Raw genomic sequence first — 288358 nt, 5'->3', positions numbered from 1 at the left:
GAACTCTGCAAATCTGTGCTTCTCCTAGGTTCTCAGCTGTCACTAGATCATTTTGTGTACCCAGCATGTTTTGTTTTCTGTGACTGTTCAGTATGTAATGCCCTTGGTTCATGCTATGGTTCTAATGGAATGACCTTGGGTTTGTATGTGTTTTTTTTTCTTTTCTTGATTCCTATCCAGCCCAAACACACATCAAAACAGCATGGGATGCGTGTATGCCTTAATCCTTTGCTTTTCATTTATCAAAATGTAAAACCTGGTGGCAGAAAACACACCAAAAATTTGAATGGGGCATTGTCTTACCCCACATAGAGTATTTGGCAGCCTCAAAGTGACTGATCTCAGCTGCTTTCAAATCTGCTTGCCGTCAAAGGATCTCCCCTAGGCCCTGTGAAAACCAATATTAAGACTAGAGCAGGAGCAATAAACTTCTGTCTTCCATGGTTATAGACATCTCAAATCCTGCTCAAAGGCATGCTCAAACTGTTCCCCAAATCATTGTTCTTCATTTGGAGTTGTAGAGGTGAAAAAATCTTGGTACTGCTGGTGGGTCGCCGTTGAAGAAATCTACAGTGTAGCATCATTCTTCAAAATTCTTGTGCTGGGGAAATACTGATTAGGGCTAAAACCCTTTTTTCAGTACTTTGCTTTAAAGAACTTTTTGGGAGACCACAGATTTGTACCACAGATGTTGGGCCCCCTATTCCTCTCCTTGTACTTGCAAGATTTTTAGGTTTTTTTTAGTGCTGTCACTCTATAGTAATTTCACCTCAGAGAAGTGACATGATCAAGCACATGGAAAAGCTGGACTCAAAACATATTGAAAATATAAGCAAACCATTCTTTCCCTCTGAAGAACTTGTAAATTTCAGTCTGAGTCTTGAGAAAAGCCACACAAAAGCCTTTTTTTTTTTAATTTTAATGAGGCTAGTTTTAAAGTTGTTTTCTTTAAATAAAGAAAGAAAACTAATAAAAAGAAATCTCTTTCTTTGCAAGTGGTTTAGTCCCACTGCTAAGGAGGATATAATCCAGATGACTCTCTCAGGGGGTACAAGGACTTTTGCCAATGTTCCAGTATTGCTGAAAGATTCACCAGGCAACCTTACTAGCTGGGAGAAAGCACTTCACTGTATCGCTATTACTTATAATTCCCTCTCTCACCCCTCATTCAGATTTCGTAAATCTTTTGAGAAACAAAGAGACAGCAAGCTGTCAAGTAAATGTCTGAAAAGGAATTTCTGATTAGCTTCAAAAGGTAGCTGTTCAAGATTTTGATAAAGGTGTTAAAGGAAACTTGACATTATGCAGCTTGTTTTGATGTAGAAATGTAATGATACAGTGATAGACTACTGTTAAAGATATGCTATAGTGAGATTACTAGAATTCCAAAAATTTTAATTTGGAGAAATCAAAGTCAGGTGAAGGCAATGTAATAAAGATTTTGAATAGCTGATTTCATCTTTTCATGTGTTACTACTTTTTTGTAGTTACAATCCACAGCTTTTATATTTTTTAGCTTAATTAGTTTTGCACATTGAGCATTTTGCACGCTGTGGGAAAAGTACCCTGTTGAAGCTTACAGAAACTTCTTTGAGGTATAGCCACTAGTTTAGCTATTTGAGTAAAATGTGAATTAATAAATAACTAGTTCTGGTTGACTCTCTAAGTGCTTTGCTTCAGAACATCTTCATAGGATAAAGTATATGTAACAAAACCAAACCTCCTTTGTCATTTGGCTAAAAGGATGTAACTTTGTTTTGTTTCCTATGAGGATACGCAATTAAAAAGATACTTCTGTGCTAGCTACCTGCTGATATAACAACTGGCATGCATACCATTGTAACTTCAGAGTCTGATCCAGTGTGAACAGTATTTTTTTCCCAAGAACAGATCTTTCTGAATATTTTCTGTACTATTATACAAGTTATGCTTTAAATTATTAGATCTTACTTCATTCATCTTCATTGTAGTGCATGTTTACTTTCTTAGGTTTTGAAGCGCTCTTTCCTGGAAGCTAATCTGTTGACTGGTAATTCATAAAGGTAGTGTTCAAACGAATGAGTGCTCATAACTTTGTTCTTTAAGAATTCAGGAGTAAGACTAACACAGATGCATGCATCAAGCCAATCTCAGTACAGCTAGACATTACATGAAGCGTAGCAAACAAAGAAATAGTTTTGGGGTATTTCTCAGCAGAGATCTCATTCAATAATTGGATTAGTACAGACAGATATCTGATTTCATCTTGGTATTAACTTGCAACAGCTCATGGGCTATTTAGAAACCTTTTTTTGTGCTTTTGGGGATGATTTTTTTTAAATAGTTCGGCAGAGCCATGAGTGCAGCTAGCAGGCAGAAAAATTCCCCAACATTTGAAGGGAATTAGACCAATCTGAGTAGTATTACAACAACAAAATTCATTAGATAACAGAATAATTTGTGGGAAAGGATCCTTAAAATATCAGTGTCAGAGCTGTTCCCTTCTGGACATCTGTCTATGAGCACAGCATAGGCAATGCTTCACTGAAAAGAAAGGAATGGGAAAGTCCGCTCTTTCTCACAACTGTAGTACAAAGCTCTGCTGCCTTTGTGCTTGTACATTCTTTTTCACTTAGGAGCAAACTTTGTGAAGATCAGAAAACCATTTAAATAACCACTTCCTGGCATGTCCTTGAGTTGCTGATAGCTCAAAGGAAATTTTTTTTAAGTGAGAGTACTCTGTTCTCGATCATGGCTTGTGTGGGACTGTTTGTGGCTAATTAGTATGTATAAACTGTAAGTAAAAATCTTAATGATTTGTGTATGTACAAAACTGTGACCAAATGCTTTTTTCTGCTGTGGAAAACTGTCACACAGAAGCATTTAGAAATGGTCACTTGACTTAGAAAGATATCTTAGATTGCCCTAGTATGTTATTCTGTCTTCATTTATGATTAACATCAGACTAAGAGGAAGATGCACAAAATTCTACTGTATATTAAAAAAATAGGGTACGAATACCCTCACATTGCCATTGTCTTCATCTCCATAGAGCTCAGAAGCTGGGTACTACTAACTAATGTTATGTCACCTTTGTAGTTCAATTGTTATTTTGAAAAATTTATCATATTTCCTTTTTTCTTTAACATAAACTTTCAACCTTTCCTCAATCTCTGTTTAAGCAGAAGTTTCTCCATTCCTGCAATAGCTGTAAGCCCTTTTCTCAAAACCTATTCTAAATACTAATAACTTTATTTTGAGCTATATTTTGCACTAGGACATGTCACTATTTTGTAAAGAAAAATTAAACTTGTCTCAAGGCACAGATAGATTAGACTACATAGATTAAAACCAGGGGGGATTGAACATTAAAGGGAAACTGCTGGCAGCACTTCAGCTGTAGTGTTAAAGTATTGAGTCATTTTATCAGCTCATACTTCTGTTTTTTTCACCTCTCTGGATGAACAGTGAAACAGTATTATTCCTGCAGCATTTGTAGCCACACCTGAGCATGACTGATCCAGCAACGCTGGTGAAGGGCTTGGAGAATATGCCCTATGAGGAGCGACCAAAGGAACTGGGGCTGTTTAATCTGGGGAAGAGGTGGCTGAGGGGAGACCTCATTGCTCTCTTCAAATACCTGAAAGGTGATTGCAGTGAGAGCGGGGCTGGTCTCGTCTCAGTGGTGACAGGACAAAGGGAAATGGCCTCAAGTTGTGCCAAGGTAGGTTTCGTTTGGATATCAGGAAAAGCTTCTTTACAGAAAGGGTTGTTAACCACTGGAACAGGCTCCCCAGGGAGGTGGTTGAGTCACCATCCCTGAATGTGTTTAAAAAATGTTTGGATGTGGTGCTCGGGGACATGATTTAGTGGTGGGTTGTTAGAGCAATATGGTTAGGTTGTGGTTGGACTTGATGATCTTGAAGGTCCTTTCCAACCTGAGCAATTCTATGATTCTGTGACTGGCTATGGTTGCACTGGTTAATCCTTGATTAAATTATTCCTCTGCAGTACTAAAACTATAGCCAAACTGCAGGCAGGTCATTGGAGTGCCTTCAGATTACCATGTACCAGTGTGTAGTTGTCTGGTTTTACTCATGTAGGACAGGCATGGTCCCAATGCTCCTCATTTCTTTCCATCCAAAGGAGTCCAAGCACTTGGATCAGACCTTAGGCCTAAGTCAGCAAAACCAAAAATCAATATCCTTTCCTTGCAAATGGTATTTGTGTTGTCAATAACTAAGTTTAAAAAAAAAAAAGCCAAGTGTATTGAACCTTCAGTGACTCATTAAATAACGGTCAATACTTAACTGGCATTTCTGTTGCTAGCTCCTCAGTCCCTGACTGTTGTGGCACATCAACTTTCAGGCCTTCAAAACAGTCAAGCAGAATTGGTTCTTCGCATGGTTAGCACATAGCAGGGGAAGACTGGAGAGTCATTGCCTGTAAAGAAAGAACATCTGGCTACCAATTTTCCTACAGAGGCTTCAATAGCCATCCGACAGTGAAACAGGGGGAGACTCCAGTAAAATCAGGGAGTCCTAGGATAAGAGAGAATGACAAAAACTAAAAATAAAAAATAAAAAAAATCTTTTTTTCATTATATTTCTTTGGCTTCTTGTTTATTCATTTTTTTTCTTAAACTGTAAAGCTGGAAAAGGGTAGTGATAGTGATTTATGTTCTCTGGGAACTGCACCTGGATTTGAAGGACAGATAAAGCAAACTGATCAACCCAGGAGCTTGTTTGGTCTCATCATGCAATGCTTCATGTGGCTGTACCCACAGCAGTGCAGAGGATAAGAAAATGGAGAATGAGGACTACATTCAGCAGACTGAGGATGGGGTGGGAAGAAAGCTACAGGTGAAATTGCATTTGATTTTTTTTTCTAAATTTGTGCATTGGCCAGGATCCCTGATGCAAATTCTTCACACTGGAAAAATGTTTCTCAGGGGAATGTGTCTTATTACTTTTTTCCATTTTGTGGGGGGAAAAAAAAAAGTAATGATACAAAGTGGAAAATGTCAAGTAAAATGAATTTAAATATTGGCCCTGTGTAATGCAATAGAAAACACATTTTGCTGTATGGTGGTGTTATTCACCAAAGACTTTAAGTACAGGTGTGCCAAACTGTGAGGACATTTTTCTGTAATGGTTTCCTTTGCTAGGAAACACTGCAGTCCCTATGTTACCATAAAGCAGTTGATCAAGAAACTCTCAAAGACTCAAGTTGGAGTGTTAGAAAGTAGGCATTCTTTAATATCAGTGCTGGATGCATGGGGGATACTCTCCTCCTATCACGCCTACTTTGCACTAAAAGGTCTTCAGTTTATGTACATTCAGAGGTTTTCCCAGAGGTACATACCTTCTCCATACGAGGACTTGTAGAACCTTCCTTATCAGCACAAAGTCTTAGGAACCTCCCTTATCTATTCAATACAAAGACCCTTCCTATTATCTGAACAAACTGTAAGATCTTACCGTATCACGAACAGTCAGAATAATAATTGCAACACTCTATCATTATGCACGCAGTTATACATACAGCAATAACAAAAACTATTAACAGAAACAGTTTCTTCAACCAAGACCAATCAGGTAACTATGAAGTCAGCTTATCCCAGACCTCCTCTAAATCCCACAAGGTGTCATGTTTCTTCTATCCTGCCTGATTCATCTACATAATGACAACATGAAGTATTAATAACTGCACATATGCCACCCTGGCTAGCTAGTAACAAATCCAGGGCCATTTCGATTTCTTTGCAGTCTTACTATGCAGTCTGTGGTGGCATTAGAATCTCTAGGGATGCAGGCAAGTTAACTATTGCATTTTCCAGTTCACTGACTCCCTGCAAAGGGAAGAACCAGAGAACGCAAGAATGGCTTCTCAACTAATGAATTGCTGCTCCTTTTCAGTCTTACTAATGCATCGTATCTAGGGAAATATTCTCCAGTCATTGCACTGTTGTCCTGAATTTGCATTGCTGGGAATATCATCCCCAGTACCCAGGATAACTGACCCTGTTCCAAGGGCATTATTCTACTACCAAACAACATTTTCTTCATGTAACCAAAATTTCCCTTCATGCACCCTAAAACCAACTACCAGTTAGTTCCTGAAGTGGGGCATACAATCGGGCCACCAGAATCAAAAGTGTCCTTTCTGGCTAGGCCTTGTGTGAAATAGCATAGTGAAGTTATAGGATGATTAATTAGTTATATTAGCTAGTTTCCCTCTATTTGTAAATGTACATTACCTTTCCATTCTTCAGCCTACAAAACAAATTCCTTCCAGCATAGTTACTTTATACATTATGCTTGCAATGGCACGGTAGTCTGTTCAACCTTCCATGCAGAAGGTGCCTTTCTAATCCAAGAATAATGAAGCCAGAGTTCTTTTCCTTCCAGTTCTGCTGCGGTGTAGGTGGTTGATAGAACTTGTAAGGGTCCCTTCCACTTTTCCTGCAATGCTTCAGAAGTCCAGGATCTGAAGTCCACCCAGTCTACTGGTTGGGATGGATGTGCTGGGGAATTAAGACTCAAGAGGTTTTTAAGACCCCATATTTGTTTATCTCCTGCAGGACTTTCCCCAGAGCAATTAGTTTCTTGTATCATTTTGCTCCTGTATTATTTGCATATCTTCTGGTAATCCAGGAGTCTGATATGGTCATCTGTACATACAAAATGTGGACCTCTATCTGATGAGATTCCTATAGGCGTTGCAAATCTTGGAATGATTTCTTTCAATCATGTTTTTACCGCTTCCTTGGCTTTATTGGTGCTACATGGAAAAGATTCAGGCCTGCTGGTAAATGTATCCACTAGGAGTAACAGATCTCAGTTCTCTAGTCCTAGGTAATGCAGTAAAATCAATCTGCCAATATTCTCCAGGTACCTGACCTGCTATTTTCCTGAATTTAATTGTATTTTGTGTTTTTTTGGCTATTTTTACAACATATTTCATACCTTTCAGTAACTGACTGAACCACCTCTGTCATATTTTGACTAATAAAGGACTTCTGTATATGTTACAGCAAATTTTCTGTTCCTCAGTGTACAGCATTGTGCTCTTCTCTCACTAGGCTACTCATGAGTTAGAGAGTATGGTACTAACACTAGGCCAAAAGGAGTAACTGCCCATCCTTCTCTCTGCCTTTCTGCTATTAGCACTGTTGTCAAATTTGGAGACAGGTTTCCAGTTGTAAAGGCATCCTTCTCTCTGGTATTCTGGCTAGCACTTCAGTTTCTATGCCAAATTGGCCAGTTTGTTCCCCTGCTTTTGAATGGTTTGTCTTGGTTGATGAGCTTCTGCAGTTTATCAGTGTCAGAGGTTGGCTGCTGAGGGCAGCAGCAGGGTGGCAGCATTCACACGACTAGCGGTGCATGCCTTCGGGTGTACATATGGTCATCCTCTCCGATGGCCGTACTCTCAGAGGGCTCCCTTAAAGTTGCCTGACCGGTTTATGCACTTGCCTGTTGTTATACTTAGCTCCTTAGTTATCTCTCAATCTCGAGACATCTTGTAGTCCTTTTGTCTTTCATTGGTTGCCCATAGCCATGGCAAATGCCTTCTTTTTTGGGAAATTCCTCAGCAGGGAGAAGAATGTTTGAATAAAATACAGTGTTTTTTGCAATGACTCTATGACAGTGAAAAAGGTTAGAAACATCATGTTGACTGCATCCAGTAGATGTTAGTTGGGTTCCTTTGAACTTCTTCTGTTAGCAACACAGTTGCTGAGTCTGCTGTCAGACACATAGGCCATCCCTGACACGCTGTGTCCAGTTGCTTGGAGAAGTAGGCTACTGCCTATTTCCTTCCAAGCACAGTGTGAGGAACCCTAAAGCCACAGCGTGTCTCCCATAGTCCCAAGGCCAGGGCTCTTATTAATGCTCTTTTAAGCTTGATGTAAGCATTTTGACTTTCCTTAGTCCTTTGCAGATCTCTTTTTGAGACTTTCAATAATTCATATTCCATAAATGGCACTGTTCTGTCATTCTTAAAACTGTTCTCAGCTCATGCAAATTTCAGAGTTCTGGAAGCTCACAGATGGCTTCTTTTCTGTCAGCACTTAGCTGCCTCAGTCCTCTCAGGGTCTCAAAATCTAGATAAGTTACAGCTTCTTGTGCAATTTGAGCCTTTTTCTTCGATACCCCGTAACCACTTGATCTGAGAAAAAGCAATAAAATATTCTTCTTGAGACTTTCCAGCTAGTAATATGTATATCATTGCAGCACAATTCCTTCTTTATCTTCCTGTCTCCATAATTTTAGCTCCTTGGCTAGCTGATTTCTTAAATCCTTGCAGCAGTACTGCAGTACTGTGTTGATTTTTCACTCTTCTTTTTTTCTTTTTTCTTTTCTTTTTTCTATCTCTGGATTCTTCTACACAAATGCACATAGTTCTTGACTTTCAAATTCAGTGGGTCTAGCACTGACAACCGCCTCTGTTCTACAGTAAGAGCAGTTAGCAATGTAAATTGTTCTTATATTGAAGTCTTTTTAATGGGCAATATTTGAGGTGTTGTATTTAAAATAAACCACGTTTTAAGAATTTTTGTATGGAAGGTGCCAACTCCATCTTAGTTTCTAATTTTATAGGATATTGTTTCAGCCTTACCTGTACTGATCCTAGCTTTAGATCTATCCTTAACAGCTCAGCTCTCTTTGATCTTCCAGGCACCTCCTGCTGCAGCTTCCACTTTGGGTGAAATTCCTTTCTTTACTGGCTCAGCTTCCTGTAACAATAATACTGTAGCTTGGACAAATTTAGATTGTGGTATCAGTGATTCTACCTCCCCATCTTTATTTCCCCTTCTAATTTTTTCAGCAAGCCTTGACCAATAAAAGGCTTTGGTGCTCCTGGTAAATACAAGAACTGATGCGTCACCCATTGTTTCCCAGTTTTAAACTTCAAAGGCTTAAAGAACAGTCTGGCTTCTGACTTGCTTGTTGCACCAATAGCTCTTACAGGATCATAGCCTAATTTGTGTTTCTTTGTATTTAAAACTAAGTAACACCTGTGTCAACCAAACATTCTATTTCAGTTTCATCTTCCTCCAGCTTAATTTTAACCAGAGGTTCTGCTTGAGAAAATACCTCCAGTCCCCTTCAATCCCTAGCTTCCGTGACTGACGGGGAATATAAGATTTCCTAGATCTCTGCAGATAGGGACATTCTCACTTCCAATGTCCTTCCTCTCTACAATTAGCATGCTGTTTTCTCCTCTAGAAGGGATTTCAGCTCCCTGCTTGCCCCAGGCACCTCCTCGGTGGGCTGTGCAGAGTGGGAGCTCAGGGGGGTATCCAGGATGGGGGAGTCCTTTGCCAGCTCCTGCCTTGACTGGTGCCTAGCAGCTGACTAAAAACTGGTGTGAACCAGGAGAATCCTCCCCACTGAGCCTAAATCCACTCTGGGCTTTAGGCCCCTCTAGTCCTTGCCAGCATTACATCCCAACAAAAAATGTTTGCAATGCCCCCACTGCTACCTGAGCCCCCCCTTGGAGCCTTGTGGTCTTGTGAATCATTTATTTTTCTGTGCTATCAAACAACACCTGCATAATAACTTCTATATCTTTCCAATCTGGATCTTGCGTTTTAATCATCATTTCAAAAGCATTATCTACCCATTCAGGATTGTACTGATGGCTGCCAGCAGCTACTTTCCTCTTGGAAACAGGTGTCTTAATTACAACTGGACTGTCATTTCCAATTACCTGCCTCAGCAGGGCTTACAGCACAACCCTATGCTGGCTGCAAGCCCTCTTTGCCACTGGCATTTTTCCTATAGTCACTCTTTCAGACTCATTATCTGGCCCCTCTACTGCAGGGAGTCCAGGTCCATGATTTTGAGGCCCCTGCCTCCCTCTTAGGACTACTAGCATCTCAGTCCAATACTATGTGCTGAACAGCATGTCTTTAACTCTCTTCCTTTCTCTCTCTCTGTCTCCTTGGCTGACACCACTCACAATTCATCGTCTTCAGCATTGTATGCTCCAACCAATTCTTTTCACAATTGCAAATCTGCCACTGCCTCTGGATCTTAGCCCCCATCATGCTTAAATCACCGTTCCATGCAACCCCACCAGAGGATGCAGCTAATGTTTTCCAATGACTTAAAACACAGCCCAGAAGCGACTTTTTCAAAATTTCCTCACCCTTAGATGATCCAGTGCCCATTTTAACAATGCTCATGGATGAGTTCTTTGTACAATAACAACACAAATAAACAATCAGACAATAACAGTACAAACAACAATCAAACAAGCACATCCAATGACAATTACCATGGTTATATTTAACTCCTTAGACCTACCCTGCACAACTTCTGTTACATCTGACAGGCAGGCAAACAAAATACAGGGGGACTCTAACCTCCCTGGTGTACTTTAACCCCTCACCTGGATTTTAGCACTACTCTGCACAACTTTTATTACATCTGATGAGCAGGCAACAACAACAACAAAAGAGAAAGAATGCCTTAATGCTCACTAGTCAGCGGTTTTTGCTCTGGGGCTCTTCAGTCCAGGAATAAGGATCCTCCTGAGAATGCTTTGGTGCCGGTTGAGGTTCTGTGATCCCGGGAACTGTTGAGGCAGAGGAGCTCTGTCCCATTTGGGGTGCCAAATTGTTACCGTAAAGCAGTTGCTTGAGAAACTCTATAAGAATCAAGTTGGAGCGTTAGAAAGTAGGCGTTCTTTAATATCAGTGCTGAATGCATGGGGCATACTCTCCTCCTATCACGCCTACCTTGTACTAAAAGATTTTCAGTTTATATGCATTCAGAGGTCTTCCTGGATATACATACATATTCTATACAAAGACTCATGGAACCCTCCCTTATCTATTCAATACAAAGGCACAGACCCTTCCCATTATCTAAACAAACTGCAAGGTTATCCGTTAAGAGTCTTATCAAGCTGCAACTTGTATCACCTAGGGCTTGTTCTCCCCTTAGGCTATGACCCAGAAAAGCTTTTAAATAGCTGCTGTAGAAGGTCTTATTGTACCTCTGCACAGTCCAAAATCGAGGGTATTTTCTATCTCTGTAGAGTGACCCCTCTTATCAGTGGCTCCATTAAGCATCTCATATGAACCATTTCTGCTTTGTCTAAGACAGTAGCATGATGGGCACAGTAGAGGTGTGGTGATTGCAGATCAAGCATATGTACTGCTTGCTTTCATCATGTATCTGTACCAAATCTGTCCTGTACAAATACTCTCTCCAATGTAAGAAACTGAAGCACTGTTTGGAGAGGGTAATGGAGACTGCAGCAGGAGTCTGCTGCCCAGCATCCCAAGTGTCACCCTCAGAGTGTCTCTGGGCTTCCCCACTGAAGCCCTCTACAAGAGAGTTGTTCAATGGTAGAAAGACTGAGATGCTGTTGTCCTACTCCAGAACAGAGTTTCTTACTTCATTAATTGAAAAGATACAAGATATGGATGCTGATGGGCTTAGATGTGTTCAAGTTAAGCAACCACTCTTTGAAAATTCAGTGCTAGATTTGTTACAAATATTGATTTTTAGATTTTTGGTATCTCTTTGGTAATGTGATCTAAGATACAGTGGAAACCCTTTGGAGAGCAAGAAATCAAACCCACACTTGCAAGTCTTGGCCAGTTTTCTAAATACTAGAATGCCCTCTCTCTTGTACTCTATTTTTCTGAAATGGTGTGCTTCTGATCTGTGTTGTTTGGGTGATAGCTTGAGAAATTCGTAAGTAGAATGAAGGATGACCTACTTGCATCTTAGGTTTGCTTGTTTGTTTTTTGTTTTGCATTGATAGTGAAGATATTCTAGACTGTTAGTTGGTTTTACACATCTGAATGCTCTTTGTACTACAAATAGCTCATTTCTGTGTAGAAATCAAATATTTCTAAGTAGAATGTTTATATGAAATGAACTGTGATTGATGTTTCCAGCCCTACTACTTAGTCACTGCTGTTCGTATATATGCTATTTTGAAGGGCTGTATTGTTTCAGGTCACCGTAAGCAGCTCCCGCTTAAGAATCTTTTGGTCTTTGCCTCTCCTAGACACTGATTTTCCTTCTTAAATTTTAAACCTAATCAAATCTATATGAACACACTAACTGGGGGTATTTTTGAAGATTGGAAGTTCAAAATGGCACTATGGACACAAGGTTTGCTTCACTGAGGGTTAGAAGAATGTGTAGTGTTTGTCAGCAACTTTCTCTTGGATATCTTTATTTTGAGATCAGTGCATTTGTTCATAAATCTCTATGCGTATTTACTTATGTCTGTAGACACTGATGATCTCCTACAGGGCAAGAACAGCTGGTTTACCTTCAGTACACAAGAAGCAGTCAATTTAAATACAGTTCAGATTTGCTTCTGTTTCTCTTAGCTAATGAGTAGCAAGTCATTTGCTGGCCCTAATTGTGGTGTTAATGTGTTTCCAATAGGCACAGAGAGAATAATTGCCACTAAATTGTACAGTGGTTTAAAGCTGTTTAGTGTAACTTTGTGTTTAAACACAGCCTCTCAGTTACATGCAGACAGTGGAGGCAGATGAGGTTTATATTGTGTGACAAAAAGCAGGCAAACTAAAATCAGATTAGAACTATCTTGCAGAAATCCAGAGAACCAGTTCATTTATCAGCTTTGTAAAATTTATTTGTTTTTGCAAACTTCAGAAATGCGTTTGTCAGCTCTCTGGCATGTGCTGTTCAAGGTGGTACAGTCAACTCAGGGCTATACGGAATCAAAAACAGGTTCTTTGCATACTTTGGCATAGAAAGTAAGTGGGCAAAGATAAATGTGGGTCATCTTTTGTTGTTTTTCTTGGGCTGTTTGTGGGCTTTTTGTTTGTTTGTTGGAGTTTTTGTTTTATATTGCACTGATGTGAAATTACACCATCTGCCAATCCCATCGCCTGCAAGTTGGTTATGTGGCGTTTGAAAAATAGCCTGTGTAAGCATAGCAAATCCTTTCAGAGGGTACAGCTGGCTTGAAATGAGCTGTTATAGAGGATTGTTGTATGGGCTGTTGCATACAAAAATCTCTTCTTCTCTTTTTATCTCTTTTTATTGAAAACGTATTATAAGTGCTGATTTTGAGCTTTCCTTGAAAGCTTTAGAAAACCTTATGTTCATACAGAGCAACTTATGTTTTCCTTATGTAGCTCCTGGTGCCAGAGGAATTTATAAAGTACTTTCAGTGACTTAAAAGCCTGCAAAGTGTAGGATAATCCCTCCTTCTCTTTAACTCGGTCCAGTATCCCTTCATCAGCTATCTTAGAAGGATGGCTCCCTATTGTAATAATATGTTTTCTTGACAGTGGATGCATTCAGACTTTGCAGATAGGTTGAGTCTCACTCTGACAAATGCAACTTTAGTCATTTCCTTCGAGAACGTTGAAATCATAAGGATTTGTAGGATCCTTCTGAATAGTAAGTCTTACCTGGTATTATCAGTGTGATAAATTTGAGCGTACACTTGCACATGAATTCCCCTCAAATCTGTTCTATTCTACCAGTTTACAGATTTTTTAAAACCAGGATCTGCTAATGTGTACTGCGCAGAAGTACCAACTGTCCTCTACTTCTCTGAGCCAAGATACAGAGACTACCCCACTTGCATCTTCTGCTACATGACTTTTGCTGCTGGCTCAAATATCATTTTGGTTTACCATTTGGCTCTCTGTCCTGCTCTTAACAGTTCAAATATCCCTAGAAAGCTTCATAATTGTATTTCTCAGTGCTATAGAATGAATGGCCAAAAATAAGGTAATAGTCAAGTACAGCCACACTTCAGACTGTATCGGATTAAAAAGAAACTAAGTCTGGAGCTGCTGAGAAGGTATTTACAAACCTCACTTTAGACACCTATATGGTATTTTGAGAAATTCTATTCCTGGTCATGCAGGAGTTTCTTCTGGCCTCTTATTATCTATTTCTGTCCAAATTTCATGGACTGAAAGTAAAGCACAGAAGTTAAAATCCAGGACCAGCAAGTCACATAATATTAAGAAGGGCTTCACTGGACTGCAGTGTGAACCTGTTAACTACACTGAAAGTTTGGTACTTCACCGCGTTTGAGGGACCAAGATGAGACTGACCTGTCTAAAGATGGTGTTTCTAGACCGTCAGGATCAGAAGTTGGGATATTCTGAGTCTTCTTCATCTATCATCAGTAAATAATGACATCTTTCCTCTTACTTAAACTGAATGGTAGTTGGTGTCTTTTTCTCTCCATATGGAAAACCCATTTCATACTTTGTCTTACCTCAAATTCCAGACAATAGCTGGGGAAAGGCTGCAGAGTGGAAAATACAGGAAAATTGGGCTCTGATACTGATCTGAACTGAAACAGTCAGGAAATACCAAATTCTAAGCTTAGTGGGTGCCGAGATTTTTTTTTTCTTTAAGAGACCCTTAGTCCTTAATATGACCCATATTAAAAAAATATCCTGTTAAATTCATCAGATGTTCTCCACATGGTCTTAAAGCAGTTTCCAAAAAGGTATCTATGAAGAAACTTTTTTTGTTTGAACAGATTATTTAGTGTTTTCTTACTTTTACATGTCTCAAAGTTGGATGTTTATCTGGAGAGCAAAAAATCTTTAATAGCAGGTGATATTCCTGGGTTCAAATAACATCTCTTCGTTTGAAACTTTATTGAAGTGCTTGTAAAATATAAGGATATTTTCTGGCGTCAGATTTAGTGAATAGAAAGCTTTCCTTTATTCAAACTTTAAAACTTTAAACATAAACTAAAAGTCTAAATTTCAGACAAATGAAATTCTGTGATTGTTTGGGAGTAAAGTGCTCTCATTTTGTCACATTTAACATAGAGAAAAAATTCCAGGAAGTAAAATCCATTTTTATTATTATCAAGGATTGCATTTCTCTTCCTGCCACAGAAAATCTTCAGGTAATGTTATCTTTTTCATTGGAGTGACCTTCTTTTTATGAAGGAAGTACTGAGTCTAACTGGCTAGTCTTACTGGCTAAACAGGTTAAGTGACAGCTTTTCATACAGTTGTCGTAGACTCAAAACAGCATAAAGCACAAATCTACTGACTCTCATGTGTCACTAACCACCTTAGCTGCCATGTCATACATAACATCTTCTCTAGGACCTTTTTTTTTTTTTTTTACACTGAACAGTGACATTAACTTTTACCTGATTTTGTGTTTGGGTGGTCCTTATCCATATGGCAGAGATATAAACAATGTTCAAGTTAAGCTGGTTCAAGGAACTATATTGTATTACAATGGTTGGTTAGTTTAACTTTGGCACTTGATTGAATACAAAGGATAATTATATTCTGGAGTTATTCACTATTTGAACAGCTTGGAGAGAGCAGTCTTCAGGGAGATGGAGAGCTTGGCTTGATTATAGAACTACCTTATTTATGTATTATTTGCTGGATTCTCTCTGTTTGACTCGAGGTACAAAAGGAATAAAATACTGCCATAAAGATTCAAGGTAGAGTAGCCAAATGTCAGTAAGAGCATTTTATTGAGAAAAAGATTTCATGTGTTGTGTTTAGCCAAGTATAGAGCAAAAGACATGGTCCCATCAGTCCATACTACGCAATTTTCTTGTGAATGTTTCTAAAAGAAGTGGTAGACTGGGAGTCAGATTTACACTGGAAAATGAAATATACCATCATCCTGGATGTACTGACCATCTTCTTAAACTAGCTTACCATCTTTGTCCTATGATCTACTTATGGCAATAGGTTTCTGTATGTCTTAGCTTTCTGTATGGCCTTGGAGCTGTCCGTACGAATTTCTGGATAACATTTGAGATGCCAAGCACATTTGAAAATTGGTGAGTATCTAAATCATTCAGGCAGCTCTGAAATTTTAATTCTAAACGTTTCTTCATTATTCAATCTTGCACAGCAAGATCACATATCTTGTTTATGTCCCTGTTTGTTGCAGAGAAGTTGGACTAGATGAACTTTAAAGGTCCCTTCCAACTCTATGGATTCTATGATTCTATAAGATGTTGTAGTGATGAGTGCCTGAGGGCCCCAAATATTATTGTTATTATTATTTGTGTTGCATTTTATTATTTTTTCCTTATTTTTATTTTCAGCTTTGTTTTTCCCCTTGGGACTTCTGAACACAAACTTTCTATAGATGTGTAGGCTTGCAAGGAATCGTTAAGTAGGGAAGATATCATAGAATGGCCTGGATTGAAAAGGATCTCAAAAATCATCTAGTTTCAATTGCATGCTGTGGGCAGGGTTGCCATCCACTAGACCAGGCTGCCCAGAGCCACATCCAGCCTGGCCTTGAATGCCTCCAGGGATGTGGCATCCACAACCTCCTTGGGCAACCTGTTCCAGTGCATCACCACCCTCTGAGTGAAAAACTTCCCCCTAATATCCAACCTAAATCTCCCCTGTCTTAGTTTAAAACTGTTCCCCTTTGTCCTATCACTATCAACCCATGTAAACAATTGATCCCCCTCCTGTTTATATGCTCCCTTCAAGCACTGCAAGGTAGCTTTCCAAAAGTTAGTGGAGAATCAGGAGAAAAATATCTGAGCATCTTTTGTCCAAAAATGGAATGGTTTCCTGGCTTGATTGCAGGTAAGTGGGAAATTTCCCATCACCTGAGCAAGTCAACAGTGTGTAGCTGTTGACTGCTCTTGACTTGAGTGTCTCATTGGGGGTGAGTTTGCATGGTGCTTTTGTGCAATCTGAAGGGCTGTAGATGGAGTGAGTGAGATGGAAGAAAGGTGTGGGTAAGTTTTATTAGTATTAGGTACTGGCTGAAACCTCTGTGAATAATTCTGATTTCACACCTGTCCTCATCACAAAAAGTTTTGAACATAAGACACAAATAGCGCTCCCCGTATGGGGAGATCTGCTCTGAGGGGTATGAGTCTGTCAGACAGACTTGAGGAAGAAGAGAGGAGAACGGCCTTGAAGGAAGAAAGATTTGGCAATTTTATCATTGTAATTATTCTCATAATACTGCATAAGATCCACCTGGTTTTGTGCAACATGTGTGTTTTGTAGACATCAGTGAAATCTGGGAATACAGAACGGAAAAAACACAAGAGGTTGTTCTGTATCTTACCGAAACCATTTGTAGCTTAGCTGGCAGGCAGAGAAGGCATTTAAGGTTGCTGATCACTCTCACCAGCTGGACATTCAGGCAACAGCTTTTCTCGTCTCATTCTGAGGAATATGATGGGGGGAAAAGAGTTTATTCAACATTGACTGTGACTTGGCTATACAAGAGACTAATCTATATCTGCTCCAGTTCATAACTTTTCTGCAGATTTGTGAGTTTTATGAGAAAGAATTAGCTTTTAATGATGGAATTCCTGTTCCTGCAGTTGTCAAATCCAACTTCTCTGTAACACTAGTGCATGTGTATAAATGGCCTTAGTCTGCACGCAATAGAAATGTGTAAGGCCAACTGTTTTGGCCCATTGTGTTCTTCCAATTGCAGAGGGTTAGCCACCTGGGACTAAGCAGTAGGTGGACTAAACTCAAGGTCCATGTCCTGTCACTGACACAGTGAGAACAGCCCCTTTCCTCTCAGGTGATTATGTTCTTTCCACAGTGGACCCTTTTCCATTGCAAGAGGCCATTCTGCGGTGCATGAATAGCATGAAGACTAAGCTTTCAAAATCAGCTTAAAATCCTTTAGCCCAAGATGTCACATCTGCTTTACAGAAATTACAACAGGAAAACAACACAATTAAAAAAAAATTCAAAACAAATATGGTGAAAACTTGGTGGAAAAACATCTGTGGTTTTCAGATCATTACAGCAGTTTGTCAGGAGGGTCACAGAGAGTTATTGCATTATTGTCCTTGAATTTATTATTGTTGTCTTTTATTTCTAAATAGTGTAATTTCCCACCTAGAAAGATGTAATTTATGCTGATGTCAGCAACAACATGCAGCAAGATATGTGAAGAGTGTTTGGAATATAGGGAAGAATGTGATAATTAGAACAGTACAATAAATATGAAAGACATCATTTACAGGGGTTTATTCCTATAGTTTGTCTTAGAAGATGGAAATGTCTGGGGAAAAAGAACATTCCAAGCTGCTTAGAACAGTTTGTAGAAGAAGCAATGACACTCTTTTACATGTAAATAAAAAACAGTCAGCATAATCACATTTTGGACTAGAGAAAGAATTAAGTATGGCTGCACTAGAAAGGACAACTTAATATAAGGAGATATTTTGCCATTGTGGAGTTGCAGGTATGTCAGAAATTATGTAGCTTAAGCTGTGTGGGGTTGGGAAGATTGTCTCTGTGAACTAATTATGCCAAGAAGCAGAGCTGATTCAATCACAGTGATCTTGGCTGGAAGTGCTCTCCCTAAACTACTTCTGAACTAGCTTGCAAAAGCTAGCAAGGCTTCTTTACAAAAACTGCAGTGTTCTGGAGAAACAGAGGCAGCAGTAACTGCTAATGAGGATCACCCCAGTTCTGACAACAAGAGCAATCATATTGTTAAATATTAGCAAGGTTACTGGCAGGACTTGGGTCCTGAGGAACCTTACAAGATGCTTTTTTTCTATATAAACTGTATGCCAGCTCTGCAAATGGGGTCAAATGGCTGATAACGCTACCATTTTAGAAGAAGTGTTTGCTTTCTCCTTTCATAGATGCACAAAGGAAAAGATTTTGGAAAGTGATGGTTTCCAGAGAAGCGTTAAGCAGAATAGCAAAAGGATAAGTCACTTTTAGTAAATTATTCTGTACTTTTAAAATATGCTTTCCAGTCTTCAGAATAGAAATGCTGTTGCTGCAGGAGTTGAGACAAATCATAGAATCATAGAATGGCCTGGGTTGAAAAGGACCTCAGAGATCATCGAGTTTCAACCCCCCTACTGAGTGCAGGGTTGCCAACCGCTAGACCAGGCTAATTAAGACGCAGTGTCCTAGTGACTGGCTTATATCAGGTCTTTAAATTTCTGGTGTAACTGAATGCAGCCCTGCCTCTGATTAACATTAAGCAAGCTTGACTCTTTGGTTGTGATGTCCTGAAGTACTTGGTGTAACTTCTTATGAAAACACAAAACTCATCTGCTTTCCAGTGCCAAGTGTCACATACAGCTTTCTGTAAGCAGAGACTGTTGTACTTTGACTACAAAACTGAACAAGGATTGATTGCAGTGTGAAGAATCTGCGCACATTTTGCGTAAGGCAGATTGTGATTGTTCTCTTTGGGACTAGCTCAAGGCTCTTCCTCAGACCTCACATGGCAAGCAGGAGGCCTCTAACAAGCAAAATGTGTGATGGTAGTGTTGTACTGTATTGCCCTGTAATCAGCCTATGCTCACTGATGCAAAGCTCTGAAAGACAGCTGCAGAACTGCACCTCACTCAACATGTATCTAAGACATCTCCTTAAATTCAGTGTAGGTGGGATTATCAGGTTTGCCCAGACTTATTCAGGTAATGCAAATGGACTGCTACAAATTATTTGCAGAGTCGATTTCCACACCAAGTACTGTAAATTAATGGGAAAAGACAAAAATCTTCTTATGTAGACACAGATAACTTTCTCAGATAGTTGCAATATGGCCAAATCCAAGCAATTTTTACCACCCTTTTCTTAGTTGAAGGGCTGAGTTCCTCAATGTACGTGTATGGACCAGTGGGACGATCTGTGCTCCAGTATTTAAAATAACGATTTAAAACCAATTTAGATTTAATATCTAAATGTGTGCATAGCTATTTCTTCGAATAGGAAATATTTTATATGTACCATTTTCCCCTTTGATTTTATATACTGTATCTATTGTTATGTTTAGTCAAGGTAAGAAACCTGATCTGTGAATTAGAAAGGCTTCCAGCCCTGCTTAATGCATGAACTCATTTCCTTTCAACTGTGGTCAAGACCCAAAGTAGCTGCTCACTGTAGGCCAAAGCAAGTGGCCTCTGCCACCTGTGAAAGCAGACCCATTGGCTAGGAAAATACTGTGGGACTGGCTGTGGAAAAAAGATTATGGCAGCCTCCAGGGGATTTCACTTGAGATGCCAAACAGCTTTCATCCAGGGACAAATTGCCTACTGAGAGCTTGGGCTGGATCGGATGGGTTTGGTTTCCCAGCAGTGATCTCCAGAGTGATCTTCCAGCTCCACCTGTAGCACCACTTACATATGAGGCAAAAAGTGTTGAGAGGTGATGATATGGGTGTGTGCGTATGTGTGAGTGAACTGAATATCATCTGATCATGGGTATTCTGTGTATGAGGGTAGATAGAGAACTGGCTTGTTCAGAGTCATACAGGACGGATGACAACCCTGTTTTGTTCTTGCTGGAGCAAAGAGGAAGTCATTTAGAACAACTTGAAAGGAGAAACAGGGGCCAAGAGAAAATGAGAATGGAGACATGCTCAAAAGCATGTATTCGTATTGTATGTGTATCTTAAATTGCTGAAAATGTTATTGCTTTTAATTAGTTGAACCAGCTATTTTCTTGATGAAATAATGTAAAGAAAGGCCAGGACTTGTACCAGGTTGGTGAAGTGGTAAAGACGTTTCAACACACATACAAAAATCTTATTGTTTTGTTTATTTAGCTGTTAATAATCATACCCCTGCTAAAATAAGGACAGTATTGTGACTGGATGGATGAAACTTAATAGCAACCACAAATAGAATAGAAGTATCAATTCTGTGGTTGATGAGATGTGGTTGATCTAGTTTACAATGGAGTCTTCTAGTTTAAAGACTTTCCCCTTCATACTATAAATGCAGTATTAATTCTTCCCAGTTCTACTTCCTCACTCTTTTTCTGTTTTATCTATATAGAGTTTAGATTGTGTAGAAATTGTTAATATGCCTCAACAAAGTTCTCTTTCTCTCTTTATCCTCTTTGTCTCTCTTTGTTTCTCCATCCCAGACTGATAAGGCAGTCCATAGTCAGCAGTAGCTTGTAATGTTTTCCTGTTTCATGGTTTGGAAGTGCCAGATGAAGACACATTCTAGAAAAACCATAGGCAAGCAAGAACCTGGAAGAAGTACTTAAACAGAGTGTATACTTGTGGGAGTAGCAGACATAGCTAGCTATAATGCAGGTGACCTTTTGCATCTAGCGATCGATCTGAAGTTGTAGGGTGGAACTCCATGTCTCTTTGGAGAGAGCCAAATATGCCCTTGGAGAAAGAAAAATCACAGGAACACTCCACAAGTCAAAACTGGTGGAGTTTCTAACCTGCTGTCTGTGAGTTATACCAAATGGAATGCAAACTCATAAGATTGCAGTTCAGATTTTTTCACACACAGTGATTCCAGGTCCTTCATACTACAGAAGAAGCTGAGCCATCTGAGAATATCTGCTCAAAGTGAAGAGATGCATGAATTTGACAAAAATATTAAAAACTAATACATCTGCTCAGTGTTTCCGCAATTTTTCTTCTTTAGTACATGTATAACTGAAATTAACAACAACAAGAACAGCCAACAATATAGTACCTAATTTATAGTATAGGGGGGAATAGACCAGGAAAAACATTGGAAAGTTGGCTTTACTCAAAACTGTCTGGGATTTCGCATTAAATTTTAGGGAAATTAGTTTCCTGTACTTGTAGGTGTAGAGAAATGCTAATATTTCAAGGTGTTTCTGTGAGAAGCGTGAATCTTTAATGACACTTGCTGTTCAATATATAACAGTTGGACCTAGCCTGCAGGAGGTGCTCTTAATGTGTTAGTGGGTCCTGCTGAACTGATGAGTTCCTCTTAAGATAGAGGTTATTGAAACCATAAATAACATGCTAGCAGTAAAGTCTACCATTAGGGAGTTGTGGGTGTCTAATTGGCTTTCGGTGCACCATCAGGTCAGCAGAAACAAGCTCAAATCCTTCCTTGCCTTGTGAGTCTTCTTTGTCTCTGGCTGTAGTTTCCACATCTGCACTTCTGCAACATGTTGTGCCAAGTCCTGTGCACTCTGCTCTGCACTGACCTCAGCTGGATGGTTCCTGAGAGTGAGATGAACACAGTTTGGCCCACTGCCAGCACAAAAGCTGATAGCTAGTCACTGTATCTGGACTTCAGTTTTGTTGATGTTTCAGAGTACCTTATTCCAGCTGCCAAACTCAGAGTATCTGAAATCTATGTTGTTACAACATAGCATAAGTTACTTGAAGGCCAACAAGTAGGCAGTCCCAAAGACTGCCACGATAGTTATCCCAGAAAATGTTCCATATTACGCAAAGGCCAGTGATTCCATGACTTCTGTTGTGGGCACTCTTTCAAAATATGTTTTTTATTTCATAAAGACTGTTTCCTAAGAAAGCTTTTAGTGACATGTTTATTCATGTTGGTCAAATGAAAGTCATGTGGCACACCTCCCTTTCTGGTGTGGCAAGCCGCACAGTGTTTGATATAATCCTACTATCTTGTGTGAAAAAACAGCTGAATATCAGATGTGTCTGGCTTGCATGTCAGTGAAACAGAAGGCATGTTACACAAGTCACCGCACTCCGCAAAGTCTATTTTTATTTTGGAAGAACCTCCCTTTAACTTTTTCCACTCACTTCTCTTAGGCATGGGGTGAATCCAGGGCTTTCCTTGAGGTACCTATATAAAAAGAAAACAGAGGCACCAGGAAAGATGCTTCAATAGATGCTTGGACATATGCATGCTCTGACCTCTCATGTGGTTTCCCTTTTTCCTGAGATTAGCCCTACTGGCTGATCAGCTGGTTTTATACTCTGTAGATGTATGAATGTGATTACTGTAAGGGAATGTTCAACTGTTAGAATTATCTCGTATGTGAAAGTCAAAGATCAAGTAAAATAAAGAAATGCCATGTGTTCAAATAAGTACTTGGAAAAAACAGCATATTTGTTTACCTTCAAAAATAAATATAAGACTTAATGAAACTATCCACTGTTTGTTTTGAAGAGTTTCATATTAGCACGGATAATGATTTTCTAGCTTCTAACTTTCTTTCCTCACCCCCTTCTGGTATAGACATCTCATAGGTGCGTCTGATAAGCTAGTGAAGAAAACCTTGGTCTGTAGCTGCCTGTTAAATTTTTTCACGTGCAAATTTAATCAACTTAGCTAATTCTCCACAAATAAGAATGTTGAGATGTCCTGTTCATGGTAAGGACGCAATGGGTGAAGAGAAGTTCTGAGAAGCAGCCAAGCAGTGCCAACATGAAAATAAGCAGGAATAATATTGGCTTAGTGAAACTAACCAGGGAACGTGAAACAAGCATGCCCAATAACAACCGGCAATACAAATGACTGAAGTGTAGAGTGCAAGAGCTGCTCATGAAAACAGGGGAGATGGACACCAGGAGTGTGAAGAATAAGGTGAGAGGAGAATTCCATGTGTTCAGAGAGCACTGATGCATCTGCTGAAGCTGCTGAGAAAGCGCTTGGCCCCTGCCATCGGGATTGCTTCACCAATGTCTGTAGAGGAGGAATGGCAAGAGGAAGTGCAAGACCTGTTTTTGGCCTTACTGGCCAAAACATACACGAATGCAGGGGTGAGTCAGGAAGGAATGACATTTGTTTTTAGAGCAGTTCTGGTTGCACTGGTAATCTGCTTCATCCTCTTAATTATTTTAAAACAAATTGTATCACTTATCAAGATTTACACATATACAGGTGAGCCTGTTTAGTCTTGGGACATTACACAATATGTATTTTGGTGCAGAATTTGTTATACAAAGTTTATTTCCAACATGGCCATTTTAGAGTCGACTTTTAAGATATTCCTTCCTTGGTTGCAATCGCTATCTGACTCTGAAGCCAGCAGCAAAAAGTACTTGGCAACTCTGAGTAGAGAGGAAAACTGCATATTTTTTCAGCTCATGCAAGGATGACTTTGTTAGCAAAAAAGAGAAAGCTGTGCTATCCTGCTGCCAAAAAATCAAATGCAGACAGAGAAATGGGACAAGGATGAAGGAGTCAAATCATGGGAACATGGAGATTCTGGTTCTGAATCAAGTTGATTTGTTTCCTTATTCATACTGTGCCTGAAACTCACAAGTTTTTGTGAGAAATTAGAAAGTAAGTGAACTTAAATAGGTGGTTATCCCTCTAGGTACCACTGGATACATTTCAGTGTGATTTATTACCAGAAAGTGAAGGATGCTAAGAGCACAGAAAACCACTGCCTCCCAAATGCCACTTCTGATGAGCAGAGAGCTGGAATCATCCATTTTGTACTTTCTTGAGGGGATCTGACCTTTGAGCCTGGCATTTTGGTAAGAACTGCTGTCTCCCCGACAGAGGAATAGATATAAAGATGTGGCCACGTGACTACTGCTATTTAAACATGTTTTGTCACATTACATATGCTTAAGGTGTTTATGTAAAGCAATTTGAGATCACTTTTCTTGTGGCATCACTGCTTTACTGTCCTATGATCAATCTGTGCAAGCTACAGTAATTTTATTGGTTAGTACTGGTATGGTACAGTTTTCTTCTTCTGTATGAAGCAGGTGCTGGCACTTTTATGAAGACTTTGTCAATAATTTGTAACTGGGTAGCCACAGGCTTGTGTTTTTAGGACTGTTTCTTTCTTGTTGTTCCCCTTCCCACCCTTCTCCTCTGTGTTCCTCCATTGGCATTGGAGAAAGTGAAAACACTGCTGTTCTTAGCAGCCTACAGCTTAGTTTTGCATTTTTTTTCTCTGTTTAGCTCTGTAGAACTGAGCTGAGATAAACTAGCTGTATACAGTACTAAGCAGAAAGTTAATTTTAAATGTAAATTGGTTGCTTGTTATTACTTTGTCACAAAATTGGGACATCTCCTAGTGGTCTTGTGGCCCTAATACAGCATTTGTGCAGTTTCTAAAATGTCTAAATAAGTTGACCTCGTAAGAAAAGTTACCCAAATAGCTTTACCACTCTTCAAACTGGAATTTTGTACTAGTGCAAAAATCAAGATGGGAAATTGTTTCATAGTTGGAAGCATATCCAGAGCTAACTGACTCAGCAGCTCCAGGAAGACAAAGTTGCTGGTCAGGTCTGGTTAATTCTGGAATTTCTTTTCTCCCGTGCCCCCACCCCACACACTTCATTAATTTCTAATATGAAAACCAACCCATTTCCTTATTTTCATCATTTAATTTGGAACGGGATGGGACTTTTCTCTGTGTCCTTAGAATGATGAGGGTAGAAAACTCATTTATCAAAGCTCTGCAATGAACAAAGCCAGAGCAGAGCAGCATAGGCATAATTAACAAGGAAAAGATGGAATTTGTGGCTTGGTGTTGATGGATACAGAATGTGCCACGAAGGAAACAAAGCTTTGAGAATGCTTTGAACGCAAAACCAGTCTCACGGGATCAACAGTCTTGTGCCAGTGAGTAAACCTGGAATAAAATGTAAAAGATCCTCCTACCATGATGACCAATAGCTACTCTGCAATAGCAGTGGAGGATTGAGGTAGCTCTTGGGCATGTTTTGGGGTTGTATGCGAGGAGTTTGGGAAGGAAGAAGGCTGTTTACTTATTTTCCCTTGCAATGCTTCTATTGGCTTGGGTGCTGTTGCTGTTAGTTTTACAGTGGCAGAAGGGTGTGCTGCAACAGGATTTGTCCATAGCTAATTGGCATGTATTTGTCTGAACTGTCATCAGCTTCTCTCCATGGAAGATGCCAAAGACAAGACACATTGGTGAACAAGTTCTGTTTGCATATAGAATCACAAGTCTACAGTACCTTATAATATAACTGAGCTCAGTGTTATGGGCTGCACATCCTCTCTTCTCACCCCATTACTCCTTAGGAGAACGAAAAATAGAAGCAGTCAAAAGCAATTTGATTATATCAGAAACCTTTTTTTCTTGAAGGCCCCAGGGGAACAAGCTTTTAATACTGTCCACATCTTACCAAGAAAGTGTTAGACGAGCCAGTAACAGTCTTAGCATGTAGAGCGGAAATTATACTGGGTGAGAACGGGCAAAACTTCTCTTCTGACTAATAGGACTGATAGACAAACATGCAGAACAGAGCTAGAAAGTAGATTGCTAGCCCTGCTCAGTGGTGGTCCTAGCAGGATCAGTGAGGTCCTCTGAAACTCCTATGTTTTTAAAAGATTGGTGGCAAGATTTAAAACAACAAAAAAGAAAGGTGATGAATCTCAGTACTGTATCCATATGAAATGAATCTTAATGGATTAAAGCTTGTTTCTTAAATATTGTGGAAGATAAGGAGTTCAGGTAACTAAGACTACCTTGTTATTGGTGTCTGACTTTATATGGATAACCTGCCTTATTAGTCATGTCAGCAAAATGAACATAGGAGTTAATGAACTTGTTCACCTCTTCGCCTCTGTTACATTTGTTTGTTTATGTATATACTAACAAACTGCACATGTAAAACTCATCCATGCTAATACCAGTCTTGAATTCTAATTAAGTCACTGAAAGAGGCCTTTGCAAGGCTTGCTGATTCATTAAAGTATAGAAATTTTCATGGTGGCTTTAATGATGTAATGGTGCTGTTTTCTTGCTTTTTTTTTTCTTAAATAAATGCCCTTAGGCTTTTCATCTACTGTAAATAATTGTGAAACAAGCTTGTTTTTGGAAGTATCTATTCTCAGCTTGCTTATAATTGTAAGTCTGGCAGTCTGCTTTCCTTTGTCATGTCTCTTCTCTTCCAATTCCCACCAACAATTTCTTAAAAGTTTCATAATGATTTTCCTAGTGTTTATTTATGGGTTTTGGGAATCAATGCAAACCATATGTTTCATTAAGGCTATGTGACAATATTCTCTTCCTTCATACAAAACCACACAATTTTCAATTTCAGCACATTTCTACAAATAATACTTTGCTTAAGTCTGCATTTTTTCCTCCTCCGTATTCTAACAGTACTATTATGAAGAATATTTGGAAAATAGAAGTCAGGGAAGAAAAATATCGTCTGTTTAGTTGCAGCTATGGTACAAGCAATGGAATGTGAATTCTTTCATACATTTTCTTTTCTTTACCTACCTCTGACTTGGGAAAGAGATCATTTAATTTCCATTCATGTCAGCATTCGTTTCTATGCAGATAAGCTGTAGATATGTTTCAGATTCTGCGTAACTGGGTGTTTTGCTTTGGTGATGTAGTATCACTCTGCCATGGGACCCTGCACTCAGCTGGTAAATCCTTTAACTTCTAAATAATGTTCTAATGTAACACTTTGTCTTTTGCAGAAAGCTTTCACTCCATGTTTCACCATGTCAGCTTGAAAACTTGCAGTTACTTTGGCTTTTGATGATGCTGGGAGGCGAGACTTGCAGATTGTTCTAGCTCTGAAACATGCAAATAAGTTGTATATCTAGAAATATTGCTTTCTCTCTTCAGTAAGAATGCTGCTCCTCATCAGGCAAGCCACATTTATTTAACTACTGTGTGCTTTCATGCATGTCACTGCAACCAAACCATTCTGAATACATGAAGAAAACATACTGCTCCTTGGTCCATAAATGAGATAGTTTATCTTTGTGCTAAAGCCCCAAATTAATTCCTTATTCCATTGATGGAGTTTGTCAGGGAGGGGAGGAGGAACCCAGAACAAAACCCCAAACATCAGTTCTGTATTGCCTCGCTGTCTCCCTGATAGGCCTCGCATCCACATGTGAGTTAGCCTTTGTTTAGGTGAGAAGGGGCGTGCCAGCTGCGGGCCTGCAGTCAGTGCTGGCCTACTGCCTTGCAGGTGGGCTTCTGGTGGTGGAGACAGGTTTGACGTGTGTAGGGGTCAGATGTGGCCATGTGTTTAGCACGTTGTAAGCGAGCTCAGGGTGGAGAGAGGAGTGAAGTTATGCTCATGATCTTCCAGAAGAGTTCAGGAAAGTCTGCTTCGTTTTCTTCCAACTTAAAACCTCCTCTTGACTTGTGTGAAGTATGGGCAGTTTTTCACACCAAAGGAAATTGCCACAGGCTGATGAGCACCTGAATATGAATGTTGACAGATGTGACAGCTGTTTTTAATGTGGCTTTTTGTCTTAACCATTAGGTGGGCTGTCACTTCTTTAGAAATAAGTTTCGTACCTCTTGCAGAAGGATCCTCCTTTAGAGTTATTTGAACAAACAACTAAGCTAATGAGCCTTTAATACACCAATCTCTTGCAATTATTAAAACTTTTCCTGTCCAAAGGCACACTTGGTGCTTGAGCCAGTGAACTGTCAGCACTGAGAGCCTGTTAATGCATGGGAACAATTCTTCTTATCCTGTGAGGGTCCCCTGAATGCAATCTACAGGTCTTTGTGCCAGTGGGACTCTAATGCTCAGGAATAGTACAACACTAGGGAGCATACCGATGTCATATTGTTTATCTGATCCTACAAAATAATGAACTGGGCCACTTGGAACAGCAGCCAAACTCTGGCTGTGGGCATAAATGTGGTTGCTTTGCTGTGTCATCTTTTCATGGCTTCTAACTAAAGAGGCTTTTATTCTTACAGAAAACTCAGTAATAGGACATAAGCAACATATGAGTACATATCTGTATCATAGGTGAGGGTCTCAGCCTTCTTGAGCGCATTCTAATTCAATGCAACCTTAATCCTATTGGCAGTAGGAGACTCAGTGGTACATCTGGGAGATTTAGAGGAGTGGGGATGTGTTTTTGTTTCCATTCCCTCTGTAATTTCCTGGGAGGGTCTTTTGTGGTAAATTTCTTAATAGAATTTAGGGAAAAAAATATTACCAAAATGCTGCTAGAGACCTATAACTGCCCCTAGGCACGATGCAAAGATGCAGATGTATTAGCAATCAGCCAGGAAGCAATAACTTGCTATGTTTGGAATGCACAAATATTCTGAGATCAGGTGTTCAAAGCATTGGTCATTGTGTATCACTCCAGTTTCTGGCTGTACCTGAACAATCTTGTTCTATGGGATTGTATTTTTGAAGCCTTACTAGTAACTGCAAGATTTGGTTGTCTTGTTCATATTCACACTGAATCTTGTGCTGTAAATCATCATGGGTGTAGTAGCACTGTTCTGTTATTCAGGACAGAGGGTTTTATCAGAAAACATTTTTTGGTACAAGGGAGAAGCATCTCTCAATGCTCTTGTAACTTATTCTAGCTTTTTTTGGCTTTTGATTTAATGACCCTTGCTCTAGCAATGGTAAGCCATTATCACTCAGCATTTCCCGTCTACAGGCAGAGGACTCATAAAAGACGACTTAAGTTTTCTTTCTGTAACGTGCAGCCAGGTCGTAAAGTTCTCTGAAGTTTTACTTTTGGAGTTGACACATAACATGATAGAAATACAAATCTAAGTAGAATGTTTTCTTAGCCTATAGACTCCCCAGAAAGGAAATAGGTGATACATAAATTAATTAGGGCTGTCAATACTGGGATTGGTGGTATGATATTTCTCAGATTATACAATGATATAAACAAAAATCAGGTATTTCAGTAGCTCAGAGGAATGTAGGAGCAGCACATACGGGTGACATTTTGCTTTTGTTAAGTGCCTACTCAAACTGGATTTGATCTGTTTTGTATTAATGAACAGGAACTGGACTTGGGTTATAATTTTGCTAATAAGTAAAAAGATACTAGGCCAATAATTATTTGAACAGTAATCTGTTTGGGTGAAAGAAGGAGATGCTAGGTACTGTATTAGATCTCACAGTATGCAGAATGCTTCTAGTTTGATTGATATTTCACATAGTTTTTCCTACAAACAGGATGAGTTCTTCCTAATCCTAAAAAAAAAAAAAAAAAAAAAAAAAAAAACCATGGTAACTGTTTTTTGTTGGATATTTGTTTGTGAATTATTATATAATGAAAAATAGAGAAGCCACAACAAGAGTACTTTGAGATAAGATGATAGAGCCTGGCAAAAAAAATTAGACATTGGACATTTCTGTTGGTTGTTCAGTTACCTTACTTTAAATTATTGAGGTTCTGGACCCATTGCAACAAGGTGGGAATTTCCTCTATTCCCTCTCCCTGACAACTGCCAGAAAAGGACATCTTGCTGAAATACCACTCGCAGCAGGAGGTCAGAAGTACTGTGTGTGTGTAAATCCTTCATATTCATCTATGTATTGGGAAATGTAAGACTGAAGCATAAATTTTTTTAGTTCTGGCCAAGCACGCACAACACCATTGAAGATTACATATTCAGGTGTGGAATCTGCAATAAAGGGGGAAACAAATGCACAAGTGGAACCACATGAGACCAGACTTTCTGTGCTCCAAGGCTGGCAGAAACATAACTACATAAACCAGGGAAGGTGCCTTTTAAGTAGTGGGCTGCCATCCAGTTAAAGGCATAACCCTGCTCTACATCAATCGCCATGTCATACTATTACAGGATAGAAAATGCTAAGACAGTTCTCAAGTTAATGACAGAAATGTATCATAGCTGAGAAATGGCATGAGTAATAACAGTAGTAACAGTAAAAAATAAAAATTAAAAAAGTGCTGAAGTGCACAACATCAGTCCTTTTGCTCAGAAGGTGGGAAGGTGTTTTAATCTTTTTAAGACACTTAAATGCCTTTCTTGCAAGTATGGTCACAGACTCATTGATTGGGTAGACTTCAAACAAATAGCTTGGACAACTCTACTTGCCAGTTCAATTAGATGGAGGAAATTGTATGTGCTCCAGAGGAGTTGTTAAGGGATGATGCAAGTCCCCTGCTAGGGTGGAGTGAAAGGAATGCAGGGCTGCAAGTAGAATTCATGCTCATCCTGCTGACTCTGCTGCTTGCTTAGTGGTACCCCCAGGAAGCTTTGGCTCTGCCAGCATACTTGTATACTTTTTCTCCCATTTTTGATTATTTTAAACCCCTGGAAAAATATTTGGTTAGTAGCTTTCACTTATTCACATACTTGATTTGCTTTAAACAAATATTCTTTGATATGTGTTACCTCTAAAAGAAAAGCATTCTGCTGCATCTCATTAGCATAGCTGCAATATGACAGTGAATTCATTTTGTAGATGGGTGAGTGTATGCCTACAATATTAATGCTGCAGTGATAAAGCAAATGCGCTGTGAAGCGAACTGAAAGGGTCATGAGTTTTCTCGTACAATATAAATAATTATATAAATTTTAGTGATCTGCTTTAATTTAAGAGAGGAACTTACTGAGCAGTGTGAAGAAATGTCTCACTATGACCATAAAGTCATGTCTTTTATCAAAGAGCATTCCCAGAGCATTTCCTCTTGTGAATAGCTGTCCAGATCTAGCAGTGTTTCTTGCTGACTACCTCTTTCATTCCTGCTTCATGATGATGATTGAAGAACTGCAGCTTAACTCCTCAAAGAGGGATTTAACTCCCCTGAGCCTAGTAAATTGCATACTTCAAGCATCTTCTCCTTTCCAGCACTTTTAGGTTGGCTTGTATTTTGTTGAAGCCATGTGTATTTTGAAGAAGCACAAAGATAAATTTCAGATAAACTACTGCGAGCAAACATGTTTGAATTGAAGGTGATATTGTTGTTATATTATTCAAATTTTTTAGTCTTCAGTAAAGTGAGCAAATGGTGAAATGATAGTGATGAAGAATTGGTAATGTTCAGTTTACCTCTGTGATTGCCAGCACTGGAGATGGGTGATGGGGGGGTGGGGAGAAGGGTAGCATTGCCAACAGACGTTTTCTTAATTAAGAAATCAGGAATTAAACTATATCGCTTTGATAAGTGTTGTCTTTAATGCTAGTATCACATTGTTTTCACCTATGATGTAATCACACGACTTAAATAGTGAAACTGCACTAGCTCACAAGCCAAATTGTGGGCACAGACATTCAGAGCATGGTCTTGTGCACGTCTGGACTATATATCCTCTGGAAATAGGAGGGCAGCAAAGGAAACAGCTTTATGATGGATCCTGGACAGAATGGGCTACCACCTCAGATGAGGTTGTCCTTCTTTTTAATGGGAAACATTGTTTATGCTGTTACTATAAACTCAGGAGTCTGCTGAATGATTTTGTTTATACCTGTTTAAAGTTATGGGATGAGCTGTGTGGGGTTGTTTTTTTTTTTGCCCTGTTTTTTGTTGTTCTTAAGGATTCTATGTAGGCTTTTTTTTTTCTGGAGGAATTGTGTTAAGGCTTTACATTTTTTGGAAAATATTGGACTATCCTACTGAAGAAGGCAGGTGTGATGCTCGCCTTTCTTTTGTCCTGTAGGAGGTAAGGCTCTTGAGACACTGGTTGCTGTGAAGCAGGAGTTTTAGGCATGGAGACCATTAGCTATATACATTTGTATATACTAGTGTATCAGCTGTTATTCTCTCAATGGTTTCCATAAGCAGGGATTTAGTAGCATCCTGCAGCCTTCTGTCATTCTCATAGAATGCTACTTTCTGTTTTCCTCCCTGCTTGTAAAATAGGCTTTCTACCTTATACTTCTATGGTTAACCTTGTCAACTGCAAAGCACACATAGATACTGACATTCAGAGCCTATACTTGTGTGCACCTGTTAAAGGGTGTGCTGGTCACTTTTTCAAGTAGGAAAACCATAGCTGTGAAGTTAAATAAGTTATTTGTAGGATGTACTCAAATATATGGACTGCAATAATGCATAATGACCTGTAGCACAGTATGTGACTAACTGCTCAGTGGAATTAGTTGCACGTTGCATAAGTAATAAGTCATGCATTGCCACAACTCAGACCTCTCTTAATGGACATTATTCTCAGATCTGTAGGGCTTGTGCCTTTTGTGTCTCTGTTTAGCCATGAAGATAATAAGAAAGTTTTGGGTTGGGCCATCCATTTATGGTGGAAGCGTGTGAGAGCATAGGCTTGCTGTCTATGTCTAACAGGAAAGAAAAATGAAGTAAAGCAGGTGATGCTTTAAAATGTAAAACAGTGTCAAAAAGAGTGTTATATGTGTTAGAGACATCTTTGTGGATAAAAGGTAGCAAAAAAAACTGGTTTCTGAAGAATTTAGTGGAACTGATTTAGGAAAAAAAAACATTAACAGGAGCATGCTACAAATGTCACAAGCAGAGTTTGTTCCTTACTCTGAAGTGATGTGAAGACTATGTTGAAGGGGCGCTTGCTTTTTCCCCTGTCTTTCCTGCAGCTTTCTAGATGGAATTAAAATAAAAAAGCCTGGAGCTTTATGATAACTTGAACTCTAAAGAAAGATACCCTATTGTCCAAGAAGACTGATGGTATTCTGGGGCCAGCAGGTCAAGGGAGGTTATTCTCCTCCTCTACTCTGTCCTGGTGGGGCCACATCTGTGCCCAGTTCTGGGCTCCCCAGTTCAAGAAAGATAGAGAACTGCTGGAGAGAGCCCAGCAGAGGGCCACAGTGATGATCAGGGCCTGGAGCATCTCCGTTATGAGGAAAGACTGATAGACTTAGGGCTGTTGGGTCTGGAGAAGACCGAGGGGATCTATCAGCGCTTATAAATATCCAAAGGGCGGGAGTCCAGTGGGTGGGGTCAGGCTGCTTTCAGTGGTGTCTAATGACAGGGCAAGTGGCAATGGGCACAAACTGGAACAAAAGAAGTTCCATGTGAACATGACTTCACTTTGAGAGCAACAGAGAATTGAAACAAGCTTCTCTAACAGGTTGTGGAGTCTGTTTCTCTGGAGATATTCAAAACCCATGAGGATGTTTTCCCATGCAACCTGCTCTAGGGAACCTGCTTTAGTGGGATGTTGAACTATATGATCTCCAGAGGTCTCTTCCTATGATTTTGTGATTATATTGTTTGGCAACTCCTACAGAGCCCTGCAGTCCTCAGAGCTAGGAACAGGGTAGCTGTTTTCCAGTGACTGTTTTATTTTAATTCCCAAGCTAGCCTGGGAACCAAAAAAGCTAGTTGAAGCTGTTTTTTATGTGTAACACCTGATATGTATGTCATGCTTTTTCCTCCAGGGTAACGACTGCTTCTTATTTACTGCTTAAGAGTGGATAATTAATTAACAGGAGCGAGAATGTGCACGCTTGACTAGACACTTAGAAATCACATAGGTGATTCTTGGGATTGAATAACAATTTTTTTTAGTGTCGTAAAACAGCCTTGAACTGGAAAAGTTCTATTGTCAAAATTTTGTGCTAAAAGTTTTATGTGTATGCAGTAATTTATTTTTATTATGAATACTGCTTCTCTTATTCTTTTAAGGAGGATGTTGAACATCTACCAGTAAAATAGAACAAAATCTTTGCCATCTATATTGGTGGCACTTTTTTTTCCTTTTTTTTTTTTTTTTTGTTTGCATGGTATTAGTTCTTTTTCACAAGCTATCTTAGTAACTAGTTTAGATGCACAGAGGTAAATACATGAATAGGTTATAAATGCCTTTTATTTAACTCACTCTTGTAAGTAGTTTTGCCAAGTGGACAGGGCCAACAGTTTGAAAAGTAATGCGCTGTTATTGTTCATACTGACAGGAGGATAAAGATGACTACATTCAAAAGGAGTGGAGTAGAGCAATTATAGTTTACCAGAAGCTGTCTTCCTAATTTCTAAGCGAAATATGACTGAACAGTTTCTTATTCTATTTTGTATAATGTTTGGGTCATGTTTAACATGAAACCTGCATGACACTTACGGGAAGCCAATGGAGGGTATTCTTGTGGGCAGGTTCCTTATCCCAAGCATATTCATTAGTTACTGATAATTATTAATTCATATCTGAGACTCAGGAAGTTGCAAGGCTGTGGTTGAAGGCTAGAGTTCCTCTAGAGCACTGTGAATGTTGGTTTCAGTTAATTAAGTGTGGTTAAATATTGGTTTTAAACCTCGTTGTTCCTGCATGATTGTGTTTCATTGCTGCTCTTTCCAAACCTTCTCCAGAGAGCTGTATACTGAGAGCTCATCTGTGACACTTCTCTGTGCGTATCTAAACAGGTTGCTTGAACATGCATGAAGAAGCCAGGGCAAGCTTACAAGGCAGTAGGTTGAGCACCATTGGTCATGGGCTTCCGATGTGAGAGCACTCTCTGTGTTTGGTGGTTCATGTGTCAGGTTCCAAAAGGACCTGTCGCAGATGTTGCTATGGTGTTTAAGACATAATATATCCTCCCAACATGGTCACATCACTGAAAGTGACCATCAGTTAGTGTATGTGGGGGAAATGTTTGCATGTGTGATTTCATGAGGGAGGCAAGTCAACCATCACATGCTTGAGAAACTTGGCCAAGTAATATATGTAAAACTGGACTATGTCTCAGTGCTTTCCCAAGAGGACTTGCCTGCAGATGTTAGTGGGGCATTTGCAAAAATGAAATCCCATCGAAGAGAACTAAATCAAAGCTGGACTGCTGAGACGTGAAGCTCAAGTTCTCTGTGGCATGGTTTCCTCAAGCAGTTTTTATAAATACTTCCTAAACCTTTTATGAGCTATGAAAACAGTTGGGGAAACTGTGGAGCCACAGAAAGGTCACATGCTAAGTACGTTGCTGGAAAATATTCAGTAAAGTTTAGAACCGGCAATTCACTGACAACATTATGAACCTTTGACAAACCTCTCTGCACTGCCTTCTGAGTAGCTATTTTATTAGGACTTATCTATGGGCATTTATTTCTTTAAAGAAAATACTCAGTGCATGAGATACTTATCTTCATTTTGTGTCATTTTAATTTGATGCTATAAATTGTATGTTCTGAATGAGAAGGTGAAAATTAATGTTTCTGCCCATGTCATGTGTATGGCCTAGATTATGGAAGCTTATTTAAAAGTAAATAAAAAGTGCTATTTTCTGTATTTGATTTATGTTTGCAATTTCCGTAAATGCCAACAGCTTATATTGTGGTTTCCCACTCTTTAAGTTACTGGAGTTTCTGTTGACTTCCTTTTGAGTTCCCCATGATTATTCTTTGATGTGACTATACAGAACTCACCCAGTGTGCCAAAGTCTTCTCTGTTCTCAGGTTTTGTTTTCTCTGCTGAACAGGTGTCTCCTCATGGACATCTCAGTGACAGTCTTCCCATATCAGATAGGTCCCTTTCATTTAACTATGAACAAAGCTGTATAATGTAGCTGCGAGGATTGCTATGTTTGGAGGCATTCAGCTTGCTTTCTTCCAGCAGTATTGTCTGTAGAGGGAAGCTTGGCAATCCAAGCCAGCTTGCCCAAAGTGTAAACTGAATTCAGTGTTATTTTAGATGACACATTTTGACAGAGAATAAGCCAAAGGAATCTAGAGCCAAATACTAAACTGAGACAACAGACAGGATGTTCATCTGCCCTGTTTTCTTGAAGATAAGACTTTGAAATAGTGAGTAAACTAAATGATAAATCATCAGATGTTGACAGTTTTGGAGCAGCGGATGTTAATTGTACTTTAAGAGTGCTTTACGTTCGTGAGTAAAGTTTATACCATGGAGCTTGTGCGGTTAGCCATCAACTTCTCCTCTAGTTTTTGGCCTTACTATAGAGGCAGCAATGTTAACTGTGGCCCTTCTTCACCTATAAAAGAAGGGGAAATTTGGGGGGGTGAATAACTGTCTTTTGGACTGATGTCAGGGGAGACTTAATCATCTTCAGATTCCCACATAGCTTGGTGATTGCTCTGTTAGCCTGTTAGTAATTAGGACAGACCCCACTTGTCGTGTAAGATATCTTTGGAGTGCCAACTCCCCATCCCTGAGGAGAGCCAGCGTGGGGTCTGACTGATGCACAGCTACTCTCCTGGATTTTTCTCTGAAGTTCAGATCACAAAAAAGGAAATATTTTGGGAGTGGGGGGAAAAGCCCACCCCTGTAACTTCTCTGTGAAGCAAAAATGCTTTCAAAGAGCTGTGTGTATCTTATTCAGGAAGTCATATATTTTAGACAATTTAGTCAGAATATTAGGCTCAAATACCAAAATTTTTAATAAGAAACTTCTCAGAGTTGTTACTCTGAACCAAAAGATTACTAGACAGCAAATGTGGAAAGACTCAGTTCACTTTATGCATAAAATCTTTAACTTTCTTTATTCTCAAAGATGCATGTGTGCAAGGGGAGAAAAAGGAGAAATTTGGTCAATGCACTCATAGCTGCCTTGTTCTCTGTATACTTCATTTGTTATTTTTTCAGTTACTGTAGTCCTTTAGACTTTCATTTACTCAACAAGCAGGAAATGCCACCTTCAGGAACAAACACAAGCATATTTAAGATGTCCCTTTTGGCCTCCAAGATGTTTGCCTCAACTCTCCCCTACTGGAGAGGCTCATAAGTCAAAGCAAATAAGATGATCAGTGGAACCCTGCTAAGTGGTTGGAAATCCCTGGTGACAGTGACAGGACCCAAGGGTGCAGTGTGGAGCTGCATCAGGGAAAGGTCAGGTGGAGATTAGGAAAAGGTTCTGCATCAGAGGGTGGTGGGCATGGAATGGGCTGCCCACGGCAGTGTTTGTAGCCCCAAACTACTGGAGTTCGAGAAGCAATTGGACAACACTCTCAGACATAGGGTTTGAATTTTGGGTGGTCCTGTATAGAGCCAGGTGTTGGATTCAGTCCTTTTGGGTGCCTTCCAATTCAGTATAGTCCATGAATATATGTGGGACTGATGTATTTGGGAAACAAAGCTTTGAAGCTGTGACTGTTGAATTGAAATTGAACATTGAAGGCAAACACTTGGCACTTAACTCTGATCTCAGTGTTCAGCATCTTTGTAGCATCAATCTGTTCTAGATCATCAGGGGAAATGGTTTCGAGCTAGAAGAGGGGAGATTTAGGTTGGACATAAGGAAGAAATATTTTACAGTAAGGATGGTGAGGCACTGAAGCAGGTTGCCCAGGGAGGTGGTGGAGGCACCGTCCCTGTGGACATTCAAGGTTGGGCTGGAGCATGCTCTGAGTAATCTAATCTACCAGTACATGTCCTTGTTCATTGCTGGGGAGCTTGACTAGATGTACTTCAAAGGTCCCTTCCAACTCAAAAGATTCTATGATCTCTTTTGGTCCACCTTCAATTAGTAGGCAAACTATGAGGCACTACCAATAAAAAAATTTAAGAGCTGAGCTATGCTTCAGCAAAAGTCAATGGGAGCAAAAATTCTCAATCTGTGTTTTCAGTGCAGTTAATAGGTATTGGTGCAAATATAATACTAGCAGGATTTGTGGAGATCAGCAATTGTGCCAGAGGAGGTTACGTGCTTAACTATTTAAATCAACAGGGAATTATCTATTTACCAGTTTTCATAGCTTTAAGGATCTGATGAGATCCTTTCCCATATCTGTAGGTATTTTAGTGTCCTTGAAAGTCTCTGACTCAAGTTCTTAAAGCTGTAAGTAGTGCTTGTAAGAGCTCTCACAAGCGTTTATGGACTGTATCTCCTGCCACACCCACAGGAGGCTTATTCTTTGAATGTGTTACCACTGCTTTTCCAAATATGAAGAAAATGAATGAATCCTGTAGTGTCAGAAACCGTCCCTGGTAAGCTTTACTTTTCTCCTCTGGAGCTGAAGAAAATTAAAATCATGCACACGTCTGTGCGTATCTATAAACAGCTTGGCTGCTTGGATCCCACCACGCAGGGAGAGGCAGGAAGCTGACAAACACAGGAATGATTTAGGGAGGATGGAGTTGATCACTTTTACAGAGGGTAAAGGGGAAGACACAAACTACTGCTTGAGTTCTTCACCTCAAATTTAACCTTACTTGAGGTTTGAATCTGCTCCCATTGACGTCAGCAGGGGTTTTATCGTCGGCTTCCCTGGGAGCAGTGAAGCGTTGTCTTTTTATGTGAAGTGGGCTTTTATTTTTCTTTTTTTTCTCATTACTGCTTATAAGTCTGGTGCTTTTTGTTGGTGTTTTTTGGGTGGCTTTTTTCTTTCTTTCTTTCTTTCTTTCTTTCTTTTATGATGGTCTTTATCATAGCAGTCTGAGCACCTCCATCAATGTGACTGGAGGGATTGCTGTGCTGTGCCTGTGACTCAGATGTGGTGGTATGCCACTTCAGACAATATGAAGCAAGATACAGAAGGTTTTCAATGCTGTCTCCAGTAGATTGCACAGAAGGAGTCTGGCTGACTCCGCTTGCCTTTTGTGCAGATTGAAATTGGCAGGCTACTGCACTTATGCTCAGGAGAATTTAAATGTGAAAGCTGAATATGGAGGTGAGAAGCTCTGAGTGTTTTCTGCAGTAAACTCTGGACTGTTTGCTTCATTGCTTTACTGTTGACTTCATTGCTTAAAGAACTCAAAACTCCAACTCAGTCCAGCAGAACAAGAATTTCTCCCCTGGGGTTTCATTCAGAACCCATTGAAAGAGATTTTTGGTCTGCTCAGTTATGTTCAGGTCCAAAAAAACAGTTAATTCATCAACTGGTTATGCTGTTTGCACTACGGCTGACACTTTACTTGCTTCAACTCTTTTCTAATGTATATCAAATTGAAAAGCAGTCCATAGTTTGACCTTTCTGTGAGGCATCTTACTAAGATAACTGAGACCTTGTGGCTTTGATAGGGGAATGATAATCAGAAAACCTGGGCTTTATTTTTAGGTTTTGCATCTTGTTCTAGACCTATAGAGAAGTTAATTTCAGTTTTTCTCTCTCATGCAATAAAAAAGTTAGTCACTCTACTATGTTTACACCAAATATTATTTGGAAGGCATTTTCTTTCTTCCTGATCACTTGCATTCATTATGATCTCCTCAGAAGGAGAAAGTGCTTTACTCTTCTCAAGTCCAAATCCTTAATTACACAAAGTGTTTAGCAGGACACAAAGGCCTAATCTCAGCTCCCAGAAGCTGCTTCGTTGCTAGTGGCTGTTGAAGTGTGCATTAGAAGGGAGATTCAGACCGTGGAAGGCAGCAATAGCTTGGTATACTTTAAGTTCCTTGGTGTGGAGATCTTAAGAGACTGAGCCATTGTGTGAATATTTCAGCATTTCCTGGTTTCAACAATAGTCAACAATGTTACAAGAAAGATTGCCCCATGTGGTTTATCTGTACTTCAGCTTCTGGGGAGGAAAAATTAATTCAAAAACACTCGAAAACAGCTGGAAAAGCTAACCAAGATCCTTTGATATTTTAGTGGGGTGGGAAAATGAAGAGAGAGTATCTTGTATTTTGCTTGGTTGCTATATGAGTCTTCACCCTACTTGCTGGTTTTGACTGAGAGATCTTGAAGTTATATTTATTCATTTACTGAAGCACCTTATAAAGCACTGTGACAAGATTTAGTACGCATTCAAAGTATGCTTGAATCGAGTGCATCCATGGCAATGCTTTACAACTCCTTTGTATGCATCTTAATGAGAAAGATTTGTGACTTTTTTTTACAGGTCATGTTTATTTGGTGTTCCAGACTTGTAATTCAATTTATGTGAGACTGAATCACAAAGTACTGCTCCCCATTTTTGCTTGGCTGTTTTTTTTTTTCTTGGGAGACATCATTGCTAAATGGACTTTGCCAAACCCTGGTGGCTGTAGAGAAGCTCTGTGGGTCACTTGAAAGGTTCTTGTCTGTTATCTTGCTTTTTTTTTTCTTTCGTGTTTGTGTGCATGTTGTGTTGTTTGTTTGTTTTGCCTGGAAAGTAAAAATACTCAGAACTGATGCAGCTTATATATTTCACTAGACTGTGTTTTTTTGTTTTCTTTTTTCTTTGTTTTTTTTTTTTTTTTGCTTTTCTGTTGTTTTTAATAAGAAAAGGATGCAGAATGGAGGCCTTATACGTTCATTGCCCCTTTTATATGGGTTTTGAATGCTTTATAGTACACAAGGGATAGTAAAAAGCGTTAAGATGGCAGGGTAGTAAAAGGTATTGAGATAGCATACGCAGTTTCTGTCCAGCCCTTCCATGAAGGAAAGATTGTTGCTTTCCATTACAATGTGAGATTTTTAGCTACTGAAGACTATTGAGAATATCAGCACTTCTGTGTTCAGGGGACAGGGAGGTGAATCAGTATAAGTGTGATTTACAGATAACTTTGATGTGTCAAATAATAGACACCTCCCCCCAGTACATTTACAAATTTTTACGAGGGAATTCTTTGGCTGATTTTTTTTTGTTTGTTTTTAACTAGAAAGCAGCCTTGCCAATCCTAATCTTGAGTTTTTTTGGCCAATTAATATCTTAATTGAAAAAAGACAATACACATAATTCATCTGTTTTTTGACTTTATATGCACGTAATTTATAACATATGCTAAATTCATAACAGTTGTGAGTGAGCACTTTCAACTCTTGAAAGTGTTTGACACTTAAATTAACAGTGTCTCCAACGTTATCCTGCCTTACCACAGTATTAGATGTTTGCTTAAAAAAAACTGTTTAAAACAGTGCCACCATATTTAGTCTAATCTAAGTGGAATGACTTTTAAAATAGCAGATTATTAATAAGGGCTTTAATTTTACAAAAAAAAAAAAAAAACCTAGACATTTGTGTGTATTCTTGAGGAAAATGAGTTTTCTCAGTGTTCTGACTAATCTCATATTTACTGAGTGATTGAACAGTTCGCTAGAATCAATAGAGTAAAAGTAAGTGTAAAATTATTGCAAAATTGGACCTTAACTGTCATAATTAAGATGTTTCAAACTAAGCCAGAAGATGCTTTTTAGAAATCATTTACTGAAATCATGTGGTATGAGGTAGGGCTGAAATGCCCTCTTTTTTTGAAATGAAAATATTCTTTGTCATAAATATCAGCTGATATTAAACACTTCTTTAAACATTACTCCCAAAATAAACACCAAATGATAATGAAATGCAACCCTAAATAATTTCTCTTCAAGCTTTATGAAACTGTGAACGCTTGCTATCAGAATTCCAGGTGAACTGAAATATTGCCATTGGCATTTGCAGCTGATGTCCTCACTGGATTTCTCCAGTGGAGGGTGGCTGTTTACTGAAAATGATTCAGAAAGATGAGTGGTTAGGCAAAATGATGAAAAAGTGCAAAGACATTGGGTACAGATGTTCATGGTGTAGGTTATGTATCGTTTGTACTTCTTGTTGTCTACCTTTGAGACTGTTAGTGATAGCTGGTCTCTTGAAAGCTATATCTATCACTATGAACACTCAAGGGTAAATCTCACTATAACTACGAAGGAAATTCAGCAGATGAATGTTTTGGCTGGATGCCTTATGAAGAAGGCATTAGCTGAAATATTAGTCTATAGAACTTCCTTTCTTCAGCTGCACTCAACCTGTTGAAGTCCCTGTTCAGAAAATATCCAACTCACAATTTGCTGAAATCAGATGGAGACCGAGTAGTTCTGTATGATTTCAAGTGTGGAAAATTTTAGAGAGAAGATCACACTGACTTTCTAAAGACAAGTCACTTTTCCATAATGAAGAGCAATGTTGTATTACTCAAAGGAAGCCAGGAGCATTAATAGGAAACATTTTAAGAGTATAGCATAAAAAGAACAAAAAAAGACTGACTCACTCATAAGGCAGAATTTAGGAATAGCTGTCTGATTTCCTGCCTACTTGCTAACTTTGCTGCATTTGACTTTGTTGATAATTAATGCAAGAACCTCGGAAAGGAAGATGTTACAAAATTTCTAAGACAATGTATTTGTATTGTAAGATATATTTACTCCTCCAGGAGATAATTTTACTAACTAGTGTGTACTTAGAATGGTAGTAGCCCTAGAGTTATTCCAGTTGCTCCGACAGTGTGCATTGGTACTCTTCTTCTGATACAGCTTGGTTTCTGAAATGTCAGACAAAGAAACCAGAATACGTGATTGCTATTTAGGTTAAAAGCTTAACTTGCAGGATCATACCATTTCCTTTCCTGTAAGAGAAACTATTAATATGGAATGCTTTTCAAATTAGTTCCCCCCATCTTCTTTTTGTGTCCACAATTTCACATGCCTATTTGGTGCCTTCCAAATGGCATTTAATCCAAGTCTTCTTGCATTATTTGTTAATAGCCTATCTTTACATCCAGTCAACAGTAAGATCATTTTTTACTGCACTCATGGCCCACTCAATTGAAAGGATAAAGGGCAAATGGGATAGTGGAAAAAACAGCAGGAAAAAAAAAAAAGAAAATCCTACCAGAACTGGTTACAGGAATGTTCACAATGGTCTTAATAACTACACTGACATAAAGCATTCTCTCTGCACTCACTGCAGGTGCAGCATTCCTGCTCCCTGGAGAAGCCTGTCTTGAAGTCTTTTCTCCTTGAGTCTTTCCACTCAAGTGAGAGTGGGAGGCACAGATTGAAAGTGTTTTCCTCTAGGATTCTTCCCCAAAGGTACCAGAAATGTTATGTCTTCAGGTTTGTCAGATGTTTTCCTTGGGCTCTTCCTTAGCAAGTTTACTGTAAGGTAGGACACCTGTTATTACGTACAATAGCAATATATCAGAAGGTATGCAAAATGCAATGGAAAGAGGAAGGAAATGAAGGAAGATTTGATCTGTCATCCTGGATAACTGATGGAGCAGTCAGTTGATATTCCTCTCTAGAAAAACTGCTTTCCGTAGGAGAGGGACCATTTGTGCCTATAAACTCTGACCTTCTAAACTTCCTGTACTAGATGAACTTCACCAGATCTTGGCACTCTCCTTCTGTGGAACTCCTCTCTTTTCTTCCTCCTCCACTTTTTTTCTTCTTTTTGTTTTTCCGTTTAGTATTAGAAAGTAGCAGAATTATTCTTACTCTGTGAAAGGAGATGGACATGAAAGAACTTACAGAAATATCATAGAATTGTTTGAGTTGACCTTTAGAGGTCATCTAGTCCCCAGCAACGAATGGGGACACCTACAGCTCCATCAGGTGCTCAGAGCCCCTCCAGCCTGACCTTGGCTGTCTCCAGGGATGGGGCATCCACCACCTCTCTGGGCAACCTGTGCCAGTGCCTCACCACCCTTAGCGTAAAAAACTTCTTCCTTATTTTCCATCTAAATCTCCCCTGTTTTGTTCTTATGAGAAGTTACTAAAGATACTTTTTTGATTACTCCTTCTATACTTCAACAGTACTCCCCTTGTGGTTGGATTTTTTTTTTTTTACAGAGGATCTTCATGCATTTTTATTTTTACTTAAAAAAAAAATGACAATAATGCAGAACTGCAGAAGAATTTTGTCTTGTTTCCTTACAAACTTCTGATCTGCTTGCAGAGTCTTACCTTAAACAGCATAAGAAATAATACAAATTAGGACAGAAGGATTCCTGTAATCTTTGGTCTCTGTAGATATGAAAAGAGGAAAATAAGCTTAATGATTAACCAGGTAAATCACCAGTTTCACATTGGAAATTGTCCATTGTTGCAAAAGTTCTGATCTTTAGGGATGAGATTAGATCACTGGGAAGTCTGTCATGAGGAATTTATCCCCAATTTCTGTAAGCCAGCCATTGACTCTTGCCTTCAAGCGATAGACTTCATATCTTTCATCTGTTTCCCATTTTTCTATAGAATTTAAATGATCTTGCTGTCTATTTGCATGCTTAATCCCTCCTATTTCACCAAACTTTCAACATGTTTCTAAAATGCTGTTGACTAACCTATATTTTGCAATGAGAATAGCCTGTTTTTTTTTGTGCATTGTATCACAAATAACCTTTCTGTGAATGTCATCCTCAGTACTAAGCTAATTACAATGCTGAACGCCAGCTTAATCTGTCCACAAGCATGGACATTGCATACTCTTGCAGAGAAGGATTTAGAAAAACCTCATTAAGAAGGAGGAGACTTAATAGGCAATGTGTTGGAAGATGCTTTTTTCATTTCATGGGCAGCAACTTGCTCTGTGTAGTATGTATAGTTTTAAGAAAAATTCCTTGTGTGTTTTGCGCTGGTTTCCTAGATGCTATGTATCGCTGTCTCCTGTAGAACAGGAGTCTACAGTTAACAAATGGACAGGAGGATCATTGTACTGTAGAAAACATTGCAGTGATAGGAATCTGCTCCTTGGCTTTTTTCTTCCTTATGGAAACACTGCCCAGAGAATAAGAGAGTCATTTTCCTCACCTCCCCGATCTGACTGGTGCTTGTGCTCTCTTGCTATGGACAGCTACCACAAACTGGGGCTCTGTATTAAATTACAGCAAAGGGTCTCGCATTGAAGCAGATCCTCCTGCTGCTATTTGAGCAGGAACCTTTCTCTTTGTTATTGTTTGGCATGTTACTTTGTGTCTTGAGGGCTAGACGGTTTTGCTCTTCCATTTTGTAGTGTCTAGACTTCTAAGCCCTTTAAAGCTTCAGCTTAGTATCTTAAGGTCTCCGAGGTACTTGTGTACAATTTTTAAAGATCAGTAGAAGATAGATGCTATTAAAAGAACAATTAAAAATACTTGAGGCTGAATTGGTAAGGACTCTGAATAGACAACAGTTGCATTAAATTGCAGCTGGGATGGATTTCTCACAAGTGTGGAAATATTAGATGAGGATAATCTTTCACTGGACTGTTAATCACTTGCTTGCTTTCCTGTATTGCAGACTGCAACACCTCATTTGTTTCAACTCACTTAACTTATCCTTGCCAGGACACATGCACACTATGCATCTGCTACCCAACTCACTTTAGATAGCAGGACTTCTTTTAAAGGTGACAACAAGAGGACAGCTGAAAAGCTGAATAGTTAATAAGCGCTGATGTCCCTGGCAGACAGGGCAGGCAGCTCAGTTTACCATAAGTCTGATCTAGGAAGAGCCATGCATGGCCTTCTGAGCTACTCGCATCCCTGGGGGCTGCAGGGGAGGTTCTCTGGCCATACGTGCAGTATGGAGATGTCAGGCTGCTATAGAGCTGAGATCTGCTGCTTGCCCTGCCTCTGCTGGCTTTCACTTTGACAGCTTCAGGCTGGTAGGAGTGAGTAGTATTGAAACACTGCCAGCCTCGAAATCTGTTTTTCTTCTTCCTCGTTTTCAGTCTTCCCCCGCCCCCCTCCCGATCTAGCAATAGCTCCACACAACAGATGCTTTAGCAAGTACATCATGGGGATACTCCAGTCGGTCTCTTCCAGGGCTCCTACATCTCTACAGCAGCCTGAAGACATGGGAGACAAGGTTTCAGGGTGCTGTGACAGAGACTCCCACCAGAACATGCATGCAGCACCACTAGTCACTCAAGCATTAGGTTCTAAAGTCTATCCTGCTGAGTAGCCAGTGCTGTTGCTAGCAAGATTAAATTATTACAGAAGCAAATTATATAACCATTCTTCTACTTGTCTGTATATGGAGTGGAAAATAGTATTCAAGAGAGGCAAAGCATGCTGTCCAGTGGTTATAACATTCCCACCAGTGCAATTCCATTTCCAAAATTGAGATCTTTCTTCAAGGAGTCGTAATAGTCTCTGTGTATTCATAAAATATCTGTAAAAGTTTAGAGAAAAAAACACCTGAACAACAACAAAAAGCAGTCAAAAAGGGTATCTTCTCAAGCTGAAGTAGACATTTGGAATGAACTGATGCCAGAATAACCTAGGCATTTCCAAAAGTACAAGGAAACATAAGCAACAACAACAACAACAAAAAAGAAATTTGAAATAACGTTTTTTCCCCTTTTTACCTAGATATTCTTTTCTTTTAAAGAAAGGTAAGGAAGAAGCTGTTATTTCTCTTTAATACTGCGTGTGATTTTATTGCCAATGTATTCCAATGTTAATGGGCTTTTTTTTGCATGACTGACAACCTTCTATAAACTATACATACCCTGAATTAATCGGGCTCTTCATTCTTAAATGCTAATAATTCATATTTATATCCCTTTCTGTCAGTTATATAACTTGCATAATATTTCATACATTTGGAAACATGTTCTGCTTCAATCTCTGCCTCAAAAGTGACATTGCTTGCACTAAGACTTTAGTAGCAGCAGGAAAAAGTTGGTAGTGGGATTGTATGCGTGACGCTCTGAGTCGTTGGGGTGGAGTATCTGCTAGCTGACTTCAAGAAGATTTTAATTTGGAGTAAGGCAAGCTAGTCCTTTAAAAATAAAATGAAAAAATAAAAGCCTGAAGATTCATATTAAACTTTCTCCTTACCTCCGTGGATTCTCAGTATTGTAACTGTTATTACACAGTTCCAGTTACAACTGCAGTTTTTCTAGCTGCCAAAACCTATCTGCAACTACTCCCAGGTTTTCACTCTGTGTCTTCCCTGCTGCACCTGAGCAGCAGCTCAGCCCAACTTCTAATGGAAAGCACGTAATTTTGATTGTGTCCTTGCCCATTACATAACTTAATCTGGGCACATTATTCTCTGACCACCATTATTTCAGGCTCTTTGTTGCCGTAAGTGCAACAAAAAAGGGAAGGCAGCTAATATCCCTGTTCCTGAGCAAGGCACCAGCAGAAGTTTCTGGGTGATTTCTTTGCTTTCCCATGGCCAGCTAAGGATCTCCAAGGATGTATCCTCATGTTTACCATGTACCTGTGCCAAAATGATGCAGATCTGGGAAGTTACATGTTTGTGTGAAGAAGTGTTTGACCACAAACACTTGAGTCTTCAGAAAGGCTGTTGGAAGTGCTGTACTTTCAGACTCCCAATTCAGGACTTATGCCCATATACATCTGCAACTTTGTATCTGTTACTGCTGTAGAAACTTCATCAAGGGATAGGGAGCTATATCCCAAAGAATTGCCTATGTTCATTACTCTATTATCTCAAAACGGTTACAGAAGATTCTCCCCCTTCTAACAGGGTCTGAAATAAGGCTCCTGCCTAGCCAGGCAAATTTAATGTGACAACGTATTTGTCATTTTTACTGTTGATATGTGGAAGTTTCATTCTGAAGCGTATAGGACATTCTGAAGTCATAGGTATCATTTCCAAAAATATCTCTTACTGACATTAATACTTCTACCCACATATATTCGAGTCTCAAGATACTTCCATTATTTATTAATTAATGCTGTACTGGGATGTGATGCTTCTTGGGTATCTCACTGGCTTTCTCTCCTCCTTGAGCTTGTGTAAATCTTGTTGTTTTATAACTGGGGAGAATTAAATCTGCTATTGAAATGGGCTTCCATCCATCCCTAGGAGTGCCATAAAATTTTAATGTCTTTGTTATTTAGTGTGCTGTGTAAGTCAGGAATAATTTTCTGTTTTTCATAGCACTGTACAATTTCTTTAGCTCTGTAGGATTCCTATTCCCTACAGTGTTCCCATCTCCCCTAAATAAACTGATGCTGTCTTGTGGCTAAAAAGCTATTATTTTGGAGATGGACAGTTTCACAAAATACACTGTGTGTGTGGTTAATATTCATGGCACATACTTCATTCATAATTTATCATTAACTTACTCATTTTCATTTTTTCCCCTTGGGGTCTGGAATGCACCAATGTTATCCAGTTTCTTTCTCCTACAGCTCTGGCCATCTGGAACAGTCTTGCCTTGTGTCTTCACCTCAGCTACACTTTCCCATTTCTCAAAAATTGTAAAGAAAAATTATCAAAGCCAGAGTCCTAAAACTAGATAATAAAAGTGGCTTAGTTTTCAGAGTGAAGGCACTTCTGAGGTTACCAAAGAAATTCATAATTGAATGACCAGTTAATGGCCTCTACTTGGTGAAGAAGAAAGCTGTATATCTTGTGGCCTGGAGATTTCGAGCCCTGAAGAAGGTTTGGGCTGATGTTCTTGTGTGTTTAACACTTGCGTTAGTGTGTTTAACACTTGCGTTAGTGTGTTTAACACTTGCGTTAGTGTGTTTAACACTTGCGTTAGTGTGTTAATGAGATTTGAAATGCATCAGCTGCTCCCCTGTACTTACATTGTTGCACATTGTGGAGCAAGAAAATACAGAAACTGGCTTTCATTCAGCTGCAAGTAAACCAGAAGTACGCTCCAACCTGCTGATGAGCATCCAGCACACGGGATCATACTGTAGTTGCTCTGAACTGAAAGTCCCTGAAGGGCCAACAGTGAGGATATCTTGTCTTCAGCACCAGTCACTTCACTCTGCAGCTCCGTTTCTGTTATACTAATCTATGCTTATTCCTGAGAAATAGTTACCCTAGTGATTTTCTACTAGTTCCTATCTATTCAAGATATTTCAGTGGTGCTTTGGACAGGGGAGCAAACTTGAAGACAGGTTTGTCTTCCCCATTGCTTGTCTAGCTGAAATAATTCGTGTTGGTACCTACAGCATTTAGCTTTAAAGCATTCTGATCTTTGGCTTTAGAGTATGTTTGTTCTGTATGCCTTACCTTATGATTAGTCAGCAAGTAAAATTTGAAGCCACTTGATATTTTTCTCAGCTGATGAGATGACCTGTCTGATGACAGCGTTTTAGGGCCTTAGAACTATTTTCCTGTAGAATTGTTAGTCTTCACTTCTGGCAGTTGACAGGGAAGAAAAAAGATGCATCAGAAATATGTTATGAAGGATAAGTCTGATTCTGGCTTTGGCTTAGCAAAGTCTGTGACAACATACTGCAGTTTACCATCATCTGTAAAGCATATCTGTCTATGTAATTATGTGTTTTGCTGGATGGTGTCTTCCTCTACAACATTTGATAATTAAATTTGGTTCCTCATGATCTACTGAGCTACACGTGCATAAATCCTGCTAGGGATTGATACTACTACACCTGTGCTAGTTCAAAATGCACCAAAGATTACTTTCTTTTCATGCACATCTCACCCTGCTTGGATTTTCTCCCAGCTTCCATGTCCTATGGATGCACCCCCGGTCTTTTCTCCCTTGGTTTGCAGAACAAAAGGTTTTCACAGGCCTCATGTTGTTGGAAGTCCTGTAGTGGAACCTGAAGAGGCACAGTCATAGCGCTTCCTCAACATGAAATAAAAACTCATTTGAACACCATTTGGATGTGTTTGGGAGTGCTCATATAGTACTGGCCATGAGATTTAGTTCTTGAACTTCTGAAATGTACCCTGGACTCTCCTTCAGTGGCTAGTAACAATATTCATAAGTTGTATGTTATTACCTTTTGTTTCCTCTTGCTGGCTATAATTTTGTCAGTATAGAATCTCAGTTTAGAGGCTATTTTTTGCACATGCGGAACTTTATTGGATGATTACACTTCTGGGGCATACTTTGTGATGTTTCCATTTTTTGCTTATTTGTTTTGTAGAAATAGAGGCAGAAGTAGGGGATTCTCTAAGTCGGAAAAGGAGAATTTCGCACTTCTACCTAGTTGGAAGTAGGAAAAGGAGATCTTCAAGAATTTAGCGTGGCAATTTTTTGAAACACTATGAATACATGTACTAAGGCACTTGTGGGTAAAAACATGATGTTGTGAAGGTTCATAAGAAAACACGTCTCATTTCAAATTGCTGTCAATCTAATTCAACCAGTGGCAGGGGTGGTCGCTGAGAGTGCCCTGGCACTGCTGCAGGAAGACACTCAAATGAGCTCATTTACTCAACACAGTTGAGCACAAGAGCATCTTGGGAGGAAGAGGACGAGAGCAGAGTTATGGAAACGTGGGGAGAACACAGCATCAGGAAGCAGAATGAGCAAATGGTGTTGATGGTACATGCATAGGGAAGAAAATGGATGGCCTACAAATGCCAAGTTATAGCTGGAGGAGGTCCTCAGAGACTAGTAAGAGCTTTTCGGACAACTTAAGGCAGAGCTGTGCTGGAGTTTCTCATCTCAGATTTCAGCCTGCTAGTAATTGGCTGTGCGCTAGGTTAATTTGAAGAGGAAGAATGACCCACTGCAAGTGGGATCAGGGCTGTTTTTAAGAGGGAAAGTTGGAGACGCAGCTGGAAGAGGAAGTGTGACTGTTGCCTGCTGCTCTTCACATCCTTCCTCCCAGAGGTTTTCATACCTCACAGCTGCCAGCTGACTTGGTCATGTGGGTTACCCTACACCTGGTTAAGCAAAAAAGGATCTAGGCTGGGTTAATTAGCTTAAATCATATGCCTTTGGTAACTTGTCTCATTTTGATTGAAAGTAGCTGGAGAATGCTCCACCAGGCTGATCAGCAGAAGGGGAACTTCTAGCAGCAGCAAGATGGGGGGAGATAGCAACTGCTTCAGGTGCAGATCTACTTAAAAAAAAAAAAAAATTCCTAAATGGATCAACAGCTGCATGGATGTTTATAAACAAAGCAAAGAAGGCACATAAAGGCAGGCAGAAGAGACAAATAAATTTACAGGGTAGGGCAAGAAAAGATTTATTAGAGGAGGGGAACATAGGTTAAGAGTGAGGAATATAATTTGTGCTCAGTCAGTTTGGGATTTTGATGTATCCTTTGAAAGCTCCTGGGCCTGAGTGAATTAGGATGTTTTTGAGGCTTTGTAGAGTTGCATATGTCTTTTCTTTTGTTAACTTTTGTATGATAACATTGCCTATGTTAGTGCAGCAGTTGAAACCAATTAAAGACTAATTTGGAAATGCAACAAAATTTAGCTCCTGTACTCTGAAAAATGCAAACTTCAGATCAACTTCTAAATACTTGGAATGCGCTTAGCAGTTACGTTACTTTCTACGTGCTCCTTTTGCTATCTGTGGGAAGTTGTTTCTCACTCTTAGCCTGACCTGCAAAGCCATCCCCTGTTGCAGCAAGGCATGTGATGGTATCATTTGCCTATCTGATCATGGCTGCTTAGGAGTTAATTACCTTTTGAGTATAATGAGCCAAGAGCACACCTTGGTGTGCTCATATCATTACAGTGTATCACAGGGGATTTGAGCAGAGAACAAAATGAACGTTTTCTTTTCTCTAAAGCTAGGAATCTTTTGTCAAAACTTTAATCAATTTCTACTTTGTGATTTCCCCTCCAAATACCTTATGTGCTAAAGGGACCTATTGTTTTTATTCAAATTGTACATTTTTACAAGAACTGCTATTAAGGGGAAGGTCTCAAACTTGGTCCAATTTACCATGTATCTGGAGGCTTAACCAAAACTATTATTACATGAAAGAATGGAGGAAATTAAGAACAGGGCCTTCAGAATACCAAATGCCTGTACAATTTTTTTTTCTTAATTTTCTTTCTGTCAGGAGTTTGAAAACAATTAGGGACTAAAAAGGAAAACAGAGTAAAATAGTCTTACCTAATTCTTCTGTGCATGTTCTGTGTTGCAGGCATCTTCTGGACTAATGATCTCTCTACTGGTGCTTCTGGAAAAATCTTGTCCTCAGTTACTGAAAAGTGTAATGAGAGCCTCCTAGATAATAAAATAGAAGACTGTAGAGGTCAAGGAGTAATGTAGTTTAGATGATATTGTTCAGAAGAACATGACCTTAAAAAAAAATAATTTTTCTTTGTGTCATTCACTCCAAAGGCAAAAAAAAAAATAAAAATTTGTGAGAAATGTTCATGGACCTAGGGTATTCTCTTCCATAGGGTTAATCAAAAGTAAATGAAATCAGATTGAAATAAGAGTGGCTTGAGAGCAGGTGTTTTGTTAGGTTTGGTTACTGATGATCTGCTTTACTTGATAATGCTATTGTGCTCTCAGCCTATTTTTTGCAGTCCGTGCCTCATGCAATCTCAACATCTGCATGTACTTTGATCATACTATAAATATCATGGGCTTAATCTAATTTGATTATAATAGTAGGGAACTTCTGCATGGGTAATGATGAGAGCTGGTAGAAGAAAGGACTGTATGTTGTCCAAGAGTCAAAAACATGCAGTCTGTTTGAATTCCTCTGCTTTTAAGCTTGATAAAGTAGGTGTAAAATCTTGCTTCCAGTAAGATTTTAATTACCTCATGAAAATCTGCCTGTTTGTAGAAAGATGTGGCTGGATATTGAAAAGCAGAAGAGTCTGGAAACTCCCATCACACAGTCAAGACTGTGAGGTTAGGAGGCTGTGAGTTTAAATTCACGTGCAATCCTTCATTACAAGTGCAACTGGGTGTTTTCACCAAGAAATGCATGTCTCTCTTCTGTATAAGCCACAGTGACTTCTGATGTAACAGAACGCCTCTTCCAGCAAGGCTTTTCTGCTGCTGTTTTCTGGAGTGCCTGTGTGAGGTTATGGTATGTGGCCTTTGTGTCTAAAGGAAACATCAGAAGTATTGATGTTCATCCATCAAGAGGACTTCTCTTGTTCCCTCCACACTAACGAAGCCTTTTGAGTGCACTTGACACAAATATGACTGCATCTTTCTTGCTAGGTAGAAACTTTGGTTCCCTTGCCTTTGGCTGTTAATTTGGAGCATTATTAGTTTTCCATTTTGGCTGGGTTCAGCCTGCTGTTGCATGTTTCCTGTGAAGTATTCTAGGAAAAATAGGAAAGTACAGATTGCCTCAGATGTAATAAGTGGAAACGTTGTGTGATTGTAACCTTAATGTAGTGTCACAGTGTATTCATGGGCGGTAGCTTTTGTCTCAACTAATGACTTCTTTCACTTGTGTACTTTTCTTGTTTCAGGAAAGACTGTAAGGCTTCCTTGCGAATGGGAATGAGCTTGGAATGAGCTTTTCAGGCTCATTTCTATACATTTTAAAGACTCTGTTTTTAACTTACAAGACTGGTAATGTGCCCTGCATATATGATACGCTGTAAAACAAAACCAAGACCTGCATTACCACAAGGGTCCACCATGTAGCTCTTTGCTGGAAAGTCTGAAAAGGTACTGACCTCTGTGGTTTTTGCTCTCCTGTAACTACTGTTTTTATTTTGATTCTTAATGAACGTGATGGCATCCTGGTGGTTGATCTGCTTCGTGGCATGCCTAAGCTGTGAATTTCCTAAATATTTCATAAAATTAGGAGGAAGGCATTCATTCTGTTCTCTGAGGAGTTTTACTGCCTAAGCAGAAGAGACCAGCAGGCAAAGGGAGGGATAGGATAGACAGGTCAAAAGAGATTGATTGAAGGTTATAGAGATCAAGGGTGCTCCTTAACTTCTTTCTTAATTGTTTAGAGTTTGTACATTTTATGTTAGAATGAGGGCAGAAAAAAAAGAGCCAGGAAATTGGGAAAGGCAAAGTGCTCAGTTCTGACCCTTTCTTCCTTAGCTGAGACCTGCTAAGAAAGTCTCTCTGGCATTAAACAGCTGATAAGAAGTGTTAATCCTGTTCTTCCACTTTAAAGCAAATAAGAAATCAGCTGCTTGCACGTTACATTTGTAAGCTGATTTCAGTCTTGCAATTGCAGCAAGTCTGAAGATGTTCACAATTACAGGCAATCACTGCTTAAATTTGTTAAAATAATGTGGCCTTTAAGAGTAACTGGTTGTCTTTCTATCTTGGTAGTGTCCTTGTTTTGGCTTAGCAAGTAAATATTTAACAATATTTCACCATCTCATTTCTGTTTAACAAAGAACAAATGCATTATTGACATGTAAAATTCTGTTTGCTGAACAGAATAAATGTTATCCTGCTTTAACATTGCTGCCTAGATGTCAACAATGCTCATCTAAGTGTGAATAACTAAAGCAAGATGAGAATATTCCATACATCTTCCCTCAATTTTCAGTAGTATTTTTATTACCGTTTCAGTTATCCATTTATAATTCAACCCTGATACAACCTGCCAAACAAAGAGCAGTTCTTATTCATTCCTGGGTTTTTACTGACTCAAAAGCAGACATCCCTAACAGATTTTTCCTCTCTTTGTACATTGTTTGGGAGTTGCCCTTTTAATTTTTAACTGTGTGTATTAGTTTAGTAAAACAGGTTGATCTGATTATTTAAAATAAGATTAAATGATAGAAGTAAATAAGCAAATAAGTCCAATAAAAGAAAGAAAGGCTATTGTGGGCCTGTAGTGCTTCTCAGCTGACGAACATGGTGATTACTATCCTTTGACTTTGCAATAATCTCTGTTATAAAAAGAAAATTCTCACCATCTTGAACCATTTCTACCTCTGTGTAGTATGTGAATGATCAAACTGTATTACTGAATTTATAATGTACCTTCAACTCTTACAAAAACTGTCACAAAAATTTTTGCCCTTACAGCTAGCATCCAAAGAATAAGAGTGAGGAATTTTTATCCCCAACTGATCATTATTTTTCATGGTCTACAATACTCTATATCAAATCATTTAAGATTCTTGGGAAAAGATTCTAATAGTTACAGCTCCTACAAAAATTATACTCATTGCATGAATTCCTACGTTTGACTCTTAAAAGCTTCTAGAAACCTGCCAAATCACCTCAGGAAAAAAAAAAAAGAAAACAAGAAAGTTTTCTGTCTGCCTACTTTAGTGACAACTGACAGCTATGGGTCTAAGAATAGAGGGACACCCGGGATCAATTATTGATGCCTTAATTTGATTTTAATCATCTTTGTATGTGAGTGTGGACTAATTTCTTTGTCCTCTGTATAGATGTTTTCATTGGCTGCTGAACAACACTGTTTTGATTTATGAGAGGTCATAACAAATTGTTGCAAAGAGGTTGCAAGATATTTCTACAGCTAATCAAGTCCAAAATTCTTTTCCTTTATCAACATATGTGTGGGAAAGGTGTGCCACAACATTTTGTTTTTAAGAAGTATATAGTAGCGTGCTAGTAGTGTGCATAGTGAAAATCTTCCAAATTCTCACTTAGCAGACATAATTCATATGGCTTAAAAAGTTATGTGACATTATGTAGGCTGATGCATGAGCTCACAAAGGGATAAGTGAAACAACAGCTTGAAATCTTCTTGAATGGATATGTGTAGGGCCAGATTCAGCAGAATTCAATTTGCTATGTTTCATCATCTGTATTATTTAGAAATAGATCAAGGAAAAATGGTAGGTATATGCAAGTGAGGTTTAATTTGTGGTGTTTTCCTTTACTTTCATTCAAGTATTTCTCAGGAACATGGATTGTGTGTTCCAACCTGTATGAAGAAAAATGTATTTTCTGGAAAATTCTCATGGGTATTAAAATTTTCTTTTCCCTCAGTTCTGCATGACGGATTACTCTTGCATATTTTGTGCCTCGTTTCTCTACAGACTTTCCATTGCCATCTATATATATGAAAGCAAACCAGGAGGACCCAGGAGAGTGAACTGCATGATTAATATTTGGCACATTTTTTTTTTTTCAGAGCTGAAGTGGATAACTACTACAAAATTGTTCACACTGTCTCAGAGTTTCACTCTGTCTCTACAAATGTAAAAAGACGGAGTTTGATAACTTTGTACACATATTTTAAAATGCAGTGGCCTGAAGTAATCATGGTCTAATTGCAAAGGACTCTAGTCGAATTCTGAAAAATAGAACCCCATCCTGGCTTTAGCAGATCTGCAAATCACTACATAAATAACTTTATTTCCTTACCTTTTTCAGGTAGAAAGCACTCAGCAACTCCTGCAAATTATTTGTCATGTAGTTTTTTGGTTTCCTTTAAAAATATTTGCTGGCTCTGGTAAATTGGGAATTAACTGTAGAACATGTACATAACTTCTTCACCCCATCTGCTACTTTAAATATTTTCTCAAGAGTTACCATAAAGAAGTTTATAAATGATTTTATTTTTTTCTACAGCAATTTTCTTTAGCAGAGAGAATTGAGGGATTTGAACTTTGCATTACGCTTATAGTGTAAAGTATTTATATGATATTCGATTTTTGAAAAATAAAGAAGTTTTGCAAAATACAGTTATGAGAGAAAGAAACCTCTTCAATCTGAGTTAACAAACCAGAAAATACACTGTCTGAGCAGCTTTAATGCAGAGATAATTCTTAGAAGTGGAAAATAATCTTTGTGCTTTTATTGCATTTAGCTTATAATACAAGCAAGGACAAATGGGGGCTCATCACAGAGTCACAGAATTGTAGGATTTGGAAGGGACCTCTGGAGATCAGAGTCCAACCTGTCTGCTAAAGCAGCTTCCCTACAGTAGGTTACACAGGAAAGCATCCAGGTGGGTTTTTAATTTCTCCAGAGAAGGAGACTCCACAGTCTCTCTGGGCTGCCTGTTCCAGTGCTTCGTCACCCTCAAAGAAGTTTTTTCTCATGTTCATATGGAACTTCCTGTCTTCCAGTTGTGCCCATTGCTACTTGTCCTGTCACTGGGCACCACCAAAAAGAGCCTGCCCTGTGGCATCCTTGCAGGTCCTGATACTATTCGTATACTCTTTCCAAGTGGCCAGACCCCTTTTCCACATTCTGTAGACTTTCTTCTTCCGTTTTAGCTTTTCTGCAAGCTCCTTGCTCATCCTTACACGTCTCCTGCCACCTTTGCCTGATTTCTTACTCTTAGAGATGCACCAATCTTGAGCTTGGAAGAAGTGGTGTTTGAACGTCAACCAGGTCTCACAGGCCCCCTTATCTTCCAATAATCTAACCTACAGGGTACCTCCAAGTATGTCCTTGAGGAGTTCCAAGTTGGCTTTATCGTTCTACAGAAACAAAAATCCCTTCCTCTGGGAGGATTTATACAGTCTCTTAACATCTCTAAAGTAGCTGTATTACACAGGATCTTACCCTTTCTTGTCAAAATTTGATTTGCCTTAGTCCAACAATAAAACACAGAGTAAAAGCAAGTGAGTGATTTCTAGAGAATTTAATTCTGCAATTAATATACTCTTATTCTAAGAAACCAAGAGAGTTTAGGGCTCCTGCTCTGAAATCAGAAAAACTCATGTTAGATACCAATGTAGCTTCCAATTAAGTTAGATTTTATTATTTCTGGGAATTACAGAACCATGTTTTCCTTTTTTTTTTTTTTTCCCAACAAACTCCCTTATTTATGGATTCAGATTTTTTTATTCTTTCTGCTAACTGTATGAACAGCAAGAATTCCACTGTTTTGAGACTTTCTAATTAGCAGAATCTTATATGTGGTGTAAAATCCAGGCAAAATGGCAAATCTCCTTTGTTTTATTGACCACAGTCTCACCTTAGGGGTGTAAGGTCTGCCCAGATTCTGTTGTTGCTGCAGTTTCTCAGGGGCTGTACAGGATGACCTTGTCTGGAGGAGACTGGGGAGTGGAAAAACTAGTAATGATGTTCAGCTCTCAACAGAGCAAAGAATATTAAAAAACAAAACAAAACAAAAAACTGTGGATAGTGGTTGAGGCTGATGCCTCTTTTTGAGCATGTGGCACTTGTTCAGAGACACAATCTTGAGAAATTCATGGAGCCCTTTCTTCTGGAGCTTGGATGTGTTGGAAATAGCATTATTTCTTTACTGTTGCTAACAGCTGCAGCTGGCTCTAGGACTGATGGTTTTTCTTAGGTGTGGATCTTGTTACTGTGATCTATGTGTATGATACCTTGAGACAAGATAACTCCATGTAGAACATACTGTAAACCTCTCCAACTATGAGCTGGTAGTGGAATAGTTTATGAGCAACATATGTTAATGGTGCTCTGTGATATGTGTCATCTGCCTGGGATTTGAGCGTTGTCTGAATGGGTGCTTTGTATTGATTCAAAATTCTTCTCTTTTGAAATGACACGGTTTCTGAGGCTGGGAAGGAGCAAAAAGTTGGTGTCAACAGTTTTACTTCTCTCCATACTCTGTTCTTGGTGCTGTTCTCTATTGAATACTCTTCATTCTTCAAAGGCAGTTTGGACGCTTTTTGAAAGAGGAATTCGTTTTTACTTGATGAGCCATTGAGCATGTTACTGTTACTAAATTGTTGCAGCCCAGTTACAGAATTCCTTGAATTCTCACCAGTTTATTGCACTCAAGATCTTGTTCCAGGAGCACACACCTGGTACACAAAGCCAAGAACATACCATTATGAAGACCACTGAAGTCTTAACTGTCTAATCAAAGGTTTATTATTTTTCTAGTAACAGTAATACTGGCATGCATACTTCAAACTAAATCCAGTTAAAATAATTTATACACAAATTTTCTAGTATCTGTCCCTTTTTCTAATGTTATATTCACCTTCCCCCTCGCACTCCTGGTCCTAAAGTCAATGGTTTAAAACTTGATCATCCTGTGGCCATGCTGCTGTCCCATGCCCCCCATGCTGCGTTGTGGTTTTCGTTCCCAAATAGTACTTACTACTTCCATCTGCCCTCTAAAAGTAAGCCTCACACCCTAGAGTTTAACAGATTTAAAATAAAGGTAAAGCAAAGTGGGCAATAGTCACCTAGCAGCTCTCTTCCTGTATTTTCCATAGGGGACCATAGCAGGTCTGTGGTTTCCTAAGGCTTCTTCTCAGCTGTGCAGGGAGAGTGATCTCCACTGGCTCTGCCCTACCAGTTAGGCCAAAAAAGTTCACTTAGCTGAATTGAAATACTCTAATCAAAACAATTGCCAAGGCAAGTGAGACTTGAAAAGCGCTTCAGAGCTGTATGACCTAGAAGGATTATGACTAATGTTTAGACATTCTTTTAGTTTTAACGTGTTTGGAACAAAATACTGATTTCCATTTGAAACTTGATTAATATTTAAAGCAACTTGGTCAAACTGGGGATGTCTCAGGTAGTTCTAGTAGGAAAAGCTTATAGGCAAAATAATCGCTTTTTGTGTGCCAGGACGTCCTCTGCCTCACGTAAAAGACTAAGCAGAACATGAAGAGCATTCGTACTGACACTGAGTGTGTTTAAATCTTTGGGATTGGCTTTAGAGAAAGAAGGCCACTCAGAAATACGTTCTAAGCAGTGCAGGCACATGCCTGAGCTAGCACTGAGAAATGAGTGCAAAGAAAAAGTTCATCCCTCTGCATGTTACGTGTGATTTTAAATTGTCTTTTTCTTCTAATCACACTCAAGAACTGTTGGAGATAAGCTGTGCATAGCATAAATGTATTTATTTTTTTAATTAACTTGTCTAGCATCTCTCTTAGAAAAAAAATCTCCTGAAAACTAGCTGACCACATTGGTTAGGGAACTCTCTTCAGTAGCATTTCTACCAATTTGATTAATCTGGCTTCCAAGAGAACTTCAGCCAGAATGTGATTGGCCTGAAGTTATTGCAGCTGCTGCCTGAGAATAGCACTAGGAGAGGAGTATTGAAGACCAGCTTGGTATTCTGGAGACGTGGGTGAAACTTGCTGTTCTGCGCAAGAATTTCTAATTGCCTCCTTTCCCTATCTATAAAATGTGAACAACAGTACTTTTTTAAAACCAGGATTTTGTGTGGAAAAATAAAATAGTTAAATATTCTGAGAATTTGATTGAGGAAAGAAACCGTGACCTCTGTTTGGAATATCTTGTTGCAGACAAGCAAACAACATTTTATGAACTTAGCAGTGCTTCTCTGTGTAAAGTTTGGGTTTTTTCCCCTCCTACTCTACCCGTCATTGCTTCAATAGAGTTACAACAAAACCTGGACTCATTATGAAGAGCCTAGTGGTGCAATGGGGTTCAAAAATTCTGAGAAACTCAGGACCTGGAATTCATTGCCACTAAATTATATAACCCATTTGAGAAATACTTTGAGAAACATGGGAACTGGTTAGGCTCTTCTGTAATGAAGAAAATCAAAGATGATGACTTCTGTAGGCAGTATTAAGCTAGTTGTCATTAATTAGCTTCAGATGAGATTGTTGTCTTTAATGCTTCTTGACTTTTCTTGGATGAGTTGGAACATACGATGAAAGAGTAATTACAGCTTTTGATATTATGAGTGAATGTCTCAGTGCTCCCTGGGAGCAGTCCAACAGGTTGTTTACCCGAGAGGTTTGTAGGGAAACCAGTTGCCTATGCAAATAAAGGAAAAAAAAGAAAACATATTGTTCATGCAGTAAAAGACCTCCTCACATACATTTTATGATGTGGTATTTTAAATGCATCTAAGGGAAAGTCAGTCTAATGAAAGAACAAATGTTTTTTGTCTTTTATGTGGATTGTGCTATTTGTATGCTTATTGCATTTTTTTTTAGTTCAAAGGTTTTGCTAATTATTAAAACATTAAATGGAAGATGAACGCTTCAAAGAATGTAGTCTGTGAAAGTGGTGTCTGATAGTGTGTATGCTGGCTTTGTGCTAGTGTAAATACTGCTGGGATTATAGCAATGCATTGACAATACACGTCAGGGCTTCGATGCTGGAAAAGCAGTTACGCATAATTTTGATCTGAATGTTTAAGTTCTAGTGAAGCTGTAAGCAGTTTTTAAAAAGATCTTGAATTTAAAGGCACTTAAAATATTCAGATTTTTCTGTCATATTCACATTTCATGAGGCTTCTAATAGACCGTAAGTTGGAAACTATGGACTAGGTTTGGTAAGTTGTAGAAAGAGGAAAAAAGTATTTTGGAAACTGGGAAAGGTAAGGGCAGATATGAAAAAGAAGTAAGCAGCAGAAAGTATTGCCTCAGATCCTCTCTTATAGATGCCTTATGAAAGAATAGAAGTGATAAGTGTCCCCCATTGGTGTGAAATACCTTAAGAGCAGAATCAAAACATCTGGAAGGTGGATGCTCCTACTGAAGTTCTGAGCTGGCAACTGTCACCTTGTGAAGGGCAGCTCTGCCTTTTTGGGATCAGTAGATGAAGACCTGGAGAAAACCCTCAGGCTTAGTTACAGTTTAGGTACTTGGAGTGGGAACTGTGAACCCACTGGAGGCTAATATGTCTGAAGCAGCATTCTGGAGATTATGCTTTGTTGAATAACTGTGAAGGATCACAGAGCAAAGGTCTCCTGCTGCATGCTGTTTCGGGGCTTTCATGGCTAAACTAATCTCTAATTAATGGGATTTTTTTTTTTTTTAGCACATTTCGAAAATTGACATGCCTGAGCTATTTAGAACAGCAGATACCTTCCCATAGCAACTAGCATGTCTACCTTACAATTTAGCAAGAAAGTGCAGCACTGCACATTCCTTGCTTTGTATTTGTTGGTGGCTGTTTATAGCTGCAGGGATATGAACAAGGTTCTGGGATCAAAACCATTTTCATTCTAAAAGACTTGAAATTTTACAGATATGTTTGGATGTCTGGTAAGAGAATTTATTTTGCTTGAATCTGAGGTAATGATTACTATTCTAGTCATCTTGTCAAGGGTTTCTTGTGCATTTTAAAAAAACAAATGCTACTACATTGTACAGCATCTTCCTTGCCGTAGTTGCCGGGGGTAAAAGAAAAATGGGTAAAGGAGGTTTGCTACATAGAAATCTTAGCAGAAAATTGAGTTTCATGTGGGCTTAAGCTCTGTATTTAAGAAGGTCTTTCAGTGTTAGCACTCAAAATCACCTCCTGTTATGCAACTATGGCTTTAGTTTAGCAAATTATCTGTGGATTCAAACTGTCCCTGGTTATTTACAGCGACCAACTTTATTTAAGATATATTAAAGCTAAAACTCCATTTCTTACTTCTAGATAAAAGTCCATGGCCTTATCCTTCTCCCACATCTCCACTCTCCCCCTTCTTTTTCAAATAAGTTTCAAACAGATACCAGATTTTAAACTGTTAGTCTGAGTGGCAATGACAGATGTAGAACTATGCAGGTGAATGGAGGGAATAATTAGAGAGAACTATCTACAAGTCATTTGCATCTCTAGGAACCATCTCTCTTACAAAGGAAGAAATCTGTAAAGCTCTGAAACATCTGAGATGTTGTTTTCAAGCACTGCACTTCAATCAGCCTGAGAAGTGAGGTGAAAAATGAACGGTATATTTGTATCATATTTCTAAGGATTTCAGCTGATGAAAGCAGATACCCTTTTTGCTACCATTTTGCTATAGGTACTTATTGGACTTTTTGTTAAATAAGTGTTTAAGTGAGGATTTTCATTTCGCTCATAGTGTTTCTCTTCCTGTACACAATAACAGGATGAAATTGAACTATTCATTTGTGCACACCAGAGGCCTCGGAGTTCAAACTGGCAAAGCAATTTAAATACAAAGCCTTAACAGAATGCTTGTAGTAAATACAGTAATTAAGTTCACAGCAAAAAAATTAATCTTACAATAGATGCAATTGCCAACTTTAAATTTGTCCTGAATTGGGGCTATGGAGTGACTAGTAAATCACTAACTCTCTTTTCTCTTAGCCATGTGTCTCATGTTGTCTTTGCTGAATGTCTTTCTTTTTTTTTTTTTTTGCCTCTTTTACTGGAAAATGATAAATAAAGCTCCCTCTGGTATGAATTTCTATTTGAGTGCATTTGGCATAACACAGGAATCTTAGAAATGAGTGAACACCTCTCACATCTGGAAGATGTCTAAATTATCACCAATAATGTATTGTTCAGTAATTTGTAGGGGGGACAGTAAGGCACTGTGTCAAATTTAGTCCAATTCTTTCTGCTGTTAAAAGATCCACCAGAAAATTGAGGTTGTTGCAGTTCCTTAAGTCCTATGTAAAATAACAGCAATCAAATTTGGAATACTGGCTGGTTTTTAGCCAAAAGTTGGCTTGATTTTAAATTGGTTTCAAGAGAGCCTTATCCCCTGTGCATAAACCCATACGTAATAGATTACGTATTCTGTAATAACTGTGGTGTTTATACCCTGGTGATGTTCCACTAAAATGTGCCTGAGATCTTACGGCTGCATTTAGTCGGAGTCATTCAGTTCATGGACTTGCTTGGCGTCTGGGAATTATTCTCCTTTCAAGATGAGCAGAACCATGCCTAATGGTTCTCCTACCCTGCATGCAGGTGGCAAGCACATTTGGAGCAAAATGTCCAGCCATGCTGCTGTCTTCAATTAGGATGTATTCAAATCTGACTCATTTGTTACTGTGAGGCTCTCGTCAACCTGGCTGCTTTCAACCCACAAGTGTTAATGTGGATTTACCACAGTGTGGTTGTCAATCACTCACACCAACACCCTCCTGGCGAGAGCTGCTCCCTAGGCTGGGCTGTGGGGATGGGACTGCCTCATCCAACCTGCAAAATGAGGGACCGCAGTTTTGTTTCTTTGCATCTGTTCCTTTTGTTTTCCATGGACCGTGTAACAATTTACCACCCAAAGAGATGAAGGGGTGTATCCCATGCCTGTTGCGTTTGGATACCAGTATAAAGACAAGATGGTCTGTGGTTAAGTCTTGTGGTTTTGGAAATTGTACTGCTTATTTTATTTTTCCAGCAGGGTAAATCAAAGAAATAAATAGAAAATAAGTGACTTTAAAAAAAAAAAAAATTCATTTTCCATTACCAAGCTTGTACATGGAGTAATTTATGAGCATGCCTTTATAACTGTGCCCTCCACCCCCCTATGTGGTTTGCTGCTGTTCCATTTCCAAGGGGCAGAGAAATGGAGGCTGGTTAGTTTTGTGGACTTTAAGCCATTCTCGGGAAGCCTTTCTACTACTGCTAGTACCACCTCATTCTTGTGTAGATTTGTCATAGCTGTTTGTGGCATAGCATCAGCCGCTGCTGCTCAGACCTTGCAGTTGAAACCATGCCCTTATGCAGCCCAAAGGCAAATTAGCCCATCAATTTAGTTCTTATGGGATTGTTGCTCTTAATTACTGGGCTCCTGCCACAGAGGTGATTTAATACCTTTTGAGTCTATGTGGACCAGGGTTGATAGAAGGTCATATCCCAGCTCAGTGAGAAACATGCAAGTTTTTACTTAGTTGTTTTCCCAGTTTAGGCTCTGGTGACACTGATGCAATCCTCACCTTTTATTTTTCCTTTCCTGTTCCCCACTTCTGGCTCTTGTAGCTTTGTTTAGACTACAGATATGGATGGTGTGGGAATAATGGGCAAGTGTGCATGTGTGTACATGTGCATGCACATGCGTTTTATGTCTTATAAACTTCACATTACCTATGTGGAGTACTTCTGCTTGAATGAATGAATAGCATTAAATCAAAACAGGCTGTGAGGGGGAAACAACAGGAAATGAAAGAACAGCTAAGATAAGGTATTCAGCTACATCAGCTGGTTTAATAAAAATGCGGCTGGTACCTCTCTCCATTGATGCTTTACCTTGCTCATATCCCTAGCTCATCACAGCTAGAACAATGTGGTGATTGGAGAGTCCACTGGGAGCTGGATTTGTGGGGAGAGGTTGCATGGTGAAAGAACTGTTACCCAACCTGCTGAACAAGTCGGAAACACCATGTGCCAGTGTTTCTGCAGGCTTTGAGGGCCTGTCTAGAGCCCTGGTTTTGTTTCTATGACATCTTTCCCTTACTGGCTTAATAAGAAATAGAATTGATGTATTTTTTTGTCTTGTTAGAGCACGAGTACTGGTGCATATAGAAAATATTGTCATCTTATTGTTTTACTCAGTTACTATCTGCCATGGTTTTATAGAAGGTGAGATCATTTACTTACTCCCAATTAAACAGTCAAACCACTTTCAAAGTCAGAATTTTTAGTGATCTGTATTTATGACAAGTCATGAGCTTTAAATATGTGGCGACATAAAACTTTCATAAGCGTTTTCATTTTCTGTTGCAAATACATTTCTTCAACTGTTTCTGTCTTCTACATTGCGTGCAAGGGTAGGAAAATCCAAGTCCTGCTAACGCAAAACACAGCCTGCACACTTGCTTGTTCCCCTGGCAGAAAGATGAGAGAGAGAATGAACTGCACGTGACTAGTATTAGTCACACCATGTCCTACTGGAAGGTACGTTGCTCTGAAGAGGCCATTACAGGGAATTACAGCTGCATGGAGCTGGGCCACTCATCCACAATCTTTAAAGACTTATTCTGCCCGGCTAGAATAGCAAGAGAAAAGTATTAAAAGTATTTAGAATGATGGAAAAAAAATGAAAGGTGAGGAAGTCCCACTAAGTGGTAGTTCTTGGCTTCTCTTGGTTGTCTTTTCCACCTCTTCTGTTGTCCTTTCAGTAGAGCATCATTTCTCTTTCTACAGTCTCTTTCTTGTTTGCTTTCTTTTTTGTTTCCCTTCCAGAGCTGTTTTCCCTCTGCTAGTGGGACACCGTGCGTGGTGGGGGTCCTCTCAAGTGGCAGGGCTCCAAGACTCAGTCGTAATGAAAATAAAAAGGGTATGGTACTTCGTTTCCTTTTATGTTGTCTCAGTAATTGGGTCAGTGTAATGGGTGAGAAAGTAGACTGATTGCCATGTTTTGATACTTCAAGTCTGGTTTGTAACAATTATCTGTCAAAAGAGCTTCATTAATGCAGGTTAAGGTTATGTGGAAACCGCGTGGCTGACAATATAATCAAACCCAAAGAAGCCAACGTAATGGCACCCAGATGCTCCACAAGATCACTGGCTGATCTGACTATGGTTTAGCAATCATTTCTTCCATCTTAATTTGCCTGTGACCAAATATATTTCTTGATGACCTTCCTTACTGTGCAGCTCTGTAAAAATTCCTGGAGCTGCAAAAATTTGTTCCCTTAGTGTTCCTTGGAGGAGCACTTAGTGATTGTATGGTGCACAAGTGTGGCATAGTCATTCTATAGGAGAGTCTGTCATGCTGGGTTCTTTACTGTACTGTAGTTAATTTTCCACTGTTGTGTTGCAAAACCAGATCATTATGGTAGCCACGTGAGATAAGAGAGGTTAATGGCTGCTTTGTGTTCTCAAAGCACTCTAAATTATGCAGAGTGAATTCATATAGCAGTGAATCTAGCCCGAAAGTTTAAAATGACCATAAAAGCCATTTTGTTATGCTGTTTGTTTTCTTTGCATGTGAAACATACCCATATCAATATTTGTTCTCATATGACAGGTTATAGTGTAATTATCACCTATAGTAGTCTAAGCTCAGTATTCTTAGGCATTTACGTAAAAATCCTGAACAAAATAGTTCAGTAGTGATTAGGTGGAACAAAAATTAATTGATTTAAAATATGGGGTGTATTGATTTAAATTGTTGGGCTTCTCAGTTTAATACTTGTGCCAGCACTCAGTCTTGTCTTCTTTGTTGTCTTCTGGGGTGTGTTTACCCAGAGATCTAAATTTAATTTACATTTACTTCCAGTGTTTTAAAAATCTCTTAATCTCCGTGACACTGCTGTCTGGAGGGATTCCTCTTTAAAGTTTTTTACTTTTCACCTCAGTTAAACTGAACTTTGCTTCAGATAACTATGAGTGTTATCTTTCTCAATTATGATGAGCTTTAGTTAATGATTTCTTTCCACCACTCTGCACTGGCATCATCTAGTGACTTCACTGATAAATTGTTATGCTGGGGTCACCATATACTCACTCAGTGTTTTTATGTGTGCTGACAACTGACAATGTTTATATTGAAGATGTTTACTTACTCATTTGGCTCCAAAATATTTTTTGTTACTGTTCTGCATTGAAAATAAAACCTGACCCTGTTTGGTCGGATGCCATATAGAAAACTGGTGTATATTATTGAACTGCTCCTGTACCTTTTGAGCATGTGAATCTGTAGCTAACTTGAGCAAAGTCTTAAAAAAAAAAAAAAAAAAAAAGACTGCAAGATCAAACGTAATAGACACTCACTGTAAGAATAAAACAATGAAAAAAAAAAGGAAATGGAAGAGGGTAGAGTGTGATGACTGGGTCCAAAATCCCTGATGACTTTATGAAGACCCAAAGTTGGCATTAATTTTTGCCCGTGCCAAGAGTGTCCTTGAATGGCTTTTCTCCCCTGCTAGTATTAATCACTCTGCTTGAGAGAAAAAAAACTGAAGTTCCTTTCAGCCTTTCTCTTTTTTACTTTCAGCTAGGCTGAACAAGCCACCCGGTTTTAACATCCTATGACCCTGTTCTCTCATTTGTTCTGGTAGCTCTGTTCTGGTTTAAATAAATGTTTTATGAGCTTGGCTGGCAGCCTTCCAAGAGAGGCCTTTCTAGTGTCTTTTACCTGGACACTAACGTTTGTCTATCCTTAGCATTGTTGATTTTTTTTGTTGTTTTTTTTTCCCCCTTTAGAATACTCCAGCCCTCCACTGCACTTATGCTTTTGGCAAATTCACTGGCAAATTCTTCCTGTTTGCAAAAATGTCACTAAATGAAAATCATTTGGCTCCAAGACTGAACTCTCAAGGAGTTGCACTAATAAAATCCTGGTAGGTCTCGTCTTTTCAGTACTTTCACGCAATTAGTAGTCATGTCCCCTATCTGATTTTCAGTCCTGGTGTTAATCTCAATTTTTACCAATTGAAATAAAGACTTCCTTTATGGCACCATATCAAGGGCTTCAGTGAAGTCCAGTGAATTAGATTTTCAGTGTTTCTTTTGTCTAGAAAATGAATTATCTTATCTGATAAGATAAAGTGCACTAGCTGTCTGAAACATGTTTATGAGCTTGGCTGAGGAGCAAAAGGGACGGTGCTACCATCTGTGGATTATGACTTGCTGTCATTGGAGAGTTCTTACTGATTTTTGGATAAGACCTGTGCAAATAATTATCTCAGATAGAATATTATGCATATGTTATTGTTGCTATTGCCTAAACGTTACTGGTAGTTTGCTTTTATTATCTCATTACATTTTTATCCTTACTAACGTTGTTTGGCCACTTGAAGTTCATTTTCATGGAGTTTTGTCTACTCCCTATTAAGCTTGGTTATCCTCTGGCAATATGATAGTATCTACAACGTGAGTGGAGGAAAATTATGCTAAATGTTTAAAAGAAATTCCTTCAGCTTACTGTAGAGCAGGAAATGGTCCCTATTATTGCTTGGACTATAAATTAACTACTGAAAACCACTTGGCTCCATCCTCTTGGTTTAATTTCTCTGATACTCTTTATAAGAATAAGGCTGTGCATAGCTTCTGCATCATCTGGTCTAGTCATTATACCCTCTAATTTACTACTGAATTGTTTATTGAGGAGTAGAGTAGTTACTTGTCCTGAGGCTGCACAGTTGCTGTTCAATCTTTTAACAGGGAATGTCTGTCCATTAAGTCTCAGTAAAAGGAGAAAACTCACATTGAAAATTTAAGAGAAAAAATTCTATTACAAATTTGGGATTCTTTTGTATCTTCTTTCAGTTATCAGCTTGGTGTTAACCAAATACCTTTGAACCACAGAATGGTTTAGGCTGGGAGTGACCTTAAAGGTCACCTAATTCTAGGGACACCTTCCAATAGAAGGAATATCATACTGCATATTCTTGGAAAAACAATTGCTTGGTCTTGTAGGTCTGAACAGAGTTGCAGCAGTGTAATGCATGCAAATAAAGAAAATACTGCTGGTATATTAATCCTTTCTTCTAGGGATTTATAAAACCAAGGGACAGAAAAAAGCCCATCACACTTCAAAGGAACAAAATGAGAATTCTGGTAAATAAATGTACACCAGGTAAATGATGTCTTGTAGCAGTAAGTTAAAAGTCACTTTATGTTCTCCTGAGACAAATATTATTCTCTTGCTTGTTGATGCTGTTATGATAATGCTGATGCTCAAAACTCAGTGACAATTCTTCTGAAGAATGGTGCCTGTTGTTACATTGGTGAAAATTAGTGTGATACATTAAATGGCAGTGATCCTCTCTCATTTTTTTCATTCATGACGAAGTGGTACAGTGTTGTCCAAGCTGCTGGATCCCTTTTCAAGAGACTTTCAGATTTTCCAACAACTTTCCAAAATTTTGAGTATGGTTCTCAATTCCATGGGGGAGCCCTAGTCGTTTGTGCAGGGAGCTAAAACTGGATGCAATAGAATTATTCTTGCAAAAAATGTACTTAGCACTCCATGTGCATGAGATTCAACAATGAGAGCATTGAAAGCTCCTTGTGCAAGTGTTAAGTGTGAAAATGTACTAGGCTTTTGCAGAAGTATCCCCCTATGTCCGCCTCCTGAGATTCAGAAGCTGACAACTGTTCTGGTTTCTTGACCTGGAGTTTGATCAAAATGCAGTCAGTAAGGACTATTATTTCCTAGTGGTAGGCTGTTAAATATAAAGGCACATGCTAGTCTCCTTGTGACTAAATGTTTAAATATCAAACCACAGGGAAGCATTAAATTTGAGAAGATACAATTCTTAGAAGTAATCTCACATATTTGAGACTGGAAGGTATCTTTCTGTGGGTATTTGGATGTTTGTTTGTTATGGGGAGGAAAATTGTACTTCTCTGGACAGGTTCCTTAGCAGATGTTTCTTGCTACATCAGATGATTGCGGAACCATAGTACATCTGGCTATTAAAATATCTTTATATGGTTACATGATTTATTTGGAAAGCATGGTTGAAACTAGTAAGTTTACAACAATGTGAATAACTCTTAGCAGTATCTGGATAGAGAGATAGTAAGCTTTGGAACTTAAATTAGACAACAGTGCTGTGCGATGCTGTGCATACTTACCAGGCGTGTTTGTTTATTTTTAAGATTATTGCATTCAGGCAGCCGTTTATTTACTTTATGCTATTTTGGTATTTTTGCTGAGAGTCAAGGGACTTAAATAAACCTGGAGTCTCTCTGGATTATAGTTATGTACTGTTTTATACATGCTGGAAAGCCATAAGCCTTCAGGCTGAGATAGCTGCATAATAAACATATATTCTATGAATAATTTCTTTAACACATGTTGCTTGAGAAAAAGTCCAAGGGGGGAGATACCATTCACCTCCATCTGCCACAACAGACTTCTATCAAATATAAATTTAGAAGACCTCCAGTTGCTCTCCCAATTTTGGAAAGAGATTATTTTACCTGAGGTTTCCTTAAGGTAGCAAGGAGCTCTTCTGAATACGTTTGTTCTGAGCTGAAGTGTCTGAGAAGCTGGCACTTAAAACGAGAAGGAGGAGGTGTTGCTGAGAGCATGGGAAGGATGCTTTGCATTTTGCCTGTCAGCTATTTCCCCTGATGAAGCATCAGACATTAGTGTGTATGGTGTTTGCAAGGATGTAATGTGCTTCCATGATCTGGTACAGTTATTAGGCAGGTATTTGAAAGTAAATGCTCACGAACAGAGCAGCCAAAAAGACAAAAAGTATTCCTGAGAAGCTGAAATTCCTACTGCTTTGCATGCCAGCTCTGGACTTGCATGTGTTTAACTCCCTCGGCTTTGTGGAGTCCATTAGAAAGCAAAATGCCCTGTCCTTGTCACCTCTTCTGAGCCATTTCTGGATAGCGTTCCCTTTCCGATATCTGGATACTATGAACAAAATATCCTGTAGTGACACACTACCTCCATATGACTTATAACAGCTTTCTTGGCCTTGCACATAACAGCATTACTACAGCTGCAAGGGTGTTATTTTGCCTAGCTCCAGTGAAGGACAGTCAAAATGTTTACTTTTTGTACTTTTGGTCATCTTATCTAAAATTAATTGAAATAAGTAACTGCTGTTTGTATTTTAGAGCTTAGTATCTCCTGTGGATTCAGGTAAACTTCAGCGCAGCTGTTCAAATAAAGATTTTTCACTTGAGTACTTTATAAACAGAATGGCTCAAATCTTGTTCTTTAATAGCTGGTGGTTTAATTATTGAAGGCAAAAAAACCCTCTTTCTGACCTTATAATCTTTTTATATTATATTTAGCCTTTGGCATTAATATTCACTTGCATTTCTTTCCTTTCCTCCTCCTTTACCTTAGTGTGTTTTTAAGAAATTCCAAGATTTGAAGCAGATTTCCTGTCCCACAGATTAAATTCTAATTAGTAGCTTAAAAGATAATCTTTCTCTTAAAGAATGGTGAAGTTTTACTATCCTGAATTAAAATTTCCTACAGCTCGCATATCATGTCCCCTAATGTGGTCAATCTAGAACTATAAAAAGTAACTTAAACCATCAAAAAATGAGGTTTGCCATTTATTGCCAAAAAAGAAAGCTAAGTAGCAAACTTGAGAGTATTTAATGTTTTGACTAACATATTTTTTTCTGAAATAGTGCCCAATTCACAGATGGAAAAATGTATTTTAGCTGTCTCATGCTCTCCCTGTCCTCTCTGGGTTGGGTTTCTTGTTCATATGACAACATTCACAATAAATCATGGGCTCTCTTTCTGGTGAGAACAGATGGATAGTGAGAGGTGCAGCCCAACTTACAGAGGAGAGCATGTGGTTGGTGACTTCCACAAGGAACAACAGCATACAAATGAATGAAATCTAATACTTTAGCTATGTAGTTTTTCTTCTAGATTTTCATTTGTTATGCTGATAGTTCTAGTGACCTATCAGTAATTTCCCATGGAAAGCTGATAGGTTTTGCAGAAATACAGCCATTAGCTGGGAAAACAAACTTCAGTCAGGGAGAGTTTTAAGGCCAAATGAATGTTTTTCCATTGGAAATGCTGGTCTTTTTTGGAGTAAGTTACTGAAGTGGATAGCTACTAGCTATGTTTTATGCTGGCTAGGGCTTCTGTATAGAGGTAATCCCAAATGGGAATATAAGGATAATGAATATACAGAGAGCTCCATCTTGATCTATAGCTCACACAGCTCTCTCCAACAAACAGAACATTACATCTGGAATATTATATGACTTTCTTAGTTGTAGTGAATGGTAGGCTTCCATGATTTTTTTTTCACGGTCTTTTTATTTTGTTTGATTTATTTGGATATGCAGTTTTTGCCTGTTACTTTGGGTTCGCAATCAAGATGCATGTTTTAACAAATGTGGAGTTTGACATACATACAAACTTTGGTGCCAGAGGCTTGAGCAATCCAGAGTTGTACACATGGCAGTTACTTTTTGGCAAGATGATATCAGAGTGGAATACACCTTAGGCTCAAATCCAGGCTTTACAGTGCTCAGGCTGAAATACAAAGCCTGTTAATTTCTACTTGTTTCTTTATACTCTTTGTTCTCTTTAAATGCATTTTGCTGTTGTTCTCCAAATTTGTATAGCTAAGTATATCCTAGATTCTGCATTTTTTATTTTTTTTTGCACAGAAGCTACAGCCCTGTATCTTATAAAGTTATTTCAGCTATACTGATGAAGGGCACCTTGACTGCCAGTGCAATTAACTGCTGGTATAATACATCCCTAAACTTATTAACTTTGCTGGGAAAACAATTTATGTAGATCAGCTTCCAGACATGTAAAGATTTTATAGTTGTGTTTAAAACACAGAAAAATACCCACAATCTTACAAGTTAAGATGTATTCAAACATCTTTAAAAATGCAAAGGATAAAAAAATGCTGGGTGTTATAAAAATGTTGAAAATATTCAGGAAAGTACAATTCTGTGAAGCTGGTTTGGTTTCTTTTGTAGTATTTATGGGCACTCTGGATGGCTACTCACTCAAATACTTACATTTTGGCTGGGCTGAAGTGATGTGCTGGCACAAGCTGGCAGTAGCCACAGGTAGAACGGTTTTACAGAGCAGCCCTGTGCAGATGACATTGCCTTGATGCCTGGATGAGGATGACTGAGCCTTCTTCCCCACTGGTACTCTGTTAGATGGGATACTGGCTTTCAGCATTCAATAGCCACCTTTGCAAGTGCACCATTGTCTACTCCACTCAAAGTTTTAGTCTTTCAGGAATGGGGAAACATCACACTCTCTGCAGGCATGGGCTCGATTTAAACAGATCGCTCATTTCACATTGTAATAACCTGCTCATGCCCTTGACATTTCCACTGAATAGAGAATTGGGACATTATCAGTGACTAGTGAGGATGAAAGGAAATACTTTACCTCAGCTGTGGAAGCACCAGCATCTGTTATATTTTAGCTGTTATCTTTGGCCCAGGACCTATAACTGATCTCACAGCTGAGACAGGAACCATATGCATAAAGAAACTCACTTAACCCTCTCCTCACCCGTCACTCATGGATGCTCCCTGCATGTGCTAATGTGAGAGCCATTAACGCTCCCTCATCAGGAAATGCCACCTAATAGGCAAAAGGTTAATGACAAATAGAATATTTCTGATGATGGTGCAGGAAGAGGTGCTTCCTTTGTGTGGTCACACAGCAGTGATATGCCCAAAAGGCCTTATCCAGTTACTCAAGTGTCTCATATATACTGTCCGTAGCTATACCAGCTTCCCTCTAGCTCTGGGGTTTCACCTGGGGTTTCGTCTTCTCTGAAGAGATTTATATGCAACAGAAATATCAAATTATTAGACCTATGTAAATGAAACATGAGTGAAAAGTGATTTGTTAGTTTTAAAGCTGCATTGGTGGTTTAGCAGGTGGTTGATGCATTTAAAGTTGATAAATGGGTGATGAAAGTGTTTTAAAATCACACAGAGAAGCTATGAAATGTCATATTGAAGTCACTAATAATTTCTGAATGCTGTGATTGTTGAACAGGCTGTAGAATATAAAAAATAGAAAGCAAAACAAACCATTTTTCAATTAGAGAGATAATGTTTTATTGTTTTGTGTGGTTTTGTACTTCTATTCTGTTAATTCTTTCCCACACCATGGACTTAAGCATACAAACTAAACCTACTCACCCTAAAATTGCCCTGCTAATGTTAGTCAAGAAAGTTTTTAACTTTAAGTTCTTAACATATAACTGGTGCTATCAAGCAGCTGTACTGCAAGAGTTCTCAAGAACTGATTTGGGAGAAATGAAGGGGGAAGGGGAAAGAAAAAGAAAGCTCTTTAGAAGGCAAAACTAATTACCTTTGATGGGGTTTTCTTTTTTCTGTTGTACTTTCAGACCAGCGTTGCATGCTTTCATGAGGTGACTGTGTACAGGTCTGTCTTAAATGGAAAAAAATAAAAACAAAAGCCTAGGGCAAACCAAAGTAAGTATTAATTTTGAAACTATGAACTGATATCCACAATGAAGTAACTTCTTTGGCAGACACCTGCAGTTTTGGGTATAGTGTTCATGTTTATATTGAATGAGGAAAGATTTTTGATAATTGGGATAAGAAGCAGCGATATGAAACACACTATAAAGATATTTCATGTGCAGTGAATTAAAAAGTAGACTTGTTATATTTCCATTGTTATGATTGATACACTTTTTGACATGACTGTGTAATGTCCATTTGTACAAATGCCAGATTAGATGCCTCATTTTTGGATGCTTGTAGCACTTTGCTAGTGTTCACGGCTTAAGAAAAGCTTGCAGTGCTTTTGGAAAACATTGTCTCATTTGGAAGGTAATACTGAATGTTCCCAATGTATTGTTTCTTCATGTGCCTCTATAAAATTTCATTTAAATTTTACATGTTGTACAGCCTATGAAACTAGAGTTAGAGCCATTAACTCATGTATTACATTTATTTTTTTAAGCTGAAACTTAAGGCAAGATGTGCTTTCCAGGTGTTCCCCTAGTAAAGCAAGAGAACACTCTACTTGACACAGTAAATTGCTTTTTGATTATCAGAATTTATCATTTGTTTCTAATACTTCAGAAACAAACTAGGCAGTTTCAAATAGTACAAAAAATGTTGTTCCTGTCATTTCCTCCTGTAATGTTAACTGTAGAAGGGAGACGTGCCTGCTTTTCAAGGAGGCTGTTCATAGCCAGTTTCCACTCACAATAACCACATGAGAAAATTATTTTTAGTCTTATATTTTAGTGTCAGCCATATATGAAATTTAATGCATCAAAGAAACCTTCATTTCTTCAGCAGATATAGAGCTTTTGTGGGAAGCATAAGCTGGAAAACATAGCAAAACAACAAAAAAAAGCTCACAACCAAAACTGCATGTAGCCTTTACAGACAGCTTCCTGCTCATCTACTTTGTTTTGTAAATATGAAATAACCTGTATAGTTTCATGTTGCCTAACACTTCCTATTAGAAGGTGCTTTTAGTAGAGATTCTTCATTAAACTTAAGGTTTCAGTGTTGAAGTTCACAGCCTTTTCCTCATTTCTTGCCTTCCGTGCTCCTTGCTCAAGAGAAAAATCTCAGGAAAATAAATTCAATTATGAGAAAATTTCATTCAAGAATTTCAAGTTTACCTGTACAAGAATGAATTAATGTAAGATGTATTGTTTTCTTTTGCTAAAATGACTGAGTCAGCTGCTAACAAAGCTGCTGAGAAGGATGATCTTTCAAGAAATCATTGAGCATGGGCAATGAAAGTTGAACTATCAACTTTTTTCCCTGCTGACGCCCAGGAACTCTGGCAGAGAAGGTGGAAACTGCTGTACCAGAGCCCAGACAAACTGGAGGGCAGACAGAGGCAGAGTTTCTGGATTATAAGAACATTCTCTCTGTTCCTACTAATGATTCTTCTTAAATGGCAGGAAATTTTAATGTGTGTTTGTAATTCATCAAGGGAAAGAGGCTACAGTACAGAGGTGTCAGTGTGACATGTTAATGCAAAGCTTTACTACCCTTGCAATTATAAAAGACTTTTATAAACAGATCCACTATAATTTAAAAATTTATTCCCAGATATTGGGCAAGAAGTTGGGGGTTGAATGTAAAGGGTGTCCAACACCTGCTGAAATCTTTGGGAGTCAGGTATTTTCAATTTCTTGCAGATCATAATTGTGTCCCACCATGATTAGTCCTAAAACGATGTCCAGGGAACAGACAAGAATTTAGCTTCAGCTTATATTAAAACCAAATAAATAGATAATTGCTACTCTTAGGCATGTTTGTTCCCTTTGTTCACAGGGCTAATATATAGGTCAGCTAAGTTTTAGGATTAAAATAAGTGATCCACAAAACTAATTAACAGGTTTATAAATCTTTCTGTATGATCAGAGCTTTCATAATTTTCCTGTCATGCATGAAGACGTGTGCAGTTGCCAGAAATGTATTACAAGCATAGGGAAAATAAATAATCAAAAATGCTGAGAAATCAAAGTCTTATTTTTAATAACTTCAGTAATAGATCCAAAAAAGTAATTATTTGCACAATTCCTATACTCCACAACACCTGAAAATTAGGTGATGTTTAACATATGTCAGACTGTAGGTCCAAACCCAAAGTCAATTTGTGAAGTCCTTGCCCAGGAGGAAAACCATAAATCAGACAGGATATTAGAAATGGCGGCCACCTAAAGCTGCTCAAGGATCAGGACAAGCGCTCGTAACTGGCAAGGACATCTTGGCAAAGTGCATATGCTGTGGTCAAAAGCACATTGGGAATATGCAGTTCATTGCATGGCTCCACCACCCATCAAAGAGCTGTCATTGTCTGTATGTTTATTTGTGTAGAGAGAAACATGCAGGCTCTGGAGCAAGGTTTAGGGGTGTTGGTTTTTTGCTTTTTTTTAGTGTACTAACTTCAAATCATCTCTAGCTGCAGTTCAGCCTATTGACTTTGAAAGTGTTCTCCAGGGGTAAGCTCATGAAAAGGCTGACATATTTTTAAGCAGTTTTAATGGGAATTTTTTGTTCTGGTGACTGTCAATGTTGGAAATGTTAATTTGTTGTTGAGGAGAAGAATGAAAGAGAAAACTTTACTTAGAACTCATTAGACCACATTTAGAGTACTTTGTCCTGCTTTGGGGCTTGAGGACAAGAAAGATGTTAACAGACTTGAGCAAGCTCAGCAGAGGGCCACCAGGATGGTCAGGACACTAGGGCAAGCGCCCACAAAGGCCTAGTCAGGAGCTACCAAGGAGATGCCACCAGGCTCCTTCTCTCCGTGGCAGGAGGAGGAAAGACATAAATTTAAATATAAGCACATTCTCATTGGACAGAAAAACGTTTTTAAATGAGTGCAGTCAAGTCTTGGAGCTTGATTGGAGAGGCTATTCAGTCTCCATCCTTGGAGGAGAAACGCTGGAAGAAAGCCTTGGGCAATGTGGTGTGGGAAGATGACTTCCCAAATTCATAGAATCATAGAATACCCCGAGTTGGAAGGGACACACAAGGATCATCAAATTAAACTCCTGGCTTCGCGAAGAATCACTTGAAATCCAAATTCTCTATCTGAGAGCAATGTCCAAACGATCCTTGAGCTCTGGTATCTTGGGGTCGTGACACTGGGGCTGACTCTGGGGAGACTGTTCCATGCCCACCACCCTCTGGTGAAGAACCTTTTCCTAACACCCAAGCGGATCATTCGCTGATGCGGTTTTATGCCATTCCCTTGAGCCCTATCACTGTCCACCGAGAGCAGAGGCAAAGGATACATTGCTGCCAATTTCATTTCTGCAGTTACAGCTAGCAGAAAATTATCTTGACTGAAGTTGTGCTGGTTAGGCTTAAATTTTTCTAATATCAGGGAACTGCAGCTGATCAGGTGCACCAAGAGCTCAAAACGAAGGCCAGCTCTTCACTGAGCAGAAATGGACTATACTTTTCTCTGTTTATCCTCAAGCATCTTTACATCGTCTTTATGCCCTGAATGAGTAATGGATGCAAAGCATCTCCACTTCTTGACTGTTTTTCTTGCCATTGAAAGTAATGGGTGAAACCTCTGCTCATTACCAGTTACCAGTGCAAGTTAGCCTACAGAAGGCCAATGGCAGATTATGCTATAATTTCCCAATTTTGGGCTTCTACTGCAGGAACAGCTCACATATGACTTGGACAATTATAGGTGAACATTTTTTTTTTCTTGCTTTAGTATGCTTTTGCCATTATTCAGGCAAGGTTTCTATCTATGCTTTCTGTATAACAGAAATTTACCTCAGATATGAGTAGTTGAAAGATTTACAGTCTCATAATATGTTTAGATTATTTAATTCTTCAAATTGCTATTACATCTATAAGTTTTATTTAACCACTTTGGGAAATGTTGCCTGGATCTGAGACCAGCATATCCATCTCTACACAAAAAAAAATAATAGTATTGGGATAAAAAGCCTAAGCAACTTATAGAATATCCTCTGTTTAGCTATGAAATGCCTTTAGATGCTTTTAAACATTTGCCTGAGAAACATAGCTTTTCAAAACTCTTCTCACTTGGCTTTCTGATCAGGCTTAAAGAAAGAGACAAGGAAAGAGCTGGTGCTGATTCATCCTCTGTAAAAGCAATGGCTGTATCATCACTGTTTTCTTCTCTGCTGGCAAGCTTCTACCAAAGTTAAAAGAAGCTCAACCCAAGCAGGAGTTCCCCACCATTTCCACGTACAGAACCACACAGAAAGTCATGTCAGTTCATCTGGGAGAATGTTTTTTTGGTTTGTTTGTTTGTTTGTTTTTGTTTTTTTTTTTAGGATGGTTGTTTTTTCTTTTTAGCAAGTTTGACATTGTGGGGAGAGGTAAGTTTAGCTGAGTTAATAAAGATGAAAAAGAAAAAAAACAGGTCAGAGTGCACAGTTCACAGAGGCCATGACTGATGAAAGAGGTCAAGGTTAAAGAAAAAAAGTAAAATGTGACTGACTGGAGAATGAAGTTTTTTTTATCCTGGTTTCTAAAACAGCAATGCTAGCCTTGGCATTTGCTTGAGGGGAGGACGTGCTGCAATTTGCCTCTTTTTTTTCCCCAAGCAGGAAAAAATATGTCCCTTGTTTTGGCTTAGCTCTTGTGGATAGGATTGCTAACAAGATTTCAGAGTCTGAGTGATTCTGGAATTGTTAAAATTACCTTGTACTCAAATTTCAGCTTTGTCAGCCATTAAATTAAAATAATCTTGAGACTTAGCCTGGAAATGACTTAAAAATCAATGATGAACATGGAATATATTGGCTTTATTTTTTTTAAAATTAAACTGACTTTAAATCTGCATTTGTGTAGAGATGGTGAACTTAGCTCCATTTCCTGCTGCTTCTACTTGCTTATATACCAGAACTCCAACAGACACATAAGTCATAGACTGCTGTGATTTTCACGTTAACAAAATAGTGACCACTGTATAAGCTGCACAGCAATTCAGTGAGAGGCATTCATTTTAATTTCTGACTCCTCAAAGCAAACCCTTCCTTGCCAAATGACCAGTATGTCTTCCTGTCTCATTTTCTGTTTGGCTACCTGACTTTCTTGATTTTAAGGGAATGGATCCTTTGAAGCCTGGTGGTTACAATACAGGCTTTGATCTCAAAATGCCTCTTCTTGCTAATTTCAAGCAGATTGTTTCTTCTGAGGCTGGATCGACCCAAAGGAGGAAGCACATGGAGCTGAAATTCACTGTTCCATGCCTCAAGTTAACATCCTAACCACCAGCATACATATATATTAAAAACCCATGCTGGAGTGGAAAACCTCAAATGAGCAATGCCCAGTTTGGCTGTGACTAAATTAAATTTAATTAGAAATGTTCCAACTAGCACTATTCACTGACCGATAATTCTGAGTTACCAACTCATGAAATTATTAAACTCAGACCGTGTCCCTAAACTGGCAGTGGAAAAGTGATTAAAATCTGTTAATTTCTCTTTGATTTCCCCAGCCAGCTTCCATTCCCTAAAATCTGTTGAGTGATTTGTGCAGGGGACGTTTAATGATCTTCTTTTTAGAAGGTAGCAGGGATGCTTGTTTATTGTCTGAGTCATTTTTGTTGTCCTCCTTCAGTAGGGAAAGAAATCAATCATGCACCTTCAACATTTCACATATTCTATAAACATGTTGTGGGCTACCTCAGTTCACTTTTTTTCTGCATAGGAGGAGATAATCCGTTGAATCAACGTAACAGCCCTCAAGTCTTGTGACATCCACTTCAGCCAGGCTGGTGGTTTCTGTGGGTGGGCTGGCTGGAGCCTGAGCTGGTGCAACAGGAGCAGAAGTCTTTGGGGCTACCCCAGCTGAGAGCCATAGCTGTGTTCCCATCTCATCTCCCTCCCCTTGCTTGCCTGACTGTTAAGGCCCTGGAGAAAACCCCTTGTTCTCAGGGCAGGATCATGGCACCGTGCTCTCATGGGGAACGTTACCATCTGGTGTCAGCAATTCTTGTTGTCCCAGCTCTTGGAGCAATTCGTTTTTCCGGAGACATGGGTGGCAGGATTTTCTGTGGCTGATTTCTTTTGTTTCCTTAAACACTCATTCTTCATTGTGAGCCTCATGGGCAGCGGGTTCTCCAGCCAGTGTGTGTAAACATGGAGGGGGGCTTTTCCACTAGTAAGCTTTTTACAATAGATGTCTATTATTCAAAATAAGGAAGGCAGTTTTATAAGGCCTGTGAGTACACATTTCCCAGTCTGCTGCTTCTTAAATTACCAGGAACGCAAAAATAACCAATAGTTTGACCTCTTAAATCACAAATTGGATAGGCTTACCATTAAAGGATGTTGTAAATGTGTTTCCCATTATTTAGTTCATTTGGTGTGTTCAGCCATGAGCTTTTGGATGTTTTGTTTTGTGTTGTTTTTTAAATTCTTTACAGAATTTGATAACTTTCCTGGAGTTTGATTAGGTCCTCTGGACCTACAATAAAAGAAACTGAAGACTGTTTATACAGAAGATTGGGTGGAGATGTAATCATAATATTCTTGCTATAAAAACTAATGTGTGCATATTATAAAGTATGAGTGTAACAAATGTAGTGACCTTCACTAATAAGATTTATCCACCTTTTATATTTGGTGACTGGGAGACAAAAATTATACTAGAGAACTGTCCCACATTGGGACAGGCTGTACACAGTTTACCAGAGATCACTTTCCTGCCTAGGAAGGAAGTAATTTTCCTTGAAATTTCTGCGAAGTGGGATCTGTAAAAATTCAGAGTGTTGGTCTAAACTTGTTGCCATTTAAATCAATAATAACTTTGTGCAGGTTTTATGGAAGTCCTGCCTGAGCTATGCAACAGTGTGTATCTAGTTTATTGCATCCTGTAAATTCCTATTTGTCATCCTTGTATCTCTTCTAGTTTTTTGTCATTGATAGTCTTTATAATTTATGATTATCTTTTTAAGCAGAGTTCCATTCATTACAGGCATTTCAATAGAGAATTAATGGAAGTGAAGGCAATACTTTGATTTTACAAAGAGTTCATAAAAAGTGTTTAATAAGAGCATCTACAGAATGTTTCTGGCTGACAATGAGCTTTGGAAAAATTTTTATTGTTTTTATATTTTAAAACTTTTTACTACTTTTATTAGAATTATGGGGTTGTCTGCAACCCCAATAAATCCAAATGGAGCAGGAAGGAGTTCTAATGGAACACGAAGTTCAAAATGTGTTATTAAAATTCCTGCCCTTAATTTTGGAATAATCAAGCTTTGTATGAAGAGGGAAACTGTCTTATCTGTACTTGGGGAACAAGTCAAGAGACATTAAGCGACTGTATAGCATTCAGATGGTGGTAGGTTTGGTAGTTGCTTTGCATTAGTTAAACATGTCCTTTTAAAGCATGTGCAGAGTGAGGGCTTATCTTTCTTGTGTTTGTGGGGTCAGTTCAGCGTGCAGCCAGGAATGTTCCCCATTGAGGAGGGCAGCCATCCTCCTTACTGCCATGCCTCTTCTTGGAGATGAGGGCAGCAGCTCTCCTGTGCCTCCCTGGCTTTGGAAGGAGATAGGTGGCTTCATCATAGATGTGACTATGCTGTAAAAATATTTAATGTGTACAGCATGATTGCTAGCCAGTTGGCTAGAAGGGCATTGATGCAAAAGGCCAGCATGTTAGCCGACCAGGCTATACTTTGAAAGCCCAGTGCCTAACAGTGAACGCAAAATTAAATCCTCGTTTCAAAGGATGAGGAGCAGTTAGGTTTGTTTTTTTTTAATTTGTAGGACATATAAAGTGACCTGCTGTCAGGCAGAGGAAATGAAAGAAGGATGAGACAGACAACTGGAAGTGCAGGTGGTTTTACTGCTTTTGTGATGAAACTGTCTTCTGCCTTTGATTCCTTTAAGGGGAGCATGCAGTTCAGCAAACCCCTACTTTATTTCAGTGCATGCAAAGGTAAAATGTGTTTCATTAAAACGAGCTTCCAAATGTGTTTCATTAAAATAAGATTTTGAAAAATACTTAGATGATGACTAGATTCTCAAAGATAGTTTAAAGAAATGTGCACAGCATTCTGTGAACAGATAAAATGTCATCTGTAATTCTTTGGATATATTGCCTGTAATATACACTGTCGTTTTCTGTTTAAAGTCTTATCAGTAAAGTATATAGAATAATATTGTTATCAGTAACAGAACATTGTTCTAAAATGACTTTGTCAAATGAAAGGCAGAAATAGATAGTATTTAACTGAGCAGCTGCTTTTAATGGAGATATGCAAGAAAAACTCACAAAATGCATGTTCCTAAAATTTTGTTGGACCATGTTTCTAACTTCTTCTAAGCTAATGTATCTAGAGAAATTTTACAGCAGAGAAACCTGAAGGCTTAGGATTCCACTTTAAGTGGTTCCATAGGTAGAAAGGCTGCTGATATTCCTTGGAGTAGGTAGGCTATGTCCATGTAATCAGCCTGTGACCAGTGGAGTCCAAGAGAAGGCTAAAGAGGGCAAATCTCTGAAGTGGACTGAAGAAAAAAACTATTTATTGACATACACAAAAGAGAGAAGAGTCCTCTGCTGTCACAAGCTTTTGTCTGTTTTTTTTTTTTTCTGTGTACTTTTAGTCAAATCATTTGAATTTTCTATTTGTAATTTGTTTGGCCTGTAGACCCTAGGTACTCAGCATGTTCCTGTCACTTGAATACAGCAAAATGTAGAGCAAAAAGACAGCCTGTGACCCTAAGAATTTACCGTCATTCCATTGGACAAGGAAAAACATGCATATGGTGGAGAAAAGTAATAAAAGACTATTTGTCTATAGGACAGCAAGCAGTCTCAGCATGTAGGCAACTTAACCCTTGTGAAATTATTTTGGGAGAGCCATCTGTAGAAGCCTTGTGATACACATGTACTGAAATCCTGTGTAAATACCAAGACTTCAGTGCAGCCCAGCTATTTGGACAATAAATCTTACTGGAACACCTTTTTTTGTCCTGTAACAACTCAGACAATGAGTAGTACTAGGATTTGCTGGCAGCTGCTGAGGACAAGGTCTGTTGTACTACCAACATGTGGTTAATTCATGTCAGGTCTCTGCACAAGGACTGTTAATTCAAATTCATCACAGAAGCCTGAAAGTGTATTTATATTCAAATGTACTCATTGTTTTGGAACTATTTGCTCTGGATGGGATCGTTGCCTATGAGAGCTTAAGACTTACTCCCTATATCCGTTTATACCATGTTCCAGTAGATTACGGCGGCATCCAAAGGAAGAACAAATGGAAGTGAGATTTTAGGGTCACAACAGATAAATGCCCTTGAAAGCACAGCTCTGATTCCATGGAAAGAGTGAAACAGGCAGGCTGAGTTTTGTCTGGTGCAGCAGTGAGTTCCTGTTCCAGCCTGAGGAGATCGGTTCCCAAAACGTCCCTGATGACCTGTGAAGCTTCTCTGTCAGTGGAAACAACAAGAAGGGGTGAGTGACCTATAGCATCACCTGCCTTTGCTTTCAGTGACAGATGCTAATGCACAGCATCCTGCTGCATAGAGGGAGGCGTAACTCACACTTTTGCCTCCCAAAGTGCTTCCAGCCAAATGCCTGTCATTATCAATACAGCTGTCATGCTTATCCTTGTGGGTAAGAGCTAATGGTGGGTGTTCGTTTACTTTATGGAACTTGTGGGGCTTTTATTGCTATGTTGTTGTTTTTTTTAAAAGAGAAACTACTCAACAATTCCCTTTATAGCCAAGCAGCACATTAGTGCACAGAGTAATAGTGCAATCAAATCCTTCTATGAGGGAGAAGGAAAGCAATGTTTCTTTCTTCTAGGAATTTAGCAGCATCCAGTAATCACAGTGATATATGCTAGGTTCATGTGTCCTCCCAGGGAGAGAAGGCAAGGGAATAATAACAGATGCTGGGCTGGGTATTGGTCTCTTGTGATAATAAAAACAACACTGAGGGTTTCAAGTGGGGAAGGCCTAAATGCAGAAAGTGTTGGAAGATCTGGTTGAAGATTAGTATTAAACCTCATGTGGGGGAAAGGGAGGTGAACTCTTTTCCATAAATCATCCAGATACTTAATTTGATATCAAACATGAACCTTAACATGTGTCATATAATCTTCTTTAATACACAGGGGTCTTATTAAAATGGTGTGAGCCAAGGACTGTGCTCATTTAAACAAGTTTGAGCAAGTCCTTTACAAGGCAGAAAATACACCTTCAATTAGAGTGCTTTCATTTAGAAGCAGAACCTAGGGCATTCATATGAATTTTAGGAGTTTCCTCATGAAGAGGCTGATCCAATGCTTGTCAGTGTCATCGAAAAGACTCCTATTGCTCCGTGGAGGTGGATTCACCCCTTGGAACATTGGTTGTTGCCAATTGGAAGCCAGGTGATGAGGTGGAGAGAGAAACAGTCCCGAGTCCAGAAGCAGAGCACCTCACACAGGTGTATAAGCATGGGTGCTGTGACAGCCTCTCTTTTTTCTTTATTTTATTTTCTTTAATATTTTTATTCTTCACTTCATGATTAATATCTCTTAAAGGGCTGACCATTTCAGACCCGACTGTGAAGTCTTTGGTTCTGAGTAGCGGGAAATAGTCCAAGTCTGGAATAAGCACACTGATTATGTTGTACCTTTGTGACTGGTACCAAAAACCAGCAGGCTGAGCAGTCCTGTGTCATTGAGTAAGACTTTGTTAGTATGGATTAGCAGCCATGTTTCTCTTGAAAGACAAATCAACAGCAAAACTTGTTTTGATCCATCAGCTAACATGCTGATACTAAAAACAAAACAAAAAAAAACCCCAGCAAGCAGAGTTATATGTAGATGTTATAAATATGTATTATAATGTATAATACAGTAATTATATATTATATAAATCATATATAAATTATAATTGTATATTATAAAGTGTATGTTATAATATATGTGGAAAAAATAGATACGCAAAAAGACGGGAGAAGTTTCTGAGACTGTGTGGAAAGAGGAGGATTCAATCTGTAAAATATTCTGAAGCACAAAATGCATATTAAGTATTTCTAAAAATGTATGAGATGTATCCATTTATAAAACAGTATCTGTAACAGCTTAAAAATGAAGTGAAATCAAGGAAAGGAGGAACAGCTGGAATCCCTGCAGAAAGAGAATTGTTGCAGTTGAATGTAGGAATTTTCAGGCTGCCCTGATCCAGTCAAAGGACACAAATAAACTTTTTTTTCTACACTGACGTTTTACAGAATCCCTACAGGAATGCTTGTTTAAACAAACAAAAAAAACTGATGATGATTCTGGCACACTAGAGCCATCTTAATCTGACCTGTGAGAAAAGATTCCTGAAGGAAGCTGGAAATGACAAAGATCTTAATTTGAAGGCAGGAAAATTCTGCACTTCAGTGACCGAGGCGTGGGGAACTCAGCAGTTTTTAAAACCATGTCTGTGTTAAAGATACGGATGATTTATTGCCATTGTTAGACATAAGGAAACTTTAATCTTCTGGGATATCAGATCGGTATTTCTGATTTAATCAAAACAAACACATAAAAATAAGGTTATGTCTCTGCAATATATTTGATTGACGCTATCTTCGTAGTGTTTGAAGCTTCAGTTTTTATTTTACTTTTTACATCTTGAAAGTGTTTCAGTCCTTTTCTACAGCTTTCTTTTGTGGCATCTACAAAGCCCTGTTTCCCAAGTGCTGATCACAGTGAATAATTTATCTTATGACAGAACGCAATCCAAAGCTTAACTGAAGCAAGGGGTGCGCTTGTGTGGAGTTTGGCTCCAACTGAGGCAGGGTCAAGGTATTGCAAAACTGATCCTCCAGCAAGTACTTCAATAGCAGCCTGGAACTGGGAGGAAAATAAGTGATTTGCTATCTTTCCTCAGGCAGGACAATTTACTCAACAAAAAGTGACTTGAATGACACTTTCCATCGAACAAAGTATTAACATTGGGTTTATAACTTCTCATAAATTTTATCAAACCTTAGATACAAACAGGGGCTGTTGGTTGTTTATATTACTGAGTTTGGAGCACAAAAGGATGTAGGACTGCTTTAATTATATCACTTCTTATATGGGTAGTTTTGTAAATATAATTAATTGGACTCATGAGGCTTCGTGTGGTTCAAGAAGGTCAGAATGCATCATTTGTGTACAGATAACTTTTTGTAGTTCCTTTTGCATAGAATCATAGAATCACCAAGGTTGGAAAAGACCTCTAAGATCATCCAGTCCAACTGTCCATCACCAATATTCCCCGCTAAACCAGGTCCCCCGGTACAATATCTAAACATTTCCTGAACACTGGAGTCAGTGACTCCACCACCTCCCTGGTGATGGTTTTTGTTTAATCGTTTTCTTTGAAACAAAAGCAAAAGTGAGTGCATTGTATTTAGCTGGAAGGACTGTGTCTGGAATAGCTGATAAACCAGTCAGTATTTTCCACAGAAGAATCTGAAGGTGAAAAAGTCAGAACATGAGCATAATGTATTAGGACACGTTAATAAGAGGAGTTCAAAGTTGCCCGAATAGGGGAAAATATGCACGTAGTAGATTGACTTGTGAAGCAGCTCTGATGATTGAAAGCAAATGCAGGATGCATAGTTTCTTTGACTGAAGGCAAAATACAACAGGTGACATTCTTCCTTAGCTTTACGGTTTTTTCCATTGACTCTTCTGTGCCTGTTTGCTCTCTTTCTCTATGCTCATGTTCTCTTTCCCTCTGCATTCTTCATTCTCTGTACTAAAAATGCGAATCTCATGCTCTCTGATTCCCTCTCAGATATTCTTTTCAGCATTGCCATATGCAACTCCTCTGCTAAACTAGTTTATCTGAGTGGCTTTGCATACTCCTTTTTTCGAGCAGAAGAATCGTATGCCTGCTTTTTTGATGTAGAGATGTAAACTTTCTGAGAATGCTTAATTCTTTCCCTTATCTGAAAACAAAACAATAATTACACAGCACTGTAAATGGAAGAACTGTGATGGAAGCACAGAAAAAAAACAACTTTAAAGTGAAAAGTAGATAAAGAAGTGATAAGAATATAAACTAAAGTGAAAAGCGGACTAAGTAGTGGTAAGAATATTTAAAACTTGCATAGAAATAGTTTCTTTTTAATGGAAGATATGTAGTATGCATTTCCAATATCTCAAACTCAGCTTCTGAGAGGTGTTTTTAGTTTGAGGAGGGTTATTTAGGCTGTTTGAGTCTCTATTATATGAACATCATGAACTGCTAAAACCTTGTGTAGTGAAAATTGTATGTGGATATGAAATGATATATGATGCCTAATAGTTGTAATTAAAGTCTGATATATTTTATTTACTTTCTTCCAGTCTGCAGAGACAGAAATGAAGGCTACGCTGAAGGCATTTTGTTTTATAGCATCTGTTAGAGAACAGCTAACAAATTGCTTTTCATTCTTTCTTCTCATTCTGTAGATGAATTACATTGACATAGAAAAAGAATATATATAACTGATCATTAGACAGAAAGTTTCTGTATCACTAAAGCGAAGGCTGATTTGATTTGCACTGGTTAGGCTGATTCCTATTACGGAATGTCTTCCAAACACAGCGGTTTGATTTGTATAGAAACGCAATGTTTTCCTGCTTGTGAAAACTGTCAGTTAAATCCTAAATGTAGACTTCATTCCTAGTATTTCGAAAGGAGCAATTCTGTGCCTAATGTGATAACCATACTTAGTTGCAGTAAAACAGTTTATTCAAGATTAGTATCATTTTCAGCAGTCAGAGATACTGCTCGAAAATCCTTTATTTCAATATTTCACCGAAAATATCATCTATGGGAAGAGGTTTTAACTAGTTTGCCTATGTGCTTTCCCTAAGTTTATTACATCATGACTGTTACTTACGGCCGAAAATTCTTGGTGTTATGAGAAACCTGATTAATGGAGAACAAACAGCCCATTCTTTACAGATGCTCATTGTCCTCAATGTAGCGATTTTCTATTTTTAAATCCACACAATTACCATTTTGTATTTATTTCAGAACAATATCAATGCAAATATAAGACCTTCAGACCTGTAATTGTTAGGCAAACTCTAATCTCCGGCTACAGAGAATATTGAATAGAACCCCAAAATGTTTTATTTTTGTACAGATTTTAACTGCTTTCTTTTTTGAGCCTCCGTGGATAGACTTGTATTCCTAAGTTGACATCTTCCTTGCTGTGCATTTACCATAGATAGATTAGATCTGCTCATGTGCTGCTGTTTGTATATGTAAGAACTGCTACTAAAGCGCACAAGCACATGCGCTCTCATGAAGTGAATAGTGCACAATTTGGACAGTCATGCTGTAGAAGCCATTTGGCACGTGTAAATCTTTTTGGAAAAAAAGACATTCCAGTAGAAAATCTGCTGCAAGTATAAAGAGAATGAACTCTGAATGTTGTAGGAAGATAAAACAAAACAATAGCTGCTTGTGCATTATTTCCTAATTTTTATTCACAATGTTGAAGTGTTCATTAAGTATTTCTTCTAAAATCTAGGTAACTGAGAACTTTTATAGCAGGCCAGTAATCTCACTGAATTTTCGCTAGCAAGATGTCTTACTAATGCTGACATAAGGCATTTTAATGGTTGGCTTACTGTAAAATCTTGCTTTTGACATTTTAACTAATACATGCTAAGTACAAATCTAAGTAATTTAGGTAATTTTCTGTTTTTGGTTACACATAATCAACATTTCTTCTCATAATTTATACTCTCAAACAATTCTATCCTTGTATGCTTAAATGTTTGCTAGCTAGAGAGATATGGATTTGTTGTTTATACTGTCCATACTTTTCTTAGATTGTCTAATACATGGGATACTATTTTATATTTTGAATGAGGAAGCTATGGCGTGCATATATCATAGTTCAGTAATCACTTATTTTATTGAGTTCAAAATTGTTCGGCATGCAGCCTAGACTAATGCACAGTTATTCTGTGTAAATGAGTCACTAAATTCTTTATCACATAAATCCCTTGTGTGCTTTTTAAGACAGTGGTTCACACTTTTTTTATGACCTCACCAAAAATTTTATTCCTGATTCTAATCCTGAACTGATTCCACATTGTTGATTCACCATTGATGAATTTGCTACTTTGCTTAAAATTCTCATGTTGGGGAACATCGTGAATTTATATGAGCTTAAATTTTGACCTGTGGTTTATGTCCCAGTATCGCTAATGTTACTTTCAGTGTGAAGCTAAGGACTAGAAAGGCCTCAACTAGGGAAAAAACATTCATATGCTTATTTGGACAGCTTGCCTGTCTTTCTGCTTCTGTTATTTAACTTGCAGAAATGGGATTCGTTGCACTTAACCTATTAAACTTTTTTGGTTTGATTAGCACTGTATTAGAAAATTAAGAAGAAAAACACAGCATTTAATCCATTTGGCTTCTGGATGTAGACTCATAGAAGCCCTGAAAACATGGCTTTGTTGGGAAGCCTTCCTTTATGCACATTATGTTTAAGCACAAATGAAGGTTAGCATAATCATCTATTGGTGTATACAGACACTCTAAAAACACCTCTGTTCTCTAACTTTGTAAAGTGCAGTAACAAATGTTTCCCATTGTTGCTTCTGCATTGGAGGCATTTGCAAATTTGGAACAAAAATTTTATTTAGGACTTGATCCAAAGCAGATAACATATTGTAACGTCCCTCTAAAAAAAACAAAGCCTTTTATAACACAGTTGCCAAGTTTGAGAAAGAGCCCAGCTAAGCCTATTTAAGTCCTCTCTCATATATCATTAGAGATTTTCCATTCAGAATCTCCCCATTAATGTTATTTATGGATCATTCAAAGTAATATTATTTTATGTTTAGGGGAAATAAAACTTTGGGGATTAAATATTTTACTTGTCAGTGTTCATTCCAGTAAATGTATTTTTCCCCAGCTAAATCCTAGAATTCTTAAGATAATAGCTTGCATTTGTAAATACTTGTATCTGTGGCCCTGATCTCTCTTTTCTCATCAAAAAATCAAATAATTATATTTCACAGATAGGTCAGCCAGGCAACTTTTGCTACACTGTCCCACCAGTTCTGTTTAGGTTTTGCTATAACCTGGGGCTGACTTTTTTTTTTAATAGTAAAATCAAGAACACAGCTATGAAGAATTGACTCCTTCTAGCACAATGCTGGCTATGAATTTGTTAAAGCGAAGATGATTTTGTTCCACTCTTGATCAAGTCCTGCTGGAGCATACCTTGACCAATGGGTGGACTGGTGATTTTGAACACAACATCTGCTGGTCTTCGCAGATTCTGGAGTAACGGAATCAAGGACTCATCATACAGCTCTGTGTTTTTGAAGGGAAAATAATTTCTTCCACTCCTTGAGTGTTACCAGTTCCCTGTGCCCGAGCCAAGGTGTTTGTCTCTACGTGGGCAGTGGTGACTCCTTTTTTTTTTTAGGACTGAGTCCGACAGCCAAGAGCCTGGACTTCAGTCTGGCTTGCCAGACATCTGCTTGCCCAAAGCAAATATCTGAAGTTATCTGGGTGGTAAGAGGTTTCATGCCAGAAAGCTCAGGTGTAAGGTAGCCCTGTCCCACACATCTATTCATCTCCTAAGATACGGTCAGAAGACATTTGTATGTTTTCTACATGCTTACTGCCTATCAAGTTGTTACCTGTGTCTGCATGGAGTACTAAACTGCATAGAGTGATGTGTACAAGAGCTTTTGGAAGAAATGCACTTTTCAACATAAGGGCAATATCATTTCTGGCAGCAGGAACTTGCAGTCATCTTTCTCCTGTGGTGGTTTGCTGCTGTATTAACACACTTGTCAACAACTAGAATTGCAGAACTGTTTGCATCTTAGTCAGTGTAATTTATTATTAGAACCTAAGTTCTCATTCTCATCTGTCTGTAGTGGAGGTCTATTCTCAGATACCTGGTCTGCAAAGCTGCAGATCAGCGCAGGACCATGGTGCAGTGCTATCGGGTAGGATCCAGTTGAAATACACTGGTGGAAGATAGTGGAGTTGTTGGAGGAGATCAGCAATGTGTTGTCCCGGACTGGAGAGAACATCTGACCAGCAGATATTTGTTGGAAAGATATTATGCAGGATGAATGGATTATGTTTCATACTGTATTAAACTTTCTGTGAAAGAAAAGTAGGAAGTAGTTTCCATAACAGAGCAATTTGGAAGAAAATTAGTAGCAAGTCCAACACAAACTGTTTTCCTTTTGTATTTTTTCTTTTGAAATTCAGTCAGTAATGTCTTCTCTAAACAAATTTATTCAAATTTCTTCCTTGGCCTGAGAAGGGGAGCAGCAATGAGCCTCCAATTTCAGGCTTCATTTCTCATCCATTTTGTAGTACGACACATTTATCAAACAACAAGCAATGACCAGGTCCCAAAATCATTTTCAAGCCACATGTGCTAGCAGAGAAAGAAGACAGTTTCTGACTGATAACCATGATCAAACGTGTGACACAAAACCCAACAGGCTGTGGGTTGCTTCACTGTTGTGAAGTAGAATTGTGGTGGTGTGCTGGTCAGGGACAGAAAAGAATAAATTCTAGATTGATTTAGTATGCAGGTTGCGGGAGGAAAAACTGTTCTTGAGCTGAATAAGGACATTTCATCTGTTAAGTTACTATAAATAAGACATTTTTCTTGTTGCATACCGTGAATGTATTTAGCATTGTGATATAATACATTTGTGCTGCCGTGGCAACACAATAATGTTATTTTGGTTGTCCTAGGAAACGCGGAAACAACACCTGATAGTGGCTGTCGTACCCGTTTGGATGAACAGATGATTATTTTCTCTTCTGTTCAGCAACAAGTCTTCATCCCCTGCTGTACCTGAAATAACAGAGGTTCTTGTGATCATTATCTTTAAGTATCCATTCACACAAAAAGGGCCAGGCACTATATGCATGGAAATATTTAGCCTCTGTGGTAAGGGCTTTCAGTCAGTGGCAGTGGTCCAGCAAGTCACTTTTGCCCTTGCTTAACATCAAATCTGTGAGAGGTCCCACTGAAATGGATGGGATTGCTCATATGCTTAGAGTTAACTACATGCGTAAGTGCTTTGCTGGACCAATGCCGAACGACAAGTAAATGACCAGCCTTTGGTACAGAACGAGCGTTTGAGAACTTGGGAGAATTTGTGGCTATCGATTTTTTTACTAAAAATCAGTTGGCTGTTTGTGGGTTTCCATGTTTCCAGCAACTCAGTCATTAAGGACAGTATTATTGTTTGGGGGTAAAAAAGGTTAGAGGGGCAGCTGAAAGAGGACTGAGTGCTTTACACCATGGGAAGGAACGTGTGTGTGTTTGTGGGGTTGCTGTGGGTACTTTAACAAACGTTCAGCTTCTGTCTCTTCTGCTACCTGCCTGTGAAAGGGAAAGCAGCAGGCTAACATCACCATTATGTTATTTTGCTACTAATGAAGCCTCATTTGTTAATTCTAGCTTTTTGACCATGTGCATAGCTATAGACAGAGACTTGATTTTTCCCTCTGTCTCTGTAAAGTCTGGTTTCACAGAATGCTATAGCTGAATAATTAAAATTTTTATAGAGAAAATTGAATTAATTTTATAATACTACCTGCAAATGATAAATGTGTAAATGTAACTTTTCAATAAGATTAAGTTCATGCACTATTACACGCAGTTAGAAAAATATATTTTTTAGAATGCAGTTTGTGTCTTATACAGTCTTGCTCATATATCCATACATATTTATTTGTAGTCATTCTCTTACGACCATATTTGAACGCCTGTAACAAAAGCAAAACATTTCAGCATATAAAAATATGTTTAGTCTGTATTTTCACATGGACCAAAATTCCTGGAAGGAAAATTTGATAGGTTCAAGCATGAGCCCAGAGTAATGATAAATTTTGATTCCCTATAGATTGTTTAGTGCTGAAAGAAAAAATACCCTGGAATCCTGCTGGCCTTTTCCCCAAAGGGCCTGACCCCAGTTACTCCCAGTTACTGGCTCCATACAGGACTGTCAGTAAGAGTAACTGCTCTTCATTCTGTGTAAAGACTTGCAATTTACCCAAAGAGCAGTGCATGGCCATGAGATAGAGGCAGGCAGGGAGGAGAAAGGAGCAAAGAGGATTGACTGGACTTGTACTTCAAGAAATAGTTTCTTTTTCTTTCTGGAAGTCACTTCTTATTTATTTATTTATTAGTATTCCTTTCTCTGCAGCTATTGTGGTTTTTCTTTTTTTTTTTTTTTCATACTCTGAGATGCGCACTGTGTGAAACAGAAGGTAGACTATGCAATAGCCTAAGTTTAAGGCGTGGAAAGAAATGTCTGTGACATTTCACTAGAAATGGTGTTCAGCAGGGGCTTAATTCAGGTAAAGAAGCTGATAGGGAAGGAAGAAGAAAACTTTGAAAGCAGTAAATAACGCCTAGAATTTTTACGTGCTTCATTTGCTGGAGAAAGGGCATAGTTGTCTAATTCTTCAGAGATGGCTTGGGTGTGGTGGACATTTCTGGCTCCGATTTTGGTGGATGCAGTGTTGGGTGTCAATAGCACGCAGAGCAGCACATCTGCATTTTCTGGCTAGGGATAGTTTATTTCATTGCTACATCCGTTTGGGGGGAGTAGAGAGAGAGTGAATCTGCTCCTTAGGGGAGGAAATCCAATGAAATGCTTGTGTCAGAGTTGTTCTGTGCTCAGTGCCTAAAGTACATAATGCTTGAAGCATATAATTGAGCACTGACTTCAGTTCTCTTCCATATTAAATGAATTTATGGAGGTTTCTTCAGTAATGTATTTTAATTTTATGGTGTGAGAGTGAGAAAGTAATCTTCAGAGGAAAAGCAAATGCATTCAGCAAAATCTGAGGATACGTGTGATGCTCTCCTACCTCTCTGGCTGTCCAAGGATGCAGTGCAGGGGCTGTCGAGCCTTGGTTCTGGTGCTTCCTGCAGAGCTGGGGGACATGCCAGGAGATGACTCAGACCACCTGAAGCAAGGGCCAAGTTTGCTCCCAGGGCTGTCAGGAGCCCAGCTTCCTAATGTGTAAGCACTTGCTGCAGATGCCTGTAGGAAGTATGGAGTCCTTCGATATTTCTGATGCAAAGGCTTGAGTCTGAAACTGGTGGATGTATGCGTGTGTAGTAAATCAGCACAGAGCAGTATCAGGTTTAATTCTGGATGATGTTTGCTTGTGTGGACTGATTATAGTTTACCACCAAAGCCAAATTTATTGTTGGGTTTATCATGCATAGACATTAGTGGAAATCCTGAGGGCACTGAAGTTACGGGCAGAATTTCTGCTGACCTAATGCCAGGGCATATAAATTACAGGGCTTCAGTCTATGTTTCAGTTACACAGAGATCACCTTGATCTCCTGTCAACTTCAAGGGGCTTGAGGTCTCATATCCCTATAGAGTCCTCACTCTTTATTCCCTGTTGACTTTCCCCAGTAACTTTTCTGATTTATTTTCTTGCTTTTATAGTTTAACATCTTTACTGTGCCATCCCACAGAATGCCCAGCACTTTCAATTTCTCAAACACCAAGGACCTGCCTTAGTGTCATTCAAATCTCCTTGAAACAACTTTCTTTTCTGCAAAACTTTCCCAGAAAAACTTTTCATCCATGGTGTGATGCTCCTAGCTCTATTTTCCTGAATATTTATCTAGTGAATGAGAGGTGACAGTAATTTCCATTTAAATATTTCAAGGCATAAATCTTTATCTTGCATCTTGTTGAAATACAGTTACATTTCTGTTTTATTTTTTTTTAATTTTCACCAAAAAGCTATCGCCAGTGTTGAATCATAATGAAAATGAGCATGTTATCTGTGAAGAAATATTATTCTGAGATAGGATTGATTCCCATTGCAATCAAAGGAAATATTTATTGTGTTAAGCTGGCATGAAACAAGATACAAAGATTTTATTATATATAATCATCATAATAATGATAAATGTAGTCAAAAATACCACTTGATATTATAAGACCTGGTCTTATGTATGACAGCTCTTTTTCAATTCCTTTTTAGGCACTTGGTTGAGGAAGAAAGTATGGGCTAATCAAAACAAGATCAAGAACAAAGACCCAAGAAGTACAAGAGGAAGGAAGAAGAAATTTAGTCCTTAACAATGAGGTAAGATTAACATACATAAGAATTCAGTGATGATGAAAGTACTTCTTGAAATAACATAGCTGTCTGAGCAGAACAATGCATGTTCCTTTTAGTGGTCAATACTACTGCCATAATCACTTCAACAAAACACTGTGTAGTGTAACGCAAAAAAAAAACCTGCCCAATTATTTCAAAGTCAGTTCGTACAAACACTCTGGGAGAAGTCCTGGCCCCACTAAAGGTAGCGGTGAAACCTTCACTTGCTTACATAGGCCTAGGATTTTTCCCTCTCTAAAATTTTGCATTTGTTTTTCTTTTCAACTGGATGACAAAGGTTTAAAAACTGGAAACAATGGAAGCATAAAACAAGAAAAAAGTTCTGTTTTTTAATGGAACACCAAAATGTGATAGTTATGAGCTGCTGCTTAGGATGTTTAGTTCAGAAAAGTTTAGTACTCGTATTTGATTCACTGAAATTACTGTACATCTACATCATACTTAAGTGCATGCTGGTATTTTCTTTGGCTTCATGAAAAGGTGTGCTTCCTTTGTGGATATGTATTCATCCTTGAAGTAGTGAAAATGAACAGTGCCTCTTGGGTAACAAATTTGAACTGAACTGAATTTGATCTTAGTCCCTTGCATGGTTTCTGTCATCCCTGTTTCTTCCTGCACTGCCAAGTAGTGATCCAGTAGGAGCTGACTTGTAGAACAGTGGTGCTGAGGACCTGTTTTAGAGGGTGAGGAGTTACTTTAGGTAAGCTCTAATGTGCTCCGATTGACTTACTGCCCATTAGCAGCTGGAGCACATCTGCTGCTTTAATTTCATCCAAAAGGAGTTCAGTTTGTGTACTCTGAGGTTGTTCTTGGATGTGAACTGAAGCACAGTAAGTGCTTCAAAAGCTTACTCTTGATCCAGACTACATAATGTATGAGTGTATGAAGACTAAGCAGACACACCTCTTGTTGCCTTAGAGAAGTTTTCTTTACTTTGAGGCTTTCTTCGGTCTTCTTTCTTTCCCAATCAAATTACTATAATCTTATTCTCCTCTAATAATTTTCTCTTTGTGCTGTAATATCTTCTCTTTCCCGCACAATTCCTTCATTGTTCGTTCCTCAGCCCAATTGGGCTAGTGCTATATCCTTTATTTTAAAGCAAGAAAGGAGGCATTTCTTTGGCAGATGGCAGAAGATATATCATCTATTACATCATAGTCAATCATGCAAACAAATATTTCCAGCCTGTAAATTAGTCTTCTCTATTACGGTCATTAGAAAAAGCATCTACCTTCTTTTTATATGTTCACTGTTTTTTGGGATGATGATGACCATTAAGGTGTACCAGACCTCAGTTAGTTATCATAGCAGTGAAACAATAAATTGACATGCATTTATTGAGGATATGTGTGCTAGGTAAACAGATATGAATACAAGACAGCCTAAAGTTGTGTTGGATAATTATTAAGATTTATAAGGTTAGAATAGCCTATGGTTTATTAAATAGTAGTATTGTTTATGTAGTTTGTATGTTTTAAAGGTGAACACAATACAGTCCAAAAGGAAGTATGCAATGAACTTTAATGGTGGTAAGCAAAGAGACCAGATAAAATGAAGGAAAACATTAAAATTTACGCATACAAAAGCAAAGTGCTGTGATTAATGATCAGAGAATATGTAGGATAATTTAGGAAAGAGATGTTGCTGAAAGATAATTTAGGCACATTGATAGACCCAGTATTGCAAGGCCGAGACTGACAGGAGAGCTGCAAATTGCCTTCAAGTTTTCTTTGACTGTTGCTGTCTTCTGCGAGGTCATGCTGTCTTCTTCCCACAAAGGAGGAGTTTGCAAACTAAGAATTTCCTCACGCAAGAGAGAAGAAACTTGAAATTATTTAAAATGAAGAAGAGCCTGAATGAATTAGCAGTGATGAGCTTAAGGCACAGTACTTGCAAATGAGTTTAACAGTTGGACTACTTAACAACACTGACATGTATTTATAGCAATGCAGCTAAAGGTACGATCACCTGGGGATTTAATGGATTTTTACTCGTAGAAGTTTGCACTGACAATAATTTGGCCTACATCAAGGATTTGTTTTACAGCTAATACAATGGGTAACTCATTAGAGTGACAATGAGCAAGCAGGCTTCTTAATTGGAGAGAAAGTTCAGAATGTGGCAGCATGCGCAAAAGCACAATGCTGCCATCCTCTCGTCTCAGGATATATCCTTCCTGCTCTTGTGGTATCTTACTGTGCATTGCTGTGCTGCCAGGAAGCAGTTATTAGCTTATCATTATAACTAAAATTAATATGGGATGAGAATAAGCAATACACCGGGGGACTCATTATTTGTCTTCCAGATGCAGGGGGTGAAGAATATATGGGAGTAACTGTTTGCCTTACAATAGTAGTATTCTGATGGCCACAATCCAGGCCCTGACTAATGGCTTTGAAATGCTGAGGACAGAAGTTAAGCAGGCATCTAGATCCTGGACTTCGCTAGGGAACCCTTAATTAGTACATGGATGGCGAAAAGTGAGGGAAGCACTGAAACTTGAAACCAGGCCAAGAGAATAAAACCCAGAGGGTTCCTGGCTATTGCAGGTAATAACAAAGGGACCGTGTCCACAGAAGGGCGAAGGAGAGAGTTCAGGGAAGGGTAAATCAAGACACCAGAAGATCTGAGGAGGCAGATTGGGATCTGGATGGAGAGGGTTCTGCTGCATGTTTTGGTCATGACTTAGGGAAGGCACAGTCACCAAGTGATGGATCTGCACCAAGACTCGCCTCGGTCTTTGCTGCATAAGAACGTGTGGAAGAATAATGGTTGGTGCAAGGGGAAGCTGTGGAAAGCCATGAGTGCCTGTTCAGAAATCCAGTGGGTAAGAACGTTGCAAAACCTGACAAACTGTTGGGAGTTTGTTTAATAGCTTTGCTGAAGGAGATTTTCCAGATTTCCACAATCCTGTGTTCTTCTCATACTGTCTATTTTTTCATTGTGAATCTGTTTTTTTTTTGTTTGTTTGTTTGTTTTTTAACTTACAAACAACTGAACACAATGCAGAATTTTCTCCATCTATCTGGCAAACTGCTGACTTTGGGGGCAGAAGCTCTAGATCTTGGTGTAATTATTCAGTTTAAAAATGATGTTGAGCATAAAAATGTGGGAGTTGGGGCAAACTTGTCTGGGCTGTAGTCTATTTTCTAGATTTGTAAAAAGCTAACTTCTGTAGGTGTACTGTCTGAACAGTAAGGAGAAATTCAGAGGAAAAGAAAAAGATTGGAAACATTAGAAATAGAAGCATCTTACTAGGCTATGATAAAGAATTACAGTTTTGTCCAAGAATATAGATGTCTAACCCATTTAAGTCAAATGGTTAATGGTATGAAACTTCCACATTGTGAGACCATGGTACTTTCTATCAAAGTTCATCTTGAAAAAACATCACTGCCAGAAGCCCATGGAAAGGCTGCTTTTCTTCTTGCAGGGATTCGATGGTGTGTATTATTTAAGGGACACCAACCAAAGCCAGGCCTGGTTTGCTGGACACTGTAGTACTGGTAAAGTAAGAAAGAATCTCCCTGTCTTGAAGAGATATATAAATACACAAAATGCAAAGGAAATGGAGAGAGGTAGAACATAATTATCAATGTTGTGATGAAAGATGGCATGCTAATTCTCTATTTTTGGCAGAGGGTTATTACTTAGGGATTAGAATTAAAAAAATCTATGGAAAACAGAGAAGGGGAGGAGGGGAAGATAAGGACAGCTGGGGGGTGAAGCAAAGGTGAAGGGACAATGAAGTAAGAGCTAAACAAGCTTGGATCAGAGGCGATCGCCTCTGACTTTTGCCTTTGGGATGTCCAAGTGCCTGTATTCATGCTGCAAGGCAGAGGAACAGGCTCTCTCTGACCCCTCAAGAAGCTGTTCTCAAAGCTTGAGAGGGAAAGATGGAGGCTTTCAAGTGTAAAGAAAGTTTGTCATACTTGAGTGAATAGAGTGGTATGGTATGCAGGATTTATAAGCATTGCAAAAGTAAGCGGACTCTTTCTATACAATACATTAGAAGTTTGTTGATAGGATTTTTTGCTGAAAGTTTATTTGCTAATGTTGTGAAGGATACAAGTGTTGAAATTGCAATACATATTCCAGCAGTCATAAGAAGAATATATTTAATGAAAATTACTGAAAAGTTTATCAGAAAATACAGGAAATATGTGAAGAAGCCAGCGTCTCTAAATATCTTGCTGGATTTGTCTTTCTTTACCTAGTGTTACACAAATGGCAAATTAAAAATGTCCTACATTTCAAGGCTTGCAGCTTAGGAATTCTGAATATAAATCCCTAAATTTAGATTCCTTTTCCCTGCCAAATGCTCATAATGTAGAAAAGAATACAGGGAATTTTATTTATTTTCCTACAATTGTAAATTCAATTTGATTGTCATAGTCATTGCAATGGGATTTCATTCAGAGTCAGGATTAGTCCAACTTACTGCATATATAGGGAAAACTAGAGTAGAAATTTAGCCCTTGACATTTGGTATACAACATTTAATTCATTTAGAGATTTAAGACTTTCTAGTAAGTTCTACATACAAATATTTGATTGTTGGATATGTAGCTTTAGATTATGGCTAAGAACGTGCCTTGCTTGAGAATCACTAAGTAATATAAAGATCTCTCTTCAACCTATGAGTTGCCTCGAACATTAAAAAAAAATGTTTTCATATTATGTTAAAGTGGCCATCTTTCTCTCCCTAAACACTTAGTCTCCCATTACTGTTCATGCAGACTTTGGTCAGGCATTTATCCCAGAATTCTATGCTCACTAAAAAATGCCAGCAAACAAAAGACAGTAGATGGGCAGACAAAATCTAACTTCCTAGGAAATACCTGAACAGCCCCCCTTCCAACCTGGCAGCAGCCTCCCCATTTCAAGAGTCTGAGACTCCCTTCCATTGCAACCACAAAATAACCAAACACCAGGAAGAAGACTGTCTTGTGTCAAAGCAACTTTTTAGAAACTAATTTTAGATTTCAAAGCACCGCTTCTCCTTGAGGGGTTGCGTTGCGTTGGCTGTAAACGAAATCACACCATCTTTCTGAGTATGGACGTACCATGCTCCTGAGAGCCTGGTTGGGGGTTTTTTCTGAATCGTAGAATATCCTGAGTTGGAAGGGATCCACAAGGAACACTGAGTCCAACTCCTGGCTCCACAGAGGACCACCAAAAATTAAAACACTATTGCTGAGAGCAGTGTCTAGACAACCCTTGAACTCCAGCAGCTTGGGGCTGTGACCACTTCCCTGAGAAGCGTGTTCCATGCCCACTGCCCTCTGCTGCAGGATCTTTTCTTAACTCCAGGCTGACCCTCCCCTGACACAGTTCCATACCCTTCCCTTGAGTCCTGCCCTGTCCCTTCTGAGGAGCTGTAGGCTGCCATGAGGCTTCCCCACAGCCTCGTCTGCTCTGTGCTGAGCAAACAAATGAACTTCAGCTGCTCCTCATACATCTTTCCCTCTAGACCCTTCTCCATCTTCCTAGTCCTCTTTGCACACTCTAATAGTTTTAAGCCTTTCTTATATTGTGGCACCCAAACCTGCACACTACTTTTAGTAAGAGTGTGGGAGCATACGGACTCTTCCTTTCCTGAGAAGAGCCCTCCTCGTGGGCCATGCCATGGCCGGGCCTTGCAGCCTCACTTGGTGATGCCTGCAACCCAGCTTACATTTCTGCACTGGAGTGCAAAGAACCCCTTTGGAGAGGCACCTGTCAGGAGGAAAGAAAGAATGCATCTCTCTAGCACATTTCTGCCTGGGGCCTCATTATAGCAAAACAAGGGCTGCCAGTTGGACCAAAGTTGAGCAAAGCTGGGAACTCTGCTTCTCTGGGAAGAGGTCCAAGACCACCAACCATCCTGAGGACAGAGTATTTTGCTGTCACGTCATCAGGACAAGCTGGAGTCCCCTTGGTCATGGCTGGACTTGGACCAGGGTGTTTCAGGTGAAAGGTCAGAGGGTTTAAAATTGCCTTGACACAGTGTCCTTCCCCAGTCCTAATTAATGGTCTTGTCTCAACCCTTCTCACAATCAGCTCCACCGCCGTAGCTGGCTGGCCAAAGCGTGCACCTGTCTTCGTTCCCCATAGCAGGCTGTTTTTAATTCACAGCCCCAGAGTCGCCCTTCCATCGGCTGGGGTTAGGTTGTTGCATTTTCCAGGCAATGGATTAAAAAATGAGATTGAAAAATGAGTTTAGCATATGACTGTCATGCATCATTTATTTTTTTTTTTCAAAAGCTAACTGGAAGGTCCATCTACTGCTTGTTTGCCTTCCATATCTGAGAAATTGAATTTAAATTACCACATTGCTTTAGGAGCCGTTTATAATCCCTGTGTACCAAAGTCCTCTGTTTTTCGTGGGATGGGAAGAGTGGATAACTGGAATCTCTGCAGTCATCAGATGTGATGTCAAGTGTAATGACAAGATTGTCTTGCTTGGATTTGCAGGGTGTGTATCTTCTGAGATAGCTACAGGTTGATTGATATTCTCACTGAAAAGGTGAAATCACTTCCTAGAGTCTTTAACAGCCTCACATTTACAAGGAGTATAAGTTTTTTTTCACTCTTGTCTTAGAACAGTATTTTTCTAGCCTTTTTTTGATTTGTAAACTAGTTATTTTATTTTCAGCTGGCAACAGGCATGCTTTCTATCTTAAACTCCCTGAACACAGGTTTCATGGACTACGAGATGAAAACTGCTATAGCGTGAGGCAGGGCTGTGCTTTGCTTACATTGTGTTTAAGGAATCATGAACAGAATATATCCCATCTGAAGTATTTGTTTCCAATGGTAGTAAAAGTAGTAAAGATAGTAGAGCTTTCATAGTGAACCAGTGTGCTGTTATATTAAATGTTGCAGAAATACAAAAGAAAAAGTCAGTCCCAGCACCATAGATTTAGACTTCAAGTACAGACAAGTGACTGCAGATTGAGGAGGGGAATGGGTCCAAAAAGGCAATAGGACCATACTGGTGCTGCTGTCAGAGATGCCTGTGGACGTCCTGATTGTTTACAGGAGTCTCTTCCAGGAAGGATTAATGAGAAGTGAAAACTTAGGCAGTGTTTGACCCTCTCTTACTTCCTGCTGTCCTCCATACACTGCTTAAACCCCTCACTTCTGTGCAGCACAGGTACAATTGATCTTCACTGGCTTTACCCATCTGAAAGCTCAACATCTGGTATAAAATAACTATTACTGCTCTACCTTTACTCAGTGGAGAAACAGAGACACAGAACAGACTGATGTCTACGGTAGCAGCCTTTAGCATGGGGCAGGTAAATTATTTTCTCAGTGTCTTTTGTCTATGTGGTTACTTTTGTTGGGACATCTAACTTTCATACAGTTAAAATTAGCCGAAAGGAATCCTGTTCCAAGTCTCTTCTTTGACTAAATCCCTTATTAAGTATCAATACATTTTTGAAGATTAAAAATAACAATTATGAAAATGTAGTGGAACTTCAAATTCCCAAGGATACCCAAAACTGCTGCTTCTAGAGATAATGTATTTGGCCCTGGTAATGAAAAGAAGTTGCACTCCATTATTTTTGTGACGAGGGGGTTAGATTCTACATTTTTTTCTTTTTCTAAATATCAAGGCTGCAGTATTATTACTTTTTTTGTGTGTGAAAAAGGATGCAGCACAGGTTATGAACACTTTGTTAGTATAAAATATATTTTTATCTAGAGCTGACCAGATGTGAAAGTCCCCTGTCAATACTGCCTTCTACACCCAAATGGAAGCAGTGAATGAAAATAATTGTAAGAGTCTTCTGCACAGATTTTCCTACCAGCTGTAGTTCTGATGAGCTCTAAGCTGCAGCATTTATCTGGGTGTATCCACAGGCTCTGATCTAAATGTCAGCCATACTGATACAAGTATTTAACTGATGATCATTTTAGCAGTTACCATGATTATCTCAAAATGATGAGTCTCACTGATGTCCCAAGATGTAAAAGCCTCCAGTGTCTTCAGAGCAGATGTCAAAACCTCCTGCCGACTCTCTTCAGCTTTCTTTCAATGCTGACATGTGCTTCCAGCAAAAAGGACTATGATACAAAGACTGTTCAGAAGATCGAGATATGGTTTTCCATGCAGAAGTACCCTAACAAAGAGAAACTAGTAGGTACTAGGTGCCACCTTAATCTGGCACAAAAAAAAGTCCAGATAAAAACAAGTGGGGATAAGCCAGATGTGTTTAAACAAGCAGCAAGCCACCTCCTGTCTTGGTGACTTCAAACTGAGATTACCTTGAGGAAATATTGTTCGAACTCACATGCAAATCGTGCTTTAAGTGTGTGCTCATCACTGTGTTTAGAATAGCTAAGTGTATGAAATACAGTAGCTTGTCATGCACAGAAACAGTATGATAACCTAACATTTCCTGCCAATACTCAGAATTTTAAATTCTTGCATGAGGTTATCCTCTCTCAGCCTATCATTATGTTATAGCACTTCATCATCATCTTCACAGTCATTTTCTTCCTAAAACAGCCAATAAAGCCTCAACCCCCAGGCCCAAACCTCTTTTCTTGCGCAACTCTTTTTCTACAACTGTTCTCACTGCTGATCTTTGAAGTCTTTTCAGTTCTGTAGAAGGTGTTTTGTGATTTTGCTTTTTTTTTTTTTTTTCAGGAAAGATGGTGCCATGTAGTGACAACCCCTATATCACTGGATGATAACATTACACAAGAGCTGCACCACAGCTGCTCCGCTGACTTCTGTAAGACATTCTGTCTATTGGTTCATTGGTAAGTCAGGCTCCAAATACTGGAAGCATTCATATTTCAGAGAGATGTAGGAAATGCTTGGGCTGTACTCAAAGAAATGGGAATTTTAACACTGATTCCAACCTATTCCAAAGTTCATCTCACATTCCCTTGACCATTTGTCTAATCAATTTGTTAGCACTCAGTAGAAAATAGAAAAAACAGATCTGATCATGTAATTACTCTGATTTAACAGAGGTGGAATAGATTCTGGAAACTCTGCAGATTTTTTACAGGCAAAAATGTGAAATAATACCCCAAAATAGCATTAGAATTGAACTCCTGTAGGAAAATTACCTCCCTGTGTTGTTTCAAGGACTCATAAAATTATTTCGATATTTGCATTTGCCAGCAGAAGAGCCTGTTAAACACCATGAATCTTTTTGCTCATATTAGGAAGAAAATGGCAGAGAAGATGACCCTTTTTAAAGGTAAGAAACAATTTAAGTAATTTTATCTTTTGTTGCAATGTCTGCATGCAAAGCAAGATTTCTTCATGTGAACTTACTTTTGTTTTTTTGCTTATTTTGAGAAGGATTTTCACCAGTGGTGAAAATGACCTTCAAAACATAGATTATATGGCTAAGAACTCAGATGTGACGGCAACTGCTTTTTCATTAATTTATTTATTTTTAAATAAATGGTTATTTTCAAGTCATCATCACAGCACACCCAGGGTGAACTTGTGTTGCTGTAAATACTGAAAGGAATACTGCAGTGGACTGCTTACCTTGGTGATGATTTTTCAGTGTTGGTGTCATTCAGGCATTCAGATGAGCAGTACTAAAGCATTTATATACTTTGAGTCATTAGGATAGACTCTGAACAATACGAAGCAAATGCTGAACAGTTGCGCTCAGTCATGAGTCAATTTTAGTTTTCAGCATTAAACTTTAGAAGGAAATTTTCTTCTTTTGATTTCTTCTGGTTTTTGAAGATGTATTTATTCTGTGCATTGCACAGTTAAACATCCTTTGAAACAGAAGAGTCAATGCATCTTTGAGAGAATGAATATTCATAAGGACTTTCTTTTATCATTGTGCATTTTTCTGAAGAACCATTGCTTACAAGATCTATAACTGCTTGGGCAGAGAGAGAGGATGCTATCCAAATCATTTGCAGGTGCATCTTTCTAAAGCTCAGGGATTCATTAATGCGGTGCATTCCAAACTTCCTTGCAAAATTCTTGCAGAACCTTCTCATTCATTATTTGTATGTGTGTGTATATATATATATATATGTAATGTATTTTTATGACTCCATTAAAATTACTGCCATTAAGGAAAAAGATTTAGAGATCTAGGCTTACAATTTCACCGCATTATTGAATGTTTGGTTAATACTTGATTTAAAAGAAAAAAGCTTGCAAGTCTGTTGAGTGAATGTTGATGAACAGCATATTCTCAGAAACAAAGAATATTTTGTAAGCAACAGAAATTAAGCATGCATATGCCATAGCAATCACACAGCATTTCTGATTTGTTGACCGCTGTTTGACCAACTTTGATAACAGCAGTGGAGAATTACACTAGGAGGTTTGCCAAGGACTGAAATACTAAGATGCGTGTCAGGAAAACTTCTTGTGTAAATTCCCTTGCTGCTCCTTTTAAAATAGAATTTTCCTGAAAAGAAAGAAAGGAAAAAAATGTTCATGCTTCTTAAAATGTTAATTTCCTCTAAAAGATTTCCTCCACTTCAGGAAGCTGGCATGCAGCAAACCACTTCTAAATCAAGCTGCAAGCCGGTACTGTAAAAAAACAAAGAGTTTATTGGTACCAGACATTTGTAAATAAGTAATTGACACTCATGCTATAACAATAAGCAATTCCAAAAAAAACAGGGAGCTGCCAGGATAAACAAGTTTGCAATGAGCTGCATCCAGTGCTGGATATCCATCGGGGTCAATCCCATCAGTGGTGGTCACAATAACAGTTCTGGGACCAGCTGGAGTTCTGCAGCGCAGCCGTCTCCTGCTTTTGTCTGTTCTTCCATTCAGATCCCTAGCCACAGGCAGGCTGCTAGCTATGGCAATGGTGTCTGCGCAATGTTCTGAGGGCTGGTGACACATCCAAAGCCTTGGGAATTACGTCCAACTGTAGGCACTCTTTGGTAGCAGTGAACATGTTAAAAACAGTATTAGAGAACAGGGCACCTGAGAAGAAAGGTTCTGCTCAATGCAGAGGAAAAAAATAATAATTTAAATGGGGGGAGTGCAGACCTTCTGAACTAACTCTGTTCCTTCGCACTTGTTTCCTGCAGCTTCGGGTAGATGCCGTGCATCAGACTGGTGAGCTAGGTAAGAAAGAATAACAACTTTTCTTTCTTAGTTTGATTTTAAAACAAACTTAATGACAGCTTCAAATTGAGTGAGACTCCGCCCAGTGCAAAAATAAAAATAAAAGAAGTCCCAACCAACCAACCAACGGAACCTGCATTCACTTTGTCAGGGACTACATGTGAGACTGGTTCTGTGCACTTATTTTACTTTTCCCCAGTGTGGACAGTTATTTCAGAACAGGAAGGGATGAAAAAAACTTTTCTTTGATTGAATTTAACTTTCTGATTTGGGTGAGGATGCAAGTTGGCAAAATTAAAAAGAAAGGGCTGGTAGGTTCTTCAGAAGGAAAAGTTGAGGAATGACTCTTCTCACCCTCCTGGTCTCTGTTCAAGAAGGTTCATGTGTCATGCTGTTTTTCTTCAATTTTTTTTTTATTAAGACAAAGAGCAGAGAAGTCAGAAAACATAGGTGTACCAAATTCCAGTGAACTGTGTTTTAGTGTCAGATGTTGGGTGTACACTGTTGAAAGTAAGTACATAAATCTATTTATTTTAATTGCTTTAATTAAAAAAAGTTTTAAATCATAAATACCATGGGTTGCAAACAACATAATCATACAGTGATAGATACGTGCCGACATATGTACTGTAAATCAAATATATGCTGCTATGGAGTAGAAATCCATTATTTTTGGAAAGCTACTATTTCCAAATAGATGTTGCCTTGCTGAGGCTATTCTAGGCTAATAGGAAGAGGATTTGAATTGTTCAGCAATAATCTCTTCAGTACTTGTGTCATGACAGCAGATTTCTGAAATGTTACTAAGCCAAAGCCATTCTTAATTCCTTTGATGAGTGTGATGGGGAGTGAGAGCAATTATCTCTAAATTTAGCTATTCTTTTATTCTTAATCTGGTGTATGTTTCCCCAAAATGTTAATTGAGTAGCTTCTAAACACTCAGAAGTCAGCCTTGCGAAACTGCTCGCATGCTATTCAGTTCAGCTCTGTTGCTCAGTATTTGTGGTGTGCAGTGAACCGCCTGTGCCTATTGTTTTTGTTCCCAGATTAAACCTCCAAAGGCTTTGGCTGTCTTAAGCTCCATTGAAGTCACTGGGATCTGAAGATGCTCACAACTTTCTAATTACGGTGCTGTTTGCTGTAAGTGTTAAAATGGTCAAAAGGAGACTACCCACCAAAGACTGTAAGGAACAGCAGCAAATCTTTTTATTTTTTTACAGACACTAATGCTACTTGGAGACCGTTCCATTCTCTAAGTGTACATCTGTTTGAGCAAAAGATTCCCAGAAACAAGTAACAAGAATATGGAGACCATTGCTCAATAACCACAGCTTTTATTTGGCAATAGTTATTGAGACCTGCAAGGGTTTTTTTTCTGGGGTCAAAACTTTGCTGTTTCTCACAGCAGTATTTTCAGTTGGGCCATATGGATTATTTTGTGTTATTAGAGCTGAATGCTAGTATCTGCCATTTCAGATTTGCTGGCTTTATATCTTGTACCAATGTATTTGTATGCTGTAACCTATAGCAAAATGCCATTGTAATTTGAATGTAGGGTGTACCCACGGTGAGTCTCAGGTTTGTATTGCTATCCAGGGAATGTATTCCAGATGCATTACTTTCAAATCTTATTCTCAAATGTTCAGGTGGCAATGACGTGTGATCATTTTAATATGGCCTTTATGCATGTGACTGCAACTCAGCCTATGTAGTGCCATGAGACAAGGGTGAGCACATGCTTTTACTTTTACAGCCAAAGTATACATATTCTTCCAGAAAGAGAGAACTACTCTTCTGAAGCAGCAGGTAAGGAAAGAATATGGGTAGAAGATTTGTGGAGAAATGGGAAAGGATATTTAATATATTTAATCTTATTATACATTTTTCTACATTAAAGTCAACAGGCTGCAAATATATTTTGCTACAAAGCTTTTTGTAAGAAATATCTCTATAAGAAAATACATCTCCTTAAACATTTCCTGTAAATAAATTATCCCACATAACTATGTTTTGTAAGAGGAGAAGGGGGAGGGTTAGGCTAACGATAAGAAGAGCCAAAAATTGCTGAGCCCATTTCTGCAACCCCACTGCTCGATCTGGGTTACATTTTCTTGTACGTGTAGTTGCAATTAAGGCAACAGAGCTCCTCTGCTGAGTGTGTGCTGTCTTGCAGAATTGGTTCCTGTACTTTTTTAATATCTTGAAATTATCCTATTTCTGAACCTTATTACTGTTTTAGGTACACAAGAACTCCCCTGAAATAACTGGAGCTGAGCTGTGAGATTGAAGTCTGACTGAGACTGCTAAAAAACAAAAGAGCTCCCTCATGGCAATTAAAGATAACTCCAGTAAGGTAAGAGGCTTGTGAATTACTCTTAATTTTCTTTCATAAGAGTCTAAAGGCAATGTATTCTAATTAGGAAATCTGAGCCTCAGTGGGTGCATAAGGTGTAACTTTAAAGCAACTGCTGGTAGAGATGAGTCAGTGGAAAAAGGTGTTGTAGGTACGGGATAACGTGGTCTCAAAACTACATATTGGTGTATCTGTGATCAGAACTGATAAAACAGAAAAGTCTCTTATGTTACAAAATATGAAGCTGAGTAATAACAAATGGATAATGACAGATTAGCAGTAGGTCAGTTATAGAATCAGACTTCTTAAAAGAAATATCAGTCTCTTTATCAATGTCTATACAAAGGAATTACTTGTGAACAAGACAAAAGTTTGAAAAGAACTGTGTGAGAAATCAAAGGAAGGAGACTATCCTTTTTTTAACCGCTACACAAACAATGTAGAATTGTTTCCATAGTCCAGTACTTCCATAATTCCTGACAGAAAAATCCAGAGAAGATCTTTAGAAGAGATCAAGTTCATGTTAGATACATGCCAGAAACTGGTATGCTGCATCATCACATGATGCTTAGTAAGTCTTTTGTGGCTGTACCATATTTTCTTGCATTGTTTTCTGCAGGAGAGGAAGTGCTCACAAAATCCAACTGTTTTTTTCCTCTTTGCTACCTCTAAAAAAGAACTCCATTTATGCTTCTGCAGAATGCAATCAGATTTAGCACTAATAGCAAACTGCAGCCCATTGCTACTATTAAAGAGTAAACTTTGAGTTTATAGCAGTACAATCTAAATCCCCCAATAAGTACCTACATCTTCTGTTATAACAGCAACAACAGCGCAATTTCATATCTCTTAGTGTTAGGTATTCAACACTCCAGTATCTCTTTGGAAATGTCTATAATGAAGGTAATGTTTAGGAACAGAAAGTATATTTAGGACTAATGAGCAACTGTCTGTCTATAATTCTGGATTCAGCATGCATGTATTTGTTTCATCTGTTCAATCCAATGTACGCTAGCAGTAAACCGACACAAATACAAGCGATTAAGTGCCCTACTATGACATTGAACTACATAAAGCATTTCAGTTCGCCTAAATATAGGAAAGAAAACCCTGTTTAAATGACTCTGATTAGAGAAACTGCTTGCTGTCTTGAAATCAAGAGATGGCAAATTTTCACCTTTTTGTGAGGGCCTGCAAAATTTAGGACTCTTGTAGCAGTCCTGCAAGCGTGCTTTCTTTGCTGAAGAGTCAGCCCTGCATGACAAGAGTGTATGGAGATTCACAGTAACTGTATTTCCATCCCTCGCACCTGCAATATATAATATTTTACTCACTGATAATGTGTTGACAGACAAGTCTTCCTGGAATGCACTGCTTCCTATAGGAGTACAACGTATACAATTTATTTAGCAGGCATTGCCATGGTGGAAAACCACTGTAGCCCTTATACCGGCCCCTGGAACATCATGGGACAACACAGCAAGGTAAATGGCATTAATTTCCACTGTACTTATTTGCATACTAGCATTTCCCACAAACTGTCGGAGTTATTTACAGAAGAACTGCACAGTGGGAGATCTCCAGCTGCTCTGGTGTTTTCCACCAGCTCAAAAAGAAATGCATTTGATGTGACTTTTTTCTACTCCTACCTTGTCACTTTAGCCATTCCTCTTTCACATGCAGTCCTCATTTCCCACCATGCTGTAACGCATTATATACAGAAAACCAGTCACTTAATACTTAGTAGTATCTATCTACCGTTCAGATTTTCTGACACACGTGAAGTCTTGATTTAGAAGAAGAGGTTGCATCTTTCCATACTTTGCAAGACAGCCCTTTGGCACAGTCACAGCGCTGGAAAATCTCTAGTCCATGGGAGCCTTTCTTGCGCTGCTTGGTGCACACCTCCCCCTGATGCAACACAGGCTTGCAAATTTTGGTCCAGAAATGGCGAGCACAGCAGTGTCCCTCAATACAGTCCGATGACCGCAGGCAGGGATCACCTTCATGTCCTAAAAAGAGCAATCAAACTGCGTTACCTTAGGGCAAAATGGGAAAGGACAAATTCAGTGCAAAGTGATGCAAATGAAGCTCAGAAAAAGGAGAGACAATATTTCCATCTGTGGCTTTTTGAAGGACATAAATACAAGAAAAGAGATGAATTAGGGAGGTTCAGAAAAGTAACTAGTGAGAACTGCCACAAGACTTAGAAAGGAGAAATTCAGCTTCAGGTTTGTAAGCGCAATGACAAATGCCTAATTACATGACTCTTGCAAGAAGAGGGTGTGCACAACCTTGCACAACTGTGCACAACTGAAAAATGAATTTTCAGTCCCCTCTGATACAGCGAAGAAAGCAGATGCTATTTCAATCAGAGGAATTGTTGGTCGATATTACCTCGCTTTTTGAGTTCTGCTCCGAATTCTCTTAACAGAGATTCACAACCTATGAAATTACTGTGTATTGCTTGTTTGTGCTGCTGTATTTAAACAGCATAATACTATTCATAACAAAATGGTGAAGTGCAAATGTGATCTCACCTTTTATGTGTGACAGCTTGGACTGTGCCCTCCCTAAGTTTTGCCATCCCAAATCCTTGCTAGCATAATGACTGTTCTTCTTGTTGCGTGGACCATCTAGTGCAGGTATGTGAGGCGTGAGGATGTTTTCAGTTACTGATACACAAATACCTGTGAAGAAAAGTCAGTCAGTTATAGATTTCAACAAGAGGAGAAGCTGAGAAGCATACTTGGACCAGGATCAGAACTGAGACCATTAAAGTGAGGGGGTGCTGGGCTCAGCTTTGGTAACTCTGAGCACAGCTCTGTCACTGATCCCCAGTCCCTGCCTTCACTACAGCTTCACCTCACTCCCTATCACACAATCTCACAGTCTAAGCACCTGGAGACTGTCTTGGAGACATCTCCCCGTGTCTCAGGAGAAGAATATGGGAATGCAAACAGTACAGTTAAAACACAAACCCAAGAGGGAGTAGCTCAGGTCTATTTTGCTTCCTTAAGAATACAAGCTCTTTGCAGATTTCCAGTGAATTGAGCAACACTGAACGTAATGCTGGAAAAGATGCTGTGATTTCTGTCAGTGACTTCATCATTTGGGGGTTTCTTCAAAACAAAAGAGGAAAAAGCCAAGTAGTACAGAAGCCTTAATCATAAAAATACTAATAAAGAAAGTGAAATGGAGAAAAGGTTTAAACATGTTAAAAAACAAGTAACTGTAGTGGAAGTTAATGGAGTTAGAGGAAATTATAACTATGGCTTCAGGTATCTGTGTGCTTCAGAGAGAGCAGGGAGAAAGAGGGATGGGAGACTGAACAGCCTCTAGCATGGCACAGTTCTTGGATTTTGGCTCACGCCATACTGTCAAAGATGATTCTCTTTTCCCTCCTCTCCTGTCCTCTCTTCCCCTCCCCTTCCAAGCCTAGCACCATCCAGTTCTACATTAATACAACCGTGAATCCAGTCACTCTAATTTTACTCTCACATGGCCCATATTTCTACCTGGCTAGTTCAGCACCCAACTTCCCTTGTCCAACAACACCAATGGATTTGTAGCTTTAAAACAGACTGATTAGACAGGTTTCTCATGCTGTTTTAAAATTCAGATCTTGGATTTTTTTAGAAATAGAAGAAAAAGATCATTCAGCATCTTTTCTAAGCCAAAGGGAAAGGGGCAGGACAAGTGAAGCTTAGAGCTGATGTTATTTCAGTATCCGAAGGTAACCCAGTGTCTTGGTTTAGAAAAGGAACCTCAGTCACACAGGAAAAAATACCTCTGCTGAGAACACTCAAAAATCTATTTTCAGTAGACACTATCAAAATACTGATTTTTTTGGAGGGAATACAAGAAATGAATGACGTACCATTGTTGCAGCGATTCCCAGGGCAGCACATGCCATCTCTGTGGCACCGTTTCTTCTTCCTCCGGCATAACATGCATGCAGATGATGTTTGATGAGGACTGTGACAGTACCGCCCAACTTCGCATTCCTTGTCGTTGGTGCAAGGATAGACCTGGAGAGTAAAAGAAAAAGTTTGCAGTGATGCAGTGTATAAGACATGTACATAGTCCATTTCCAAAAAAGTAAACAAATAAAGATGAAGAAACACACAGGTGAGTTACCATTCGCTAAGCTAGGAGATGTAGTTATCTTCACAGCAGAGTTGTCCTTGGGCTCAAGCTGCTGGTGGAGCTGGATCGCTGCCTCAAGAATGACAAAACTACAACCTGCTCCTTTGGTGGTTTCATATTTTCTTGCCTCAAATATATGTTGTCACAACAGAACTTACATTTTTGTAGGTTTCAAGATACTCAGGCCTCTCATTCTTAGACTAGAGTTTAAAATTCTACAGTGAAGAGAAACGGAGCCAGAAAACTCCTCTCACAGTCACTGAAAGCACACTCTGCAACAGTTAATATTTGAATTTAGGTTGGAACTCCAAGGAGGCCTTTTTCTTTGACAAGTGCCAGATAAGATAAGAAGTTCACCATTCTCACAGTGAACATAGAATCATAAAGGTTGGTAAAGACCTCTAAGATCATGTATTCCAATCATCAACCCATCACCACCATGCCTACTAAACTGTGTAACCCAGTGCTCCATCTCCATGTTTCTTGAACGCCTCCAGGAACAGTGACTCCACCACCTCTCTGGGGAGCTTGTTCCAATATCTCACCACTCTTTCTGGGAAGAAACTTCTTAATATCTAACCTGAACCTTCCTTGGCACAACTTAAAGCCATTACCAAGTTGTGCCAGCCTATGAATTTTGAGGCAGTCCATATCTTCACCAGACTGGTACAAGCTCCTTCACAATTGCACCTTTCCACTCCAACCCACAACATTTGGACTCTCTGGAAGCAAGCAAACATCTCGGATCAGCATTTAGCTTTGATAGCCTTTACTTAATTTAGGTACCTACTATTCTCCTTAAGCTTGCCAACTGCTGAACAACATTCCTATGATATATAGCACAGACTATGTTATACAGCACAAAATCTCTTGAACATATAATTGCCTGAATGCAGAGACACAGACATTTTCATCAAAACCAACATTATCTTATAGAAAAACTGATCGACTCCTAAAAAGAAGGTGTGAAGGCACTATACTCTCCAATTAAGAAGAGAAAGGCAATTAAGTTTATTCCTACAAAAGAAAAAGACACAATGCTTTAAAGAGACATAATGACACCACCATATTCCAGGATCCCTTTTGCTGGCTTCCACACAGCTTCAACTATGTTCACTGTCTGCATCTAATTTTACTGCCTATTAAATTAATCCTATATTTTTTCCATTTTTTTTCCTCCATTATACTTGAGGTATTTGTTTAGATAAAAAGATGAGTGTAATTTTGGGCATTTTCTGGAAAATGATGTTTGCAATTCCTCAAATGATTTTCTCCAGCATTTTAAATGAATCAAAGTGTTGCTTTTACTGTTTTCAAAATGACTGCTGCAATTATTTATTCAACACAAACAAAAAGCTCGATTGACTAATTTTTAATGTAGAATGATTAAAAATATTTTAAAAGTAATCACAGCTTGATTATACTGTTCTCAGAAATGAAAAACTTGGAGGCTGTTGACAATTTGCTATGAAAAGTGTTCTTTTAGATGGAGGACTGCCTGTTTCTCTGTCTTTCTGCTACTCTCTTGAGAACTGTAGAAGAAACAAGAGGTCAGATAAAAGCACACTAGTGCCTTTAGCTGCGGAGAACCGTATCATTTTCCATATGATTTCAATAGTTGTATTCTTTTTCAAAATTTACTTTATAGTAACTAAAGAGATGGCTGGATATTTCCAGAGTGCTGCTGCTCCAATACTTCTGCCCTATGAATATATGCATCTTTGAAGAATGAATCCAGAGCGCAGCTGTTAGGAGAACTCGATGTATGTATAAGGCTTTCTCCCTTAAGAATAAGCATTTCCTCTCAAGCTCATCCTCATTCATCAAGGAAGGTCAAATCTTTTAGCTAGGAGTAGTGATAAGAGACAAATGCAAGTGCTCACCTTTGTGGTACTCTCAAGGTATAATTGGATTCTCCTTGTTCTAGCAAACCAGACCTAGATAAAGTGCTCTCTTTTCAACCTTATCGGTCCTTTTCCTCATTTTTCCCAGCAAGAAATAATTAATCCTAATCAACAATCAAGAAATAATTGATCCTAATGAACAATTATGATATAGTTAAATTGGGACCTTACTAAACTAAATAACAGAAGATGCAGAAAAACAATTTTGTATGGATCTGTGCATGGCTTTACTGAATTTAGAAAATATTAACACTGCTAGCACGGGAAAATGCAAATAAAAAACAGATGAATGAGCTATAACCTGGAGATGAAGGCATTTTAGATCCTTGTCTGTCATCAAGACCTTCATAACCTCATCTTTTTACCAATATGGGCATGTGGTATACACCTGCAACTTGTCAGCAAGAAACCTACTTGCAGCTTTCTTTTGGTTCCTCAAATAGCTTTTCTTAAAAAAGCTGAACCTAAATGGTGCTAATGAATACTCTAGCATACCATATCTACTGTCCATTTTACTTTTGGCTTTTAGGCTCAGAGACATTTAAATGATATGCCTAATTGCCAGATCTCAACTCAATCTTTAGGAATGGTAAAAATAACAGAAGATACATTAAAAATTGCCAAGATAAGTGACACAACTCAGCCTTTAGTCTAACTCTCAAGCCCTGGCCTAAATAGAGATGACGTTTCTGAAATTAAAAAATAATGCAAAACATTTACCTACCTAAGGGAAATGACTGCAGCATACTTGCAAATCATTTTGTGTTACATGCAGCTCGGGCTGCAACAGGCAAGTACATTACAACCCTAAACAACCAGCTGCCAGCCAGCTCCACAAAAAGCCTTCTTGCAAATGCCTGATGCCATCAATTGCCTTGATCTTTCTTCCAAAACCACCATCTATTTGATATCCTAGTTATCATTCACAGGGAGCTTTAAATAAAAATGCCTACATAGCCTTGGCTCCTAGTCACTAGATATTCATTAGAAATAACTCATGCCTCCTATGATGCAATTTATCTATCTTCACAGTATTCAGTAAAATACAAAACCAAAACAAAATATAGTGTGTACCTAGCAGAGAAAATGTGTTCATAATTGTCACGTTGTCAGCAGTAGTTGAGCATCTTTTTTAAATATATATACATATTTATACAAAAAAAAAAACAAAACAGGAAGAAGAAAAAATATGTGTAGAAAAGCATATCTAACAACTGTCCATGCACAACTCAAGGCTTTCAGAAACTCCTATACCTCAGTGCCTAAAACACAGTCTTTACGTTCAGAGAATAGCAGAGAACATTTCCTATGTACAATGCGAATACCCAAATCAGTCCCAGATGGAGAGGGGAAAAGCAAGCTGTAAACCAGCTCTACTTCCCCAGCAATGATAACTAATTCTACAAGGCACTTCATCCTTTCACATTCTTCAGCTATACATATCATTTTCTGGTCGTAAATCTCTATCCACTAAACATGGCTTTGATATTATGGGAAACCAGATGAAACTGAGATGAAATATGCAGCGCTCCCTGAAGCTGCATTTAAGCAATCTTATTTATTTTCTTTAGCCCAGATTACAGGCCATCAGGTCATTGTAGCATGGTATAACCTATATGTGCCTGTGATATTAACATTTTCAGATGGTTTAGTCTGATGAAGAAGCAAGATGCTTTCTCCTCAGTCATTTCAATTAGTTTTGTACTCTTGTATGAAAGACAGATATTTAAATGGTGCTGCTCTTTCTGAGCCAGGATGTCCACCCTACAGCAACCAACCAAAGCTAAGCTTTGCCAGCTAGGTTAGAGCAGCAAATGTTAACCTGTTCTTTTTTAAGAGGGAGGGAATATGAAACTACATTCCTGTCCTTCCTGAATTTATACCCAAAATACCAAGAGCACAGTATAGAACTATTCAAAGAAAATGATGCAGACAATAGAAGGAAAAAAATGTGTTTTTTTTTTCCTGATCCTTCCAGAACTACTACTAAGGCACTTCTTTTTGTATTAAATTCACAGTGAGATTGAGGAAAGGAGTGACTATCTAGCTTTCATATCTGCCTACAGCCATTCCTTTAATTTGCAGAATGTACAGAAGTGAGGTTTATTTCTACCTTTGCTTTCCCCTTTTGCTAGAGGAGATCTAACATAGCACCTTTTCTCAGCTAACTGGCAATGAGGCTTTCTTGATAGTTTTCCTGGAGTCATTTACTCTCCCGCAAATTTTATGTGGTCACCCTGAACCACAGAGTTTCACCACAAGCTGAAATAGCATAAGTGCTGGGACCATTGTACTGTGGAGTCAATCAGCCCCAGTCTCTCCGTCTGGCACTACAAAACGTAATGCAGAAGCATGGGGAAGGAAGACAGATGCCATAATGTGCTGAAGGGTGAGCGAATAGTCTGAGGGCAGGCACTTTACTGAGCTGTGGGAGATAAGGGCTTGAATTTCAGTTTGGCCTCCAGCATATATTTGAAGACAGTACTCCTGGCCAGCACCTTAGTCACCAGGCTCTCATTTGCTCATATTATGAGGTCTCATTTGTTTTCATGCTAAAGCTACTCTGCACTGTACTATCAAGCTATGTCAGAGAAAAGCAGGAAGGGCAACTGGCATTTTTACCTAAGCTGTGTCATCACTTATCCAGCACAAGCAGTCCTAAACACTGCTAGCTTCCAACCCACCTCCAATACTGAGAAGAGCTGTGCCTAAATAAGTGATATGGTGGAACAGATACCTCTACAGACTCCCTCAGAAGCACCTAACATTTTGGGTTTGTTTGTTTTTTTTTTAAATATCATAAAGTCCAAGTGCAGAGTCAGCCCTGACAGATGATCGTGGTTACTGCCACTCCCAGCAGAAGCAGCAGCAAGGAGGTTATTCAGTACTCTTTTTCTGTGGATGATGAGCAGCACTCAAGAAGTCCCACATAAAGAAGGGCCTACCAAGGGAAGCGTTGGAGTCACAATCCCTGGAGGTATTTAAAAGACATGTGGTTATGGTACTTAGGGACATAGGTTATTGGTTGCCTTGGTAGTGTTAGGTTGGACTTGATGATCTTGAAGGTCTTTTCTGACCTAAATGATTCTATGAACCACATAAACAGCAAGATCGCTGTGCTTACTGTACTGGACACTTGGCCAGCTTCTCTGTCCAACAATTGTCACATGTTGGTTACTGGGAAATGAGCTGAAGAACGAGAGAAAAGCCTGTACCGCTGGGAAGTAAGAGCACTACAAATCTACCAGGTCAACCCTTTATTGCATACACAATTGTCAAAGAGGTAGCAGCTATTGCAAAGATTAGACAGAGGGCACCAGGAAAGGGACTCACATATTATCCTAGGAATAGCCTTGCTTTCTAGGTACCAGCATATTAGAAATCAAATTAAGGCAACTACTAACAGGCTCGTACATCCCTCGTGATCCCTAGTTACTAGTACCCTGATCTATACCATCATGTTAGGCAATCACATCCAGCAGAAATGCCTCTTTCTGCTGTCAAAAAAAAATAAAAATCTGTTTTTAGCTCACCTACATTCACACACTATGTTCATGGGACAGCTTACCACCAATTGGTACTGCAACTTAGTCTATTACTCACTTGTTCCTAATGAAGAAAATTTTGTTTTCCCTATTTCCATTATTTATCCTTTAATAAAATTTAAAGTAATGGCTGTAAAGTGAGTGGAAGCTGACCTCTCTACAGCCAGTGTGCTAGCTGGATGATCACAACTGGCCTGAGCTATAGAGGAGAGAACAAAGTTTCCACCCTCCACTTAATAGATGAACAATAGAGCTTGTTGGTCATAATCTCAGGACTATGCACATTGCTTAATATCCTACAGCCATCAGGCATGATGAAGCAACCAACTGGCTTGATCCTAGTGATCACTTCTCCTCCTTGTCCTGCTTTGGACAGAACTCTTTTTCTAAGCAAGGACTTTGTCCCTGAAGAGTCAACGCATGAAATAGCCACAGGGGTGTCAGGTCTGCTTTTACTTTTCTCTCTCTCTGAAGAATTAGTTAATCCAAAGTTTTAACCAAATAGCCCAAAGTCAAGAACATTTACGAAGAATGCAAGTCATCGAATGACTCCTTGGTTAGACCTGATCCTGAGCAGGGATCTCTACATCCTTTTGACTTTTACCAGATCTACATTGACGGGACAGATACACAAAACATGTGGCCTGTAGAGCAAGGCAAATATGTCACACGTGGGATTTGTCCCACTAGCCAATTTGGAGAGGAAATGAAGATTCTCTCTGTGAAAATCAATGAGAAGACCTAATACGATCTCACAGAACAAAAACCTTTATTACAATGGAAATAAGAGCGCTTCACTCAAAACCACGTAAATTGGATACAGAAAAATGGAAGAAAAAATTAAGAAACAAATGAAGAAAACCCTCTTCTCCTATAGCTTTTCTCCTGCAAGGCAAATGAACTGCTTTCTGATGGCTTCTCAAACATATTCAGACTATCCATGCCTAACTGACAAACTTCACTCCTCTTTCTCCTAGCTGTGAAGCAAGCATTTAAATTAAGATGCGGATGGGAAATGATTGTCTTTTAGTACTATTTTGTTTTTAATCCCAAATGACAGAAGAGCTTATCAGCAGCCATCTGGAGCAGTACAGTTTTCCCACAGCACTGCTGATGTTGCTATTTTCTATTCTTAGCTCAACACAAGCATAGATGATAGCGAGGGATCTCACTGTGCAGAAGCAGAATGCTGCAGTTAATTTATCCCATGGAGGAAATCATGCTGTGCTCTCAGACAGCTCCAGACATGGATCCTGACTCAGACTGATCTCACCAGAAACTCTCAACTCCCAGTGACTGCTATGGCACAGATCATTCCTGAAAGTAAAACTCGCTGTAGTTGCAATGAAACAGATTTACTCCATTCAGTTGCCATGACAAGCTTAACAATTCAATTTTTCTTACCAAGCCTCTTTCTTGTTAAAACATTAAAATATCTCTGACCCACTTCTCTGCCAGACCTAGAGAGAGAAAAGCACTACCTTCTGCCGCTAGATTAAGCACAGGCACTTTTCTAGCAATAACTTATTTTTAATTCTTCAACTTAAAACACTGCTGTTTATGAGGTCTGATTCACAGATTGACATAGTGCTACATCATGGATGTGTATGCTGCAGCCTCCAAAGATCATTCCTTCAAACTGTGTGGCTAATGGCCCCAGCAGCCTGCATTATTAGGACAATAAATATTCGAGTTTGAAAGTAATACTCAATCTACTGCTAGACCACCAGGGGAAGAACATTTCTAAAACATGCAGTAGTCCAGCTCTCATGATTTGCTAGAGCCAAAGAAAACTTAGATCTTAACAACCCTAAAACAAACCTCAGCGAGGTCTCTCCAAACAGACAAGGCTGCAGGACTCACGTGGGTCCTGACTCAGGCTTTCCTCAATCCCATCAAAATGTTGTGGAAAACAACCTCTTGTTCTGCAAGCCTGGAACGAGTTACATTTTCAAATGACTTAAAGTCAAGCAAGCTATACCCAAAATGTATTCAGATGTATGTTTTTATAACATAGAACAACATAAAACTACCACCAGGACATAGTATATCCATATATCATAGTTCCCAAGACAGCACACCTATGGGTCTTCCTGTTCCATCACACCTTCACAAAAAATTAACAACCTCAGACTCATATAGGTGTCACTTCACTGAATCATCCCATTTCAAAGAAAATATATTGCATTTCCTCTGCACCGTGCACACTGCATACATGTGCTCAAGTTTTCCCTCCCTCCCATGTTTCATGACCTTGGGATTACCTAGCAGTGCTTCCATCTCAACATTTGGAGACACCAGGAGCATCTTATGCTGCAAACATGAATCTTGATTGGTACCTTAAAAAAGACACAATTAAAAGATGGTCCAAAAGTTTGGGGAACAGTCAGTTTGACTCCAAGTTTTATGGGCACTGTCACTGCATGATTCATACGGTCTCGCAAACTACCAGCAGTAGCGTTACAGCAGAGAGCATCAAAACAATGTTAGGTAATCTTTGAAGTCAACAATGTAATACTAAATCAGTGCGACAGGAAAACTAGATCTTGACTTTATGTCATTTTTGAATGCATCACCAAAGACTGCTTGAAGAATAAAGGTTTGTTAACACACACTTTGTTCTATGTCCAGCCTTTTCAGCAGGCTGTTCTTGTCCTTTTATCTCTGCCTTTTCCCCACCCCTTTTCTGATGGTTTTGCTTTTTATTTTTGTCTCTAATTGGCTATTTATCATCTGTTTCAGAGTAGGATTGTTCTGGCTTTTTGATCAGCATGTTTACTGCTATGGATGAACAGTGGGTTGCCAAAAAGAGCTTTCCCTCTGAATCTATTAATTCTAGAAGTATGGGTTATTTTATTCATCCAAGAATATTATCCAGATGGAAACAGCTAGCAGGTCCTACGGCACAGAAAGCACCAGGCATTAAACGACAGGTAGATATTTAGATATTATGGTTGGGAGAAGAATAACATTGCTAGGAACTGGCAACAAGTCGCTGTTCACCTGGGTCTGAATGTCCCCAGGTCGTGATGCACTCCCATGGTGGAGCTTTTATTGGGAACAATCTCCGTGCAAGCATACATTCAGCAAGAAAGATGAGACGACAGCTTTACCTTCTATAGAACTACTACTGAGGAAATGAACTTCCTTTGCTTTTAAACATTTGCAAAGACTAGGAAAAGGGGGAAACCCTGTCATATCGAAGGCAGTGCAAAAATTCCATTTGTCTGCTCTGAAATCTGGAGACAGAATGCTTCCAAGTTAGGAAGCATTTGTGCCATATCTGCAGTCCTCATCCTGGAAATTATTCATAGGTATTCCTTGCAGAATATACTTTACATTGCAGAATGCACAGCATTTAAGGCACCAGCTTTCATAATGCAATTTCTCTGGTCCTCCTATTTAAAAGGACGGCTCTGAAGAAAACATGAGTTCATGTCAGCTGGAGAGACAGCCAGATGCTGAATGTCTGAGAGAGATGAACCGCAGTCTCCACTTCAGCAGACTGCTGCCTGCAATCTGACATTGATACTGAATGTCAGCATTATTAATCCTCTCCCTGATGGTCATTTATGTGGGAACACCTGGCTCATATGCCTCTCTTTCCATTCCTAGTTCTTCCTCTACACATCAAAAACCACCACTGTCATCTGAGATTCAAAACACCTCTGCTCTGTTTCTTCCTATTCTACACGAACCCCTCTGCACTGTGATAGCTGTGACCACTCCTTGGGGAGGAGGGGGGAAACTGAGAGGGACCAAGTCATGAATCTCAAACTCCAAAGCACCTACAGAGGATGGAAATCAGGCACCAAAGCCAGCTAGCCCAGCTTTAATATCAGAACAGACTACGCACCGGTTCCCACTCTCCTCATTGCAACTACAGGAAAACTTGAACTACGAGAGCTACAGCTCCTCACTCTGACCCTCTGCAGCAACAGTTGTGCATGTATGAGGGGCCAGCAGTGCCCATGCACAGTGGGACCACCTGTAGCGGAGCAGCTGCCCTGGGGAAGGGCCTGGACACAGACCCCTGCAGCTCAGGCAACCTCTGTCCCTGGTTGGACACGCACTACTCTCTGTCTGAATGACTCCTCAGCAACAGTAAAAGCAAAAATTGTAATATGAGGCTATTAAGGCAAATTACCACACTCTGCTCAAAGGAGGACAAAGACGGCAGAAAAGGAAAGGACCCTGACAGACTGCGTCATTAAAAAGTCATCGTGCTCTTATTATATGATTAACTTAGAGCTGCCGACCCGACTTCAGCCTGTGGTAAAAAGCTTAGCAATCAAGGTTTCAACACTGTTTACCATTTTTTCTCCTTTTCTTTTAAAATGCTCCTAGCTAATTTTGCACAAACAAGAAAACATGAACAACACAGCAAGGCAAGAATAACTTGTGAGTAAAACCAGATGAACACTAACATATTTACATAGTGTAATGACTTCACTATTAATTCAAACAAACCCAGGCCCCAATTCTCAGAAGACAGAGCCGAGCACATGCGGTCCAGGAGGCAAGAACAGGGTGGCTCAGACTGCACTAATGTCTGCAGCCCCTGAGTGAGTAGGGGCTGCTCAAAGCTTCAGTCTGCAATGGCCACTGAGGGACCATCTTTCATTCCAGACATCGTACTCTGGCTACACCCTCTTCTTGCTCATGAATTAACTATATACAGATCAGATCTGGTCCCCATCCTCAGAATAAGCTGATTCTGCAGCTAAGAATTCTATTTATCCTCCTCCCTGCTACATTTTGCCATATCTTCTGAAAATACATCTTTTCAAGCACTCTCTTCTGGTCTGAAAATAATATTCTTTATGTGGAGCTATGGAATCTCTTCCTTGTTCCTAGATGTCTTGGAAGTTAATCAACATAAAGTCATTAAAAAGCTTAATCCCTTTGCTTGGCACAACATCAGTCTGAGAACGGTTTCTTTGTAACAGTCCTTGGAAAAAATATCCATTCAAGATTTGTCTTTTCCTTATACTGGTCACCCGCACTTTACAGTGGGTGGCCCTTTCATTTATCCCGTTACTGTTCTTCCACTTCTGAAGCTAAGCCAGACACAGCAACCTGATACTATTTTTTAGTTCACGCAACTGTATTGTAATGAAAAGTTCCACGTATATCTGATACTTGTTAGGAAAGCCAAAGAAAGAGGAACCATGGTAAAATTGCACCACTTTCTTGACAACTTTTATTCTGAAGGAGCTGGGTTCTCCAGGATAATGCACTGTTGGCAAGCATTTTTCACATTTAGATGCCCCAGAGTGCAAACACAGTCAGCCCATTCCTGACCACCTCTCATTGGTACTGTTTGCATGACAGCCCTGCCCAGAAGCAGATCGTAGGTGCTGTGCTTCCCTGTAATTCTGTGTGGTCAGTTTTTTTAACTGCTACTCCACATGAGGAGAGTTGGTTTTGTTTGCTACTTTTTTCCCCTTCTTTTTTTTCTTTTACACAGATGGAAATGGAATAGAGGAAATTAAATGACTTTGCTATGCCAAGACCACATAAGAAGTCCACAGTACCCAGGTAACTGTTTTTCAGCCCCCATCCAGTTAACTATAAGATTATTTTCCTTTTTCTGAACTTGTACCCTTCCCTTCAGATGCGCCAAATGTAAGTGACTCCGTACCTTTGACAATGATTATCCCCTTTATACAGGAATACAAATACAAATCAGGGCAACCACATTGACCAGTCAAGTATGAAAAAATATATTCCTACTTTCAGGTCTCACTCATGAAGTACATTGTACATGAGTAAATTGATTACCTAAAGGATATTTTACAGCTGAACATACTCAGCCTATTCAACAACTGCCGTACATCTCTTAGAGCGTGGATATATGCACAGCTTTCCTTAAGCTCCACTCTGAAAGCAACTGTTGACCATGGCTATGTGACCATGGCAAAGGAAGATTTCCTTGTTTACTTTTTTGCTAGTGTTTGTTAACAGATTTAAAGGAGATGTGATTTATTGTTTTCCTTGTACTTCACATGCAATCCCAGATGAAAAAAGGGAGAAGGGAGAAGGAGGGAGATTTAATAGATAGGTAAAAATATTTATAACTAGGTCCTGGGTTATTCAGCTAGCAGCAATGAAGTGTTCAAATGCTCAGTGTTCTTTTTGTTTCTGCTTGTAAGAATATATGAATATTTGCAATAGTTTACTATACACAGAGCATGATTCACCTCTGAGGCAATGGATTATTCCTCTTGTTACATTGCAAGGAAGCAGAAAAGCAGACCAGACTGATTTGAATGAAAAGTATTTCATTGCTAAAAATAACGGAGTAATACTAGATGGCTTTACTCAGTCACAAGAAAGGTATTTTTCTATGTCACGCAATTCCCTTTCATTTTCCTGCTCTTCAAGCTCTCCAGGAGACAGGGCTGCACAGAACGCATTGCACACGGTACAAGTGGGACCACACATCTCCATGGCAAGGTGCCCTTTGAACCATGTTCTAGAAGTATGCTCTGAAGAGCCCTCAGGCTCAAGGATTTCTCTCCTCTTGCACTGAGGCAGCATTCACATTGGTGCTGGCTGCACACCTCTGAATTGCAAAACCCACGAGGCAGCTCTTCATATTTGCAAGAGCTTCAATTCATCTCAATGTTTACAAGTTTTATGAAAAACAACAACAACAACAACAGTAATCCCACCAAAACTCAGAAAATGCAACCTTTCACGTAGACCACTCTGTTCTGAAACAGGCACAATTCTCATCAGCTTTAGATATTTTCCCAAGAAGGAAAACAAGCCCATAGTTCTAACATAACAAAGCATCACTGTTAAAATGTTAGACATCTTCTAAATCAGTTGCTGCTGCAACTTAGCATTTCAAATCCTGTCCAGATGAGTAAGAGTAGAATGGTCTCTCCCTAGAAATACTGAAAAGGCATTTTCGTTGCTATTCTAGTAACAGTGGCAACAAAGTATCAGCTTCTACTGCAGCCTGCTTTACAGGTGCTAATTCTCCTTTGGAGTGCAGATGCAAAAGCTAACAAAGGCAGGAATAACTCCCTCCATCCCAGGGGAAGGGATGGCTGCTGCAGAATCCCATTTCCCGCAGTGGGAAGCTGCTGCTCTGAACACTGCTGTAAATCACTTTCCAGCACCTGGGCTATCTGGGGCCTTGCTGAAGTTATGTTGTTACAAATTTGCATGCATGCAGTCACAATGCATTGCAAGCTCTGGTTTTATTCCTGAAAACCTGCTCTTGGTCCCTTTGGTGAACTGTTCTCGTTTTAACCAACAGAACCACATTTAAACATGACATTTTCAGAACTTTGCCCAGCGACATGCCAGCGTTCTGCCTTAAAAGGCTGACAATTCAAATATATACTGTGAAAAGATATTCTTCATCACTAAAGGAAAAACATCTTCATCATTATAATTCATAGAATCACAGAATGGTTTGGGTTGGAAGGGACCTTGAAGACCATCTAGTCCCACCAGATCAGGCTGCCCAGGACCCCCATCCAACCTGGCCTTGAGGGCCTACAGGGATGGGGCACCCACAGCTTCTCTGGGCAGCCTGTGCCAGTGCTTCATAGTGAAGAATTTCTTCTTTATACCTAATCTAAATTAGATACTCCTTGTCCTATCCTATCATTACACTTCATGGTAATTTAAATGATGTACCAAAATTGTTGGTTTGAGGGTGTCAAGTTCTAGTTGAGCTGATATTTACCAATTACTTAAAACTTAACATAACTTGTAGATAGCAAATAGTGTACTTATCAAGATTTGATATAATTTAAATAACTTTGTCTAGGTTTATTCAGTGGAAGAGATCTTTTTCTCAAGTAAACCAATGCAATCATGCTGAGGTCTACAGAGTGAATGTGTAAAAGAGCATTGGTATCATCGTTACCAGCGTAGACACAGAAAGAAGTCCCTCAGTAAGCCCTACAATACAAGTACTGCTCATCAGTTAGGCTTTTGCATACTGCAGAACATTATTTGAGCATGCAAATACTATTACATTGCTCTTATGACATTTTTCTAGAACATTTTTAGAGAACATAAACACTCTGCTCCAAAATATCCCTCTCCAAATATTTTCATATTTTCTCCCAGCTTATATTGACAAGATTAACCATGCTTGATCATGAGATTTGGAGGAATAAAGGAAAAAAATCACACTAATGCCGTTAGACCACTTTTCTTTAGAAACAGAACAAAGTCTGTCTACACACACCTTCAAAGTCATTGTCCTCAATATTTGTCTTCTATATTTTCAAGATCCTGATATAAAACCCCATGAAGCACAATTGGAGGCACTGATAAATGTCTGATAAATGTGCTACCAAGAAAACCCAGCACTTTGTAGATTAATGGCAAGACGGGGCTGCATGCTAGGAGCAAAGTAAAGAAAAAAGATCCCCTGATGCTTCTTTAAGCTAATTACACAAACCTTTGCTGACCTTCTTCCCTTGTCTCTTTTCAGTGCCAGCTTCTTTTTACTCATTGCTAAGCCACAGTTGTTTACCGTATACCAAAAGATTCAAGTTAATTATCTTAAAGTCTTCAAGTCAAAGTACATATGGTTTTGAAATGAGAGTCTGTCTCAAGCCTGTCTTTTGTGTAAATACACACACACACACACAGCTGAATGGAAAATGACTGTATGTTACAGATTTGCCAAGGAACGTGCAGTAGTACCCTTATCATTCTTATCGGGTGTAACTCGAGAAAAGCTTTTGAAAAGTTCAAAAGAAAAGCAGCAAACTGCTGTTTTAATGAGGCTCCATTAGGCAGAACTCTGTTCATGATTCTCCCAGATCGCTGTTTTCATTAGCACGCTACATGAATAACAGCAAAGCTATTTGTACAGCACTGGGTGCTTGGGTGCAGGCTCCTGCTCTGCCAAGGCCATCTTTTAGATGTGCAATCCAGGGCTGCTGCTATCTTCACTGGGAAAGAAAAAATAAAAAACACGGATGCCAATGAATGGCAGTTCTGTGGCTCGCCAACAAAGGGTCTTTCCCAGCCAAAATCAGAAGAAAGGTTCTAATTTATTTAGGAAATCAAAGGCTAAAAGGCACGATCTTGCAGTCTCTTCCCAATGTGTGTAGTTATTGCTGTGATACGTAATCTAATGCATTTGCTTCAATGGTTTCACCCACTGAAGACTTAACATTTGAGTTAAGATTTGAAGAGCAGATCATGAACATACAGCAGCACAAAATTACTATGAAATGTAGATTACAGGATAGTTGGAAGCACTCACTTCTATGTTAGAGCAATTTTGAAAAAGTCAAAAAAAAATAAAAATGGCTATGCATGTCAATTTTTCTAAAACAGCACTCATCTGTACCCAGAGCAATGTCACAATCCAACAGTGCCTTCAAAAAGTCAATTTTGTACTTCCAATACAAAACCCTTTCAAAGCTTAGACAACCTACTTTTATAGGCTAACCAAGCTTATAAATATTTAAGTCATTAGACATATTTGCAACTCTAAAAACATTTTTTAAACCATTACTGCATTCTGAAATAGCAGCTGTATGGCACTCCATAAATCTACCTTTTTCTGCATGTTCTGAGCAAAACCTGTCTCAATTTTAGAGTTAAGATCTCAGTTCAGTACTTGTAGAACAAACACATCTGAGAGAATAAAGCCCACTACGTTTTGATCCTGAGCCTTTCTCCATCTGTAATTACAGCTAAGATTTAGATTCCTCTGCACAGCCACAAAACCTACTCTAGCCCAAAGCTCCCGCATTCCCTCAATTAGTGCTCTGAATATCAGGCTCCTGGTGGCAAGATAGAAAATACCTGCAGCTCTGTAGTCAAGCACCAGCTGAGAAAGGTGCTGGATCACTCTGCCTCCTGCTTTCAGCTCCTCATTTGCTTTAAGCTGACCACCAAATTTTAAGAGATGAAGGGAATCTTGGTTTCAAAAGTCAGAAACTAACAACGGCTCAGGCAACAAATGTTACTACCAAAAGCTCCACCACTTTTAACATTAAATTGAAACATTACCCAAGAGTTTGCAAGAAGCAGTAAATACTGAGAGGCTGATGTGGACTCTCAGTAGACAATCACCAAGAAACAGAAGCAAGAGGCAACAAATTTAACAAACAAACAAATAAACAAATGATCTGCTTTCCTATAAAAGCCTTGAAAATAGCCTATTAGCAAAAGGGAAAGCTACAATAAAAAGTGCTAAGAATGAGGTACGGGTGCTCTTTAGAGACTGATCGGCATCCATAACCAAGACTGGTGACGGTTTCTTCTAGAAAATCTTATTTAATGCACACCAGGATATCACAGGTTCTGTCAGGCTATTGCACATCAATCTATCACACTGCCACATTCAGGATTTCAAACTTTTGTGTTTGAAAAAATTTACCACCTATCCTATATGCACATGCTAAAGTGTAGATGCAGCTAAGCTGATAACTTATTTTCTAAAATGTCTTCACTTCTCTAAATCTATATTAGCATATGGTGAAGAGATAACATGGTGGACCATACTGATGTATAATGAGTAACAACAAAAGTGCCACAAACAACTATATCATTTGCAAGTATCATTATGACAATATCATTCATACTTACAATTTCTTTCTACAGAGAGGGACACGAGCAACCTCAGTTTCAGACAAGACCTGTATTGTATATATATTTTATATATAAGCAGACTAGGAATAGAAATTACAGTGTAAATGCCAGAAAGGTTCAAAATTAGCTCTGTAGTGGATTTACAAAGAGCTGAATGAAGTCCAAAGTCTTTTAGGATATGTCAACAAATAAAATTGAAAACACAGCTATTCCAACAAGGGATCTGTATGTACTTACACACCAGATATTGGCATACCTGCCATGTAAGGATTGGGTTTGGTTAACGAAGTTAGGAAACTCTTCATTTAAATTTTATTTGTATCTCTCTTTTGAAAGCAGCTTACTATTTTCTTTTTTCTTTTATGGGCCACCACATTACATGTGACCAAATGTACCTATTTAGTGAAAATGGGTTCCATTAGTATGTAATCTTATCCTTGCATTGTTTTCTTCTGAAGGAAAATAATGGGGAACAGGTGGTGATGCTTAGCATCAGGCTCCTGTTTCTAGAATTACAATCTACTGGGAGCCACCAGCAATCTCTGAAAGCTGTCATAAGCGCTCAGGAACTAGTAAGATCCAGAGCACACTCAATACATTAAAGCGTCTTTTTGAAAATTTAAGTAGGTGTGACAGGAGAAAACTGGCTGAATGGCACAAGGATCCTAATGTGTCCCTGCAAAGGGTCATGATTTCCTTCTGCATCCCACAATAAATAACTCAAACTGGCCTCCATTTCCACAGCAGAAATTAGACATTTAAAAAATTCAAATAGGTACCATATGCACTATAAACCTTTCTAGTTTAGCATTCAAATGGAGCCATGTTCATATTGATGGAAAACATGGGATTTAGATTCTCCTTAAAGAATATTAAAAAGCTGTTCCTTTACACTTACTTATCCCTCCTCGGTGTCACAAAAATAGCTGTGTTGATACATACCTCCTTGATTTAGTTTGAAAACCTACTGATGTCACATTGCACAAATAGGTTTACCCAGTGGGTCACAATATCACATGACAAATGGACATTTCTTTGAAATAATTCCATATGAGCGACCACTGCATTTTCCAATGCATTCTTATGAGTCAGAAATAACACAACAACACCATTTACAAAGAGCTAGACAAACAAACTAGTATTTATAGCCATGCTTTAAAACTTGGCATCAAAGCTGAGGAGTAGAACAAAGACAACATATATTCGGCATGGCACGTTCAAGGGACATACAACTTTCTAAAAGCAGTTATTGAAGGCTGGCTGGTATCCCTGACTGTTCTGTACCACATCTGCCAAGATACACATTTGCATGAGGAAACAGTTGATGCAGGTTTGGTCTGTGGCACTGTAGTTCGGGAACAACAGAAATTAAAGGAAGATAAAATTATTTGCAGGGCAACATTTTCTCCTTTTGGAAATTGGCAGTCACCCACTGATTTCCACAGGCAAATGTCAAGTTACACCAAGTAGTCAGATGGTATTTCTTGCATAGCTGTAGAACAGCAATGTTACATTTATGATTAATGCCGTTATTTACTTTGGAATGCCTTAATCAAAGTCAAAGCAGTCCCTGCACATTGAAGTCAGTTGAATTTGGACTCATTTCAGCAGATTTGGGGCTGGAGCATATGTATGTTTAGCCTTCTTTGGTCTCACCTGAGTTAGCTTTCCTCTAAAACAGAAGGCAGCATCACGAGCTTGAGTTCTACAGAAATCACATCCTCTTTCAACAGTGCTGAGCAAACTCTTTTATTGCTTCTGATTTTCCTCGAAAGTTTAACGCAAAGAGAATCCCCTTTCTCGCAGTTGTATGCCATAAGAAAATGACAAGGTGCCTGTTGCTTTGAAGATGCTACAGCAGGGAAACCACCTAACAGAAGCAAGATGAGCTCAGTCCGCAGACCCAGGAGAGAGGGCAAAAATGTTAGGAAGAGGAGGGCAAATATATTTATTCCCTCTTGGCATCCCACTAACATTTTTTTTAATCTTTTAAATTTTCTTTTAGGATGAAAAATAATTTTTTGTTTTGTTTTTAAGAAACAGTGGTTTGTACTGCAATAGCTCTTGGTCTTAATTAGTCTTTCTACTTGAAAACAGGTTACTGGTGTAATGGATTATGTTAAAATATCTCATTGGATCTATCCTGAATCAGCAGAGTTCTGAATTTTCTAAATGCAGTAACTATTTCCCCACACTGATTACTCCAGCTAACCTGCATCCAGATACAGTAACTGAAATCCCTTCTGGCTTATGCAGCACCAGTAAAATTCTCAACCAAAAGACAATCACAGAATTATTATTACTGATGATGCCTGAACCATCAAAATTGCACAGCTTTATCCCAGGAAAGGTTTCATCTCTAGCAGATGAAATCATCCTCATCCTCATCTTGTGAACTGACTAAATTTACACTTTGAGAAATGATACACACAAAAGTAGGTTATGCCGTTTTTCAAGAAACTTGATTCAGAATCATTCTAAACATCAAACTGCTCTTCTAAAGGCATATAGAAAAAGTCGCTATGTTTTTACCAGTAATAAGAATGAATACTGACCTTTAAAAATCATGATTAATTTAGGTTTGAAAATACCCAATCCCCAGAAGGTGTTTTTTTTTTTTTTTAATACCTAATAGGAACTGAAGGTTTCATGTCTTTATTAAACTTCTCAAGTATTATGTTCTTTTATGACAGCTTTCCTTCTCCTGGCAGTAGAGAATGCAGAAGGGCTAATAACATTAAAGTGTTGTTATGAACCAGAAAATACATTATAGCCTCCCTACTTAATCCGTGTACTGTAAGTAGCATATATATGTATATACTTGTATATGACCATAAAGTTTTAAGTCACCTATAATATAAAAAAAAGACAGGTTCAGAAATAAGCTATTACAGTGGGAAAGTCAGAGACACTCTTACCATACCATCACTAAAACAATGTCCTTGGCTAAAATCCTTAAAGGATTTTAAAGCTAGTCGCTTTCTGAGAATCTTTTTGCACAGCTTGACTGATCACTTACTAAGTCTACTGCACCCTAAATTCCCCTTAGCCTGGAGCACAAAGATTTTGGATTTAGCTCTTACAAATATCACAAACTTACAAGCATTGAGTTACTGAAGTTTCGGTTTTTAAATATGTATGAGATAGCGGTGATGAATTTATTCATGGAACAACTCCACTAGAACAAAAGATAAATGTGGGACCGAATGCTCCATTTTCATGAGTCTCATTTTGTGCTCAACTTCTGTTACCTTCTACGGATAATGTCTTTACCATCTTTCTTCAAGGAACAGAATTCTTTATTTTTAAATCCATACGTTGCCAAATGCATCTCTCATAAACAGTATCATTCTGAACTAGCTGGGAAAGGGTACATACACAGGAATATATGTATTACATGAGGGATAGAGTTCATGGTACTGTGATGTCAACAGTTTGCTGATAAACTCATTATGTTTGCCAGACTGCATTTCTCCATAAGCAGAACATGAGTACTTCATGGCAACACACTTTGTAGACAAACTGCATTGCCCTACATTTGACACAGTCGTTCACCCCTCTCAGTTTGTACAATCTGGATCCAATTTTCAAATGAAAGATCACTTTGCCGAACATTTATTTTTACTGTGGAATTACTTTACCAATGTTTGGTGAATAGGCCCTTTTCAACCTTGGAGGTTATTTATTTAGATTTTTTTTCCTCTTCAAAATGTTGGTGGAAAATGTTTGCTTGAGGGGCACCACATGCTTCTGATCTGATGGCTGACTGACTTCTGCTGCTTAAAAAGCACCTTGTCAGCAAGTACAAGTACAGACGGGAGGTTAAATGGTTGTTACATATCAAAATGAACCGGGAATCACAGCCCCAGCTTCAAAAGCCTGTCAGATGAATTGAGCTCCAGCCTAATTCAGAGTCCTGGGAACTCAGATTTCTATGAGCTTAAGGAGTTGGCAGAACCAAACTACAACGCTGCAGAGAGATGGATGAGCAACAACTAAACACTCCAGCATGAAAGCTGAGAAGGTTGAATGCAATGGCAACCTGCTGATAAAAGAGCAAATATAGGTTCCCAAAGCTAATACTTCTCCTAGCTGCAATAAATTGCAATGAAGGAGAAGGCTTCTTCTTAGAATCAGTAAAAAACTGTGAACATAACACTTCTTTGTTATTGTTGTGGAATTAAAAAAAACTTTTTATCCCAAGAATTTTTATGGAAAACTGGAGCAGTCTCAATGAAATTTTGCTGTTTCCATTATATATTTTTTCTGTTTCTTCCTAACAATTAAACACACTCACTAAGTTCTGATGTTTCCAGCAATACTGGAGCATGAATATTTAGCTAAAAGATAGAGTTCCAAAAGCAGAAGATGTGTTAGGCAGGTATCTCTAAAAACAATTTTTTCCAAGTTTAGGAAAACTACTGTGTATTTAACAATATCATTTTCAACCACTGTGCTTCCTATTAGACTTTTTGACATGCAACATTGTTCTGTATTAATTTAATCTGTGTCCTTCCTGAAAACATTCGGCATACTATTATGTAAATTGGTCATCTATGTCATCATCCTCCAAATGTTTTGAGTTCCTAAAAATACGTATTTATTTCAGAAGAGAGCATTTCCACACATTGGGGAAATTCAGGTAGCATATAAAATCTGTGAAAATCCTTTTCTTTTTCCTTACGCAAAGAAATGTCACTGCAAAAACAAAACGATCTCCAAAACTTCAAATCTGTGTTGCTCTCACCACTGCATTTCCACCAGCAATAGCAATGTTATGGTGACCAGACGCAAGTAGCAAACCACAGGTTTTTGTTTGTTTGTTTGTTTGTTTGTTTGTTTTACAAAGTCATGCACACCTGTATTGCTCTGGGTTGCTGACAGTGCATCAGGTAGAGGGGACTTGGGAACTTCTCCATTTGTGAGCCCATAAATATAGAGGATATATTTGTTATCAAATGCCCAGAACCAACATATTTTTTTTCTAGAATTTCTTTGTGCAATATCTTCCACACGCTCTACTTTTACAGTTACTTACAACAATTCTTTCTTTTAAATATACCATCTGACAAAAGCACAATATCACTGTTCTGCAGGAAAAATGTGGAGGTCTGGATTCATTTCTGAAAGTGCTGATTTGAGAAGTGACATAGACAATGGACTGGAATAGTGGCCTGCACTTTCTGTAGTCATAGAGTCATAGAATCAGTTCAGTTGGAAAAGCCTTGATCACCAAATCCAACAAATCTGAAACAAATCTACTACTAAAACATGTCCCTAAGCATCACATCCACATATCTCTTAAATGCTTCCAAGGATGGGGACTCCACCACCTCCCTGGGCAGCCTGTTCCAATGTCTAACCATCCTTTCCATGAAGAAAATCTTCCCAACATCCAATCTAAACTTCCCCTGGAGCAACATGAGTCCATTGCCTCAAGTCCTAACACTCATCACCTGAGAGAAGAGACCAACACCCACCTCCATGCAACCTTTTTCAGGCAGTTGTAGGGATTGATGGGGTCTCTCCTAAGCCCCAGTTCCTTCAGGTGCTCCTCATACATCTTGTTTTCTAGATATCTATGACAGCTAAGTAAGTGGGCAGATTTTCAAAAGCAAAAAAAAAATAGTGTTAAAATCTGAGACTTTAACAAGCAGCCGAGCTCAGAATAGCAAGTTCCTTTCCAACTCTGCTTTAAAGAAGGGAGCCGACTGCTGAGCAGCTATAGCAGACTGCCTCTAACTATAAGCTCAGGAGGAAGGGACTCTGCTGTCAAGCACAAATTTGCTGATCCTAGCTGTTGCAAACACTGCCTTCAAGCATAACAGAAGGACCGAGAGATCTGAGCAGAAAAAAGATAGTGAATTCATAAGGCAAATGTAAGTTTACTGAGTTACAAAGAGTTTATCATAGAGCCTCCCCACAAAATTACAAGATGTACTTATGAAGTTTCTATAAACTATGATACTCAGCCCTATCTATAATGATAATTTAGGAGGAAAGTATTTACACACAAGCAAAAAAACACGTCAGGAAGTAACAAAGGAAAGCCATCTCCAACCCCAAACCTTCATTCCGAGTGATGAATGGCATGAAAATCAGAACCCTCTTTGAAAGTATTTACTTCCTTCAGCTGACCAAATGGTAGCAAAATTGTTTGAAAAGTTTACCCCCACTTGTGTGTGCTACATACTTCGTAAATCTGTCCTAATCCTCTTTGTCTATTTCTTCATTTTTCCATTTCCTTTTCATTACAGTCATGTTTTCCATTCACTGCAGTGATCTCTCTGGAATATTTAATGTGTAGTCTGGAAGTGTCCCTGAGAGAAAAATCCACTCTGAAGTCCTTGGGAGTATTCACACTGATTTCACTGGGCACTGTCCTGGACCCTCAACCTCAGCAGACTATTTGCCCAACCAACATCTATGTATTTACATCTTAACTGAGGTGAACAAGGCAACATGAATGCTTACATTGAGCCACATATGCTTAAGCTACTTGATTAACTGGGTAACAAGCTGTATTATTTATGACATCAATAAGATACAAATTGATGATAGTGATTTATTATATTGATAATAAATTCCTGATAACTTGCCACTGAGTTTAGTACCTACCAGTACAATTTCTCTTCTCTGCATTTGTCTCATTTCTGTTTGAACAGTTCCATATGGCTCCCACAGCATCACCGGGCAACGAGCTATACCATGTGAAATAGTAGTTCAGGCTGTCTGATAATTGCACACTGTCTGCTCTTGGTTCTTCTAGGAACATAATGAGGAATTGCTCTCCACTCACCTTTTCTATACCATTCCTGTTCTCCCATGGGCATTTCCTTCCCGTACTGTGTGATGCATCCCATTTGATTTCCTCCGTGTCAGAGCAGTTCTGCTCTGATCACTCCCATGTCCTCCCTCCCCCATCCAATCCTGTCTTCTTCATAGCCTTTTAAAAAAAATGCACACAATTACTCAAGATGAGCAATACATTTAACTTAGAAGTAGTATAAAATGACCCTATTTTGTTCTCAGTTCCCGATATTCTGCTTGGATTTTATTTTTCTTTTCCTGTCTCCCTTTGCTGCTGCTTTGTGATAGCTGCAGTGACTCTAATTTAGAACTTATCACTCTATGTGCCTAACTATTGTCACATTATTCATACATATTGCTCTGTACCTACAGAAAGGGAAATTCACCCATGGTTTTATTTCCCAGATGCTCAGCATACTGGATTTTACTACAACTCTTTGTGGTCCATTTCAGTTCTTATTGTTCTGGATACATTTCATTAAAAACTTATGTGCCTCACTAATCCTGTTTTCCAGATAAATTTCCAATACGTTGAAAAGCATCAGCCTCCAATGATTTGTATGGAACTTAAATCCTCCCTACATTGTGAAAACTGGCCATTTAGTCCTGCTTGTTTTTTCCTGTCCCTTTATTGTTTATTAGTTATTCCAATCAGTTGTGAAAGGGGTTATCCCTTGGCAATTCAGTTTCTTTAAAGCTTTTATACTCGAGCTGGAGCTTTGTTCACACATGTATTAGAAGAGCAGTGGCAAACTGCTTGCCAGAAACAGCATCATTTGAGTTTGATCTGTCATTAGCCTGGTAAGAGAGCTCTTTTGAAACATTAACCTTCATGTTATCTTTACAAATATGATTAAGGCTGAGAATTAAGAGAGAATTTTGGGAGGCAGACTGGAAGGAAGAGGAGAGCCTCAGCCTCACACATGTTAGCATGACAGCAGAACATTTGAGGTTTCTTCTGGAAAATATTCAGGTGAAACATACTGTGAAAATCAACTTTAGAAGAAGCAAATGTTCACAAAATGTCTTACTGCTGCTACACTTTACGTTAATTTCCTGCCAGTGTGGTCATTCTGGATAGGAGGGGATCAAAAGTAAAAGCAATGCGAAACTCCACTAAGCTTTCCCAGCCTACAAGCACAAAGACTTCCAGTGAAGCCAGCAGTCCCAGGAGCAGCTGAACTCCTTGTCCTGCAGTAACACAGACATGTGTTGTATGACGAACAGTGCAGCAAGTTGCCCTCAGGGCTGGTCCAGTCTGCTTGTGCCAGTTCAGCAGCTTGGATTGTCCCCAGGGAAATTCAGCCCACCACCACCTTCAGCTCTCCTACAGACTGGTCTTCCCTTCAGTCAGGGGGTGAAAACTCAAATTGAAGTGCTGCATCTCAGAAGACTTGCATGTCAGGGAAAAAAATAGAATTCAAAAGCAAAACAATACACAGAAATTGAGACCAAATACTGACCAGTAGAGAATACAAGACAGTCAGAAATACAACCAGAAGGAGCACTGGAGGTTGAACCAGGGAAAGAGAGGAAATCAAATCCAGAAACCAAGTGTCAGTGTCAGTTGTGCAATCTGTTTTCACAGAGCCATGCAAATCTGAATTAGCGAATTCCACATCAGCTTTTGCTCCTACCACCACTATCTGGGAAATGAGCGAGGCATGTCTCTGGAGAACAGCATGAGTCCGGAGCCTCCAGAACGCCAAAGTCAATACGTTCCTGTGTCAGATGCATGCACCAGGGTAGCCATCCCAGCTGCACAACACATGATATGTCAACTGCTTTACATTGGGTGGGTCAGGAAGAGGCTCATTAAGGAGAAACTCCGCAGCTCTGCTTGCAACATCTTTGCATCCTCAACCAGTTTTACACCAAAGCCAAATTACATGGTTTTCAGAAAAGGGTTATTCCGCACAGAGACTGAAATCCCTACAGAATGGTCAGATGAACCATGTCTGGTACATTAGATACACATATGCCACTGACCTTTCATATCATTATTTCATTGTTGAGAGAAAAACATAAATTACTCTGATTTAACTTATTACGTAGTAATATTTACAACAAAGCATTCCAATGACCAAATTCTGATTATCTTACATAGGTGATGACAGACAGAGCTTCTCCCCGAGTACACTTTGCAGCAAGGGAGTCTCAGCCTAACCATTTCCTCTGAACTGAATTTCTCTCCTGCCTGGAAAGGCCATGACCCCACCCCCTAAAGGCATGCACAACCTAATTCCCTCGAAAACAGTCAGTAGAGTTAGTTACACAAATACTCTTGTAATTCATCCTACTTGTAAGCTAAGAGCTAACCTCTGAGATGGCTTTCCACAGAAGTGTGGTTCACCGCTTGGCTAAGACGGGCAACGACAGCACACTTTACAAAGTTTGGAGCATTTGCATGGTATTTCTATGCAGTGTGAGCTTGTTCCTCTGGCCACATTTTTTTGGCACATCTGCTGGGAAGCAGTGCTGGAGGGAAGCGAGTTACATCACTACGTTGATTACCGAACAGTCCCCACTGTGGACCTGAAAGCTATTCCTGAATAACTGAAGGTACCATCACGTAGCTGTTACAGATGATAACCAGTTTGGTCTCACTTTCCCCATCCTCGACCTTTCCATTCTGATCTTTCAGCTGTAAAATAGGCCGTACCATTATATGTGACAAACTACATCAATCCCAGCAAAGCCAATGACAATTGCACCCCAGACCTGGAACTCCTACATCACTCTCATATCTGCTTGTACAATAAATACACTAGCTTCTATTTATCCCAAACCTTTAAAACAAAGCTAAAACTGTGTTATCCTACTCTTGATCTGGTTCTCTCAGAGGAATATTTTGTGGGTAATTCATTGAGACAAGAGCCTGAAAGTAGATACCCTCTCCAGTGTTGAGTGGTACTTTGGCTAGTCTGTCCTGTCTGTGATACATGCCTGTTACGAAAAATAAAAGATTTTTGGAGTGCTAATCTCTGTTACAAAGCCAATCTGCAGTCTATTTGCTATTCCTTTTTGGCTTTATTTTTAACAGGGCCTTAAAACATATTTTTCCTTAAAATGACAACATTCTTTTCTGCCCTCTTTGTTCATGGGGCTTTGTGTGCTCATAAACAGTTTAAGAGTTCCCTTCACACCTGTGATGCACATGTGTGCCTGTAATAACGGCTCTCTTATCTATTCTGCACTGATAAACTTAACAGCACAGTGTTTAAGAAAAAGCATTGTCCTTGTGACCGCAATAAACCCAAACCCCAAACCTACAGCAGCGACAGTAAGGTCTGGGCAAGGAGAGAACTTGACCCATGAAGCTCATTAAAAATCTGCTCTCTCAGGTACTAGGGGGTGTCTCTAGTTTTGCACTCTGGGATTTAAACTCTCTGTAACCTAAGTTCGTTGAAGTGCACTGGTAATAGAAATCCCCACTTGTATTTCAAATGAACATCTGCCTATCAAGTGTCTCCATGCATTAAGGTCTTTAGATTCTACTAACATTTTTTAATGAATTCATACAAAGTCTGGATGGCTTTATTAAATATAAGCACTGGGTCAAATACATACGCTTCAGTTTGGCAAAATCATGAGAGAAGGTGGGGAAAAGCTAATCATGAAACGTTGACTTTCAAACTCATTCTTCCAAGAAGCCTATTCTTTCTTTAGCACTCCAGCCAGTCAATCCTCTTACACTTTGAGTCGCATCCAAAGATAAAAAAAAAAGTCTTACACGTTCACTAACAACAGTATTGCCTTTCAGCTTATTATTTATTTCTGTCTACCACTGCTGTTTAGCCAATGCTTACACCAAGATGCATATAGACAAATAGGTTAATAAAGCTGAACATTCCTGCATATGAGACCCTTACAAAATTTTACACCACCTTGCATATTTTATGTGTTCGCACCATACAAAAAATTAGAACCTCCTATTTCTCACATATTCTAGTCATGTCCCTGGAGAAATAAAGGGACAGAGTCCTTCTTATCTCTTCTCCTGGCTCCAAAGCAGAAGCAGAGAGGCTATGGGAAAGGTGAGCAGACCTGTGGCTCCTGACAAGGCAGCAAATCCTGCACAAAGATGCAAGGAGGCAGCTTGCATCATCCCATGGTTTTGCTACATCCTTCCTTTGGCTCCCTGGACTCCGTGTTCCTTACTTGGAAAATTGTGCCAAAAATGCCAGTTAACAGAACCTGAACTACACTTACGCCATGCTGCTGCTCAAATACATGTTGCTCTGAAAATGCCCCCTGGAGACTTGTTTACATAGTGGGGAGTGGGATTGGCACACACATTAAAACTTCCAAGCCACGACTTCTCTTTTCAGCTGCCTTGTACTGGCTACGCACTGCTCCTGCTGTCCAAGCTCCGAGTTGATGTCTCAGAGGGAGGAAATCCCCAAGTTGGCCTGACCACAGGACATTTTGGGATCTGCGAGACTGTCTCAGCCTCTTTTAGCTTAAGCACTGGTACAAAGTCTAAGAGAAATTTCTCTTCACAGAGAAAAGCTTCTGGTTAGACAACACCACACACTACAATCTGATACTTAATAAATTCTCACAGAGGTATAATACAAGTATTCACTTGGTCACTTATCCTTTTAGCAATAAAAAACAACTGAGACTGAAGTTCAGTTGCAATGTGTTGCAGCTGCTGTGGCGAGGACCCCCTCGGAAAGCAATTTCCAGAGGATTCCTCTTGTTAAAAAACCATTTCCTTAGTGAGGAATGGGGTGTCTGGAAGATAGCAATGGGGACAGAACTAAGCACAGAAGTTTACAAGCATTCCTGAAGAGCATTTTAAAAACCCTATATTTATTCAAACAATTACAAAAACATTTTAGGCAGTTAAGCAGTATAGCCTCTCCACCAAAATACAGAATTGTTGGCCTACCTTTGGATGGATGTTTTTCCTCCCTGTCCCTAAGAAGACACATGAGGCAGCACCAACACTTGGCTCCACCCAGGAGAAAGTACAGAACACGATGGCAACCTCCTGGTTCCCCAGTCCTCGCACAGCTTCCAGCATTTTCATTCTTAATCACTGGCCCACAAGAGTTTCTCACCCCAAGAGCTGGTTGAACTACTTTGCTGTGAGCAATATACACTGCAAATTTAGCTTTGTTGGGAGTAACAGGAACTGAGAGGGTCTGTAAGAACAACTTCAGCCTCACTGAGTAGCTTGCAGTGTTTAGCTCACACGTCGCAGAGTGTGGTTGGTTCAGTGGGTCAGATGGTATCAGTATTGCTACCTAAAAGGGTGAAAAACTCACATTTCAGAATTACAAGTCTGGTAAAATTTTCAGACTATGCTGAATACGTGAAACACCTGATGTCTTCACATGTACTTGATATCTCCCATTATCCCACGCTGTTAATGAGATGATCCTCCCAACAAAGAGAACAATAATGATGCCATGCTATTTATCTCTGGAAACACCGACAGATTTATCATCAGGAAACACACCAGCCATGCCACCTTTGCTAGTCTGCCAAATAGTTACCCTGTTCCCTGGTAGATGGCAGCCAGCTTTTTTTTCCCCTCCCTGTTTCTTCCATTATTATTACCCCTTCACATTACTCACCATACACTCTCTCTCCATGTGAAAATTGTATATTAACCATCAAATCACAATCTGGAACTCTTTCTTCAGTAAGGAATGTCATTGTTCTCCCCACTCCTACTAAGGAGATGGTCATTTCACAGCTCCTCTTCCCTTCCCTCCCTCCTGAAAAGCAACAGGGAGACAATGCATGAGAAGGAAGAATCTTCCCAGCCCATGCTCTTCCTACCAAAGAGACATAGGTGGCTTACAGCTCAGTCTCTATATCCTGTGCAACAGAATGCCCCGATGTAGAGAAGTGGATAAACTTATATTTTTATCATAGAAAACAGGAAGGTATTCTAAGCAAGTTCACAATGAACCAGAAGGTAGGCAGGCTCTGGCAGGCTCTGCTCTTTTGCTGTCAAGCCAAAAGAGAAGAAACAAACAAAAAAGAAAGGCAAGTCTGTGCTAGCCCTGCCAGCTTAGGTCAGCAGATCATCTAGCCATTTTTTACCCAGCTGCTGCTGAAGAAACACTGAGGAGATTAAATGTATGCCAAGTCCAAATATCACTAACACCATCTTTTGCTCGCAGCTCTATGTCATATTGGACAGAGGTTTTCCTACTTTAAACCTATACTCTGTAAGAACTTGCCCTGAGCAGAGATCACGTACCCTGCCCTGAGGTCCCTTCCAACGCAAGATATTCCATGATTCATAGAATCATAGAATCACCAAGGTTGGAAAAGACCTACAAGATCATCCAGCCCAGCCGTCCACCTATCACAACAGTTCTTACTAAACCATTTCCCTCAGCGCAATGTCTAAACATTCCTTAAACGTTTCATGATATGAGCAACAGTACTTCTGTGTTATACTTCACATGAACATATCCATGGTAAGAAAATCACCGAAGGCACTGGAGCACACCAGAAAATCTAACCATCAAAGGAGCAGATGGAGTCTTCCTTAGAACTTGTAGCATCAGAAAGCCCCCAAAAGCTGCTTTCAGTTGCAACTCCAGGAAACAACCTAAGCTATTTGAGATGGGAGCCTAGCTCCGACTAAAAAGGACTAGATATCTATGAGCTGACTTGAATAATTGACAGTGACCACCCGGAGCACCGTGGTATCCTCTGTGAAACAATAGAGTTCTGCTGAGAGAGAAGAAAACAACCACCACCAACAAAAACTAACCCCACTAAACAAAAAGGAAGGGATGAAAGATTATGAAAGCAAAAAGATTAAGTACAAGATGGTAGCACATCTGTCACTACCATTTCTTTTGACACAGCTTAAATCTTTCTGATGCTTCTGAAAATGAATTGAACTCAGTTAACTCCAACTAGATTAGTCACACTAGTTTCATTTCTGTTAGTGGCTCTCACTCTCCCCTTCCAGAGCCCTTTTATGTCAAAATACCAAACTTCATCTCTGCAGGGTGTCCTGAAGAAGTCCACCATCTTGTGTAAGAACATACAATAAAGCAAACTCAAAAACTATCCTGCTCTGAAAAAAAAGAGAAAATAAAGGAACTTTTTTCTCATGAGATGCATTACTTTCAGTGTAATTTCAATCTTTCTAGTTAAGGTCGAGATTCCAAGAATAAATGTTTGCTACAGCAACATAGACATATTCTGTTTGCAACTCCTTTTAACGGATCCCATTTTTGTTATTTAAGACTTGCAGGAAGAGATCACACTTACACCAAGTCACTGCTTCCCTCCATGAACTGCCAAAATGTGCAGAAGTGAGCACTGTCCTCTCGCTCCCTGGCCTGATAAGTACGCCTTTAGAGGCATGCACGGCCTGGTTCACACTTACATGATGCACAGAGAATGAGGCAGAGAGCTTGCAGAGCAGAGCAACACCTCATTCCCGAGCATGTGCAGAACAGTCCACCTTCGCTTACTGCTAAAATCACTAAAGCAGTGCCATTTGCACTGCATATGTGCAACATGCATGACTCCAAGATTCATTACTGTGCATATGAAAATTCAATCATATCAAAGCTTAGCTTTAAGAAAGTCCCAAGGGGCTGAACCATGTGCTTATGTACTTTGAGGGGGGAAAAAAAACAACAACCCTTAAATTCTTTTTCTTTTTCTTTTTTTTTTTTTTTGGTAGCATTGCCCCAGTCTTTTTTTTTTTTTTTTTAAGTAAGAACAAAATAGCTGCTGAATGGGCAAACTCCATATTCCTGCTATGTGTTTATATCCATGCATTTCATAACTTGAATTCTGTTTCTGTGCAAATACAAACATATAAATTGTAGATGGATTTGGAGCCAATCTCGAGAAAACTAACTTTAATGAATAAAACTAATTATTTTATTTGAAAACTGCTGTGCTTTGGTCATTTAGCATGACAACACGTATACTTTCATGCTCTCTCTTGCTACATTTTGGCTCTTTCTAAAGCAGACTATTCTGCAATTTGGAAATCCCACACATACACCTATTTTCATTACAACTTGAAAATTGCTTTTTTCATGAAGTTTTTTTTATGAAAATAAATCTGTAATTTGATCAAAAAGTGAAAAACTGTACTGAAGAAAAGCGATGGTTTGGGTTTGCACATCCTACGCTTGATCAAAAGAGAACAGATGAATGTATATGTTCTCTAAAATACTTTTTCAAGCAAAGTTCATTTAAAAAAACATACAAAACGAATCTGCTGTACCTAGCTTTTGTATAGGCCATTCACATCCATGGATGTGAATCTCCTAGAAGTTGGTTTCAACTTAAAGGTACCAGAAACGCAATGTAAGTCATAGTTGAAAGACAAAGATTTTCAAAGAGCCACCCTCAGTTTTCTAAAGCACAATCAATATGCACATGGAGCTTTTCTAGTGGAGCCAAAACAGGGAGGCTGTCCGTGCTTTTCTTCCTCATTCTGAAATGTCACACAAACCTTGACTTCTTGGACCTGTCACCAACATCTGGCGGCTGCCATGCAGACCATGTGGGCACCATGCATTGATAGGCCAAGGGGAGGCATGCTGCTGGCTGCAACCTGCAGTCCAGGTGGGAAGGAAAGGTCTCTGCTTTGAAGGTGTTCCCCAAATCAACATTTCTACGTGTATAACAAAAGGGTTTTGGACATGGCCTAACAAGAACCACAAAACTGGAGAGCCACGCAAACAAAGAGAAGCAGGAACTTCATGGGACTCCTCTTTCGTGGAGTTAAATTTCTCCGAAATGGCATTTCCAGAGTGAGGCACTTGTAAATACAACTGTGGAAGATCTAAGGCTCAACTGACAAGCCATGAGATACGAAGGCCTTGCGAGATGCAGCCGGTTTTGAGATAATTAAAGACAAAATTAAGCTTGTGCTATACTGGCATCTGCAAAGCATCAGTAAATCAAACACAGTGAGTTAATCAGTGTAATTTTTCTGAGGGAAAAATGTAATCATGCTTCATCATCTTTTGTGTTGTCCTTAGACTCTGACAGACTTTCCAGACAGAAACTAACTTTCCCTAAGTATTTGCACACTGGGCAGCGCATCAGAGCCCTAGACATTTTCTAGGCGCTGTTGCAACGTTAATAGGAAGTAGCCCTAGAAAAGCCACTTTATAGGAGCTTTTGCTTTGTATTAGGAAGTCAAATAATAATAACAAATTAAACAGGACACCAACGCACAACCCAGGAAGGAGCTAATACTCCGCATCCCATTTTTGCAATCAAGAGACAAGCCACTCAACTATTTAACAAGACTGCTGCCAGTAAGGCAGTGTCTCCCAGATTCCTCACAGAAGAGCAAAGAATACATTCTCTAGTGACCTCTACAGATTTAGCAATCCTGGGCTTTTTTGGTTTGGGTTTTTTTTTCCTGGATTTTTTTTTTTTCCAGTTTTGAACTGTTCCTGGATGTAACTTCTAGGTATTGTAATCAATTTATTTTTAATTCAATGGAGAAATAATTCATACTGTCTTGGTTGCTAGCTATTCAAGATATTGTGGTTACATTTTTGGTGTCTTTGGTACATTCTGTTGTAACATTCTCAGGGCACTGAAGTCAATTACTAAATTTCATGCTGTTTTACTTGCTATAAAGCACCATCCAAGCATTTTCTAGCAAATCCTTGTGGGCAACTACGTCCTGTTCAAGAATTGCATGCATGTCCATGTGCTGATAGAGATGAGGTCAGTGTAGGCATTTTGATTAATGCCTTTTTGCTTTGGTTTCTTTGGGCGTAAGCCTCTTAGCACAAGAGTAAAAAAAATAATAATAATAAATTAAGCCAAGTACATCTGAAACACAAAGACTTCGCTGGTATCTGCCCATCATGCCTCTGTGGTGCTATAACTCGTCCCAGCTTTTCTCTCCTCTCTCCCTGTTCCAAACCTCATCATCTGTCACCCACCCCACAGCCATACCCATCTCCTTTCCTGGCCAGCCCACTTCTTCCCTCACTGCTGCTGCTCCCACTGTGAATGTGGGGAAGTGGGAGGGCCAGTCCTGGCAAGAAGCACAAACCCAACAAGCTATGTAGTGGCGGGGGAAATGGGAGATGTGACCTGTTGGGGAGAGAGATGAAAGAATGGCTTTCAGACAGAGCTTAGGAAAGGTAGAGGGTCAAGGAACCAACAGGCAGAAGAAGGGAAATGGCTGGAAATGGAGCTCGGTAGCTCTCAGCCCACCACATCATTGCACTGGAGGAGGAAACCCCAGCGCTGATGTAGGGAAGAGGAGAGAGAGAATACAACCCAGCGATAAGTAATCTGAAATGTGAAGTGAATTGAAATTGCTACAGTGCCAGCATAAAGAAATCTATGAATAGTTATGACTTGCAATCCCAATTATGATATACGGGCATTTCCCTTTCAGGTTGTGCCACTGTAGCAGAATGATGACACAGTAGAGCTTTCCCTAATGCAGTGAGAACTGTATCTAACATGCGGAAAAATTAATGCTGCCATTCTGGTCTCTTTCATTAATGTCTCTATTCACTGCATTTTATTTACTGAGATTGATGTATCCAATATACTCATGACAACTTTCTAGAGTGGTTAACTACCAAAATGTTGGCTACTCCTGAAAGCCATTCCTCTAAATCAAGTTGTGAAAGGAAACTGGCAGAAGACAGCATAGAGGACTGAGCCCTCCGAAAAGTAACTAACATGCACTGTACACTACTATTTCTGAGTGCATTTTTCTGCTGTGCTAGTGCTGTAGACACTTTGTGATTTTCTGTGAAAATGGGAAAACATTAACAGTCTGTAGAAAGGGGAAAAACAGTGACAATGAAGAACAATGAAGACAGTGAAATCTCACCAATTTAGCACATCAGTACTCCTCATTCTCTGCTGATCCAAGGCAGTAAAGGGAATTAGAACAAAAAATAAATAATATTCCTCAGAAAGACATAAAAAGGCAAGTCACAGTAAAATCCACATTTGCCCTGCCAGTCTCTCCAGCAAGCCAAATCAGCTTGCTTTGCTCACACAAGTAATTTCTTTAACTTGAACTGGAACTTTGCCTGACAGCGAAGCACAGGATCTTCCTTTTCTGGGCAGAAGCACCGTAACCACCAGCTGAAATACATCAACACTCCAGATAAGCCATGAACTATTGTATCCGTTGATTTATAGCTGATTAAAGACTCCCAAGTTGCTCCTAGTCCTGAGAATTAATGTATTGAAGAAACCCTCTGCAAGCGTGTCAGCCTACCACGCTAGATAAGCAAATTGGTTGCTGGCTGGTGGTGCTCCCAACAGTTTTGGTGACAGTCCTCTGATTTCCACTACAGGTATCAGCAGAGAGCTTGCTGCACACCTCAGAGCTGTCACAGCAGCCCTCGGAAAAGCTATTAATTTAAGACTCATAAGCCTACTCCTTAATAGAATTATTTCCTAGTTGTACAAGTTACTCAATTCACGTTACCAAAATATGGAAGGTACTTCCATTTTCCATGTATTATAAATTCCACTAATGCAAAAGATTGTTTTAGAAAGAAAGGCATAGGCATCTCTATTCTTTCAGCAAACGGCGCACAAAAATTCAGTGCAAAATCCCATAACCTAAACAAATCAATAACTAATGTAAATGAGAGAGTAATTTACAGAAATTATTATAATGTCATGTCTTAATTGGTTGAGACCATGTGTCACACCACTGTAAAGAATGCAGCGGCTTACCAACCCGGCAACTAGAAGCAACACCAACAATAAAGTCTTGTAGCAAGAGTAACTTCTATTTTTTTCCTTCTACAGCAATTCTATGTTAATTGTTTTGCTTCAGGGTAGAGGGCCAGAAATAATATCTCCAATTACTGCTAGTTTATCTGAGTTGTTTCCACAATGTACAGCAGTGTGACAGCATGCAGCACCTGGGGACAGTCTCAAGTAGAGAGGGAGGAATCAGGGTCAACAGCCCTGATAGGTGGCGAGGCTTCACTCCCCAGGAAGCCACAGCCACCGATCCCCAGGGCATTGCCTGGGGAAGAAGAGCACAAAGAGGCTCCCTCAGGTGAACTCAAGGCAAGTGCTACAAACAGGATGTCTTACCGTGTGTGCCACCTGTTCCAGCATTACGGACACTTGCAACTCTTTCTCTAGCTTGAAGTATACCCTGAGAGTTTGTGCCAGTAACTAGAAATCTCCGGCAAACAATTCACGCTGGCAAGGGCGAAACCTTTCAAATGTCACTTGTGGTCAGCGCACATTGTTTTCCAGAAGCTAGATAAATTGCACTTAATCATCCTCATCACTGTGCTGAATATATGTTCAAGAAATAAGGACGGTGTACGCAGAGAAAGATGGCAAGACTTCCCCAAAAGGCAAAATTACCTATTGTGACTGGGCTATACAGCACAGGTCCACAAGGACTTGCACTGAAACACATGAGACAGGCAACGCTCACTGGGCAAATGGTCATATATGCTGACTTTTGATGAATACAAACAAAAGAAAAGAAAAACCAAGGCAAACGTAAAAGAAAGCGTACCATGCTCCTGTATTTCCTCAAGGTGATTTAGCACGATATTTATTACAGCATGCACTAGGAAAGAGCGCAGTACTATAGTAATATGAAACTTGAGTACAGCATCTGTTACTAAACTTTGCTCAGAGGTAAGGAAAGGCAACCAAATTCTCAGTGAATTATAAAACAATTGAGTGGCTAGGAAAAGGAAAGCTCGGAGAAGTTTAAAACCAAATTTACCACATAGGAAAACAAAAACTATCATCATTATTATTATGCCTGCGCACAAAATCAAATGATAACATTCAACTATTAGGGAGCTGATATGAAATGCAGCAAAGGAAAATGTAGGCAAGACAGAGAACCCTTCAGGCACTGAGTATTTTGCCTTCTTAGCGCTGAATGCTGGCAGCTTTCTTTCTGCTACACTGTTTGTTCCTTATGAAAAGCAGCTGTATTTTGAGGTACTAATAATACCCAATAGTATAAAATCTGTATTTTCTGAAGAAGTCTAACTCCTTCAACACCACAAATGAGCAACATTCGTACCATCCAAGTTGAGGCTTGATGGAAGAGAATTAAAGGATCAATAAGGGTGGATAGCTTAAAATACTGCTTTTTAATTCATCAGAAATAAAGAATGTTTTCTATCAGGCTCTCCAATTTTCAACTAGGCTAAGGAGGAAAGAGACTGCATAATTCACAAGCAAGCCTGATTTTGGTTTTGCTTTTTTCCCCATACAGTTTCTATAATCTTTTCTTTTTCCTTACACTCAAACTACATATTCAAGACCATAACTCATCACCTATCCCAACTGGTTATAACTAAATAAAACTTCCACAACCACTGGAGTTTATACTGGACAAGAAACCCAGAATTTATTTTCTATCATATTAAACAAATGAACATGCCCTAAGCCATACCACTGGAACAGCATGCCTGTTCATTCTCACCACAGGGAAAGATATCAGAGATTGACTAGGTAGGTGAGATTTTTAAAAGCAAATTTGCATCACCACTAGAAACATCTTTTCACCTTGTGTTCAAATTTTCCTCATCTATTCAAAATTCTGTTCATTTATTGTCTGAGAGTTAACAAGAAGTTTCTTCCTTTACTTCCAGCAGTAGGCAGACAAAGGCATACTAAAGATGATTTTCTTTGGATTACTCTTTCTTTCATCAGTTATTGATCCTACAGATAAAAATTAAAGGTTTAAGACCTTCCAACGACTACTTCCACATTTCCTAAAACCTATTTTAATATTGTCTTGTCCCAGACAACCCTGAAAAAGTTAATTATTGCAACACAGTAAAGCTTTGGAAGAAACATGAGAGGTGGACTAGCAATTCTTTGCATATAGCACGCAGACGGACAGACACTCGAGCAATGAAGCGATGTCCTACCTCTCCTTGCCGGTGATAGTGCTTGGGAGGTTTTCTCATCTGCTCTAGCATTTTCCCCTTCTTACTGCTAGCAAGCTTCAGTCCCTGGTGGATGCCTGCAGATCTGTTGGTTGCCTGAGTTGGAGCCTCCCCCATCAGGGTGGACTTGATGGAGTTCACCTTGGAGCTGGAGCTGTCTAGCTGGGAGCTCTCCACGATCAGGACCGCGGCTAGTAAGAGGAGACAGCAGGAGCACTTATTCCACATCAGCACGATCATCTCCCCTCCCCCCAAAAGGCTTATATTTTTTCTTTTGATTTTGATTTTTTTTTTTTTTTAAGGAAAAGTAAAAGAAAAGAGAGGGGGAAAAAGGGTTGAAAAAAATATCCCCCAAAGCTGTTAGTAAGGCAATGGATTTCAGTGCCACACACTCAAAGAGCTGCTGTTCTGAGAGAGACGGAAGAAAAGTAATTAAAAAAAGAATTCCCTAGGAAAAAAGAAAAACAAAAACGTGTCAAGTCTATAGGCACTGAGCAACTAAGCGGGTCTGTGAAGTGGTGGCTTTTTCCTCCGGGTTCTTGAGCAGTCCAAGCAATTCTTTAGTAACTGAGAGCAACAGGCTGCAAGGCAATGCAGCCGGGCAGCTGCTGCCGGCACAGTCCCCAGCACGTTTGTTCAGCTCCAGAGGAAGGGCGGCGAGCGAGTTACTTCCCCCACTCCTCCTCTCCTGCTGCATAAGCCAGCAGAGAGGAAACTCAAACCAGATCCAATCCAAGCAGCACCGGCAGAAGCTGGGCTTCGTTTTCTTTCACTCTCTCTCTCCCCCTTCTCTTTACTTTTTATTCCCCTCCTCCTTTTTTCTGTCTTTTGCCCCAGCCCATGCAGCCAGCAGGAGTGAAAGCACCCGGTCTCCTCCTCTTTCTCCTTCTCCTCCTCCTCCAGCCCACCCGTGGCAGGGCCATGAGGCTGGGGGCAGAGGCTGGCAGGCACCCAGGCTGCCTAGGGATCCCCTTGCACCCACAGGGAACTCCAACAGCTGCTCACTGGATTTTATTGCTGCCTTTCCCTTCCTGGGCTCCACAAGGCAGCCTGCTTGTGCCAAGGTGCTCCAGCCCCCAAAGCGCTTGCTGGGTCAGAGAGTGAGTTAAAATTTCAGAATTAAAATTTCACTTTTTCTTGTACTCAGCTTTGTATCAGGAGTAAGGAACAAAAAACTAAGTAAAATAAATAACTCCTGATGACATTTGCAAGGAAATGTTTCAAGAAGACCAGAAAGCAATCCGCAATCTCACAAGACAGTGATAATTTGACTGCTTTTGACTTGACTTTTGCCACCAAGCTCTCACTCCTCACAAACCCCAAAGCAAGTGCAAACAGCTAGCAGAATGGCAGGAAAGGCTCTGGCAGATAATTTTCTTGGAAGCTGTCAGAAATCCACACACACACAAACCTGTAACAGCACATCCACAGAGAAACAGGCAACTTGGGCATGCATGAGCGGCGTGTGTGTCTATGTGCACGGGTAGCCTCATGCAAGGGAATAAGTCACTTACCCACCTGCTCACACAGGCCCAAGCTGAGATGGGGAAACATAAACCAGTGACAGCTCCCTGATTTCTAATAAGAAGTCAATCCCGAATTTCCTCTTCCTATTATCACTGGCTGACATAGTCACATTCTCTGTTCTTGCTGGGAATAACACAAGTTACAATTCATATCTCTTCATCATATTCTCCACATAAGTCACAATGGAGCCTTAGTGTTAATCTGTCTTGCTTCATGAATGGTACCAAATTCATATAACACCTGCAGGTTTTGCTTCAGTGGGTGCTCTAAGACCACATGTTGTATCAGTGCTTTGGCTGTGATATATACTCTTAGAAAAAAAAATCCGCCTGTGTTTCTTTTACAGAGGAAGCAACAGAAATTTATAAGTCAGCAATGGAGCGCTGACCACCAAAGTCGCCTCGAATAAGGGAGGATTACAAAGAAAGCAAAATAAGCTGATGAGACACACAACAAGAATCCACGACAATAAAAAACACAATATGATGACCTCATGCAAGTATCATTCAGCTCTTCTTGAAATACATGGACATGTGTGGTACTGGAGAGAGGCACGTAGTGCCTAAAAGGGCCAGATTGTAAATGGATTGCATCTAAATTAAATATCTATTGGTAACTTATTAAAATTACATAACAAATATAAGAAACAAGTTGCATTCAAATTTCCTTGAAGTAAATAAGGAAGTCCCCATAAATTCATATCCTTCAGAAACACAAAGTCAATGAGGAAGAAGGCTCAAAGCTTTTCAGACATTCAAAGACAGATAGCCAAGCTCATTTGTTTTAATCACTCTGGATTCAGCTAAGGATGAAGTTAATCAGTCAGCCGGATTCAACTGAGTTTCAAGATATTAATTTAAATTTAGTGGGTATCCTTCCGACAGGGCAAGACCTATCTCATAACTTGTTGCTCTGATGGGAGGAGAGCTTGCAGCATCTCTGAAGAAACAGGCTTGGCTTTTCTGTCTCAACAGACTGATCCTGGGTCCAAAGGCGGCAGCAACCCACCTCACTGCAAGCCAGCTACTGGGCAACATGCTGCTCAAGCAGAAAGCTGAGGACTCTAGACCTATGTTTTGGGGGGAGCCTTTTCCACTTTATCTCTCCTTCTCTTACGAAAGCATGAAGGTGACTACTACAAGATCTTGTTTGCCTCCACAGTTTCTGTGCAAAGGATAGATAATACTCACAGAGAAACAAGGTATGTGATATTTTGATTTTTGCTTTTAATCAGCATTTGGCCCATGTTTCAAACTGGCCAAATGTAGACTTCCAAACTTCATTGTGGATCTCCTATGCTCCTCATTGCAGCAGTTCTTATGTTTTTTTTAATACACAGAACTACCTCGTAGTATCAACTGAAAAAAAAAAAAAAGTGGTACAGAGGCAAAAATACCAAGAAGCATTTGCAATTTTCAGATGTATGGAGCCACTACAATTGAGAATTTCATAGGCACAAACTTCTAAAGCACATAAGTACCAAGGAGGATCTACCAGAGGAACAGACTACAAAACCTCATATCCTTAACAATCTGAAGCGCACAATGCAGAGGCTGACCTACTACTGAAGATCAGGCAGAAAGAGAGTCTGCCATCAAGTCCACCACTAAGTTTGGGTGGCCAGTTTGGAGCAGCTAAAGATCATGTATTTGTGTGTATGTGGTTGGTTGCTGGGGTTTAATCTGGCAGGTAACTCAGCACCACTTAGCTGTTCTCTCCCTCCTCCCAGTGGGATGGGGGAGAGAATTGTAAAAAAGTAAACTAGAACTTGTGGGTTGAGATAAAACTATTTACTAAGACAAAGAAAAGGAAAAGGATAATAATTATGACAAATATATATACATTAATGTATATAACAAGTCATGCACAAGGAATTGCTCACGTCCCCCTGACTGATGCCCAGCTAGCCCCACAAGCAGTGAAAGAGAGCAAGATGAACTCCCACTTCCTTCAAAACTCCTTCATGATGTCATATGGTATGGAATATCCCTTTGGTCAGTTTAAATCAGTTGTCCTGATTCTGTTACATCCCAGATCCTTGAGCCCTTCGCTGAGAACGGCCTTAGCTCTGTACAGCGCTGCTTAGCAGCAACTATAAACATTGATGTCTTATCAACACTGTTTTTCTCCTAGATCCAAAACACAGCATCATACCAGACACTCTGAAGAAAACAATTCTGTTCCAGCTGAAACAAAGACAGTGGTTAAATGCTTTTGAGCAATATAATCTTTTGCCCAAATCCATATCTAGCAGCAAACTGTACAGAACAATGGAAGAATCATTACCCTGATAATGACACTCAGTGCCAAATGCTACGTAACATACAGGGGATGGTCACTAGAAATCGCTCATCTTGTACTGCATTACAGAGATTGAGCCTCCTCTGACTATTGCCTATACAACCATGAGATCTCCTGGGCTTGCAGGCTGAAAGAAACCAGCATCTCAGCACCTCTCAACTAGACCCTGTGATGCAGCAAACTTGTGTGCCTATGGCCACCAAACACACATTGTGCCCACAGGAGAGTCCAGGTCTACCCCATGTGAGTGCAGGTGGCTGGATGGCATGAGCCATCCTCCTGAGGTGGTACCTTCAGTGCCTGGACTCCATTAACAAAAACATTCACTAACTACTAACTGACTCACTGAGCCACAGTACTGATTAAATTAACAATTACAGGTTAATTGTTAAGATGTATTTCAATATACAATTATGCATTGATACCTCTCTTAGGATAAATTAACATACTTTGTACAAAAAAGTACATTTTTCCTTTATCTTATTTGCATCCTTAAAGAGGAGAGACACAATAGAGTGAAGTTTGCATTTAGACCCAAAACAGGCATTCATACCCTGAATAAAAGTTGGAGGATTAAGTGTTCCAAACATGTATTTCTGTTTTACATATGCTTTGGTGTTTCTTTTAATTACACTTACTTACAAATTTATTGGAAAAAGTTGAGTGGCCTTACACAAACAAAGATTTTCATAGAATTTTTCGAGTCTCACTACTAACTTGCCAAAATCAAAAAGGCCAACGAAGTAATTCAATGTGTTGATATTTTCATTGAGAATTATTAACATTTTAACTGCTTTTCTACTAACTCTTTATTTTTCTGTATGAAGTCATGTCTCCCTCTTTATATTTTTTGCCAGGGAGTTCAATTAGATTCATTGCAGTCTTCCTTCTTTTTTTCTTTTTCATTTTTGGAAGGCAGATGATGGGATTTGATGGAAAAGCATGGAAAAGAAGAGCAACCTTTTTTTTCTTTTTCTTTTTTTTCCTCTCTCTCCCACCCCCTTCTTGAATTTCTTTTTTCCTTTTGCCTCTGAAACTATTTTTAAGATGAATTGTTTGGAAAAACAGAGTCTAGAAGAAACAAAGATAAAAGCAAGAAATAATGGAACATAAGAAATCAATATATCCAATTTAAGGAAGAAAATGCAATACAATAAAATGGGGAGATCCTTTACTAGACCTCCTTCAAAGGGTGAAAATAGTACAATGCAAACTAAGACAGAGCAGATTATAATCCTGTATATTTTACAGGAACTATATTTTAGGCCACTTGACTTCAATTGCACTGTTTTTGATTTATACCAGCTTTAGTTCAGACTAACGTCCTATGTTTTTCTTTCTCTTAAATAAACAAAATTACCTGTTCTTCAAATTAAATCTGTTTTTAATTCTGTTTAAAGCATTTTGGGATACCTCTTGTATGAAGGACATTCTCTAACATAGAGGTGTATTGTTTTTTTGTTTGTTTGTTTGTTTTTTGTTTCACCAGCTGCACTGAATTTCCACTGCCCCTTACAGCAACTCTCACAGCTTGGCTGTGGCCAGATTTCCCTTAGCTCTGCCCCTGGGGCCTACTCTTTGCTTTATTTAATTTCTTACTAAAAATATGCAATCAAGACAATCCAGTGATAGCTAGTTTCTCTAAGACTGCAGCTCAACAGTACATTTTATTCTAAAATGCACATGTAAGGAGTTCCTTCCTCTCCTCTGACCTCCATCTCTCTGCGGGACACATTTGGGGTTTGCCTCTTTATTTCTTCACCACCTCTGTCTTCAGCTCAAATCAGACCCCACCAAGCAATTATTTCCTCCCATGGGGAAGGCTTCACGCTGGGGTACAGAGTCAGGAGAGTGCAGGCACTGGATGTCGAATGGGGACAAATGACAAAAGGAGCCCTTTTCCACCAAATGCTTTGTGCTCTGGGACTGCAGCCCCAGCAATGTGCCCAGAGGATGGGTTGGGGTGTGCAGTTCCCAAAAGAACAACAGATGGGTGCCAGCTCCAGAAATCCAGAGTAATGCAGTCTATGGCCACCACAAAACTCTTCTCTGCAGGTGGTATTTCCATATTAGCAGCAGGGGAACCATTCTTTAGAGCTAAATCTGTGTTCCCACCAGCATTTTAGAGGGCAAGATGTGTAAGGTGTGGCTGAGATCCCTTGGTTTGTTCAGTCCAGAGAAGAGGAAGCTGAGGGGTGGCCTCATGATGGCTGCAGCTCCTCACAGGGACAGCAACAGGACCCAACAGAACGGCAAGAAGCTGTGTCAGGGGAGGGTCAGGTGGGGGTTAGGGAAAAGTTCTTCACCAGAGGGTGGTGGGCATGGAACAGGCTCCCCAGGGCAGAGGGCACAGCCCCCGAGATGCCAGATTCCAGAAGCTTTTGGACAGCCCAGCCACTCGTGGAACTGCTGCATGGCCCAACTGACCCAACACAGCCTTAGCAGCTGCCATAGCTGCAGAAGGTGCAACCTCAGCCCTGAGAGGTTCTATTCCCTAACACTGTGTTTCTCTTGAGCAGGAAGGAGGCAAATAATGCAGTAAAACTGTTTTGAAATATTTATGATTTTTAGTCCTGCTGATTTTTTTTTTCCAAAAAGACGAGTACTGAATGTTATTGTTATTCCTCATACATAACTCCTTTTCTTGATTAAAACAGTTCAGAATGGTGTTACAGTTAATTAATGACACAGTGTGCAACTGGCTCAGTCGCTCACAGCTCAGGATTTCAATCAGCCCCTCTGATGATCATTAACCCTTCATAGGGGAATCACCCATTCCTTGAGAGGATGACAAAAGCAAACGGGAAAGACTCTCAGACCACTGAAAATAATAACCACTGACTAGTGTTGCCAAATGTATTAACCAGTCAATTAAAATGACTTTAAACTATTCAATTATTTTTGCCAAAAAACCTTTGCTGCATAACTGAACTAAGCAATGGAAGATGGTTGACTTGATACGGTAGCAGCTGAAATTTCAGCATCCTTCTCCCAGTAGCGTATATTGAAGAGTTGTTAAAACAATAAAAATACTTATAATTATCAAGTCCATGTACACCCATTTTCTTTGCAATATTCTTGGCAATACCAGAGCCAAGTTACTCAAATTTTCCAAAAAAAACCAACTGTGAGGAAAATTCCCTTCTCAGGAATGAAAGCAGCAGAAAATTACGAGGCTGAAAAGAGAGTTAGAACGGAAACAATTGTGGAATCTTAGTTATAATAAGCAATGAAAAAGCTGATTGCTATTTATTACATCTATTTCATGTTTTCTGATAAATGCAGTCACATCTGAAGACTTTCTGTCAAGCATACAAAACAGCAAATGTAAAAATATCATTTGCCTTGGCTTAAAAATCTGACTAAAGCAAATGCTTCTGGAGCTAGGATGTATCTACAGGCTGTGAAAAAGAAAATCTAACTTTCAGAGAAAGAGTAGCCTCTGCTTTGCCTAAGAGGGAGCTGAGGAAGGTTGCACCTCTGTCTGATTGTTCAATGTTATTCCCCGCCTTAGTTTAAGAAAACAACCCAAAGGCAGAGGCAACTCTTCTAGAACAAACTTCTACAGTTTGTTTTTGTTTTAGTTTACTGCTGTAGAAGGAAATTATAATATGACGCAGCCAAAACCCTTTATCCACTATAGAAGAATTTACAGTGGGTTATTAGTTCATTAAACAGCATCACATTCTGTCCTACTAACAGCCTAACATGACTCAACTTGATTAAAAAAAAAAAAGAATCTGGTAGTGATCACTTACGAGGTAGGACATTTTTATTCTGATTTTTTCTGTTGAAGCAGTTTTTCCATTTAAATGCCAACATAAGGACTGCTTCCTATCACCTATAAATGTATGCTCTTCAGAAGATGTGATGCGTGATGTGAATGAAGAAAAATAATATTTTATATGCAATTTTCACAAAAATGGGAAAAGAATGAATAAGTATCTCACTCTTTCATACCAGAGAGAAACTACTTCATGTCAGTATCAAAGATAACACCTCTCTTTGCCATCTGGTGGTGAAGATGGACAGGAAAATAAAGAAAATCATAGAATCATAAAGGTTGGAAAAGACTACTAAGATCATCTAGTCCAACCATCAACTCTTCACCACCATGCCCACAAACTCACATTGAACCAAGAGGCTCAACTCATACTGCTTTAATGATGCAGCCTATACGGCTGGCAAGTAAAGTAGCAGCAAAATCAAGAATTAATGGGATTTTTTTTTCCAGCTTCTAAGAGGGCAAAATTAGGATAGTCATTCAATGAGCTATGCGGGCTGCATTCTAAGCTAGCTGCACGCGTGATGGAGAGCAACTGTGAAGCTCAATATCTACAAATAGAAGAATGCGTTGCAGCTTTCCCCCCCTGCGTATGTTTACTCTCCATTCTCCGGTAGGGAACTTTCAGGGGACTTCCCATTTTTCTCTCAGCATAAGGAGAAGTTAAGAACAATCAGAAGGGGAAGGAAGGGGAGCCTACTCTCTTTGGAGTATGGCCAATTGTGATAGAGAGAAGGGAGCCTGCTTCATTAGTCAAAACACAAATACCCCAGGGAGCATCTAAATTTACTCCCACTCTAGGATTTGGTAACTCAAAGACAATAACTGTGTAAACCTCAGCCTAAGCTTCCATCCCAAAGTTTGGCTCTTGTGCTCTAGGACCTGCTGTGTCCCAGATTCTTCCAGCTGAAGGAGTTAATGGGACTTCTTTTGCCAGCGTTGATCAGCACATAACTCCTCTGAGTCTAATTAGAAGAATTTAGTACCTGAACCTTAAGCAGTGACACAAAGAATCCTTCTAAATGAGCTTCTCATTTAAGTCAGTGGACACTGATGGTGTTACAGGAAGAACAGAACTGGTCCTTTGCCTTTTTTGCTAGTATCCATAATAAGCAGCTCTATTTTTCTGTGTAACAAGTACCACAATACTGAATGTACTGGCTGCCAAGAAATGCAGAACAAACAGACTTACATGTTTTTCCCTTTATTTCCATCACTTGACCTTTGCTTTTTACGTTTTAGAAAAAAGTTGCAATTTAATTTACATGTATAATCTAGATGAAATGCTAGTTTGTGTGCAGAAAACTATGTGGACTTCGATCTTGGAATTTGATTTTCCATTTTTTCAAAGCAAAACATAATGGATTAATGGAAATCTTGAAATGTTAGGCTCTAGGATGATTCTCATTTCATATTTCTGATTCTTTCAGCCCAGACAAGTTCTCTTTGGTTTCCCTAGAGGCCTGAAGCATTAGTTCATAGTCCACAACATCACCATACATCCTGACATAGTAGGTACTGAAATGACTCATGCTGCCCAATTCAACGCCGACTTTGAAACCTTGCAGAAGCATTTCACTGCATTCACTGCATCACAACCCACCACAAAACTGTATGAAGTACCAGAAATTAGAGTATGAATGATTAAAACAGAACTCACATGGTGGGCAACAGAGCAAAAACGAATATGGAAAGAGAACAGGTGTGAGGAGAATAAACAGAAAGAAGTAAATTAAATAATAATTCAGGGATTTCTGTGGATGTTTTCCAGCAGTTTTTACCACCCTGAGATTTCAAACATGCAACTTACTACACTGACTCTTTTTTTTTTTTTCCAGTAATCAGATTCATCAATTTTAAACATTTCACATTCATTTAAAAATCTCACAGTTTTTACTTCTAAGTATCTGCTTAGACTTGGTTCTCATTGCCTATATACAAAGAATACCTCACTTTTTTTACTACATACTTAATGTCTGGCTCATATAATCTTCCTAATTTTACAGTAAAAATTAGTTTTCTCTGGTACCATACAAGAATGTTCTTAATCTTTTTTAGCAAGGGATTTTCACAAAATTGCAATAGTCTACAGAATTGAAATAGAAAGGAGGTGAAGAGGAAGGAAAAATTAAGTGTCAGGTTCTACTTTTGGTTTCTTATTAAAGTAAGGCATCGTTTCAGACATTAATTTTCTAATTTCACATAAATTTAATGAAGAAAATCATTCCTAGTCATGCCTCCATGTATCGCAAGAATGTTTGTGCGATGAAACCCTAATACTTCACCTAAAACTGTAAGTGATATAAGGTTCTTCATGGGGAAATTGATATGGAGTTACTGCTAGAAAATCTGTGGTTTTGTTTGTTTTTAATAGACATGTTATCTAACTACACTTTCTTTTTGCCATCTCCAACTGCACTGGTTTACAGATGACCAACAACTCAGCACCACTGGGGCAGGAGTAGGGAGCATCTTAGTCCAAATAACCCTTCCCAATTCACATGAAACCAGCTGCAAGGCAAATGTTGCTACCACCAAACACAGAAAATTCCTTCCAGAAAACAAAATTAATCAAGATATTAGAAGCTCTCCCTCACACACATCAATGGACTTGAATGTTGTGAAAATTACTGCTCAGTTCCTAAACACTGAAGTTACAGGCAATAATCCCATCACCACAGCATTTGATGATCTTTTTGTTCTGCAGTAACACAAATGTCATGCCTGCTTTTGACCTGGAGACTGACTTCGTTCTTGATTACACTGATTAAACTCAGACTACAATTGATGTTCTCTATCCGTAATTCTCCATGTGATCTAAGGAATGAGGAATACTTTGCCAATACAAACTTTAAAATTAGCTCTCGATACACATCATTTTTTCCTATACGTTCATCGTTCAATTCAAGGCAGGGGATGATGGTTAACACTTTCAGAGGCCAAGCACGGTAGCACCCATGTTGCACAGCAAATTCAGCTAAACTGAGTTAAACTTTGCAGTTCAGAAATTAACTTGTCATTCAAAGTGTTCCTGAGATGAGGAGAGCCTTCTCAAAAAGCAGCTCCCCCTCAAAACCAAAGACAAGCAGTGTGCATCCCTGCGTCTTTTAAAACCTCTTGGATTTGCTTTACAAACCTCCTATCGCTTCTCAGATATGGGCTTCCCAAGACACATAAAACTATCTCTGTTTCACAGTACACATAGAACAAGAACTTACGTAACCTGTTTTCCCAAAACACACATGCTGCAAATAAAGATATCAAGTGTATTGACATTTCTGCATGGCAGCTTAAAATAACATCCTGTGCGATGCCTGTATACTGTGCTGTTAGCTCAGTTTGGGATTTTCTGAACGCTGGGTGTGCTTTCAAAGAATAACGCTTAAGTTCCTGTACAATACATGAGTATACTGGCTCTTAAGCTGGGAAACAAAGTTAAGAATGTGTGGGTTTTGGCTTCGAAATTAACCATGCTTTAGTAATCTAGTATACTAAACTGTTTCTTATTAATGTATCATGCAAATACTCTCCAGTCCTCCCGCAAGTCTGACACTTTCCCAACATATCAATAGCAAATGTTCTGTGAAATGCAGCTTTTCTGATGTAGGCCACCCTGACTTTCAGTGTGATCTCAAGCCACCATCCAAATCTTCATGGCAGATGCAGAATGGGGCCGTTCTTTAATAAAGGAAACAATATTGGAAAAAATTGTTTGATACATCTTGTTTGGTTTTCTCCAGTAAAGAGCCAACGATCTCCTCTCCTCCACCACCCTTATTTATTTATTTTTTAAATGATGGCTGAACAGAGCTAGGCTTGTATTTTCTGAATCAGAACACAAGTTCATTCCGGAGAGTAGCTGGCACCAGCCCCTGATCAGTGTAACTGTTTACCTTGCAGTGTGATATTGAAATGCGTCAACTTAAACCTTCAGGCAGACAAAGGCATAAAGCACCTGGGGACTCTTCTACAGGATAAACGAGCTTCATAGAGGTTTCATGAAGTCTGACCCCCTCTTCCAGAGCATATTTTTATTTAATGTTGCTGCTATGTCACCTGGCTGCAGCAAGCCAGACTCATGTCCCTTCTCTAGATTGCAGACATGGCTAAGCCAACAGGTGGTAGCACCTACTAAGCAAGTTCATAGAATGGCTTAGGTTGGAAGGGACCTTAAAGATCATTGAGCACCAATCCCCTGCCATGGGCTAGTTCTTCCCCACCAGTTCAGGCTGCCCAGGGCCCCTTCAACCCAGCCTTGAGCTTCTCCATGGATGGGGCATCCACAAAGTTGCCGAGGTGCTTCATGCAGAAGGCAGCACATCAGGCTGCCCTGCTGTTCAAGTGACTTTGTGGCTTTCCCTGGGCTGATCCAGCTGCCTCACCTGGGCTGCCACCGGCACCAGCCTGGTTCTCATGTTCCATTTCAAAGCCCCCTCTGCACACGGGGCTGCAGTCTGCGGCACAGACAGCACTTGGGTTTGTGGCCCAGGCAGGAGACAGTTTAAAACCACGCATGAAGGGTAAGGGAGAAGCGCATAGTCAATTTCTGTTTAGTTTTCATGTGTTCATGTTTTGCATCTCTGCACAGTAATTAAAGCCATAGTGTTATCTAGTCTCCTCTGCCTCAGCTGTATCATCTTTCAGAGACTTTTTATAGGCTCTGTAGCAAAACTGAACCTCAAGGAAGGATTTTAACCTCTTCTGATTTTAGTCATCATGAGTCCAAAATCCAGCTTTTCACCTCCCATTGTTCTTAAAATTATCTGCAAAGATGCACTCATTTTTTCCCCCTTAAAACCTACAGCTCCCCAGTGAAGTTACAGCAATGACGTTACAGAGTCCCTCTGCAGGGCTCCTAGCCGCTAAGCCCAAGAATTGCCTGACCTTTCTCTTCTGTTGTCTTTCAGATGTAGCTATTGGAGCTGGGAGAAAAATGAAGAAGGATGGCTTGGAAAAGTACAGACTACTGCTCAACCAAGTCCTGTTTGCATTGGTAAGAGTTTGAAATAAAAACCTAGGTGAAGTCTAGGACTTGACACAGGACTTCCAAAGCAATTTCTTCTGCCACATTTTATTTATTCTGTCTTTAACCTACCAGAGCAATACCTGAATCCTCTCACTGGAGAGGATAGGAAGCAGTCACAGCTGTAAATGACAAATGACTTTGCACTCAGGCATGATACAAGATGCAAGAGAGGGAGGAAACCAGTTCTGTTAGACTTACTTGGATTATGCCTTTTTTAACTCCCTAAATTGAAAACAACTGGAAATATTTAGGAAATTCAGGAGGTTTAGCTCTTGTTTATACAGCAGATGAAAACAACTGACCCAAATGCCTCTATATTTTGAAGCTCCGAGGTAGAGAAATAGTTTATTTATTAAAAATAACCATATCTTCGAGGTTCTATTGCCTACGGAAAACTAAGATCTGAAATAATTGTTTTTAAAAATTGATTTCCTTTAACATGTGTACAAGATTAAGTAGTTACAACTAGAAATGCTAGATATTCTGAAATATTATAGGGAATATCTGAGTTGCTTATTCTGGCAGCTTCCATAAGAAAGGGGATCAGTATGGTATTTGCATTTCCCTCCCCCTAGAAATATTAAAAAAAAAAAAAAAAAAAAAAAAGAGTAAGAACAAAGACCTGGATACAATGAACTCAGTCAGTCAATTACAGAGCATACCTCTGCCTCAGCTGGCCAGTAAAGAAAAGGCACCATACATACGCTGGACTACAGGTCTGAACTTCCTTTCTAAATTGAATCAGCGCTTGAAATGAGCAGACAGCAAGTCTATAACTTTCTATGTGCAATGCATTTATATCTGATTTATACCTGGTTTATTTTCTTAAATCAGAATTTCTTTATTGTTGCGATTATTCAGTACAGTCACATGCCCTCTAGTGAGCTACAAAACAATTGCATCTTGCTAAGTGAAAAACTGCTGTCTCACTTGAGTTGCCTCTATACATGACTGTGCACTATTTTTCACAAAGGTACTAAAAGCATTTTGAGCTCAAGTCTCCTGAATCCTGTAGTTCTCTGTGAGTCTCTGTTTTGAAGGCAGGAAATGAAATAATCCACTATCTTGAATTGGACAACATAAATATCTACTCCAGTGAGCAATGTTTAGAACAAAGCTAAACTTTGTGACTACAGAAGTCCCAGTGCTCCATAGGAGCTAAATAACAAAACTCAATGTTTCAGAAACTCTTATGAAAGAGTTTTCATTTCCCTAGGGACAAAAACCTCCTAACCTGAGAAACAAAGTCACAGGATGCTACTGATTTAGAAGCTGTAATAGCTGTACCAATAAACACAGTACTACTAGGTATGTTCTCCCTACAGACACGCTGCTTAGAGAAGAGGACTGACGCACATTCCCTCTGAGGAACATCTTCACACCTCTAAACGTTTCCTGTGACAAGACTCTGTCTTGTGCCCTTTAAGACTAGATCATTCATCCACCTGTAGACAGTAGCCACACAGAAATAGAGCCCCACTAACTGAACAAATGTCATGCCTGCTGAGGAAACAGTACTCACAGCAGGTTTGTACTATACTAATGCATGGCTGGGAGATATTTTGCCTGTATCTTCAGTGGGCTTACATCAAAGACATCAAGATCTTTCATGGGCCACACATGCCCTCTGTGCTACAACATGGGCAGCTCCTGCTTTAAAGCAGTGCTTATTCAGGTCTCAGTCAGCAGCTTCACCCTTCAAATGGATGAATTTTTAACATATGCAATTTTTAAAGGATTGAATTCAAACACAGGATTTAATCAGAGCATACTACAGCTCCTTTTTGCTTATTTGTGCCCCTCTGTCCATCATTACAACCACATCCTTAAAAAGACTGACTCTGTCATAAAGCAATATTTGCTTGGATACTAATAAAGACCAATTCATGTGAAAAGAATAGTAATTGCAGTTGCTTCTGCCAACAGTAATAATAAAGCATCCTATTCATTTTATACAAGTTACAAATGCACAGAACATGTGATTCCTATTTTATGAAAAAGATTATTGTTTTCTGAAATTAACAAAAAATGCACTATATTCTGAAAGCAACAATAACAAAAAATAGAGAAGTTTAGTGTAAATCCCATTTCTCTAGATACACTCAGAAGATGACATAATACATCAGAAAAATTAGCTGCTGACACAAAAATGGAATATTACATTTGGAATGTCAGTCTCATCTGAAAAGTATAAAGTGTATTTTGGAAATTTTAATTTATTTTTCAATTTTTTTTTGTTTTGTTTTTGTAACAGATGGAGAGCTGTTGTATCTAAGTTACGTGGTACAAGTGATTGCCATTCACTATTTTGTGAGACTACCAGCTTTAAAAGAAAAAGCAGCATAGCAAATGTATTTTCCAATCTCTAGGCTTTGGAATGTTTTCTAGCCAATAACTCCTGGCCTGTACACTTCTATCTTCAGCAATGATAGGTTTTGCTGTGCACTCAGCTGGCGCTTTAAACATAATTCAGCCTCATTGTATAGACTCACCTAATTAAAGAGACGTATCTGTTGTAAAATTCCCTTTCTGCTGGGAACAGCAGCTGGATTATAAATATGTTTTTGACATAAATCTATTTCCTCTGCATAGGAGTTGATATGGGAGTTAATACTACTGTCTGAAAACCTCGTCATCCCAACTGGAGTAGTATTTGGAATTTCTCCATGCTGGGCAAAGACAAATTATCTTCACATAAAGATGCTTATCTGGATATAGCAAGGTAGTTATACCAGGGGAAATTATGGCTGACAGCATAAAAGAGTCTGGTAAGTAATCCAAGTGACATTCTGGAATATGCAAATGATTAAGTAACAATGCCAGAACTGGACCAGATCAAGACAAATCAAACTCTGCTGGGAGATTCAGTGGCTAGAAGAACAGATTAAAAGATTAAAGGTGAAAGCAACTTTGTTACTTTGCTTATAGCCCTTCAGTCACATATCACAGTTTTGTCTTTGGTGGATGCCTATCTCTTCACCCAATATCTAGCCTTGATCTTTAGCCACTACTCTATTATTATTCATCTGGTGGCCTTCTATGATGAAGTGACGGCATCGGTGGATGGGAGGAGGTGATGAATGTCATCTACTTGGACTTCTGCAAAGCCTTTGACAGGGTCCCTCATCACATCCTTCTCTCTAAATTGGAGAGGTATGGATTTGAAGGATGGACTGTTCAGTGGGTTAAGAACTGGTTGGCTGGTCGCAGCCAAAGGGTTGTGATAAATCATTCTATGTCAGGGTGGAGGCCGGTCACGAGTGGTGTCCCCCAAGGCTCAGTCCTGGGACCGGTGCTCTTCAATGTCTTTATCAATGACATAGATGATGGAATCGAGTGCACCCTCAGCAAGTTTGCAGATGACACCAAGCTGAGCGGTGCAGTCGATACATTGGAAGGAAGGGAAGCCATCCAGAGGGACCTGGACAGGCTGGACAAGTGGGCCCACGAGAACCTAATGAGGTTCAACAAGGCCAAGTGCAGGGTGCTGCACTTGGGCCAGGGCAATTCCAGGTATTTATACAACCTGGGGGAAGAAGTACTTGAAAGCAGCCCTGCGGAGAGGGACTTGGGGGTCCTGGTGGATGAGAAGCTGGACATGAGCCAGCAGTGTGTGCTGGCAGCCCGGAGGGCCAACTATGTTCTGGGCTGCATTAAAAGAGGAGTGGTCAGCAGGGAGAGGGAGGTGGTGGTCCCCCTCTACTCGGCTCTTGTGAGGCCCCATCTGGAGTACTGTGTCCGGGCCTGGGGCCCCCAGCACAAGAAGGACGTGGAGCTCTTGGAAAGAGTTCAGAGGAGGGCGACCAAGATGATCAGAGGGCTGGAGCACCTCTCCTATGAGGAAAGGTTGAGAGAACTGGGCTTGTTTAGTTTGGAGAAGAGAAGGCTCCGGGGAGACCTCATTGTGGCCTTCCAATACGTGAAGGGAGCGTATAAACAGGAGGGGGATCGATTGTTTGTGAGGGTGGATAGCGATAGGACAAGGGGGAATGGTTTTAAGCTGAGACAGGGGAGATTTAGGTTAGATATTAGGAGGAAGTTTTTCACACAGAGGGTGGTGACGCACTGGAACAGGTTGCCCAGGGAGGCTGTGGATGCCCCGTCCCTGGAGGCATTCAAGGCCAGACTGGACATGGCTCTGGGCAGCCTGGTCTAGTGGTTGGTGACCCTGCACTCAGCAGGGGGGTTGAGACTCAATGATCTTTGAGGTCCTTTTCAACCCAAGCCATTCTATGATTCTATGATTCTATGATCTATTTAGATGAACAAAACCTATGATTTACCAACAAAGTCTGATTCTTACCAAATATGGTATCCTTTCTTTGGAGAGTCCATCATGCATCATAATGAAAGGAAAACAAACAAATTTTTCATGTTCATATTAGAAAACCAATAATTGATTAGCATTTATTTTCAAAGCTTTTGTGTAGAAATAGAGATCAAGCTGTATGTTGAGATGTACGGCTATGTTTATACTTGGGAGAATTAGTATAACTTGTGAGTAAGCAAGACCACCTCTTCTATACTGACAATCATCTGCCCAGTTTCCCATTGGTATTCTAGAAAAGCTGATGATGTGTAGATAACTACCTGCTTTTGGAAATCTTGCCAAGGGTGCCTTGACCTGGTATATGCGCATACAACTTATAAACATGCATTTATTTTTAAGATCAAGCTTGCTGTCTCGCCTTAGTGAGAAGCAAAACTTTGGAATTCATCACTGTCTCATTATTAGCCTCTCTGTGCAAAAATGTTTTTCTCATTTCCTTAAAGGGGAAGAGCAAAGGAAGAACATGTTCTTTACTCAGAACAAGAGTTTCCCTTAAAGTTACGATCAGGCAACAGGAAATGGCAAAATACTTCATCTATAGCCTTCTAAATAAAATAGCAACTACAATTCATCTCTTCTACCATCTAAATCCTTGAATCCCTCCCCTTTTCATTAATTTAGTTATCTGTTATCACCATCTGTTATCACTACTGCTGTAAAATACTTTCAGGGATGATAATAGTGAGAATCCCCTGAGCTTGTAAAGCATAATCATCTTGGTAACTAAGTTAACACAGACTCAACTTCCATAAATAAAAGCTAGACACTTTTCTATGAATGGCTATTTTGTTCATTCTTTTTGTTTATCCATGCACAAGTTAAAGAATTTCACAGGTAGGTTTCAGAGCTACCAAGGCCTTGCAGCTCACCTGCCTTGAGGAAGATTGCTCTGTTCCTCACAACCAACATATTCAAAGAGAGAAAATATGAGATAGAGTTGCATCTGGAGTCCCAGAAGAAGACAGACCATAGCGGTCATCCTCTCCTCTGGAAGTGATTCAGCCATGTTGCCTCCTGCATTTGAGTTCATATGTATTTTAACTGCATGAAGGTAAGCAGAGAGGGGCTTGGGGTATTTATGGACCAAAAAACACCCTCCCAAGCAATAAAGGATAATCAAAGGTGCTTCAAAAGAAGTTAAGCAGAGCTCTGAAGACCCAACAAGAAAGCAGACTACATACACAAAAGTTGTACCATGTCATAAATCTAATCTATGTCTCTCATTCAGAATTAGCTGCCCGGCTCTTGCTCTAATGAAGTACAAGGCCAGCTTATTCTACCCACTCTCACTAAAAGCCAGTAATAAAGCTGTACGTGTCTCTGTGCATCATCAAAACAGATTTCACATGATTGTTTTAAATAGCAAGAGGACTGCATGGAAAGACATCTGTATTTTCTTAATAGCTGTAACCATGCTACATAGCGCATGTCAAAATTCTGAAAAGAGAACAGATTCCTGATGCTTTGTACAATGTATATAGTTTCTTTGCTTTGATGTCTCTGCTTCTTTATTGTATTAAATTATCTGGATTAAAAAAGACAAAAAATAAAAAGAAGGTTGTCTTTTGTCTTATTACAGAACTGTCAAACATTATTTGAGCTAAGAGAACAGCCAGGGCCTCCAGGACAGTTTGGGGAGTGGAGGAAGGAAGAAGGAAAATACTTGAGCAACCTGTCTATTTGCAGTTAGATTATTTCAGCTACAGAGGTTGCAGGGGGGTGACACTCTTCCTGAATTTGCTATAAGCAACTTCTTAAACTCACAAAGAAAGGGATCCTACCCTGTCATTCTTTAAGGAAGTCCAGCATCCTTCTGCTATTCTACCTCTCCTTCATTCCTCAGAATGGTTTTTGAACTGCAGGATGAAGCAGTGATGGCTCTCTGGTCACTACTCTGCGAATGGGAGGATTTCTCACATGCTTTTTCTCCTAGCAAATAAGCATGACAGAGAGAAAGATCAATTTCTCTTTTCTCTAATATCTAGGGAAAAAATGCCTGCCAGCAGGACTTATATTCCTTCCATTGACTTTTTTCTTTACCTGGAGCATCCTTAAAATCAATACCAGCTGTTGTGGAGAAGGATTTTGGTGCCCTAAACAGAGATTTATGACTTCAAGGAATAAGAAAGAGGAGCACAGAAATCTCAGAGAGAAAAGAATCTTCTGCCATGGCAGAGAGCTGTACATCAAATAGACCTGTCTCTACAGAGGAGCTGAATAAGCCCTCCTTCAGATCACTCATGCAATTGAGGATATGGATAAAAAGAGAAGCCCTTTGAAGTCAAAGGCAAAACTCCAGATGACTTTAGCCTGGCCACAGTTTCAGCTTTGGACTCAAACTCTAATGCAAATTTAACAAATCACCAAGAATAATATGGTTCAAGTTATTATAAAATAGGCACAAGAGAGAGAACTGACTTTGCTGCATCGGCATCGTGCATACTGGAGCTGAGGCCTCTCTTGCCCTTCACTCTGGCTTATTCAGTGCAAGTTTCCACATGCTCTCCTCACTACGCAGTTCAATAAAGACAAAAATTCCAGCCTCTAACTCTGAAACAGAGTTGGGGTTTACAACTGAATGGTCCCTTTTGTAAAAATAGTCCCTAAAGTTCACATTGAAGGAGCTGGGAGACTGGGATTTTCTGACCTGAGATCATCTAGGCTCCAGACATGCACAAATCTCTGCCTATAACATCAGAAATGCTCAAATGCTAGCAGATTGTGATAAATTACTATTTTGAGGTCCTAAGAGGGAGAATTAAAAGTTCAAATGGAAAAATGCTAGTGGAAGTGACATGGACATACATGTCTGCAATTGATCATATTTAATAAATGTTGCTCACATATTTCTTGATCAGCAGCCAATGGTTAATACAAGCATGAAGAAATGTAAGCTCCTCCACCCTCCATGTGTTGCTTCTGAGCCATAAACAAAGCCTGACAGAGAGCGGAAATGGATAAGGTCGGTATTTAGCACTGTATTACAAGCTAAGCAGAGGGTATAGGCAAGAGAGTGCAAAATTCTTGCAGCACTGTGGGGTAAATCCCTTCCCGGAGGGCTCCATGTGTCAATGGCTAGACTGCTTCCTCTAGCTCAGGTATGTTCTGCTGCTCTCCCTAGTGCAAACAAAATGTATGTTCATTTTCTAGGTTCTTAAGCAAAATCATAGATATGCTAAATAAGTAGAGAAAGAAATATGACTGCTACCTGTGCAACATCCAGGAAGCTCTACTATTTTTTCTCTTGAAGTTCAATATTCATAAGAGTTTGATTTAGGACAGAGAATTCACAAACATAAAATCATAATAAGTAGACTAATTTTACATGTTTTATATGCTCTACTTTCACTTAACCACAGAATGGTAGGGGTTGGAAGGGACTTCTGGAGATCATCAAGTCCAACCTCCTGCTAAAGCAGGTTCCCATCAGCAGGTCACACAGGTAGGCATCCAGATGGATCTTGAATATAACCAAAGAAACAGACAGCATCTCTGGGCAGCCTGATCCAGTGCTCTGTCACCCTACTTTGACATCTACAAGCACAGTAGCAATGTCATTGCTAATAATCGGAATCAAGCTCAGATTGCAAGTGAGATAGAGCAAGTCACGGCAACTTGGTGAGATAAAACAGAACAAGGAAATCTGCTTTGCCGCCAAAGACAGCGTGCTATGGAGCTACAGATCAAGGCTCCAGTTCAGTGTGCACCCTTTGTTAGCAGCAGAGTAGGTTCAAGCTAATATCTCCTCTCTCTCCATCCTTATTGTGCCATCTCTCAACTGAGCTGGACTATGCGGAAAACCAGGAGAAGGATTAATCTTACACAAATACAAGCAGGTTGGCATTATGAACAACTTTGAAGCCTTTTGTAGGGGAGCAACAATTTCACCAACAGTAAGTACAGTATTTAAATACTGAGCATTAACCCTTTTTTATTCTTGGCTACTAAAGCAGAATGACTTGACTAGAACTCCTTTTAACAAGGCCAAGATTATATCATTTCTCTTAGTGAGGAACCTAATTAAACTGAGATTGGAAAAAGTCACGTAGGTTTCTTCTAATCTTCTTTAAAATGCTTTCCTATTCTTACTTGCTAGAATTTAAACTGCAGAGGCTTCTGTGTTAATGTTAAAAGGTCTGTTGACATGCAAAGACTAACACTTGAAATGTCCTGAATTGATTTGGCATTGGAATAAAGTCACCAACAAATTCACTCACACTAAGAAGTTGTGTAAATACTACCTCATAATTCTATGTCTAACTTTGCTCTAACAGAGACACTTGTGGTTTAACAAGCATTTTATTTGCTGTAGAAAATTAAAGAACAGCGTAAAGCAGCTTGCATAGACTCTCCCAAAGATACCTGTCACACATAAAACTCCTGGTAAAAGCAAACAAAGTGAGACGTTGCTCAACATGCAAATCATGGTGCATTTTTTCAAGGTTGAATGACAGATTTTACAATATAATGCTCACCTTTAAAAATCAGCCCTTAACAAAAGCAACTGCCAAAATTATCACTTTTCTCCTGCTATCATTAGGACACAATCGCCATGGGGAAATTCCAAGCTGCAAAAATCACCCTTGGTGGTTTGGGCCTCAGCCACATCCTACTCCATTATATAGGATGGAAACAGTGTTCTCACAGAGGGGAAGGCAGGAGACATCTGTGGAGCATGCTGTCCTTCCAAAGAGGAAGGAGGAAAACCAGGAGTAGCATGGTGTGTTCTACAATGTATATATGCATAATGGTGGATTTTTAATGTACAGACAGAACAGTAACAATTGCCTCTGCAATTTCAAATATCATAAAAGAAACTAAAAATTAATTATGATTTGTGAAATTGCAATGCTAGCAACACCAACAGTTTTTCCCAGAGCTTGGCTCCAGTTTATGCAGTTATGAAGTATGCAATGTTGGGGACTCCACTCTGCAGGAATCAGAGTTAAAATGCATCGGCCATCTCTTTAACCAAAAAAAGCAACATATGTTTTTTTCTCTTCCTACCATTCTTCCCCATACTCAGTAACCTAAGAAACTAACACCATAGCACAATGTGGAAAGAAACAAGGAACACATTTATTTACCTTCTGAAATATCTTGGGTATTAACTGATGCCTTATGTTTAATGCCTGAGACAAAAGGATTATTCTCAGCTGTAGACTAGAACTGTCAAGGGAAAACTTTCTCTTCACTAAAGCAATTAATTAAATGTTACTAATGGTTGGCTATTGGCCCTCATCAAATCTTATGTCTAGAGAAGCTCTCTTCCAGGCAAGATCCATCAACAAACAATTTCTGCCCACACCCAAGACCTTTTAGGGAGGGATTTTGCTTTTTTAACTAATCTAGTTTTTGTCCACCTATTTGGTGATGAGTTCAGAGTAGATAATGAAAACTGAGGCAACATCATTTAAAACAACCACTTACACCTTTTACCTGAAATCTCCTTTCCATACAGTACGTGCCTAGCCCACTCTGCAGTAAAGATAAGCATATGTAAATGTCAGTCCTGCTACTGCTCTGTCATTTCCACTCCCATTCTTCATGTTCTCTTAAATAAGTATCTTCATCAAATATGCATTAAATTTATACACTATTTTTATAAGAGAAGAGAGAACAGAGATCAAGTGTATGGAGAAGAGTGCACATTCAAGACTTTTCAACCTGTTAAGACCTTCCCAGACTTTTTTTTATTATTATTATTTCCTTCCTCTCTTCACACTTTGCTTTGAATCTTCCCACCTGTTAGGTACTGCCTGCAGCTGTACTCTCTGAAATGGTGTTAGTGTCTCAATCTCTGTTCCTTCTACTCCATCTCATTTCATCTGCAAAACAAGGTATCCCCCTGGGACATTTTTCCTCTTAGGTAGCACTGTGAGTACCCCAACTCCCCTGGTTTTCCTGTATCTTGCTCTGAGTTTCCATCTGTTATCGTGATGGTGTTTTCATGTGATGGAGAATTATAGACTGAAATATGAATGTTAACACCACTAGCATAACCTGATCAGCTTTCATAACACTGCAGTCAAACATCCTTCCTCATCTAAGGTCAGATTTTCCTTCAGAAAGGAAAATCAGTCTTAATTATGTCAGATAAATTAAAAATTAATTATTTGGACTGTGTATACGTTTAATAACAAAACCTTACATAGGAGCCACACAGGATCTATGGCACAAGAGAGCACTTCTAGTATCAAATCCGTGATTACATGGATTCCTCAGAGTTAGGTGGTGGATTTTCTTTGATCATGAAAGTGCAAATATATACCCCAGGTTTAGCTCAACGTACTTTGAGAACTCCCTGGCAATGTCACGTTCTGAAACCAAGGTATTTCTATAAAGTTAGGACTTGACAGCTGAGCGCTTCTAGAGCTGTTTTCAATTACAACACTAAGTCCAACAGTTTAAAGCCAAGACTCCTAATTTACAACAGTACTTGTTAATTTACAACACTGAGCTTGTATAACGTCTAAGTAAACACTGCACTTCTGGATGACAGAAAGCTAAATAATGAAATAAAACTTCAGAAACATATCTACTCCTGCAGTTTTCAAAGTGCTTCCAGTTCTCCAAAAACAAACAGCTCCCAGCTGCCCAGCATTTATAGCCATGCCTCCTGTACTGCTAAATACGTAGAGGGTGAGAAAGGGACCAACAGCTTCAATATTTTTCATTCAGAAGATCCTTCCACCAAATCAGATCTTGAAGGTAAATTTTGTTTTCACTCACTGTAGATTTGTTTTGTGAAGAGAGGGAAAAAGAAAAAAAAAACATTAAGGATAAACAGGAAATATACTTTATTCTTTACAAGGGAAGAGCTAGCTCAGTCCTCAAGTCTTTTTTTTTCCAATTCAGCTAAACTCTGTCTTTTCCTTGAGCCTTCCAGCTGAAGAGAAGTAGTCAAGTTGCAGGATCCTCTTCGTCAGCCACTGCCTCACCTCCTTTCCCACTATAAAATGCCCCAGTTACCTTTTTTTCCTCTCTCTTTCACATACCGTTCTCCTTTTCTCATTCTTGCCAAGACCTCAAAAGTAGGGCTGATCAAACAAGTAGGAGCTGTGTAGAATGTCAATTTTTCAGAATAATATCTACAACATATTTATCTAAATGTCCAAAATAAGACAGCATGGGAAACACACTATTTTTCAGTGACTTTCTCAAAGTGTTACAAGAGGCATACACTTTACTTAAAACATCCATGTAATCTTTTGACTAACCAATTCCAAAAGCCTCCCAGTTCAAAAACTCTGCGGAGGACAATCTTTTTCAAGGTCCTACTTGGTTTTCCCCTCAAGTCTATAAAACCAGAGCTTTCATAACTTTTGAGCTTTGTCCTCAATAATGCATTCTGGAGAACATTTCAATATGGAAGCCTTCAAAGGAGCAAGAATGCAGAAAATGCATTTCACAATAGTCTTCCATGGTACAGAGTATGAAGAAAGGACTTGGAGACTGGAAAAGCTGAGGCACATTCAAAGAAGTTGAGAGCCTGAGGGTGGGTTTTGCAAAGCCCAAGTAATGACTTGAATAACAGTTCCGAGCCACAGAATAGGACCAAGAGTATCAAAAGCCTCTTAGGGAGAAATGGTATAGGATAATGGCTTCACAACAGTTTTGTGAATATACACTGCTCAGGATCTATAATACCGTAACAAATGAGAGAGTGTTTAATACACATTATTCTTTAAGGGTGGGTGGGAGGGTGTGTTGTGTTACCAACAACATTTAGTCCTTTGGGAATATTCTGCATATTTGTGAGCAAAGCATTGTGTAACAGCCTAGGAAAATGCCCTCCAGATTCTTCACCAGGTCTCTGGAGCAATCCAGTTTGAAACATATACAGCTTAGTCCAGAGAAAGGACAAGAGCAGCAATTCCCTCTCAAATTAATGGGATTTTTGAGTGTTCAGCAGCCCACAATTGGCCAAGCTCCTTTATGTGGCAGTAGTTGCAGGCAGCTCTCCAGCTTTAGCAGGGACTGAAACTCAGAGTTGACAACCTGCATAGCATTCAGCCTGAGCAGCCATTCAGCTATTGTCATAAGGCATTATTCCTTAAATAATTGCTTGTTCATTCTGATGGCAAAATTCCTAAGGACACCAATGGGATTTTGCCTATGATAGGATGTTAGCAAGGATTTCAGGTTTTGAATTATGACTGATAAAGACATTAAAAAAGAATCAAGATACTCTCCAGCAAGATCAAATATCACGCATACAACTTTCATTTTGGAGCATTTTGTCCTTTTTTATGGCCTAGAATGAAGATGAAAATATATCACATTGAGGCCCTCCTATAAAGAGCTGAGACTTGTCTAAGTGTAACTCTGCAAGTAATAAAAGCTTTCAACATACTAATGAGAGACAAAATCAATCCCCACCGAAAACAAACACACAACCTAGAAACATGATAGGAAGAGTATTATCACAGTACTTGAACAAGACTTAAAAGCAAGCATTGAGCACTATTATGAATACTGGGACTTGAGAAAGTTGAAGCAGAAAGCTTAATATGAGCTTTTGGTCTTCTCAGGAATATAATGATACTAAATGGAAATGTTACTATTTTACATAAGTAAAACTACGCTAGCTTAAAGGATATGCACAAGTCACATCAACCAAAGTACTCTCCTGTAACAGTATACTTGCCAAACAGTAGATGCAGTAAATGTCATACAGCTTCAGCAGAGAACAGCTTTTAATCCCATCTCCCTTGACATTTTCATTAGACACCAAGGGAGACACAGACTAGAAGAGACACTAGATTCAAGAAGTTCTTATTAATGGCTCACTAACTGGAAATACATACATACAAATGTGTACATATAGAGATGTTCCCAAGGATCCTCTACTTCATTAGATATTTCCAGTATTTTTAATATTATCTTGAATTGTGATGCTATCCGTGGAGTTAAATAAATATCCTAAGAAGAAAGGGGCCACAAGGACACTGGACAAGATAATTATTTTTCATAACAATACTGATAACAAGGAGAAGTAATCTCAGTTTCAGGGAAAAAGAAAACAACCCAGGTTTGTGACTAAAGAGTACAAATTGCGTATTAATATGCCTTTTTTTTTTTTTTTTTTTCTTCCATTTAGCAGAAAGAGAAGCACATGGAGCTGATGAAATTTACTCATAGTTAGGCCACAAAATGTAAGAAAAGCCAGGAAGTCAAAAACCAGAAAAATTTATCATTTTTTGTTAGTGGGAACACACAGGGTTTCAAGCAGGACTAGAGAAATCAGAGAATCACAGAATTGCAGGGGTTGGAAAGAACCTCAAGAAATCATCAAGTCCAACACCCTCTACTAAAGCAGGTAGTCTACAATGGGTCACACAAGTCAGCATCCAGACAGGTCTTGAATATCTCCATAGAAGGAGACTCCACAGATTCTCTGAGCAGCCTGTTCCAGTGCTCCATCACCCTTATCACAAAGAAGTTCTTCCGCATGTTAGTATGGAACTTCCTATGTTTGAGTTTTAGGCCATTACTCCTTGTCCTGTCACTATACACCACCAAGAAGAGCCTGGTTTCATCCGTTTGCCTCCCACCTCCCTTTGGATATTTATAAACATTCATCAGATCCCCCCCTCAGTCTTCTTTTCCCTAGCCTGAACAGACATAGGTTACTCAGCCTTTTCCTCGTAAATGCCAACATGAAAGCATAAATCACAGCTGAAATTACATAAAGAGGCATATAAGGGGTATCTGTCTTCTATGTCTCGCAAGTTCATGAAGAAACTATCTTCAAGTTCCACTTCCATCTTACCCAGAACTGCCCCAAGTTCATACCAAAGTTAGTGACGTTGGATAAGGTTGGAAACAGAGGACACAAGGTTGTGTAGGGGTGCCACTAGGGAAACAGAGCAGGGGCTCACTGTGCCAACCTGGCACAGCGTCCTCCCTCAGGGAGGCTCTCTACCAGCCCAGTTTCTCTCCTTACTTGCCCTCCCCTCTGGGCTAAGAAAACCCTGTCAGCATGCGCATTCCACATTCCTCTTGCATATCAAAGAGATATTAATACATTCCTAGCATGGCACTCAAGGAAAAAAGCATGCCCATAGGATGAAATTACACTCCCAACTCTCTCAAAGTGAAACATGGTCTACCTCTATTGTGAGGTACAGGCAGTGTATAGGAAGAAATATATTTACAGGAGTGAAGATGCTGTGCGTCTCATGAAACTGAAATTTAGCATAGTTTGTTTGAATAGTTTTTTTTTTTTTTTTTTTTTTTTTTACTTTACACCTCCTGAAAGCATGAACAAGCTCCAGAGATCTGTGCCAGTGCTGAATCCCATGGACAGCAATAAGGCTGCAAGCAAGTATGAAGTTCACCTAGGCCTGCACATTCAGACATTAAAGCGGTGTCTGTCTGGATCAAGTGCCTGTGGACCTTTAAGTTATACTAACTGACATAAGCATGCCCTCTTGCAATAAATCAAAGTGAGTTTTGGATCACTCTGTGGATAACTTGGTAATCAAGTATTGGACACAGGCCCAGATCTTGCACTGAGAGCTGAGAAGTACAAGGGTATGTCATCACAATTTCCAATGAAGTCATAAATCTGCTGAATCACTGTGTGACACCAAAGATCAAATTGAGGTGAAATGCATATTTTAGCAAAGTGAAACATTTCATATAGATTACTTCTACAGTGTTTTGCCTTATGTTACCGTTTGCACAATAACTATCATATATTTCTATTCCATAAAGTTGTGTAAGAAAGTTACAAGGTCATATGCGGAAATGTACAAAAAAACTGTTTTAAAGGAAGAGGATTCATCCCTAATGAAATAAGGCTATGAAATAAGGTTCTGATACCACACCTTCAAAAATCTGTTGGAGTTTTACTACTCAACACAATGTAAACAGGACTTGTTCTTCGGTGTGGGGATTTTCTACAACAAATGTTGGGGTTTTTAATTCCTGCAGCACATATTTTGTCTCAAGACTGCATTTGGCACTGCTCAGAAGCATTCTTTTCCTCCTCTCTAGTTTCTTTGCTAGTAACTGCTAGATCACACTGACTTCTCATTCATATTTCCAGAGAAGACAGTATGATAGAGGCATACACCTTGGGCTTTTACCCACCTTATCTAAAAGAGAATTCTTATAGTCTATACTAACAGCCTTTTCTTAATAGAATTTCATCTGCTTCTCAGAAGATACGAACAGAAAATGACTTGAAAAGTACATTTCAAAAAGCATTATAAGATGCTTGTGTTTCTTTTAAAGAAAAAGAAGCAACTATCATGTATCTTTCATGTTTCACTATTCCACTCATAATTGACTAGAAAAGCTTACCCATTAATAGCAATTGCTCTAAAAGCACTCAGTATTTGCGAGTTATAAGCACATCAGTCAAGGAATTAAAGATATTTATAAGCTGGCTTTTGACTTTGTGGACTCCTCAGTGTTTTTCTAATATTAAAAAAATAATAATAACTGACAGAGAACTTAACTCTTCTTTAAAGTAATAGTATTCAAGCTACATAAATACAATATTCATTTCATTTACTAAAGATACTCCAGATATACCCTGTATAAAAATGTATTTCAGTATATACTCCAAAATACATTGTATAAAACAGCATAGCTGCTTGTTCTTTTTCATTATTCAAATAAATGCTAAGATGTTTATGGGGGAAAAGGGAGGAAAAAAAGCACAGGCAGCCAATGGAGAAAGTAGGCATGTACTGTGACACTAGTCCACTCATTCTTTTTAATGCATCCCAGCCTGTATGAGAAAAGCCTTCAGAGGCTCCACAATCAAAACTTTGTTCATTTTCTCACTCAGAAAATCCTAGTGCAACAAAATGAGCCTTGCAATGTGACCCAAAGGACAACAAAGAAAGTTTTTGGCGAAACAATAAAAGATTCAATTTCCATTCCTATGGCCCTCTAACTGAGAATGTCCCTTTTTGATTAAAGCACCTATGAGATCATCCCCAGCACTGAGCAAACAACTGCTATATTGTCATGCCAGGAGTATGTTGCTATTTGCGCTAAGGCAGGAAGACTTTCTACTTAACACTTAATTTGTTTTTATTTAAACATTACATAGCTCTAACATAAAACAAGAACCTGGTGCTGAGAGGTGCGATGATCTTTGTGTTTCTGTGTCCAAGACAGTTTTTGGTCTTTTCAGACCAGCAAGTCACCCCACCAAAGGAAGGAGGTGATTTGTGAGGCATCATATTCCCAAAGTATTCAAAACTAGTCACAGGCAAAAAGTTGCACTTAAGTTTCCCATATCAATTTATCTTCATGCTTTTTGTTATCTTGATCAAAATCTATCTTGGGACAGGTGTTTCTCAATTAAAGTGTCTTATTTCATAATAAAGGGATTTTTTATAGTGTATTTATTGAGATTTTTTGTTGTTGCTTTGTGCTAAGAGTCTGGCATAGAAGGTAGCTAAACACTCAATTAAAAAAAACACTGATACAGATAATTTTATAGATATAAGGAAGAAGGTGCTTCACAATCAAAAATAAGGCTGAGTAGGAAAAAAATGAAGAATCTCTACATCTTAAAATGAATAGAAGATAAAATATTAAAGTAGTCAGACTGGACTTAACCTATTTTCTTTCAATGCTACATGCAGATCTTTCATCAGGGGTGGTAAGATTTAAGAAATATAATAACCATTATTTCTCACTGTTTATTTCCAAGAAATAGTGCTAGTGTTCAGAAAACCCAGTAGAAATATGCCCATAATAATCCAAAGGCATAGTTTTGCATTTAAAATCCTACAATTTCTTATCTTAGTATCTGCTATTAGATCCAAGTTTTACAGAAGGGCTAAAATCTCATACTACTGCTTTCCATCAATTTTCATATCAGGTCTTAAAAAAAATTTCTTGTCTAATCCAAAGGATGTTTAAAACAAAGGCAGAGGTATCTGTGAGAGGCTATGTAATAAAAGTTGCTGATGAGTGCTATCAGAGTTGGTATTCACTAATCCTATTGCAAATTTGTGCGAATAGAAATGGATTAAGCTAATATAAATTGCACAGACATCTTCACCCTTATTATAGATAAAGGAACACAAACTATAATTGTCTCTTTCTATAATATTTGCTATTAAACTTGTAATCATCAGCTATCCCTCTAGCATGTAATAAACACGACTTTGATTAAGAAGAAATTGCAAGCAAGAAACTGGGAGAGTATCCAAATCCGTGAACCACTCATACCTTAGCTTCCATGAGATTTTAGTTTGGAAATTAAAAGCCAAGAGATCCTTCACTTTGAAGAACACACCAATAATAAGATTTTATTCAGATGCAGAATCTAATTTGCGGTTCACTTATGAGAGAGGGATGAGGAACATTGCCACTTGCCCAGCCCCGCAAAGCAGGAAAGTGGCAGTACTGAAATAGCTTCCAGGCTATGATATGTCACCATATCACAAGCAGTTAACATCAGGTACCCCGAGAAAAGGTTTCCTTGCTTAAGAGAGACTGATCGCACCTTTGATGACATGAAATATATGCTGCCTTATCAGCATTTAATACCATTTCCAAATAATAAAGTGAAGGAAGAGAATCAAAGCTGACAGAGGAATTGAAAAGGGACCAGTGATGATGTCAGTGCTGCTAACTGCACTATCTATATTATTTTTATTTGATCCCTTTCCCATAAGTAATCTGGGCTGGCATAGGAAAGCTTTGTGGTATTTCAAGTTGTGATACTTCAAAGCTCTGTGCAGTAGCAATGGCAGAACATTAAAACAGTAACTTGGATCCTCAGCTTCAGCTCAGGATGTTAAAACCATGTGCATGAAAAGCCCCTTCCCATGGCCTCACTGCCTGAAAAGGTATCCTTTAGAAATTTTAGAGCAACGGTTCCAACTCATGTTCTAATGTTGCTTATTCATGCAGATGACCTTGTGCCTGTGAAAACATGTTAATATACTGATTCTATTATCATCCTCCTGAGACTTACCACTGCATTAATAACGTACAAACGTTAATTACAATTGCTAATGTGAAAAGCAAAATATGAAAGTTTTCAATCAAGGCCTCACAAATCAGAGAAAGAAATAAGAAGGAGAAAAGTTCTGTTGCAAATACTCTTTTTCCAAGCGCGAGCTGTAACTAATTTAAAGAATATGTTAGAATGGAATCTATCATCTGTTTACTAAGAGCTCAAAGATCAGGGCAAATAAATAGTTCCTGAGAGGGTGATTCTACAGGATAGCCAGTAATTCCCTAGTTTAACACATCGCAATCAAAGACAAGAAATGTATCAGAATAGTTAGATCTCCCTTTTACTTAATATTTTTCACTAAATTGATCCATCATCTTAAAGCAAATATTGTGTTGGTTCATGTTAAAAAACTGAAAGGATATCTAAGGATGTTCTCCTCATAAGATATTATGACTAATCACAGATTAGTTCAATATTGTATTTAGGAAAGTATCTTTTGGTTTTGAAATTAATAAAATGAATGGATAGCCTTTCAAAAAAAAAAAAAAAAAAAGAGACTGTAGAACTTCAGCACTTCAATGCCCCCTTAAGCCAGGTCTATAAATACAACAACAATTTTATGTTGGTTTTTTTTTGAAATCTTGGCCTGTGGACACATTCTGAAAGGTAGCTGGTGTAGGGAAATTCCCAGTGTACAACTCCTATGCAATAATGCTCTCACTCAGCCACAGCTACTGATCCAAGCTATGGCTTCCATCCTATAGTATTCCTACACAAAAAATTTGGAAGCATCACAACGTGAAATATCATATAACATTTTATACCACCCTGGATTACACATGGGAATGGGAGTGAATAAAGTTGGCTCTTCTACACATAGACTGCATGCTTTCTATGAATGTTTTACAACTACCATTGTCTTTTCCTGCTGATGAGAGCAACTTGTTGCAGAGGAGTCTAGCTTGCACTACGACTCTGCATGTTTGCACATTATTAGTCTTCAGTGAAAATAAGGAAGAAGAAAATCCCTACTTTTGCCCGTTTTATGCAGCTACAATGCAACTATGTTCCGATTTTTTAATCTATATTATTTCCCCATAACAATATTAAAAATATAGTTATTTTTCAAATAGAAGCCTAGGGCTAAATACACAAAGAAGCTATCTGATTTTGCATCTGAATTTGCATGGAATATGTCAACCAGAAATACAGAAATGGATCAAGAGTTAAAAAGAAAGCTGAAAGGAGTTCAGGTAGGCATTACTATATTTTTCTAAAGCAAATAGTAAGTTCACCACTTCCGTGGTTAAATTTTGTTGTCTATTCTTCCTTAATTACAATGTCCATCAGAAACTGCATTTTCTTAATAAAAAGGATTCTTGGAGTAAGGATTTTGCTACAACAGTTACATGAGTTTTTCCACAGTGGAGATAACTTTTCAACTATAAAATTAAAGAAACATGAAATTCCAAAAATCTGAAGATCACCCATTGGTTCCATATCATCGGCTGAAATTCAACATACATTGTCCCAAACTAGCATAGGGGAATAGAGTCTTGCAAAGCCAGACACATTCACTCCTCAGGAATAAAATCTAACACCTTTCAGATGCACAGGCTAAAGATAGTTGGCATTTACTGCATTTACTTTTTTTCCTCCATAAATAATTATTTGCATGCTACATTTAAGGCTTAACTTCATTAAGAGAAAACAAACATTTTATGGGGAATGGATCTTTAATTTCCCCCAATAGCGTCATCATTCTAAAATGATTAGTTTTTGTAGTTCTTTGAACAGGTATGCATTCAATAAGCCAGTGGGTTGCTTTGAATTCTGGCATTTCTAGGGCTGCAAAGCTCTCTTAGAGCACTTGCATGTCTCACTCTTCAATTCTAACTTGCTTTTTTTTTTTTTTTTTTTTCCTATCTTATAAGGAATCAATATGACCAAAACCTGCCCCAAGCCTCTTCCTGCTTTCAGAAAGCAGCCAGAATCCTGACATACCCCTAGCTCTTGTTGATTTAATTTGATGAGGATGGGGCTCTCCAATTCTTCCTCTCTGCAAAAAGGCAGAAGGACGCTGTCTTCTTCTAACACATCCGGAGGATTATTCTTATTTCGGATATTATCTCAGCTTGATCACCTCAGGAAGCCCAATGCTCATCCAAAACAAGAGGAACCAACTTATCATCACAAAGGTCCTATGAGAGCTCGGATGTTTTCCTGCCATGCTGCTGGCAGGGATGCACTACTACTTGTGTACAGTAAACACTGGCATCTGGTGGCAGCTGGAGGAATCACAGACCTACCTTTCTAGAGGCATACCAGGGAACACGAACGGAGTTATACCTTTGAAGATGGTTGCTTATAGATTAATTGATACTCAATGGTAAGATGATCAAACCTCTGTGACAATCAGCTAGCTCAACAGCCCTTGTGATAGCGTATTTATATTCCTGGCAGGAAATTCAAGTCAGTTCAGCTAGTTTCTAGTGCAAATCTGTAACGAATGGCTGATCTGAATCCGATGGAAAGAGCTCTAAGGGCTATATAGGTGGATGGGGCTTCTGCATGCAGAGAGCTGAATGCTGGAACTTAGATGATGCTCTAGATAAGTCCTAGATTAGCTTTAGGCTGAAGCCAAGTCATTCAACCAACTTCACATCAATACAAAACTGCTCTATGGACAAAGTTGGAGGCTGTAAGCACGAGTTCACAGATCAGTACACGTCTTTTGAAAGAATTCCTAGCCAACACTTAAAACAAGACCTTGTTTCTATTTGAATCTCTTATCAGCACAGGCCCAGCCTTGCTAGACATTACATGGTTTCAACAACATTAATGAACAGCATGCAGGTCTTGCATCATAGGTCTCCTTTCTATGAGGAAAAAGTAGACAAGGGTTTGTGTGTGTGGCTACTGACATTCCCATATATTTTGCTGCAGCAAAGATGCAACAGGAGATACTGAAACGAACAACACCAGGAAGCTTCTCTCCAAAAAGTCTAGCCTGATACTGCATATTTGAAATAGTGCGAGGAGTATGGAATGAGGTTTGTTTATGCATCTGGAGTTTTATGTCCCTATCTGAACCAAACTGCTCATACTTCTGAGCTTTGCGCATTATGGCTCATCAGGAAGCTCTCTCCCCAGACAGCACATTTCTCCTAATTTAGAAGAGGGAGTAAACATATTTGAAGCAAGGCAAATTCAGAAGGGGCTAACAAAGCACAAAAATTACTCTAGGTCTCACTTAAATTCATTTTCTTTCTTCAAAAGCAAGACTAGACAGGAATAGATGCATGACCTTGTATGCCTGAGAAGGAAACTGATAAAGGTTATTGAAATAATATCCAGTGGCAGATTTTGAACAAATTCAGATGGGAAATTGGAAGATTATTTTTCCTTATTGAAGGTTAGCCATTCCATCAGCCAACATAAGGCTATAATTGACTCTATCACTTGAGGCTTTTAATTCAAGTTTGGAAATTCTTTAGAAGACTGGAAGTACCTAGTGTCTCAGGTAGCTCCTGCCAAATCACAGAAATTATGCCTGAACTGTACAAGGAGCCCAACTACATTATTTTAACCATTTCTAGCCTTAAAAATTTATGTGTGTTTTGTATCAAATCGAGCACATGAATAATTTGTTCACCATTTGCTAATTCCAGTGACTTCAACAGGCCAACAGAATGGCTTAAATTTGAGCATGGGATTACATGTGAAACTGACAAAAGACCATGAATAAAATCTGTAGAAATCTACAGATGTCCATCCAAGAAAAGTTGATGATGTGGTAGTTAAAAATCCAACAGCATTCTCAAGCAGAATAGAGTGTATTTTCCTATACTAATTGACTTTTTTCCACTTGGGAAAACCTCTTTAAAGATGTGAATTTTAACAGCTGAAAGGCAACTACTCTTCATGGAAACTGTGGCAATCAGACATTTAAAATTCTCTGAAATTAAAAGAATCTTGAAAAATTAACTTGTATTTCAATGTATCTTACTTCAACGCAAATCTGTATTGCCTACCACATTGCTACTGGTTTATATGTGAGACTTGTTTTAAGAAGCAATGTTCTGGAGGTCCATATAGTTTTTAACCTGATGTTTCATAAACTATGGCTTTATAAATAACATTGACTCGCTCATGCCTAAGGCATCATATCACAATTATGCCACGCTCTTTCCCCCAATTCCTTATTGCTTTAATCAAGTCTAAAAGCAAGTCATTTTAAGCCAGGGACTCCACGTCAAGAGCCTCAGGCCGAGGTTTTCTCCAGATGTTTCTCCCATAAGTAAGATACCTGCCCAGGGTAGAGTCCAAGCGCTATGTTCTGTAACCCAGGTCTTACAGGTGAGCTCCACAGCTGCCACAAGGAATTTCTCTATGGTATCAAAAGCTGAACTCTCTACCCTTTTAGACCAGTGCACACTGTATAAAATAACCTGGTACTGAGAAGGAAATAAAAAGTAAGAATGAAAAAAGGCTGTTGCAAAGCTAAACAAAGGCAAAGAGCAGACTTAGAAGTCACTTCATCAAGAAAACATAGATTCCAAACCTGTATTTCTGTTATTTTAAATACTTCCCCTATGCAGTTGATCGCACCTTTCAGAAAGTGCAGGGACAGCAGGAAGGCAAGGCAGTGACCATGGTGTGTGTGCACACATGCATGTACTTAAAAATGTAAAAGCAACACACCAAAAATCATCTGAAGGCCTTGTAGTTTTCCTAGTATGAGAATTCTGAAGAAAAGTATCCAGTCACCTAACAGAATCTGCCTACCAGTGCAGTATCTGAGGTGATTTTCACATTTAAAGCAAGAATTCAGTGGCAAAAAAGTTGAATATATATATATAAGCAAGTGGATGCGTATGCATAAGACATGCATGTCACATGTGCCTTGCTTGGATTCACAAGGCATTCTGCGTGGACTCTCCACTCTCCTTGCCTGGAAGCTGACAAGGTACCCAGAAGCCTCTGCACTGACCACAGCAAACTTTGCTCAGGCCTCCCAGAAAGCAATGAGAGACGGTTTGAATTCCAGAATTAAACTGCTTCGAGTGGTTTCCAAGAAGGCAAACAAGAAATTGTTTTCTTTTTCCTGATCACAGAGCCTTCTGAACCTTCAGGGGAAGCCTTTGAACTTCCATTAAGAGGTAATCTGTTTAACGTTTGGATCCGTCAAAGGAGAATCGGTTGGATAAACTAGGTTAACGCTGAAATGACTTGCTTCCAACACCTCCACAGTTCAATAACATCTCCTTGAGCACCTCTGTAGGTAATTATTGAGGCAGACATTCAAAGAGACGACTGACAAATAGAAATAAGGCAAATAAAGATAAGACTTCCTTTTTCTAGGCATCCAAAAGGATGCGGATCTACAACAAAGGAGCTTTGTGTTTTCCCCTGTCTTCTGTAAGCCTTAAATTCTTAATGGTTGACACATCTTTGGAGCTGAAAACTGTTGGGAAAACATTTCTTGCTTAGTATCTGTTTAGGAAAATGAGATATTGTTTCTGTATTAAAGTACTCTGAAGTGACGCACTTACAGCAGCATAACTTGCCATATCCATTTGGTAACAATAGAACAGACGTCAATTTTCAAAATCTTATCAGAAGTCACCAGTCTGTAAGTATTAGTGGCGCCTACTGAATTTTATCCAAGGGCCTAACAGAAAACATCTGCTCTTTTGTTTCACTGCAAATCAATAGATTAAATCAACGTTCTCTTTCCTCCACTATTCTGTTCAATAAAGGCATAGGTTTTCTTTCATTTTTCTTCTATTTCTTTTAATAACTTGCTTTTCCTTGCAAGTCAAATCCCAGTATATTATAGAGATTTCTGTGTCTCTTTCTGGGCTTACTTAGGGAGACATATATCTATGCCATAGCAAAAGACAAGCAGAAGTAATTATTTTTGAGGCACATATTTACAAAGAGCTTGATAAAATTATACCTAGTGTTTGGACCGTAGCCCAGCAATACTAAAAAACAGTAATAGGTACTAAAACAAAAACATACTAGGGCAAGTAATGTTTCTTGCCTTTTTTTCAAGTCTATAATTCATTCTGTAAAATGTGGTATTGAAAATACCCATCTCTGCTCTTACACATTTCACCAATGTGCTGACATGACTTTACATGCTTTCAAAGTCACCCACATTATGACACTTACTTAGATAATTCCTGGCTATATTCAAAACTGGATTGTATTTGTACACATTGTATCACCCTACCAGTACAATTCATTAGGTTTGCACCAGGATATAACAAACACTACAGACTAATACCCAGTCTAATGTATTTATAAATGTGAAGCACTCATCCCTTAAGTAGGAGACAAAATAGATACCTTCAGGACTGAGAGAATGAAGGATTAAAGAAGAAGGGGTCAAAAAACAGAGGCAGAAATTGTCACTTCTACAGCAGAATTGATATTAAAAATCACGGAGAGAGCAGAAATATATTTGCACTACATTAAAAATGTCTAAATATGAACTGAGGATTACCTTTCTAATTCCTGAAGAGACAGCACCAGATAGGGATCCTTAACATTAAACTGAGAACAAATTTATGCACGTAGTTTGCACCTTTTCTCTTATATGTGGAGATTCCATATCGCTTATGCAGTTTAACATTAAGCCAAAATATGTCAAAGTGTAAATGAGGACACCCACTTTTCCCCCCGATAAGTTTGATTTGAGTTGAAGTTCTGTTACATTCATGATAAACATTGCAAAGGTGCTACGGGAAGCATATGACAGTTTTATTCCCAAATGGGTGAGATGTTGATAAACAGAGCTAGCCTATAATAAGGTGATATAGGCAAGTATATCAAATACTTTAAATCACGCAGCAAAGATAAATTGTTGCCTGATCTAGATTACAGCCCAGTTCTGCTAGCATACTTTGTGGTATATTGTATCCATACATAAGCCTGACAGAAACTCCTACAGAAAAACAGTAACATGAGAAAAGTGTATTACAGTATCCACTCTCACGGCCTTCAGGATTGAGGTTTTTGCCCCATATCACGGCCAGCACTACTGACTTAAGTCACAGTAAGTCAAAACCTACCTTGGCTCTGTGACTTTGAAATACTCAATATAATGACTCCAGAGCCATGTCATCTGAGATTTTCCAACAGCTCAGCGCAATACCATTTGAGCCTTGTCAACATTATCCATCACTGAGCTAAAGCTCAAGGGAACATTCCTCCACAGCCCAAGGTGAGGATTAGGAAATTTTGACTAAGGAAGAGAAAGGTATTGCTGGAACTTCACTGAATATGATTTCATGGCAAAAAGATACGGACATAAAGAAACATTTATTAGGACAAGAGAAGAAGCCAAAGACAAACAGAGGGAAAAATACAGAAGTGGCAATTCACAGTTAAGCAAATGTTAGTTTGGAAGGGTGCAATGGCTTGAGCAATCCAGATTTGGGCTATACTGTCAGTCAGAAAGGGAACTGATTTAACTCTCTTCTCATGAATGACAGAACAATGAACTCAGTCTAAAAGTGGGATATTGTTGCTTTCTATCTCAGTTCCCATGAACAAAGCACATTTTTTTCCATTTCAGATTTCTCTTTGGTAGCTATTAAAACAATGATGCCTCACTTGCTACTGAACAAAAAACAATAAGAAAATGGGAAGACCCAAGATGACTGCAACAAAGGCCCATAAAATAATTAAACCTCAGACCTACCCAAATGCTGACATCAAATGTGTAAGAATCATTGATAGTTCTCCATCTCATTATGGGAAACAGAGATTGATGAAACACAGCTGTGTTCACAGCAATTGATAGCATACATCATCATTTCCACAGCGTTCACATTAAATTACTTAGCAGCTATAGTGCCAGCATAGATTATGGGATAACCCAGCCCTTTCTTTTAATCTCAGGCATCTGGAATTTCAGGGTCAAATCAACTTTTTTCCTTCCCCCCCCCTTTTTTTTTTTCTTCTTGTCTCAGTAAGAGAGACAAAGCAGTAATACAAAAAGCATGAGGATACCAAATCTCCTCCAAGGGATATGTATTCACATCACACTCAAAAATAACTTTAAAAGTAATTCCTAAATTTTAATATATATTAATGTCCAACCACAAGGTGCAGGAAAAGGGAGAGGGGCTTACACTTACAAGAAGTTCAAAAAAACATCCCATAAAAGCATAGGCAATCCAGAATCCTTCTATATGAACCCCAGCTGTGTGACTAGCATATTTTCACTGTATTATACAGAGAGCATCATACCCAGAAAAGCAGCTGATGTGTCAAAAGGTCTAAGTGATCCCTTCTATCCAAAACTATACGGTATCTAAATGCTAGACCATTCTGTACAGCATTAAATTGATACTAGAATTGCAACCAAGCTGCTTAAACAGAGGAACTTTAAGCGCTTATCAAACCAGCTGAAATTCACCTAGTCTGGTAACAACAGGACAAGAACTTTATTTGCCAATTCAAGGACTCAAAGACGGGTTCTCTAAAAAAAGCTAAGCTAAATTTGCTTTTATTCTAAAAGCAGACAAGATAAATAATAAGCATCATGATTCCACTATGTTAAAAAAAAAGTAGCAGTAGAACACATGTTTAAATGGGAGGTCAGACTAATAAAAAGAAAATCCTGTATTTGCAGGTTATTGTTCTGCAAAATTAAACTCACTGTCATATCGAATAGAGCAGTAACATAAGGAAGCAGCGCCACAGTAAATTGAATGTCTTCTAAAACTGGAAAGGGGTAGTTTAGTTTAAACCACAGCATAAAGTGTGAATAATAAAAACAGGAAGCTTGGGACTTCCAATGGACTAATCTTTATAAAATAGCAATAGCCCCAGGAAACCATAAAAATAAAGCCACTTGACCATATTATTGATTTTATGAAAATACGTTCCAGAGACTCTCCAACTCAAACATGTACACATTTCCATGCCATAAAGAACATTTATGTTCTACAAAATTTGACTTTCCTACCATCCCACTATTACTGAACTTAGAACTTTTCTTTCCAGTGTGGTCTCTTGGTTTTCTTTGCCACATGCACTAGAGTCATGCTCTCTTACTTGTTACCAGCTCCATTACAAGACCATTTTTGCAAATGTTTTAAAAAAGGTTTTAAAAACAATTACTAACTTAATTATTACTGAAACTGCTAAACAATTTCGCCTAATGTCAGCAAAAATTATCAAGGTCATTAAAAACACACAGTGTTTGAAGCAGGTTTGTTGTTCAGCCACTAGATTTGTGTAAAGGGAGCTCACATTTTGAACGTTCATCACAACACTTTTACAGACTACAACTCTGCTGCTTTGAGCCTAGCAGTTTTAAAACATTTCAAACTAATTACTTAAATATCTTGAAGTTCCATTCAGCATTGCAGGTAAAATATTCTTAGGAAAAAGAAGGAAAAAAACAGAACATCATATTTCTTGAAACTTTTCCACTGTTATTTACAACACATAATGACTGTGACCTAGCGGGTTAATTTGTGTTACTTCCACAGCTAAAACTTTAACCTGAGATCTCGCAGCTCTATCTGCACATCTGACCCCAGCCTTCAGTCTGAACTGAGGGTTCTTTCATGCTCCAAGACATCAGTGAGGAAGCTGCCATAATTAATCCAACACAACGGGATGATATCCCACCTGAAAGTGTATCCCAACAAATATCCCTTCCAGCCCGTTAGAAAAAGATGGCCAGATCATACCTACTTTCAGAAGCCATCAACTGTAGTAACTCTACTTGTAACAAGACAGCAAATAAGAACAGAGGTAGCGGAACAAGTATCCAACATTATCTTCTGGAATAACTCAGAGAGGAATTGATATAACTACTGAGAATATCACAATTATTCTCCTCAGTCAATATCACATAGAAACCTAGAGTAAAAGGGTACGATTACTGACAAAGAAAAGGACAAGCAATGTTTTCAAGCCAGTTGAGATACTCTCCACCTAGGAAGATACTGCCCACCTGAAAAGTGCTATAAATGCTTTTTTTCCATTTTTAAACAGCTAACCAAAATCACATACTGCAACTAATATGCTCAAAGCAATGCTTCACCTGCCTTAGCCTACATCTCAGTAGTCCCTGGACATTCACAAACCCAGATGATCTAGGGGAGCCAAAACACACTACAGAGCTGATCATTCCATCATTTCTTGAGAACAAAATAGACTCATTAACTCATCATATGTATTTGTACACATACAAAAGTACAGCTGTGCACAGCTTTCCTCAGAGAGAGGAAAAACAGCCTGGACCATTTTCAAGGCTGGATGGCAAAGTTCCTGGCAAGTTGCTACATGTCACAATGACATTTCTGTTTTCTGTCAAAGCCAGGCACAAGTTTTTGCTATTTTCGGTATTTGGGGAAAAACCTCCCTGTTCTGGGAACTTTGTGCAGCCAGCATTTCCCCACTTGAACTATTTGCCCTACCTGAAAAGGCACTTAGTGAGTCCCCAAATCCTCATTCTAATCAGGGGTCCCCAAGTTTGATTTATGTAAGCAGTAACTGAACCCTACTGCTCTGTGATGAAGCCATTCAGTAGTCACATTGCTCTATAGCAGCCTAGCACATGGCTGGTTTTAAGTGTGATTGCTTACTCCATTGGTCAGATGCCATTGCAGAGCCTAGGGAACAGTGATATATAGCAGTAGACTATATTTTCCTTTTGATTCATTTCTGATCCTCTGGTGAGCTGCAGCATAACAAGTGTTTGCTGCTTTTGCTAGGCTGGGTTGGAATCTAGCATTACACATTGATTAGAAAGGGCATATTCTCTCTCATGTTCTTATTTGCTGAACTCCCACGTGCTGTTGAAAACAGAACAAGAATTCAATGCAGTTGGCTGATGTCTTATGCCTCAGAGTGATTTATCCTTGTGTCTTTTCTGCTGTTGTCCCAATTCAATCTATGTTTGACCACCCTGGCAGGGAAGTCCTTTAAGGAGAACAATAAGAGGTGCCAAACAAAACATTAAGACCTTTTGCTTTTCCACCCTCACAATACAAACCGTAGTGCCTATCCATGCCCCTACTCCACAGGATCAACTCCTTCCAAAAGAGGTCACTGTTTCTTGAATATTTTTAGCTCCATCTCCCTATATACCTACTTATCTCAGATGAAAGTGTGATTCATAGTGCTTCCTCACCTCCTGCTGTCCACAACTTGCTCAAACACAGAGTTCAAAAAGGGAGGCCTGCTTGTGTTACTCTTGCTATAATGGACACGAGTGGCAAGTATTTTCTCCTGACCCCATGCTCCCACATAATCTAAACTGTACCTCTAAGAAGTGAGCCATTTAGCATTTCAATCTATTTTATTCTTCCTCCTCCCAAAGTGTTCTCTTAGTGAGGAAGAAGGTGACATCCTCCACAGTATTTTTGATATGCAAAAGTCTGCAAGGGTTGCTCTCTGGGTGGCCTGTCTCCAAGATGGGAAAATCCCCAAGACTAGCTCCACAGAGCCCAGCAGCATTTATGCAGGCAGCAAGACAGCAGCAATGGATATTACAGTAACTACACTGGAAAATTCCCCCATCCTCCCCTGAGCATCTGTTCTACACGTGCTGAACAGACCTGCTTTGTCTGTTGTCCAGCAACATGCGAGTGAACCCAAGTTCCCCTAGGGAATGGAGGGATACAGGAGAAGTCAGCATAAAGATTTGTGCTGGAAGGATAAAAGATAACAGCCCATCAAACTCCAGACCTTTAAAGCTTAACACTTTCTTTCAAATTTGCTCTCACACTGCTACGCGGTGCCAGAATATAAGAAGTTTATGACCCTGACTTACATTTACTGCTTCTTATCAAGACATTTCAGAAAGGAAAAAAGGAAGAAAAATATAATATATAAACAAAAAAAACCCCACACAATTGGTAACTGCTTATATCTCAAAATTTTGTTGAGATCTGTTCAAATTTTAACAACCACAGCTGTAAAAGACAGCATAGAGATTCAGGCAAACATTTTCTTGGGTTATTTCTTTACAGAACTGACTTTACCATCTCCCATACATGTCTCTCAAAAACATTTTAAATCACAGTTTATTCCTGATAAATTTAGAATGCCAAGACATCAGGTCCTAACTAGTTTGATGTCCAAGCCACTTAATCATGTGAACTTAATCCAATTTCACATAGAAGCACAAAGTAATCTAAGACTATCCAAAAAAGCATGAACTAAAACATTGGGGTTTTTTCCTTTAGCTTTACCCTGTGACAGTTTATCTTCCCAAACTCACTGCAACAGAGCTGGCTGCAGAAAAGTACAGATAAGTCAGCACAGAACACATGAAAAAATGTTCTAATGACAAATGAAATGTAGCAGCATAGTATCATAACAAGACAATGTCTTGTTTTCAGGTCCCAAGTCCCTAGTGAGATACTCAGTTGGTAGCTTTTGTCTATACTGGTCCTTCTGGAGTGATCCCCATGCTGCAAATTCACAGTGCAGACAAATTCACTTAGGTTTTCAGACTGTAGTATCTGTAAAAGCATTAGTATTTCAGACTAATTCACACAGTTCCTGTGAATATTTTGCATGAAAGGAAGAACAAATAGTCTGAAAAACATTCTTCTGTTGCTGCTTGAATAGGAAGACTGCGAATGCACTCTGTGAGGGACAAAAAAAACACATCCTGGGGTGAAAATCTTCCATTATTTCTTAGAAGTTGAGAAAATAATAGATGTTTGGTGTGCAAAAATGCTGCCCCATATTTTTAACATTATCAATTAACTGAATCAATGAATATTCCGCATTTTGCTCTTTAGTATTGTTATATAAAAGCACTGGCCTACTCTCAGGAGACAGCTTAAATTCCTGTGAGACAGGATAAATGTTATTTTAGAGCCCATGGGGCATCTCACTTCTAAATACCAATTAAAAATACTAAGGCAAAGCAAATGATCAGGACAGAAAGCACTAGCAAGAAAAGCAAAAAAGGGAGATGCAAAGGAGAAAAAGGGGAATTTGGGACAAAGAACATTGGAGAGCTGAGATAACAAGTCCTGCTTCCGGAAAGAGGTGGAAGCTGTACCTGACTACAGCACCAAGAAGTACTGCTCCCATTATATCCATCTCTAGCTGCTTCCCACAAGCCCTAGCATCACCCTTAGAGTTTCCAGGGGCAAGGCATGGGCCGGTAAGATGCACTGGAGTGGCTGGCAATCATTCCACCTTGTATGCACCTGGAGCCAGCCCTATGTGAACTGTATATGTGACAGAAGGTTGGCTGCTTCCTTAAACATCCATTTCTGGCAGAGAATGGTGCAGCAGAGTAGTACCGAGCCCTATAAAACCACCTGTGACCCCCAGGGTCCACCTACAGAAGAACATGCAGCATGTGTCTGCGATTACATAGATCCTCCATCCCTCCTCTTGGGTGTTTGCTCATTGCAACTACCTTCTCACAAAGGCCACCCAGGAGTGAAGAGGAAAATCTATTAGCTGCTCACCTGCTCTAAATTTGAAAAGGTGAACAAGAGGGTCCATATCCTATTATGAATCCCCCATGCTCTTCAGTTCCACGGACTATTCCATTATTGCATTTCTGGTTGAGTACAGATCCCCATTTGGATATTGTGCATGATAGAAATTCTCTCGGTTTTCTGGAATTCATTACAACCTTGATCCACTCCAAACACACAGGAAAGCATGAAACAATAGAAAGAGCCTTCCAACTGTCACCTTTTATTTGTCATCAAATGTGGAATATTATGGGAAAGCTTTCAAGAGGTGAAACATATATCTTCCAAACGGGCAAAATATGCAAAACAACACTTCATCATGTTTAACTGGCTCTCAGGTGTCTCGCTGTACTGTTTGCTGTCACTGACTTGAGGTTAGAAGATGCAGTAAGCCTGTCAGAAGCTTTAGCAATGGCCAAAACCATGCAAACAAAAATTCAACTCTTTTCAATATTTATATAGTGTTACAAAATATGTATTTTTGCAGTAAGACTACTGCCTGTTTATGCAACACATAGTCCATAGTGCACCTTTTAATACAGTGTCAGCAGTTAAAGTTACTGAACTCTATCAGTTCATTTCTAAGACACAAATTCACTGAAATCCATGAACATTATCTGTACAATGGAACTTCCCAGGTCTGTTGTGACATATATGCAAAAGCCTAATATATTTTATCTACAGTAAAATCAAGGTTGCTTTAACTGAAACTTGAAACACAGTCACCAGATTCTGGTCTGAAGTAAAACATAGGTGTTGCTATGATTTAAATTTGTTAGTGACAGTATTTTGTTCTATGATTTAATACAGTGGAGTGTGTATTGGCTGGAACCCAAAAGGGATTTTTTGACAACTACATGGCTAGAATCATCAAAACAATTTTAAGTGACCTGTATGGTCAGCTGGATAAAATTTGTAATACAGTAGCTAAACAAAAATAGTCAATAACTGATTCTGCCACTATTCCTCAAGCCGTTATTTTTGGTATTAAAAAAAAAGATAGCTATTGCTATCTGCTGTTAGCTATTTCTCCTAGTATAGAAGCACTAAAATCAACAGCCTTTCCCTTTCAGTAATAAAAGTATAGCCCTATGTATCTACATACTAATAGTATAACATTTGAAGATGCTGAATCTTGCCTAAAATGAGTCCATATGTTGTGCTCTGAGTAAGATATTCCCATAAAATACAGATGCAATAAGAGATGTACACTTGCAGTCTCATGCTTTGGAGTTAAGGAGAAAAAGTTAACCTTCTGTCTAGAAGAAAAAAAATGTAAGGCAAACCAACTAAGCACAAATGGCTTCATCTTTTGATGTTGCTGGATCAAGCATTCTTTTCTGGCATGTTCAGAATCAAAAGAAACATCCTGATAATGAGACATAGTGTTTTTGTGATCTTTTTTGATTTCCTGTATTAACATTAATGAAATAAAGAAGGCAACATCTGAAGTCTAAGGTCTTCATTCTTGCATAGCACAAAACCATTTGTGGCCAAAACAGAATTGAAAAAGGAGTCTTATCTCTTAGACAAAAAGCATATAAATTTGTTTTGCAATATGCAAACCTACTTTTTATTAAGTTTCATGTTCTCTACTTATTTCCATCATCTGTTTTCTCATGCTCCATTTATGTGAAAATTCATGTAAATGTTCAGGCCATTTGCATTGTTCACATCCCTGAGATGAGGTCTACCTAAAGTTAAAATACACATTGGTACATATTGGCCTATACACTAAATGAATTCCACCTCTTGCTTGTATATTTTATGATCCTTCTTATAGAAGGAAGTATTCCTAACAACCATCTAGCTGACCTCCCAGAAAAAATGTTCTGGGAAGAATAAAATCTAGTTGGGTACCTATGTGTAGATATGATGCCCAGAAAAAGAAGAATGAAAATCATCTTCTCTCAAGTCAAACAGAGCTGGAATACAACTTTGGCATGTCCCACTGATATGCCTGACACCTGCAAATTAATTCCAGAGGAGTCTCTATTTCTGTTTTTGTTCACTCCTGGTAGGGTTAAAATGCAGTAGAGCCAATTGTAAGCATAGAAACTTCAATTTGAAAACCATTCCAACTCTTTTAGAAATATTGACAGTTTTCAGTTCACTGAGGCACTTAAACATGCACATAACTTTAAGGATATGAGTTGATTATATTAATTTCAAGTAAGATTAGTCCCAAAGCAGAGATTTGGGTGTATGTAACTTTCTCCTGCTGTGAGTTAGAAAAACACCTCATTTGACTGATTTAATCAGGTACACATGCACATATGCTTACAGATGATACATTGCCAAGGTGGCCAAAGAAGACAAAGTCAGCCATGGCACAGAATAAGTTCTTGTTTTATAAGCCCTTTATCTACCCCGTAGAAAGAGGTCATTGTTTTGCATGCAGCTTTGAGAAAAGGAGTCTTGAGTATTACTGTGCATGGAGTCTTTGTGAGCCTCCTGTTAGCCATTTAGGGTGCTGCACACCCACATACACACAAAAAAAAGGGAGATGGGGCATTTCGGGGTTCTCTCTCTGTGTATGTAAATGTTAACACATAAATAGCACTCAAAGAGTCAGCGATAACAGCCCTAAAGAACCAGTAATCTCTGTGCTTTGGCACGGTACATCCTAAAGGTTACACACATGATGTTTGCAAGTCCCTTACATTCTACACCAGATCCACAAAATAACATTTTGTACAACAGCAAAAACTTGGTCTATCACCACAGTGTGCAAAAAGCATTTCTCCCAGGTTAGCCAGAGTCTTCATTATACATATTTTGAGATGGGTACTGAAGGACTGATGACATCTATTCTGCTATACAACACATCAGAATAAAGTTATCCTCTCCAAACACATTTCAATGAGCAAAAGATTGTCAATCAGTCTAATCCTTGATATCATTTACCAGAGACATATTTGAGCCTGTACTAAATACACTAAGACTGGATTTGCTGTCTTGTTAATCTACGCCTTCATTTTCACTCTTCCTTGGTTGCCTATCTCCTTTCTATATCAATTTCACAGTCAGGTGTGATTCTGAACAGAATACAGTCTTCTGTAATACTCAAATGGAAAAGAAAAAAAAAGGCAGCTCCCGTTATTTTTAAGATTGTACAAAAAGTTACCCCTACATGCTCTGTTCCATAAGAAAAGTGTCCTTCAAATGTCCTTCACTTACACAGTAAAAATATTACAGTAGTAATAAATGTTAAATGACCACGGATTGGACCAGAATGCACTAGAAAAAAGAGCATCATTCTTTGGGCATCCACTTTAGCTATTTCATCAATCCTGGTAAAGCCTTATTTTTGGGTATTTAATTTTTCAAAGCTTATGCCTGCATAAACATTTAAGCTTCTTATTAATATGGCTCAGCTTATTTCTTTTTATCTTAATATATTCAGTACCTCAGAAGGCGCCACAGCTGGAATGCAGCTCTTGGATACAATCATAAGTGCTTCAAAGGGAATGGGAGAGGTCAGCATGCCTGAAAGAAAAGATATTGCCACTGCCAAGGACCAAAGAGATTGTGACAAGATGGGAATATGGAAGTTAATATAGGAAAGAAAAGATAGCAAAGAAAACCAAGGTCAGAACCAGCGATGTTCTAGTGGTAGGAAAGTTAAAACTCTTTGCTTTCTCTAAAATAACCAAAGCAAATGCAACAAACAGAAAAAACTTTCCTAAGAGGCAATTAAAGGCTGATAACATATGCAGGGCTACAACAAAGAGATTCATTACTAAAATGTGAATCAACTTAGGGAAAACAAAAGCACTTTATAAATCTACATTATTTCTGAGAAACAGCCCATACTGCTTTTTTTTTTTTTTTTTCCCCCAAGCTAAAGCATTGTGAGTCTCTGACATATTTGAATAGTTGATTGGGCTGTTTGTGTGCACAAATTTAATTTTTGGCTTTTAGCCCATTTGGAACTAATGAAATACCTTAGGAAAATGCTTATTGCAAAAGAACCATGATGTATCAGTTTCGTTTAAAGTAATATTAGTAAATCAGCAAAAATGAAATCAGTATTTGCCCCCAGTTGGTTCAGAGGGAACACAGTTCTAAACTTATAAAGAAACTTCAAAGGCAATATGGAAAGGAAAAAGTCTCATGAAAAGGAACGTTTATATGGAGTTTCAAGTAGTTTGTGCCCATATACAAATATTTATTCAGGGATTATTGTTAATGAAAATTCTTCTTATTGAGTTCAGCCTCTGTAACGTCTTTCAATTTTCCTGAAGCTAGACACATCCAGCAAAACAAGCACTCCATATGTTGCCATGTTTTTATGACGCAGACAGATGTCTCATAGGTAGGGTCACCTCGACCATTTCAATTGCGGATGTTCTGAACCACATTGTTCTCATCCCAGTTGTATCTCAACACACACAAAGTTGAGCTCCTTTGAGACATATATTAAAAAGTAATGAAAAAAACAAGAATTTCATACATTCATACTTCACAGAGTCCAAATACACTAGCACTACATTAACTCTCAGAACCTCGCATGTGTGTATGTAAATTCCCTCTAGCAGCAATTCTCATATATGAAATTTTCACATAACAGATGCTATGTTTGATAGACAAGTCCAATGACAAACTGATGAAGATTAGAAAAGAGCAGACATAGCAGGACAGTCATTTTTTCCACCAACTGAATCAAGATGACTTATTAACACAAGCAGGAAACTTTGACTGATAGCATCAGTGCCCCAGAGTCAACAGCAACCTTCATCTTTTTAAATGAAAAACATTAAGTTTCATTAAAAAAATAGAACAGAGACTAATTTTTGAAGACCAAATATTCTACTTCCACTATCCCACCAGTACAGTCTTTAAATGAATTTAGAGTGTGTTGCTCTCCAACCACAGGTATATCCTTTTGCCCCTGTACTCAAACACATCCAAGTTCATTCATTGAGGGTGCACTTCATATCTGCTACACCTGGATACTAGATGATGTAATTCTTCTGCTTGTCAGCATCCTCCAAAGTACAGATACATTTGAGATGAAGACATAAACTTTGAAAATTGACCTTCCAAAAACCTACGTATAAATACAGTCACTGTATTAATTTCCGACACTTGGAAATGTGACAAAACTGTTAAAAAAGCTGATCAGAAAGATCAATTCTAGTCAGAAACTGTGCTATCAAGTAAAGTTATGCTAATAAAGTTGAAGAAATACAAACAAGACCAATAAATATAAGCTATTAAATATCATAATAAAAAGTATGCAATTTAGAAAAAGAAATGAACAAAAAACACATTGTTTTAAAAATGCTTCACCCTTTTTCCCATAAAAACTTCCATTGAGATCATTCAGATTAGCAACTGTAACAAATAGATTCCTTGGGTTAGAGACTCTCACAGCAGATCTCAATAGCTACCAAATTCTATTTATTTTAGGGTGCTCAGAAGCGCATCTGCAGTAGTAGCGCACTGGTGGTAAAGCGGTCCAACCCATAATCCATATCTAGGACAAATCCAATGTTTTTTTGAAAAGATCTTTGTCTTACTCTCCCAACAAATCATCAACACCTATTATATGATGTGTCCAGAGATGCTGAATGGACGTAACTATTTACCCTTGGTTCTGCTGAGAGAGAGTAACTGAAATGTGAGCAAATCTCAGAGACAGTCAAGTGGCAAATGAAGACTGCAAAGCAGCTCACCAGAGAGACACAGTATCCAGCAACAGTTACTCAGACCTCTTTGTAGGCATAAAAACTATGGGATTAGCATAAAAATTGCAAGGGTTACCTATCCTTGTTTTGCATGAATTTGAAGACATCATTGTTGAGGTTTGGTGTTACACGTTATACATGCAGTTAAGCAAAAAATTTGCAAAGCAGTAGTTATAGCTGATTTTAATGTAATCAGTTACAGCCTAGAAGTGTTTATTAATTTGGGACAGTTCACAAACAATAAAGAATTCCAACTCTCTGATTCTTATTCTGAGAGTAAACACTCTATCAGTTTTTCCTGGCTTGCATCAGAACAGTCCAGCTATCAAATTACAATCCCTCACAGTATTGAAGCCAGCTCTAGTAAATAAGAAAAGCTGCTGGTATCAGGCCTGCATCCTCTGGTTACAGTACTAAAATTGTTTCATGAAAGGAAGAGCCCCTTACAGCTGAATGTCCCTTAGAATAACATGGAGCAGAAGTTTTGTAACGCACAAACTAGTGTCCTCTACTGACTCATTAGAAATATTTTTTGCAAAATTTGAGTTTTCCTTCATGACTCTTCACCTGAGTATTGGTCACAGCTGACTCCACTAGGTTCATAGCGGCTGATATAATCACACACTCAAACTGTCCCTCTGCTGGTCTTTGTTAAAACATATAGAACAATAATCTATTTGAATTGACAATTCCTTTGTAAATAAAGCTAAAACACAAGATCAGAACACATCGATTGCATAGAAGGGCAACAAGTGACATAGGTTATTTACTGACTGATATTCCCCTATAGTAACAACACAAGTTTCCATTGGAGAACATCTGGAAATATTACAGTGCAATAGTTCCTCAAAATAATGAGGTCTATCAATCATTCGCATAACCACTGAATATGAAAGAGCTTAATGCTGTCTATAAAACAACCAGACAATGCTACTCACTCATGACCAGTGATTTCACTTTGGCCAGGACAGACAGGTATCTGCAGAGCAGCTGCTGTAATCATAATATAGAGTATCTTCTTTGAATGGATTAATCTGCCAAGACTAGAGAGTGCATGACATAGAAAATAGCTCACCAAAGAAAAGAACAAAGCCACAACTACAAGATAAATAAGTCAAAGAGACTTAACAAGATTTATAGGAGTTACTAAATCTTGAGCATGACTTCAACCATCCAAATGCTAACAAAAATCAGAGCCACTATTTTTTTGGTTTTGTGTTTTTAAATTATGCCACTTCAAAGAACACATATAAGTTGTGTTGCTATTAATTCTTTTAGTATAAACTAGTAAGACTAACATGTAAAAAGGAGATGTTACCATACACAGTAAGCAAAGACAAACGTGGAAAAAGAGAGGTGGAATTCAGTTTTATGAGAACTTATTGCTCAATAGTAGCAGTGTGATTTCAGAAAAGAAAACCCAACTGTTTACATGAGTGTCTTGCACTATTCAATATAACCCTTACTTAGTTCTGCAAAAAAGCAAATTGAGCTGTCATGTCTTCCCAGCTGTTTCCACTCTCCAGTGTGGCACAAATGTCCTAGCCTACCACATTTTCTGCTCACTTCCACAATGCAGTATGTTCTAGTGGGCATGAGCTGACTGTGTGAATGAGAAATTAAGGAAAGGGAAGACAGAGGAGAAAACTTAGTACAGATGACAAAGTGGGGGAAAATTACATAATGAGACATTCTTGAATTTGCAAAGACAAAACTCAGAGTTCACTGTGGTAGGTTGACTCTGCTTTGCTTAAGTTAAAATACACTTGGGTTTTTTCCCCACTTAAGAATTCTCTAATGTTTATTGAAAAAAACTGAATCCAACCTCAGATTTCACAGATCAAATCCCTGATCCAAAATATTCAGACTTGGGCAACTAACATTCAGCACCTCTATTTATCTGCAAACAGGCATCATATCAAAGGCCTGAATTTCCCTTACAGCTACCACTAAGAAAAATTATTTCAAATTGCTGGAATGAAATGTACATGGAGGTGCAGTTACTTGGTCCCATATTATTACTGATTCATCTCTTTCCACATCTTTTTTCCAAGAAAACTGATATAAGGCATGTAATTCTCTCTTACTATCCAAAACACCATTTCAGAAGAAACTTTTGCCTGGAAACCTGTGTTCAGGCAACTTTCATGTTCAGTACAATGTCCATTACTATTTCAGTAGTATTTTCTCTATTATTTCGACTCTCATTTTTTCATTAGAATTTCCTATTTTTGTTTTCCTCTCTTTGTCTAGCTGGGGAAGAAAGAAATAGCTAGTCAATCACATTTCCAAATTAAGGGTCACAGAAGTAACTTCAGAGTCGAGAAATCAAAGCCATATCCCTGTAGTGCTACCTCCCTCCCCTTCTACCCCAATAATTTAGTCTTTTCTTTTAGAAGAGTTATTTTGAGAAGGGCACATAAGAAGGCTATACAGAGAAAAGTACAAATACTGAAAAGAAAATCTGTAGAATACAGAAATCTCCCAGGCAGGCAGAAGGCTAGTGAATTACCTGGGTCATCAGCAGTAAAAATAGATTACCAGTTTGTATACATTTTCACCCATTTAGGGGGTGAAAGAAGGATCTTCTTTCATCCATTTATACTATAACATATAGCTCCACAGCATCACTTAAACAAAACCCAACCAGGACTGTGACATGACGCATTTTCCAGTTCATAACAGGCAGCACCTTGCTACGCACAGCATGGCTTGCAGGGAAGCCAGCTCTGGACAACAAACAGCAATCATAGAGCAAGAGAGTTCCAGAATACTAATTTGGGGTTTTTGATTCACAGTGTTTTCTGGCTACTGACAAGGAGCTCAAACATTTGTTGTTGTTACCCAAAGCTTATGCTACCAGAAGTCTTTATCTTTGAGAGACTCTTGCTGGGAAATTTTCATATAATGTATGCTCTCTTGTATTGCCTGAAGAATGCTTACTCCTCCCTTTTACTTCAGCCAGAGCAGAAGGAGCACTGAAAAAGGGTTCATTTCACACCAGCTCCACTTGCATTAACAGCCATGCTCACATCAACAGGTGAAGGACACAACTGCCCTAATATCAAACAAACAAGAGCAACAAGAGCTTGCAAAATAAATTTGGCAAATAAATCTGTTTCTCAAGCAAGAACCTGTACTTCTACATGCACAGCAACTCAGTGCTTGGAAATTAGCTATTTATAAACACAGAGATGAATTAGGCTCATTTTTCACTTTCAATACAAGACAGTTTCTCAAGACCAGATTGATGATAGGGGTGAATGCTGAGTCTCAGGCCAGATGGAATACTGCCCTTTCAGATCAATGTCAAAAAATGGTCTTTTGCCAAACAAATAAACAGAGAGGGGAAAAAAGAAAGCAAGCCTAATTATACCAGCCTTTCTAAGAAACACTTCCAAAAATACTTATTGGCCTTATCCGGAGTGGAAAGTTTCAGAAGAAGCACCAGAGGTGTTTTATTTTAGCTTGGCATGAGTAGTGAAATTATAGGAAGGATTTCTAAGTGTGGCAAATGCAGCTGCTTCTCAAAGACACAGTTTAAGGGTTCTACATATAGCCATAAAATCCCTGAGAAACTTGTAAAGAGCTGGCATGGTTTCATTTGAATTTAAGAACTTTTCTCTTTTATTTAAAGAGGCAGTTGGATCCTGTTGTAACAGAGCTCAAGGCAACACCGTTTAGACAATAGTGGGAATACAGAGATCAATGGCTCCAAAGCATTGATACGTTCAAGTCTAGGACCTCTAAAATTCCTACTAAATTACATCAATCCAAAGATTTCAAATAATAAGAGGAGGATAATGTTTGCCAAGAATAGCCTCTGTTAGTTTTAGCAAATCACAGTTACCTTAAAGAAACAAGTAGAAACAAATCAGAAGCAAAAAATTAAATGCTAATCAAAGCCTGCCAGGCTCATGCTGCGAATAAAAGTAATGTTCTTCTTGTGCGTGAATTTTGAGTGGGTAGAGAGATACCAAGGCTGCTTGTTAGTTTCAAATATGCTTTGGACTAGGCAGAAGTAATGCTGTATGAACACTTTGACTAGTATTAATAGCTTCCACCTTGTATGAGGGAAGCAATACTGATGAGTGCAGGGCTGAGAGAAAAGGCTTCAACACCTGAAAAAAATAAGGTTTTCAGCACGGAAACACAAACGATGAGGAATGTAAAACTGATATCTTCATTTCTGAAAATAGTTCCGTCATTTGTGATGCTGACACAACCAAAGACTGTTTCAGTACAATAAATACATCAGTTTCCTATCAAAGCTAGGTTTTGAGTGATAAGCCACAGACTCATATCCTTCAGGTGGAAAGTTTGTCCTCTGAATTTTTGGAAAGATAATGTTTTTTAGCAAAATAAATATTTTACTAAAATAATTTTACAAACGAAATCCAGGCTGGAAGGCTGCAGTAGAGTAACAGGGGTCAGTCTGGCCTTAGGAACAGGCACCATGGCATTAGCTGACAAGACACAAGCATATTTTACATTCACACTAGGGAAGTCCAAGAAAGTTCCTTTGAACCTCACAGCTCACATCAGAAATTCAGACCGTTTCTTTCACATTCTCCTCAGCACACTTTTTTTTCCCCCATTATCTCAGAGGAAAGCAGAAAGTCTGTTGCAAGATGGTTCGGGTCTGTTCTGCAGATCTACAAAGCACTTGCATCTAGGTTAAGAGAGATGAGTATTTAAAGTTTGAGAGGCTGCTGACGAAGATAGGACTTTCCCAAGGTTCATTCAGCACTCATTTCACATGTAAAAGGAGGTTGCGCACATTTCAGAGATTTATCTCAGACCAGCACTGCTGCACAATGCAACAGAACCATTCATCCTAGTGTTTCATATGAAGATGAAAAATGGTGGTTCCTGAAGAATGTGAATTTCAACAAATGTCATCTCTGTGAAACACTATGACAATCATAGCTCCTGGACATAAGATACTTCACTGAAAATACTCTTCTATATTAAACAAGGATATTTTAGATCAAAAACATCAAGAAAGCACTAAAATTGTCACATTTTCACACAGAGTATGTGAAATGACCAATAAAAATCAAGACACTTTCATCCAGTATAGATTAAAAGAAGCATTTCAGACAGGATTGTATTCAGAAACAAATCATGAATTAAGCACAGCATACCGAAGTGGGGTCCTTATCAGTAGTTAATATCATCAAGACAAAATATACATATTTTACAGTTATATTTCCAGGTACACTTTAAGTTTGCCTTTCTTGGTGTCAGGTCATTAGACAAGAAGCTTGCCCTTCTAGCAACACATTCACAACGCTGCTCATCAACTAATTATGAATATAAACAGTTTCAACCTTCACATGTTATGAGAACAGAAAAAAAATATATTCCAGGTCCAGCAAGCACTAGAGTTGGCTGAAGTGATGGGGAGTCACTGGCTATCTCTTATTTTGAGAACATCTAGAGTTTCCTTATCCTACAGCAACAAAATAATACATAATAATCAAGAGTAACCTGCTACCACCTCAATTTTTTCTTAAAATCAAAGAGAACAAGATAAATTAATTTTCAATAAATTCATAAGCATGTATTTCATTCTGAGAGTCCCTTCAACAGTAAGGATGATGACTAACTCAGATTAGGCACAACTGAACTATTGCAACCCCAGAGACCTTTCCAAGCCTTTTATTTCTAATAACAAGTATGTGATTTTCCCCTTAGAATTATGTTTCTTCAGGTACAGGACAAGCAGTCTAGATATATTTTATTCTAACACTCAATCCCCAGATCACTGGCTTCATTTCCAGCCTATTGGTTAGAGAATTAACCCCCTGTTTTTCTTCAGAACAGATAATAAGTAATTGCTCATACAATAGTGGTAAAGATAACCAATTTCTCAGGCACTGCCAAAATGAAATATGTCTGCAATATCCTACTTTCTGGGTCCTTTTTTTCCCTCATGTCTATCTGAAGCATCAGCTTTCTTCACTGTTTTGTTTCACAGTAGCGACTGCCAAAATTCATCATTTCCTGCTTAAGCAGCAATTTAAACCAGACCTTTTAATCAGATTCTCTATTGTGAACCTTTTTCCTTTGCACTTTTACCTAAGATTCATGAGCCCTGAGAATTAGAGAAGTGGTTGTTTACTTCCATTTTCTCCTCTCACATATTCAAACATGATTTAAAGGTGAGTATACATTAAAAAAATAGATAGATTATACTCGAACTAAATTTTTTATGCTAGATGATGGCACTTAGTAAAATTAAGTCAGTCTCTATCTATAAATTTCTGGGTAAGGTTAGGTTCAGACCACCAATGCAATACAGAAACTATCAGTTACAGATCCAAAAGATCAATATTTCATATAAAAGTATTTTAAAAATTAGGTGCACATATTTCAGAGAGCCTTTTGCCCAAATTATCACCTCTCCGCAATTAAGAAATTACTAAAGAATGCAATTTCACCATAAATTTTTCTTACAAGAATTATCAAGAAAGATAGAAAACTACATTTAGTTACTCAAAGTCCCAAGCAGCAGATTTTCTTTCAATATAAATTCTTGGACACAAGAAGAAGAGATTTTCTGTATTCAACACATAAGTAATTGTAACAAAAACAACACTTAAAAAAAACATTTAAAAAAAATGGAACAATGAAACAGATTTGTAGGTTATGCAGCTTGGAAGAAGTGGTGCTTGTTAAATGGTGATGACAACAGAGAAAGCTTCTATGACTCTCACTGGCAACACAGAAAATCTTTGTGCATCACAGATTCAATCCTATATTTTCATAATTCTCTTGCTAGCTCACCAGAGAAAGAAAACAAGATGATAATTGTATGTTTTCAAAACCTAATTTGCTGAATACCTTCATTGTGCATTTATGAATAAGCAACAGTTTTTGCATTGAAACCTCTCAAGCTGATGCTCTATGGCTACTGAATGCTTTTTGAACTATGGCCTTCTTGTTCATAATCATTTTGGAAAAGCACAAAAATACTAAAACACTGTGTTTTCTCCTCATCCCTTTTCCCACAGTTTATTAGCAATTAGTGTTTTAAACAATTCAGACTTCTATGGTATGCTGTAGAAGCACCCCGCATCCAGCCCTACAACAGAACCCACAGCAGGCTGCATGTTACCAGAGGCATGGCAGGGACACGAGACCAAAAAGAGGAACAGGAGAGGGGCTGGTCACTGGTAAGCTGATAAATATGCCACCAGGAATCATACAATTACATAAACTATACTGATTTCAAAAGTGCATAGTTTCTCCCTTTTTTTTTTTTTTTCCTTTTTCTAAACACCCTAACTCCTCAACATTTTCTTAAAAGAGAAGAAATTAGACCTCTCCTAAAAATCTGCCTTTCTCATCTGTTTAAATTGAACTGTGTTTCTACTGCTCATTCTTCACTGGAAGTAACTATACTGCCCTTAGGGTATCTTGTGTTACTTAAATACTCTTTGGACATCACAAATGGAAAAACATTAACTTAAAGAAAATAATAAAGCAATAAGGCATGGGTGGTTAAACTAGAAATCCTTATCTACATCTAAATATGATCTCTGAGAAAGGAAATTTTAAAATATTACAGCCAAACTGAGTTCTTTTTCCAGCTGTCCTATTAGGCAACAGAAAATCTTTTTAAGGTGACTAGATTATAATCCATCATATAAGATTAGTGTCAGAATGGGTTGTTATAAAGAAAAGTATAATGTAGCAAACGGTTTGTAAATGCATTTTTTCTTTATCATGTTATAGTCCAAACGCATGCTTGAAAAACTAATTCCATGTTCTGCAAGGTGAATGAGAAAATAATTCATTGACTGAAGAAAATCGTCCTCTTACATGTAAATGAAAGTAGAACATTCCCACTGTTCAATATATCTCAATTAGTATCAGCTGGCAAAAACTGTTTTCACATCACAATCTGTATAAATCCACAGAAATCCCAATGAAATTATAGCTTTAACAAGGAGTAATTTAGCCCAGATCCACTCACTTGCTAAATACAGTAACGATTATATCTGAGATGGTTAAGACAAGCCATTATTTTGGTCTCTTAGTCTTCATTAAGTATTCTTACAGATGTTGTTCATTTGAATATTTTTACTGGGTTACCCCCAAAAGATCCTGAAACCATATTTTTGGAAATGTCTACAAAAATTACTCAATTGCAAGGTAATTATACAAGCAAATTTTATCCACCTTATGAAAGAGATTTATTTGACAAAAGAGATGAATTACTCTGGTAGGATTATCTTAATATGTCAAATTTGTCAAAATGTCTTGCAGTATCTGTAGGGCTGAGAATAGAAGTTATCTGCTTGCAATTCCAAGACTACAGTACCATCCCTGAAGAATTATCTAAAATCAACACTTCCTTTGCTGATGAAAAAATTTAAATTTGCTTAAGCAGACAGTACCTTAAAAACCAGTCCCTTCCATGGCTTTAGTCCTGCTGGCAGGTGGAAGATCTTAGTCACGCCATGCTGATCTCTTGTTGTCTCATGAATACAAGTATTTTTCCTATCGAAAGCAACATGGAATTAACAGCGCTACATCCTTCAAGATGCTGGATAGATCACCAGGATGCATACAGCTCCCAGTAATGAGTACAGGTCAAAAATGGTTCATATGACTACATTTTCTTGGCCTACAAGATGCCTCATAAAAGATGCATGCAATAAGGGAAGCTGACCAGAAGCTGCCTGCAGAGCAACTGAATAAATCATTTGATTAGGTATTAACAGCTGCTGAAGAAAAGCACAGAAAGCCCCCAAAGAAAGGTCAGTACCTCTGGGAAAATCATAACCTGAATCTCTCCTATCTTGATGAATGTGGGCTTGTAGGCTTACAGAATTATGACTTCTTAGTTGTAACATAAGTAGCCTCACTATGAACACATTGCACACACAAACACTGCACAATTACAATGGAAGCCGGTATGTGAATTCCTTTAAAAATAGTAAGAGAGAAGCCTGCGTGGCTACCTAGGCTTTGACAGCCTCCTATATTGCAGCCTTCCTATAACTCCTACAGGCAGAACACACATTCAAAATACTGCCCTTCACTGTAAGTGATTCAAATTAGGAAAGATGTGGATGCCCCATCCCTGGAGGTGTTCAAGGCCAGGTTGGACGGCAGCCTGGTCTAGCATTATATATGGAGGTTGGCAGCCCTGCCTGCGGCAGGGGGTTGGAGCTTGATGATCCTTGAGGTCTCTTCCAATCCAAGCCATACTATGGCTCTATGAAGATAAGGGAGAGAATGAAAGAACTAGAAATGTATTTGTGATATTAAGAAGGATGGCAAAGCTAAGCTGTAGGCAAAGCTCCAGTCCATATTAAACAGAAAGCAAAAGTCTCTAAAATAAAGGCATTAACTAAGGAACTGAAGTGCAAAACATGCTCTCTAAGGGTTATTCCCAAGCAGTTTAAAAGTTATACTCTAGTAGTGTCTGCTTGTAATGCTTTTTATTAATATTTCTCTAAACAAAATGCCAGTAAAGTGAATATTTACATTGGCACTCATGAAAACCTGAAGGACTGTCTCTGTAACACAGTTAAATTTGTCAGTTTATGAGGCAGTAAACACCTAAAGACTCCCCAGGCGTAGGGTAGGCTACTCTGTGGTATTCACCTCTTTGTTTCCATAGCATGTATTCTTTTCTGAGATCTCATCCTAGAAAGGTCTTCAAACTTTCAGCTAACTTTCTTCCAGAAGCCTCTTCCTGTGGAAGAATCGGGAATATTTTCCTCTGGGCAGTTTTATTCCTTCAGATGGCCTTGTATGGGTAACCAGCCAGATGTATAAACAAGGCTTCATGTATGATTCAAAACCCATTCACCTTTACTTACTACACTGCAGGATTTTTGAACAAGTCCCCAGGGGACATGAAACTACCTAGACTACTTCAGGATTTGTATTCTGATAGAATTGTTTCAGCTCAGCTTAGCTCGCTGTCTTTGACCTTTGTCACAAAATCCACCTCTCATCATATAAGCAAGCCTCTATCTTCTCTCCTCCTGTTGAAAGTATTTTTGAATCTCCTCTACTCCGCCTTACAACATCTGGCTTCTTTGTTCTGGTTTTATTAGTTTTCCACTACTTCAAACCTCCTGCCTAAGGACAGGAAGAATAAACCCTGGGTTTCTCAGCCCTCTGTCACTAATTCCAGCTCAATTTCCAAAAGGTATCCCTGGTCTGCAAGGAATGTGGTGAAACCCTGGTCATAAGCAGCAGAAACAAATATGAAAAAGATTGAAGAAAAATAAAAATTATGAAGTCTTATAGAGCAGTTAAGCCAACCAGAATACATTAGCTACACATAAATTCTGTAAAGTTATCAGAATCATAAATACTCTGACTTGGAAAAGTTCAGCCCAGAAATGTTTGTGCACCCTTGGGAAACACCACTGATTTCCCTCACGAAGTTTTTGGAAGCTTTATCTATGAGGGCATGAATTAACACAAATTCATAAATAATGAATAGTGAGAGGCAATGCTTGAAATGCTCTCTCAGCAGTTTCAGAACAAGGAACAAAGTCATATATAAGTAAACATCCAAGTCTTTCACTTATATGGAACAAAAAATGGGGGAAAAAAAGGTCAACATTTGCATATACTATTTGCAACAAATGGATCAAGCATCTCTCGATAAAATTCTCATAAAGCTTAGGGTAAACTGACTTATTGTGCCTTTTGTGCTTCTTCCTCCATTTTACAGAACATGGGAACATCTGTGTACACTTCAAGGAAAAAAAGTACTAAAGACCAAATTCCAAGAGCAGCGTTGAAAAAAATCAATCTATGTGAATCCAGGAAAAATACATACATGCAGAATGTTTTTCAGATCAGCTGTAAGGCAGACTGTTAAGTAGAAACAGATATATTTCTGCAGGCAAACACCTCTACTAATGTCACTGTGACATCAAACTAGATATATAAGGACGTATTTCAGTTTCAGACTAGTACAGCTACAGAAAATCACCAAATCAGGCACACGTTCCTGGCTGTGATGCTGGAACGTGGGCAGAGATGAACTCTGATGTATAGAGTATACAACCTGTTTCCCTAAAATACATGTGGAAAAAAAATATATATAACTTTCAATGCACTATATTATTGTTGCAAATTAAAAACATTTCCAGCATTTACAATATATTGCAACTATAATGGACCTGTCACCTTTAAATAATATGAATAATATATGAACAACGCTGTCTGGAACATAAGTTCCCTGTAGAATAAAATACATCTGACATACGGTCTTAACTCTCTTCCTATTCTCTCAATACAAGCAAAAACATGATTGTGAAAGAGCTAGAGGTGTTCAGCAGAGCTCACAGGGCATTAGGCATTAAAATTCCACAGAAAAAAAAGCTATGTTTTTTTTTGTAACAATGAGACAACTGTTCGGGGCCAAACCTACTTTTTCTTAGTGGAAGAGCGTAGAATGAAGTGTGAAACAGATTAGATGTTTTACAGAGCAACATAAGGTAGACAAATGAATATGTTCTGAAAGATATAGATCACAACCAGTTCACTACTGTTTCCTTTGGTGTTCAGACAATATCTGAAGAATAAAAGACTGGAGATCATGCGACTGGATTGGTAAACTACTCCTCAAAGTCTACATTTATGAAGTGATGACTGAAAATGAATAAGGACTGCTAGAGCTGGGCACAAGCAGTTATGGTTCAATATTTATACCTATATCTCTGAAAGTTCCCTGTTTTGTTGTTTGTAACAAAACCTGTTCTTTTTAGGAACTAGCTGTAGTTAGTTGATTTAAAAGATTTTGAAAATATAAATTACTAAATAAGGAAGAACCCGCTGAAAAGAGAAGACTTTCTGACTATCAGTAACATTTTTATGAGCCAAATTTAATATCATTTTTTAATTACTGAGGTTTCTGATGTTTTTCTGCCTTGCTACTGACCTATCTGGGGGGTTGGGAGGAGGAAACAAAGTGGCATAATGGATGAAAACTTGAATACTGTTAAAAAGTGACAAACCGCTGACTTTTTTTTAAGGAGAACAGAGGGAATGAAGAATTTTGATCAGATATGATTAAACTAAAAAATTAAAATTAAAATATAAAATACAGCACCTGCCCCAATTCTCCCATCTTGGAAGAGGCTTCTTTCTTCATTAATATTTTTAAACTAAAAAAAACCACGAAATAGTAAACTCATCCAAAAGAAAGTTTTACTTTCAGAATATTCTGTACCGAAGAGTAAAGTTTGGATGTGACCTTTTTCCTCTCCTCTTGATTTCCTGCTGAGCTGGTGAACAAATAGAAGTTCTGAAATTCGACTACAAATGTTGGATGCAAGCAACACAAGCTGACCCACATTGGTCTTGACAACACTACTACCTATTCTTCAGTAGACAAAGTGCAGAGGCTGACAATGTAAAGTTGGTCTTGGGTGAACATAAAGACACGCAAGTCTACATGAAAACATTTGACCTAGTATTTGCAATGGGGTTAGATAAAATATGTTTTATATTTCCATTCTTCACAGGAATATGGCTGTAAGATTATATGTTACTAAACATAACTATATAGCTGCTACATCATTATACCAATGACGCTATGTCAATGCTATTTTTCACATAAACAGCATCAACAGAAATGTATATTGCAGCCCAAAGACTGTAGAAATGTGCAAAATCCCAAATGGTGCCTTTATTTTATCCATGCTGCTATTTGATAAACCTGCTATTAGGTCATTTTCATAGTCTGCCTCTAGTCTGTATTTGTGCCTAAAGTACAACCTTGGCCACTAAGGGATAACGTTACAGAAGAAAACTATCAATCAAGTGTTTATATAAAGACTTTATTGTTGCAAACTAAACTGCTTGATTGGAGGTTCTTTCTAACTAGGAGTTACAATTATTAATAGCTTAGCTAGCTTTAAAAATAAATAAATCTTCTAGGAAAATGTAATAAGATAACAAAAGCTCAAATCATTTTCTTTTCACTGCTGCTTTGTTTGTGAGGCAGGAAGCCGAACAAAAAAGTGCCTATTTGAGCTCATTCAGCTCTGTAATCAGGTGTTTCAATAAGATTGTAAAGTGTTAAAACAGATAAATTTTTCCTTTTACTTACGAAAATGTTAATGCATTTTTTCTTATGCCTGTAGGCTTTGGTCCCACAACTACCTCAGAAATCAACGAAAGACTGACAGTAAGTAAACTGAAATCGTAGAACTGTAGAGTCATTAAGGCTGGAAAAGACCTCCAAGATCATCTAGTCCAACTGTGAAAGCTGAAAGTTGTATCAGATCCCAGATCAAGGACTTCATCTCATTTTTACTTAGATTAAGAGGAAATCACTGCCTTAGAATTTAGTTTCATATCAGATTTTCATGTCATCGCATATAAATATCAAAATGCTAAATTCATTTATATTGCAGTATAGCAGGTTACTTGCAGTTTAGACACATTGGATTGTAGGAACAGTCCCAAAATTCAGCAGGAGCGTCCTAGCATTTACAGTCACCAGCACCTGATAGAGCAATAAGCAGTCAAAAGCCCTGAGGAAAGTACATACAGGACAAGCAGCTGCCCATGAGATGAGCCAGCTCAGATACTCTCTGGATAACATATTGCTCTGCATCTGTTCCTTTCTGTCCCATCCCTAAGACAGAATCCAAGATTAGGAGGTATGCAGGACAGATTGTTTACACGTTAAATTTGCTTTTTTCCTCTCTTGTACTTAGATATTTGAATCAGGAATTATAGATATGTTTCAACCACAAAACTCTTAGAATCATAAAATCTCTGAGACAGGGAACAGAACTTCTACGGTTAGTAAAATCAGTTCAGGTAATTCTACATTATTTTGTTATCCAAAACATACAATTCCTTTTCCCCTCTCACTAAATTTCTGTCTTCCATTACTTAAATGGTGGAGTTCCCAACAACAAATTATGTTGGTATTTCTTTCCAATAGTTTTGAACCTGCTTTCTTGAAATTTCATGAGTGTTTCCTTGCTGCACTACCCTCTCTGAACCTTCTTTATTGTTTTGTTGCAGTTCTTTTTAGCGTCTTGCCTATTGGAAACAATCCTGCCCTTTTTTCATTTTGATTTTTTTTATTAGCATGAGCAATTTTCTACAGGGTAACTAGCACAAGGCATTAGTCTAAATGATTCAGCTTAGAAAGGTTCCTATACAGACATTTAATATTTTCCCTATGATCCTTCACCCTTTATGTTCTAAGTGTACAGCTTACAGTTGCAAACACAACTATTCACTAGACTGTCTACGATAACACCTTGATCAATCTAGGTCAATCAATACAAGTTACTAGCACATGTATTGAATACAACTACACTTTACCCTAAGACTTTGGACAACATAAAATACTCAGCATCCTAGTAGATTCATTGATGAATCCACTTTTGTCTAAATTCCCTTCTTTATTTCTTCAGAAACTCATTTTTACCATAATGTACGGTACTACTACACTCTAACTGCTGATCTGTCATCAACTTCAACAGAAAAAACATGCTGTCCGACTACTACACTAAACATAAATCCATTAAGGGGGTGTACCTGGAAAGGGAAGGACAGCCATTTAGTTCTATTTCTAGACTGCAACAATAAAAGTATAAATGTGCTATGAAATAAAGCTGCTCTGGAAGTCAGAATAGCTGAATCACAGAAGTAATAGGACTGTGTTCCCTTTGCATTGGAAATATTCAGACTAGGAGTACCTGAGGAATGAAAGAGAATGGCTTGTGTCACTCAGGAATTTTTCCTTCATCAAAGAAATTCCTCAGGAGCCACTGTCATTGTGTTTCCAGACTCTCTGTGACAGGGCAACTAATCAAAGCATCAGGCTAATAAATTACATAAAATATACCCATGAAATAGTATGTTAAAAGATAAAGGAAATACAGACATTTGCACATTCAAAGGAAAATGGTGAACAAATCAAAACCCAGTACAAACAGGGAAGACAAGCTTTTTCCTCAGCTGCTGCAACCTGGAAAAGCTACCTGGAAAAGAGGTTCTGACCTGACATTTAGGAGGTGTAAAATGAAGATATCTTCCTAAAGTTCAGGGAAAAAAAAAAAAAAAAGAGAGAGAGAGAGAGAGAGAGAGAAACAGAAGGAATTAGTGCTGAGTCTAGTCTCCACAGTCACGGACCACCATGCAACTAACGCTTTGTACAAGGATGAAAACAACTCGTATGTCACACTCCCTGCAGTGTTCTTAAGCAGTGATCAATGAGAGTTCTGGGCTGGATCTGATAACTGTGAAATCTCTTTATTATTGCAACAGTGAGTCTTAAAAACATTTGAAGAAAAGCTATGAAGAAAGTGAGAAAGGAGCTGCAAGTCTCACTTCTTTTGCTAAAACTAGTTCTCACAAACCAGCAGCTGGCTGGAGCCAGAAGTTTTGGGAAGATGCTCCAATTCTGTCTGGAGCCCGAATTTTTGAGTGTTCTTTAGGGATCACTCATACAACCACGAATGCTACTTTTATATCCTCTGAAAAGTAGAAATAAGTATACTAATAGCCTTTTTTCTTTTCTTTTCTTTTTTTTTTTTTTACCCTTAGAGCACGTCCAGCTAGACTTGTGATGTGCTGCAACTGCTACTTCTAGTGCTATGTCCTGTTCCTGTCCTTCCCTAACTGTTGTTAAACACTAACAGTTATTAACTATTCAGCTCAATTTCAAGTAAATGTTACTGCTACAAGCATAGTACTGTCCAAAATCAGGCCATTTGTTTCAGAACTCAAATATGAATAAACCATAAAGCCTATCTTTAGACCATAACTTTTTCAATATATTTGACCAGAGGTGGGCCTATGCAGTAACAAGATTTTGATTTTCAGATTCATTTCTAGTAAAGTATTTCCACAGAACATTCAGACACGTCTCAAAATTAAACATTTATTAGAGTTTCTTCTGTAAAGAATCTCAGGTTTTGGTACCTTTAGGCAATTTACCTAAAATATGATATTTCAGTGAAGATTAGGAATCCATATAATAAAGTGCACTGTACTGTCACTACTATTCTTGTTATGAAATACACAAAAAGTAATTTCACAGACTAAAAGTAACAACAAAAGTCATAGTGTTTTATCAGAGTAGAAAAAATGCCTGCCTAACAGATGCATTTATTAATGTAATACAAAGAACATGACAACAGGAACTATCAGAGAGGAGCTCAGGCTTGAAAATCATTCAAGTGCTAGGCAAATAAGCTTGTAACCATGTATTTTCTCCCTGGGCAAATTTCCCACGGACTTCAGGGCTCAATTTCCGCTCCCAAACAAGGAATAGAACCCTATCTAAGAAAGACACTATAATACAATGCTTTTTGAACAATTTCTCTGGAATATAGTATATGCTAATAAAGGTGCCCCTAAAGCGTCCACCCAATTAATCCATCTTGGAAGGCTTAGCTCTATATAGATGTTACACTGTTTTTGTTTTATTTGATATGTAGGCCCCCCGTGATATTACAAAGTTACAATTCATTTTTTATTTTATTTTTTACTTTTGGTACAAATGTTTTTGAGGATTCAAAATTATAGCTACTTATGCTGTATAGCTAACCCTATGCACGTTAGAGTGACAACAGAAAAGATGGTATTTTCTAGTGGATTCGAAGTCATAACTTTCAAAGATGACAAATTATTGAAAGTTTTTACTCTAACGTACTTCATGTGTGCACAGGAAATCAAGTCAGAAAAAAAAAACCCAAGCATCCACACCCTTTCCTCAAACCAGGGTCAAATGTAGCTCAGCAAGTAAGGATCTCCAAAAGTGCAGTAACGCCCCAAACGTCAGAATCTTTGCCAAATGTTGCTGAACAACAACACTCAAGCACTTTTAGTGAGAAAAGTGGTGATAACAACCGACATGTGGAGCAACATCTATTGCTGCTTTGGAATATTTGCTGTGCACTGCAGATAATTTGGAAAGTAGGCCTTGTCACTCCATACATCCAAGCCACATTCTAATCTCTTCCATTTTAACCCTTCCACTCGCTGAGTTATGGACCTTACAGCTGGTCACATATTGTTTACTTAACACAGCCTGGACTGCTCACTTGTGTAATTTAATAAAATAGAGCACAATACCTTGCTAGAAAACACCAGAGATTGCACAACCTGCTCATGCTTTTTAAATGTAATGGATGTGGACCAGATGGAAGAGGCTCCTATTCATACTGAAGACCTTGATGAAATTGCTTAAAAATCCATTTGCAATGCAAAACTCATACCAAAGAAGAAAAAAGACAAAAAGAAAATAACTGCAGAAAAAAGATAAAAATGACAACTCACCACCATTAGCCACTCCGTTTCTAGGTGTTCTCTTTTCCTGTGAAAACAAAAGCATCATGTCAGACACTTGACTTGAATCTGCTACACAAAATATTCAATGATTAAATGCCTTGCTACCCATCTGTCTCCAATTTAGTGTACTGCTTCCCTCCAGATTATTCTAAAACAGCTGGAGAATTATGTTATCCATGGCCCAACACTGCTAAGCTGGACCAACCCAATAGAGCCAAAGATCTGACCAGCCAGTATTCTCAGATGAGTGTTTCCAGATCCAGATCCTTTATTCAGGCATCAGATGGAGCATCCTTGAGCCTTTCTTGCAAAGAGCTGTTTCTTAGTATTACACTGTCAACAGAGAGACAGTGTCTAATAAAAATCTATTAATTTGAACATTTTCAACCTACAAATTTTGCACAGCAAGACAGGCTGTGCCCTATTTTCTTCTTTTTCTGGCATATTATATAACACAGAAGACCAAGGAGCCAGAAGCAATAAAACAGCTGAAAAATTCCAAGTCTTTTGAATACTCTAGGACTCCACTTCACTGATCAATCTATGACCATATTTTTACATACACGCATTCATTATCTAACAGATGTGTTCTTATAATCAATGAAGTAAAAAGGCTAACTGCAATGGAGTTTTGATAGGTAAAATTGGGAAATCACAGTAAAAACCTAAATTTCAAATAAACCATAATTTATTGAACAGTGTGTATATAGTTTGTGCACTGATATACAAAAGCTCAGCAGTGCACAATCTCTATCACATTTAGCAAAAGATACTAATCACAAAGTTTAATCTAGTATTGCTGATGGAGATGAACTGTCATTATTTTATTACATGTAACAATGAAACCTTCTTCACATAATAAGTAGGAAAAAAAGGAAAGGGGGGAGAAATGGCCCAGAAAATGTAATTAGTCAGAACAAGAGGCCACAACATCTTTTTTTTTTTTTTTTTGTGAAAAATGTTTCCTTCTAGGATACAGAAAGGAAAATAAGTTACACAAGCATTCCTGGATGCAACTTTATATTACAAATCTTATTTTGGTTTAAATGCAAATTCCAGCTGCCTAAAATCTATAAACAAAAAAATTGAAAGAAAAACAAACAAAACCACATGGAACACCAATCATGAAACAGAATAAAGATTTCTTTTATCCTGACATACATTTTGTGTATAATAAAAACGTATTGTTGAAATACACTGAAAAAATAATTCTTCTAGTCTCTGTAAAACGTCAGCTGCTCAACTTCCTGTGCAGATCAGCACGATCCATCTGATTTTGTATAAATATGCTGTTTCACATTTTCTTTATATTTTTCCTATAATTATTATTTATCCCAGTTACTGCAATCCTTAGTTATCCTATTTTTCACAGGTATCTCAACAGATTATTTTGAGGAAAACATGTATGGGGCTATATGGTTGGAGAACCATGCTCACAGAGCAGATGGAATGGAAATTTTTGGTCACAAATGTGACTGAAAGATGAATTGGAGGGAGGAATACAAGTATCAGTAACAAATACATCAAGAACTAGATTTAGGTCAGCATTATATGCATTTACATTTTCAGTAATGCATTTTCAAGATATGGGAAGCTTTTAAATAGAGTAAACTCACACCTAAGGAGAGAAATCATGTTCTACATGATGATTTATCAGCAACTGACATTTTAATTTTTGTGAGTGGATACCATAGTAAGGAAACTCACTGGCACTTATACTTGTGAATACTACCTAACCTAAGAGGTTTTGTGTATGTGTGCCAGGAAGATAGCGTGTGCAACTGAAAAATACCGTAGGAAACAGTTGTACTGTTTCAATCTCCAGAGATGTTAAAGAACTAGCTGAATCTGTAAAGAATATTTTAAGTAGAGCCAACCTTGTTCTGGAATACAGGAATAAATGGATTACATTTTGATATGTTTTTTAAGCTCTAATTTCTGTAATAGCAGTAATAGAGAAAACACCTCAACATCTGTATTCTGAGCGTTGATTTTAGCATGGGTAGCACAGCCTGAACAATTAGTAGAATCTGAAGCATGCTAATTCTCCTAGCAGCATTAACACAAGTAGTATCTGCTTTATTGGTATTGATGCTGACTGAAGTAGAAAGATCAACAATAAAACCTGAGCCCTTTGCTTGTCCATCAGTAGCACACCCATCTTCTACTCCCCAAGACCCTCATGGCACACCCAGACTTAGACTTTGCCTGAACTTGGTATTTATCTGTCACCACCATGTGTTTTTCACCACATATATCATACTTCAACATATACAAGACTATTAGAAAATGTGGTTCTGCTATTACTGTTTGAGTCCTTCCAAATGAGTAGGCCCATCCTGTGCAGAGCACAGAACCCAGGAACAACTCTCCATCATAGGAGAGTTCTAGCATGGAGTCCTTGGGCATCTGGAGCCCATTCATGGGAGTGGTCCCAGAATCCTGACAACACTAGAAAACCTTCCACATTTCCAACAGTTTCCCTGGAGTAATTACAAACAATCTAGTCATACACAAGACAAATAATCCCCAGTTCAATCACTGAACAATTACTGCTGCAATAACCAAGCAAAAGAACAGATTTGTAAACAATAATGTCTGAATCCCAGGAGATAAAGAGGAGGAAAAATATCAGATAAGCTTGTCAGACTCATTCCCTACTCAGGGAAGCACTCATATTTGTTCTTGGCTTTTCATTAATCATATGCTCTGATGTATATTCATCCGAATGTTTTTTTTTTCCCTACAGCTCTGAACATAATATAACATTTAGTAATGGAAAAACAGAGACATTCCTAATAAGTGAAGAGTCAATTCTTCCTGAATGTTCAAGTATCTTATCTGCAGATAGCATGGCTCTTGGAAAAAAAAATGAAATGGCACAAAACAACAGCTGCAAGGACAACAACGCTTTTGGAGTTAAGCCACTATAAATGTCTTTATTTTGCTAAAAGTCTTTTGATGAATCATAACTTGTTTTAACTGCCAGTGGCACTGATTAAAGTGATGCGCCTTGAATCTACAGTTTTTCCATCAAGGATGAAATGTTTTAAGATATACCTAAGGTACATCTTCTATGTCACTCATTTGCTAGAGGTTAATAAAAACATTTAAGGAATAAAGGTAGGCAAGCATCACAGTACTAAGAAATTGTTTCCAAAGAACTGAAATACTGCAGTTTCCACAGTTATGAAGTGTTATTCAATCAAACTGGAACACCACGTAATCCAACATAATACCATGAATTAACTAAAGGAACACAGCAAATAGCTAGAGGTTGTTACAGATCACTTGAGTAATCTAGGCCATTTGACTAAGGGAACACTAGAATGCAAAAATTATAAACAGGTGACCTTTTTCAGCTACAAGGATGGTAAATGAGGTCATCTACTGTACTGCAGATTAAAACAGATTCTTTAAAAAAAAAAAAAAAGATTCTTAAAAATGCAGGTGGATTCTTCTTATCCAATGGAATGATGCAACATTAATTATTTAAAAACAAAAACAAAGAAAAAACTAACCCACAAAGAAAAAGTGAGTTGATCAAACCATAGAAGAAAAGATTCTGGAAAGATTTTATTAGAAAAATCTCATGTGTGCACTCTTTTGATTTCATTTTCCACAGCTCACCTGCAATTTTCTGTTGCAGGTGGGTAATAACAAATACAGATTTTCATCTACAGAAGTATTGTTTGTTACCCTTTCAACCTATGGGATATATCTGTAGGTAGGTACTTCTATATAATTGCTCAGTATTATCCAACCAAAAAAAAAATCACATTATTCACTTTAAAATCCAAATTAAGCAAATCACACACTAATTAGAGAAAACTCAAAGAGAAACAATAGCTAAATATGACAGTGGGAAGGACGACCATAGATCTAGCTTTTAGAGATTTGAAATATAACAATAGTTCACTTAGCTTCCAAAACATCTCACAGGACACTAGCAGACTCTGGGCTGTATACAGAGCTTTATACCAAATACACAAAGTTTCATACATGTAACCACAGAACAGAAATGTCATTCAAAACTGCTAGCACTCATGTTTGCAAGTTCTAAAGTAGACAGAAAAATTACAAAATAAGAAAGGCAACAAAATTCTCTTTTGCTACAAATTCAAGATAGATCCCCCCAGCGAGTTCTTTGTGGTACAAAGAACTGCCTGAGTTCCAGCAAAGAGGAGGGAATCAGGAGCAGGATAGACCACTATCCTGAAAGTTGGAATGAGACGAAAGATGATAGGCGTGTGAAACTGGAAAGGCAGAGAGGAGGGTAGCAGCTCCTGAGTCAATGAATTCAACAGCAGAAGCATATGCCCTTGGCTTTTCTCTCTCAGACATAGTCTTCATTTTCTGTCAGAAGCCCATGTTTTAAACAATTGCACAAACTAATACCGCTACATTTTATGCAAGAGGAAGCGACATTCAGCAGAGAGCATAAAGAGGTGTCTTCCTGACTCGGAAGCTGAAGTCTTTTTAATGTTGTGCTCCAATCTTGTGACCTTCCTTCCCTTTCAAATGGGCCTTAATGCCTCTAGGACAGCTCTATTTGGCCCATGAAAAGTTTACAGGCATTGGTATTTGTCACTTAAAATTGATGTTCAGTCGATGTTTTAAAGCATTCCAAATCATCTCCTTCATTATTGTTGGAGCTACCACGGAATATATGTGGTCAAGGTTTACCAAGAGAAAGCTTCTGGAAATACCTACCTCACATAAAACACTGAGTCCCAACTAACGCACCCGTGTTATCTGTGCTATCATTTTCTCCTACAGGAAGAAGGAGAAGACAGGCAAGGAGAGAATCCAGTAACACCTCTGAGGTACAGAACTGTGAATTGCTTTGGTCCCATTCTCTGCTCACACAGTCTCTTACAACATCTCTGCACCTCTTCCTCCTCGTCATGACGCTATCAAAAATAGCACCTTGTTATCTCCAGGCATTTGGAAGGATAAATACAATAAAAGTTACATGTTAATTAGTAAAGCATTGGGAACCAAATTTGCCTTTCCTAACAGTGAGCTAAGTTTCTGTAAGGATTATTTCTTATCCTAAGCAGGTTGTTTCGAATAGCTGTGCCCTACAATAGGCACCAGAAGAGGATGTGTCTGTTTTTGTTCCTAAACACACTTTGTGTGTTCTGGAGAAGAAAAGCTAAGAAATGTCTTCTTAGTAATACTTTCCATTTGATCTGCCATTGTTAATTGAAGAACACACTATTTCATTATGTTTCTCTTCCTGGCAGCCTGTACAGTAATTGCACACAGTAGCTAGAGACAAGTGGACTAGCAGTTCTGGAATGATGAACAGGAAGGATGAACAATTTGTAAATTAATCTCTTCTTCTAGTGGTAACAAACAACTGAAGTATTTATAAAAGGAAAAAAGTTTATGCCAGTGCTGCACACTGAATAATGTCAGCTTATTATGACAGGGTTTGAATCACTGAAACAGTGAACGAGCTCCACCTTTTTCCTGAAGTTCATTATTCTCCAAACTTGATTTTCATGGGGATCCAAAGGAAAGTAAAAAGATTCTTGAGTAAGAGATGCTAATTTCAGATGGAGATTAGAGTGTTTTATTCTATTGCTCCCATTGTACGTGACACTGGAGAATCAAATAGACCAATTCCAAAATGTGGTTTGCTCGTGGGGTTGGACTGCTTGTGGTATGTAGCATGGAAATCATGCCTGTGAGAGAAAAAAGAAAAAATAGCCCAAAGAATGTGGACACAGAGACTGTTTTTTCCTTACTATAAAAGTCAATCCTCTTATTGCGATGACAACTAATTACTTTTCTTCTGTTTTCCTGAACCAAATCTTCAGAAATATCACACTACAGATTTAAAAAAAAAAAACTCATCTGCAATTAATGTAAATAAATCTTTCTTATTAAAATGCAGGAATTAGCTCTTAACATCCAGATTAGTAGGTGGGTTAATATATGTCAATATATGTCATGCGCTGAGATCTTCAGGAAAGCCAAGTTAGATAACCAGAACCAAAGCCCTTTATAGAGACGTACACACAAACAAAAGAAATACATATATACATATATATGTACACACATACAACTGCATATTCACCAGGATAACAATGACAGGGAAAACCTAAGAGTACTGAAAGTTAAGAACAGTGCATCAAAAAGCATGGCAAAGAAAGGATGAGTGGTAGTAGCTTAAAGTGTTAGGAAAATAAAATTGTTTCTTACTGTTTTAAAATTCCTACTTGAGACAGGAAAGAAAGTGTCCTATATTTCCATGTCTACACCTTGACAGGTGGCCAAAAAAAATTTCACACAGGGCTAGCAATACCAAAAAAATGCTCAAAACATGAGGAATAAGTCATAGGGTTGTCTGGAGGAAGGTGATCAGCTCTTTCTCTGTATAAGGCTCTTGAATGGGAACCCTGGAATAGCATAATTCTTGACAATCTTCTTTCTTTAGCACTTTTAAGAAAGTTCTGTCTATCAGGGTTGCTCCAAAAGTAATGCCTCCTATTTTATCATGTTGGCCCACGATGTCAGAGGTGGATGTTGGTGGTATGGCAGTAGAGGTTCAACCTTCCCACCAATATTCTGATCCAGGTTGTGGACAGCTGTGTGACAGAAGGCAGCAGAGGGGCAGTCTGACAAAATGGTGTCTGATATAGAAGTGTGGATGAAGCAAAGGTGTTTTTTCCATGTGGAAAAAATGGCACCTGTTGACATTCATCGACACTCACTGAATGTTTGTAGACACCAAACAGGGGACATGAGCACAGAGAGATGGTGGGAAGTGTTTTTCAGCACTGACACCTCCGCAGAAGCTGTGAAACAGTGGGTCACATCTACCAGCACAGATTCATACAAGCACGGCATGCAGGCTCTTGTTCATCACTGGCAAAAATGCATAGCTAACAGTGGTGAGTATGTTGAAAAAGAGTTTTTTGGAGCTGAGAATTTGCTCTATTGATTAGTATTATTGTACTGTTTGTGCCTGTTGTAGCTTCCAGGAAAACAGGTACAGAACAACTATGCATGACGAACTATGTTATCAGGTACCACATGACCAAAGGAAAAGGATCTTACCACATTTGAAACAGTTTAGGGGAACAGTTACCTTCTTTGTGATGCATGATGTGAAACTGGGAGAGGAGGGAGAGTGGGATTCCCCTATATCAAACCTAGGAAGCTTTCTGTCAATCAATATATTAATTTATCTGTTTATCCAACCAGATCTTGTTAATACTCAGCCAAAACAAGTAGGCATAACTCTGATTATCATTTTAGGCCACCAATTTATGCAAAGGAACACACATATTCTTGGTACGTCTTGGGTTCCCCACCAGCATAACCACATAAGCATAGAAATGCCCTTGTTAACCAAGGCACTCCAAGAGGCAGCGGCATAAATCCAGGCATATTGTAGTGTGAATACAGCTACAGCATTTGTGGTATAAATCTACTTCACCTACAATTCAGGTACATCTGCATAAGTCACAATCCCTCTGGGCTTGTTCCAGGAGTTCAATGCAACCTGGAACTCCTAAAACCTTCAGTTTAAGTGGTAAAATACATCACAGCAAAATTTCATTTAATTGCTAACTTTATAACCATGTTTTAAATTCCAGATCAGGTCAACACATCCCTGATTGTGCAAGATTTTTCCATACACATTCAATTTTATTTTTTTTTACATCCCTGCTTAAAAATAAGGAAAGACATCAAATGACAGGATTTAGTCAGGAAAAACAATTCCACAGTCTGATCCACCTCATCATTTTTCTTCCAAGATGTTTTGTCTAGAATTTTCCACCATTTTTCAATCCACCATTTCCAGTTACAGCACCTTTTCTCAAGTTTAAGATTTTTGCCTTATCTGTAATTTACACATAACAAATATACAAAGTCATCATTATCTGTCTTGGAAATTGTTTGGTCAAAATTTTCCATGCACTGTTGCTTTTATCTGTCTTTATTAATATATTCTTCCACCCCTCTTCTTCACGGGCCACATTTGAGAGCAAATACAAAAAAAATGCATGGAAGATAGATATAATATCCAATTTTTATCCAGCTAACTCCATAATTAAAACTCATTCAAAATTGTCCTAGAAAAATATTTCCATAGACAGAAGATAATTGGTTATGAGTAGTAACAAACCATATAAAACAAAGCCTTTTGCTCCTTTGTTTGGAGCACTTAATCCTAAATATTTCCAGCAATTTTCACATGGCTGATACACAAGAAACTGATGATATCATGGTCAGCTGAGCATGAGCCAGCAGTGTGCTCAGGTGGCCAAGAAGGCCAATGGCATCCTGGCTTGTATCAGGAACAGTGTTGCCAGTAGGAGTAGGGAAGTCATTGTCCCTGTGTACTCAGCCCTGGTGAGGCCCCACCTCAAGTACTGTGTCCAGTTTTGGGCCCCTCACTGCAAGAAAGACATTGAGGCCCTGGAGCGTGTTCAGAGGAGGGCCACAAAGCTGGTGAGGAGTCTGGAGCACAGGCCTGATGAGGAGCAGCTGAGGGAACTGGGATTGTTCAGTCTGGAGAAGAGGAGGCTCAGGGGAGACATTATTGCTCTCTATAACTACCTGAAGGGAGGTTGTAGTGAGCTGGGGGTCGGCCTGTTCTCTCTTGTAACTAGTGACAGGACAAGGGGGAATGGCTTCAAGTTGCGCCAGGGGAGATTTAGGCTGGACATTAGGAAACACTACTTTTCTGAAAGAGTGGTCAGGCGCTGGAATGGGCTGCCCAGGGAGGTGGTTGAGTCACTGTCCCTGGAGGTGTTCAAGAAACATTTAGATATAGCGTTGAGAGACATGGTTTAGTGGGGTTATTGGTGGTAAGTGGATGATTGGACTGGATGATCTTGTAGGTCTTTTCCAACCTAGCTAATTCTATGATTCTATATATGGGAGGCTCTTAGAGCTGAAAGAGAGGGTAAGCACCACAGGAGCAAGAGCAGTGTCTTAGAAGCTGATCATGTAGCAAGAACTATTCTCAAGGCAGAGGAAGAATGAACATCCAGAAGGCAAATCCATATATATTTAAGAAGCACTGAATCTCAAGGACAAGCCTAGTGTTGTAAGGTTTAACACAATATTAAGAGTTTATAAGATAGAAACTTCAATAAAGAATGTTAGTATTGTGCCATGACAGGTATCTTTTAGATACACCCAAAGCAGCCATTTCTATCTCAACCAGTGCAGCAAAGCAGAATCGTGCAGTGGACTGACAGAGTCCTAGGATACATTCAGTAGCCAAAGTCTACTCAGCTGCAAATCTACTGCTCTGCACGTATAAACTGATTTTAATTAAATAGCTTAGATACATCACAAGTTGTAAGCATTCTTCCCTTCACAGTAGGGCATACCCAACCCTAGCTAAAGATGTAGATTATATCTTTTTCTTCCTCTTAGAGTTTGAGAATTATGCACCAATATGGAATTGTATAAATTCATATATACACACACGTTTCATATACATGGACTTAGGGTTCAAATCTGAGGGTGAATATGGTTCACAGGTTTTTAGATCCATATCTGAATCTAGGGGAGTAAGTGCAGGGAATGGAAGGATTCGGTGTTCTGTTGTGCAGCATTACAGAACTGATACACCATTTGTGTAAACAAACAAAGGAAATAGAGGTACATTTAGATTAAAACTGGGTTTGAGCTTTTTAAAAATAAAAAACACTTAAAAGCAATGCTCTACAGGTGCCATACACACATTCTATTGATTTGGGCTCAGATCCCTCTCACCTGTGAAACTGCTGTTTCAAACAACTCTCAGTAAAATCACAACCCTTTGTGTGCTTGTGGGTACAAAAACACCTTCTTATATCCCAGTTCATTCATTTGCATGCAGGGATTTCTGCTTCCTCCACCTGAACAGACCATCTCTTAGAAATACTATCAAAGGAAGAAATTCACAGCTTGCATGTTTCCCACATAGTATTACCTAGGGCTAATGCAACAGAAGGCTGTTTTGCAGGACAGAATTTTTCTCCTGAGTGGTGGGTCACATAATCTAGGGTGCATTAGTCTGAGCACTGCTAGCCAGTCAAGGGCATTATCTTGCTCTGCTTCATGCTGCTGTGGCCTCACTTTGAGCACAGTGTGCGAGCTTGGGCACACTACAATGTAAGAAGAACATAAAGCAACTAGAGAGCCTCCAGATGAGGACTACAAAGACAGTAAAGGGTCTTAGAAGGGAAGACGTTTTCAAGAGCAGCTGAGGTCCCTGGGTTTGCTCAGCCCAAAGCACAGGAGCTGTGGGGAGACCTCTTCACAGGGACCAGAGGGGCAGTGCTGAGCTCTGCTCTCTGGTAACAGCAACAGGACTCAAGGGAACGGCACAGAGCTGCTTCAGGGAAGGGTTGGGTTGAGTGTTAGGTTCTTCACCAGAGAGCACTGGGCATGAAACAGGCTCCCCAGGGCAGAGATCACAGCCCCAAGCTGCCAGAGTTGAAGGAGTGTCTGGACACCGCTCTCAGAAATATGGTTTGAATTTTGAGTGGTCCTGTGAGGAGCCAGAAGTTGGACTCAATGATCCCTGTGGATTTCTTCCAACTCAGGATATGCTATGAGATTACACTGTTACCCCAAGGCAGAGCCAGTGCCTGAGAACCGCAGACTCACCATGAAGTGTACAACAAGATGATTCTTTATTCCCTTTCCCAACCTGCAATCTAAATTAAAAGGGGTAATCAAAGATAAGAGGACTGTACCCAGAAATATACAAGAAAAAAGAATTTTTGAAAGTAAATTCTTTTGAATACTTTCCATCTAGCATTTCCCTCTTCTCTGAATGCCAACCCCAGAGGTTAAGCAGTATGGAGTATTTCATGCAGAAGCAGAAGTCCATAAAGATAAGTGAATTTGAAGCCTTTATAGATAATTTTTGAATGGTGGGTTCCTGAATTCACTCTACTGATATATTAATGCATTACAGATTCAGTCTTAAACACATTTAATGTCATTTCTTTCTTGCCTGGAATAAATTTTAAGAATTAGTACAGTGTATAGTTCAGTAATTTAGCTAATTTATTCATTGGCTAAAACAGTAATCAGAGTTACAAAATAATGGGGTGGAATCATTTTAATAGATACACTATTTAATCTGTGGCCCCATGAAACTGTAAAAATGTTTCAGCAATTCTGTAATTCAAAAACTGGGACCATTAGTATGAGAAATGCATGGGATGCTGGTTAGGAATGCAGACTTACATAGGAACTAACCTGATACACAGTGAAATGAGTGAGATTTGTAGGCTTCAGAACATAACCAACACATTTATTTACCAAGAATTAGAAAAGCATTTGAGAAGCAAATAAAGTAATAAATACATAACCATAGGGGTGCTCTGCTTTATGACATCTGCCTGTTCCCAAGAGTTGAGAAGCAATCCTGTAAATCCAGCACATAATACTTGAATGCAATTACTGGCAGGAACAGAAGCCTAGAGTTGAAAAATACCCCTATAAATATTGGTATCAGCTTTCCACATGTTGGCACAGTACATGGGACTGTAGTAGTATGGGTATATTAAAAAAAAAAAAAAAAGCTTTTTAATCTCACTGCAACATCCTTCTCCTCACTAACCTTAGGGTCTCATATCATTTCTTTGACACAGAGCTATAAATAAAGCGGTCTTAAAATGAGTTTGCACCTCCCTTTCTATTGTTGGAGTAATTTGCAAAATAAAAAAAATTTGTAAAAAAAAACCCAAAAACCTAAGGTTACCCTATTTTACAACCACGCAACTTCAAATTTCAGTTCCCTCCCTCAACATCCAGCATTTGGTGGCATATACAATTATGAGTAAGATGAAACAAGCCCAGTGAAGGATACTTAAAACAATCATTTCCATGAGGAAACATAACCTATCTTGTGTATCAGCATGAAGCAATTCAGTAAAAGCAGACATATCAACATCATAAACAATTTTGTCTGCTGGACAAAATAAGCTAATTTTTTTTCTCATTTCTAACCTGGTAGATCTACCTGCCAAAAGCTAGAAGCTTTATAAAGCACCAAAAAAAAAAAAAAAAATCTAATAGACACTGATGTTAATCTAGAGGGTCACAAATGGACAGAGCAGGTGGAAGCTTCCAGCTCATGGGCACACACAAAACCATAAGTGATAAAACCTGAGAAACAGGATAGACTGTTCTCAAAACAGAGATGAAACTTTAAGTGACTAGCACAGCATCACAGCTACAAATTAAAAACTCCTTAATATAATTGTTTCCCTATTAACAAAATCCAGCCCAATTTCAGCAAAAGTTTTTTTTTTTTTTTCCCTTTTTCTCCTTAATGCAACTTTGATTCAAAGCAATTGGAAAAAACACTGTGGTTTCTGGAGCTATTTAGTCTAACAAAATGTGGGCAGATCCTGCCGATAAAGGAATGATTTAACCGAAATGAATTTCTATAATCAAAAATAAACTAGGATGGGGAAATCCAGACCAGCCTGAATGAAAGAGAACTTTAAAAACATCAATTAATTGTTGCAGCACAGTTAAATATTAATGCATCCTCTTTAAACTCCTTCCAGTCAATCACAAAAAAATGACAAAACACAGGACTAGAAGGGAAATAAAATGTAATGTCTGGCTAACTTCCCTTCTCTGTTATATCTAAACACTAGAAAGACTCAAATAATTAACACATATGTAAGAGGATGGAATCTGGCCTTCAGAAACATACAGCAAAGCCCAGGATTAAGCCAAATTTGAGCCCCTGTTAATAGAGAACCTTCAAGTGCTATCTTTCTACAATTAGTCTCAAAGAGAGCTTAAGTCAGTTCCATAGCATAAAAAGAGAAAGCTGCCTTTCCATCACTCAAAAAAAAAAAAAAAAAACCAGAAAAACTAAACTAAAGCAAAAGAAAAGTAAAAACCAACTAACCTCTTCTGGCGTGCATCTGAAGACTCTCCTAGCAGCTCAGCCTCCCACACAGCAGCACTCACAACCCTGGCTGCAGCTGAAAGTCATTAAAGGAGATGAGGAACACCTGGTCTTCCCTCACCAGATGAAAACTATCTGTTCTTACCCAAAAGGTGCTACAAAGGCCTTGGTTGCTACCCTGCAGGTGTTTTGGGATACCATTTAGACGTTCAGACGGGGATGTTTTCCCTGTCTTTCTAATTCAAAACCTCCAAGCCTGGGAGTTAGCCATTCCCCACTGTGTCAGAAGATTGAGCAGAAGAGTTGAGCAGGTCAGTACAGCAAGGCAGTATCTCTGGTGTTACCTGCTGGGAGAGGTCATGCAACTTCTACCCTCTAGAAACCACAGTTTCTCAGTTGTTTGTTTATACTACTTCAGCTTGTTGGTTACATCACACTTGCAGAAGAAAATATCTTCAAAGCATTCCTTACCCTGTGAGCTATTTGGCAAAAGGAGAATGAAGACAACTCTTCCTCCTCTGGCTAGACTGAGAAACCCTCTGTTTCCTTTGCTTTTTAGATGTTATGACCAAAACCAAATTATATTTGAATTGCTCCAAATATTACTTCTTTCACCTGCAAAATGAGGGTAGAATCTGAAGTTTATGAAGACATTTACAGGGCATTTTCAAATACTTTTTTTAAATGTATCTGCTAATAGAATGTTTTTAAAATGTATGTTTTGCACAGACTACTCTGTGCTTTCCTAGTTCTTTTGTGCTGGATAATGTGTCCTGGCAACATTTCCAGTAACTGCCAATACATCAGAAATCATGACCAGGATCATGGGTAGTGAGCTTTTTACTATCCAGCCATCTCTTCTATTCTGTGAAGTTCTGTTTTCTCTGCACATGCTTCTGAGAGGCATATGTAGGTAGTAGTTACCTCAAGCTGATTCATAGGCCATCCTTTTTCCTTATCCTGGAAAACTCTTCAGTTTTAGTCTTCCATTTGTCTTTGGCCACTGAGACAAACCTGCGCTTTCTTCTACAAAGCATACAGCAGAGTCTGTATCAAATAGCCAGGGATGCCCCTGGGCTGAAGGCTACATACAACACAGCAGTATTCCTATTGCATTTTAACTCCAGCTACTCCCCTCAGCAGAATTCTCTTCATGTAACCCACTGTCTACCTAACCATTTGTTTGCCTTGGAAAACCTCTCCCCAGTGAATGTCCCTGCCTACCTGTCATTCTAGTAACAGGTTCAGAACTCAAGCAGATTCTAGATTAAGAAGACTGGTAGTAAGTATGCAGAAATACAAAGCAATAGAAAAAGAAAGAAACAAAGAAAACAAAAAATGGTTGAAAGAGGTCAAGTTTTCCACCTGGCAAAGTAATAACCCTCAGATTAGACCACTGAAACCACTTTTGGTTGTCTTTTTTTACAGACTAAATTTCCCTGCCACACGTTCAGTTTCCTATGGATATTTGTGACAAAAAGCTTTTATGACATAAGAATTTTATTTGTCAAATCCTAGTTAAAATCTAGGATGATTTTGCTGTCCTGATCACGCTAATTTTTTTTTTCTTCATTTGAAACACTAGAACAGTAAAAGAAGGCACACAAGGTCCAGGTGGATCCTGCAATGCACTGATAACTTTCTGACACAGGTGGTGGAGGAGTTGATGAGGAGGGATATGTTACTTGACTCTGTTTTTACTAACAGGGAAGGGCTGGTCAGGGATGTGATGACTGGGGAAAGCTTGGGATGCAGAGATCACAAGATGGTGGAGTTCAAGATCTAGTGTGGAAGAAGCAAAGCAATAAGTAGAATTGCTACCCTGGACTTCAGGAGAGCCAGCTTTGACTTCTTCAAGATCTACTTGGAGGCATCTCATAGACTAGAGTGTTAAAAGGTAAGGGGGCCCATGAGAGCTGGTTGACACTTAAACAGCACTTCTTCCAAGCTCAAGATCGGTGCATCTCTAAGGGTTAGAAGTCAGGGAAACGTGGCAGTGAAAACTGAGTACGAATATAACTATCCACAACGCTATTCTAAAATCTGTCAACTGTGCTGTCATGTAATTTTTTCTTATAAAATCCTGAACAATGTTGCTGGTTCTAGAGTAGAAGCAACCAGGAATTTGCTAGTTTCTAGAATATCAAGGAGGGAAAGCAACAGATTTAACTCTGATCCCTCAAAAGCACGTGTGTAAATCACTGTTTACTCCTTATATAAGGGAGGCAACTCCTTGGCATTCTAGCCACAGGACTCATTAAGGGAATAGATTATTTTTAAGGTTCCCTCCAATCTAAACCATTTTATGATCTATGATATCTAATCACTAGAGATCAGTTATAAAACCATGGGAGTAGAAACCAACAGCATGATTTTCAAACTGATAGTATGAGATGGATATTAAAAAAATAACATAGCTGAACACTGTTGTGGGGAGGGTGAGGCTTGATACGGATTACATCTGTTATGGAATACAGATCTTTTTATGGTGGAACTGTAATAGACCCCATTAGAAATAGTTAGCTGGTGACTTTGTATGGAAACATAAAATATTGATATGTTCCTTGAATGTCAGCAATATAAATTGAAAAATAAGGTACTGTTAATAGTTATTGTTACTTACAAATATTATATGCCATTTGGTTTTAAAGCTAGTTATCCCTTCAGTAAATACACTGGAAACGTGTACGGTGTAATTTTGCAGTGATGTTATAATAATCAGTTGTGGTTCAACCTGGCAGATGGCTTAGCACCACAAAGTCATTTGCTCACTCTCCCCCTTCCCAGTGGGATCGGGGAGAGAATCAAAAGGAAAAAATCAAGTAGAACTTGTGGGTTGAAATAAAACTATTTACAAAGATAAAGAAAAGGATAATCATTATATATATATATATATATATACATGAATGTATATAAGAAGTGATGCACAAGCAATTGCTCATCACCATCCAGCTAATTCCCAGCTTGCCACCTCAAGCAGCAAAAGAGAGTGAGACAAACTCCTACCCCCTTCAAAACTCCTTTTGCATGATATCATATGGTATGGAATATCCCTTGGGCCAGTTTACATCAGCTGTCCTAATTCTGTCCCCTCCTAACCTTTCATTAGCATGAGCTGAGAAAGTGGAATGGTCTTGGCTCTATACAACACTACTCAGCAGCAACTATAAACATCAGTGCATTATCAGCACTGTTTTCTCCTAGAACTAACACATAGCAACATACCAGACACTCTGAAGAAAAATTCTATCCCAGATGAAACCAAGACATGATCCTAAACATTTAGGTATTTTATAACTTGCTGTACCTTCATGTACACAAGTCCATTTTCAAGGCAAGGGAGAAGAGACGTTAAAAGAAAATTGTTTTCACGGATTAAGATTGGATTAGAGAATAAATGATTTAAAGGGACCAAAAATGCTGAAGATGAATGTCAGTTACCGTTTAAGGTCAGATTTCCCCCTCTTGCACATATAAAATATGTCTTTTCCAGGCTTTGCCAGCAAATACTTTATTTCTGCAGGAACCACTTGAGTGTTCTGTGGATCAAAGCTAGTTGTAAAGGTCTGTGTTCTTGCAAATCTGGTGAGTGTGTTTTACCTTACAAGTTGTGATGTGAAACTCATAAATGGGATGATATACACAACAATGAATATATTGATAGTTACATATTTTCTTAAAAATTTCTACATGATAGTTATGTAATAGGCATTATACTGAGAAGGAAAAAAAAAAGATGAAAAAAGTGCCATAAGTCATTTACATAGACATAATAATGCTAATCTAGCCTCTTCTTATGCTTAAGTAAGTCTGTGATACTGAAGATGAAAAAGAATTCATGTTCATATACTTGAGCATATTTGTTGCTAAATGTGCCTAAACTTAGGCTCTACCTTTTTGGTTTAAAAAAAGTAATCATGTCATTTCGTTATTCTAAAATATTATTCCATTCAATTATTCTAAAATAGCTAAAATGTTTTGTTGTAGGATAAATAAAGTAGAAATAGATTAAGAAATTGCTATCATGAAATCAGCTGTATTGCTCTTCTTGTAGTACTACATCAAATACATAAAACATCCAGATCCACAAGACTCATCTGCAGTGAGACAGAATTTTTAAAAAAGGAGTAAAATCTGGGATGAAATAGTCTTTTTGCAATCATGAAGATGAAGAAATTGAGAAAAGAAAATAAGCATCCATTCTGCATGAAAACAATACATCTACAAGAAAGAATTGTATTGTTTTACGTAAATGAAAATATCTTAAATCTTCTCTTACCTTGCCTCCTTTTTTCTAACCATTGTCCCACCACTTTACTCTTGGCTTATGTCCTATTCACTGTCAGAGCCTAGCCTTCAACTCAAAGAACTCTAGCCTTTGCAGAGTCTGTATTCAGACTGGACTTGAAAAATTCTTCTCTTCTTTCTGAGTTGTGACCTTTGCCTTCCAGAAAACTAGTGGGCTCCCCTTAGTGTCTTACATGTTCAAAGTAGCACAAGAGCCAACACAATGACATCATAATCACTGAAATCAGTGCTAATCACTGAGATAGATTCACTATCCATTTCCTAAATAGAAAGGTGAATATATTTCTTAATTTGGAAGCAGAACTGGGCAGTTTCTAAAATATCGTGCATGTACAATGCACATACAAATTGCAGCTATAGTCTAGGATGAGAGACTTGTACAAAAAATTTCCTCATTGTAAAACAGAAACAAAACTGATTCTGCCTAGCTTGTCAGAGGAAGAACTTCCTGCAATGAATAAATGCACGGTGTCTCTGGCAATGGTGTATGTAGCAAAACAGATGTACAGAAATCCCACCTTGCTTAAGTTGGTGAGTCTGGTCACTCAGCACTCTTAATCTCTGGCATCTAAGACTGTGCTTTATTCCTTGGACTATAATGCTAATCAGCAGAAGCTTCTGATATCAATGACAAAGCCAGAAGGACAAGTGAAGCTGAAGAACAATTTCCAACGTGACATAGGAGCCTTCATCTCCTTATGTCATACATTCTTCCAGGTCTAGATTTAATAACAGAACAAGAGCAGGACTGTCATCCACTTCTGATCATCAGAGCTGACTGTTTTGAGGCCAATTCATCTAAAGATTCAATAACAGATATGGTAAAGCCAGAATCTTTCAAGGTCACAAAGTTCAAAAGAAAACTAGCAGGAAGATGACACCTCAAAGACTCCTTTTAATGCGATTACTTATTATTTTACTCAACTTCTTCAAAATGTGTTTGTCTGTTCCAATAAAAGATGAAATGCGCCATTTCCCAGCTGACAGAGATCACAGCAGTCAAAATGAAACATTCAGTTAAGGAGCATTAGAACAAGTTCTGTGTATTCCTTTTAAGTTTGTGGCTTCTCAGAGTCTAGATTTCTCCAGAAACCTTGATCTCACCTTCTGTCTCTATAGATTCCCATCCCCAGTGTGGTCTCCACAACCTTATTCTTTGATGACTTTCAATGAATTGCTAACTTCACTATCCGAAATTACACAGAGATATAAGCATAGATTTCACTAGATATTTTCTATCATAGCGTTTTCTTTGTTTTCCACCTTCTCCTGAAGCACTGAATGTTGAACGCTGACAGAAACAAAACACTGAATTTGGTAAACTAGCCTAGATCTCTGAGGTGAACATGGAATCCTCTTATATGTATTGCTAGTCTCACTTTACATTAGGTAAATTTTTAGGAAAAATACTGGGTGCTTGTTTTCCCAAACTCTTCATCCAAGCATCCTATTATTTTATTGCACCCAGATGAAAATACTTCATACTGAAATGTAAGACAGCAAGAAGCAAAATGAGAATAAACCAGATAATATTATGCAGACCAGACAGGTACAGAAGGAGGTGAAGAGCCTGTCAAAGGGGCTCTCAGTGCACCAGGGAAATAGGACTATCTTTAATGGGAGGAGTTTCAAAACTGCCTCATGTCAAAGCCAGAGACAATTACAAGGACTGCTCAAAAAGTAATGCCTCCCATTTTATTATGCTGGCCCACAACATCAGAAGCAGATGTTATAATTTAAACACTTTGGATTAACCAAAAATTCAAAATCCCCAAAGGAAGTTTTTTTCAGAATAATCATCACAATGAAGATTTCAGGCAAAACATTTACAATTGGCTGCAATTTCAAATTATAAACGGATAAGTCATCCAGCATTTTACATTCAGCATAACATTATGTGAAGGGTACATCTTTTTCCTCCTCACACCAGAGCAGGAACTCCTTCTAATATGAAACACTCCTTTCTTCTGTTTCAGACAAAATGTCACTGGAAAGATGGAATGCTCAAAGTCAGCTCAGATCAGCTGAAATTTTATGCATCTGTGTGGTCTTCCATGTACACAATAGTCCTCTGTAGTTATATGACTTTGCATCCCAGAAAACTGATCAAGGCTTATAACTAATGGCCTTTGAATGGTCATTGAATTCCTCACTTTGGAAAAAATGGCACCCATTGACATTCATCAGCACTTGCTGAATGTTTATGGAGACCAAACAGTGGATGTGAGCACAGTGAGGCAGTGGGTGGTGCGTTTCAGCAGTGACAACAGTGGGTTCACTTCAGCTGGTGCAGATTTGTATGAATGCAGCATACAGGCTCTTGTTCATTGCTGGTGAAAATGCATAGCTAATGGTGATGACTATGTTGAAAAAATAGTGATTTGTAGCTAAGAATTTGCTCTATCAAATAGTGGTATTGTGCTCTTTTTATCTGTTGTAGTTTCCGTGGAAATAAATAGGAGACATTACCCTCAGAGCAACCTACTTACATTACTGAGAGAGAAAAGAGAGGAGACTGAGTGTGAATGGTGTCTCTGAAAGACTGAAAAAAACACGTTGGCTATAAAACCTCAGATATGCCACAGGAAAGGAATGCTTTTGGAGAAGCTCAACTTGAGGAACACAAAATAGAGGAAATAAGAATCTGCAATGACCTACAGCAATCTATTCAAATCAAAGAGAGATTGTGTAGGTTTTATTTTGTTACAAAATACCTGATGTTTTCTTACATTCCATGGCCTACATTTTTAACTTTTAACAGCTTTTAACTGTGTTGTCTCTTCCAAATAGTGTCTTCATATTTCTATCAAGCTATAGATAGTGGGCTAATTCTTCAAACAATGAGATGGGAGATGGGAGAGTGAAGCAGGACCTGTGAACAAGTGTTCAGCTTCCCTCCATATCATCCTAGGCTGTCCAAAAACTACCAGGCTGTAACAGAACAGTATTTGAACAAATGGATTGGACTGGACAGTTGGTATCCCAAGAATCACATGTGGAAGGAGAATCTTTTAGTGACCAGCAATAGCCAAGAAAGCCAGTGGGTAAATGGCAGCCAACGAGTAAATGGCAATGAAGTGAAGTACACTTGATCCTACAGACTCAAAAGGAAATTCATAATAATCATATTCTTGGGACCAGGGGGATTACCAGGTCTAGCGTCACAGAAACATTTTTTTCCCCAGGTTACACTGTGCAAGTGGGAAAAGGTCTTCTCATGCACAAATCAATGAGAAACATAACACCTATTTATGTTCCTAATGCTATGAGATCCTCAAACATTGCTATTTTCCTGTCTCAATTTAATCTCCTGCTCAGACTGAAATGCTTTATGTAAAGTGAGTGGGCTTCAAAATGGTGACTTGGGTGAAGATACGGCAAGATATTTTAAATTTCTTTGAGCTGGGACCTTCTGAGATCCAAGCTACCCAATGCAAATCTGTAAGGCTATACAAAGTGCTTTCTTCTCATCTTCCTCTGTCCAAGCCACTGCCGAACTGTGATTCTATCTTCATTCAGCTCATAGCATGTACCCATAATCTCAGACCCAGAAAAATCACTTGAGGTGGTCCTACAGTGGCAAGTAAAGGAAAGCATCACGGCCACAAATTTTTAGAAGAATGGAGTTATCTGGGAATGCAGCCTATGTACCAGCACTTGCTCTGAACACATCTTACCTGAATGTTTTAGGTTAACTTCTATTGAAATAATGTACATAATGTTATTCAGTTAAAAAGGAACCTGTCTTAGTAAAACTCTGCTAGCTTGAAAGAATCCTAATAGACTTGTTTTCCCAGACAATTTGTCAGGGGAACAAATTCGGTGGAACTGATTTCTTAGATAGGATGGATGCTTTCCTCTTCCTAAAAAACTCCGGTGCCCTAATAGTTTAAGTGTAATTTATTCCTTTGTAGATTGTGCTCAAAACAGAGCCTAGTAATGTGAATTGTATTAAGATTCTAAAAAAAAATCTTGGTTTTGCTCTGTTTGAACTCTTACTGTCAATTCACTTGGTTTGAATGGTATTCGTGATATACTTGTAGATTTTGCTGTGGAAAATCCCTTTAATAAGGAAAAACATCTGAGACCTTGAAATATGCAGAGGGTTTTTTTGCAAACACCAGAGTATAGAAAGCCTTGAACGCTTACCAAAGAGGGTGATGCATGTCTATTCCGTCTCCTAAAAACACTTCCTCCTTCAGATTTACAGTTACTGAGAACACAGAGCAATTTTGATCAAAAGAAGCAGCAGCAGCTGTAAGGGAGAAGTGTTCAATTCTGACTGCTTCATCTGGAATGGAAGGGGGTAACGGCATAACTTTATTATGCCAGATGCAGTGAAGGGCTTTATTTCATTTAATCTGTAGAACAGAGGAATTTGTCACATACAAAAGATGAAAATAATCTTGTTCTTCTCACCACCACCTAGGCATGATGGTTATTGGCTGGGTCTTCATAAGAAGTTGGAGATTATGATGACTATTTACTAACTTTCTCCTGCGTAACTGTTGTAAGATGGCTGGTATTTTGCTATGCTCCAGAGACATCTTATGCTGAAAAGTTATTTTTGTTTGGCATTTGCTGGAAAGTACTTGTTTTGGGAATGTGTGCTTCTGGGATTTGTGTCAGGCTCTAAGTTTCAACTGTACATCATAGCATACTATTTGTTACTTGGTACAGGGTTTATGAACACTTATTCTAAGAATCTTCTGTATATTAAAGCCATTTTTTGATTGGCAATGTATGCTGATAACACAAAATGGGCTCTGATAGGATTTTTTACTCCATTTCCTTTCAGTGGTAGTACAAAGAATTATTTAACCCAGCAAACGTATCAGCAACTTATCAGTGTCGAGTGTCTTTGTTTGAACTCAGTTTTGGGGGTTGTACATTCTGTAACTGTATTTATGCCATTAATTCAATATTATGGCTCTGTGTGAGGTTCTGTTGAGCAGTAGCTATGTTCAAAGTTTATAGATAAGATTTATCCATAATCTATTCGCTTGACAAATAGATCTTAAATGCCACAGTTTCTGACACATTAATATATCAAAACCGCTTCACACAAAGGGTAATAGCTATACAGAATGGAGAGCAGGGGAAAGTCAAGCCCAGTATTTCTAGGTTAGACAAAGTTTGAAAGTAGATTTTCTTGAATATAGGAAAAACAAAACAAAAGTTATTCACTGCTTTTTCTCGAAAGGGAAAATTTAAACTTATTTTCAATGGATTAGGCAGGTTCATTAACATGTACACAATACAGCCAGGAAAATGGAATCCAGATCGTTTCCCTTCAGTACTATCCAATGTCACAACACCAGGTTGCTCCTATTTCAAATAATTAGTTTATAGGACCATTACTTCTAAGTTAGATACAAAAATACAATTGTGTGTGCTCAGTCTATACGTAAACAAGAGCAAGTGTGCCATACAAATCAAATCTTGAAAATGTGACTGACAAATTAGACACCTTTCTGCTCAGATTTCATGAAGATGAATTGTAGTAGCCATCAGTGGATCTCATGCAGAAGAAATTGCACAATGCTAGGAGAAAAGAAGAATGATAACAGCTTTTGGCAGACAAGCATTCTACCACAGTTTAACTTGTGCCTCAATTCAGCTTTGCTGCCCATCACTAGAAAAATTAAGATCTGCCACCCTTCAGTAGAAACTCCCTTAGTACTTATTTCTATCATACAGTCTCCCTCCTGTTTTCTTATGTCATGACTATTAGACCAAAAATCAGCATTGGTTACAGAAATCACAGGTAAACCACAAGTAAAAATCTCTTTAAAAACACAAAACAATATCTACTTCCACAGATACTTGCAAAACATGCTTACGCAAAATTTTTTTTAGCACTGTCTTTATATTTTCATTACCAAGAATAATCAGTGCATGACTTACAGTCTGCCTGGAATCCCACTGATTATTATGGCTAATGACGTATGACACTTCATCCTTGATATCTTCATAATACTTACAACCTTCCCACTCTCCTTAGTTTTATGGCCACATCTACTTTCTCCATTAACTGAACGGGAAGCCAAAGCCTATCAGGTCTGCATTACTAATGCTCCAGACTGTACATTACAGTTCTAAATACTAGTGTTGCCTGTTTTAGTCACTAGAGTAGGCAGTCAGCGTAAGTATAAAATCACTGCTGAAATCCTCATGTTCTGTTAGATTGAATAAATTGAAGCCACGCTTTTGCAGGATTAAATCAAAAATTTAGCAGCATGAAATTCTGCCGTGGACTGAAACACCTTTCCTGTAAAAGATAAAAAGCATCAAAAGTCTGACCGTAATTCAATACAACTTTTGGTGCTTTTTTTTTTTGGTGAAAATCATCACTGTTTCTGCTCATCTGGTAACCGGCTATTTCCATATGCTAATTTCATTCACATTAATATATATTTCTGCTATATTTAATACATTTGTTGTGTCACAGTTCCCAATTCTGGAAAGTGCTTCCTACTAAGAATAGGAAGTTTTGAACTGCAATCATGTCCTTTCCTGGATCGTGGCCATTCCAAGGAGTGGAAGACTGCAGCATTAACAGTCCTTATAACCTATGTAATTTAAGTGATTCCAAAAATTCCTTTCTTGCTTCTCACCCCGCATCCTCTGTTTTGTAGGCTACCACTTTGCTTTTAAACAACTGGTATCAAAGGACAAATGATGTTAGCAGGGCATCTTCCACAGAACCTGTGATGTAAAACCGCAGTACCAAATACTGAGTGCATTTCAGGGCCTCAGCGCCACCTGCTGTGGATGAGGGGCGATACACACTCTGGAAGCAAACGTCTATGTCCGAATAAGAGGTTTCCTTCTGAACGCATCAACAATCTCCGTATGAGCAAGGGGTTGGAAAAGCCGATCTCCTGTCGGCCTGTCCAACTTAACAATTTTATCACTCTATGAACTGTCAAAGCATGTGTATGAAAATAATTGTGATTTCCCCCCCGCCTCAGCATTAGTGCTATAAAGCCTGTTCTAAATTTTAAATACTATTGTGGTTAACAAAGATTTTGAAAGCAGAACCTAGTAAACAGCTGACGAGGCACAAGCAAAGACCATGAGAAAAGATCATGTAACATATCCTCTACCCATCGCAGGTCTTGGAGAAAATTCTGCTGCACACAACTTAAACGCAAACTGTATTCCTGGAAAGGAAAACTTTAATTCTAATATCTGGCTTTTCTGCCTCAGGCTTACCTACTAGTTTCATGACTGAAAAGAGAACCTTCAAGAAAAATAATCATCCTGAGAACGCATTTGGTTTCCACTTTCATTCCTGCTGAGGACCTCAATGAACTTAATGAAGAAGACCCATTACTGAGTCAGAAAAACTGGTACATGCTTATGTGTCTCAATGGAAAAGAGGAGAGTTACTCGGAGCCTTCTGAAGTAGAGAAGCATCAGGCAGAAGGTAAGACCAGACTAGTGATGAGAAGAGCAGTCTTTGCCCAGAAAAGATTCTGGAAGAGCATCTCCCAGTGCTGTGATGTGGAATTTCCCATTTCATTAGCTGTATCACTCAATGAAAACAAAGAAGCAGAACTACTGACATTAGAGAGAAAGAGAACAACAGAGTGGGATGGGATTTCCAGTGGCTCTAGAAGCAGCAGAAAGTAGGTGAAGGTGAATTATTTTAAGCATCCACAAAAAACTGAAGAGGCAACTGTGGACTTGTTCAGAATTTGCCAACCGACATGCTCATAAATCTTGAATGTATGGTTAGTGGACTGGTGCCTGAGCACAAAAACTGACTCACTGCTGCTTTTCTGTAAGGAAGTGTAATAGAGTAATACATGACAGTAATACAAAATTAATTCCTGCTCAGATAACCAGTATTCCATCCACTCAACTCTCACTTCAGATCCTCTTCTGAGAGTAGAACAATCATGCACAATTATTCAGTCTCCTAGCCACAAATAAACTTCATTCTTTGAAAACATAAAAATGAAAGTGAGTAACAGGTAACCTGTTCAGCAAATTTGCCTTGTATCCTATGTATGAAGAAGCTGCTTTCACAGCTGCTTTGGAAAGAGTAGTTTGTCCTTCCCTCTAGGCCATGAGGAAAATACCTATTTGTCTGACTCAACTTTTCTCAAGCCCCAAAAGATACATTAACAATTCTCAGAGTGTCAGCAACAGTGGCTTGCTAGTGTTTGCAGGAGGAACTAGCTGCCCTACCTGCTGGTGAGCGCATTCAGCAAATCACTCATGGCTATAGCAGATGTTAAAAGTTTGCAGACGTGCTTGTTCACCCCTCGCAGCAGCAAGATCACACAGCATGGAAGTCTGGAGAACAATGTGGCATGGATGCATTAAGAGTAAGAAAGAACACAACAGAGGATGTCCTGCTACCGTGCTACTCATCAGGGCGCTCAGACTAGCCTTCTGTGCACTGAGCAACTGCATGGCTGCACACCAAGGAGGTTAACAAAGACAACAACAAAAAAAATACAGTTCTTGTTCAAGTGGTGTGCATATTTTTGATTAAATTAATCAAGGAAGTGAATTATCATTTTTTTTTTTTTAGCACTTACGCTTTCTTTCTGAAAATATTTTAAACACTTCCAAAGTGAGATTTTGGCACTGATAATCTTAGTTTGTGCTTTCTTATGCAACTCCACAGCTAGAACTCTTACAAAATAGAAAGATGGGGGAAAATACCTAAAAACATAGACCGTGGGTTACAATTACAGGAAAACTGTATTTCGTAATTATACCTGTTCAAGTCCTTGATTAGTTTCACATGGGTTTATATCTTTACAATTCAATTTCAACAGTTACTGTAGCAAAACATTTAATGGGAGACAGCCACTGAAGCAAAGATTTGTAAAAAAAATGAGTAGAGAAAGTGTGCCTAATGTGTTTTAAAGTGGTGGACTCAAATGCTTGTGGTGAAAAATAGATTATAAGGTTTTTTCTGAATATCACTGAAGTTTGTGGAGGTCATTATAGAGGGTCCAAAGTCAAGCTAGAGGAATACCATAGGTGATTCACCCTATTACTAATTTGTATCATCGTAATGCTTTGGTGTCTTGTTTGCGATCCATGGACTTTTTGAGTAAGGGATCATAGAATCATAGAATCATAGAATCACAGAATGGCTTGGGTTGAAAAGGACCTCAAAGATTATCGAGTCTCAACCCCCCTGCCAAGTGCAGGGTCGCCAACCACTAGACCAGGCCGCCCAGAGCCACGTCCAGTCTGGCCTTGAATGCCTCCAGGGACGGGGCATCCACAACCTCCCTGGGCAACCTGTTCCAGTGCGTCACCACCCTCTGTGTGAAAAACTTCCTCCTAATATCTAACCTAAATCTCCCCTGTCTCAGCTTAAAACCATTCCCCCTTGTCCTATCACTATCCACCCTCACAAACAATCGATCCCCCTCCTGTTTATACGCTCCCTTCAAGTATTGGAAGACCACAATGAGGTCTCCCTGGAGCCTTCTCTTCTCCAAACTGAACAAGCCCAGTTCCCTCAACCTTTCCTCATAGGAGAGGTGCTCCAGCCCTCTGATCATCTTGGTCGCCCTCAACTAGCGAAAAATACTCTTCATTTGAAGTATATTTTGATACTGTCTACAAATTGCTTCTGAACAAACTACTAGCCAAACTACTCTGCAGACACTGTTTGGTGAATACTGCTGAATAACGAATACATTCTAGAAAATTGCAAGCAGAAAGGCAGAGCATACACCAGATAATTTTTTCCTCATGCTTTTTTCATCTATCTCTCCTCAGTAGATACTTCAGGGGCAAGTTGCCACGAGTGGTGTTGATTTATCTGATTAATAAGTGTCCCTTCACTTACTAAGCAATCAGTAAAATAAAGCTTCCTGTAATAACAGTATTTTATACATTATAGCAAATTAATTGAATAATTTAATGCCTCAAACAGTAATGTATTCTTAATAATCATGTTCCCATCACATAACTTCAATATAAGTAGTTCCATCTTCAAATAATTTCCAAAATAAAATGAGATACAGAATTATAAGTTGCTGCAGCTGGTAAGAAAAAAAAAAATCTGTTCCTTTCATACTCAGTCAGTTCCTTCAGGGCTTTAAGCATGATTCAGGGCATATTATGTATCACCTAAGCAAGATACAGAAGTAAAATCCAGTGCAATAGGATGTTTTAGCGTCAGAAGTACTCCTAGGTTTATTGTCAACCAAACCAAACTTCAGTAGAGTCACCTCAAAATCTGCCACGTTAAAGTACACTTTCAATGAAAATAAGCTAAGATATCACAGATGAGATAAAAAACACACCACCATTTTTAAACCAAAACATTTTAAAGGAAGAAACTTATGTAGAAACAAATTTGCTACATATTATAGGCATACCATACTAAAATGGGTTTCTGCAACATATGGAAAGTATCTGAATCAGTAAGACAATGACCTTCATAAATCACTCCTTGTTCCAACTTTAAATTATGTCTTGTTCTCTCTTGTGGGATATTCACTGCATCTCATACAAACTCATAGTTGTGTGTGCACAGTATTCCTACCTTTATAGAGAATTATGTCATATCAACACAGAGAGGGTATGTAAAACAAAGAGTAAACACATTTTTATGAGACTCTGACCAGATGGACCCACATACTTCACTTTTTATCACTTCCTTTTGGCTTAAGGGAATATTCTTTTTTGTTGAATGTGATTTATATTTGGACTAACCAAAACTTTGGGAGATTCCTCTTCAAACTTTATCAGCAGTGCACTGAAGTGCACTGTGGGTGGCAATGGCCAAGCCAGTGCCACAAAGTAGAATAATGTGGGACGAAAATCCCATTTCCCTGTTCTCAGGTACGTGAAGGCTTTACATTCATTCAAGCCAAAATATAACTACCTATGAATACAGTGAAGATTTATGGGATTTTGTTCAAAAGCATGTTACAATTGAGTGAAGGCCACTGCTTGTGGCTAGTCTTACCTTTCCCTTCTTGTCACAGCTATGTAGTTTGAACAAACGTCGTCTACAGTATTGTCCTTTTGTTTTGTCTTCAAAACCTACAACCAAAAATATTCATCTAAAAATAATATAGAAAGATAGTATGTAACTGTATGCTCAAAAATTTTATCTCCTGCTTTCAGCAAATGTCTACCTGTTGATCCTGTTCATACAATCTCAAATGAGCACCTCATAGTAACACAGCCTTCCTAGAGATTTTACATAATAACAATACAGCTTTACTTACCTGTTCAGCACATTCTACTTCTTCTCTAGAGCTTTCTTATTCATAAAAACTGACAGATAAAACTTATAGTCATTTGAGTCAATGATTTAGCAGGCAATACTTAGAAATATCTCCAAATCCAAAGGTTAGTACTGGCCCTAGAGGCAATTATCTGCACCCAGATGCTCTAATTCAACAGCTGTTAACAAACATTTTTATAAAGTGTGTATGCAAAGTTCTACCTGACCACTGCCTTTGCAAAGATAAATGCAAGAATACAACGCTTCATGGACATTATTGATACTGTAACTTAGATATTTCTATCTTTTTTTTTTTCTTTACTTCTGTGAAATTCTCACAGAATCACAGAATGATTGAGGTTGGAAAGAACCTCTGGAGATCAACTAGTCCAACCTCTCTGCTCAAGCATGTTTCCCTGGAACACATCACTCAGGGCTGTGTTCAGACTGCTTTTGAAGATCCCCAGGGAAGGAGATTCCACAACCTCTCTGGGCAATCTGTCCCAGTGCTCAGTTACTATCACAGCAAAGAAGTTTTTACTCATATCCAGTCAGAATTTCCTGTTTCAGTTTGTGCCTGTTTCTTTTCGCCCTATCACTGTGCACCACTGAGTCTAGCCTCATCCTCTTGACTACCTCCTTTCAGACACACATTGATGAGATTCCCCCTGAGCCTTCTCCAAGCCCTACTGTGGCCCAGGTCCCTCAGTATTTCCTTCTAGCAGAGATGCTACTGTCCTTTAATTGTTTTAGTTGCCCTTAACTGAACTCTATCCAGTATGTCCATGTCTCTCTTGCACTGGGAAGCCCAGAACTGTACACAGTACTCCAGGTGAGGCCTCACCAAGGCAGAGTAGTGGGGGAGAATCATTTCTCTCAACCTGCTGGCAATGCTCTAATACAACGCCCTAATGCAACTCAGGATACCACTGGCCTTCTTGGCCACGAGGGCGCATTGCTGGCTCCTGGTCAACATATTGTCCATCATGATATGAGGATAGTATAGGGGACAGTATTAAAAACCTTGCTGAAGTCCAGGTAGGCAACATCTACTGCTCTCGCCTCATCTATGCAACCAGTTGTACCATCATAGAAGGCAATCAGTTTGGTTAAGTATGATTTCCCTCTGATAAATCCATGCTGACTACTCCTGATCACCTTCTTGTTATGCTTAGAGATGGCCTCCAGGATGACTGTTCCACCCCCCTTTCCAGGGATTGAGATGAGGCTGACTAGCCTGTAGTTTCATGAGTCTTCCTTCTTGCTCTTTGAAGACTAGGGCAACATTTGCTTTCTTTCAGCCCTCAGGCATCTCTCCTGATTGCCATGACCTTTCAAAGATGACCGAAAGCAGCCTGGCAGTGTAGCCCATTAGCTATCTCAGCATTCATGGATGCATCCTATCAGGGCCCATGGACTTGTGGATGTCAAGTTTACCTAAATGATCACTAACCTGATCCCTCTTAACCAAGGGGAAATCTTCCTTTCTCCAGACTTTCTCCCTGGTCTCCTGGGTCAGGGATTCCTGAGGGCTGGCCTTGGTGGTGAAGAGTGAAGCAAAGAAGACATTCAGTGTCTCTCTCATCTTCTCTGTGCCCTATGTCACCAGGGTCCCTTTCCCACTCAGCAGCATGTCTTTAGTGCTCTAGTGTTCTTTTTGTTATTGTTGTATTTTAAGAAGCCTTTCTTGTTGTCCTTAACAATCCTAGCTAGATTTAATTAACAATAGGCCTTGACCTTCCTTGCTGCATTTCTGCATACTCTGACAAAGTCTCTATATTCACCTTAAACGGTCTGTCTCTGCTTCTACCTCCTGTAAGCCTCCTGCTTGAGTTTTGGCAGGAGTATTCTGTCCACCCATGCAGGTCTCCCTAACTATAAGCTCTCAAACCTCTCGTCATCAACTCCATGCATTCGAGGTGTTCTCTCTCAAAAAGGCAACTCCATGACCTCACTTTTGGCCTACCTTTCTTAAAAAGCACATAGCTATTCATGATGACATTACAGTTGTGTGAGTTATCCCACCATGTTTCTGTAATTGCAATGAGATCAAAGCCCTGCGACTGCACACAGATATTTAGCTATTCCTGTTTGTTCACTACGCTATGTGCACTGGTTTACAGGTACTTCAGATGGGTATTTTTGTGAAAGCAAGACAGAATAAAAGCAGAACTTCACAGCATGTGTCTTGAACATAGAGATGTCTGAACAGTATATAACTTCATTACTGAACATGCAATAAGAATATAAGTATTTGAAAAGGTGCTTGAACTACTACTACTACTACTGCAGTTACTTGTGAACTAACTGAACTTGTTCTACAATATGCTGACACATGATAATCATAAAATGTTAAAACTCTCAGAAAACAATCATGCTTCAGCAGAAAGTACGTATCCATCTGTATAGTTCAGTTGTATGTGGTAAAATAAACATTTTACAGATTACAAACAAGGGATTTCTGAATTAATAATGCCACTGATTTACTTAAACATATCTGTACGGTTCAGGATCGTTTTTGGCTCTAGTGGCCATAGATTATTTAAAGTGACTAGACCAAAGTGCAGTAAACTGTAGTTATAAATAATGGCAGTCTGAAACGCTAAACAAAAATTTCTACCAAATAGGAACAACCAAAATCAAAAACTGGTCTCAGATTGTTGTGTTGTGGTGCTTTTTTTTTTTTAATCTAATAGATAGATCAATAAATGGTGACTACATTTTCAATAAAACAATAAGTCTTTATTCTAGTGACCAGGTTTTGAATTGAGCGTTAATCTGAAATTGTTACTAGTTGTTAGAACATAAAAAGAGTCAGTCTGCACTCCAGAGATTGAGACCAGAGATTTTCATAAAACAGCTTTTGTCCTCCCTCTCAAACCATATTCCTAGGCAATGTTAAGAATAACAAACCCCAGATGAAAAGAAATTATGATATCCAGTTTAAAATCAAGATGTAGTTTGGTCATACTGTATATAGGTAAAGCACATCCACATTGTAATAAAAACAAATGAATAAACCACAACTAAAGTCTGCAGGTATCTGTGAAGAGAAGGAAAATACCACCAGTGCTATTTCTCAATGGAGATAGAACACTTTTAAGAGGAGATTTGTATTTCAAATTTTACTGGTGATAAACAATTCAGCTTTCCCTATGCTATAGGCAAAAGTAGCAGAATTTGTCTCACGTTTTCAGAAATACAGATAAAACTCTTCTGGCCTTGTTAACAACTTACACTATAGAGAATGAGCTAAAGAACAATTTTCCACCTTTAACTTAGCACAGATGAGCCTTTCTGCAACATCATGTAAATTCTGTAATGCATTTAAGTTAGTGGAATTAGAAAATACTTATCCAAGATTCATCATGACTAAATAAAGCATTTCTAACTTTATGACGTCTGCTCTCCTCACTGAGATTCACCATACGAGCGCTGCCGAATTTATCACTTATTCTTGGAATGCCTCATTTGCCTAATTTACTGCTCACATATGCGCCAGAACAACTAGATCAGGACTATCTCCACCAGCTTCTACACAGCATTCACCAGATATCCTGAGCAACCAGACTTCCTCACCTAAAGTGGAGGGATCAGAAAAATTCCTGAATGGAACACGTTAAATCCCTTTCCCACGCACAATAATGAGGTCAGACTAACAACTCCATAGTAAACAAAGAAAAGAACTTCCTATAAACCATAATCCCAATACCAAATTTCTCAAGAATTTGAGGGAAAGAAAACACCTTTCCACTTAAAAATATGAGTATAGACCATACGCAGAGGGAGATATTTATTGTGTCACGATCAGACATACAAACAATTTTTAAAATTATGAGACACTGAAAAATACAAAGTTTTGGAGTTTGGGTGAGTTTTTGTTTTTCCTTGTTTGAAAATTACACTCATCTCTCATTCCTCTTTTTTTCTCCCTCTCTACTAGTCAAAGGACAAAGAATACCAAAAATCAAAAACTTCCTATGCAAATCAGCCCTCAATGGGATAAAGAGGCTATTTCCAAAAAACATATAATAATTTAGGGATATGTGATTTGAATGGAAGAAGAGTCATGCCTTATGTAAATATTTTGTGTTTGCATTTTACCTGCCTACATTTAGCCTTTCAGAACATGTTTACTCACATAAATAGTAGCATTTTGGATCTGTACAGCTGCTAGTCAACTCCTGCATCACTTAAATCATGGTAACAATTTGGAAACTCAGCATCTTTGAAAAAAATGCTTCTGCTTGTATGCTTAGGGCCTAATTTCAGGCATGCAATCTGTTAACATTTCAGTATAGAAGTAAATCTGAACATATAACCAGCCACTCAGCTTGTAAACCTGTCAGTTTTTTTTCTCAAGAGTCACAGATGGCTCGTGTGACCAAAACAAACTTTACAGCCTGAAATCTAAGCAGTTAGGCCTAAGCCAGGCATGTCCACCTGCAGCCTGGCCCAGTCCTCCCTATGGCTGCCCCCCGCCCCGCCAAGTGTAACAGCCCAGCCCTGGGCACACACCCATCGCTGAGCACCAACCAAACCTCAGTGTTTGCCATCAGCACTGTCTGGGCTGAAACCAGGGCACAGGGAGGGCACAGTGCAGTGCTAACTCAAGTTACAGCAAGTTTATGCATTGTGATGCAGTGGCTAAACATGGTCCCATGAACAGCAAAAAAACATGCAGCCATGCTTCCTATTGTGATAAAGGAATTTGAGAACAGATTTCAAGGTTGCCATTGTGACTATTTTCAGTTGACATAAATAAGTTACCTGCATATTCTCACATGGAATGTACACAGTCGCAGATACTCAAACAAAAATGTGACCATGTTTATTTCTCAGACTTTTATAAGCCCTCTCTTACCAGAGAGAACTTATCCCTCGTCTCACAGTCATGCCTTACTCATGTCATCGCTTTTGGCAGTAGGTACATTTGTGAACAATTGTTTTCCAGGGTGAAGTACAGGAGGAGTAAGATTTCATCAAAAAAATCTGACAAACACCTTGAGACCTCACAAAGAATTGGAGCCACTGCCATCAAATCAGACTGATGCGTTAGTTTCACAAAAACAAGGTCAAACATCACACTCGTGTTATGGTTTTGTTGCTCTCTTTTTTTAGTTAAAAAATAAAATTTAAAAAATAAAAGAAGTTTTGTTACTTATATAAATTAACTATATATTTTATATGCAGCCCAAGACAATTCCCCATTGATCAGTGTGGCCCAGGCTAGCCAAAAGACTCATGGCCTAAGCCCTACAGTTCTCCTACAAACTAGCATGGCAGCTACCACATTTGGTATTCTCTGAACAGTGGGTATAACCAGAAGGATTTGACTGTAGACACAAGCTGTCCTTTCCTGCTGAACATTAACCACCACCGCTTCAGTGTCTCTGCCAGGCTAGAAAGGTCTGACAGGGAAAATGCTTTCTTAAATTATATACTCCCAGAGGTGATGCTATTGCCATTTAGATCTGTTTGTTTCTTCTGAGCTAGGCAGTGATATGCAATCTGTAGTACTAAGGGGACCAGTGACAAGTTTCAGAAAATCATCAGTCACTTCCCCCTATCCCATATTAAAAACAACCAACAAACCATCTTTCCTCCAATTGCAACAACACAAAAATATCAAGGGAGAAATGTGAAAACTTAAAATGCCCTCACAGTCCATTGCCTCTCTTAAAATAAATGTGCATCATAATGTTTAACATTGCACATTCCAAAAATAACCTTCTTGCCCTTCCCTTTCTGCCCTGCTTCAGGCTATTGACAAGAACCCTCATAAACCACCACTCAACAGCAGCATCTGGCAATTTTTAAAGTTCTGTAATAAAAACAAGAAAGTGTTGATAAATTTACTTGACACTTAAAAATAAATCTAATTCAGCCATGGATTAACAACAGAATTTTTATACCAAATAAATTTGCAAGCAAAAGTTATACTAGAATAAAGGCTGACAATCGTATTTCTAATGAACTCCTGATACTAATTTTCGTGACAGGTAAACTACCATATCTCAATAACAGTGTTTTCCCTTAGTATTGCAGAATAAAAGAAAGTTTCTTTGTTAGGTATTTGCTTTAGGGACTCCTGGGTTCTCATCATGTGTGATCTATTTCAGGCCTTTTTCAGGCACAAATTTTGCCAAAAAGCTATATGCCTCATTAGTTAGGCATGAAACGTGCTCACAGAAGTTGTAAGACCCACAGGTCGCGCCAAGAAAGCTTAAGAACTTCTGTGAGGCTTCCAGTACTCCATTTGTTCATGCTGGTTACAAGTAATAATTTAAGACAGAGTTAAAGAAAGGGATACATTGTTCTTTGAAATACATGTCCCTTAAATGCCACAAAACTTGGAAATTCGTAATCAAGCTCCTCATCGGAGATCCTGTACTTTCACTGTCCCTCTATTTCAAATTCTTTATGCCAACTATCTTTGCTGCAAGACAACTCCTTGCATTTGCTTCCTGTATCAGTCAGCAGATTACCCTCCTTCAGTGCCTTCAAGTGTTAAAAAGATCATGGTATCTGGAGGCAGACTTGCTCTGGTGGAACTGGTATACGTGGGAACAGACTACAGTTTGACACTGGACCCTCAATTTGAAGATGCAGTTTTCTGTTTAACTTCCTGAACTGCAAGCATAAAGCATTTTCAAAGTGCTAAAGAGAAAATCTCTGTTTATATTGCTTGGTGTAGTGGGTCTGGCTGGAGATGGAGATAGTTTTCTTCACAGAAGCTCAAATAGTGCTGTTTTAGATTTGCGACCAAAACAATGCTGATAACATACCCACGTTTTACCTACTGCTAAATAGTGTTTACACAACATCAAGGTCTTCTCTGTCTCTCACTCTGCCCCTCAGAGAATAGATTGGGAGTGTGCTGGAGGTTGGGAGAGACAGTGACCAGTCAGATGACCTGAACTAACAGAAGAGATAGATATTCCATGCCAAATAATCTCATGCTGCCTTCTGCTAGGGGACTGCTTGTGCATCAATCTGCCATGGTAGGTGGTAAGAGATTGCTTTGCATCAGTTTTTTGGTTTTCCTTCTCTCTTCTTCAATTCTTGGCTTACTAAGTAATGCTTGTTTTGACCCAAAGTTTTCTTGCTTTTGCTTTTTCTCTCTGCTTCTCCTATCCTGCTGAGGCTGGGTGGGGTGCTGCATGGGTGGACACGAGCAAGTGGCTGTGTAGTGTTTATCTGCCTAACAGGGTTAACCCACAACACTTGGATATCTTCATCTACATGCCAAGAGATTTCAGAGCCAATAAGATAAAACATGCCAGAGCTCAACCGAGATGAAACTAGCTACATTACTTGTGTAGCTTTTGCATTTCTCTCTAGCTCTCTTTGCTGCTGACTGCTACCATTTGGTTTCAGTTGCCTTGGGCATTGGTCCATCCAGCTCAAAATTAATTCTAGCAGTGGCCAAAAAATGTAGCAGACTTCTTTTTTAGTGAGGTCCCCAGCCTGTTTTGAGAGACCCAATAGGCTCAGATCAGCATCTGCACTTTTTACTGCTATCCAAACTAGAAAAAACCTCTGAATATTTTGAGATTCACGCATCACCACTATACTATTATTTCTTAGACTCTGTGTTGCCAGTATAAATTAAACAAGCTTTGTAACCTTTAGTTATGACTACCCATGCAATATAGCATAAAGTACAATGCAGAGAACACAGCTGCATTCACTTTAGTTCTACAAGTCTACACAGTTTTGACAGACTTGATGAACTCTAATTTCATTGAAATACCCTTCTGTCTTTCATGGTCAGAAATCTCCCCCTTATGTGCATTTGTAACACTCTGCACCTAGGGGACACAAGGAGGATGACAGCCTCACCTTTTAACTCCCTGTCTGTCCCAAGAGCTGAGCAATGGCTCATACCACATTGCAAGCAGTTTTATGGAGACAGGGTGACCCCGTGGCCTACTAGTAACATACCATTTACCTCAGGTTTCTCAACTGTAAACTGAAATGGCAAAAAAAAAAAAAAAGCATTTTTTTCATTTTCCACTGGTTTCCCACACTAACATCCTGATTGACATGTGGGATGAGATACTGTACAGCTTCAGTAAGAAATGTTAACACACAAACATTAAGCAAAATGTGATGAGAAAGTAGGACACAAATCATGGGGAAGCCTGAGCTGGCTGGAGGAAAGCACAGCTGAATAGCCACAAAGTTACTCTTGCCTTAAACCAGAACAAGACACCAGAAGGAAATATAGATATTAAACAACTCAGTAATCCAATTATGCAGTCTTTCATCTCCTGCCACCTAGGAGAAGACAAAAGAGTTCCAGCTAGTTAGAAAGCCTATCCACACCAAAACATTTAGGCTTAAAGCATGGTAGTCTTTTTATCAGCCAAAAGCATTGTAACTGTCCTCCCACCAGCTTCTCTCTTGCATATGGGAGCAAGGTACACCAGCCACCAGCAGAGATGACAGTTTGTTCCGCTCTCTGCTTTAACAGAGGAGTCCATGCAGCGACGCGGGTACCAAACCTGGGAACCATGTATCTGTGTTTGGGTTGGAGGCTGCTCATAAGCTGGTCCTCACAGTACAGGTAGATAGAAGGCAGCTAATACATGACATGGCCTGAATAACACTTCAGAAGTAAACCAGAAATGTAAAGGGATTGTAGGGACATCTTTTGGGATCAGAGTTATTTGTGTGTGTTTAGTGGGCTTTTTTACAAATATTATTTTATATATGGAAAACAATAATTTCATATTCACGTATTAAGTTAAATGGTCTAGCTCTGTTAACTTCAAAACAACAGTCAGTTTACACTGACCAAGAACTATATAAATCTGTTCGTATTAAAACCATAATAGTTTGAGATACAGACTTCCTTCTTTTTCTTCTGATCTTGTTCTAATTGTTCACTGATGCCTAATTTAAATATTATCAGTCTGGGGTTTGTTATTCTCTTTCAAATTCCAACCAACATGATAAAAGTGACTGGAGTTGAGAAGAATATTTTTATAGTAAGTAAATGCAAAGTAGGCTCTGAAAGGCTCTAAAATAAGCATTTATAAAAGTGAGGTAGACATTTCATTGTCAGTTAAAATACTCATGGCTCAGAAGTTAACATATTTTTATGCATTGGCTTATTGGATCAGACCTGGAGACTTTTATTAAAGAAAGTGGAAACAGATTGTGAAAAAGAATGTCAAAAATGCAGATGTAAAAACACATTTTACTCTCACTAAAGTTGGTGGTAGTGAGTGGTTTGACTCTGAGGTGTTACATGGACAGTAAAAGCAGACTGAAATGAATTGAGATTGGTTTAGACCTAAAAAAAAAAAATAGAAGAACTTCACTGGAAGTTGACTTCCATAAAAAGAACTTCACCATAAAAAATAAACAACTAGAGACTGAACATTATCATGAAAGGAATGTAACATGACTATAGCTACCACACATTACTTTTATGCAGATTTCACAAACTCTTCCTTTCAAAGTCATAAACTTACATGAAATCTTCAGTAAAATTAAATGTACAATGAATAAAATCAAGTACTTGGAGGTATTTGGATTATTTCATTGATATTATCAACTTCTGAAGAAAGAGTATTTCTGGTTGCATTTCATCCTGCAAAAGCAAAATGCAACAATTTCTAGGTTTAGCATATTTTATCTCAGCCTCAGATGAGAATAATATTAATAATAAAGCTTACTCTCATTTGCTCTTGCTCCTCTAAAATAAATGAAAGCATTACATTAGTCTCCCCTGAACTCTGTGGCTGGTGAAAAACCCCATGAGATGTCTCTAAAATTTCATTTCTTACAACTGGTGTATGAATAGTACTTCTGTGGTTATAATAAATTACTTTGCCTGAGACAGTTTTAATGAGAATGGATCTCCTTCCAATTTTATTGTGGTCAGCATAAAGAACAAATTCCCTCATTCTATACAGTTTCATTTTTTATGGTGAAAAAACTGAAGGCTCCATAAAGAAATGAAGACATGCTACTTCACGTACTCATGAGAATAAAAGTTATGGGAGAATGTCCAAATAAAAATATGAAAGTATCTATTTTTCAGGGGTATTTATAGATACAAACAAATCTGCACCAACTGAGTTAGCAGGATATTCTGCATAATCTGTGTCTAATTTAAAATGTAAAATCATCAGTATTCCAACTCAGATTTTTACCATAGCATTGAATACAGCGTCCTGCTCAACTAGTCAGAAACTGAAAAGGAGCAAATACAATAGAATCATAGAACCACCAAGGTTGGAAATACCTCCAAAATCATCCACTCCAATCATCCACCTACCAGCAACATTTCCCCACTAAAACACATCCCTTAGTACATCTAAACATTTCTCTAACACCTCCAGGGACAGTAACTCAATCACAACATATCAGTGACTTACTAATGACTTCTAAGACACAACTGACAGCAAGTTTAAAAAAAAAAAAAAAGAGTCACAACCAAGGTAATTGTCAGTTATAACTTGGAATTCATTCTTGTTTGTTTTAGAAGGTTGTGGTTCATCCTGAATCTCCTTCATCGAAAGATTGATACCCCTTCCCCTTCCTGGGAGAAAGGCTCACTAGCATCAATAGGTTTTTCCCAGTAGGTACATACATAAAAAGAAATCTAAGAAATATGTTATCTTTTCACAAAATGCAGGAAAAAGTGATAAACTGTTTCCAACTTTCATGTGTTTGGTGTGTAAGCAGAGTGTAAGAGACAACAAGCAAACTTGGTTGTCTGACAAAGAAAAGATAATTCAAATTTTTCTATATGTTTCACATTGAAAACTTGTAGACTCTTCCAGCAAGACATCCAAAGCCACTAGTCACTTTGGAAAATGAAAAGTTTTCACACTGCACTCCTCCAGAGCAAAAAGAATAAAAAACAGTACAACTGCAATTAAACTGAGACATGAGGATTGCCCTTTTCAAGGTGCAACTCTACAGTCCCATTTTTAGTGGATTTTTTTTTTAATGAGGAAGAATACAATTTTTTTCATAATTGGATTGCAACATTCTGATTAAGATTGCACAGTGGATGCAGAATCAAATATTTATCTGCAATATAATTATACAGAAAAACTATGTTTGTTTCTCTGTGTTCTAGGAGACGTAACAAATTCACCCACAGGAAGAAAACAAATGAAAGTAATTTTTTGGCATTTGAGTCTTTTTGGATGTTTACTTAACAGAAATAATGCTTTTTATTTATATGCATTCATCCATTTTAATTTTGCCAGAACAAACATTTTAAAAACAGATGGCCACAGAGAACACTACACCCCATTTAACCATTATGTTTCAATAATAAAACCACAACATTCAGAGCAATAGCAACAAAGTCAGTGCTTACTTAGTAGCTTCACGTGGGATTTGAACTAATAAAAGTCATGGTGATATTAATATGCCTGCTGCAAACAGACTAAATACCAAGCAACAAAATATGCCCAAACAGAAATATATCTTTGTTCCTACTATTCACTGTTGGAATGCTGTTTCACTGCTGCGAAAACGGCTCCCAGCATCTTCTTGTCTCTGAGTTAAATAAGGGACCTACGCTATGGAGTTCATGTCCTTGGTAGAGCCACTATTTTTGTGCACATAAACATCAATTTATCAAAACATTCTGTGGCCAAGAGTTACAAAACAGCCTTTGTAAAGTCCAAACTGCAAAGCACATCATTCCCCCGTAGCACTATTTCTTCTCTATCGTGATACTCTTTTACTCTTTACCAGTCCACATCCCTCTCTTTTCCTAAAGTTGCATGAACATAAGTTCTAAGATCTCAAAATTTTATGCCAAACAGAATTCTAGCCAGACCTAATGAAGCCGCATCTGGAGAAGAAAATGAAATTATGTGACTATTAAATTAAAGCAGAAGATACAGCAGAACTGAAGCCTGGGGCATATGGTGTTTTACTTTGTAGCTACACCAGAAAGCTGCTGGTGAGGAGGGAGGGAAAGGACGTTAAGTTCTGCCAAAGTCACCAGATTTCTTGTCAAAGTCTCACCTCAAATATGGAAATGTGAACATAAACAAGTGAATGAGCTTTTATGACATTCTCGTATGTGAAGGTGGAGACGGCCTTCATTACATCCCTTTTCCTTTATCAGAATTCCATCAACAAGATGTCTCTCAGTGAACACCGCAGTCCAAGCTCATCCTTATCACAGCCATACACCACATAACAATGATCAAGCTCTAGAGATCACAAAGGGCCTTCAAGAGTTTCCACACCAGCAACCATTCAATAGCATTTGCCTGAAATACCACTTTGCAAAATTATTTCTAACTCTGCCTTTCCTCTCCATTTTGTGCTAGTGTTTTGGGACTTCTCTTCCACGTTGAACATGTGTCTTCCTTTTCTTTGTATTTTATTCTTTTTGGGTTTTTTTGTTTTATTTTTTTAGCCTTTCTTTTGGCAAAGACTATTATTTTCAATCTATATTTCTTGTTTCTTTGATTCAGCATTATCTATCATTCCTAGTTTCCTTTCAGTTCAGTGCCTTCAAAAACTCCAGTAATAAGATGTTACCACATCTCTTCGAAGTCATTAAGAACTTTATTTAAGGCCCCACAAGCTTAACAGAAATTGTAAAATCTGACCTTTATCAATTCTTCTCCCAGTTTCAATACACCAGCAGTTACTCAATTCTTACTCTTTGAAATCAATTACCCATTTTTTAGAGCTCACCATAGTATAACAGCACACAAACCGAATTTTGAGATTTTTAAGTCATAAATTGTGCAAGACAGCAAGCCAAGGCACATCATCCACGATATTACATTTTCTTCATCCAATAAACTTGTGAATTTGCCACAAACTTTCTTACTGTAAGAAGCAACTTGAATAAGACAATTCAAATTCTGTACCTCCACAACTTGTGTCTTATCTATTCTTACCCTACTTGAGCCAAACTGAATCTTCCAATAAGAGAGTTAATCCCACTCAATTCCATGCGTTCTATGCTAAGTAAAAAGGATTTTTAGGTGAGCATCATTTACCTTTAACACTAAGACATAATGACACACAGATCACAATGTAAGACAAAGTTAGAGTAATCTCTTTACCTGAGCTACACCTATTGAATACAGCTGTAGCAATGTGGGTTACAAGGGAACAGATACAAAGATGAAATAAAAGAAGCTTCTGTAAACCCACCCACCTAGAAATTTCCTCTTTGTATTTTTAGGTTCAAACTTTTTCTGCAAGAACAAACTCATGATGGAGACAATGACTAAGAGGAACACTTATATATCATGAGGCACTACTGCCATACTTCTATCTGGCATCTGCTTCCATTTTCATAGGTAGTCTAGAATCTGAAACAAGATAATAATTCACAATGCTCACTTTGCATCCATCCTGCTGACAACAGCCAGAGTGAAGGGAAAGGGAACAATCACATTTACTCCACCCTCTGCGGAAACTAATGCAGATAAAGAAGAAAAAACAATTATGTTACTCTGAAAAATATTATTCTGTACTTTTCTGCAAAGGCAAATACAAGAAGAGAAACACATATACCAGCTTCACAGCACACAATCTCATTTGCAGTGCATTACAGAAAAAATGCCCCAGCAGCATACTATTTCAACATATGGATCACATTGATTTTTTTTGGCTGAGTATCATGAAATGCCAAATATGGCTATGCACAATAACACTTGCCTTTTATTCTTCATCTAATGAAAAACATTTCCTAAAGGTATTTAAAATATAAGAAATGTAAGGAACAAAAAAGGACTTGTTGTGTTTGGATGTTTTTTTTAACAAAATCCTAGAGGGTTTGACTTCTGACAGCAAGAGAGCAAAGGAAATAAGATCAGAGGTGTTGTTTCTGATTAAAGATCTCTCAACTAAAGAGTGCTCCAATTAAGCAATGATCAAACGTCTTTGCTGAACCCCAGACGTTTCCATTTTCTACACTAACTTTTAGTCTTTAGAAAGTGGACTGATTTTTCAAAGTAAAATGGAAAAGGCTAGTAAGTTGTGGATTATGTGTACTGTTTGGTATATTCATATATATTTTTTAACAATCTGTGACATAACTTGTGTTAGGATATGTCATTATATCAGTGCACTCAAACAGTATTAGTGAAAAACCTCACTGTTTTTAAGCTTCTCTCATGTTCTTCTCATTTAAGACTATTATCTTTTAATGTCATATTTTATAAACAGAAATACATTAATATAAATTTGGTGGTCTTTCAAGAAATACAACCAGTGCTTTCAGTGTGTAGAACAGATTATAAAAATAACCAAATGAAAGGGAGTTAACATGGTTACTTGTTTTTTTTCCTGCCCAAATGAAGGGAAAGAAGCAGGAGCAACTGCAGTTCAGCTCTTCATTTTATATATATTTCTTCTTCTCAGCTTAGCTTTACATTTAAACAGTATTATAAGTTTTACCAGCCCTTCATATACAGAACAGGCACTTTATGACAGTTTTCTAAGTATTATACTGAACCCAGGTTGGTACATATATCTACTGTAATAAGTGAGATACAAATAACGGTAGCTTAGCTACTAACATGCAGAACTTCAAATGAAATGGCAACAGTACATAAGACCTTATTCTCAAAGTACAAGCTCTAAGCAATCCAGGTAAAGGTGAATCCCTGACAGTTTGTGACAGCTACACAGCTGTAAACAAACAGTCATAGTTTCCTCCTGAAATTCAACAGACTTTCAGTTTCAAATCTCAGTAACGCTGTGCTTTTATGGACACAATAAAATGGATTTAGTTGTCCATGCAAAGGAGGAAGTGTTTGTTTGTTTAAGAAAAAAGTAACCTTCCAAGCCTTTCTCATGGCACTTAATAGGGATAACAGTAATTAAAATTGGATCCTCAGTTCAGGAAGATCCTGTAATTTGTTTAGATTTGTTTGCATTTTCTTTCCAACTGACCATAGTCAAATTACAGTGACAAATTTTTATCCCTCAAATACCATCTGAGTTTTCTAATAATCTGTGGAAGGCTATACCCTTTCATTAACAGGACATACCTGGCTGGGGGAGGGGGAGGAAATGTCAGCAAAAACAGTATTGCAAATCTGCATTAGGAACATTTAAATCTGCCTTCTTCATGTGGTTCCCATTCAGCTCTTAAAATGTAACTGTATGGAAAAAACTAAAAGTTGTGTTTAAAAAGTCTGCTGTTGCTAAACTAAGTCTCATTTGCATCTGCTGACAAAAAAAAGTTTTATTAGCATTAACAGTGGAAAGCCAGTAAACCAAATAGCAGCAAAAGAGCAAATTCTCCTGACAACTTTACTTTTGTTAATGACAAACAGAAAGAGCTACGTGATCACTGTCAAACAAACTCCGGGGCTGATCCAACTCATTCTAATGAGTATTTTTCAGCTTTTGACTTCAGGAAGATCATCATTATTGGGCTCTGAGTTTTTAACACTGGCACGTATTACAATTCCAAATTACAGATATTCTTGGGAAACAACCTGATTGGGCAGACTTATTTTAAAAAACTGGGATTATACACGAAGTTTTCATATTGGCTTTTTCAGAACTCTAGGAGAAATACCATCTAATTCTCATTCTCAGTTAATTAAGATCTAAGTTTCTAAGAGATTCTATATCCTCATTTCTATTTTCTTTTGTGCTTAACGCAAACTAAGAAAAGTATACTTTGGGGAAACTTTCCAATACTATCCCTTAAAATCTCTCTCTCCCTCCTCTGTACACATATGCAGATAAAGGAAATTTATGACACCGGCAGAATGTAAAAGCAGACATGAGCCAGCAGTGCACTCACATAGCCCAAAAAGCCAACCATATCCTGGGCTGCATTAACAGAAGGACAGCCAGCAGGTCAGGGAGGTGATCCTGCCCCTCTGCTCTGCGCTGCGAGGTCTCACCTGGAGTACCGTGTCCAGATATGGAGTCCTCAGTACAGAAGAGACCCAGATCTGTTGGAGTGCATCCAGAGGAGGGCCACAAAAATGACCCAAGGGATGGAACACCTCCCTGCAGGGACAGGCTGAGAGAGCTGAAGCTGCACAGCCTGAAGAAGAGAAGGCTCCTGGGAGACCTGAGAGCGGCCTTTCAGTATCTAAAGGGGGGCTGTAAGAAAGAAGGGGACAGACTCTTTAGCAGGGTCTGCTGTGACAGGACAAGGGGAAATGGTTTCAAACTAAGAGAGGGGAAATTTAGATTGGACATGAGGAAGAAGTTTTTTTTTTTTTTACATTGAGAGTGGTGAGGCACTGGAACAAGTTGCCCAGAGAGGTGGTGCATGCTCCATCCCTGGAGACATCCAAAATCAGGCTCAAGGGGCTCTGAGCACCTGATGGAGCTGTAGGCGTTCCTGTTCATTGCAGGGGAGATGGCCTTTAAGGTCTCTTCCAAATCAAACGATTCTGTGATTCTATATACGGTCACATCAATATTCCATTGAGCCTAGTATCCTTTCTCCAAAACAGGAGAAACAGATGACAAAGTAACAGTACAAGAAGTGAGCAAGCGGATGTTTACACTGTTCCAGAACGTGCTTTCAGCTGCTAAATTTTCTCAACTTCACATACTTCAAAAGCAGTATCTTCTTAGTATGTTGAACTATGGTTTACAGTAAATGACAAGGACTCACCGATCCTGTTGACTAATAAAAGCAATCTGCTCTATAACCATGCCAAAATAAATTTTACCCTATATAACTTGCATGGTACAGACCACACAGGCATTGATATGACACACCTTCTTCCACATAAAGGGAGTAAGGTTAATCTCTGGTGGATAACTGCCAACCAATGTGATATCCTAATCAAGTCTGTAATCAGAAGTCTCCAAGGAAACAGAAGAAAAACAAAACAAAACAAATCCACAATCGCAGAAGGTATCACAGTGGATAACAATGTTTTATGCCTCAATTTTATATTTAGCAATCTACTTGTCTTCTAAATTGCTAACACCAAGGAGAAAAACATTGAAGATTATATTACTCTGGAGCATGTTCTAAATCCCACTACAACAGAGAAATATTTTAAAAATGACGACCTAGCAAGGTTGTAAATGGTGAAATAAAATACGTAGGGTAGGAGGAGGATGGTAAACTAGTACAGTACATTTGAAGAAAAAATAATCCATAAAGCCAATAGCCAATTGGAAGAAGAATGTACTATAAAAGAGAGTTAATGTTATTACGTATCTATACTGCAACAGTGCCTGGAAGGCCTGCTTCAGATCACAACCCTACTGCATTAGGCATTATATAAACAAAAACAAAAATAAACAAACCAGTTAGAGTTCAGTCTCCAAAGTCTCCTCTGACAGCAACGGACTTAAAGCTGCATCACATCATAGACCAAAGATATGGTTCTCCACAGTTAATTATGTATAAAGTCATAGCTGTTAACAATACCTTGTTACTCCCTGCCCTTCACAGTTACACTATTAGAAAAATATGATGAAAGAAATTCAGGTTTGAGAATTAAGAATAATTTGAGGCTAATTTACACTGAAAAACTGAGATATCTAAATAGTAAAGGTATTTTAATATTTGATATTAAAAATCATTTCAAAACATTTACAGTAAAAGCTTGGAAATTTGAACTGAAAATAACAGTAGTACTTTTGAAAGGCAGAGAATAAAAATATGTTTAAGTAACATGAATAAAATGACATCCTCAAGGGCAAAACTCTATCGTATCTATGTATCAAAAAGCAATTTGATTGCTTTCTCCTTGCGTAACAAGATCAACTACTTTATATTCAAAAATAGGAAATCATAACTACTTTAACAAATACGTAGCATTTCCTCATATAACTTAATCACTACAGGAAAAAGATCCTCAAAATGTCACAGAATCTCAATCTCACCTTACACTAATGAGAAATTAGGTTCTGTTAATAGAAATTCGCAATTTTAAACTCATGATACACATCCTTGTGAGTATTTTTATGTATACCAAAGCAGACAGCAAGAAACTTTGCTGTTAATTAAGTTTAGGCAAATGACCTAACTTTAGAAGCTTTGACTCCTTTTGAAAAGAGGTGTTTTGGTTTCAGAATTTTGCTGGTTATAAGTTTAGAAACAGAATTACAGAGAAATGCTTATTTTGAATTTTACAGCTGTGGTAGCTTTCACCCCTTTTAAGCCACACCCTACTTTTTCTAACAAAACGTGCAATTTCTTGATAACTAGCGGAATCTGACTTAAACTTGTATCCTCAGTACTGACTTCCCAAGTGGCTATCACAAATAGCCACTGGAGGGTAATTAAACTGACAAGATTGCAGCAAGTGGGAAGCTTGCTTATCATGTACTTGTCAGCATGTATATAACACAGTTGTCCTCTCTGCCAGGAGCCCCTAAAGCTTTGCAAAATTGGAACCGCCTGCTTCAGATGATTGTTTGGCAAGTCATTCTTGTGCTACAGCTGAGCACTGGTTTTCTGGCTGGAGATTTATTTTATTTAAGATTTTTGAAACACGAGTCATTGACATTAAATTTTTTAAACATACCATTTTATTGTACTAGTGGCTAGTTGAGTGTCTTTTATGCAATTCTATTCCAACAAAAAGATTGCTTTTACTCCAATAGTTTTGGATCTGAACTGAGTGAAAATGAAATTGATTTCCTGAACTTCCAGTGATTCAACAACAGCTCAGTGAGGTGCATCCGCTAGTAGTATCTCTAATAGTATGAATGACCAACAGAAGCTGCCATGCTGTTACAAGCAAATTATTTTAAGGAAAATCCCGTAGTTGGGCCAACTATGAAGTCACAGACTGGGGGGAGAGATTTTTAAATAAATGTTGAGTTTAAGCAGAAAGATGTCACATCTCCCAGTCTTCACTCAGACAAAGCTCTTAAAAACTCCAGTAGAAGTTTTGTCTGAGAAAGCAGTTCAGGATTGGGCTTGTAACTGGTTGTAGGATCCACATTAAAATGTGTGGCAATTTTCTGCAGTATCTCAAACTCTGACAAGCACTATGACTTTCTGGGGCAGTAGGCCATCAGCTTTCTGAACATATATATATATTTTTAATCACTAATGAGCTTCCTGATTCATAAACAACATCTATTTTTCATGATCTTTTTAATTCTATAAATTAGTACTTACTAGGCCAACAGATATGAAGGCAAGTTATCTGGGATCTATTCTGATCTTGAACTGCTTTCTTTCTATCACAGCGTTGTAAATCATCTCTTCTCCACCATTTTCCTCTCATCCACTTCAACTGTCAAACATTTCTACTACCTTTAAATATAATTTTTATTACTTGCTCTGGTCATCTGCAAGATATAAATAGTACCAAAGTAAATACATCTGATGCATTTAAGAATAATCTAACAAAGGTTTGGAAAAAACAATGTGACTTTACATACCAGTGGCTTCTAATTGGCCACCAGATGCAATAACAAGATGGGAAATAAGGTGGGAAATATATACCGTAATAAGCTCTTTAAATTTCTTAAAAACACTGAATGCTTTTCTGACTATAAGGACTATCAGTGCTGCTATCTAAATTCATACTGACTCTGAAAAAGCAACAACCAAATATATTCAGTGGAAAACCTCCAGCAAATATAACACCAATTTCTAAAGATAGGCAAGGTTAAACACTGAAAACTTGTTTTGACACGAATACCAGTTTCATGTCACTCTTCAGTAGTCCTTCAGGTGTATTAGGGAACCTCTTTTTTTCCTCTACTGCCTAGCCTCTGGACAATCAGATATCACTAGACAACTATAAAATGGTTCTAAGGAGCATCACCTTCTTAGAGAGTTGCAGATCAAAACGGCAGGGGAAAGCTGAGGATATATTTATTACGGGTATATAATCTTCCACATCAATACATCTTCCATCAGCACAACCGTATCAAACACATCTATGCAGCAGCTCTGCTGCAAATCTTTGCCAAGGGGACAGAAACGGTGCCAGCTGTATGTAGAGGCAGAAAGAAAGGACATGTGAAGTATCAATACACACTGTTTTGGGGGAATTTTGGCACAGACGCAGAGATGGGCAGTTGCAAAGTACAGGCAGCCCAAGCTCTAGAAAGCAAGACATGCTGTAAATACTGTGCTAATACCATTCCATAATTCCTAATACCTCCATTAATTCCTAAAATGAGGAAGCAACAGCCAAACCAAGTAAGAGTAAAATTATTCTGCAAATTCACTTAATGTAACTCCAAGTTTTAAGACGGTTTCAAGTTTGACCCTCCTCCCAACATCATTAAAGACTTCTTTTTTTTTTTTTTTAAGTATCAATCACCAGATACATGCTAAAACAATCCCACAGGATGGAATGAGTTCATACTTGGACTTCATGCTTCTGCAACATATTTATCTGAAAATGAACAAGCAGGTTAACTTCTTCTAGAAAGGCTTCACTATTTTCTGGGAAAAAGCAATAGACATAGAATCTTATATTCCCATTCCTGAAGAGATTGTGTCTAGTTCAGTTGGTCACCTTAAGCAGTTGTAATCCGGATGACGAGCGGTGCCAAGACGGTAAATTCTTCTCTGACACGAAGACTGACATTAAAGTCTGCCTTTAGCTTTTGAATTCTTTGTCTGTGCACTGCAATGCAAGTCTGCTTTTCACAACAAATAAAAAGAACCTTGGAAAGGTACATACAACTGAATTTGGAACTAGTGCAGTAAGTGTTAGAACTGATTAATCTATTCATATTTTTATTAACATTCTTACCCTGTAACTGAAGCATTACTCAGACAAACTGCTCCTGTTTCAAGATAAGTCTTCTTAAGCAAATTCAACCTTCAGTTCTTCAGCCAAGAAAGAATTATTCATATGCATTATTTATCTATTCCTGGTTGGTCACAGTCAAAGCTGCTTGATTTGTCTTGGAAGCTATCAATTCACCTATATCAATATGTATACAAGCAATTTATTAAATCATAGATTAACTTATAGAATAATTATTGTTAGGTTTTTTATTACAAAGAGAAAACATAATCTATATTATAAGCAGCAAGAAGGAACAGTATTTACAACACAGAACATGTTTCATTACTCTGAAACCTATTTCCTCCTACTGAATTTAAGGAACCAATAAGTTTTTACTTCCAGCTTGCTTAGTACCTACAAAAAAAAAGGGCAAGTGAAATATTTTCATTATTCAGTTTAAGAGAAAGAAATAAGTATTTCTGAGCCTTTGAAATAAACATTGCTCGAATGAGTCAGATAAATTCACATTAAGAAAATAAAATCAAATTAATACTGTTCATGGCATTTTCTTAATTGTTTTTCTATGTGAATACTTTCCGGGTTCCACCCAACATCAGGATCTGGCTAAGATATTGAAATAAAGCCAGAAAGGACACTTTCATGCTCTTTCCAGCTCACAATAAGCTTCTGGCATGCAACTCATTCAGCCGTCTGTGGAAGAAGAAGAAGAAAGTGGCAGTGAAAAGAGCATATGCATGACAGCAGTTAGTCAAAGTCAGCCACCCAATGAGGATACAAATTATGGCATTCATAGAAGCAGAAATAAGTGGAAAAGAAAAATACATCCTAACCCCGAGTAGTCTTCCTAGGATGCGATCTTTCTGGGTTTGCTTCTTGTTCTATAATATAAACAGGGACAAGACCTAAGCTTTTGATAGTTCATGTCACAAATGTGTTTATAGCTGACATTTTGAAGACACATTAGTAAAGGTCTACAGATGTCTTCATGAGCTTGATTATTCACAATGCTGAGTGCTTCATCTGAAATCAAAAATATTCAGCACTGCTTTGGATTAGATGCTTTTAAGAAACGCAACAATAAGATATGGGAATTTGCTTGAAAACAGGTAGTAGTCTGACACAGCTGCTATAACAACTCATTAGTGGTTTCTGACTGCTCCAAGGAAAGCTCACAGATATTTATTTGGAATGGACACATCTGGAAAAAACAATCATAAAAAAGGCCAAAAGAAAAATGAAATAATAAAACATTTTTATACAGTTACTCAACACAGTTGGCCTCTGACACAAAATACACTTCATATTCACTTTTCTGTAAAAAATAATAGAGGTGAAGGGAGTTACTTCTGTTCTTTCCTTTCTGGAATATGAGTTTATACTGGGAGATAAGAAGCAAAACATTCACCTTTTTTTTTAATTACAGGTATATAAACTCAGCTGTCCAAGAACTAAAGTAAATCTTCCTCAAATTCAGATTCCTTCCTCTGTCCACAACTCAAGATTTTAAACTCATGTTCTTTTTCTTACATCATTTCTCATTTACTTTTTGAGTAAAGTTAATTAATCTAATTTTTACTATAGTAAAATCTAGCCTTGAACTTAAAGACATTTTAGAATTTTTTTTTTTTTTTGTAAATCACAAGATGTCTAAGGCCTGTTAGTATCATAGAATGGCGTGGGTTGAGAAGGACCATAATGATCATCTAGTTTCAACCCCCCTGCTGCATACAGGGCTGCCAACCACTAGACCAGGCTGCCCAGAGCCATGTCCAGCCTGGCTTTGAATGCCTTCAGGGATGGGACATCCACAACCTCCCTGGGCAACCTGTTCCAGTGCGTCACCACCCTCTGAGTGAAAAACTTCCTCCTAATATCTAACCTAAACCTCTCATGTCTTAGTTTAAAACCAATCCCCCTTGTCCTATCATTATCCACCCATGTGAACAGTCATACCCCCTCCTGTTTATACACTCCCTTCATGTACTGGAAGGCCACAATGAGGTCTCCCCGGAGCCTTCTCTTCTCCAAACTTAACAAGCCTTGTTCCCTTAACCTTTCTTCATAGGAGAGGTGCTCCAGTCCTCTGATCATCTTAGTGGCCCTTCTATGGACCTGTTCCAAGAGCCCCATGTCTTTGCTGGGGGCCCCAGGCCTGAACACAGTAGTCCAGATGGGGCCTCACAAGAGCTGAGTAGAGGGGGACAATCACCTCCCTCTCCCTGCTGGCCACTCCTCTTTTAATGCAGCCCAGAACATAGTTGGCCTTCCAGGCTGCAAGAGAATACTGCTGGCTCACATCCAGCTTCTTGTCCACCAGGACTCCAAGTCCTTCTCCACAGGGCTGCTCTCAAATTCTTCTTCCCCCAGTCTGTATAAATACCTGAGATTGCCCCAGCCCAAGTGCAGCACTCTGCATTTGGCCTTGTTGAACCTCATTAGGTTCTCATGGGCCCACTTCTCCAACCTGTCCAGGTCCCTCCAGATGGCTTCCCTTCCTTCCAGTGTATCAACTGCACTGCTCAGCTTGGTGTCATCTGCAAACTTGCTGAAGGTGTACTTGATGCCGTTGTCTATGTCACTGATGAAGATGTTGAAGAGCACTGATCCCGAGACCAATCCCTGAGGGACACCACTCATGACCAGCCTCCACCCTGACATAGAACCATTGATCACAACCCTTGGGCTGCATCCAGCCAATCAGTTCTTAATCCACCGAACAGTCCACCTTCAAAGCCATACCTCACCAATTTAGAGAGAAGGATGTGATGAGGGACCACGCCAAAGGCTTTGCAGAAGTCAAGGAAGATGACATCCGTCACCCTTCCCCCATCCACCAATGCTGTCACTCCATCACAAAAGGCCACCAGATTGGTCAGGCAAGATCTGCCCTTGGTGAAGCCATGTTGGCTGTCTCAGATCACCTCTTTGTCACGTATAAGCCTTAACATGGCTTCTAGGAGGATCTGCTCCATGATCTTCCCGGGCACAGAGCTCACCAGCCTTGTAGTTCCCCAGGTCTTCCTTTCTACCTTTCTTAAAAGTGGGAGTAATGTTTCCCTTTTTCCAGTCACCGGGGACTTCACCAGACGGCCATGATTTTTCAAGTACGATAGACAGAGGCTTGGCAACCACATCAGCCATCTCTCTCAGAATCAAGCAATCTTTGACCTCAAAACCTTTCCCCTTCTAGTTTGCAAGGATAACTTTCTTCCTTAAGGTAAAAGACTACAGTGAGAAAAACAGCTGAGAAGCCGGTGTTCTTTCTTTAGCTTTTCCTGAAGTTGTGTGGTTTTTTTTTTGTTTTTTCACCACTGGAAGATGAAGATTAATGAAAGAGACAGTAACATAGTAACTCCCATGGAACAGATGTTCTATAGAGGGGGAAGGTAATACAGAACAAAGATATTTTTTCTTGTCTAATACAGGTGGAAACTCATACAAGCAGCTTTTTCAGAAGAAAGAAAATTTTATTCTAAAGCATATTCTGCAAAGCGTCCAAATTCTTCCATGGAGAAATTTTAACATCCCAACCAGCAATCAATTTTCATCAGAACAATCAGATTTTTTTTAGTATTAAAACCTGTTGTTCTTCCCTTTTCTCCTCTAAAGTTCACGGAATAATTTAGGATGGAAAAGACCTCCAATGCACCTTCAATTCAACTCCCTGTTCAAAGAACTTTACTCAGGACCTTGACTAGTTGCATTTTGAATATCCTAAAGAATGGAGATTCAACCTCTTCTTTAGCCACCTTTTTCTAATATTTAACTACCCTGACAGTATTTTTTCCTAATAACAATTCCACTTCTTGCAAATAGTTTTTGCCTCTTATTAATTGCTATGTACCTCCAAGAAAAGTCTGCGTCTGTCCTCTCCAAAACCTCCCATTAGATAGCTGTAGAAAGAAGCAAAGACTCCCTTTAGCTTTCTTTAAAAGAAAGAAGAAAGCCAGCTCCCTCAACCTCTCCTTATACTTCGTGTGTTCCAGTTCTCTGACCATCCTGGTGGCCATTCCCTGGATTTGCTCCAGAATATTAACACAAGGCCAGATCTCCTGACTCATGTTCTCCTTGTCCATCAGAAATGCCAGGTCTGTTTTTGGCATAGTTGTCACTTAACCCAAAATAAACCAACAAAACAAAACCAACTAACCAAAAAGAGTTAACAATATTTATAACGTTAAGAAGATATTCTGGTGAGAGATCCCAGTGTTTTGCTTTACCAATGTCTTAGAACTCCATTGATTTTCTTCCTAAAGTGCTTGAATTTTGAAGCAGAGGTCTCAAATTATTAAAAGATGAATGGGCAAAGATTCAGAGTCTTACAAGTGTCCTTAGAACATACAAACTACAATGTTAGCACTGTTAGGTAAGTTACTGGGGCTATGCTGCCATTGGATGACCAATAATAAATCCAGTATCTTTACTTCTCAGTCTAATGTCAGATCTTAATAATCTCATTTTTATGGAAAAATGAATTGACTCAATGTGAGTAATAAATAAAAGCAATTTACAAATAGCTTTGGGTTGAAACCAAACTATTTAAACTGTTGTTTAAAAAGGTCAGCTAACCAATATTTATTATAGTCAAGGGACTCATTAGCTTACATAATACCAAGACACAGAAGGAATTTATAAAGAAACTTTTAAAAGAAAGGCCTTCTGGGGAAAGGTTTCAGTTGTCCTCATCCAAACTGAAAAAGAAAAAAGAGAAAGTTTCCATTAGTTATTAAAAATATAGGAAGCCTTTACAATGTATTTTTAAAGTCATCTTAATTGTATGAAATTTCTCTATCAGAAAAGACTACATATTCTGTTTGCTTTTTAATTTCGCATGTTATAGAACAAATATGCTCTCCAAAACAGCTAATTAACAAAAAAACCCGTGCTTTTTATAGTGAAACTAATGGACCCAGATGCTATGTTAATCTCTGACCAGCTCCTACAATGTATCTAGCATTACTTACCAAGATTAAGCTAATCATCTCCTCAGACCTTGTTCCCAGGGTCAGTGACAGTTCAGTCTTCTTTCAAGCATTGAAAGACTAAAGGAATTCAAAAAGCTTATAGTTCTGAAGGCAGGATACCAAGTGTTCTCAGCATTTATTTTTCATCACAGGATACCTTATTACCATCACATTATCTTGCAGTATTTTGTTATCTTATTGTACTGAAAATAGAACTAGAAGTTCTTGGCAGACTGCTTCCCAGTTAACTCAAAACACAGAATCACAAAATGATTTAGGTTGGAAGGGACCTTACAGACTATCCAGTTCCAATCCCCTGGTTGCCCCCCCTACCAGATCAGGCTGCCCAGGGCCCCATCCAAACTGGCCTTGAACACCTCCATTGATAGGGCAGACACAGCTTCTCTGAGTAGCAGTGCCAGCATCTCACCACCATCTGAGTAAAGTATTTTTTCCTTATGTCTAATTTAAATGTACTCTCTCAGTTTAAAGCTGTTATCCCTTGCCCTATTCCTACACTCCCTGATAAAGAGTCCCCTCCAGCTTTCTAGTAGGGTCCCTTAAAGGGGTCCTACACCGTACTTATTTCAGCAGGCATGTGCAATGTATGCCAGTAACAGAACAACTATAGAGATTTCTATAACTGCTATCCATCCTCAAACTGATATAATAACAGCACCTCTTGTACCATAACATTTTAAGCTGACATCTGAAGATGACATCTAAAAGCATGAAATGATATAATACCACATACACCCCGGATGGACATCCTAGCATATCAAATACAAAAATAAGAGAGAGATTTTAAGTTAACCACATTAAAAATATAAAATAGCTTGTGTCAGTTCTCATAAATATATATATATTTAGATCATTTTATGTAGAGGTTTTTATATTTTTATATATCCTAATACTCTATATTTCTAAGATGGCATCATATATTTTACGCTTAACTAAGTTCATGATTTTTAGAATGAATAGCCCATTTGGGCAACTAGCACATGTGAGCAACTGCATGGAACAAGATAGTTAATACCAATTCAGAAAGACACATGTAGGCAATGATGTGATACATACATCCATCTGATGAGAATATCATCAGATTTATACATATTTCATTTTCAACCAGCTAATGATCTAGTCTTTTAATAGTAACCCTGCAATTCTGAACACTTGTGCTAGTCTGAAAGAACCACAAAGGAGCACACTTAACTCAGGTTAGTTCTTTTGAAAAAGAGGTAACCTACCGTGAGGCAGTATAAGTAAGAACTTGCAAACCAGCAGTTTCCAGTGGCCAGCTTGCTCTGTGTTAACATCAATGCTTTCTACAACCAGCTTGCAAGTCTGCACCACTGACCTCTGTGAGTGAATCACTTTTTCCACTGGAGGATGTTTTGTACACTACAAGTTGTCATGCAGCAGTTCCATTTAAAAACATTAGTATCAAGAATATATTGACAGGAAGCAACACACTACTTGATATAAAGGATTCTTTTTTTTAAGCCACAATGAAGAATAATTTGCAGTTTATGGGTAAGAACTTTCCAAAAATGAGACATTCCAAACCTTTCCCCAGCAACAAAAAACATAACAGCTGGAGCTGGCAGCTGGCATGCTAAGTTTCAGCTGGGTATAATTAGAAAAGCCTCACATGTGGGAACTCAGGAATTAAATTTTCTTAGCAAAAATGCAGCAATTTTGCAAACACTTCTTCTCTAAGATGTTTTAAAATCCCTCACTACCACAGTTAGTTTGTTGTAGTTTATAAAAATGGAAATAAACATTTTTTGTTCAAGGCTTGTCTTAACATCCTGTTACAAGAAAGACTTATAGTCCCAAAGACATTTCTTTGTCTTTGCAATTGCATCTTTTGTTATAATCAAGTTTTGCAGAGAGCTTAACTAAAAGCACCTTCCATCTTCATAAGTTCCTTGCTGAAATCAAGGTATGCCTCTCCTGAGTACTGATCTTAACACAATAAAGTTCATCTGACATCCACAGCAAAACCACTGGCAATCAGCAAAAACTGCAAGCAATCAGCTCTTTCCAGTACAAAATCAAAGCAGTATATTAGGACCAATTTGCATGCATCATGAATTTCCTATTTGCCAGATAAAGGTATAAGTGATAATACCAGTTAATAATATATGTATGACCAAATTTTCAATATGCCATTAGTAACAACGGTGGGTAAACTAAAAGCTAAATTTAACCACAGTAAGCAGCATTGCCTTTTGAAATAAATTAAAAGACTTAAAATAGTTTTGGAGTTTTAATCATGAAACTGGAGTTCTCACTAGAATTGCCTGCCTGCCAAGAGAATCACAGTGCCTCAACTACCGCTGTTTATGATTTCCATATTCCAATAATTTTTCTGTAATAAAGCCACAAAACCACCAGACATTTATCTGTATTGGCTTTTCTGGAGTTCAGATCCATCAAGCATCATCTTCAGGAAATACGTTGTTTCTCTTTGACATCATTAGCCTACTTACGTTCCCTTCAACCTTTTAAGGAAGAAGAATCTGGTTACAGATGAATGCTTCTGCAAGTCACATTCCATTGTCACTACAGTGTCAGAGCACCATATGCGATCTAGGAACTTCTTCAGGACAAATCAGAGAACAGATGAATACATTCTGTAGAGGGTCCCTCCTGTGGACCTAGTCCATGCAGTGCAAGTCTGTGTAGTCCTTCCCTCCCATGTATTTCACATGGATACTCCTACATCATGCATATATAAACAAGATAAAGAAACAATCATTTCTCTAGGTAATTTGTTCCAACTTGCAATCATACCCACTGAAAAATACAGCCGTATATCTCATTTGAATTTCTTTGTCTAGATTTCAGACACTAATTGTTGCTGTGTCTCCCTTTAGATCAAAGGCCTCTGTTCACCCCCAACTTAAACTTAACTTGGAAACTTCCTTTTTTAATCTGTCAAATGACTGATGGAACACTACCCCTTTCTGTAAAACGTTTTCCACTTCTAAATTTATTATGACACTATTCTGATTTTTTTAGCATCATCCCTCTCATTCTGTGGAAACATAAGATAGCATTTGATGCTAATCCTTTCAGTTCTGTACAACAGCAGAACTATTCCCTCCCTCCCCTCTTCTACTACCGCTGTTCCCCATTTACAAAAATTAGGAAACAACTAGCCATTATAGTCTCTCTATGTAACACCATCCTGTGATGGAAGGAAGGGAGATAACAGCAAGGTGGCAAAGTCTTTGGCTGCAGCAAATAAAGACAAGCCCAAACGCAGCAGCCATAGACACAGAAATGAAGGAAAAAAGCTGCTTACCTTCAGAAGGCCTCAGGTATGCAGGGATCTCCAGAGAAATGCCCTCACCTCCAATGCCAACCCTTAAATGAAGTCTGGGAAGGGGTGGATCCTGGCTCCACCCCTTCCGGTCACTCAGGGGCATTGCATGCACCTGAGCTCCCCTGGGTTGGCTCTGCCTTCCCATCAGGTGCTCATCACTGGTTCAGGCTGTGACTTAGCATTTCCGCTACACACTGCAAGTTAAGTTTCAATATTTTTCTCACTACAAGGCCATAATGCTTTTTAGCTTCCCCACCCTACAGAATTTTCATTTTATATTGGCCTTTTCACTGTTTAAACCACAACCCTTAAAGAAAATAAATGACCAACTTCTTGTCCCACACAAAAACAAAGCAAAGCAAAACAAAAGCAAAGCCTTACTGAAGGTATAAAATTTACTGCTTATCCACTGAGCATGACAACTATTAGTTACGAAACACTAAAGCCTATGAAAGTCATTTTCTGCAACGTAGCAACCTTGTATTTTGTCATTACTCTTAGTAAATGAAGGCAGATACCCTATTTTTTAGGATAAAAATGTAACCCAGAACTCTGAAAAACAAAACAAAACCCAAAGTCACCACATCCACCAGTCTTCAGTTCCCTCCCCTATAACATTTAGCAGTAGGAATTGAATTACTATCTTCTACTCAGTTCCATATTCTGTTGCCTTGAGCAATACAGGTGCCCAAAATACAAATTATACTTAGAGATCGTCCACGCTTTCAGAGGTCACGTGTTTTGGGGTTGTTCCTTTCTTCTTCCTTCGAGTAAGCCACAAGATTTCTGGCTATAAATTGTTCCTTCTAGCAACCACGTGCCATGATTTTGCTGGCTATTTTTATTCATTAATACCAGCTGCTTCACAGTGCCTGGATGTAACAGAAAAAATATGTATATATGATTTAACCATATGGTAAACTCTGATGAAGGATGGCCTTTTATGTAGGATAGTTCATAAGCCTGCAGTAAAATTCAGTCTTATGCAAAAGATGGGGCTAAAAGTATGTTCTCCACTTGAACTTTCCAGGACCTGCATCACTTTAAATTTCTGAGACAACCTCAGACATTTGAGTTTGCTCCCATGAAGTCAGCAGAGTAACATCTATTTCCATCATCGGGGACTTTCTGATAAGTGGTAAACAAGATCTACACTGACCTTCTGTACAGAGATAGATTTTACCATTGTGCTTGAAGATAGCAAAGCATCATGCTGCAAACCAAAAGGTTCTCTTCTAACTCCCACTAGTCATGATACATTTCAGTTCCAGAAATGTTCTTTTGCCACCGTTGCAAAACAAGTAATGTTTTCTTTGAGATTATCCATTTGCAGAGATTAACATATAGATTGAAGTTCAAAAGGGATGAGATAGCTGCAAAAATTATGTATTCAAATGACATGCTCTAGTAGTCTAACATAGCAAAACAAAATCAAAGACATTACATTCTAGCACTTAATATATGTGCAGAAGACCACTTCAGCAAATACTTTTTTCAAAGCACATGAAAGGTTTCTTACCTCATAACTACAGTAATCCTTAGCACAGAATCATAGGACACATCAAAACAAAATAAATCAAAATAGAGTAGGAAGTGGAGTTTACAGAAGAGTAATAACAGAAGGTAGAAAAGAGCCACTTACGGACTAGGAATATTAGGATCAGAATCTAAACCAATTCCAAGAAACAATTTCTTTTTTCCAGAGGTTACAGACAACTGTAACACAAGCATTATCTTTCCAGGATGACCTGCTAATTCAATTAATAGGCTATTTTTAATTTGTTACATAGTAAAAGAACAGGGCTTTTCTTCTTCCTCCTCCATCGTTGTTTTTTGATGTTGTCTATCTGTGTTAACACTATGTACATTTGTGAATGTTCTTTCACAGCAGTCTCTAGTATTTCCCCCCTCCACACTTCCTTCAGTTTTTAAGTATTTTTTCACTAATATAGCCTGTATATTCTCTACCGTAAGAGAAATGGACAACCAAGACCTGTGAAAGACCTAGCATTCATTTCTGCTGTAGCTAAATTAAAAAACTGTAAATAGAAAAATATGTTGGTATTATCTGGAACACAACGCCTTCAAGACTTACCACTGGCTTAAATAGAAAAAATATGTAAATGTGTAACAAAATTATATTCAACTGGAAGGTTAATTGTCATAGAACTCCTTGGTAATAAAGAGTAGAATTAATCTCTTAAAGTGACAACAAATTCAACTTCACTAAGTTGTTACGGGAACATTAAAAGAGGATTTTTTTTCACTATGTTCTCCATGAACATCAAGATCATTCTAACCATGATTTCTCTATTCTATATATTACAAGAGAAAGAAATCTAAGATCTTTAAAAGAACCTGTGTGAAGTCTTGAACAGTAATAAAATCTAATAGCAGGGAGAATCTCTTTATCTTTGGCTTAACAGTGGTATTAACTACTCTTTCTTTGCTATTGTACACGTGCACTATTATATTAAAACCACTGTCTTTGTATGTGCACTGCTAAGTATTGCAAGGCCACACTGAGTATGCTTCTCTAAGTAGGGAAGGTATTATGCTGAATGCTAAAAAGCTTCCTTTATCTGCTATATGTTGACTTTGGAAATATTATTACTCATCAACACAAAACACAGCACTCATTAAGAACAAGTTTTCCCAGCTTTAGGTACCCAGAAGTACCTATTTTTAAGATCACAATAGCCAGCTAACATCTTCTCATAGAGTCATCAAGAAAAAAATCTCCCTCGGGGGACAACTCCAAGAAGGGTTTAGATTCTGAATCACCACACAGAGAAGCCATTGTATGTCTCTTGTTCTCTACTGATGGTATTAAGGTTTGGTAGGGTAACTTTTACAAGTAAGGTTGGGTGACCCGAAAGTGCTTAAAACAATATCCTGTATACTGCCTTAATCTCAAAAAAAAAAAAACCAAAAAAAAACAACCCTCTACATTCTAAGTCTGAAAAAGATTCTATTTGCTCTTTCTCACTGATTTTCATACTACTGGCTTTTGATTTGCAAAGCTTGACCACGTGGCAGAAATCTTTTCCTAACCAACATCAGAAAAAGAATGACACAAGATCTGAAAAATCATGTATTATTTTTGCCAGAGGCTAAGCACCTGTCCCCTGCACAAAATAACCAGGCTAAATAAACTGAATTAACTTATTAAGTAATACAGCAAACAGCTCATTTTTCCATATCAATACTAGCCTGCAATCCCAACAGGGATAATCATGTGGCTTTGTCATTGAAGAAAACAGATGAAAATCAGTGGAAACATACGTTGTGGTTAAGATACTTTCTCTGTTTTCACATCTCTTTATGAGTATATACATGTATTTACAAACAAATATACTTTAATCTCTCTTGAACGTGAATATTAAAGAAAAATACGCTTCCCAACTGTCACCTCATAACCAGATTTGTTTTCTTTTACAAGTAGCGTTTTTAAAAAGCTCCTTTGCATTTCACGCAATCTGATTCCTACATCTATTTACATTTAATCCTACAGTTATTTACACTTAGTACTAGAAATCTACAGAACTAATCATGCAGGCCAGAAAGGACCAGTAAAAAAACTCACCTCCTGATCAGAAGTAAAGATAAACCCCATCTAGTAACACAACTTAATTGTACTGAGTACTCTTTTTGCTCGCCATCAGGCAACTTATCCTGTGGACACAAGCTAGCATTTCTGGTGTACACTCCCTGTGAATGAAAAAATCATTACAACATGGAAAACAAATACAAATTTAGTTTGAAATTTTTTCCTTCTAAAAATGGCTGAAAACTTACGTCTGTACTTGATGTTAATTGAACTATTTAAGCCACAAATAAAACCATTTATGGATGATGAAGATAATCTTCTACGTATAAATCCAAAGAATCAAAAAATAACAAAGTGATAGAAGTCAGAAGTGACAATTTCTTCTGAGGAGGGATGAAAAACTCAATCTAACAGTGGAAAGATGAACATAATCTAATTTTATGTCCTTCACACTCTGGTAAAAAAGAAATCCTTAACATGAAACAGTACTCTATAAAACTAGGTACCTCAGAAGAAAGTAAATCAGTATGCTAAAATGTTTCCTACAGAGTTACAGCGAGAGAAAGATTAATAATCTAATTCATTATTTTCGCTATGACAGAGAGCCTGGTGTCATTATGCTAAATGCTGGCTTCCATCAGAAGGAAACAAACCGAAGGCCAATAAACTAAATATCAGTGGCTAGGTATCTCTTTCTTAAAAAGAGAAAATATGCAGCAGAAGGGACCATGTTTCAGAAGTTTTACCCAGATAAATACACTCCACAACTGTCTGCGTAAAAGAAAACTTAAACAAGCCTGTAATTAAATCCTATTCAGTTCCTGCTTTTTTATTTGGGCAAAAGATCAGAGCAAATGCAAATAAGTGTGTCACATATGAACAGCAGGACTAGCTGGTATTTAGTTTTGAGGAAGACTATTACTGTCCTGCTTGTTCAGCAGAACTCTGCAAAGTAAAGACTTTTATTTTTCCACACACATTTAAGGGGAACATTCATTCTTACCAAGTAGGACAGAAGGAAAAAAGAAATCCCTCAACAACCACTGAATTTTTCAGGTAATATCACAGTCAAGTTATTCTAATATATAAGACAGCAAGGCCTGTTCGGCAGTATTTGGAAAAGATCAAGGACTGACTCCTGCAGTGAAACTGCAATGTTTTTGGTTTTTTTATTTATAAAATGACTTTACCGTAGACGAATTCACCTCAGAATTCAGGAGGGTTTCTGCCAGCACTGACTGTTGCAGAAAAAAGGTCTTGGACTTGAAAGTCCACCAAGGAAAGAATGCACTAAGCTAGCTGTTCCCATAGAAGCCTGTTGTCACAGAAGCCCACACATAGCATTTTGCACTGCACCCATTACGTTAATCCCACAGCAATAACGGTAGATATGCCATTATTCCATTGGAATGACATCTCATTAGTACAATGTCAACTGGCCCAAGGAAATGCTGTGAAAGACCTCATGAACATGCTCATGTGTGATGACCATCAATCTGCAGGACTTAGCTTTCTATTTTCACACTGGATTGGTACCAGACAAGAAAACTTGAAAATAATTTTCCACTTTCTGATTGCACTTTCCTGTCCTCCTAAAACTTAGAAGTGATTTTAAAACAAATGTAGCAGCTCTTGGGTAACTGAAATTCAGTTTTAAAATAAGAAATGGTGATAATTCTTGTAACAAACTTAATCTTGCAGCTTTCATATCATCAGCTCTTCAGCAAAGACCCCTGCTTAAGATCAATAACAGTGAAAACAATTAATTCCTGTAGCCTTTTCCTGTGTTGAAGTTTTCGTTTTTCCCCATCCCCCTACTCATTACAGAATTTAAATGTTTCTATTTGAAAACAGCGGGCCTCCTTTTTTCCTCTTTTCTTCTAATGAAGCCTGTAAAAAATATGCCTTTTTAATTATTTCCCAGTTTGTGCATCAGTACTGTGGATGTTGTTATAATAGTTCTGAGAACATTTTGGAAATGAAGTGCTACCAGCTGCAGCTCTGCCACACTGCGAACAAAGAGGCTTTCCTTACTACCATGATTATTTTAAAATTTTACCTTGAAGCCCTTAAGAATTATGGCCTTTTTCAAACTAGGTTTAATCTCCTTGATCCACATTGCTTGTCATGAAAACAGTAGAGAAAACAAAATACAGAACTATGGAGATACTAGGTCAAAAGATGAAGTAAGTAACATGAAAAGGGTAATGGTGAGCTCCTCACTTCTTTCATATCAGTTCAGAATTTCAGTTGCTTCCATGTCACTTTTCCAAGGACAAAAGCAAGCAGTGGAACATTAATACTCAGGTTTTTTTTCCACTCAAAGGTTTCTTCTTATGTCAAGAAGGTGTAACATTTTGTGTTTGTAAGACTATTGTAGGCAACCAATCCAGCGTATAATGCATCGGCATTTGCCCTGGCTCCAACTCAATATCCATTGCACAAGAGAAGCAGTCCCAAGTTTCAGCATCTCAGTTTCTCTTTTACTCTATTTCTCTAACTGAGTCTTCTAAGAGTTGGTAGTTTTTTGTAGTTGTCTGTACTTTCACTGGGTTCTCCCCTGTATTTGTAGTAGTATACAAACACTGAGTGCCAGTACCCACTATTAACTTTCTTCTAGATGATGAGCATAAATGGCTTCTGGACTAAACAAAAATACTGAAGCCTCTCAGATACTGCCTACTCCATCTGTAATTCTTTTTTTCAATTCCTTTCCTTAATCTTTTTTTGAAGGCTTCTATATTAGAAGCCTTGAGCAATGTTTTTAAACTTGTGAGCTGCACTTACCAGAAAAGCTCACAAACTGTTGTTAAGGGAGTCTCTGAAGACAAATGAACAACAAGATCATTAGCTAATACTTATTAAAATTAAATAATAGAAAAAAAACTATTCTCATAAACCATAGCAGTCTGCAAACTGAAAGACTATGAGCCCATATTATACCAGCCCTGAACAAAACTAGAAGCTTCATTGCCACAGCCCACTCTCTAGCTCCTTCTCTCACGGTTTTCACAGTTGACTGATGAAGGCCTAAACTGTATGAGTTCCATTGAAAACTGTGATGATTCCATTCTCACATCTAGAAAATTTGCATTCTGAAACAGAAAGAGCATACTCTGATAAGAAAAGATACACGAGTGGAGTGCACTATGAGCACAAATTGTATTAAAATCGCATGTGGAGACTGAGCAGACACTGAAAATTCCACAGAAACCAGAAAGTACATAATGAACTTACGCTGCAGAGAATACTCTACCATGCTAGAATTCTTCACAGCAGTGCAGGTCTTCCAGTGGAAATACAAAAACACAGGTTTTTGGGTTTCACAGGCAGGCCTTCTTTGACTTGTATCAATGATTTTGTAATTCACTGGCTAAAAACCTCTTATCTCATGTTTTTGTCTATGACGAGATTTTTGTTTGTTTGAAACTTGCATTATCACATTTCAGGAAACAGTGTCTTACCCTTTCCTATAAAAAAATTCCAACATTCACTCACAGATTTTAAAAGGGAGAAAAATTAGTGTACTCTCAATGCAATCAGATTCATGCTTTCTTGAAAGACAGTGAGATCTTAACTCAAGTTTGGTTTTCAAAATGATTAAAGTTAAACTGATGTCTTCCAGAATTAGTTTCATAAAATCAACGTTGAAAGATACCTACCTCCTCAGCAATAGTTCCAAGATCTACAAACACATGTAGGATAATAATCAACCAAGAATGGTAAAGAGATTGAATTTTCTTCTCATCATTTACATAGTTATGCGGAAAAACCTGAAACAAAGAGCTGTTTCAGATTAAATGCAGGTGAAAAAAGCCAACTGAGTTGATCTAAGATAAAAGACAAGATTTCTTTTCTGAAACCATCCAGTGTAGAATTGGACTAGATAGGCCAGTATTTGCAGTTCATTACCAGTGTTCAACAAAACCTCAAAGTGAAAACAATGCAACTCTTTGAGCATCAGAAAACACATTGGTCCTCATGAAGATACATCTTTAAGTATGAAAATGGAAAGATCGGAGTGTTTTTTTTATTTAATACACTAAATGTATGAAAAGGAATTTACTTTTATCTCTCCAGAAAACAAGTGACCAAAGAATCTTCATCTCCCTCTGTAACTCTTTTAGACAGAGCAGGCTGCTTCAAATTTCTATTTATATCTCAATAATCACCATAGAAAAAGCAAAATATTATATTGAAAGAATTACGTTACGAGAGATGTTTTTTTATCGTCAGTGCTTGAATAATGTTATCCTGGGATCGTCAGTGATTGATCCATCACCTTTCCCTGAAATCACACTTTTCTATACTCTTCTCCAGCATATGAAGTGTGTCAAAAGAAGTCATCACAGCATGAAGGACAGACCTGAAAAGCTTTTATGAAAAAGAAGCCAGCTGTAGTTGTTTTAATAGTTCACGAAAATTGCGTACCGAATCTCTGCATAAGATTGAACTGTATAAAACTTTGTTGCTTTAAAAAAAAAAAAAAAAGAAAACTAATGGTACCATAAATAAAATAGCCTAGAACACTTACAAATAAAAACTTTAAACCTGTAATACTCTTTGCAAAGTTATTTTGTCGTGGAGCTCACAAGCATGCCTTTTAAAATGCTAAACTGAAAACAGTAAAAATTATGAAGAGTGTCATTCTGAGTGCCTCTAACTACCAAGTAAGGCAAAGAGATTTATAGCCTTCAGGAAGAAGCAGTACTATTCCTTGTAGAAATAATGAACAAAGGAGTTATAAATAACTATTTCTAATGAAGAAGTGTCAATAATAGTTTGCATTTTGCATTGTACTTTTGATGTTGACTCTGATGGGATGTTTATTGTTCCGCTGTCACATAGCATGGCAGGAAATTTTTGCTCACGTAATTATAACACTGTTTTTTTCAGACCATATCATAGTTTATATTTAAACTATAATGGCTTTCTCCTCGTGGAAAGTTATGTCAATACATAACTGATCTTATCTCATGATTGTCTGGGAAAATGAATCAAATTATCAAAACACTGCTTTTCACAGGTGGTAGAACATGCTCATCAACTAGAAAGACAGACCTCAGTGACACATTATCAATCCTCTTCCATGGACTGACTGCAGTCTTCCATTCTACAGCAGACAACACTTTTGAATCCAGTGTTTGAAGGTCAAGGAGTGTCTTCTGCTTCCACTTAAACCTTTGCGAAAACTGTTGATGAAATAAAATGAATAGTACAAAAAACTAAAGTTTTCTCTCTCTCTGAGTAGCACTCTTGAAATCACAGAAATGTTTCCAAGTTAGAGGAGTAGATTTGTCCTTCTGAGTGAAATGTCCTGTTTTTTTACTAAGTGCAACAACACTGTCTAGAGAGTATTAACACATGGATAATGCTTTCTCTCATCTGTCTCATCACAGCTATTGCAATAAATTTAAATATCAATCATTACAGAAATAATTGACTTAGTCCACAGAAATTTGGACAAATGCCATGTGGGTGAAAATTCTGGAGATCTGCAGGTGCTAAGAAAGAAAAATAAAAACTCACAGCCTAAACTGTAAGCCTTTTACTTTTAGGAGATGAAAATAAACGGACATGGCCAAAATGCTTATTTTCTTCTTCTGAGATGCAATTCAGACTGATGAGTGTAGGACTCCACAGACAAAATAACTTTGCAGAGGATAAAAGAGATTCAGGCACTATTTCCACCCCACTGAAGATTAGGCTGAAAAGGATGTGGTTTTTTTTTTCTCCTTTCATATATAGACAGGTAGCATTCTGACTACAGTTATACTTCAAAGTGTTGTACAGTTGGATTTTAACATAAAGGTTGGGTGACAGTCCTTATACTGAATCCAAGGCTCCTTGAGTTTTATGATATATTAAAATCTCCACATTCTCCGTTTTAAGTTGGAGCCATTTATTGTCTAAGAATTCCAGATGTGGCTTTAAAGCACTGTTTCCTAGCTTTCAGGGCAGTTGCCTTCCCCCTTCAGCTTCAAAATTATATCAAGATGAATTTTCTAGGGCAAAAAGTTCTAGAAATGTTGACAGTATAACTCTGGTCCATGCACATATGCACCCTCCCATAATGAAAAAAGTGATTTTAATAAAAGACTAAATAATGAAAATGGATACAGGTAAAAAAAATTCCAACATCACAAGAGCAGATGGAGATCTTGCAGGAGATGCAAAGAAAACTCCTCAATGGACGCTTCAAAAGCCTGCTAAAAATCCAGCTATATTCATAGTCAAAAAGCTTTTCATGAAAGGAGAAAGTAAATAAAAATGAGGCCCTGCTACTCCAGCCCTCAGGCTTTCTTCGAGGTAAAACAGCACAACTGAAAGGAAACCTACACAATGACTTCCTTTAAATTGCATGTTTAGCCAACACCTGCTTTGCTGCTGCCAGGAACTCCCATTTTCAACAAAATGGACTTTAAAGTTACCCTTGACAACCTATCTTTTATTATTAAAACTAAATGTGAAGAAAATTGAACTAACATCACTCTCTTTCACAGGTACTAAATTAGGAGTTTTGGGACATAAATTTCCAAGATCAATTAATAAACTAGAACAAAACATTAACTCTGAGCTCCAGTTGTATTAATTTTAACATTCAATTCAGCCAATTCATCCAACCTATTAAGTCCCTATTATTTTGTGGGTGGTGGTGAAGGATTCTGTGTCAGGTTTCAAGACTAGAACACCATTCCTACACATTTCTTATTACTGTTCAGGCACCACAGTAAATTGTGTTCCTGTAAATGAATAAGTAGACATCCCTGCATAGAAACTGATTTTTCAGTAACTATCTCATTTTTTTTCTTGTGGATTCTCCAACTTCAAGAGCAGTAATAGCTTTCCCTTTCCCTGCCTTTGGAGATGGTGCCATAAATGCAGTAAATTTATCTTCGACTCAGAGAGAAACTAATTTATAACAGAGATGAGAGCTTCTTTCTGTGTTCCTACGATCCATAGCAGAAAAACTTAAAGGTTCATAACCAGAGATGACAAGAGATACAGTGTGTGTAAATGCAGAGATGCACGCATAACTGTCTTCAAAGCTGTCAGCTTATACTGGGAAAGGGAATACACTGATTATATTATACTGATTAGCACTTTTAATCTAACAGGAAGGGAAAAGCATATGGGCTACTGTTAGAATTTTGTCAGGATGACTGAAGTAGTTTTTATTCCTTCTGTAGCATTGAAAGTTTAACCCTATGTGTGACCCACATGTGAAACTTATTGAAATTAAGGAAATGTGAAATATAGAGGAGGTCCAAACTCAAGCCACATACGGTACCGACTGCATTGTTCATGGTAGCCCTGTTCTGTTGCCTCTCCAAGATATCCACTCATTTCCTCCCACTTTTGACTTCTACTTAATTATTCCAGATGCAGGAGCTTGGTATCTCCAAACTGTCTAGAAAAAAAGCTTGCAACCAGCTCTACATTTTCCCTTTTGTATGTCTAAAGTATTACTGAGTCATTGAGGTTTAAAACCCCTACTGAACAAAACCAGATAAAACCCAGAACCTTCAGTATATATCCAGTATTTTTGTATTGAGACTCTCAGAGTCTTACTTGAAAAGTTGCCCTGAATGAATATTTATACTAGTCAAACACAGGCATACGTCTCACGTAGGAAAACAGAAGAGAACAATCATCTTGGGACTATACAAACAGACATAAATTACTCCGTGCAAGAGCAGCATGTAAAGAACCATTTGGAAGGTGGGAGGCAAGGGGAACTTTTTTTTTTAAATCACTTCTAGGGTAGCCCTTTCCTGTGAAGTACTACTTTCTTACACAAGAGTAAGAAAAGAGGAAAAATTAGAATTCTACAGTGAAAACATGCATGATAGGGAAAAAAGTTGCACAGAGGAAGTCCTACCCACAAAGCAACTAGATGTTCTTAATCATGAATTCCTTAGGAATGCCATGGCTGTTATCTCCAAGTTAGAATAAACGTGAAGGCTTCATTAACACAAAGCATTGTATGGAATGCTTTCAAGAAGCTCTGCAAAAACAAAGCCTCAGCACTGTGCCAGATGAGTATGAGTACTGGATCTGCTTGTTATCATTGTATTAAGTTGCTTATTCCTGCTTCTAAATTAATTTTAAAGGATGATTCACATTCACGCTCACCACTCAAGTTATTTTCCAGACTTCATACAGTTTAAGTAGCACTTGCAAAATATCTACTTCTGCACTTTTACCCATGTTTGGCATTCTGCTAAAATACGCTATGTCTGATGTTATTAAAAATAAGAGTCATATCTGGCAGCAAAAAGTCCAAACTCTAACCTTCAACAGCAAATCCCATTTTAGCAGCGCATAACTTTTGTTCATCTTCGTAGTTAAGCATGAAGTTTTGCACCTGCACAGAGAGGAAGTGACATTTTCTTCTGGATTATGTACAGCCTACATTTTGATGCAATCCAAAAAATAAAAACAAAGCCAAGTTTGAAGAAAACATGTTTAGTGATTCTAAAACAGTAAGCTTTACACTACCAAAATGCAGTCTCAATAATCATCATGGTTTGCTGATAAACATGCCTCTTGCCTTTTCCCAACTCTGTCTTACAGAAGCATAAATCCCCCTAAAAATTACTATCTACATGCCTTCAAGGAGACAGAAAAGAGAAGGAAGTCACACTCAAAGTATTTGTCTTAAAGTTACTATGAACAAGTAAATGAAGACTGCAATTAGTGTTCATCCCACTCATTACACAGGTCCCTTCACCACAACCTCCCACAAACCAAAAAATTCAAGATGAACATATGCTTCATTCAGGTTCCATAGTAGGCCAGTTTCAACATTCTAAAAACAATGTTTTGCTGTTTCCTCCTACATACACCTCTTAACAGAAGAGTGAGTTTCTGTGAGGATATGAGGAGTTCTTAGTCAATAGCTAAGAACAGTTTGACTGTTCTTCTGATTACCTACAAACACTGGAAAAGATGCCAACAGATCAGTACTACTGTATGCTTACTGTTGCGTGTAACAGGAACAAACACCAGCAAGTGAAATCAAACGGGATCAAACGTTCCCTACTGACACCCATGGCAACATGTACACATTAAAATAAATACCTTAGTTTAGTTATCAATTAAGAGAAAATTAAGTATTTTCTTTTATTCATTACTTGGTCATCTTTACAGGTCCACAGCAGAAGAAAACTACTGGACACAGCTCAAAGAACTCCAAAACTACACAAAGAAACAAAAGAATTTAATTACGCTGTATAAAGAACTCTGCTTTTTGATTACATATACCAGAAAGTTAATGTTAAATGCTTCCGGAGATGCTGATGAGAGTAAAATAGAGTACACTTTTACAGTAGTTGTAAAACTTATTTACTTTTTTCATTTATAAAGCATCTATCCATAGTTAAGAGTCTATTACATTTTCTCCTGCAAACTACTAAAACCAGAAAATATCCAGCAGTTTAAATAACATGAAAAAAGCTGCATCTATTTAACAGCTGCAGAACTCAGAGGACAGAGGCAGTAAAATATTTAAAAAAAAAAAGACAAGTTAAAAATCCCACTGTAAGAATATTAACTGTAATAAAAGAAAAGACATTAAAACCAGCAGTTAGTTAGGTGCCAGGACATAATAGAACCCATAAGGACAGGCAAAGAATGATGCTAAGTTAGGGAGAAAGAGTCTGTTTTCAGAGAAGAACTTCCTGACAGACACCACAACAAAGCAACATGAACGGTGACTGTGTGGTCCCCTTCTCATAAATAAATCAGGCGTCAAAGGTTGATCTGCAGTTAATAAGAGGCCTAAGCCTTCTCCAAGGATTTGTAGTATTCTGTCAGCACAGTCCAAGCCTTAGGAGCCATGAAGCCTTCTGGTGGGTTTTGTCCTTCTCGAGCCAGCTTGCGCATGCGGGTCCCCGATATAAATTCGAAGTCTTCATGGCTGAAAGAATGGGAATGGGATTAAGGGGAGAGAGGGAGAGGAGTGGGTAGGGGGGAAAAGGGAAAATATTTTAAAAAGCAGTATGAGTTGCTCATATTTCTTCTGCTTTTTTTGATACTTTGATGACATTTCCTCTTGGAAGTACAATTCTGGAAAGCAACTGTCGTTTCCAGACGTTTGTCCATTAATGGCAGTACATCTTTAAAAATACATGCCCTCTACAAACATACACTCTTTACAACATACAGCTTAGGTAACTCCTGAGTTTAGCAGCTTAGTCCAACTGATCTCCTGTAGGTTCAATCAAGTCTGTGCTTTCATCCAGCCTGACTTTCTCACTATGAAGAAACAAGGAAACTACATGCTGGTTGTAAGCTGTTATTTCAGGGCTGGTTGAAGATCATTTCAGTTCCACAAGAGAATGTGGAAGAACAACATGGCAGAAAATTGCTTGATGATAGACAGTTTGCAGAACAGAAAGTAAAAGCCTCAGAGTCTAAAGGCAGGCTCTACTGTTTCAAAATAAAAGAATGGAGGTTTAGAATTCTTTTTTTT

The 288358-nt window shown here is 38.6% G+C and overlaps 2 protein-coding genes and 1 long non-coding RNA gene across 9 annotated transcripts in view; 1 reads left to right on the top strand and 2 right to left on the bottom strand.

Moving 5' to 3' along the window:
* On the top strand, nucleotides 73954-135610 carry LOC110398273. The gene is made up of 11 exons (XR_002438297.1): nucleotides 73954-74047; nucleotides 81832-82003; nucleotides 83297-83524; nucleotides 95071-95175; nucleotides 103853-103968; nucleotides 104339-104417; nucleotides 106246-106282; nucleotides 107329-107422; nucleotides 108036-110119; nucleotides 123704-123774; nucleotides 135078-135610. It is a non-coding gene; the product is annotated as an uncharacterized LOC110398273 (long non-coding RNA).
* On the bottom strand, nucleotides 106743-267793 carry DKK2 (dickkopf WNT signaling pathway inhibitor 2). Of its 7 annotated transcripts, XM_021395763.1 has the most exons (9): nucleotides 266034-267793; nucleotides 265092-265259; nucleotides 264437-264609; nucleotides 245092-245168; nucleotides 216914-216950; nucleotides 149511-149719; nucleotides 112516-112666; nucleotides 111176-111325; nucleotides 106743-110647 (listed from the first exon to the last, which is right to left on the bottom strand). In XM_021395763.1, exons 3-9 carry the CDS (start codon nucleotides 264543-264545, stop codon nucleotides 110397-110399), a joined length of 984 nt encoding a protein of 327 aa, XP_021251438.1. In that variant the 5' UTR covers nucleotides 264546-264609; nucleotides 265092-265259; nucleotides 266034-267793; the 3' UTR covers nucleotides 106743-110396. The 7 variants fall into 7 exon arrangements, with proteins under 7 accessions (XP_021251438.1, XP_021251437.1, XP_021251440.1 ...); XM_021395762.1 differs by having other exon boundaries at nucleotides 265092-267793; XM_021395765.1 differs by having other exon boundaries at nucleotides 264437-267793.
* The window catches only part of PAPSS1 (3'-phosphoadenosine 5'-phosphosulfate synthase 1), a 39295-nt gene continuing 37907 nt past the window's right edge, over nucleotides 286971-288358 (bottom strand). The window contains 1 exon segment of the mRNA XM_021394740.1: nucleotides 286971-287803. Coding sequence (XP_021250415.1) covers nucleotides 287665-287803 — 139 coding nt within the window. The 3' untranslated portion in view covers nucleotides 286971-287664.

Source organism: Numida meleagris, chromosome 4, assembly GCF_002078875.1.
Source record: "Numida meleagris isolate 19003 breed g44 Domestic line chromosome 4, NumMel1.0, whole genome shotgun sequence".
Lineage (NCBI taxonomy): Eukaryota > Metazoa > Chordata > Aves > Galliformes > Numididae > Numida > Numida meleagris.
Note: the sequence above shows the minus strand (reverse complement) of the source record. Positions and strands in the feature narration are given on the sequence as shown.

Excerpts from the sequence above, each read along its gene's own strand:
- DKK2 (XM_021395765.1), bottom strand. The coding sequence starts at position 264,545 with ATGAGAGGAAAATGGTGGAGAAGAGATGATTTACAACGCTGTGATAGA. Across the intron at positions 245,169-264,436 it reads CCTTCATATCTGTTGGCCTA|GTTTTGAAGACAAAACAAAA; the intron begins GTAAGTACTAAT and ends TTTTGGTTGTAG. Across the intron at positions 110,648-111,175 it reads CAAGCTGTCACACATAAAAG|GACATGAAGGTGATCCCTGC; the intron begins GTGAGATCACAT and ends TGCTCTTTTTAG.